The sequence below is a fragment of the Argiope bruennichi genome, chromosome 5 (genome assembly GCF_947563725.1).
Source record: "Argiope bruennichi chromosome 5, qqArgBrue1.1, whole genome shotgun sequence".
In the NCBI taxonomy this organism is placed as follows: domain Eukaryota; kingdom Metazoa; phylum Arthropoda; class Arachnida; order Araneae; family Araneidae; genus Argiope; species Argiope bruennichi.
Genome location: NC_079155.1, coordinates 98533303 through 98821660, shown reverse-complemented (window position 1 = coordinate 98821660; position 288358 = coordinate 98533303). Strand labels below are relative to the sequence as shown.

The window sequence follows — 288358 nt, the reverse complement described above, 5'->3', positions numbered from 1 at the left end:
ACTTTCAATTACCTTTAAAACTTGTGATAACTCTTCATGAAAAGCTCTTGTATGGACCAAAAATAAAACGAGATTACAGATTTCTTATGTTAGAAACCATGCATAAGTTAGTGTTAAATGAAATAGATATAATTTAAAATATGAATTTCCTGATACCTAGGCGGGCCAGGTTGTTCGATTGTAATACCAATTCGATTATTCATTTCAGAATAGAATAGCGGTATAATTTTTCTTAAATTATTCTTAAAAACAACTTAATCCCAAAATATATTTTTTGAGTTTGTTCCATATTGCATTACTGAACTCAAATAAGAGATGTTAAGAATCATATTAGACTCAAATTTCATTTGTATTGAAAGAAAACTTGAATTATTATTAGTTTCACTTATGTAAAAATCAGATTTGATCAAAAATATATTATCTTGCATAGTAAGCAGCAACTGTCAAATTTGTTGTCGTCATTATTTATGAAATAAGCCTAACTCAGCTTAACAAAAATTGTGTATTAATTCGCTTCTCGCATTGAGATTTCTTTATTGAATGCATGCAAGTAGTGACCATTGTTAATTTGCATCCTATATACCAGTGAAGAAATATTCAAGAGAACATGCAAATGTTGAAAATTATCTACTGGAATTATGTTGCCTATTGGGTATCCAACAGAATTTGAAGATTTTAATCAATTTCATTCTAAATATAACAAATATCTCAAAATTTTGATAGCATATTTAATAAAAATCATGGTACATAACATATAAATTTAAGTTCTAATGAAAAGGCAACAGTCTGCATAAGACGCTCTTTTATATTTCCCAATGGTGCAAGCCAAAGTGCTGTTATCCAACAGTTTGTTGTGCAAGCCAAAGTGCTGTTATCCAACAGTTTGTTGTGCAAGCCTAAGTGTTGTTATCCAACACGTTGTTGTGCAAGCCAAACTATTGTTATCCAACACTTTGTTGTGCAAGCCAAACTATTGTTATCCTACACTTTGTTGTGCAAGCCAAAGTGTTGTGCATGAAGCTTTGCTACCATACGGATTGTAAATTCTTTAATTATTCGTATTGTTGGCACTCTTTCAAGATTTTATTGAAAAAATTGGTCCATTTCAAAATCAGAGTTAGTTAAAATAAATTAATTGATAACGCTCTGTTGTTATTGTCAAATAGGTCACTCACAATATTTATAAGATATGATTTATAATTCAGCTTCTTTACCGAATGCATTTTTTATTACTTATATTTTTGGTACTACATTACTCTATTGAAAAAAAGATTGGAAAAAAAAGCGTTGCCTTTTTTTTAATTATGAAAAGAAATGCTTATTTTTAGATGATTATAAAGTGAACTAGGCATATTTCTTTTTTATTTAAGTGACTTCTGGAAATTTATTTAAATTATCTTTTAACCCTAAAATAAAGTTTCTTTTCTAATATATTTTTTATTTGAGTTAGGTTTTTACATTAATATAGTTTCTTCTTTATTTTTTTCTTCTTATCTTGCCTAATCTGACTTTGCGTAACCTGGAGAATATTTTATGAAGCTGCTTCATCAACTTAATTTTAAAAACTAACTTAATCAATGTACTACAAAAACCAGTCTCATGACATTGGACACAAAAAAAAAAAAAAAAAAAAAAAAAAAAATGAAATGTCTTTGTTAAAAGAGGTCGCACAAAATGAATGCAAGAAAACTGAGAACGTTTTTAATGAAAAATTCTCAAATGGGAATTCAGTTTTGATTAAGTTTTTACAAATTCGCCTTACCTTTATAACTTAAGCTACATTTATTTTTTTAATTCCGAAGATTTAAATACAAAATTGAAAATCTCGTTTTTCAGACTAATAAAACTTAATTAAATTGGTTTTGTATATTTTTTTTTTATTTATGATTTAAACCACATTCAAGGAGGCTTATTGGAACGCTGCAACCTTCGCATTTAACCAGAAAAATAACTTTTATCTTAAAAAGCTTTTGAATTATCTAGAATTACAGCCCCGAAGAATGCTTTTTTTTCTGCAAAGTATTCTTGAGGCGTATTTTGTAATTGAATTGTGAAACCTTTTATTGCAAAAGAATAAAAGAATCATTAAAAATGTCAGTTAATTTTTTTTTTTTTCTAGGTAGTTGCAGAATAAAGAAATGTGACATTTTGTCCTTCATTTTTCTTGGGAAAAATTCAATAAATAATGTCTTTTATATTGACCGGGCAAAATTCGAATAGAAATAATGAAATGGCTTGTTATCAACAGTAATCAGATGTTATCTTAAATATTGGAAATTTTCCATATATGAGAAATGTTATTATGGTTCGAAGTTTTCTCAAAATCGTTCCAGAAGAATAAAGAAATGTGACATTTTGTCCTTCATTTTTCTTGAAAACAAATTCAATAAATAATGTCCTCTATATTTGGGAGATAACCAGTCATTTCATTATTTCTATTTGAATTATTATCAGCAGAGATCAGATATTACTTAAAATATTGCACATTTTCCTTATGTGGCATGTTATTATTGATAAAAGTTCGCCAAAATGGTTGCAGAATAAAAAAATATAAAATTTCATCCTTTATTTTTCATCAAAAGACATTCGTTATAAAAAGCTCTTTAGTATGATTGTGTACTGATATTAATCGGCACATAACAATATTTCCACATATGCAACGTGACATTTTGGATGAAATATAGAAAATTGCTGAATACAAAATTGACATTTTATTCTTTATTTCCTTTGGAAATAAAATCGATAAATGATGAGTTTTAGATTCGGAAGTAAAAAGACAGGTAGGAAAATTATCTACATCACTAATAACATTTTTTAACTAGCATATTGCATATTTCACTAATTTGAACAAGATGTTTTCTGTAGAAAATCTCATAGGTAACAAGAGGAAAAAATGACTTAATATTTTACACTTCATTTCACTAAAAACAAATTTAATAAATGGTCCATCTTGTGTTGTAATGCAAATAAACTGAAACAAATTACGAAATTATCGATGTCAATGATATAAAGATGTTAACAAGCATACTAAAGTTTTTTTTTTTTATCTGTGACATCTCTTTTTTGATAAGATTACTAAGATTCCAGAATTTAGAAATGCGACATTTGTTCTTCATTTTTCGGGGAAACGTAATTAATAAATAATAACCTTTATGATAGACAAAATTTATTAAATATTCTTATGGTTAATAGAGAGCCTCCCCCCTCAAAAAAATTTAAAATAACACCTCCTACAATGCGCCAGATTTCTTTTTCTCAAGCAACATGATGTATTTGGCAGATCATTGACACGAAGAAAAATAAGCGACCAAGAAATCAAAAGCAATCTGTGTTTCTCAAAATCAGAGCTATAGCGTAATACCAAAAGAAAGTTTCAGTAAAAATGAGGACCTGGTTTTATTGCTTTCCTGTTTATTGTTACCCTGGTTTTATTGGACCTGTCATGCATAAAGTCATTCTTTTAATTAGTAGCAAGGAATATTAAAAAGACATAGCATGAGAGATTTTCATATATCTGCTCAAACATTTGGTTCAGAATGTCCAAATGGGTCCTATTGCCATTAAACCAAATCATAAATCCCCTTAAAAGCATGTGTTTCATTTAACGTAATTTTTTATAAGGATATGAAAGACAAGAAAATGCTTTGGCATAAAATAATATCAATATGCATTCCATAGACTTATTTTTTGTTCGTTTGTTTGGGGAAACTGTTATATAATGACGAAGAATTAACGTTGTGACTCAACTATAATATTATACTTTGTGAATTTGATGACTCTGTTTTTCAGAAACTATCCGTGTGTCCATTGGTTCATAAAGGCAGATGAAGCAAAAATAATTTTAGGCTGCTATAGGAATATACCAAGGTGTATCCAGAATATGCAAATGCAATAGATGCAACTCTGGTTCAGAAAATTGAAATTATATTGATAGAAAAGATTAAAATATCAGTTTATGGTTGAATCCGAAACATAATCTCTATATTATAAATTTAGCTTAAAAAATAAAATGCCACTTGTTTACACTTTAGATATAAATATAACTTTTAAAAGTCGCTTATTTCATCACAATAAAACAAAATAGGCTATATTTTAAATTAAATGCTGAGAAAGTGAATCACGAAAGTTATAAAGAGTTATAAATTATAGAATGTAGCCATAAAGATCTTAAAACTGAGCATTAGCTTTACCTGTAATTGGAGACTGAAGTCAAAATGACTCCGCGTTGTTCATTAGCTCTGATTATCACGTAGTATTTTGTCCTTGAATACAATCATCTTCTCAATACCTTCAAGTTGTTCTTTCAGCTATATATTGGAAACAGTTTAAGTATGAACACTTGCATACAACCGAGTTATACTTTTTCAAAGTTTTTGTTGTTATTTATCGAGTCATTGACACCATACCTCTGATTTTTTTTATTTGAATAATTCAAAAAGAATAAAGATATATTCTTAAAATGATATTTAAAAATATTGTATCCTTCATTTTTGTTTAATTCTAACAGTTATTAACATTAGTTTAATTCTATAATATATAAACGAAATAAATAAAAGAATGTTTAGGTTTTTCGTATAACATGTTTCCAACATTTAATATTATAACATTTAACATTTTTAATATAAATATTTTTTGAAAACTACACGATTGATAGAATATATTGCATTTTCAAAATAAATTCCAATGCTGTTTACAAAAGACAAATAAGAAAAGAAAAAACAAGGCAGTCTTATTAATATCATGTCTCTGTCTGTATAAGGAAATTCATGTCTTCAGTTATGGGTTAGATGATTGTAGTGAATAGCTTATAAGCCAGTTAACAGCTACGCTACACGAGCAATTGCTTTTGTCTTGTGGTCTTGTAACTCGTTTGGGAACCATAAGATGCCAGGTTCTATCCTCGCCCATAACAATCCGCCACATGATTTTTTGCGAAACAAAACATTGAATAATACATTCTTATTTTGTTTTGACTTTTCCATGTGTTTTTGCAATGTTTGGGGATGAATAGTTTCCTAAATATTAAGAAATACTACATTTGTCCTTAAATATTACTTATTAAAGCGAGTTACATTCCTTAATATGATAAATAATCATATAAATACATGTTTCTAACAGAATTAATAAAAATATTGCAAGAAACAACCATTTTGTAAAAATCTTAAAATGATACATTGCATCATTTTTTAAACTTCATAATAAATAAAAGATTAAATATTTCATGGTAGGTTGAATAATTCATTGTCTAGACAGAAATCACAGAAATGCATTTATAATTCGATGCTTAATCGTTTTCTCTGCGAAAATATGTGCCTGTATTAGGTTCATTCACATTAATAGATGATATACAAGTTTATTACACAGAAACATTCACCGATTTTTAATCTCCCCGCCAGCATACTGTTTGCAGAAATGGAATGAAATATTTAGAGGGAATTATATAGTATGCACTCAAGCATTATATGAAAAATAAATATACAGCTCTTAAAATGACTATTACAGTAATAAAATTTCAAAATTTCCAAATGCTAACACTGATTTTTTAACCGGCAATATAATTTTCAAAATAAATTTTAAAGGGTGTTGAGACGATGTCTTAGCATTAGAAATAGCAACGATAGGTAAAGACAAATAGGTTATTGGTCTCCCTGAAGCTTTCTTGTTTACTCTATAATAATCTTATCCTACTCCCTCGCATAATATTGTGGATTTTAGGCAAGACTCTGAATGCTCAGATTTTTATTTTCAGTATCCCACATAACAAACATGTGCTTAGTAGTTCATTATTAAAACCGGTACTTATATATAAAATATGTCATTAGCGAACAATGATTACGAAATATCGACCTTTGGCGTGAATTGTGGGTTTTTATTGAATCTATACGATAACTAGCAAGGAATTGCTGGTATACGGTTAATACATAAATAATAGGAAATCAAACAGTCATTTTAGATGCCTTTTTTGACAAATTGAAAACCAAGGTTTTATGTAGTATTATAATTTTAATTATGAAATCGCATACCAGATCTGATTTAAGCAAATCATTACGCTTTTGTGTTAATTGTGCTTGCCTGCACAAAAAAGTACAAATTGATAGTTAACCCTCTGATAGATTTATTTCTTAATTTTGATACGAATCTATATTCTAGGTGCTACATCTGTGCACTAAATTTTTGTACCTAGTTCTTTTGCTGTTTGCAGTTATCGTTCTCATTTGTAATCGTACAGTCGGACAGACTGATTTCCTCAAAATAGATTTCGCTCAAAATTTGATAGAAATTAACAAATTTGGTGTAAATTCCAACTAAACGATGTGTAAATTGGTTAAGCAGCTTTACACAAGGTTTTTTTTTAGTTATGTTCACAGACAGACAGACATAACTTAGAAAATGTGTTTTTCTTCTTCATGGATGCCTAAAAAAGACACGAAGAATCGTCAAAATCTTTAGTTCAAATTTGTTTAATGAGTGCGATGCTTTTTCTTTGTATATTTGGTACACAATAAAGCAAAAATAAAGCTTCAACTATTGTTTTCACCAGAACAGGAATTGTTTTCACATTGTAATCCACACTATGTCTTCTACTATGAACCTTCACTTCTAAATATCTCTCGAAACGGAAAGAAAAAAAAAATGAAGATTATCCAGATTTTCTTCGTGTTTGGAGTTTTGACATTGGGCATTATCATGCTGACAACATTGCTAAAGGCGAAGAAAAGAAAAATGTACTGACATTTGAATGCTACATATTTCTTGATCTATGAAAAGCTTCCTCTTACATCGAAACATGGCTGATAAATGGTAAAGTTTTACTATCTGATTGACCAAAACATTGCAGCCATTGCGTGTCTCCCTCGGAAAACTACTAGTCACGAAGAGGTCCGTGTTTAAAACACACCGTGACAGATTTAATACACAAATCTCAGGAATTTGTTTGCAGATGTATTCGCATAATAGCGACCTTCCCTTCCAGCCCAGATTGCTGCAGAGTTGCATTAAACTACCAGCCAAGATCGTGTTACAAACGTATGCGGAATTTCAAACATGCTGAATCTGCCGTATTTTACTGTCCACAAAATCCCTCGCTTTCTTTTTTACATTATTCCATATCGGTTGCTGCGACTTCAGATGTGGCACAGAATGATTCTAAAATATCGATGTATTTTGCTAATTCCCAAAAAAGATGCTCTTCGCAATTCTGGATAAAGGAGATACATATTTCTTTGACAGTTAATATTAATTCCAAGAATTGCGCGCACAGGGCTATATTGCAGAATAACAAGCAGATTTATCCTTAGTGTAAACTTTGAGCAATAATCCTTATCATTTTTGAAGAGATTACTGTTCAGTGTCATCGAACGAGTACGGTGAAGAGAAGGAGTTATTAGGAGTTAACACTAATTATATCCTTCCCGATTTACTGGATTGGAATGTTTTGCTTCATGTTATGTGAATGTAATATGATGCTGCCTAAATATAAGATCTTTTGTCAAGCATTTGAAACTTTTAAAATTTTGTGATAGAATTATTTCCCGACATTCTTATTTTATTCTGTGGCCGTCAAGATTGCTATGCCTATCGGGAGGTGAGAAATCCAAAGAGCACTGATCAAATCTTTAAATTTTATATGATTTGTAAGATGCTATCGTCCAATGTAAAATTTTACAAATCCCATTTCACCTTCTGAAATAATATGCACATCTGCGTATGCCGAGTATCTTCGTGTGTAAATTGTTATTGAAAAACATGATATATTAAATTCTCTATAGATCTTGATGATAAAATTTTCATTAATGGGATCCAATCATATTTGTTTCTTACTTTTTTGTTTTTCTTTATTTAAACTAACATGCTAAATTTTTCAGTATGCTGCTTTTCACACTATGACTTCACATTAAATTACATTCTAGACAACAATGTCATTTTTATAGGCATTTTATAGACACCCAGAATATATGAAAATAATTTATTTCAGAAATGAAGAGAAAGTATACTTTAAAAATGCATGCAAAAAAAGGGCTTTTCTTTAGGGAAGGATGATTTTGTTAATCTCTTCGTCATTCCTAAACATCTAGCGCGTTCAAATGAAAATTCTGCAGAGCGACTGTAACTCGCTTCAAGCTTTCATTTTAAAACTTTTAAACGGTTAAAACGCTTTCTAAATGTTTACATGTTTGAGTTTTTATTTTTGTTTGTTCTAATGAGGGGAAAAACAGAAATTTTCGCCGACAGGAGAGGACGGCGAAAGGGTTAAGCAATAATCGGGCAAAAAATATTTGCAAATAATCATTCCTTCTTAAACAGATATGACCTCGTTTAACTATAGAGTGAATTTAAAGTTTTTATTAACACGGTATATTATCTGTCTACTTTCTTTGTTTTTCGATACAAATTTTGCAATTGATTTTGAATTAATCAAAGCTTTCCCCGTCAGAGGGCGCTATTGCATACCTTAGCAGTATTTTCTCTTATTGTTTAAGAGCAAAGATCAATTGTTGAGAGTGTTTATTTTTTGTCTCTCTGGTAATCGAACACTGAAACTACAGTACAAGATATTTTAGCTTTCAGTATATGTTTCTAAAATCTGCATTACTGGCAAAAACAAGAAAAAATATATTTAAATAATGAAAACCACACTGGTGATTTGTGTAATCTATTTTACTGAAATTTAACCACACATTTCGATCAAAATGGAATTACTTTTATTAGTAGCTGCAAACCAGTATAGCAGTTCACATAGCTCTGTGATACTGAATGATGTTGACATTTCGATTGTGATATTTCTTCACCATTTATGAAGCCATATTTATTTCTATATGCGCAGCTTTCAAACATTTAATTATCTGTCTAGACGGTATAAATGGCTTTAAAGATAATATAAAGTCGTAATCTTCTAGTTTACAGTTTCCGAATAGTTAAAATAACTAAATACCGAATAGTTAAATTCCTCAGTATATTACAGAGGAAATGAGAGCCAATTTATAATATCATTATTTATTATATCATTTATAGTCGTTAAAATAGTCTATCCCTTTTTTGAAAAAAAATTTCTTAAATTTATTTTTTATAAGAGTGTTTCGAATTTTAAACATATCAAACGAAATCTCAAATAGGAACTCTAAGGTTCTATTTTACTAATGCATTATATATAATTTTCTGAAATTAAAACAGCTTTCAATCTAATTTATCTTTCATTATTTATTTACTTTGCTTCATTTTTCAGTCTCATATAAGCGCTTTTTAAGAAAAAGTTTTACTTAACAAGATAGATAAATACAAGAATTCTGTATTTATTTTCTGTATTAGAATTTTTGCTCTTTTAGACGGGCTTTTAACACTATATCGAATCTGATTGTCAGGCATTAACTAAAGTTAATTGCTATTGGAAATTTCAAGCACATTTTCAGAGTACCTAGTGTGTGTGTGTGTGTGTGTGTGTGTGTGTGTGTGTGTGTGTGTGTGTGTGTGTGTGTGTGTGTGTGTGTGAATATATATTTTTGAAGCAGAGTCGTTGCCGAAGAGAGAGTAGACACTTTGAATTTTTAAACTACTTATTTTAGTCATCTACGGAGTCATGATTTATGTACAAAAAGCGCGGAGAGACGTACGTTCACAAGTGATATGAGAGAAGGGAACGAAAAAGGCCAGAAATATTTATCTGTAATGATTATATACTATGATATTCTGATAGGGATTTCTTTACACGTGTCAATTTAAGTAAGGTGTAAATAAGTAGCTTTTAAAAGAATTTGTTTAGGTTGGCAGAAGTTTATCCCTTCTTTCGGAGTGTGAGAACCTCTGATTTAAGCCTTTTCAAAGAGCTACTGTTGCATTAATTAAATAAAAAATGTTTTAAATCAACCAGGAAATAACATTTTAGAATGAATATGGCTTAAATTAAGATAAAACTTTGGAAATTAATTAGGATGTAAATTAGATTTAAACATATTATAATATAGAAAACGGCGTAAATATATAATACGTAGGAATAAATATAAAATATTAGAATTTTGTTTCTTGCAATGGGATTTTCTCATTCCGTAATGTTTGCGAATACTTCAATGAAAAATTAATTATTAAAATCAAATCGAAACAAATAGTGATTCACTGATAGACAAAAAAGTGCAATGCTGAATACAAAAATTAAAAAAAAAATTAGCATTAACTTTCAATCAGTTAGGTTCTCCCTCAATTGGATCCATGAAGGGATAGTATGATAAATCACCATAAATATATATAAAAAAAATGCAGACCTCAGCTCATTTACCTTTGCTACTTGTTACGCTTAAGTTTATTCAAACGCTGATGAGTCAGTTTATTTTAACTTTAAAAACTGTCTCAGTAGCTAGAAGGCATAAAAAATTTTCGGTTTCCCATCCGATAATGATACAGATTAAAAAAAAAAGGGGGGGGGAGGTTATTTTCAATACCTAGTGTTACAGATGGCGGTGAACAATAATGTATACTGATCAATTATTGTAATTTAAAAAGCTAAATTTATGTCTTGCTTGTTAAAGCTACTTTTGATTCAAAAACTCGAAGTTTTGGGAAATATGTATATAAGTTATGCAATTTTCTGTGCTAATGAATAAACTAGCATTTCATTGATTTGACTTGACTTGTTTATTATAAAAAGATGTAGTTTCACAGATGTCGAATTTTAAATTATGTTCTGCAAAAATTTGTAAAGAATATAATTCATGATATCTTTTTTGTGTATTTTTCCGTCATAATAGATTGTATAGACAGCCATGGCAGTGTGATTATCACAAGACTATTATATTATTTTAGCAATATATTGTGTAATTATTTGCAGCATATGCTAAGTATTTAGTAAGAAAAATGCACTTTCTTTTTTACAATTTTGACCTTAATTCATCGAATTAAGGTTTATCAACTTTCATTTTCATAACATATTTGTAACATTTACATTAATATATTTCCACGCTTTCGTTTAACTCGTATGTCTCATTTTATAAGGATAGAATATCACAATAAATTTTCCATTCATTCCCTGGCACACTAGAGTTTTGCTATTTTTACACTTGTATATTCTTGATGATAGTATATTATTTAAATATCTTCAAAGCATATTTATCAGTATTGATTAATATAATTAATTCTCCGTCATATATGAGTAACGCCACTTGGTATTGAATCTGAAAAAAAAACAATTTATAATTACAGCATTATCTATAAAAATGAATTATAATTTGAAGGTTTCGAGCTTCATTAGGCCTAATTTTAATTAGTACATCACCATATTTTTCATCTAAAAAGACAGGATATCTACACAAAAAAAAAAACGATGAAGCGCATCCGGTATGCATTATAAAATCATAAACAAATGCAATTCGCATTTATAGCTTTAGTCATGAATATGACGAAGGTAGGTATAAAATGCAGTGATTTGTAATGATAGACAATAGAACTGTACTTTAAAGAAAGCACCATATCCCATCAAACGCAACACCCCTAAAAATGGTGATGGCAACTCGAACTTATTCCAACTTATTTTAACATATCAAGTATGATAGTCAAGAACTTATAATATGGGAAAGAAGTATGATCTTCCTTGGAATACATAAATAACATCTGAAAGAGGTAAAATATATATGATTTGAGAAAACCATAAGCCTCCTTAGCTAACCTGAACAGGAGAATAATTCTTTGTTAAAAGGCACATAAACTGATATTTTTCAATAATTTAAATCAGGAAGAGTGATCAAAAGAATAATTCGTTGTTAAAAGTTACATTGACTACTATTTTTCAATAATTTTGATTATCAAGACTTAACTAGAGAGTAATCATTGTTGAAAATACATTCACTGCTATTTTTAAGAAATTTTGATCAAGGAAACATCTAGAATACAAACCCATAATCTTTCGTCTCCATTTAAAACCCTCAGCACATCATAACTTAACACACAAGCTATCATTTTAATTTTCATTGAAAGGTACATTAGATCCTTTATCTACTTTCATCCACTTGCCCCATAAACACCTGTTAGAATGCTCGGGGAAAAGCGTGTAATATTCTTGAAGGCCTATGGATTATAGTTTAGTTAGAAGTGCTTCTTTAATAAAGCAAGAATCTTTCCAAAATGCTTCACAAGAAAACTGAGAATTAATTTATTATTAACATGACATAGAAACTTGATAATCGCTTATACCTATTAATTTGATTCAATATGTTTGCAAAAAAATCGTTAAGATATTTTAGATTATGGATGTAAATTCTATGGCATCCAGAATCGCTGTTTATTTTTAGATATTTGCGCAAGGACACATCATTAGTTCAGAGGCGGTGGCAGAGATTTGCCGACGAGTGAGCAAGGCCAATCCGACAAGGGTCAAGGGCAATTTTTCTAATTTGGCTTCAAAATAACTCATAATAATTGCATTTAATTAAATAGTTACATTATTTACATTTAATTATTAATCATAATAATTACACTAATGACCTTTAATTAAAGAAAATAAGTATTATTTAGCGCCTTTTTTATTAAGATGCTAGTCCTTTCTTTCATTGTTAAAAATTAACAAAGATATTTGTACAAAATTGTTCTCGGTTTCTTTTACTGACTGTCAAAAGTTTGTCAACATTGGAGTCTATTTTTTTTAAAGAGATTCTTAAGATTTAATTTCTCTGATATAATTTTAGAAAAAATATGGTTTTATTTCATTCTAGATTGTAATATATAGATAGAAACACAGATCACGCTAAATGAACATGTGCAGGCTCTTAACATTTTATATCAGAAGCTATATAAAAGGAATATTGAAATTAAATTCAAAACGTTTTATAAAGTAAAATTTTTATAAACCCAGAATAGTAAATAAAAAATAGTCGATGATTTAGCCCAAAATCGTTCACCTAAAATAATTTTTAAAAAGTGATTGAAACAACGAGCAGAACTTCAGATTTATTTCATATCCGTATGAAATTTATATAAGTGCGTCATATGAATTTTATATAAGTGCGTCATATGAATTCATATGAATTTTATATAAGTGCGCGTACTCAACAAAAATTTACTGAAGTCCGGACACGAACAACATAGAAAGATACAAAGATGTTGTTTCTTAAGAAGGTTGCTGAAAATATTTTGTAAATATTTGTACAAACGATATTTTTTGTATAAGATATGAAAAATGTTGTGAAAAGAAGACGTTTTCATAAGACGTGAAAAATGAACAACTAAAACATTATATTCCCTATGTATTTGTTTTTCGATGTTTAGAAAAATCCAGATCTTGAATATGAACTCCACTATCTTCGTTTTCAAATACGTGTTTTCTGGTTAAGTACTTTTTTCTTCTCGAAGTTATTGCAAGCTAATATTTCTCTCAAAAAGTGAGTTTTACGCCCTCAGCTACATGCATTTTTGTTTTTTAACACCTTTATATACAATGACTAGTCTAAATTGAGCATCTAATTACAAAATTTTTAATTTTTAATCTGCAGTTAAGTGAAAGTAAGAAAAGTGATTTAAAATTTAAAAATCCCTCAAAAATGCATCATTGTATTATTCTAGGGATATTATTCTATTAAATGCTCTTGTATTATTCTAGGGATTAAAATAATTAACAATTGTTCTATATAACATCTGTCATCCAATTAGGAAGTTAAGTAAATTCGTATTCCTAGTGGTTAATATGTTATATATGGATATTTTATGAATAACTATTTTAACCCTGCTTTTATAAAGACATCATTTATAGTTTTTGCAGCGAAAAGTAATTGAAAGAAAAAAATGAAATATAAAGATACGTTTCCCGATTACATTTATAATACTGAAGACAGAATCTGAAGAATTTAGTTAGTAATTTATTTAACAAATTTAATGTATACTTGATGAAACTCTTTTAGTGTAACTAAAAAGCTATTACACCACATGTATGTATTCATTTATTTTTGTTTTTGTCATAAGTTGCAGTATGTAATATTTATTTAGTGTAATAATTGTAGCCTGATAAATAAGATTAAAAAAACAGAGATTTTACTATTAAATTAATAATTTACTTAATTCGAATTGTATTAATTTAAATTAATATAATTTATTTACTCCAGGGATTTAATGAATTCGCATAATTTGGCTACAGCAAACTAACTCCTCTTAGCATGCATATGCACAAGAGTGTCAAAAGAAAAGAGTGCTTTGTTAAATTTAGTTTAATCATTAACTAGATTTTATCTAGACAATTCTCATAGTGAAATAAATAAAATAAATTTACCAATTCATTATCGAGGAAGAAACAATTAGATGAATAAGATAATGATAATTTTAGAATTTGAATTTTAATGATAAGTTGGGAAAAACAATACTATCGCTCTATTCATTTATAATATAAAAATCTTAATTTCCTTAATTCCATTGGCAAGTAATCGAAGTACTCGATGAAAAGGTTTTTTTGTTTACTCCATAACTTAGGATGATATATTAGCTAAAAGCTAAAAATTATTCGGTAAAAATGCAACGGCTTATTCACTTCCAAGTTTATTGATTATTCTACAAAATATGGTACAATTATAAGCTGAATGAACGACATTTAAATCAGATGACTGAACATTTGCAAACTTAACAACGTCGACATCCATCACATTGAATTCTTAGTCGACCGATCCAAAGTTTTTGTCAAAAGTCGATATCTTATTCCCATATCGTCTTGTCGGTTATATTGTCAAAAGTAGTGCAGATTATAAGCTGAATGAACGATATTTGAATCCGATATTTGAAAATCTACGAACTTAGTGTCTTCGATATTCGTTGCATTTAGTTCTTAGTCGGTTTATCAAAAATTATTTGCAAAATTACGGTATCTTATTGACCTGGCACCCTATCGAATATTTTACCGAATACAGACAAACCGCTTTAACCGTTACTTGGATATTTCGGTAGTTTACAATATATTAATTTTCAAGTGATTTTTTTAAATAATCATGTCCGATAATGCGCAGCTGTCTACAACCAACCTGAAGTGAAGATTTTACCGACGAAACTCTCAATGTTTCACCGACGGGGGGGGGGAGGGACAAATATTTACCGAAAGGGAGATGACAATTGCCCCCCCCCCCTGCAACCGCTGCCTCTGCATTAGTAGGCTTTTATTGTCTTCTCTGCCGACGTCCTGGCCTAGGGGTAGCGCGTCTTCCCCGTGATCTAGGCGTTCCGGGTTCGAGTCCTGGTTCGGGCATGGCTGTTCTTTTCCTTGTGTTCTCTCTGTGAGGTGCGTGAATGAACCCCCCCCCTGTAAAAAGGGGTTGTGCAAGCGAGTGGGTTTATGCTATCTTCATTTGAGCTAGAAGTCAGACTTCTGCCCTTGGGTGCTCAGGGGTCTTTACCCTCAAAAGCTACTGCGCAAAATTTGGCTTGAAAAATAGTTATACGACAAAAAAAAAAAAAAAAAGTCTTCTCTCGATGCCTGCTGTGTATGAAACATTGAAATAGACATCCACTAATATGTTTGAAATTTTTATATTTTATATCAAGACATTCAAATCCTGTAATTGATGCGACTTAGTACTTTAATCATTGTTCTATGATCTAATTTAATTCCAGTTTCATTATAATGGGGGAAAATCGTTACATTATTACCAGTTGTGATTACAAATTCTATGACTGTTTATTTTCAGATTTCCGCGCATGGACACAGCATTAGTTGACTTTCACTGTCTTCTCTGTATGCCCGATATGTACGAAACAGTTGAAATAGCACAGCTAAACCGCATAAACATCCACTAATGCGCTTGAGAGGCCACGATTTCGCTGCATTAGCCCCACCTATACCCCCCTATTCCCCTTGCTCTCATCACGGCAGTGGCTTCAGTTTACCTCAGACCCGCGGGGACTCTTTAGATTACCCTCTTTTTTTTATTCGCTCCCCGCCGTACACGGACCCCCCAGCAAAGAGAACAGAACGAAGTAATCGGATCCCTAGCGATTCTGCTTCTATCTTTCTTTATTTACGGCTTCCTGAACCGAAAAATAAGGAGCTTTGTGGGAGCGAATTCCCAAGAAAACGTATGTGTAAATAAAATAGGCTTTAGGTTCCCCCTGCAACATAAACAAACTGAGTAAGAATAGGGGATCTAACTGGAGAAATATTGGGGAGAAAGTTTCTCCTTTCTTCACTACCTTGTCCAAGGTGGACAGTGAAATATTGAAAAGGAATTCAGAGTGTGATATATTGACAGGGCAAATCATTTTTAAATAATAAAAATTAATTTAAAAGCTTTTAATTTAGTTAAGAGAGAAAATAGAGATATTATTATTAAGTACGCATTTTTTTTTAAATTAAGAATGTATTTATTGAAACCTAATTTTTTTTGTCACCATCTGGGGTTTTATAATTTTGATTACACTTCCCCCTTTTGGATATAAAACTGATCCTCCACTAAATATATTTTTATTTTTTAACGTATATCGTATCATTCTTTTGTTATTCTTTGATGTATACAATAATTCAATATTAAAAGTAATTATGGAAACTAATAATTTTTTCTCAAATACATTACCAAAGGACGGCTCATTTAGGGAATTAAATTGCAGCTAAAATTCCATCAATCAGTGAGTAATAAGAATTATTTGATGAAATGAATAACTCTGTTTTGGCATCAATTGACTCAGACAGGTTTTCTTTGTCACGTGTGTGAATTGAACAAAGAAAGAACAGTAATTTACTTTGAGTAACTTCATGTCTTATTTACATTATCTAGAAATTCAACTTCATGTCTTATTTACATTTTTATGCTGATGAGTAGCAAAGATGAATGAGCTGAGGTCTGCATTTTTTTATTATTTAATCCTGCACTTGAGGTTTCACGAGGATAGTCTATAATTGCCAATCCCAAGCAAAACTCGAAAGTGTTTGTGAACGTACATACGTATAATAACAGCAATAGCATTTAGAAAAAACAACAAGAAAAAACCGCATTATTTTAAGTACGGTAAAGGAATTGATAAAAGAAAAATGGGAAATTTTCGATTCGCTTGAATGTTATTCGATTTCGTTTCCATGTCGAAATTCATTATATTCTAGTTTCAAGTTATTCTTGTTATTTTCTTCCATTTTTTTTTAAATTTTGTATTTTGAAATAAATCCATTTTTTTTTCTTAGTAAAACGCTGAGTTTTTTTTATTCAATCATATTTAAATTATAAGTTTCAATTTGAATGTTCGTGAACATGGTGTATAGAGAAGATCCCACTGCAAAAAAATGATGAAAAGTGAGATACAGGTGTGGCGGATTGGTATGGGCGAGGATAGAACTTGGGACCTTGTGGTTCGCCGCCGAGTAACAAGACCACAAGACAAAAGCAATTGCATATGTTTCGTAGCTGTTATCTGGCTTATAAGCTTTTCACCACAGTACTCTCCCTCCAGTGAGTCGGAGGTGAGACGAACGATACGGCTGTTAAGTGGTGGTGTATTAGCTGTTGAGTCTAATGTGCCTGTACTCATTTGAGTAGCGCCAAGCGTTATGGCAAGCGTGTGTGGGTGAGTAGTTGTGAGCGACTTCCTGCATCCCGATACAGCTAAGAGAATGAAAATAAATTATGGGATCGCTTTCATATTTTATTTATTTTTATGCTGAATTGTAACAATAAATAGTTAAAGATCCGAGGTCTGGTGATTCATAATATACTCACTTCATATGGGGACAATTACTAATATTTTCTTTTAGCATTATTTTTATTTTTCATTTGGCGTCTAAATTTTATTCCATCAGTGGATCGCTTTTTGTTTTCAGAGACAGATTTTTAATGATTAGTTTCGACTTGAGTGATCAACAAAATTCTCCACATTTGATCTTTTTCGATGTTACCTTTGAATTGGTCTAAAATCTTTTAAAATGACGATATAAAAATGTCATTACTCATTCAATTTGGGTCTCGGAATTCGAGAGATACGGTTTTGCTTTTTTAAATGCACAATGTGTAAATATAGTTTTACTAAATATAATAAATACATCCACGAAACAATATAAAAAGGAACAAATCGTCATTTTTTATCAAAATATTTATTGGATGAAATGAGAAACTATAATGCTTTATCGAAAAAATTTTTGCAACTGAAATATATGTATATATCTAACAATTTAAAAACTAGATGCTGGAGTCATGAATGCAGTAGAAATTCCATAAACTGCCTACTTTTAGGATACTTCCTAAATATGAACTATAGAAATAGTATTCTAATACGTGAAATACTTTGCTTTAAACTTTACCATTTTTTTAAAGTTTGAATAACAACTAGCAGCTGAGTTTGAACGAAAGCTGAAAAAGCCCGCTAGGAAAGCTGAGTATGCTTCATACCGCCTGGAGAAGCTATAACCAATCGCGCTATGCAATGCGCAGTAACTTTACTATATCTAGATGCCTAGTTTGTGATAATAGTTTTCGCCGTTTTCAAGTTAATTTGGCACAAAGGAATATTATTGGAAACCCTTTATATTTCAAAAAAACTGAACTTCTGTTTTCAATTATCCTGTCATATATCTTGAAAATGAATTTCAAAAACATTTGTATTTAAATGCATATTATAAAGTTACTCAAAATTTCAAGGGTAACGAGCAATCTTTATCCGTAAAACTCATTATAAAAAAAGGAAATATTTCTTAATGATAAAAGAAATAGAAAAAATGACTCAGTATTTCTCAAAATATTCCATTTGCCTCTTAAATGAAGCAAAAGTAAGAAAGATAACTCTTATCAAATTTAACATCATCTTCACAAATTTGCTTTAAAATATAAGATTGAAAGAAGTAATTTTAAAAATTGAAATCAAGTCAAAATTCTAATCAAAAAAATAAATCGCCGATTGGAATCTTGCCATTTTTATTTCCCTCGACATCTTCCCTTAGATACAAAACTAATTACGGTTACTTAATTTGATTCGTTCTCCGAGATACAGCTATCACGTGTCATTATTTAGAACAGGCTGAAGTTAATTTCTAATACGATGCAATTCCACTTTTTCTGCCTTTCATATTCTATCAATTTTTGTATCTTTTCTCCTGCAAATGAAGTACAAGGGAATAAAGATTATCCCTTCCTAAAAGCAATTACTGGTCCCAATCATTTTTTCTTTGCTTTATTTTTCCTACTTTCTTCAGTATAAGAACTATATACAGCTATTTAAAAAACAGGTTACAGAAAGTAATGAAGCTACGCTCTGGTTTTATCTTATGTTTTGGCTTAAGTTACTGTATTTCGCCTAAAGGAGACAGTAATAAAATTATTTATCTAATTAAATGACAACGGTATGATTGTTTTTGAGTAGTTTTTGTGTAAAACGATAATTTTCCATTCCTTTGGTCTAATACAGTAGGACTTAAAAATAAATGATATATTTTTCTTTTTTTTAATCAAATATTCTATAAACCCATTGTAATGTAATTTTCAATAGTAAAACTTTAACTAGAAAAAAAATATACTTTTCCGTTAACTACATACGCGTTTTATTATTATTGTTGCACTTCTAATATCTTCAATCAATTTCTTCAGTCTATTGTTTCTTTCCTTATAGAATTTCTATGCCTGTAGAATTTGCTGAACAAAAAGTTAATAATTTTTTAATACAGTTTAATCCAAATAATTTTGAAATAAAGAAATTTATATTTAATGCTTCTTTGGCTGAATAAGGGCAAGACATTAAACAATTTTACCACTATTATTTTTTTTTTAATTTCTCTCTCGTTTCAACAAATATGTCTTGAAAAGTGTGTTGTACCTGATAAAGTATATGTAAAATTTGTTTCTATGCTGAAAATATCACAAATGGAAGGATTTTCTATCCAAGCAACGCTGGTATATTAATAATTTTACTATATTTTCTTTTTTACAATAGAAGCATTATATATTACTTTTTACAAAGATAACAAGAAATAACTCTGCTTAATTGTTTTATATGCTCTAGTTTATGGCACCATTTTCCATTTGAAATAATAATTTAAATATTTATTCAATTAAAGGTCAAAAATTTGGATTTTCCTTCACAATAAGAGATAAATTAGTTTTCCCTTCGGTCTCATTCAGAAGATTTCTAAAAAGAATTTTTAAGTCGCTAACGCATTACATTTAAATCTGCTTAAAATAATAAATCTGTTTCTCAAATTAATTCTAGCGTATATTCAGAGTGGCTCTAAAATAAATTCCAAAATTTAGAGGCATATGCAGCTAAAAAAGTTGGAATTTCTTTACATTGGATTCGAAATGTAAAGAAATGAATTTCGCAAAAAAAAAAAAAAAAAAAAAAAAAAAAAAGGTACAAAACCTGTCATCCGAAAACGGATCAGCAATTAAAATAAAAGTAGCAAATTATGCAAAATGTATTAATGTTGAAACCATACAAAATCAAGCACAGAAATGAATCATATACGATATGAAATTCCCTGGAAATAATTTTTAATTACCAGTATTAACTTACTTTGGACCCTAATGCTGATTAATAATTATTTAAACAAGCAGATTTTCACTTTGTACAAGATATTGCTTTCGGTTATGGCAATTTCTTCTATTGCTAGTAAAATATCATTTAAGATGTTATAAAAACACCCTCCATTGTTTATAACTCACAGCGTTTCAGTTTCTTAATTTTTTTTAATTATACTTCTCAATTCTATAGTAGATATTTTATGTAAAGAATATTTCTAAATTCCATAAGAACCACCGCATAATTACTCTTTCTCATCAACAGTAAAGTAGTTTTACCAATGCAGCATATTCCGATAAGGTAAAATTAAAGACTATTATAAAGAAAATCAAAGTTCATTCAAAGAATCATCAATTGAATGTTCCCCCATTTTTCTCAAAAAGATCAAATGACACTGCTATCCCATACCCATAGAAAATTTCCTGATATGTTCCTGAAAGTAATCCCGAAATATCACCTATCGACAATGTCTAATATTGGAAGGGATTTCTTTTGTAGAATTTTCCTTTACATACCTTCTACACTATGCACATAAAATTTGCTTTCATTGCATTCATTAATTTCAGATGCACATGCAATTTTGTATGTCGCTATCGAGCTTAGTGAGTTATATTTCTGGTTGGCTTTCTACTCTTTCTTTCAAAATATTAAGCTTTTATTTTAATAATGCATGATTTAATAAATATATTTGAAATGAAATTCTGCGAATGAAATATCTATACACTTCATTTTGGAAATTGATTTTTAATTCTATATATTTATGAAAAAAAAGGTATAATAAAATATTTTATTCGAACGAAATTATCTTGTATGGTTACAAGATGAATAACTATTTTTCTATTAATTTAATAATAAAATAATGATCAAAAATTACAGTCTGGGAGAGTTGATAAATTATCCTTAACTTTATCAGAGTCATTAAATGTGAGATACATTTAAGTTGAATATCTGATTTAATTATTCATAATTTAATTTCAATAAAAAATTTATTGGAAACAAGCAAAATTAAATAATTTTAAAGTATTTCATGATTTGTTTATAATTTAACAAAAATAGTGCTTTTTAATATTAAATAAATCCTAGTTCCGAACAGTATATCACTCCAATAGCTTTTCCTATAAAAGGCATCAAAACGTGATCAGAATTTAGATAACCGATCATAAGCCAGTTCTCTTAAATTAAAAATATATCATTTCCTTCAAGTAAAGAAGTAAGGGAAAATAATTTTTCCTTAAATACATTACACAATCTTCATATATTTCTTTTTAAAATTCAATGGTCAGATAAGTAATTCAAAAAATTGAAATTGCCTCCAAACCTACGTTAATCAAAAATAAAACGACGAAGAGAATCTCACCATTTTTATTTTCTGCGACATCCTCTCTTTCGTGTAAAACTAATCATATTTACTTAATTTGATTCGATCCCTCTGATACAGCTATTATGTGTCATTATTTAGAAGCTAATTTCTAATACGATGCAATTCCACTTTTTCTACCTTTCATATCGTATCAATTTTTATATCTTTATCCGTACGGTGTGAGGTATGGGGGGAATAGCTATTATCCCCCTCCTGAAAGCAATTACTAGTTCCAATCATTTTTTTTTTTACTTTATTTTCTTCTTGTTTTTTTTTTTTTTTTTTTTTTTTAACATGGTGACTATATTCTATTTTTTTTTTCAATGATTACGGAAAATAATGAAGCTGCGCCGTGGTTTTATGTTATATTCCAGCTTAGGTTACCGTATTCCACCAAGAAAGACTATAATCCTATTATTTATCTAATTAGATGTCAAAGGTAAAGTTTTTCCTGGACAGCTTTTTGTGTAATATGATGATTTATAATTTGTTATTCTTTTGGTCTAGGCAATATCTGTGATTATTGTCTCAATTTTCTGAAATTCAGATTCCTGCTTTATGGTACTAAGAAACAATAGTTATTCCAGTAAAGAGTCTTGCACGTTATAATTTGAAATAGCCGTTTTTTTCACGTTTGCAAATTCGGAGTATTTTTTGTTTCTTTTTTTTTATAATAGTAGTGAGGAATATTGTGTTGAGGAAAGAATTCAAGAAATTAATTTTTCTACGACAAATAATTATTATAAAGTGTGAAATTGCATTCGCAATTTTTCTGGTAAAAAAAAAAAAAAAAAAAAAAAAAAAAACCTGTAAAAGACTTATATTTCTGAATTTTTGTTTAAAAAATGATTTAAAAACATCTATGAAATCAAAATATACCAGTTAAATGATAAGAGGTTTTATAAATTGGGAAAAAGTATTTTCCCAAATATCGAAAGAAGAAAAGAAGCACACAGCAAAAATCTTTTAGTTTAGATGTTTATCATATGACTCATAAAATTTTACAGATAGTTTAACAAATATCTTACCTAGTCACTAAACAATAATAATATTTCTCTCCACTCTTTAAATTTCGTGGTTTTTTTCACATTTTGTAACTTGCAAATAATTATCGAACCTTTTTAAATGATTATATTTCTTATTCTCTAGTTCAGGAACTGCAGTACATATTGGGAAATTATGACACCGAATATAAAAAACTTATGATCGATTTTTATTTTAGGTATTTCTTAAAAAATTCTACAGATCATAATTTGAGAAAGTAGCATTTAAAGATAAGAAAAAAAGTCTTAAAACTTATGTAAAAAAATTGGCTTATCTCCTAAACAAAAGGGCTTTGGAACAAAGTCCAAACGATTATATAAAGAAAACTGTCCGAAAAATTAAAAATATTAATTTTTAAAAAATTAATGTTTTTTTTTCAAAAATACATTAGAATTGTCAACATACCTTTAAAGAAATGGATAGTATATAATTTACATTCTCGTACATGTGATACAGCGCAATTGTCAAAATAATTGAACTCGAGATTCTGACGATTCTCCACATTTTAGAACCTCACTGAGGTGGATAAATGAACTTGTGAAAAATGTCCATACCATCTGTCTGTGACAAAAATAAATAAAAAGAGCTTCGAGTTAGAATGATGAAATTCGGCATATTATTTCCACGCCAAATTCGTAGATTTCTATTAAATTTCGAGCAAATGCCATTCAAAGGAACTCTGTCCGGCTGTTTGAATATCAATTAATACCATAACTGCAAAACTATGAGAACTAGAAGAAAAAATTCGCTTCACAGATTTTACATCTATATTACCTATACATACCTGTAAAAGTTTGAGGCAAATCCATTAAATAGTTGACCATCTGTCTGTCTGTACTTTCAGAAACTTGTGGTGTTGTGGCTTGTCCCACCTGGTCGACAGTAACATCAAACCAGGTCCATGAATCCAAACGCCTTCAAACAATGTAGCACAGCCTCGCAGTGTGTTCATTGCCTCCTAATCGACGAGTCATGAGAAAAGGGATTAAAACGCAGCTTCAAGAAGTCAAGGACCCACAAGCACCAAGGGCGGAAGTCTGAGTTTTGCCTTATGCCTGCATTGCTTTTAGCTGAGCAAAATGGAATGGCCTTCATGCCTTGGGTGATCCTACCAGGAGAATAATCTCCAGACGCACTTCACCCATTCGCCCAGGAACACTCCCCTCAGCGATGATGAGGCAGCAATGCAGGACTTTAGGGGAATTCAGAAACATGTAAACACGATAATTCAGAAATGAAATAAATTAAATATGTCATATTGGGTGTGGGATTGTTGGTCTACAAATGTAATTTTGAGCCAAATTTTTGTTTCAATCGGGTGTTAAATACACATCTAAAACACAAATTCGGTTTTTGGATGCTATTAAACGCATGCCAAGGAGTAATCGCCAAGGTTGGATTTCTTCATTAAAAATGCTCGCCAAAAATTAACATTTCATAATTATTGTACGCCAATGTCATAAAAGGCGTTCTTTGGGACAACACCTTTATTAAATATAAGAGAAAATTTTTGCGAGGACACTCTGGCTGGTTTTATTCCTATGTGTAGGTACCATAACACTCGTTTCTTGTTGGACTAAGAATATAAATCAGTCATAAAATCAATGTTCATGACATGATCATTATCAGTGAACAAATTGCCCTTAACTGCATCAAATTATTTATCTAAAGTATGTTAGCTATATACCTTGTATTATTTTTGAAAATTGAAATAAATTGAACATGATTGTACAACCGGTATTATTCAAGTAATTTGAAATGGTTCATATAATGGTTTTCGATATTGTTTATTCATCATAGTTATCATGAAGTATTTTTAACATTTTTTCCCAGATGAATTAGTATAAGTAATAGTTTGGTATATGGAATTTATTCTGCAAAATTCCCTAAATTAATAAAGGCTTCTATTCCATCAGTAAAGTAACAATTTTACTTTTATTGTTTAAAGCTGTGACATCTTTTCACAAGTATAATACTCTGCTAAGTTCAGTGGCATAGACAAATAATTTTAATAAAATTTTATACCCGTCAAAATTACCATGAAGTATTTTGAGTCCATGTTTCTCATGAATGAGTATAAATGAAATTTTGATATACGGGAAATTATTCTACAAAATTCTCTAAATTTGTAAATGCTTCTAAACTTTCAAAAAAGTAATAATTTAACTTTTTTTAAAGCTGCGATATATTTACACAAGTATTATGGTATACTAAGTTATATGGCACAGGTAAATAATTTTAATAAAATTTCATACTCATCATAATTACCATGAAATATTATGAGCATAATTTCCTCATGAATGAGTATAAATAAAAAATTTTTATAAGGAAACTTTTTCTACATTATTCTCTAAATTTGTAAATGCTTCTATTCCATCAAAAAAGTGGGACCGTGGTGGCCTGTCGGAAGGCTTCAGACTCGAGAAACGATTCTACCGATGAAACGTCCTGTAAGTGGGCCTGATGAGCGTCAACCACTTAACTCTTTAATTTCTTTACTATCTGATAAGATGACACCTACTATTTTGGGAATATTTTCTTATTTTTATTCAAATGGAATTCCATTGAATACTTGACTTATCTATGTATTCGAAGTAATTTTAATATTGAATTATAATCGTTATGAATGGGTTTTTTTACAACTATCAAAATTCGACAAGTCGATGCACTTATGGCATACGGGCAAAACAGTTAGTGGTTAAATCCGCCGGAACCAAATGGCCTCCAGCTGGTAGGGTGCGGAAGTTAGAAGAGCGGGTGCCAACTCTGATGTCTTCATCGTCATCTGACCGCGGTTCAAAATTACGAAGTCCATCCCCAAAATAGCCTAGTGTTGCTTTAAAACACGGCTTTAATATAACTAAACTGAACTCTATCAAAATATTATCAATTCCACTTTTTTCTTTAACCTGTGATAACTTTACAGAAGTATAATGCTCTATTAAATTCAATGGCAAAGAAAGTTTTAAAAAACAGAAATTTCCATCAAAGTTATTTGAATGAAAAATAAATTCTCGCTAAAATTACCCATCATTTTTATTTTTGTCAACATTCTCCCTGAAATGTAAAACTAATTACAGTTACTTAATTTGATTCGCTCCCTTCAATGCCCCTATTAAGTGTCATTATTTAGCACAGACTGTGGCTAATTTCTAATTCGATGCCTTTTCACTTTTTATTATATCCTATCAGTTTTTATATCCTTTTCAGTCCGGAGGAATGAATATTAGTCCTTCCTAAAAGCAATTACTAGTTCCAATCATTTCCTTTGCTTGCTTTATTTTTCTCATTTATTTAGTGCTGTGCTATAACCTCCTGATATTTTCAAAAATTATAGTAAGAAATAGGGCTGCGTTGTGGTTTTATGTTATGTTCAAGCTTAGGTTGCCATATTCTGTTAAAAAGAACTACAATCCAATTATTTATCTAATTACAGGACAATTTCTGTGTAAGAAGATATGTTATTCCTTTGATCTAATCCAGGAAATTTCTGAAATAGATGATTAAAGTTTTTTATAGATTAAATCATCAGCACTATTGCATTCAATTGCGTAATTTTTTTATAAATTAAAATAATTTATTTCATTAAAATGAACTATGAAAATATCAAATGTTAACGATTTAAAAGAAAAACTGCATGCAAATTTATCTGTTTGCCTTATACTCTTCAACCATTTTTCTTGTATATGAAATTATCGCCTTGAAATTTTATAATCAAAATTAAATCATTCTAAGATGAAAGATTAAAAAAAATCATGTTTAGTCCATAAATATTTTGAATACTCACTGGATTCTTTGTTGAATCAATGTGAAAGCAAATTTCTGAAATGAAAGGTGGTATTTAATTAGATAGTAGAAAGTACAAAACAGTGAATGGGTTAAAATTTATGTTTTTCTAATTTATTTATCATTCATAATATCATATTATACCTCATTTTTATGTATTGTTTATCAACTGTTAATGGTTAATTTTCCTTTAATGCTTAATAAACAACCTAATTTGCTTAAACGGCAGTTAATAATGCATATGGATTCTACAAATTTATCACGAGATATCTAATATAAAAGATTTGTCACCTAAAAGCTTTGAAAACCGAGAAGCATGACAATTTAGAACTAATACATATTCATTAAATCCTCAATTGTCTGGTTTCCTTTGCCTGTTAACTTATTCTACTCTGCTTATGTGTTGTATTGGTTCAACTAAGAATTCATAGAGCAATAGAAAAATTCATGGGTTATAAAACGTTTTTATATCGAATTATAATGTGAATGAATGTTCTAAATAATAAGTTTAAAATTGACATCATTTTGTGCACGAGTTCGTATTGTTGGATTGAATCATGCCATGGAAAAAAAAAGAAAAAAAAAATTAAAAACTATTTGCTAAAATTGAGATTAATGGTTAATTTTTGTTTATAAGATTATTTTCTACTATTTATAGATTTATATCTACTGATTGTAGATAGTTAATTAATTTCCTATTTATCAATTAATTCATTGCATTATCTTTAATTTTAATAAAGATAAATGTCTGTATGTCTGGTAACGATCGGCAGTGCAGATCATTGAACCTGAAGCTAATAGATTCCATTCAAATGTACTTTCGAGAATAATAATGTGGCCATCGAAATTATTTTTTAGCATTGAATTCGAATTTAAATAATTTGAGAATCATCCCAAATTTGGATGTTTTAGGATGATAATTTACGAAATAAGTGATACAATAAGTGATTTTGCACCATTTCAAAGTACAGATATTTACCTTTCTAATTGTACTGATCTGGGTAATAATACGATCTAGTAATCTTATTTAATTTATATACTATGCTGGTACCCAGCGCGTTGCTTCTGCAAAAACAATAATTTGAAATAGCTATCTTGTTTAATTAGGAATGATAGAAAGAATTATATTTATTTTCTTGTCGGCAATGAATACATTGATAGAAATTGAATGATATATAAAGGAGAAGTATAAATAATATTTATTCTATTTTTTGACTTTATTATTCAAGTGCTTTAGAGTAGAAAATATTTTTGCTTTTTCGCCTTCAGCAAAAACAATTTCTTGGCTGTCCGGCTTGTAAGTATCTGACATACAACTGGCCATGTGAAAAAAATGGATTTTCTAGGTTCATTCCGCACACTTGAAGTAATTGATCTTGCACCTTGTTGATGGCCATCGAGAATGCTTAGCTCAATTTTATTGTGTTCAAAATCAATGCCAATAATTGGACTATAACTATTACCTTCGCGCAAGTGCAAACAATAAATTGGCAAATTTTCATTGCAATCGGTTGAATGGTACGTCAGCGCATAAGATACGAACAAACAAAAATTCATTTTTATATTTATCATAATCTGGTTTCAAGGTAAAGTGTACGTACCCACTAGAAGATTTTTTTTTTAATTTTAACTTTAAAAATCCAGTTTTTTCACAGTAGGTTATTAATATCTGTTTAAACTCATTTCAGTGAGAAAAAAACATATTACACTAATTATTAATTAATTAAATAATATTTAATGAGCTAATTAGCCTATTTTTTTAAACCTGATATCTTAAATTCTAATTTGTACAGACATACAATTCTAGTTGCAAATGATGCCTAATATTAGTCTTCTTGTTCTCTGCCTCAATCAAGTTATAAAAATATATAGTTTTCTTTTAGCAATTTTTTCATGAACGATGAATAGAAAAAGCGAGATTTTTTCTGTAATTTTAACTTTTAAAGAGCTATTAAAAAGGTATTTCTATAAATATAACTTTGATTGAGACACAAAACATCCACTGTTTCATACAGATTATTTTGATATATAAATAATTGCATTTCGTTAATTTCTTGTTAAAGTTATGATTGTTTGAATGAAGCAACATATTGGAAAAATATCACTCTTCATAAAATGAGTTTAAAAACAACGAAACTAGTGTTTTTAGTGAAAGCACCTCAAGAAAAATACTTATAACTCGAGAAATACTCCGAATATTGACAACATCTTGGTATCGTTTGAAAGCAAAAGAATCAGCGAACATTTTGAAGCAATAAAAAAAATATTCGATAGTTTGAACGTTTTTTGAAGTTTCAAGTGTGTATGTACACCAGATGAAAACTTTGCGTACTCTCCAACCAAGAGAAAGTGAAAAATAAATTATCAATTGATAAAGAGGGTATGGGATGCAAAAGGGACATTTTTCGACACGCGAAATATCATAAAGTTTTTTTTAATATGAAATTTGAATATTGATGGATCTCTGTTTTGATATTAAACTTCAGAACATGCGACTTTATGTGAGATTCTATATTAGATCTTTAAACTTTCAGCTGAAATATTTTTTTCAAATAATTATTTGGAAACCATAGACTGAATAAACAGATAGCAAAACGTTAAAATCAAATACTATTTAAATAATTTTTTATATTTGCATTTTATATTGGTATAAATGCATAAACAGTTTTTTGAATGTGCATGATCGCTTTTTAATATCCTTTAATATTGTTTCAAAATATAAGGCGTATCACTTTTATTTTATTACAAATAATACGTTTTTTTTTTATACCCGATTTTCCTTGAAATTCATCTCCAGCTCAATTTGTCCCAAAAATGTAAAAAAAATATGAATTGATGTTTCAAAATGGATTGTGGATAACTGCCTTGATTAATAGTTCCACCTAAAACAGATTTAATTTACTAATTACCAAATTTTAATGTGTGAAGAGATATACCTTTGAAGATGATATATTATTAATTCCCGATACTTGTAAATGATTGAATTAAATCTTTATATTGTAATGATTTGTTTCAAGTAAAACAATCATTTAAAAATTCACATTCGTTTCTTATATTTTACTTGGCCTATCATAGTCATTTGTTTGAATTTCATTCATCTTACTTCGGAATAGCACTTCATTATGTTCAGGAATTTCATTTCAAATTTATTTCAGCGAATAATTTTGAATTTTATACTATTAATTTAAAATTAACAATGTCTTCTGTAAACAATTTTTGATTTTCATACTTAATAAGATGGGTGAACCATCTGATCATTGAAGTTGACAAGTAATAAGTAATAATTAACTAGTAAATGAGATAAAAATAAATTTATAAAAGAATGGGTTTTATTGAGGTACAGAAAATAGTACCTCTTGAAATTCCAAAAAGAATTCACAAAAACGTAGCTAATTGAAATCTATGCTGTTTCAAAACTAGAAATTTAGACAGAGTTAAAATAATATGCATTATAAGTGGATCGCGCTTTTGCAATTGTGTTTTAATCTTCAGATTTCTGATTAATTTTATATTATCCTAAGAATAATACGTTTGAAAATTCTTACTTTTTTTTATTTATTTCGTACTTTATTATTCGTATTTATTTATTCTATGGAAACCTTATAATAAGATTTTTAAAATTTAGTAATAGATCCCGTAAGGAATTAAAATTTAATTGAAAAGGTTCGGATAATATTAAACTCTGAAAATATTTTGTAGTCATGGGAAATCGCAAAATTTTAATGCTCATATGTCAGAAAGTAAACAAACATTCAATTATTATAAAAAAGAAAATATTTTGAATTTGAATTGTTAGTCATGATATAGGCTTCATAAAAATATAATATTATTATCATGGTGTATAAATATGGTTGGATCAATATTATTATATTAAATATATTCTTAAGCATCTGCTTGCATTGGTCATTTTTAAATTTCTTCGAAATGTGTTATATCAGAATTAATTGTTCCTCATATATAGGGATTGCAATACCGGACCAAAATTTCAATACCGGTATTCGGTATTTTTTAAATCTTAATACCGGGATACCGGTTTTAATACTGGTATTAAATTTTATAAAAAGATAGAAAACACAGATGTTTCTTTGTTTTATTTGCCAGTTTTGTTAGAGAGTGTAAATATCACAAAAAATAATTTGTAACTTATAAATTATAAAAGTATATAATCACAAAAAAATAAAGAAACATTTTATTTATTTAAATCACAAAAAAAGTGTAAATATCACTATTTAGTCTGTCGTACTATTACAAATTTTTGAAATGTGATCTTAAAAACATAATGCATCAATTGTACTGTCATTAAGCCTGAAAAATAATTTTGTATAAGAATTACCAGCTGTCAAAAACGCTCTTTCGGCATCAACGCTAGTTTGTGGTACTGTTAGCAATGCGCGATATACTTTTTCCAAATATTTACCTCTAAATCCCTCATCTTCAAATATATCGATTTCTCGTCGGATGGTTTTGGATATAACTGATTTCTGTATTGTATTTTGGTTAGTTGAAATTTTTTTATTTGTCGCTAATTCTAATTTTTGTTCAAGAGATAATTCATTTCATTTTCACTATCGATATTAATGTCATCATAATCTTCAATAACTGTACCGAATTCTTCTGAATGTGGATAGGTTTGTGGGTAAAAAATTTTAAGAAAATTTACTCTAAACTTAATCAGATATGAATTGGTTATTTTCTTTTCTTTTCTTTTTCATTTTAATTATCACTATAATTATATAAATACCATAAGACATTTTCTATTTCGGTATGCCTTTCTTCTGTGCGGGTTTTCAATGTAATATATAATTCTTCAGAGAGTGATGTGTGCTGTTCTTTCAGTGACTGCAACAAGAAATTTATTGTTGCATTAGCTGTTAATAAATTAGAATCTCTCCGCCATAATGCCTCCATAGTCAGTTTTATTGGAAGTAGAGCTGATATAGTTCTGGATATTAAGTCGAATTCACTATCTGAAAAATTAATTTACAGGTTTAAGTCGATTATTGCTTTTTGGATTGGATTTCTCAGTTTCAAAAATCGTTCCATCATTAGGAGTAAACTGTTCCAACGTGTTTTAGAATCTAATATTAACATTTATTCTGTTTTATTTTCAGTTAGCATATATTTAAGTAATATATCCTTTTTATAGGGGAACGTTTAAATGTCTTAACAATTTTTCGAACTTTATAAATTATAGGAAGCAATTCTCGATATGTTCATATTTCATCCTCATTAGCAGTATCTTCAACAATTACATTGTCATTATCTTCATTGTTAATATCACTCTCACTCTTACTCTTTTCAAAGTTGGAATCCGAAGTTTCTATATCCACAGTATTTGGATTCTTCTGTTCTTTATTTTTTTGGTATAATACATCTATTACTCTAATTGAATTTCATGTGCATAGCACAACTGCTGATTTGCACCAATCAACTTTCCAACTTTTTTCATAATTTTTGCTCCATCAGTCGTTATGGATACAATATTTTTTTTCAGGGATAATCCATGTTTCACTCATTTAGATTTAAGCAATTAATAAAGCCATTAATTAGCTAATTAATTTCGCCCGTTAGGGAGACATAAAAACAAAAACGTATACTATTTTGCTATGTTCGCGATACCTGAACATATAATGGAGACAATTTTAAAAATTTCTAGTAAATACCGAAAAACCGGTATTTAAACTTGTGAATACCGGTATTACAAAATTGTACAAATGGCTCAAAATACCGGTATTCGGTATCCCCGTATACCGGTATTCAATCCCTACTCATATAACTGAGAGAAACTATATAAATTGATAAGTGTTTGAATTTGTTTTTCTTACTAATGCGTATACATTTGAATTCGCCAAACAACATTATTTTATAAAAAATATATTTGAAAAAATTAAACAGCTTTAAACGGAGCGTCATTTTAGTAATCTTCAAAATAAAAAAAAAGTAGGGCGCATTCTTTGGTAATTAAATAAAACGCAGTTAACAGCTTAAGGTTCTTTCATTAATTGTTGCTTCAGGGATCTTTTAATTAATGGGAGCGTCATTAATTACTCCTGGAAAGTTATTTTAGTAATTATAATGAAGGAACTAAAATGAGTAAACAAGAGGAAAAAGAAACTAACAATAAAATGTTCTACGCAGAAAGATTTGCTGCTCCCTTTGTGTATTCTGTGAACTGGAAATTATGATACGCATTTATGGTATAAATGTTTTTGTAAAAATTGTTTTAAAGCGAAGCAACATTCTGTCCTTTTTTAATTATAACGCATCATTAAAACTATTTTACTCTTATAAATAAATTTATCAATTCGTATGCCACTAGGTTTTCAAATACATTAAGATAAAAAAAACTAACAGAAAATATTTTTTTTATGCATATGATAAAATCATTTTTTTTCATAAACTTTATATCAGTACTAGGGAGACCATGCTGATCTCGGCAGTTTTTTCTTTTGTAGAATCTTGTTTTTCTTGGCCTAAGGGTAGTGCGTTTTCCCTGTGATCTGGGCTCCCCGGGTTCCAGTCCTGGATCGGGCATGGTTGCTCTATCTGACAGGTGTGGGAAAGAGCCCCCACCCCACCCCGTAAAAGGGGTCGCGCAAGCGTGCGTGTGAGTGTTGAAGCGATTAACGATGTGCTAGGATAGAACCTGGGACCTTGTGGTTAGCAGTTCAGTAACTAAGCCATTATACCAAAACGATCGTTCAGGTAGAAGAGTTGTTAACTGGCTTATATGCTAATCACCACAGTGCCATCTTCATATGAGCTTAAGTCAGACTTCTGTCCTCGGGTGTTCAGGGACCTTTACCTTCATAAGCTACTGCACCCCTCTTCCCCTGATCTCTTGGACTGAAGTTCAATCCATTAGAGACATACAACAACATATGAATATTTTTCAATCTTATCTACATATGAACTGGTCATTTAAATAAAACAAAAAATCATGAATGCTTTAATATATTATTCAAAACAATCTGTATACAGATTATTGATAGATAATGATCTATATTACATCATTCATTTTACAGTTTATCTATCATTACCTACATTTTTAAAATACTCAGTTTTACCATGATGAAATCGTTTTCGAGATGGCAGCATATGACATTGTCCGCATGAGAGCAGATAGAAAAGGGTTCTAATAGTTAGTAATAAAAAAAATATTTTTTTGTGTATGTATGTGTGTGTAAAATCGCGTTTTTTCGGAAAAGACATCTACATAGAAAATATTAATTATATTTTTATTATATTTATTATTATTAATTATATTTTTATTATATTTATTATTATTAATTATATTTATTAATTATATATTTATTAAAAATAATAAATATTAAATGTAAATACATAAGTAAAAAATAAAGCAAAAAGAGGACGAAAAAGTTCAAACCGAGGACCCGCAACAAGCGCGCCAGCCATATTGTTCTAACCACAATACTGCACTACTCACAAGACGAAGTAAAAATTTAATAAATTTATTCTAATAGCTGGTAATAAATTGCTTTTGTGTAAAATCGCATATTTTTAGGAAAGACACCTATATAGTTAAACTTAATACGCAAATCTTATCTAAATATAAAATTTGATCCAAATCATTAGAACTGTTTCCGAAATATATATATAATATGTAATGATATTTTTAACTTTAATTTCAGTTTAATTAATTTCCAAGGTTTTATCTTAATTTAGCCCATTGTAACTTCATTCTAAAATATTCTCTTATTTCTTGATCCAATTCCACTTTCTCTGCGTAATTAATTCCAGAGAAGCAATGTAAAATTGCTGAATCGGCAAAAAGGATAACTTTCCCACACTCCGCGTGAAGAGACAAAAAAACCGCTGATGACACAAATTCTTTTTTAAAATCTCCCTGTGTTTCCCCTACCTTGTCCGCGCGTGTAGCGGAAATCACTATTGAAATCTCATTATATATTAGCACTATGAAGAAATATTTTCCCTATCAATTTCTCTGGTTGTATAAGACCAGGGATAAAATGTCCAAGAACTTTTTCCTTATTCTTCTCTGGGTCGTCCTGTGTGCTCATTGCTTGTACATATGCCTGCTTCTTCAAAATGAAATAAAACGGAAGTCACGAAATCAAAAGTATCTTCATTGTCTTCAAACTGCATTCTGCTTCAACTAAAATAATACTTATATATATATATATATATATAATATATAAATTACGTGTCACGTTGTTTGTCCGCGATGGACTCCTAAACTACTTAACCGATTTTAATCAAATTTGCACACCGTGTGCAGTTTCATCTAACTTAAAAGATAGGATAGTCCTTTTTTTGAATTTTTAATTAGAATTTTAATTATTAATTAAAAACTAACTTTCCCGCCAAAAAATCGTTTCATTTTCCCCACCGCCAATCTTATCTTAATATATATAAATTACGTGTCACGTTGTTTGTCCGCGATGGACTCCTAAACTACTTAACCGATTTTAATCAAATTTGCACACCGTGTGCAGTTTCATCTAACTTAAAAGATAGGATAGCCCTTTTTTGAATTTTTAATTAGAATTTTAATTAATTATTAAAAACTAACTTTCCCGTCTAAAAAATTTTTACTTTCCCCACCGCCAAACGAGTACGGCTTCAGTATTTTCCCCCCACTCTAATGAGGCTTAGCTTAACATTTTTCGGCCGATTATTTGAAACTTTTCTATTTATTTGCTTAATGTTTGATGCATTTAAAATTAAACATTGTTAATGAATCGATCTTTCAGATTCATTCTGAAGTACTTTTGAATTAAAATAAAACAGAATAAAGGAAATTAAAAATGTCTAATCTGCATAGCGTTACCCCAACTGGCGTAGAAAAACCCACGCATTTGCGTTACCGTAACTGGCGTTGAAAATTCACGCCTGCGCATTGTGTTCTGATTGTTGACATGACAACCATTATCAATGAATGATTTAAAATATTTTTAGGTTAGCTGCATGTTTTTGTAATTAAATTGTATTTATGTTAGTTATATATTTTTTGTATACGCTTATAGTTTTAAGTACATCGTTTTTTTAGTTTTTTTTTAACCTGTTTTCAACCGATTATTTTAAACGATTCGTTTTATTTTCTTAGTGTTTGAGGCATTTAAAATTAAACATTGTTAATTAATCGTTCTGGTCATAATGAATCTGAGAATATTTTGTTGACAAATTCTTGAAGTATTACATAAATTAGGAAAGATATTCTTTAGTGCCCATAAAGTTTAAACGCTCAGTGACAATTTTCAGTAATCATATTACAAAAAAATACTTTTTTTCAGTAAAAAATATTATTATATTAATTGCAGATTAATCCTTTCCACTTTAATTTATAGTATAAATTCTACGGGAACTAACAGAAAATTAGAGATACATATTACGTTATGACTGAAGGCGTTTATAATATTATGAGAGAATTATATGACTATCAAAATTTGAAGCTTTAAAATATTTTGATGAAGAGGCTATTAAAGTAGGAATTGCATAAAATATTTAATTATTAAAATTTTAATGAACATTAAGATTGGTGAACCGGCTGGTCGCCAAAGGCGGCTAGTATATATATATAATAATAAAGCTCAATGTGTGTGTGTGTGTGTGTGTGTGTTGGCGCTCTACAGGCCAGGTCATTTGACATACAGCTATCAAATTTGGTACATGTATACCTTAGAGGTCGGGAATGTGCACCTGGGGTCCCTTTTTTTGAAATTTTAATTATTAATTAAAAACTAACTTTCCAGCCAAAAACATCTTCCATTTTCCCCACCGCCAACTTTTCCGCCAAAAAAATCTTCCATTTTCCCCAACGCCAAATAAGTATCGGAAGTACTTTTGAATTAAAATAACACAGAATAAAGAAAATTAAAAATGTATAATCTGCATAGCGTTACCCCAACTGGCTTAGAAAAATTTACGCATTTGCGTCAACGTAACTGGCGAAGAAAATCCACGCATGCGCATTGTTCTGATTGTTGGCATGACAACCAACGGACGATTTAAATTATTTTTAGGTTAGTTGTATGCTTTTGTAAGTAAAATGTATTTATGTTAGTTATATATTTTTTGTATATGCTTATAGTTTTAAGTGCATCGTTTTTTAAGTAGTTTTTTTTAAACCTGTTTCGACCAATTATTTTAAACGATTCATTTTATTTTCTTAGTGTTTGATGCCTTTAAAATTAAACATTGTTAATGAATCGATCTGTTCATGATGAATCTGAGAAATTTTTGTTGACAAATTCTTGAGATATTACATAAATTATGAAAGTTATTCTTTAGTGACCATAAAGTTTAAACGCTCAGTGACTCTATTTTCAGTAATCATATTATTAAAAAAAATGCTTTGTTTCAGTAAAAAATATTATTATATTAATTGCAGATTAATCATTTACACTTTAGTTTAAAGCATAATTTCTACGAAGGGTAACAGAAAATTAGAGAGATATATATCACGCTATAACTGAAGGCCTTTATAATATTATGAGTGAATTATATGACTATCAAAATTTGAAGTTTTAAAATATTTTGCTGAAGAATCTATTAAAGTTGGAATTGCTTAAAATATTTAATGGTACGACCGGAGTTTTATCCCCTGCTTGGCAAAATTTTTAAAAATCGCAAACAACGGCCTTGCGAAATGTTCAAAAGCAAAGAAGCCGATGTTCAATTATAGTGCATAATAAAGATTGCCAGCTTTCGTGCGTTATCGCAACTTGGCGAAGAAGGGGGTTAAACTCCGTTTCAACCTATTTATTAAAATTTAAACGAACATTAAGATTGGCGAACCGGATGGTCGCCAAAGGCGGCTAGTATATAATAATACAAGTATTTCTCATTTAAATATATAAGATACTGAAAAAAGATTACAGCATCATTATTAATCCAGAAATAATTGATATTTAAATTTCTTGATTTTTTTTTTTAAGATTATATAAAAGAATAAAAACAGTAGGTAATGCATTGCATTCCATTGTAAAGTGAACTCTCTCAAATACAGCCGTTTCAATGAATTTCATAAACTCAATTATATCATAAATTGCTGATTATATACTATCCCTATGATATTTAATAGAATTATGTATCAAAACTTACAATTCATGTAAAGTTTATTTTGCTTTATAGATTAGATCGTTGTGCATATTTTTGTTCTTTGTTTTTAATTGCTACATTTGAAATAAAGTAGGATGGATTGTCTCAAACTAGCAAATATTGAACGGTCAGTTTGATATACTTTCATTTCTATGAAAATTGTCAATTTTAATGAATGTGCATAATTTATAATATGTTGATTTTCTTAAAAAAATATTATTCTTTTCTTTTAGCTTTTGTCCATAAAACACAAACTCAAACCCTTGTTTTAATTTAAAGAAATGCACCTCTAATAGGAAAATATTATTTATACCTAATTTTGTTAAGTAAAAAATTTGAAGCAAATTGTTTAATTAAGCTTAATTTATATAATTGCATTCAATCAGAATAACCATCTATGCGCTTACAATTAAATCCACTTCCTCTTGAAACCGAGACTCTGTTTAAAGAAAATAGATTCAAATGTTGTTTCTATTCGAACCACCACCGATACTGGGACTTCCAGATTCACAATTCCATCCATTTTTCTTTATTACCACCTTTTGTTTCATCAATAAATAAGTTCTTCGAGAAAGAATTATAAATGCTTAATGAGTTCCAATTACGGCTGTAATTAAAGTACTAAATATACTCCGCTTGTCGAGACAAAAGCAATTCCTTTGAGACTATCATTGTGAAAGTCAAAATCTTTTCCGACTTTGGAGTTCCTGAGGATTAATAAGGCTTTATTTTCTCTCTGAACGTGACGCTTTTCATATACATATGAACGTTTGGAGATCTTTTGTAATCCTATTCTTGGTTTATAAGCATGAAGTTTTGCAGGTTTGACAACCGTACAAGGCAATTTTATTCTTAACAGCCATTTCCTTTATGACGGAGGGCCATATGCCTTAGCATAATGTATTCAAAAATAAGAAATTTTTATGATTTAGTCTGTAAAAATTGTTTGATATTTTTGACAATTATAGTCTTTTAAGAATGCTAAAAATTTATCTGTGTGCCATAAAAACAAGTTATATCTTGTCGCTTCTTCGTTAACTCAGCATTGTGACACATTTTAAACCAATTTAATGTTTTAATCGTTTTGGGATGACAAAGAAAATACTGTCTACCAATCCATTAATTAAAATTTCAACCATAAATTTCTATTTTTTTCTATATAAAATAGCTTATAAATGTTTTTAAAAATTAATTTATAAATTTCTGTTTTTATTCAATGTTTGGAATTAGTCAAATACTTGCTGTTTATTTACAATATTACGACAGAATCGCCCACCAAATTGTTTGGAAAGATTAAAACGCCACATTTAAATTAATTGAAAACAAAGAATTAGAATTGCATTAATAAAAGTATTAAACCTTTTCAGAAGGAATATTAGAGAAAATAATTGTGCAAGAGAATTTAATTAACTTTTTAAAGATATTAAATTATTATTACTTGTCTTTTCTTAAGGTTAATTGTGCAAGAGAATTTAATTAACTTTTTAAAGGTATTAAATTATTATTACTGGTCTTTTCTTAAAATTTATCACTTGAGTATACTGCAATAAATAGATGGCATTGTATTCTTAAATAATAGTAAACCTTATAGTCAAAATTTTATGTACAATATTTTCCACCCTTATGTACAATATTTGATAGTGAATGTGAATTTCTAAAAATTAAAATTGCATTATAATTACATATTTATGAATAAAATTAGAATTTTATTTAATCCAATGTTACAAGTGTGTAATATAGCTTTCCTGCAATATTAATATTACTGATGAAAAGAAATTTGGCGATATTCATAATGGATACTAAATGGAGGCCAGGTAAGTGACCTCTGACCTTGGCGACCATTTGCGACAAGAATAGAGTTTCTGGAATTACAAGCATAATATAGATATCTTTATTAATACTTAAAATTCAAAGATCTGCTAGAAAACTGCATTCATTTTTGGGAAACTATAAAAGGCGGAGCGCTCACACGAAGAATAAATTATAACTCTGGAATACTATCTCAGTATCATGGTGCGATACGCGCTACCATGCAGTTGCCATGAATAAGTAGCAATTTGCTACATTTTGTAAATTTCTACCACTATTATTCTGAATACATACCTCAGCAGCTGCTAACTTTGGAATACTACCCTACTGTATACTGGTACGATGAGCGCTATCGTGTAGTTGCCATTAATATGTAACAATTTGCTACACGTTGTAAATTTTTGCTACTATTGTTCTGAATGAAGAAATCGCCAGTGAATTGGTTTCCTATGCTTCTTATTTTCCGTCAAATAAAAATTAGTTTTCCAATATCCAATTATTTCCTTAACTTTACTTCAACCGATTATTTCCACAACAATAAATATGGTAGCATGATTATATCGTAAATTATCAGGTACATACAATTTATACTTAAAAACTTTCAGTACTGGCTAATTCAGTACTAGAATATGAATTATCCGGAAATATCCTGGCTAATTCAGTACTAGAATAAGCCTTATCCTGAAATATCCTGGTTAATTCAGTACTAGAATATGCCTTATCCGGAAATATCCTGGCTAATTCAGTACTAGAATAAGCCTTATCCTGAAATATCCTGGCTAATTCAGTACTAGAATAAGCCTTATCCTGAAATATCCTGGTTAATTCAGTACTAGAATATGCCTTATCCGGAAATATCCTGGCTAATTCAGTACTAGAATAAGCCTTATCCTGAAATATCCTGGCTAATTCAGTACTAGAATAAGCCTTATCCTGAAATATCCTGGTTAATTCAGTACTAGAATATGCCTTATCCAGAAATATCCTGGCTAATTCAGTACTAGAATAAGCCTTATCCTGAAATATCCTGGTTAATTCAGTACTAGAATATGCCTTATCCAGAAATATCCTGGCTAATTCAGTACTAGAATATGCCTTATCCAGAAATATCCTGGCTAATTCAGTATTAGAATAAATATGCCTTATCCTGAAATAACCTGACTAATTCAGTACTAGAATATGCATTATCCGGAAATATCCTGGCTAATTCAGTACTAGAATATGCATTATCCTGAAGTATCCTGCGACTCTAACAAATTTAAATACAGGCTAAAAATACGCTTCGTTTCCCATGAATCTCGAGAGATTAGTAGTCCACTTTGAACGAACATACATATTCAAGCACGAACCATGTGAGCTTTTCTAGAAGGAAAAAAGAAATCTAAATTTGCAGTTCTCTTTCTCCGAAATGTAAAAGCGGGCCATGTTCAGTCCCCATCCGTTTCCAGAACGTTTTATTTCACGGAACAGACTATTCCTCTGTGACAATAAATTCTGTTGTCTCAGCGGCTGCTTCTTAGAATCTTTTCTGCAAGTTTTAGTGCTGTGAAAGTAATGTATTTTGCCCCAAAAATAAAAGCAAGAAAAAGGAAGCCTACCCACACCCATACTTGGAGATATCTTCAACATTTCGGCTTAAATGGTTTGTTCTTGTATATACTATACTCCGTAGCCCCGAGTTCTATTGTTTGACTACACATAGCCTTCTATTTCGCTTTTTCGAGAGCGCAGATGGTTCGATCGTTTCGAATTGTAGCAAGATGGCTAGAAATAAATTTGTTGTACTATTCAGGTTTTAGAATATTTGTTTCCATATTTTAAACGTTGGCTTTCTAAAAGTACCGCTGAAAATAAAATTAAAGATCCGATGAACTGAATTCGAATGGTTTTTCTCCGTTCTATTTTGGGTTATGTATCTGCGCCAGGTGGATGTTTAATAAAGCTAAATTCAATATACGCACTTAGGTTTCGTTAGTTTGGAATCTGAATGGTTTTTGTTTAAATAATCCACCGAGAGAAGTTACGAGTGAAATTTTGAAAATTTATTTTGCTATATTAAAATACAGTTTTAGAATAATGAAATCTTTACTAAAATCTTAACATTTTTTATTTTGTATGCATTCCTTTGCGTTGAATTCAATAGAAATTATTATATTTGAAATCATGCCGATATCCATGTTCTTTGCAAATTTAGTTCACTTGTTCTTGAAAAAAAGATTTCTGCAGTTATTTATTCCTGTTTGATGTGACTAGTTCAGTTAGAAACTTCAAGAAATTTTAAAAGTATATTCGTAAGTTTACTTGATTCCTTAACAGCGGAAGTGGTGACCCGGGCTGTCTTCGCATAATGTCTATCTAATATATTACTTTTATTCTCCCCCCCCGGGCATAAAATTCCAGAAGGAACTGAATATTCGTGAATGCCATGAGTGTTCGAAAGTTTACACTCATTCTCATTTTTCGAACATTAAAGTTGCATACTTCGGAGCAAAGTAAACAAATCGGTAATAACGCATTGCACGATATTAATTGTATGATAATTGGTAAGATTGTTCAATATTAATTGTATGGCATTAGCGAACAAAATTTACGAATATAGATATTTCACATGTATCTAGCAGTTTGATTGAATCTAGTATGCGATCTTTGATGGGGAATCACTGGCACCAAGTTAATACTCAAGCATCAGAAAATCGAACTTGTGTTTTAAATGGGGATTGTTTTTCGAAATCGAAATTTGACATAAAATCGCAATTATTGTCATTAGATCGCATAGTAAATTTTCATTTATTTAAGTCATTCTATTTTTGAGATATCGAGTTACATGCATGCAAAAGTACAAGTGGATAGACAGCCAACTCCTTGACGATTTGATTCCAAATTTGGTACATATTTATATTATAGCAGTCTAATATATGTATCAAATTTTATCTTTCTAGTTCTATACAATTTCTAGTTACTTAATAGGTCCCTTGCACGCGGCAACTGGAAAGATAGATATCCTCTGAATGGATTTAATTAATCTAATGGATTAATCCCCAAATTTCGTGTAAGCTAAATTAAATTTTAACATTTTAGTTCAGTTAGTTAGTTATTTTGGATTTTGTGGCACAAGAGCCAAATCTGGCTAAGCTGCGCCAAACATATGGTTAAAGATAAAAAATATTCAGTGGAGTTCTAAAAAGTTAAAGTAAAATTTGCAAAACCAAGAAATGTGGAGATAAAATTTTACTAGTTAAATAAAATGGAAAAAACCAATTTCTTTCAAGAAAGTAAAAATATTTGGATGGGGATGTTCTGCCACCAAGTCACGAATGTTTGAAGATGATGTACCGAATAAACGTAATCGATGAGAATTAAAAATTGGACATTCTGATAAAATATGAATGACAGTTAAATTAACATGACACGCATTACAGACTGGGCATCGCTCACCAAATAGAAGATGTTTATGTGTGAGGCAAGTATGGCCAATGTGAAGCCGAGTCAATTTGACGTCCAACTCGCGTACTGGAACTACCGGCCACAAAGTGATGTCAGGCTGAATAGAATGCAGCTTATTAGAAATCTGCAAATCCCATGATTCTTTCCATAAATAAAAAATACGTTGAGAAATATATTTTTTTTAATCTGTGTACGGAATAGCTTGTTGTAGAGAAGTGGATGCTGCCTTACATTTTAGTTCAGAATCCTTTTGATGTTCTTTCTGTCTGTCTGAACACGATAATTCCAAAAATACTTCAGATCTCTCTGAGATTTCAAACATAGACATTCGTCAGTCTCGAATTCGAATTTTTTGTTGAATTTAATGTTTATTCTTTCTGTAAGTCTTTATAAGAGTAAGTAAAAATTAATTGGTAGCTTTTAGGAAATTTAAAATATCAACAACCATCAAAAAGTACTTCAAAGCATTAATGTCAAAATGATGTGTCAAATAGAAGGGCAATTGAAATAAAGCTTTCGTGTATAAAATATAATTTAGGTAAGCCATTTAGTAAAGAACATTGATTTTTTAATGTAAATGAAAGATTCTCATCGCCATCTAAATTTATGCATATTTTTAAATCTTATCTTCCTGCCATTTTTTCGATATTTTTATGCAATTTGACCAATTTTATGTTTATATAAAGTGAATATTGTAAAAGGAGATTTAATTCACTGTCTAATGTAGTAGATGTTTTCCATTTTTTACTAATGTATATTCTCAATAACATTAGATCATATTAATAATTTCAGAACTTAATTATCAATTAAAGAATTATATTTAATTTTGATTTTGTATTAGTAACGCCACCTAGGAATAAGATTGGAAAATATGTTTTAACTTTAAAAGAACGTAAATAATTAAACTAAAAAATGCCGCCGTTTAATGCACTCTTAAAAATTATTTTAACTGAATATTAGTTTCTTTTTTTTAATTCTCCTGCCATTAAAATGAATTTTAGAAATGTGGTTTTATATCAAAGTAATTTCAATGTTATTTATTTAGTGCAGGAAGAGTCAAAGATGGATAAGCATTAAAAATGAATTAATAATATTTGGTAATGTATGAAAATATAAATCTATATCACATTATACATCGATTGAATTTCTAAACAAAAAAATATTCTAAGCACCAGATATCAGTGTATAAGAATTAATTTTGAATTGATGAATATTCCTTTATTATATACATTTTCAAATTTTTCAGTTTTTTTCATATTAAAAGATTACATTTTTTTCATCAATGTACTCTTTTTGAGGGCTTTTTTTCAATTTGTCTGAATACCATTTTCTATGTTTTCGGTCTCTTTACAAATCACTGCTACAAGTATCAAGTGTTTAAAAATATTTGTCGTATACAACTATCGGCAGGCAACATATCACAGAAATGACACATGATATAGGCAGGCAACATATCACAAAAGTAACACATGATATAGGCAGGCAACATATCACAAAAGTAACACATGATATAGGCAGGCAACATATCACAAAAGTAACACATGATATAGGCAGGCAACATATCACAAAAGTAACACATGATATAGGCAGGCAACATATCACAAAAGTAACACATGATATAGGCAGGCAACATATCACAAAAGTAACACATGATATAGGCAGGTAACTATCACAGGAGTAAAAGTGATATTCTTTACTCGTCCATTAAGATTGGAAGAGTGCAGTCATGAGTCGAAAATTGGTTCTAAATGAATCAATTTAAATATAATTTTCCCCCGATTTCTGTAAGGTATCGGACACTTTGTGTAGCCTCGTTGCAGGTTACAATGGTCTATTTTGGCAAGCACTTCTGTGAACATTTTGCCAGAACATGTGATTAACTGTATTGGAGAATAGAACCATCTAATTAGGTAGTAAATGCGTACAAATTAGATAGCAAGCGTGAATCACAGACGAGTCACATGGCAGTAATTATGTTATTGTTCGTTTCAGTATTCTGAGACGATCACTTTTCGCCGATTCTATCTTTTTAAACGAAGTGACGAGGAAGGATGAGAGCATTTCCTGAATTCTTCGACATTCTTTGACCTGGATTTTCGCCCTATTAAAAACTTTTTGATTCAATTTTTTTTTTCACCTGTATGTGAATATCATGTCGTTTCTGATAGTGTTATTTTAATTCAGTAGCCGAGTTTTTTTTTAATTATTATTATTATTATTAAATGTAAACATCCTCTCCTTTCATCATTTCTCTCACCTCTATTTTGACGAATTAAATTCGTTCTAACTCATGCGTAAAAGCGAGAAGAGTTTCAGAATCTGTTCTCAAACAATAATTTAGTTTCTATTACCCAAGAAACATCTATTTGCTATGGATAACGTGTATTTTACCTTAACTCCTATTTATTTCAAAATGTAGTAAAAAAAAATCATTTTATTGTATAAGTATAAAACAGCTATACAAGTTGCATTTGTTTTGCTAATCAAACACCATCTATTAAAATTCAGCATTTCTAGCTGTACATGACGTGGCACATCATATTTTTGAGAATTTCCAACTCCAGAAGGACTTACGCCGCAGAAACTCGAGGTGTGGAAATGTACGATTGAAAAATGACTTGACATTTTCCCTCGCATGTTAAATTGTGGTGGAAGTATAACGTGAACGGAAATTATGAAAAGAACTGGTGTGTTGACAATAGCGCATTTAATCACTGTCGCTTTTGTGTTCTCGGCCGTTGCTAAGGATTTAGGTTGTTACGACGCTGGAGGGTATTTCACCTGTCTCGGCCGTCGTAAATTTTAATTGTTTCGTACTCCGTCTTAGCCCAGCCTTGAAATTTAGATGATGTACCTTAAACACGCAACAAACCAGAATTTCAGAAAAAAATTTATAGCTTAAGGGTTTTGATTAAGGATGCAGTTTTCGAAAAAAAAAAAAGTCTTTTGAGTAGTTTAAGGACATTTTCTTAGTAAACTGCTTAATGGGTACAATATCTTAAAATCATTAAACAAAGTGATTCGGCGCATAATTATCGCGATGAAAGCACAGGGAATAAATTATTTCGTTGCTGCTAGAATTAAAATGATTCGCAATAATATTTTGATACTCTATAGCAATTTTAATTGAAATGATTAAAACTTTCATATTTTTATATTGATTATGCAAAAATCTCTGAGAAATGACCTTTTTGGAAATCGAGATAATTTAAATTTTTTAAATGGAAATGTAATTAATATTTTCTTATTAAAAAATATTCTGCCCCGAATGTTCGGGAACGGTTTCTAATATTATTTCTTTCTAGAATTAAAATGATTCGCAATAATATTTTGATACTCTATAGCAATTTTAATTGAAATGATTAAAACTTTCATATTTTTATATTGATTATGCAAAAATCTCTGAGAAATGACCTTTTTGGAAATCGAGATAATTTAAATTTTTTAAATGGGAAATGTAATTAATATTTTCTTATTAAAAAATATTCTGCCCCGAATGTTCGGGAACGGTTTCTAATATTATTTCTTGGTTCATTTCTATTAAATAAATGATAATTATAAAGTATAATAATAATTATAATTATTCATGATTAATTATATTAATTATAAAGCATAATATAATTGAAATTTCTATATTATTACATTTATTTACCATAATTTACGCTTACTAATATTGTTTTAATGTATTCTATTTTAAAATTAATGCATTGTTTTTCATATCTTTTGGTTTGTCTGCAGTGCTTTAATTTGTACCATAACCGCTAGGCAAAGCTATTGAGTTTGAATTTTTTAAATAATTTAATTTTGATTCTAATTTTTTTTAAATATATATTTACCTGCGCATGGACGCACATCGTGAATTCATTCCTTCATTATCTCCTCCTTCACATTGTTTTTATTAGTACAGTTACTGCAAAAAATACTTGTGCTTTATTTTATATTAATTCGTACTTCAAAGCACTTGATATCTGAATCAATTTAAAATAAGGCCTCAAAAGCATCTTCCAGTTGCATATATTCTAATAAAAAAACTCCTCATCAACAAGCAACACAATAAGCAGAATCACTATAATTGGACACATTTCTCAACTGAATCATCTTGCGAATTCCAGATATGCAACAGAAAACTGTATTTAAACTAAAAATATTAGTTGCTGTGTATCTGGCAGCATCTTTTAAGCTCAAGGGCAATTATTATTTGCTTTTTACTTCAGCCAGTTGGTGGATATATCAATCTGCGCATGCTCAAGGCGAACAATCGCAAATATTTAAACAGCGATTCTGATGATTCATTATTCTCTCTAGTGCCATGTTCATATAAAGTTTTTGTTTATTGGTATCAAGAAAAATCAGTAAAAAAATAATAATGGGTAATAAAATAATAATCATGGGAGCGGATACTTTATCAAGAATTGAGGAAATTGACTTAATGGATAATAACTAATTGTCGAAGAAAAGAACAAGATGATGAATTTCGAACTTGTCAAAAATCTACAAGTTTGTGATTTAAAAAGTATCCCCTTCTATTCGGAAAATATTTATGGTGTGATACTTCAAAATAGCATATTAGACATTTTTTACAGAAAACTTTTCGCATGAAGATATTTCATCCGTTTCCCGGATTACCCCTTCCGGGAATTAAATCAACGGCGAAATTAATTTCCTCAAAATTTATATGATCAAATATTTAGAAAGATATCCATTAGTGGGCGAGTTCGTGTATTCCATACCAAAAGTCGTAAAATAATCCGCCATACAAATTCAGTATTCGGAGAATTTCAAAAACAATCGGGAAGATTTCGGGAAATGCATATTGATATGGTAGATCCATTACCACTAACAAATGGTAACACCTACTGTTTAACATGTTAACATAGATGCACAAATTGGATGGAAGCCACTCTGCTGGAAAACATATCTGCAGAAACAGCATCAAAAGCTTTTTATAGCAATTAGATAGTACGATTTCGTTTAATAGAAAGTTTGTCTGAAATCCATTTTTATTGATATGCGAAAGCAACAAATCCAGCTATATTATTCACCCAATAGGCTTTCATATTGGTGTGATTATTAGGTTTCAGGATTTGTAAAATTAAAGGCAATAAATACTATTACTGTTTTACTCCCTAGGATTGAAAAAATAAATATAGAAATGAAATTCCTTTAATCTTCTAAATTAATTCTTCTAAATCTGAATCATTACTTTTCGTTAAAATCTTATAAATCTCAAATACTATTTCTTGTTATAATCTCCTAAACCTCAAATACTATTTCTTGTTATAATCTCCTAAATCTCAAATACTATTTCTTGTTATAATCTCCTAAATCTCAAATACTATTTCTTGTTATAATCTCCTAAACCTCAAATACTATTTCTTGTTATAATCTGATATTGTGAATCTCAAATACTACTTCTTGTTATTATCTCCTAAATCTCAAATATTACTTCTTGTTATAATCCTCTAAATCTCAAATGCTACTTCTTGTTATAATCCTCTAAATCTCAAATACTATTTCTTGTTATAATCAGCTAAATCTTAAGTATTACTTCTTGTTATAATCAGCTAAATCTTAAGTATTACTTCTTGTTATAATCCTCTAAATATTAAGTATTACTTCTTGTTATAATCCTCTAAATATTAAGTATTACTTCTTGTTATAATCCTCTCAATCTTAAGTATTACTTCTTATTATAATCCTCTAAATCTTAAGTATTACTTCTTTTTATAATCTCCTAAATTTCAAACTACTTCTTGTTATTATCTCCTAAATCTCAAACTACTTGTTATAATCTCCTAAATCTCAAACTTCTTCTTGTTATAATCTCCTAAGTCTCCAACTACTTCTTGTTATAATCTCCTAAGTCTCCAACTACTTCTTGTTATAATCTCCTAAGTCTCCAACTACTTCTTGTTATAATCTCCTAAGTCTCAAACTACTTCTTGTTATAATCTCCTAAGTCTCAAACTACTTCTTGTTATAATCTCCTAAATCTCAAACTACTTCTTGTTATAATCTCCTAAATCTCAAACTACTTCTTCTTATAATCTCCTAAATCTCAAACTATTACTTGTTATAATTTTCTAAATCTCAAACTACTTCTTGTTATAATCTCCTAAATCTCAAACTACTTCTTGTTATAATCTCCTAAATCTTAAATTATTACTTCCTGTTATAATTTTCTAAATCTAAATTATTACTTCCTGTTTTAATTTTCTAAATCTAAATTATTACTTCCTGTTATAATTTTCTAAATCTAAATTATTACCAGCAAAAATATATCGGGGGATTAAATTTCTTTAAAAACAAAGTAATTTTATAGTTACTGAATGTGAAGGCTTTAAGTTTCTGTTGTTCTCAATCTAAATAAAGAATAATAGTTCCAATTTGCTTTGATAAGCCATCTTTGCTGCATAAAAAAGTTATGCCAATTGTCGGTCCTTTTCAAGTTGGTTGCCATATTGTGCAACTATCATTTTCTCAAAAAAAAAAAAAAAAGGCTGTACAATGTTTTCCGAAAACATATGTATCACGAAATGTATATTTTAAGTTCTTTTTCAAACGCATAATGGCATCCAATTATTTTTTCAATAATGCTCTTTCAAAATCTGCTCAAAATGCATATTCTCATAAAAAAAAAGAACCTGCAATTAGATTTGGAATTAATAAAAATGAAAACGATATTAATGAATCATTTCTTTGAAAATATGTTGGGAAAATATTCAATATAATTGAAAGGAAATGAATTTTTAGTTCAATAGTGAAGAAAAAACGCTGTTATCATAAGTAATAGCAAAAAAAGTAAGCATAATATAAGTAGTTTGGTGAAAATAAGTTTTAAGACCAGGAGATGTGAAATTAGCATTTTTCTGAAAGCTTTTAACGTGATCAATAATTAATTGTACATGAATATTCATTTATCTGAATAAATTTTCTGTCATTTTCTAATTGCTTTTGGGACTTCATTACAATGTTGCCATTAATTAAATTGTATTATGAGAGAAATAAATCGCACATATTCAGATGCCCTTTCCGTACAGCACCAATAAAGAGATGTGAAAATAAGAACGTGACAACCGTGACTGAATCAATTCGGTTGGTAGGGGGAGGGGTGATTTTATCATTTCCGTGATTCTTAGTGATTGAAAAGAAAGTAACAAAGTAATTCCATAATAAAATATAATGAAATTAATTCCTGAACTTCGAATTAGTGCAGTATCAGTGTTGTAGTTTCTATTAGGATTGACTGTGAAAATGAATGTAAGCAGTTTTTTTCATAGATGACTACACTGAAGAAAACATCAACAACAAATATTTGAATCAAAACAGCATAAACATTAAACGGTTTTCTCTTTCGCTATATATTTAAAATCAAAACGTTTCAGCTTTTTTCTCTTACCTCTGTTGCCATTCCCGAACAGAGAAATTTACCTCTCATGGAGTTTGATCGTGATTTAACAAGTGTAAGGATTATGAAGTCAAAGTACAATCTCTACTACTCTAATAAAAGAAAATGCCAAATTTGTTTAATGGCTATCAAATTTGGGCATAGGTATATTTTGAAAAATAGGAACGTAAGTCTTGAAACTATTTTCCTTGGAAATTTTAATTGATAATGCAAGTATCGAAAACGAAGAAATGAAGAAACTTTTATATTTCTACGATACCTTAGTATATATCTTAGGCCTAAAATAAGATTGAAACATGTAATAAATGTGTGGATGTCAGGTAAGAAAATATGCTTTATGTTTTCTCAAATGAAATTTATTTGATTATTCTAATTATAGAAATTTTTCACTGTTGCTCATGAATTTTATCAGGTGTGAAATTCGCTTTCTTAAGGCTGGATTACTAAGATTTCTTTAGTATGAAATATTTTTCTTATATTTTCAGTTTAATTTCTTTCTTCTGAATTCTTTTGATTCAAAGCCTAAGAGCTTAGGTTTTCTTTGATACCTAGGAAGAGTTAAAATGGAAGGTGTAATTCAAGACAGTTACGAATCATAAATAAATATAGAAATAACAAACTTCTGTCAAACCGACTGCTAGTCTGGAAAGAATACATTAAATCTAAGAACCAACAATGAGTTAATATTTTCTATAATAAATACATGTAGATACAACAACAAATTTGATATTCCGGTTCTTATAATCACGATATAATATTTTTTGGACATAAGCATTTTTTTAGAGTTTTCTTTAAAGAAAACAGCCCGTTTCTTAATAATAGTACAATATTCCCAAAGCAACTTTAAAATACTTCCCTTACATAAAATACTATATCTTTGAAGAGAGTGTAAAAAAACGAGATAAAAACCAATTCATGTATCCTTTACCTTCATGCCTATCCCATTTTCCGTTCAAAACGTTGTCAAAACTGTCAGGGCCGAGGCAGGCGATAAAGACGTGATGCCTTAGACTACACGACACCACTTATTATTTATAACTCTTAAGCATCGCAAAGTAGGGGCGCTTTTGGATCATTTATAACTTTGTCGGACGGCAGGTTCCCGGCTGAAAATATCACGGTTCTCTTACCAGAAAATCAAATTTCTCAATCATGCGTCCTAGTTATAAGCCATCAAAGAAGTGTCGCTGGCAGTTGACTTTTAAAAGGATTGATAGAATTTTAAAATGTGGAGATGTCTATGGACTGGAGAAAATGTTGTTAAATTGCGATGAAAAATAAGATTTGGAAACGGATAAATGAAATATATCTGATTCAGAAACACGATGTTATACTTTTATTTGATATTTTTTATTGAGCTTTTACAAAACCTTTTCTTGGGAAATAGAACAGTATTAGGCACTGTATTAAATATTGTATTTGTCAAACCTATTTATATGTGTACTTCCTCAAATTTTATTACTCTTTCCCATTTGACACGCCGATATTTAATAATATATTGAGTCACTTCATATTTTCTTTGCAAGCATATTATGATTTCCTAACAGCTTGAAAAATATATGTAATAATTTCAATTTATCCGCTTTATAAAAATTAATAAGTTTTTAAATATTTAAATTCAAACTTCACTTTAATTTTTGAGTTGCAAGCATTTTTGCTTACTCTGATAAATATCGGGTAGGGAAAGTATATAATATATGAATGCATTTCAATGTCTTCTTTTTATCGATTTTAAATTTACTATTCAGAGTATGTAGATTAGCAATCATCCCTTAAATAAGTCTAATTGCTAAAAATTAAAATTTCTCAACAATGAAGAAAAAGAGTAAATATCTTATTTCCAGTTGAATAGTTGCCTGCTTTTTTCTTATATGCATTTATTTATTAATATAGCTGTAATATTACTTAATACAGATATTACATGCATTTATTGATACTAATATAAGATTTCATCCTTCGACTACCTTCAAAGAAGAAGAAAATGCATAACAATGGTCAAGCAGTTTGACTTCCAAAATTTATTTGATTTCGGAAGTTTCAAAACTTTTTAAATTGAAAAACTCTCTCGTTTATATAATATTGTTACGAATCTGTGATGCGGCTTCTCAGCATAGTTGGTTCCATCATAAGAAAGAATGTTTTACAGTCATCTGCATTGGACGGAGTACGATGGTCACGTCGGAGATCCCGGAGCTTGGCGACAAACTTGGCGACCATTTGGCGACGACTTTGGCGCAAAAGTAGATTATACCCGAAACATCTAGAATTTTCCTGATCCGTCCAGTAGGAACCGAGATACGCCTCGAACGTTCCTGATTGATTGCGAGGCTTCTAGCCCCGCCTCCTGAGACCTATAAAAGGAGCTGCAGCTGCCGGAGAGTGGTCTTGAACCAGACGATGAATTGAGTCGTGGACCAGCGGAGTCGAAGAGTAGTCGAAAGCGACGATGAAGACGGTGGTCTTCCAGGAATAAGCGGAGCAGCGACGGAGTGAAGCTAGTGCTGAACTAAGCTGTGTTCTACTGTCTGCAGTAGAGTCTGTTGTATGCTGCACGTCTCGGCTGAAGATAATCGTCTTCTGTGCTGTATATAGTTGTCGTCTTTGTGCTGTCCTGTGTGTCTTCGTGTAAATAAACGTCGTTGTTTTATTTTCTACTGCCGCCTGGTGATTGAGAGTTCTTCACACCATATAACTTCCACTATCCAAACGAACCCCGGAAGTTTCGGAACAATATACAAAGAGAAAGCATTTTTATCGCTAAGAATTCAAATTCAAAATTTTAACGAATTTACATGTCTTAGACCTCCTTTTGTTTGCAAAACGCATTTTCAGAGTTATATATGTTCATTTATATGTGAGAGCAATTCAAAAATACCCCAATATAGGCGCATGAAATTTAGTATGTGGTGGTCTTTGTACCAGATTTGTAGACTTTTATGAAATTTTGAAGGAGATTTATTTGGTTGAAATCTGCATACTTGACTATCTGATTATAAATTTACGTGATAATTACAAAACGATAAAAGCCAGATGAATGAAGTTTGGTGTACAGATTTCGCATATTATGTGCAAATGTATGTTAAATTAAAAAATAAAATACGTAAAATAGTTGACTATCTGCCGATCTGTACTTTCGCGTATTATGTGCAAATGTATATTAAATTAAAAAAATAAAATACGTAAAATAGTTGACTATCTGCCGATCTGTACTTTCGCATATTATGTGCAAATGTATATTAAATTAAAAAAATAAAATACGTAAAATAGTTGACTATCTGCCGATCTGTACTTTCGCATATTATGTGCAAATGTATATTAAATTAAAAAAATAAAATACGTAAAATAGTTGACTATCTGCCGATCTGTACTTTCGCATATTATGTGCAAATGTATATTAAATTAAAAAAATAAAATACGTAAAATAGTTGACTATCTGCCTATCTGTACTTTCGCATATTATGTGCAAATGTATATTAAATTAAAAAAATAAAATACGTAAAATAGTTGACTATCTGCCGATCTGTACTTTCGCATATTATGTGCAAATGTATATTAAATTAAAAAATAAAATACGTAAAATAGTTGACTATCTGCCGATCTGTACTTTCGCATATTATGTGCAAATGTATATTAAATTAAAAAAATAAAATACGTAAAATAGTTGACTATCTGCCGATCTGTACTTTCGCATATTATGTGCAAATGTATGTTAAATTAAAAAATAAAATACGTAAAATAGTTGACTATCTGCCGATCTGTACTTTCGCATATTATGTGCAAATGTATATTAAATTAAAAAAATAAAATACGTAAAATAGTTGACTATCTGCCGATCTGTACTTTCGCATATTATGTGCAAATGTATATTAAATTAAAAAAATAAAATACGTAAAATAGTTGACTATCTGCCTATCTGTACTTTCGCATATTATGTGCAAATGTATATTAAATTAAAAAAATAAAATACGTAAAATAGTTGACTATCTGCCGATCTGTACTTTCGCATATTATGTGCAAATGTATATTAAATTAAAAAATAAAATACGTAAAATAGTTGACTATCTGCCGATCTGTACTTTCGCATATTATGTGCAAATGTATGTTAAATTAAAAAATAAAATACGTAAAATAGTTGACTATCTGCCGATCTGTACTTTCGCATATTATGTGCAAATGTATATTAAATTAAAAAAATAAAATACGTAAAATAGTTGACTATCTGCCGATCTGTACTTTCGCATATTATGTGCAAATGTATATTAAATTAAAAAATAAAATACGTAAAATAGTTGACTATCTGCCGATCTGTACTTTAGCATATTATGTGCAAATGTATATTAAATTAAAAAAATAAAATACGTAAAATAGTTGACTATCTGCCGATCTGTACTTTCGCATATTATGTGCAAATGTATATTAAATTAAAAAATAAAATACGTAAAATAGTTGACTATCTGCCGATCTGTACTTTCGCATATTATGTGCAAATGTATATTAAATTAAAAAATAAAATACGTAAAATAGTTGACTATCTGCCGATCTGTACTTTCGCATATTATGTGCAAATGTATGTTAAATTAAAAAATAAAATACGTAAAATAGTTGACTATCTGCCGATCTGTACTTTCGCATATTATGTGCAAATGTATGTTAAATTAAAAAATAAAATACGTAAAATAGTTGACTATCTGCCGATCTGTACTTTCGCATATTATGTGCAAATGTATATTAAATTAAAAAATCAAATACGTAAAATAGTTGACTATCTGCCGATCTGTACTTTCGCATATTATGTGCAAATGTATATTAAATTAAAAAATCAAATACGTAAAATAGTTGACTATCTGCCGATCTGTACTTTCGCATATTATGTGCAAATGTATATTAAATTAAAAAATAAAATACGTAAAATAGTTGACTATCTGCCGATCTGTACTTTCGCATATTATGTGCAAATGTATATTAAATTAAAAAATAAAATACGTAAAATAGTTGACTATCTGCCGATCTGTACTTTCGCATATTATGTGCAAATGTATATTAAATTAAAAAATAAAATACGTAAAATAGTTGACTATCTGCCGATCTGTACTTTCGCATATTATGTGCAAATGTATATTAAATTAAAAAAATAAAATACGTAAAATAGTTGACTATCTGCCGATCTGTACTTTCGCATATTATGTGCAAATGTATATTAAATTAAAAAATAAAATACGTAAAATAGTTGACTATCTGCCGATCTGTACTTTCGCATATTATGTGCAAATGTATATTAAATTAAAAAATCAAATACGTAAAATAGTTGACTATCTGCCGATCTGTACTTTCGCATATTATGTGCAAATGTATGTTAAATTAAAAAATAAAATACGTAAAATAGTTGACTATCTGCCGATCTGTACTTTCGCATATTATGTGCAAATGTATATTAAATTAAAAAATCAAATACGTAAAATAGTTGACTATCTGCCGATCTGTACTTTCGCATATTATGTGCAAATGTATATTAAATTAAAAAATAAAATACGTAAAATAGTTGACTATCTGCCGATCTGTACTTTCGCATATTATGTGCAAATGTATATTAAATTAAAAAATCAAATACGTAAAATAGTTGACTATCTGCCGATCTGTACTTTCGCATATTATGTGCAAATGTATGTTAAATTAAAAAATAAAATACGCAAAATAGTTGACTATCTGCCGATCTGTACTTTCGCATATTATGTGCAAATGTATATTAAATTAAAAAAATAAAATACGTAAAATAGTTGACTATCTGCCGATCTGTACTTTCGCATATTATGTGCAAATGTATATTAAATTAAAAAATAAAATACGTAAAATAGTTGACTATCTGCCGATCTGTACTTTCGCATATTATGTGCAAATGTATATTAAATTAAAAAATAAAATACGTAAAATAGTTGACTATCTGCCGATCTGTACTTTCGCATATTATGTGCAAATGTATATTAAATTAAAAAAAATAAAATACGTAAAATAGTTGACTATCTGCCGATCTGTACTTTCGCATATTATGTGCAAATGTATATTAAATTAAAAAAATAAAATACGTAAAATAGTTGACTATCTGCCGATCTGTACTTTCGCATATTATGTGCAAATGTATATTAAATTAAAAAAATAAAATACGTAAAATAGTTGACTATCTGCCGATCTGTACTTTCGCATATTATGTGCAAATGTATATTAAATTAAAAAATAAAATACGTAAAATAGTTGACTATCTGCCGATCTGTACTTTAGCATATTATGTGCAAATGTATATTAAATTAAAAAAATAAAATACGTAAAATAGTTGACTATCTGCCGATCTGTACTTTAGCATATTATGTGCAAATGTATATTAAATTAAAAAAATAAAATACGTAAAATAGTTGACTATCTGCCGATCTGTACTTTCGCATATTATGTGCAAATGTATATTAAATTAAAAAATCAAATACGTAAAATAGTTGACTATCTGCCGATCTGTACTTTCGCATATTATGTGCAAATGTATATTAAATTAAAAAATAAAATACGTAAAATAGTTGACTATCTGCCGATCTGTACTTTCGCATATTATGTGCAAATGTATATTAAATTAAAAAATCAAATACGTAAAATAGTTGACTATCTGCCGATCTGTACTTTCGCATATTATGTGCTAATGTATGTTAAATTAAAAAATAAAATACGTAAAATAGTTGACTATCTGCCGATCTGTACTTTCGCATATTATGTGCAAATGTATATTAAATTAAAAAATCAAATACGTAAAATAGTTGACTATCTGCCGATCTGTACTTTCGCATATTATGTGCAAATGTATGTTAAATTAAAAAATAAAATACGTAAAATAGTTGACTATCTGCCGATCTGTACTTTCGCATATTATGTGCAAATGTATATTAAATTAAAAAAATAAAATACGTAAAATAGTTGACTATCTGCCGATCTGTACTTTCGCATATTATGTGCAAATGTATATTAAATTAAAAAATAAAATACGTAAAATAGTTGACTATCTGCCGATCTGTACTTTCGCATATTATGTGCAAATGTATATTAAATTAAAAAATAAAATACGTAAAATAGTTGACTATCTGCCGATCTGTACTTTCGCATATTATGTGCAAATGTATATTAAATTAAAAAAATAAAATACGTAAAATAGTTGACTATCTGCCGATCTGTACTTTCGCATATTATGTGCAAATGTATATTAAATTAAAAAAATAAAATACGTAAAATAGTTGACTATCTGCCGATCTGTACTTTCGCATATTATGTGCAAATGTATATTAAATTAAAAAATAAAATACGTAAAATAGTTGACTATCTGCCGATCTGTACTTTAGCATATTATGTGCAAATGTATATTAAATTAAAAAAATAAAATACGTAAAATAGTTGACTATCTGCCGATCTGTACTTTAGCATATTATGTGCAAATGTATATTAAATTAAAAAAATAAAATACGTAAAATAGTTGACTATCTGCCGATCTGTACTTTCGCATGCATGTGTATGAGAAGTCACTTAATAGTGACTTCAATACATGAAATTCGATATTGATTTTGTGACTGCAATAATTGGTTTAAATCTACGGGAAAAAAAGACTTCTAGAATACACATTAGGTGAATTTGCGCTTGTGTATGAACCATATTCCAGTGATTGATCACCGAGAGTCACACACTAATCGACTCCTTTATAACAATTATTCAGGAATGATGTGTATTTCGCAGTTAATTTTGTTATAATAATTAATTCACATTTATTAGAAGTGCATTTGTTAGAGCAAATGCAAGAAAGTTTCGGGGGATCATTCACGCTAGTTTTAATTATATCTGTTCTCTTTTGATCGATCCGTCTATGATCACAATTAACTGATTAGTTAAATTTTTTTATTATGGGTGACTTTTATACCAATATTGTAAATATAATATCACATTTTGTAAGAAATTATGTCTAAATACTATTAAGTCGAAAACAAAATAAAGTCGGTGAAAAAAAATTAACATATGTTATTTTCATCTAAATTTTATATTTTGACCAAAATTACCAAGTGTTATTTTCATCTAAATTTTATATTTTGACCAAAATTATCAAATGTTATTTTCATTTAAATTTTATTTTTTGGCCAAAGTTACCAAATGTTATTTTCATCTAAATTTTATATTTTGACCAAAATTACCAAATGTTATTTTCATCTAAATTTTATATTTTGACCAAAATGACCAAATGTTATTTTCATCTAAATTTTATATTTTGACCAAAATTACCAAATTTTTAGAAAAAAATGAACTCATTTTTTCAATTTTTTTTTTAATTATTACGCTCACAAAAGGTCGAAAAGATAAAATCTAGATTTAAATCTTATGTCCACATTTATTGTATACATCAAGATTGAATCCAGTCGGTCAATGGTAGGAAATGCTATTCCAAAATATATGCAGTGTTATTCTCTCAAATATCGAAGTTAAATGTAAAATAACTCGTATATGGACATATCTGAGATGGTTGAGAGAAAAAAAAAACAACTTCTGGCTTTAGTAAGTGGACAGAATATATTAGAAAACCAAGAATAAATTTCAGCTTTATTAGAACTAGAAATGTTGCAAACCGCATTCAATGGTATTATGTTGTCTCTGAAAGACAACTCAAATGCTACATTAGAAAATTCATTTTTATTTTCTGATTGTATTTTTGGAAAGGGAATACAGAGGAACCAGGGAAATATTAATTTCGTTCTCTTCACTTACAGAGGTATATTTCTAATAAACCAGTAGCTATCTCTCCATGTACATGTTTTACAAATTCATTCTGATGATGGAAGACAATAATTTATCCACTGGCGATGTCCAGGGGGAAACAGGTTACCTTCGAAAATGGAGAAAAATTCTTATCAGTTTCATAGCAGGAACTCATTTTTAATAAATGGTGAATTTTGCTTTGTTCTTAACCTAAAGATATGTTATTATTTATCACGCAATATTAATGTCGTTATTGTAGTAATTTAAAACATTCATTTTATATAAATGTTCAAAAGATTTTTTCTAATGATCGTATATTAAAATATTTTTAAGATTGAGATTGGCTTAAGAAAATTAATTTTGGTAGAAAAAAGTAAAGAAAAGAAAAAAGGAAGAAAAGCAAAACTCGGTTTAATAATTAATTTGATTAATTTAACTAGTAATTAGATAAGAAATCGGGACTCGCCATTTTGCATAAGGTAAGTAACTGAAGCTCTAAGTTTCTATCTTATTGAAGAATTTGTCTAAACTTAACTTATGCCAACCTGCATAGCTTCATTCAAAAATTTATGAATTTGGTAGTAAACCTACTTCTCATGGCTCTAGCGAGATTTAAATATATCTACTTTGAAAGCGGTAGAAAACAAAGTTGTTTCTTTTTCAAATATTATGAGTAAAATGGCCTCAAAATAAGTTCCATTCCTTCCGAAAAAGGTTCGAGTTTGCATTTTAAGTCCACTCTCTGGTTTAAAAAAAATATAATATTAGACATTAAAAATATCATTTTGAGAAATCTATTTCCAAAATCGGTCACTTAATTGTTTTTAAAAATAGGTCTGAAAAAAATTACAGATTTCTGTGCAATAAGATAATCATATTAAATGTTTCAAGATTAAGAAACAGAAAAAAAATACAATCTTACGGCTTTTACTGCAAGATCGTATATTTTTACATCAATCAATATTAAGTAATAGATTTTGCACAAGAAACTAGTTTGTCTTCTCATTTACTTCTTTTCCTATACAAAGTTTAATTCTTGAGCCTAAACACTCTTTTTATCGCTGAAATTCTCCTTAAAAGAAACGTTTTCTTTTTCTTTTTTTCTTTTTTTTGTAGAGAAGCAATAAAAAAAGATCTTGCTCTAGACGCATCTAATTATTTTGTCACGGTTGGTACCTAAGCAATTGTAGATAAATTTACCCTTGGGTTTATTCAGTAGCAAAATGAGTTAACCGATACAATCAGTTTTCCTCATCTCCTTATATGCATTTGTCTTCTTTCTTTTTAAGGCTTAGTAAATTTATGTATATTTGTAATCGAGCTCTTTCAGGCTTTTTTTTCTGTTCCTGTAATACTAAAAAAATAATAATTTCCCATTAGATATCTACATTTCAATAAAAATCACAAGATTTTATTAATTCGGATGTTAATATTTCTTAGATAGCAGGTAAATATTAAGAAAAGATTTTAAAACAAAAATTAATGAGAATTTTAGATTATTCTTCAATAATGTTGTACCATGTCATTACACAGTAACCATTTTAACATGATTTTAAATTTCAAAAAATTAGCTTTTTTCCTAATTTTTATGTATAATTTTAATGTAACAATTGGAATGGTTTTCCTAGTTTTATAATCTTTATGTAACAATAATTGGTATGGTTTTCACAGTTTTATAATCTTAATGTAACAACAATTGGTATGGTTTTCACAGTTTTATAATCTTTATGTAACAATAATTGGTATGGTTTTCACAGTTTTATAATTTTAATGTAACAACAATTGGTATGGTTTTCACAGTTTTATAATTTTAATGTAACAACAATTGGTATGGTTTTCACAGTTTTATAATTTTAATGTAACAACAATTGGTATGGTTTTCACAGTTTTATAATTTTAATGTAACAACAATTGGTAAGGTTTTCACAGTTTTATAATTTTAATGTAACAACAATTGGTGTGGTATTCACAGTTTTATAATTTTAATGTAACAAAAATTGGTGTGGTTTTCACAGTTTTATAATTTTAATGTAACAACAATTGGTGTGGTTTTCACAGTTTTATAATTTTAATGTAACAGCAATTGATGTGGTTTTCAGAGTTTTATAATTTTAATGTAACAACAATTGATACGGTTTTTATAGTCTCATTATTTTAATATAACAATAATTGGTATGGTTTTCACAGGTTTATAATTTTTATATAACAACAATTGGTATGGTTATTATAATTTTATAAACTCAATGAAATACTAAAATGATTTATTCTAATTTAAATAAATTTTATATACATTTTCAAATATATTAAACTACACTTTTTTTATATTATTGAATTTACTAGAATTGCAATCACATTAGGACAATATTTGATATATATCTGATGCGCATGTAATTGTTTTGTTCTAAATTCGAATCATTTTAATATAAAACTTTTAAAAATAAATGTGAATAATAATAATAATAATAATAAAGATAATCAAGTATTTAATATCTTCATACAATGTTTTAAATTAAAAGTTTAACTCTACTTTTTAGAGACATTTTTCAAGAAATTTAATTAAAGTTTTGCCTAAAATTAGATAAGAAAATATTTTTCGCAGAAGTTTCCAAAAATATTATTCAGCAAAACTGATTTTTATAGAACTTCAAAATTTAAGATGCCCGAACACGTACGGAACACTTTTATAGAAAAACATGGTGTAGACATATTTTAACCATATTTCTAGGTTTAAGACTATTCAAAATTAGTAATATGATGTCAATATTTGAAATAAACTTTAACACTTTTTCAAAATTGGCATTTAATAGCATAAATTTAAGGATTTTTTTTTTAAACTTCAAATTGGCTACACCAAAAACTATTACTCTCATCCGAACAAACCTTATACCAAAATAAACTACATAGTTTTCTCTAGGGAATGAACTACAATCGTATGGTTATAATAATAAATAAAATTTTTTGAACCAATCAAAGAATTTATCATGAAACGTTTGGTATTTATGACGTTATTGTTCAAACAATAGTCTGCAAATTAAAAAAGTATTTCCTCAATCTAAATTCTTTTAGTTCATTCGCTATAAAATAGAATAAATACAAAGTCCACCAAATTTCATAGTAATATGATAATTATATTTTGAGTTATTTGATTTAAAGTGATCAAAAAATAAGAAAAAAAATCAATTTTGAGAAAAATGCATTTAAAGTATACACTAACATGTTTTAATAATAAATTATGTGTGTACATACATAAAATTCACCACATTTATAAATTATACATTCTTCCTCCTCAGCATTTAATAATTTCCCTTTTTTTAATCATTTTTTTTTCTGTCAATTTTTGTGTTTGGCAGTGAATGCCTCCTAGATTCGCATATTCTGTTTTTGTCGAGCTCAGCAAATGCTCTAACTGCATTTGCACTATCATACACTCCAATAATCTTAAGAACATTCAGTAATCCTATAAAGCCTTCGTTAAAATGCATTACAGACATAAATGCCTCTAATCTGGAGATTCGGAACTCAATAAAGACATCTTTAGGTACAAATTTCCACAAAACACCGTTAAAACTCTCATTGATATACTTTTTTTTTATTTTGCAGTGCAGAAATTGTTCCGTATTTGAAACTAAATTCGTGTTTATACAAATTTTTATCATGTTTTTTTTTCCCTTTTAATTGGTACTTCCGGTTATTTAAATGTCCACTTCCGGTTTACCGATCATTACGTAAATATTAATGTATTGACTTCTAATTAACGTAGAGATAAAAGTAAACCTATTTTGGATAGCTCAAAGACTGGTCTATCCAACAAAAGAATTTTTTTTTATGTAATTCTTGGCGAAAATCGACTTTTTCAACTTGTTCTGATACTTTAAAAAAATTTAAAAAATTGTCTTTTAATAATACCAATTTTACTTGTAAGTAGTTTTTCTTGAATTCTCACAAACTTTAAAAGTTATATTTGCAGAAATTTCAACAATAAATTTCATAAATGCAATGAAATTTAAACTCACTCCTTCGTTTAATCGAAATATTAAATCACGTAATTTTTTCATTGTTGAAAGCTGGAAAGGAAATTACGTTTATTATATGACCAGTTTTCATGTTGAGTACTAAATTAAAATGATATAAACATATAACACAAATTAATGCTTAGAAATACTTTGTTGAGAGCATCATGAGTAGCAAGTTATGCAGAATTTAAAAAATAGAGAAGAAAACTTCCGTGCTTTTTTTTAAATTATTATTTGATTATGGTACTAATTGTAAACAACAAATGATTTTTTCAATCAGTTTCATGTTTATATATTTTATTTCAAACACTTAATAGACTTGCATCAGTATCGTTGTTCATTAAAATAAAGAAATGCATAATATAATAAAACATAATACAAGAAAAATGCTACGCGCTATTCCATCAAATTATAAATGTACGTTAAATAATATGAAACTATGTTTTTTGCAGATTGCGTTTATATTTTCTATTGCATAAACATTGTTTTGAAAATGATGCGGGTTGAAATGAGAAATACAGTTATGATTAATTATACTTCGTCTAAAACGGGAAGTTAAAAAAAAACTGAAATTTTTCTAGAAAAATGTTACGTAGAATTTGTGAACCAATCTGTTAATGAATCATTCTTTAAAATGAAGTATTCTAATCTATTGTCTGCAGATAAAAGGAAGCACTGTGCAAACATTCGCAATATTTATAAAAAATAAAATTAAAATATTATTATATTTTCCTGATAAAAACAGTTTCAAACTATTACATACTGAATAAGCCTTCAAATACTTCTCTGGTTATGTGTCTTTTATATTTATGCATTATAACTCGAATTCTATTGCTTCTATATATGTAATACCGTTTTTTTATGCAATTCCTTTACTTATTATAAATGAAGACTTATTTTGCTAAACATAAGTCTTTGTTTCAAATTACTTTGAAAAAAAAATAACTTGCTTATAGAATAAAAGAAAAAAAAGAAATGTGTTATTATTCAAAAACATTTTCAGTGATATATATCAAAACATTTGTATATCTTAAAGATGTAAGCCATTATTCAATTTAAATGCCAATAGAATTTTTAAATAATGGAATCGAAATGCAGAATAAATCGCCGTGAAGAATATATTTTGAATAAAATAATCTCAGTAGGAGAAAAATATTGAATAAACATCTAATAAAAAATGAATAAATAAATTTATCGTTTTCCAAACGAATATTTTATTTTTTGATCATGAAATTTAAATTATATTTTTTCTATAAGAAAAGATCAAAGCAGAATTTAAAACAGCGTGAATATTATGCATTTAAATATTTCAAAAGGGATTGTTCACAGATTTAAAATTCTAGCACATTCAAAACTTCTTTTATTTGGCAGTCGATTCAGGAACTGAATTGATTGCAAGAATATTGTGCTTTCCCCATAATTAAAGATTCGGGTAACATTGAAGGCATGTATGCCTTAAAAGAATTGAAGAAATTTTTCGTTGCATTATTTGGGTTTTTTTCATATAAAATCAATTACATTTTTTTCTTCAATAAAATCTGCAATTCAATAATGTGAATTTGCTCATAATCATAAGGGAAGAATAGAAGTAATGGACTACAAATCAGAATTCCTTTCTAGTGCTTCCTGTATTTCCAATTTCTCAATACATTACAATAATAAAACTGGATATTATGGAAGCAATTAATTCGAATTGATAAAAAATATTAACCCTTTTTAATTACCAATACTTACTCTTCAGATGAAAATACATCCTAAATGTATCAAACATGACATTTTTCCAAAAGATAAAATTCTCAGAAATTAAATTTATCGTACAATCGGCTAAGAAAAGTAAATTAATAACATTTTGATTCTAAGAATATGCTTAGAACATTATCTTTTTTACCGCATTACTGTTTAAAAACGTTCTAATTTGTAAGAAACCAAATAATGGAATTCTACTGCTACAAGCGTTTGAAGAAATATTTCCTTTAAGATAATACCTGTTGTTGGTTGCGTTGAAATATTGCCTTGATTGTCCAAATATTGAGGCTAAAATTGCACCTTTTTGTTTCCAAGAAATATACGTGATTTAAAATTTTTTCATATAATATACATAAATATACAGTCTACCAATAATTATTTGGATCCCCACGAAATAGGGATAATGGGGGTATACGTCTTCTGTATGTATATGTACTTAAATATCATGTAGGAAACAACATTGGCATCAATTGCATGCAAGATACCACAAAATTCAGAACCGCCTGATTTCGAGAAAGGCGTAATTATCGGCTATCATGGAAATGATCGATCCTTAAGGGACATATCTAATGAGTTAAACATTCCAAAATCGACAATGTCTTTTGAGATTAAGAAGCGGAAGGTAAATGGTAATTATCGGAATATTCTCCAACCCATCTACCCACGAAACTAATAGAGACAGACGAGTGCTGTCCAAATAAATTCGAAATAACTGCACCACACCGAGGGCCCATATGCTCCAGGAATTTCAACAAGCATCCTAGACTGTAGTTTCGATAAATACTATCCGCAAAGGAAGAACATTTGCTTGGTTTCTATGGTCTTTCTGACACTTAAAAACTTTTGATTACAATATTCAATCGCTCTGCTCAGTTGCAGCGGTGCAAGACACATCGAAATTGGACTGATGACTGGAACCAGGTTCTCTCTGGTGATTAATCAAGATTCAATCCCTACCAGCAGGATGGCAGAGTCTTGATTGGACATATACATGGAAAACGTCTTTCGCCAGAATGTATTTTGCCCAAAGTAAAGTTTGGAAGAGGTGGAATTATGGTCTGAGGATGTTTCTGGAGATATGAACTAAGATCCTTGATCCCAATTTATGGTAAGCACAACGCCGACACCTGCTCCACTATTCTAGACAACAATGTGCTTCCTATGCTATGGCAATGTTACAGGTTGTATCATTGTTGTTTCCAGGATGACAACGTCATTTGTCATGTTGTCAGGTCCAGTATGAACTGATATGATGACAATGGGACGAACCGACTAGTCTGCCCTGCCCTGCCCAAAGTCCAGATTTGAATCCTATAGAAAACCTCTGAACGAGTTGGATAGCCAAACTGACGGATGCAGCGACCATCCAAAATCGGTGAAAGAGTTTGCATGTCTTCTCCAAGCCGAGTGGAAGACACTGTCCCTGTTTATCATCCAATCACTAGTAGAAAACACTCCCCGGAGGGTTAAGGCTGTAATTTCTTTAGGTGGAGGATCTACCAACTAATGAAAATGATTAAATTGTGTTCATCTATTTTATCACAGGTGTCTAGTTACTTATTGATAATTGATAGTGTGTGTGTGTGTGTGTGTGTGTGTGTGTGTGTGTGTGTGTGTGTGTGTGTGTGTGTGTGTGTGTGTGTGTGTGTGTGTGTGTTCATTCAGGAAGGACACCATAAATACATCCAAAAGTAGTGTATCTGTAGAGCTCCCATTCCTCTTGGGAATACGGTAATGATATGAGGTTAAGCTCCCTCTACTCCAATAACGGGAACATACTTCTTGCGAGAATCATTTGGGAAGTAGTTAGTCGTGGTCTTTTAAGGCTTCGTTCTGAAATTTCAGGTATATTCAGGGTATACTTTGGCGGCTAACTTTCAGATGCCTTCTGAGGTTGTGGCATCCCAATTGTATGATTGTAAAGTGACCTTTTATAACATAAGTACAGCTAATTACGACACTGATACATTTTTTGAAAATTTGCAGAATTTTAATTATAAATTTAAATTATTTGAATTGAGTTTACAAACACTTTAATGTTGATTTTTATGTGAATAAGAATACAACAAAAACATAGATAATTTTTTAATGTTTTTATATTTAATACAATCTTTTGATAAATGGTATTTGTTTGAAGTAAAAACGATAATTTCTCTAGTAAATATATTTTATTCTTTCTTAGTACCACGAAATAAAAACGAATCTAGATGAATTTTAAACAAAATTTATAGAAATAGAACTTTAATATAAGAAGCTAATAAATTTAGATAAAATATTTACATTAGATATGAACAGAAAAACGTTTTTTTTTTTTTTCTTCAGGCCATATTTGTCATACGTTTTTACTAAGGAAAGGAAAAAAGAAAAAGAAAGGAAAAGGAAACGAATGTACTTTGAACAAAATGAAATTTAAGACATAGAAAAAAAACAGTTGAGACCATCTTAAAAGACCTTAACCATCTACATTTGATAAATTATTAAAATTTGATAAAAAAAAAAGCTTAGTTATAGTTTTTTTTCTTTTAATCCCATAATATCTATTCTTTCTTTATTCACTTAAAATGGGTTTTAAACGAAATCATATGAAATGACATTTTCTACAAGTTTAAAGTGTTTTAAATTCATATATTTTTTACATAACTTTTGACAAAATATTTAAATTCAATAAGAATACCAAACTATAAATGTTTAAGATTATAGACCATTTTTTCTGTATCCCCTTTACAATAGAAGAAAGGAAATGTATTTTAAACGAAAAGACAAAAAAAAATGTTTTAAAAATAATAGTTAAGACCATTTTAAACGACCTTAACTTTCAACATTGATAAACGATTAAAATATGATAAAAGCGACTTAATCGGAATTTTTTTCATGAAACCCACGATTCCTGTTCTTTTTTTATTCTATCTAAAACAACCAGGAACGGAAATGGATTTTAAACGAATTTTAAAACGAAACGAAACTTAAGTCCAATCACATTTTTTCCTACCTACAAGTTCGAATATGATAGAAAACGTCACGTGCTCCAAGATGCGGAAAGAGCCTTGAAAATTCTCGAATTCGTTTTAAGAATCTCTGGAGCGGAATAGCTAAAATAAAGGAGAGTCTACAGTTTTCCACCAATATCAAAGGTCGCCATATCAAGGACGAAAATAAAACCTATTTTTATCCTCGGAATTGATCGTGTGGCTACTGAAATGGAAAGTTTTAAATCATAGGGGAGATGGTGTGCTATGCTTTTTTTTTCAATCAATTAGAACTATATCTCGCCTGTCCAGCACTGATTTATAATGGTTTTTAGAAGAATTATGACATAAAATAGCTCTTTATTTTCCATTTGTTATTTTTAATGAGGACTTATAAATCATATTCCGCTTTAAACATCCATAAAAAATTATCGTTCAATTCCATAGTTTATTTCCTTTTTAGTAGTTTAGAACAATAGTTTAGTTTAGTACAATATTACTATGATATTTTAGGATAATCTATGTAGAGACGGGTTATCAATTACACACGCACGCACGCACGCACGCACACACACTCACACACACAAATAGAACTGCAAAATTATTATATAAGTTAATACAATTAAAAATGCAATTTAAAATAAAAACAGCATTACCACGAAATAACCTAAAATGTTTAATTGCATTTTGAAGAATGTTATCCCCACTTTTGATGAGTGACTTCTATTGAAAGGGAAATAAACTGCATATTAAATTTATCGATATTGAAAGATTCCAAACGCCTGTTCAGTGAAACTACAGTGGATGCCCTAGATGACTAGATATATTTGCAAAATGTCCTCCCCTTTCATTAAGTGTGATTAATTGAATACCCGTGGCGCATACTTTGCTCGTTAGAGGTGCTTACCCAGATAGGTTTGAGGGACAGAAAAGATTTCTGAGAATGTACGAGCATACATTTATTTGATAGATATCTGCCAAGCGAGACCTTTTTTGTATATTAACAACTCCTCAAATTATCATTGCTGTTTTAGAAGGGGGGAGCAGAATTACATCAATTTTTGAAAGAGAAACTCAAACATACTAATATTTTGTCATAAAAATATATAGTATATTATATTCGTAAAAATATATAATATATTCTTTAGGAATGAAAAGATTAAAGCAGATGATTTACTGCTTTATGTGCAGTAAATCATCTGCTTTAATCTTTTCATTCCTAATCATCGGCCATGTGAAGTTGGTATGAACTCTAAGTAGCCCAGTTGCCTATGAACTCAATGGGAATTACCGTGCATTGGCGCAACTTAATACTCAGCTACTTTGTGGTAAGCAATTTTCTGGGGCTTTCTGGGGCTGATTCAGTTTATCTATTTCACTGCTATTATTTTTTCCATTTACTTTGTTCATCAAAATGATAATAAAAAATAGGTAAACATGTTTAAAAATGGAATACAAGCTTTTAAAAGCTTTTCAGCACATACAACTCTGCAGCTTTATTGAACAAGCAGCCAATACGTTTATGATATTTAGAATATCAAGCAACCCTTCAAAGATACCGCGCAATGTCTTGTGCTAAGTGAGTAATTCAATCAATCAATCCTCTTTCAATTGAGTTATCTAATTTTAAAGTTTAATATATGTCTTTAAATGTGTCTATAAATATCTAATATTACTATTTTCTTATCAAATAATCCACTTGATAAGAAAATAGTGATATATAATGAAAAAAAAAAGTAAAATAGTGAAAAAAGCAACATCTTTCCTTCATCAAGAAGTTATAAAAATGCTAGAAAATACAATTACTTGGATTATTCAGACAACTTTTTTTACGATAAAAGATTCTAATAACGTAATTTCTAAACAATCCATATATATTAATTTGCATATAACAGAGAACAGAAACCGTAAATCTTCTTTCAATACGACATCCGGCAGAAAAATTTTAATACAAAATTGAAGAAAACCATTTGATAACTAAATGCATATTTAAAGCCTTTTATATCTGAAATTCATGTATTTTTTTCGAGTTCAGGAAGTTTCTTATATTTCTAAATAAAAGGATAATTGATGTCAAATGATTTAAGAAAATTTTAAACTCTTCTAAAAAAACCTATCCATATCAATAATATCAGAAAACATTTAATTTTCATGTTAGTATAACAAAGACTAATGCTGTATATATATTTTTCAACTTTAAATGTTTTTCTCTTCCGTCGAATCTATATGTTTCATATACGAGTATTCCACTATGTAACTCTCGACAGTATTCAAGCTAACCTCGTAAAATACAATATTTTTTCAGCAAAATTATGTATATAAAGTTTATGTATTAAGCTAAAGTTAGCACAGTTAAAAGATCAGACAAAATAGTTTTTTTTTAATCGTACCTAATTTAATAATAATTATTCAACATAAAACTTTTTGTGAGACATATTGTTACTTAAAATTATAAAGAAAAGTACATTATTCTATTAACTTGTTATTAAATTGATTAATTGTTGATTAAATTGTTAAATAGTGAATAGATAAACAGAAAAATGCAAGTAAAATATATAAATCACTACTGTTTTATTATTTCAAAAGTAATAATCAAATATAATTTTCTGATAGAAGTAATTTTATTGAACGAAGTAAGTTTATCGCGATTATGAAAAAACACAATTTATATCTCTAACTTTTATCCTTTAAAAATTTACATCAGATTTAATGTGTACAAATTTCAATGTGTTTTTTTCTTGAAATCAAAAGTCTTATAAATGCATATTCTTAGAACGCATTCAATTTCTTTTAATACCATTGTAATTACTTGTGTACCGTCTGGAAGAAGTCTTTCTCACATTCCAGCTGTGGCTGCCATGAAACCCTGCGCATGCGCAATTTTTCTAGAACTTTGCTACGTCTCTTTCTTATCTATTCAGATTTTGTAAAGTCAGATTAAAGATGTAACATAGAACGATGTATCTTTGTCTTTGTGTTCGCTTTTTCGTATCCGTTAATAAATGTTATTATGTGTTTTATGATTATGATTCTTGAGAGCTAGAATTAGATTTTAGAAGTTAGATACATAAACTAGTTTGCTTAAAACATCACGAATTTTTTTCAAAAAAAAATGTAGATAAAATTAAAAAAAACCCATTTAATTTTAGTATAATATAGAAATATTTAAAAATGAATATTTCCTTTTCATATTTAATTGCATATTTTGAAAATGTTATGTAAGGTGAAATAGTATTATGTCTCAAATCATTGAAATGTTCATTTTGTTTCACTAGTAATTAGATTTAAGTGACATTCAAGCATCCCTTTTAAATATAAAGACAACAGTCATGAACTAAACATACAATCAATAAATATTTTTATAAACAGATTATTTATTTTTAACAAATAAAATTTCCAAAGCGAGTTACTTTTGCATTTTTTTATTTAATAGAATACATCGTGTAATAGAAAAATAAAAATAAAGGCATGAAACATGAAAAAAGCCTAAAGTAACACGTTTTAGGGGGAAAAAAGCAGAACGAAAGATAAAAAAACCCAAAACGCCATGGAAAAATATTTTGTGGACGGATTATTCCGAAATCTTGTTCATCAGTTCCCGCCCATTAAAGACAGCACATGCTCTCAAATTCTTGCACGGTTGCCAAAAACAAAGAATAAAAGAATAGTAATTGCATCCTCCCCACTTAACATTAGTTGCTGACACGGTGGTAAAGAAATCGAAGCGCGTGAAGGAATAAATGCAGAAAAAAAAAATCAATCCCTTAACAGGAGGATGTGCTTTTATATAGCGATCTTCTCTTCATTTTCCATGAGTTATTTCACGGTCCTGTAAGCACTAGAAAAGTAAACACTCCAAAAGGCCTGATGTGGCGGAAAATTACATTAATTTAATAAGCGCCGCAAGGTTAGAAAAACGAAATAATGGCATACTATTAGAAGGGAACGCTGGAGAGAGAAAAATGCCAGAAACAGTGTACAACTTTTCCAAATTGCATTCTTCTTCGATAAGAGCTTCGAGTCTCAAATGAAAATTAGGCTTCATCGATTGGCTCGAAGACTTCTCGAAGATAAGAAGGGGGATTCTTTCTTGTTGCCAGATCCCTTCTTTTATGCCGCAGACGAAAAATTTCTGGAAAATGACAGATCAAACGAGGATGGAAGGTGTGAGGCTGTTTGTCTTACAATTATGCCAGAGAATTGATGGAAAGGGGAATAGATGGAAGAGGGGGGAATTTGTTTCGAAAATGCATGAGGGGTGGATGGATTATCGTAATGGGACGCGCTTTGCATTTTTATTACAATTACGCCGTAAATTGCTTTTGACACAGAAAAGTTAGATGGGCTTTTTCCTCCATCAAAATTTGGCCCCCGGAAGTGGTGGAATTATCAAGCAATAAATATTAAAATTACTTTAAAAAATCTAATTTTGGAGATTGTTTGTCTTTGAGGAGTAAAACCCCATTTAATAGAAAGTCCCCGGAGGCAACATTGACTTGATGTGTGTATGGCTCTAATGTCTAGTCACTGAGAAAAGAAATGCTTGCGGTTAATTCTAGAACAATAATAACAGTTTAATGTAAGGTGCTTCGAGAAACGATTTAAATTGGTTCGTTTCTTAAAATTTACTTGTTACAGAAAAATAGAGAGTAAATATTGGTACATTGTGTAGAAGAGTGTACTTGCGAAGATACAATTTGTTAAATTTAGAATGTTTCACACAAGTTATATTGTCGCTAATGATATTTGTGTAGCTAATTGTGTAACTATTCCATTTTGAATGTTCTTAAAGTAATATTCTTAGTCATAAATATTCTAACTTTGTGTTCTCGAATTAAAAATATTTAAATATTCATTTAAAATTTACAAAATGAAACATAATATTCTTTCGCGTTACAAAGCATAATTGAATCTCTCCTCATAATAAAGACTTGTGTGTTAAATGTTTGCATTGGTGATTTACAGTACATGTCTTTTGACCTAAAGTTACGCTAACAAATTAGCCACAGGGGGTGAGAACGTGCAGTTCGGAGTGATCTCCTGCAATTTTAATTAGATATTATATTGATCCAAAATTAAACAAGATTTTGTAGTTTTTCCAAGAGAATTCCAAAAAATGTTACTTAATAAAAGTAATTACTTTTTATTCTTTAAAATTTCAAAATTTATATTTTGAACTATGTAAGTTTAATTGCCGCAATTTTTTTTTTTTTTTTTGAATTTTTAAAAAATTCAAGTGTTTTTTTTTTTCTTTTTTTGCATAATTTTTAAAAATACATTTTATTTTTGAGCTGTAATTCAAACTGCTTATATTTTACGATCAACTCTTTAATCGTGTAGTTTTCTTCAATAATTGAAAACTAAGGGAAAAGGATATTGGTTAATATTTGTTATTTATGTGAGGAATACTAAAGTGGAATTGCAATGCCACAAAATTTAGAAGAGTGAATGCCCAATCATTTACGATCTCAATAGCACTATTATCACATGGTATTTCACTATATTTGGATGAATCTTATTTATACCTAGCGGAAGGATATTAAAATAAAGTGGTTTTGCTGTCTGTCACAATTTGACTTTTAAAAACAAATATTTTCTTGGGGGGGGGGAATCATGAACATATAGAAACATTTTAAAAGTGAACACAATTAATATTCTTTGTGAACAAACTGGCAACAAAATATAGTTTGTTTCTTAAGAAAAAGAAAATCAAGTATTTATTATTTCAGTTAGTCTGGTAGAAACTTATGGTCGCGGTGGCCTGGTGGTAAGGTCTCGGCTTCGGAACCGGAGGGTTTCAGGTTAGAGACCCGATTCCACCGAAGAACCGTCGTGTAAGGGGGTCTGTTGCACGTTAAATTCGTCATGACCAAACGTCCTCCCGCTGGTGTGGTGCAGTGTGGAGAGGAGGGTGCCAGCTCAGGTGTCGTCCTCGTCATCTGACCGCGGTTCAAAATTACGAGGTCCGTCCCAAAAATATAGCCCTAGTGTTGCTTCAAACGGGACGTTAATATAACTAAACTAAACTGGTAGAAACTTTGATTAACTTTTGAATCACCAGCTATAAAGAAAGTATTTCCAAGATTAGTATTTATTGAATTACATTGAATCAACATCCTATTTACCTTCCATTCCTTAAATATTTTTTTTATATTTTTCTGGGAGCCAAAAAAATAATTGTCCATCTACCAGCAGGTAATATAAATGTTAAGACACAATTTTAACAGCTATAAAACTCTGTTAGGAATCAAGGGGGCTAACAAAGTGTTACAAACGATAAGGAAATGTTGAAAAATGTACTGTAAATGCAGTATTAAGTTCATGATCTTATAGATCAAATGTGTAGTTTCAATTAAATCGTGTAAATATTACGCATTTCGTTAATAGAAAAAAAATGAGATCAAGACGCAGCATAAGATATGTCGTTAACTGACGTTAGTCAGATGACAATAACACCCTAAAATGCATTTTTGTTTCATTTTCCTTCTCATGTGTGATATTAAGTTTTTTTATTGATATTTTTTCCCTCTTGCATTATATTTATAATTAAAAATATATATATATATATATAAATAAACTGAAATGCATGTTGAATTAAAATTCTTTATTTTCATATCCAGATAAGTAATCGATAACGACTTAATATTTATACAAAATGATTTATTAATTTTTATATAAAGGATTTTTGAACTTTGAAACTACATAATTTGATACTGAAACAAAAAATATTATGAACTTTTAAGGCATTTTTAAATATTTGAGACTTTTTCTTTTTGTATCGATAAAATTTTACTGGTAGGCAGTTTAATATACATACACAAGTGTTAGAAAAAACGTCTTAATAATTACAAACTGATAATATTTCAGATCAGCTGGTTTGTCGGAATGTTAGTTATACTGAATTTCCATTAAATCCTTTATGCCGAATAAGATGTTCAAGGTTCCCACACTAATAAATATTTAAGCGTCAAATTGTGACAAATAGTTATTTTAATAGCCTTACATAAGTTCTATTTCTCTGCACATGAACATACTCAATGAAATCGAGTCCCATGGCATCATAATGCTAATAAAAACTGAAGTGTCCTGTTTAATTTTCAAATCGCACGTTGTTTTTTGTGGTAATGTAACATCACTTTCTGATTAATCATATAAAAATTACCAAAACTTTTTATTCTTGGTTTTCAGAAGTATAAGAAAATCATACTCTTAAATATTTGAAGAAACTTCGAAAATAATTGAACATTGTTACATTTACTATTGTCATTTCAAAACTATTGTCTAAAATTAGACAAAAAAATTATATATTACATTTCCGAAATCCAGGAAAAAAATTATATCATAAAATCCGATATTCCTTTAATGATATTTTTGGGAAATACTGCATAAAAAAATCTTGTTTAATTTTTAATATTTTTTTAAAAATTGGTACCAAATCTGGCAATTTTAGTTTCAACTGTCAATCCTTCAGAGCTCCTATATCTCACATAAAAAATCGAAAAGCATAGTGAATGTATAGTAAAGTATCTTATGTAAGCTATGAAAACTAATGTATAATGCTAATGTATCTTATAAGCTTATGTAAGCTAACACATATATATTCTCTTTTATTTATCGTAGATATTAGATTTAACACATAGATGTAACTCATTTCGTAAGTGGAATTAAAGAAAAAAAATAAACAGAATCAACACGCTTTCAACACTTTATTTTTATTCAGTCTTTATTGTAAAGGTTACATTTATTAAAAGATTCTTCATCGCCATTGTGTATTCGGAAAATCCACAAAATATATTTGCATCGCTGTGACATATATACAGATAGTTCACCACAGGATTTTGCTTCCACATAAATAATCAATATCTAAGTCAAGAAAAGTGTTACTTAAAAATGCTTAGTGTTGATCCATATTTCAGAGAATAATGGAACCATATATCAATCAACGTTGCTTTCGTCTTCACAATTGTATTCTTAATATTCAACGAACGAATCATACCAATACATTATTTGTCTTCGTCAAGAACTCGTTATCTAACAATCATCACAGTCAGTGCAGAAATTTCAAGGAAATTGATTGTTACATTTTGCTTGGTCATTCTAATCGGAAGGGCCCAGCATTTAATACATTCTAATTTCTCTCCATATCCAGAATGTACATTCATCTGATTTTAATAGCGATAAATTTTCTTGCTAATGAAATAAATAGTTTTACTTTTATACATACGGTTTGACATAAAAGATAGTTAAAAGAATTTGTAGAAATTGAAATATGAGTACATTTATTGCTTTATTAGTTTACAATTTTATTGCTTCTTTATATAGTTGATAATGTATAACAATAGTTACAGTAATAAAACAATAGATTAAATAATCTTAATTAATTGATTAATCTTATTTAATTAATGACCCGAAAAATCGTTCGATTGCAGAGTTATGGAAATATAATATCTCAGTTTTTTTATTCATCAAAAGGATTTACAATTAATTTTAAGAGAAATCTCACTTTCTTGAGTTTAATCGGAATCTAATTAAGGATTAAATATAAAACTGGCAGCTTTCATTTTTTTTATTCGGCAGCAGTAGAATAAAAATTAATAATTTTTATAACAGAAGACTTTTAAATAATATGATGTTCATTGACTTGGTGTTTAGTTTAGATTGCTCATTAGCTGCAAATATTATTTTATAAAGAGCTTAACAATATTCGAATTCTTAAATCCAAATTTGGAATTTTAGAAAGATAACTAATAATTTTCGTTGCAGTTAACTTAAATTGGAAAGAATCTGTTGTTAATATATTTCATTCATATTTATTGCGTAATGTTCACTTTATAGTTTTTGATATCTACCACTATTTTTTGTGCCAATATTTCATTTCATATTTTTTAGCTACATTGCTATCCATTTTTATGGGAAAAGAAATAAATGTATAACAAGAATTATCAATTACTTACCTTTCATAGAGTTGTTTATCAATGCTTTATTTGCAACTTTTTTTTATAACTAGCATTTTGTCATTAATAATTTGAAAAATTAAAATGTGTGAAAATCTTTCTTTCACATATAGCATATGTATTCATTTTTTATTAATGTAAATTTTTAATAACATCTTCTTTATTATTATATATATATATATATTATTGCAGTCATTTTATAACATTTATGACATCAAGATCGACGGATATTTTCTATCACTCTCTAACTTCCATCAGGTAAAATAACAGAAACAAAACAATAATACAAATTTACAGGAAAAAAGTAACAATAAATTTACTTAAAATAAGTAAAATATCTTAATATGAAATCCAGCATTTCTTTGCATACTTTCTTCTTGGAATCTTCATATATATCTTTTCAAGAAAGACGTCACAAAAACAAATAAAACATTAATATTCCCTGTTGCAGCTATCACATATTAATCATGTGCCAAATCCTTCTTCCATTCATCAATGCAAAAGTGGGAAAAAAAAGAACCAAAAGCTTGTTATCTTTGTTTCACTGAACCGAATCATCTGAACCAGTTCTGGAACTGATTCACATGAACCAGTTCTTTATTTTCCGAAACCGATAAGGGGAAACATCAAAACTACACATTAGTTCATGCTCTAGGACTATAACAACGTGTAAATAATGATCGGTTGCATTTCACAAGGGACGGCTTCACTTCCTAACCGGCCTCCACTGCTCTACCAGAGAGTTAGGTATTGACCATCAGCAGCACTCAGCAACATGTACTGGTCCTCAGAATCCACCATTTATTTACTTTCTCAACATGTATTGGTCCGATTCCTCCATTTATTATCAGGCACTGATAAATCATTGATGACCAACTCTTCATGGTAATTGTCACCTAATCGGCAGACAGGAGATAAGGGCGAGGAGCAGAAGACTTATGATCAAAGTCGGTAATGAGGGCAGAGATGCTGATTGGCGGCTTAGAAAGCTGTCGCACACCCCTGTGAATAATAGAAAGATTAAGTGGCATCATAACACATCAGAGCCATAATTAGGGAATAAGTTACTATTATTTATGAAGCATTAACAGGGCATTTATCAAGTCAGCCTAACTGTTAAAAGAGGCGTTGCATCGTCATAGAAATGGGCAGGTTTGAGATAAGTATTGCTATTTAGTGATTGATCTGTGGTCAAGTTCGATACATTAGCCAATTATTATGACAGTAGATTTTCCACGATGGGCTGATATCCGAATTAGTTTAAATTATAGTTTCTTCAACTTATTTCATAAATAATTAATTTTTTGATTGAAAACATTTAAATGACACCATCACTGCCAGAAAAATTATATAGGCATTATAAGATAGAGAATTTTAAAAGAATGATTATAAATAATTGAAATTTAAATATGATTAAAACATTATTTGAAATTTTCAATGAAATATTTGAAGTAAAAAAAATCATTTCAACGAATTATTAGTAACCGATGTATAATTTTCCTGAGTACAATATTTTTGTGAGCAATTTTATTTTTGTATCGTTACTGAAATGAGTAGATTCTACACAACAATTGTTATTTAGTGATTGATGTGTGGTAAAATTATATAATTAGCCGATTATTGAGGTAAAAAAAAGATTTTATGTCATGCTGAGATTAATTTAAATTTGGATCCCTTCCAACATTTTTCATCTGTGAATATTGGTTGAGTAGAAATTATTTTAATTACTCTCCGTCATTATCAGAAAAAAATCTGCAAGAACCAGTAAACAAGAAAATAAATTTCTAAAAAGGATCGTTAATTAGTAATTAAAAACTTTATTTAGAATACTTTAACGAAAAATTTAAAGAAAAAAAATTCACTGAAATGCTTTCTTAGATAAATACTTCATGTGGAATTTCCCCGCCCACGAATCTTTTTTGTATAATCTAAATGAGATAATGAGCTACATTTTAAGAAAGTTTTAAAAAATGACAGGTTTTAAAACTATATGAAATTTTAAATCATATCAAGTCAAATCTTCAACAATTAAATTGTTCCGATTTTTCTCAAGGGTTTCTTCGTTGTTATTCTTGGAAAAAAATACATGATAATTCAGACCTCGTTGGGTTTGCATTCCTTAATTTAAGAGGATTAATAATTATCGTATACTGTTAAACAACATTTTTTATAATACTTAACCTTATTTAGAAGACAATTATCTTTTAAATCTGATAAAATTATGGCAACATATCGTTTTGTCATACTGTATTTCTTTTAAATACTTTTGTTTATGAAATTTATCATGGACTTCTGACAGGTTTTGCAGAAAAAAACTTATTTGATATACCTGTAGATGATATGTTGAAAGTCACATTTTCAGTAAAGGGTGTTTTTTCCAGTTTTCTTCGGCAGGTGTCGTGCACTCCAGATAAGTGAGCAGTCTTATCTTTGCTCCAGTAAACCTAAAAGAAAATGCTCATGTATGCTTTCTTCGCTTTAATACTTACTCATTATACTTTCATGAGTACATTTCTTTTACTAAAACGGATGAGAAAAATCATGTGGTTCATATCAAAATTCTAACAAATCTATACTTGATTCTTGGATGCAAATTACTATCTATTTAGTATGTTTATTGTAAAATATTTTCTATCTCATTGCTCAATATTTCCAATATTTTATTTATAATATAATTTATTAGTAATATAATGAAAAAAAAATTTGATTTGACTTTTGATTGGGTTTGAATTAATGTCTTTTGACATTTCTTTTTCGGAAACGAGTTTCGAATTTGGAATTCTCTGGCCTCGATAAAGACAAAATAAACGCAATGGAATTAAAGCCTCTGGTAAATATTTGGGGAAGAAAGTATCGCAATATGTATCGTCTCATTAAAAGAACTCCGTCAATTTAAATGTGGTTTTGCTCTAAATTGATTTAACCCTAGAAGGTCTGGGATTTTGATTACTCTTAAACGTTCTTTGTGTCGTTTCGACAACGTGATATAAAATATATAAAATAATTGTAATAATTAAATAACTGCAGGACCATTATTCAGCAGGATTTATTTTTAAAACTTTTTAATGTTATTTCATTTAATTATCATTTATTATGACACTTTATATCATAAAAAAATAAACTGCGGACGTTCTAAGTATATTTAGTAGTAAAATCTCTCATAAATAACCTAGAACTTCAAAACTTTTTCTGTGTTGTCACCATGGAAAATGATTAAAAGTCATGAAAATTTTTCGAATTCCCTGCAAAAATGCGGAAAGGAGAACAAACTAAAAAGACTCCGGGATCCAATTGACACCGACGGACGTTCTAGTGTTAACGTAGCTTCAAAACAAGATCTTAATCTGACTAAACTATATTATTGGTATCGGTTTATGTCCTGCAGTGACCCAACGGCAAAGAAAGATTTAAAGTGTTTTTTTTCTGTCTAATCAAGTCAAAACCTTTTGTTTTTATTTTTGATGATTTGATGAATCTCTCTATAACAAAAATTTATTAACAAATACTTGGACAATAACAAATAAAATTTCTGAATGCAAGGTGTCTTGAAGAGAGTTGTTTTCCGTGATTCCCATTAAACTTAGAAATAATTTCAAGCAAAACAATGAAAATTATTACAAAAAATTTTAACTTTATTAACTATTTATTTAATATAATGTTTACCAGTGCTATTGGGTTTTGATAGTTGGTCAAGTAAGACAAATTTCTAGAATATACCATAGGCGAATTTGAAAACATAAAAAATATAATATTTGATTTTAATTTCAATAAGTTCATGCACATGAACTTAGTGAAATTAAACTTATGACTTTCATAAAGTGCAAAATTAAATTATACTTAAAATTATTCTGGTACTTTTCAAGTGCCTACTTTGTCTATTTAATATCTGGACCCAAGCATTAAACGTTAACTGGCGGTTTATCAAGGACAACCAAACTTTTCAACAATATTCTAATACATTATACAACGTATTAGAAATAATAAATTCATGATCAGCTACGAAAAATACATCCAATAGTCTTCCACTGCAATTAACGCACATCCAAGTACCTCGCTAAGTTGCAAATGAAACATTGTAACAAATCTGAAATATTATACTTACAAAGCAATACTTGTATCCAGTATTCCTTAATCCTGTAACCAAGTAATTTCGACCATCTTCTTCCCAGGATCCATGGCAAGCGAAACCTATATTTACAAATCCCATATAATTATAAAATAAATGTTTATTATAGGATCACCATACATACGGGGGTTTTAGTTTAAGATGGTAAAGAGGGACACATTATTTCCCTCATCTCCCTAAGTTAAACTCAAGAGGCAAAATTAATTTCCCCGCTAACTATAATCAGGCAAACAGTTAGTTTAATCCTTTAAGACTTTGATTAACATATAAACAATTTAATGAGTACCATGTTTCGAAGACTCTAGTCGACAACATAGTTGTTTTAAAGGTCACATTCAAATACTGGTTTCATTCACTTCTTGAACAACGCAATTATGGTACAGTAGGAAATGGAAGATCCGACTGTGAAACGTTAGCCCTTTTATGATACATATCATTTTTTTATTTTTTCGAAAATTCTTTTATTATTTTCTTGAGTCAGGCTTTTTCTATATTTCAGATACTATTCTATTTTGTTTCGTTTGAAGAAACAGAAAAGTAAGAAATGAAATTCCATCTGTTTAATTATTATAACCACTTTTTAAGACCTAAAATTGCTGCTAAATAGTCTGTTTCTAAAAATATTTTTTAGCTTTATTATTTTCAGCATATATACAGTAATATTATGAAATCCCAGCTTTAAGGACCTTAGGAAATCTTTAAAAAATTTCAGATTTTTTTTTTTTTATTATTTTTGAATAATAAGATGAATTAAAAGTTAAAATTAAATAAATTTAAGATTCTTCTAAATTTGGAGTAAATTTTGACTTAAATATTTCTTTTAATGTTTCCTTCTACCAAGTAAGAAGTATTTAAATGAATCGAATAATATATATTTATAAATATAGCGATCATGTATAAAGTTAATTTGTGTATCTAAATTAAATCCTTTTTATCATTTGTTTTTCTTTCCTCGATTTTTGCATTTTGCGGAAATAAAGAGCATGCAATAATATAAAGCATAAAATATTTGTAAATTTCTTTGAAAATATAGAACATGATATCGAAATCTGACCTATTTAAGTCAACCAAACATATAATCACGTCATGTTCGAATTGAAATTGAAACAATATCCATAAAATTTAAATTTCAAATTTTCTTGATTATTTTTCGAATTATTAAAGATTATCTAACATTTTTCCTCCATTAGAACTATGTGAAATAGAAATAAGCCGCTTTTAATCTTTTGTCAATGTTAAAGTCAATTAATTTCGAATTTATATGAACGTGCTAAGTATAAAATGATACTAAAGTGTTTGTTAAAGATTTATATTTACACTAGATTCTCAAAACATCAAATATATGGAATTTATGTGTGGAGATTGCATTTCCAAGGGCAAAACCCGCAACGTCGGGGTCCATAGCCGCGTAACTTAACACCAGACAAAAGTGATCACCCTGGTCCAGAGGCTGTTAACTGGCTTATGAAGCAACACATATGTACTATAGCTACTTCTAATTTACAAAAAAAATGTCAATAAACTGTTTAGTTGCATTCAACATGATTTGCTAAGCTTCATTTTCGTCTTTTTTTTCATTTTTTTAAATTTTATGAATATTATTCTGCGTGCCATCAATTGTACTTACAAAAATGACAGACATATTTCTTATTCATTTGACCCCCGGGGGGGCACCTCGAAATGAGGATGAGATGCATCCGGCATGGTGGTTGGATCTCGCCACTCTGGAGAGTACATTAATAAGTGGAGGATCTGACTCCTCCCATCGATGACGGAACGTACTTCCTTCGGGGAGGGTTGTACCGTGGCCGGTGATGGCCCTTAGGACTCAACACAGTTCCAGCCAACGTTGCTGTTGCGGCGGTCTGGTCATTCAGTTTCTATGGTTTAAATCCGTGTGCCTTCGTGGCGGGTCGGAGAGTCAGATGGCTGACTTCTTATTCATTGATATATATACGTATATAACGGTATATAACGTATTATTTTTTTTATTTTCATGCTCTTCCTATGAGATTAAGATTATTTGTATCCATTTCCCCCACCTTTATATTCTTTATATATTAAAACAATTGAAGTTCCTTTGCTACTGGAGTAAACTTACTTTTAACATCTGTGTATGAAGCGCAGCTAATAAGGAATTCCAGACTGTCATATGATCTGCAACCTGCAATTTTCACCATGTGGTCACCACACAATTCTGGTTTGAAGGATGAAGTGGCACCTTTCACAACCTGAACGCGTATTTCATTTGTCTCAACCAGCTGAGGGCATCCTGATACAGGAACAGTTCGAGCTGTAAATGGTGAACAGTTAATACTCGTCAATGCCAATTAATGGAAATAAATAAAACATACGCAATATTGAAAGATAATAACCAGGTGTACAGGAAGTATTTCCCTAATCATATAAAAATATAATTCGGCATATGGTTGTTTCGATATATCGAAAATACGTTTACAAAGTTTTTAAGAAATCCACTTATAATGGTAGATTTCAATGTAAGTGCCCTGGCTCGTTCGATGAATGTCAAGGTGGCATTTCGCTTCTCGCCAAGTATTACCCAACATTTCGACTGTCATTAATGACAACATTTGCGATTCTAACTTCGATTATATCATTATCATCAGTTGGCTTTTGAGACTGTTTATATAAAACCAAAATTATCTCTGAAGAGTTCGAACATGAACAGTTCGAGCTGTAAATCGTGAACAGTTAATACTCGTCAATGCCAATTAATGGAAATAAATGAAACATACGCAATATTGAAAGATAATAACCAGGTGTACAGGAAGTATTTCCCTAATCATATAAAAATATAATTCGGCATATGGTTGTTTCGATATATCGAAAATACGTTTACAAAGTTTTTAAGAAATCCACTTATAATGGTAGATTTCAATGTAAGGGCCCTTGCTCGTTCGATGAATGTCAAGGTGGCATTTCTCTTCTCGCCAAGTATTACCCAACATTTCTGCTATCATTTAAGGACAACATTTGATATCATAACTTCGAGTATATTATTATCTTCAACTGACTTTTCAAATTGTTTATTTAATCCCAAATTTGATACTAAAGCGTAGTGACATATTTGAATTAAGAGATCTTAAAAGCCCATAGAAAATTTTCCTTAACTGGCACTATTTTGATAACAATCAATTGTAAAATCAATATTTTTGCATTAATACCGCTTTCTGTAAAACTGAGAAAAAGAGTAATTATCTCATTGTAAAAATTTTACAGTATTTTATTCAATGGTTCTTTTGTAATATTTTTTTTATTATCAGGAAAAAATTTCATGATCATCCTATATATTTGCAATGAGATATGCGAGACGATTAAAACTTAATAACCCTAAATAATATCGCTTTAATCAGCATAACTGTAATAAAGTTTTCAATGACTGACTTCGTCAATACTCAATAACCTGACTTAAGATACTGTTGACTTTTCGAGCATATTTAAATAATTTATTTATGCAAAGTAGTACATTTCCATTTTTTTTTTTCTAAAATCTCTAACTCAGCTGTAAAGGCAAATTAAATCCCTATATTTATAGTTTTTCCTTCTGGAACAAGTTTATTTACAAGTAGTAAAAGATTTTATTTTGTCATTTTTTTAAGCAATGACTAGGGAAAAAATGAATAAATTAAAGTTAATAAAAATAATCTTTATCGTTTGGCATAAGTTAGGCAAAAAATTGTTTCGAAATACAGGATGGATTCTTTTCAATAACGTTTTGTAATTTGGATTTGGTAATAAAGAAGCCATGTTCATTCAATATATTTGTCATTTTTAATACGTAAGACCAATATATTCAATTTCATGTGTTTTAATATTTTCCGAAATCTATACTTATAATAAAGCTCAATGTGTGTGTGTGTGTGTGTGTGTTGGCGCTCTACAGGCCAGACCGTTTGACATACAGCTACCAAATTTGGTACATGTATACCTTGGAGGTTGGGAATGTGCACCTGGGGTTTCTTTTTTCGAATTTTTAATTAGAATTTTAATTATTAATTAAAAACTAACTTTCCCGGCAAAAAAATCTTCCATTTTTCCCACCGCCAACTTTTCCGCCAAAAAAATCTTCCATTATCCCCAGCGCCAAACGAGAAAGGCTTCAGTTTTTTTTTTCTCCCAACAGTAATGAGGCTAGGGTTAAAATTTTTCGGCGGATTATTTCAATCGATTCTGTTTATTTTCTTAATGTTTGATGCATTTAAAATTAAACATTGTTAATGAATCAATCTTTCAGATTCATTCTGAAGTACTTTTGAATTAAAATAAAACAGAATAAAGGAAATTAAAAATTTCTAATCCGCATAGCGTTACCCCAACTGGCGTAGAAAAAAATCACGTATTTGCGTTACGTAACCGGCGAAGAAAATTCACGCATGCGCATTCTGTTCTGATTGTTGCTATGACAACGTTATCAATGGATGATTTAAATTATTTTTGGGTTAGTTGCATGCTTTTGTAAGTAAATTGTATTTATGTTAGTTATATATTTTTTGTATATGCTTATAGTTTTAAGTGCATCGTTTTTTAAGTAGTTTTTTAAAACCTGTTTTCAACCGTTTATTTTAAACGATTCGTTTTATTTTCTTAGTGTTTGATGCATTTAAATTTAAACATTGTTAATGAATCGATCTGCTCATAATGAATCTAAGAAAATTTTGTTGACCAACTCTTGAGATATTACATAAATTTAAAAAGATATTCTTTAGTGCCCATAAAGTTTAAAGGCTGAGTGACTCTATTTTCAGTAATCAGATTATAAAAAATGCTTTGTTTCAGTAAAAAATATTATTATATTAATTGAAGATAAATTCTTTCCACTTTAATTTAAAGCATAAATTCTACGGGTGCTAACAGAAAATGAGAGAGATACATATTACGTTATGACTGAAGGCCTTTATAATATTATGAATGAATTATATGATAATCAAAATTTGAAGTTTTAAAATATTTTGATGAAGAAGCTATTAAAGTAGAAATTGCATAAAATATTTAATTATTAAAATTTTAACGAACATTAAGATTGGCGAACCGGCTGGTCGCCAAGGGCGGCTAGTAAATAATAAATTTAGATTTTTTTTAAGTTAATAAATATGGACTAAAAAATGTGGAATCGGACTATTAAATTTGAAACGAAAGTAGTAGATAATGAGTAGAGTTCGGATTTTTAAATTATATTTTATATCAATATTCTCCAATTGCATTAATCAGATTTTAATCAATTAGAAATAACTCGATTATATCATTCGAAAATATTTTAGTTAAAGATCCTGCCACGATCAAATTCGAAAAAATGTAAAAATGCAATATTGATCTTTCGAATATCAAACGTCAAATAGAGAGAAAACTGTTTACACAGTTTTCGAGAAAAGTTTGATAAAATGCATTAATTGCTTAGTAAATTCTTGAGATCTGAAAATATTGAAATTTCGAAAAAAAGATTAAAATTGAAATGTAATCGAAATTTAAGAGAACAGCAGCTGCTTTCATAATAGAAACCCTTATCATATATGGACAAACTTTCTAATTACCAAATTAATGACTAAATAGTAAGGGAAAATAACTAATTCAGAAACGCAAAGGATCAAAAAATAGTTAGCAGAGAATACAAATTAAATTCTAGTTGAACTAACGACTTCATTCCATATCCTATTTTCCATTTTTGCTAATAAAATATAAATCAATAAATTCAAAACGATTATAAACTATTTGCAATTTCTAATGATATAAAATATCATTAGTGCTACTTAATTGCACTAATTTGATCGTATATATTTAAAATTTCATCAGTTAAATATCACTTGAAAAATTTACTTAGTTAATAAATGCATGTTTACTTTAGTTAGTCTACAATTAAATGCTACTTGAGGAGACATGGACTGAAATAATGCATAATTTAAAACATTAATCTTTGCGCTTTGAATGCATGAATATTGTAGATGCAAATCGTAAGCGATGAAAATAAGGAGTATATTGAAAACAAATGAAATTTAGAATGAAACGAAACTAATTAATTTATAAGTTAATAAAAACGAAATATAAATGAATTCGTATAAATGGGAAGTTTCAAATAAGAGATCAATTAGGATTTTCAATTTGCTAATTTTTGTAATATTTGTATTTCGAAAAGGAAAAAAAAGTTATTTATAATATATTTATAGTTTCTTTATAATATTTTTTGCTACAAATTTAAAATATAAAAATAATTCCACCGGTAGCATTTTAGAGCTAATTGAAATTAAAAGCTTCAAAATTAATTTCAAGATCTAGAATTATTTTTAATAAATAATTAAATAAATGTGATGTTTATCATCAATCATGAAAGCAAATTTCTAAAAATTATTTATTTTTTTTATTTAAAACTTCCTTTCTTGCCAATGATTATATGCCATGCACTGTATGCCTTTTCAAAAATCCTAATCCATTACTTTAATACATTGACATTTTATTAAAACGTTTCTCTTATAAATAATAAATGAAACTACTTTATTATTGTTTGGGACTTTGATGTAAAATTTTGCCAGCAAAAAAAATAAATAAATAAATAAATAAAAAATAATTGTGCTGAAGGTAAAAATTTAATTAGTACATTATGTTCATCAATTTTTCTAACTATTAAAAATAATCTAAACTCTCAAGATGCTAATGAAGCTTTGCTTTTAACACAGTGTTTACAGTTTTATTTCTATTCTCAATATATAGTTAATTTCTTCATAGAATTATTAATTAATAATTACTTAAAATATGAAAACCCATAACTTTTTCATTCATGACATTTTCTTGACTAAGCCTTTATCAAAAGTTTCTTAGAAGTTTATTTTTTTAATTTATAATGTTGAACATGAAGTGAAATTCTTTTCAATTTCATGGAGAGCAAGAATGAATAAAAATGGATATTGAACAATGGAGATTATGCATTCTGCTACATGAGATTAAAATTTAATCCTTTTTAAATCTTGATATTATGCATCACGGTGTTTAAACTAGTTTATAACTTTCAGCGATGAAATTTAAGCTCTGAATAATAATAAATGTTGCATGACAAAGAAAATAATTTATATTTCATGTTTCACATAAAAAATAATGCTTTATTTTTTAATTCCTGTAGAATCATAGTATATGCATCGTTTTATAAATTTTCTCCTTAATTTTAGTACCTGCTCATTCAATTTTCATTCTTTATAAACATAAAAATTTTTGAAAATATGCAATTACACACAGCTTAATTTTATTTTAAAGAAAAGACATAACTCAAGTACTTTTTTTAAATATAATATGTTATAATTTTAATGAAAATGTATATACATTTTTAACATAATATTTGAATACTATGTACTCTAACAAAATTATTTTATGAAATGTGATTTTTGTTAAATCCGGATAAAATTCTTCAAGATTTCATAAAAAACATTCTTAATTATTTTTGTCAAATATTTCTGTATGTTCTCGGAAAAGGGTTTAATTATCCTTTTAAACTTTATTTTAATTTCTTTGTTTAATTTATAACAGCTTATTTCCTCATTATTAATAAGGGCAAAGGTCTATCATAAAGAGCACATAACTAAAATGAAAAATATTCTTTGTTATCTGCAATTCAACGCAAATTAATATTATTTTTATTTACTTTTTAAGCAATTTTTTTAAAGCAAAATTACATTTCTAGAGAAATGTTAAATGTACAGGGTGTCTCAAAAACCTTGACCACGGCTTTTATTTCTTAAATATTGATCATAGACATATACTGTAAATTACAAAGTTGCGTAAAAAAAGATGTAAAATGTTCTGAAATCGATTAAAATTTTCAGGGGACTTTAAAATTAATATAATATTTATATGTCCGTATAAAATTAAAATTTTTATACGGATCCCATACAAAAAAATTTCCAGTCAGTAAAATGTGCCCCATCCTCTTATAAGGTCATGTACAAAATTTCAGCAATTTATCACAAATGTCTCAAACATATGAAACTACATAAATGCTCACTTAAACCACTTTTCGATGCCTGGATATGAGTTCGCAAAGAGAAAATGTTCGTGTTTTAGGGGTCGTACACAAATTAACAAAGAAAGTGATGATTGCATAAATAAATAATAATTGTGCTATTTATTGGTTCAAAAGTATTAAAAAGTTGTAGAAATAATAACTTAAAGGAAAGATTACATAAGTTATTTTTTACAAATTCACTGACTGTGTTATTTTTAAGTTATATTCTGTAATTCATGATATGAAATTTTAAAGTATTTTTCAGGAAGCATAGATTTTAAAATTTGTATTTAAATATAAAGATATAAAGTATATTTTATTTCCTTATGATTTATTCCTGCGTCGCGTCATCTGCACTGAAGCTGTAAACATTTGCATTTTAATCTGTGATTGACCCTTCACCAACTTTGTTTTAACATATCATTGAGAGTTTTCATGATAAAATTCTGAACTTTTGTACATGTCCTTATTAGAGGATGGGGCATATTTTACTCAGTGGGATTTTTATTTGTCCGGGGTCCGTATAAAATTTAAATTTTATATTTTTTGAAGTTTAATCTCCTGAAAATTTTAATCGATTTCATAACATTTATACCTTCTTTTACGCAACTTTGTAATTTACAGTATATGTCTATGATCAATATTTAAGGAATAAAAGCCGCGGTCAAGGTTTTTGAGACACCTGTATAGTTGAGTTATTATTGAACATAGCTTTACTGGAAAATAAACATTATTATTTAAAACAAAACACCATGAAAAATCTAAGAACACAATGAATAAATTGTAATCTTCTAAAATATTGAGCGAACTGGATGATTTTTTTTAACAATCGCTGCCAGATTCTTTGATTACCTTCGAGCCATTATTATTACACTGAGAAAATTCTTTTCGTCAGTAGAGCTATCATTCATATTTTATGAAGCTGAAATACAATATTAAAGCTTAGCGTTCTTTTAAAAATCGTTTGCTAGTAGTACTTAAACTGAATTCTAAAAATAAAACTTAAATAAAAGATACGTACCAACTAGAGTCACAAAGTCTTGAGTAGATGTAGTTGAAAACGTCGAATAACAGGCTTCTTGTGTGCTCCTAGCTAATTCTCCTAAATATATAATGAATATGTTTTTTTTTTTTATAAAATAAACAATTATTTTGGTTTTGCATTGAACTAAAAATGCTTTATACAACGCCTTTGATTTATATTGAAGAATTAATTTCCCTCAATTAAAATATAAACTTTAATCCATAAATTTACCACTGTACAATACTATTATATAATCATCATATAAATTATGCACCTTCAGCGACCAGTTTCTCTTCGACTATGTTAATAGCATTTATTTATTAATGTCGATCAGCTTTGATGAGTTATAGCTTATCATATGGAATGAAAATACTATTTTAAATTAAATTTGCACAACAAACATACAGTATTTCGATTGGCTGACGAATTATGAATTTAATTGATAAATAAAATAGCGAAATCAATTCAGTAGTTAAAGATGGAGGTTGTGCCAATTTTCATTCTGTGAAACATCTCGAATACAAAGGAGCCGAATGGAAGATACAACCATTAATGATATATTTAAACATTATGAGCTTTCAAATTAAGTAAAAAATGGCAAAATCGATCAATGTATTGAGATGGAGGATAGGGCATGAAAATTTTGCATTTTTTCTTTTCAAGATAATTTTCTTATAACAAAACTACGTAAACTAATATAAATCCAGCAACTAAAAGAATGAAAGTATTTTTATAAAATATACATAAAAATTATTTTAAAAATTATTAGAGGAAAAGTATTAAGGGAATAGAAATAGCATCATTGAATATTGGAATAGAAGTAGCATCATTGAATATTGGAATAAAAGTAGCATCATTGAATATTGGAATAGAAGTAGCATCATTGAATATTGGAATAAAAGTATCATCATTGAATATTAATTGGTATCAGATTTTTAAATAGGAATGATATTGAAGAAAAACTTTAAAAGTTTGATTTATTTTAGCTAAATATCTCTTAATAAATAAAAAAAAAAACTTTTTTAGTTTGAAACTACTATCCAAAAAATTAGTTGCGTGGAGCAATTACAATAATGCAATTTGCAAATATTGTGCTACTCTATAAACATTATCATGTTGAAAAAACTTTAAAAAATTTCAATGTACTTTTTCAGGATTTCAGAAATTTTAAATTTCTACGATATAAAAATTGAATTAATTATTATCAAACTCCGAAAATAAATTGTTATAACAATCAAAGCCTTCCACAATAAGAATTAAAGATACTTACCGTATTGTATTTCTATTATGTGATTATGTCTCCGGAAAAATTTCATGCATATATATCCATTTTTACTGAAAATAAAAATTTTATAAAACGTTCAATAATCAAACTGATGATTAATGAATTTGATTTCGAATAAATACAATTTGAATGAAAAATACAAATTGGTGTGTAAATAAATATTAATATACATAGAATAAATATTTTATTGTAATAAATGCGAAAATCAAAAATTCCTTTAAACTCGAACGAGTTCGCCTGCAGTGCAGGTATGGTAACACAATCAGCAGGCATCGATAACAAACTAACAACATTTACTAACACGAAGACACAGACCACAAAACACAGCCAAGTTGTGTACAAACAATATGCAGCAGCCCCCCAATAGTAATCGGTAGTAAACAACCACCACAACAACAACCTGCTGAGTTCTGTCTGACAAAATGGTAAGACAGAACTCAGCAGGAGGGGGGAAAATCTACGTAGCTATTCACCGAGATCTCTCCAAACGGCTGCTGTTCTCCACTGTCTTCTCTCTTTAGCTGTACCCAGTCGCTGACTCACTACTATATGATGGCAACTCCATATACAACCGGATGCTGCTTCAATTCTTGTCTCCAAAATTGTGTGCACGGTATCAATTCTCAATCCACTAATTGCTTGAGGGCACAGAAGGTTCTTCAAACAGTCATAATTCGCCTCCTATTCGTTGTATCGCCAAAATTCTTGAAGATTCTAGTATCGTCTATTTTGTCACCAAAGTCTCAAAAATGGTTGACAATGACAGTCACAAAAAAACCTAAGGGCATTGATCCGGCATCCGATAAGCATCCAAGAGAGCTCGTACATTACAGTTTAACCAACATTTCAGATTCGTAAATCATATTTTTATTTTTCATAATTGCTTTTTTTAATGTATAGAAACTGCACAAGACTATTTTCAAAGTTCTGTTACAAAGTCAAAATGATTATATTAACTTTATTAAAGCTTTTTATTGCCATATTAAAACTTTTAATTTTTAATTAAGGTGATTCATGTAATTATTATCTATCTTCCGTTATTAAGCTGCAAGTTAAATACGTTTAAATATGAAAATGAAACTTACCAGCCAGATGAACTATATGCTACCAAAGTGCTTGAATTGGCTGTGCTAGAAACATGCTCTATACAAATGAATTTAGTTTCCTCTTCGTCTTGATAGGAGTGAGTCAGTTTGAAAGAATTGTTTTTGGCGCCGAATGTATACGTTGTCTGACCGTCAAGTGTTCGCCACTTATGTTTTGTCGTAACCCAGGTTGGAAATTGGCAACCACTGGTGGGGTGCTTACCTATTATGAAATATTTTTAAATAAATGAAAGTGTTAAGCACAAAAATTATAGCATGGTATATAGATTCCTAAATAATGATAAGCATAATCAGAAGTCCTGCAGTTCCATAATACAAACATAGAATTTGTACATAATAATGAGATAAGGATATATTTATAGAAAAATTTTAGAATCTGCAATACTTTTAATATTTTTTTTAAATTAGATAATAATTTTCATAAGAAATCTTTACGATATTGAGATTAATTAATAGATATGAAGCAATGATTTTCTGCATTGTTGCTTATTGCCATCCTTCATTAAGAATTTTTCAATTGAAAAATAACCTTCATCTGTTGAGCTTTATTTGGAATTACCTATGCTTATAATCTGTACTTCTCAAATGAATATTGTATTAGAACAACTGCGTTTGTGAGAGTCTTGCTTATATTCGTAAATTTCGTTATGGGATGCTATGCATCAAAGTGAATAAAGGAAGGATTTAGGAAGTATTGTAATCATCAAAATATTCCGCCTAGAGATTTAATGAATCTCCATGTTTCATACTTCCTTTAATATGAAAAAACCAATTTTGGCATTATGTTGTGGCGGTTTGTTACGAGCGAGAATAGAACCTGGGACCTTATGGTTCGCATCCTAGTAACATGACCACAATACAAAAGCAATTGCTTGTGTAGCGTAGCTGTTAACTGGCTTATACGCTTTCACTACAATGTCTATACGTTTGTGAGCACAATCACTCAAAAACATTTTAAGCAAGAAGACTGAAATTTGGTATAGAATCTAACTACAAAGTTCGCAAATTTCTATCCAATTTTGAACGAAATACATTTCGAGGAAGTCTGTCGGTTGAAGTGCAAGTGCTGTAACTAGATAACTAGAAAACTCTATAAATAGAAAACGCAAGTAGCTAGGCAGATAAAATTTGATGCATAGGTTTAGTATTTAAAATATATATTTGTCAACTTTTAAACCTATCAATTAATTTTTGCCGGTCTATACTTAAGCATGCATGTAAACACAATAACTCATAAACACAATGATTTAAATCGATAGAATTATGCATGTTATTTTGCGACTACAACTGTAATTTCATGTTAGTGTCAATCGGCTGGCAGAAACACGTCCAAAACATATGTTTTCAGTGATAGATTCTGTAAAAATGATAGATTTATGCCAAAAATCAATATTTTGTAATTATCGTTCCCAGTAATATACTACCTATTCATGACTTTACCCAAGATTCCCACATTTATGAAGAGGAGGGGAGAATATGCATTTATTGGATAATAGGCGAGAAAATTTCCAGAAGATAACACCCTCTAGTTCGTAGTACTTTTAACTTGCTTGAGGAGAAAGTTGTAAAAGACTGATTTCATTAAATTCATATTTTGCTGTTTTATCACCTAAATAGATTATATTTTAAATAAATACAAAGTTTAATAGCCAGGGAAGCCAATATTCCGGGCAAAAAAGTTGGTCGCCAAAGGCGGCTACTATTATTTTTATATTTCTTATTTTCATTTCTGCTTCCGTTCGTACTAAATTAGCCTTTACAGAAAAATAAATCACATTTCCGTAACATAAGTCATTGCAACATCTGAATATTTCGTGCGGAATTCAAAACTGACAGTAAATATCTCCGAATTTCGGCTTTATTGCTGAAAATATGCGTTACTCTGCCCTTTCAAATATTACATCGGACAAATTCAACGCTCTTCAACAGCCGAAAATGAAAGATTCCCCTTTTTTTAGAAAATCTAACTTTTCACATCTGTCATTTTAGTATGCGCCATTTAATAAAAATGTAGCATGAAACGACATTTTTAAAATATTACTTTACCGACAACGCTGAGAAATATTTCAGAATACTGTGTCTGAGAAATATTTAAACAAACATAGTTTTGTGTACAGATTCAAAAGGCGTTAGAAACCTTTTCGAAAGAATTCTGCATTTTCCTTTCAATAAATTATTCACCCGCAATGTATTTAAAGTATTTGGATAACATTTTATTTCGATTTCGAAATACATAAACCCTGCACGCTTTTTGAAAAATCATATTTTACTAAAATACCTATTACATTTTGAAAAATTCAAAAGTGAATGTTATTTCTGTGGAAATAAATAGATTGCATCAAACTGTGAGATTTTTTTTATATGAAATATAAATTGACCCGTTCTGGTTGCTATATCCTGCAAATATTAAATGTGTTTTTTTTTCTCGGTAATATATGCCTTCAGTGCTGTTTTATATCTTTCAAGTTTGGCGAAGACATATTATATGTCTATATATAATACTTACATTAATTTTAAAATAAAAGTGCATAGTTCTCTATGTTTTTAATATCTACTTTCGACAAATAAGATTTGTAGCAGTTACATTATTTTATCTTATCTTTTAGATAATAGATGGCGATGCCTGATTAAGTACGCAGTCCATATTGCATTGCGATTGTAATAATAATGAGATGATATGCTGTTCTGTTATGGTGTAAGCGCGGTAATGTCTTGTCTTGTCTTCATGTTTGTGTTTGTTTTGTGTGAAATGGGATCATTAAAGAAATGTTCCCGGAAATAAACGTTCCTCTTGCTTCTAGTGGATGGTTCATTATTATAGTCATTCCACCACAAGTTCCTTAAAAAATACTGTTTAATTCGTTCATTCTAAATTTGTTCGATATATATACAGTTTAGTTTACTTTTATGCTGAAGCTTTGCTCTAAAATTAAAAATCGATATCTTATTTTTATTTTAACCCTCTGCACTCATATGGTGCCTCTCATTCACCATTGAAGACGATGCATCATTTTGAAGTTTTATAAATCTGTTTTTCAATTTTGATTTTTAAAACGCTTACAGAATCGAAAAAAGTTGTAGATTAATTTTTTAAAGAAATTCGGCTTAAAACATGTATGTATATTTATTTTTCAGAGCAATAAACACATATTTGCATTAGGTGATTAATTAGGCATCGAATTTCTTTTCCGAATTCAAATGGTTAATAACACTGTAGGGGACTTCGCCCATTGATCAATTTCGCTCACCCACCCTGATGTGTTCTAGAATTATGCATATCCTCAAGTTAGTGGAGATTCCGGAGGGATTGATTCCCTCTCCTCCAGACAACAAAAGTAAATTTAAACAAACTGTTTTAAAAATGTCATGAACAACAACAACAAAAAAAAACTTTATCCCAAATTTAAAAAAAGGATTTTTTTTAAATAAATTAAAATGAAGAAGAAATCACATCGTCATTTTAATTTTTTCAGCAGGAATGAGGAATTAAAACATAAAATTAAAAAAATAATAATAAATAAAACTCTTTTGAAATCGTTAAGTATTTATTTAGCCTTTTTTCTTTATCTGATATCGCTAGACACTCCACCATTAAAAATATATATATATATTTTAAAAAACAACAATTTAGGGTTAACGCGTTTATGGCTTTTCTTGAAAAAAGTAAACAAACCGAGAAACTATTTATTAATGTTGCACCAAACTGTGTAGAATAAAAGTAGAATTAAAAAATAATATTGTTTTAATATCATTTGCTGTTAATTTGATATTAATTATAGCTTAATTTTTCCTTTTTTGCCACTATATCATCGTAAAGTGCAATATAAATACCTATTGCGACTTAATGAAAATGTTCCTTAAATATTTCGAATAATACTGGGAAAATAAACCTTAAATGTCATCGGTCAGGTGATTCGCTATCTTCCAATCACAAAGCGAATAAAACGCAATATTTTGCTTTTTTTTGTGTGCGTGTGTGTTATAGTCAGGTGTATAGCTTGGGTACACGAATAAAAATAATATGTTACTACTAAATTACGAAAATTAGGTTTCTGATCATCAGATCTTTTTCAAAGATATTTTATGGATTAACATGAAAAAACGATTCCCAGTCGACATCAATCATTTAAGAATGGTAATGTATTTCATTTATGAAAACTGGTTTTAAAAAGCAATATTTGAAACAGAGCCAACTTGAAATTCCAGTAATTCCTTGGCAAGCTACCTAAATATTATTTTTGAAATTCAGAACTAGTTCTAAAACTAATCAATCGTCGAAATCTCATTTATAAAGTTAAAAAAAATATTTATAAATTACTTCTTAGTGATCAAATTAAACTAATGGTGGCGGTTTACGATCGAAACGTTGTAGAATTTCTCCGAATTTTATTAAAAAATGAAAATAACTATAAACATATTCCAATTTTATTAAATTGTTTTCAAAACTATGCTTAATTGTTTTAAATAGCTTTCAGCCGTTATTATTGAGGTAACATGCAAACTTTTAACCAGAACCATCTCTAATGATGCATGCAATTAACTGTTAATCCTTATCTCAATATAAGTAATAATTGTTCAAAATTATTTAAATTCTACTTATTTTCAAAGTTTGAAGTTAGCTTCTTTATTTACTTTGGTGAAATTATAAATTTTTTATCATTCACCAAAGTGAACAACAATTAAGTCAGAAAATTTTCTATACAGAAAAAAAATGACATTTAAAAGAACAAAAATGATTCTATAGAATAATCACTTATCGTTCAGAAGAGAAATTATTTTTGTCGTAAAAAAAATTAAACTCAGGTTTAAATTTAGGTTAACATTTAGGTTAACAAGCAAAACGTGAGTAAAAACAGTCAACACGCATTCAGAAAAACATTTAACTCGTACATGTATGTATATAAAAAAAGAAAACATATCAGAATAAATGAAACTAAAGTTGGGTTACTTACTTTTAGTCAATCGCATTGTTCTGGAGCCCTCCCAGGGCGAAACAAGCCCATCGCAGGTCGCGTCAGCTGACTGTGACATCTGAATCACTCCTTTGTCCGTGAGGTAATCAAATACCTGAATGTAGAGAACAAAAGATCTTGCATTGAGTTTTATGCAAGAACAATGTTTATCGAAATAATTCATAAAAAAAATCAGATTGATGGAATTCTGGATAAGGAATAATTTGTTATAAACAACATTTTTGAAAAAAATATAATTTATTTTTTGGCAAAAAATAGATTTGCGGCAATAAAAAAAACCTCCCTCAAATTCAGTGGGGTTAATATTGCTTCCAAACAACCGCAATTAACGTCATATAACAAAATTTCAGTCTTTATTTTCTTATATTAATAGTTTTTATTTTGTTGTTTACCATGTATACAAATGTAAAGCATTGTGATAGTATAAAAATTATTTCAAGATATGTTAACGAATCTCCATATCTTAAACCGAAAACACATTTTGTGTTCGGAAAACACATTTTTGACATTATGGCTGTCTGTCTGTCTGTCTGTCTGTGGCAATGATAATTCAAAAACTATCTGAAGTAGACGGATCAAAATTGATATACGGACTTCACACAAAATTCAAATATTTCTATCACATATATTTAGAGCGAAGGCGGTTCACATTTTTCGTTCAATAGTTCACAAAATCCGTTCATTTTGATCAAAAACCTTATATTTCATGTTGTATCTATATGTGAACGCGGTAACTCAAAAACGCTTTGAGCAAGGTGCATGAAATTTGGTTTGAGATTTGAACGTGAATTTTATAGATTCCTTTCCAATTTCGAAAGAAATTCATTGAAATGATTTTTTTTTCTCTCTCTGTAAATGCAAATGAAGACAATAAGTACAAAAAAAGCAGAGAACTAAATGAATAAATTTAGAATCGAGGTTTAAGATTCTAAATTATGAATCGTCATCAAATTTAGTACCAAATTTATCAAAAGGTGATCATCTACCAGTCTATACTACCAGTTTCCACATGTATGTAAACGTGATAAATACGCAGGTGACTTAATTAAATGAAATTTGCTATGTGTCTTTTTACTAAATTTGTAATTCTGTGGCAAATTTTGGTCTCTCTATCGAAAAAATTGCGACCAATATACCGGATGCGGCATAAATTCGTACAAACTTCAAAAATTCATAATGAAAGAAGTAATGCTCGAAAAAAATTGCGGTTTGCTGGAATATGTTCAGAGAGCCTTTGGATTTTGTTATTTCCATTAAAAAATGTATTTAAAAATGACCTGGAGATGGCGCTCACACGGTCATACCGAGACGGTTTATGCAAATCAGGAAAACAGAGCACAGTAACATTATAGTACATTTTATTTTAAAGCAAAAGATACTCAACATGACCGCCACCACAAGGTATTAAGCAAGTGAGGCGCGTAACTACGCCTATTACAGCTGGTGTGACATGTCGACATCGATGCCACTGACAATTGAATGGCATCTTTCAATTCCATCAAAGTGGCAGAAGAGCCCCGGTAGACACAAGACATCAGCCATCCCCACAACCAAAAGTCCACTGGAGAAAGATCTGGCGATCGAGTGGACCACTCATTCTTGCGTCCTCTGCTTTTCACTCTGCCCTCAGTGAATGCGTCTAGGAGGAACGCCTTAACGGAACTAGCAACGTGGGGCGGGACACCATCCTGCATGAAGGTGACGGAAAATAACGCACGTCTTTGCTGCAAAGCAGGCATATCGTGGTCTCGGAAAGGCCTAAGATAGCGTTCTGCAGTGACGGAACAGGTTTTTCCAACCGGATACAGGACAACGCTCTTCAAAAAAGAAAGGGCCTAGAAGGAATGACGCAGTCAAACCACACAAAACCGTCACATGTGGAGAATGTAGTGATACGCACGAGGGTTTGATGCTGCCCAGATACATCTGTTTTGCGTATTGACATCACCATGCAATGAAAAGTGGGCTTCATCTGTCCACATGATGTTCAGTAACCATTGTGGGTCACGTTCCATTTGTGGGAGCACCCATGTTGCAAAGGCTTGTCTTTTCTCGCAATCTGCTGGTAACAACTGGTGAAATGCCTCTATCTTGTACGAATGCAGTTTTAAGATTTCGTGCAGAATGCGTCGGATCGACCTTTCAGGAATTCCTGTTAATTTACCTGCTTCACGTGCACTGGAACTCCCCTTTGAAATATCGGCTGCCACATTTCTCATGACCCTTTGGATAACAGGGACGCGGTCAGCGCTGACGGATAGTCTGTCACTTCGTGAACGATCCTCTAATCTTCCAGTTTCCTCAAAACGGCGAACTAATTTCAATATCCCATTCAATGAAATTGGGTTCTTCTTCGCCTTAATTCCTTTCACCGTCCGTAACTGCCGCAATGCTTTAGTCGCGGATTCACCGTTCTTATAGAACAGTTTCAACACTAATGCTCGATCCGGAAGCAATAGCATGCTACTAGCGTCGACTGACAGATCCATTTCCATCCTTATGTTTTATAACTATACTGATTTGCATAAACAGTCTCGGTATGGCGTGTGAGCGCCATCTATCGGTTATTTTTTAAATACATTTTTTAAATGGAAATAACAAAATCCAAAGGCTCACTGAACATATTCCGCAAACCGCAATTTTTTTCGAACATTACTTTTTTTATTATGATTTTTTTGAAGTTTGCACGAATTTATGCCGCACCCGGTATATATATAAATATATATATGTATACAATGTTGTACTACGGTTCTACGATGCCTGCATCCTTCATGTACGGAACTTAGAAAATAAAATTCTGACCACTCGTGATTTCCATGACCTTGTACAAGATCAACAATTTTAAGGAAATGAAGATAATAATTTTAATTTAAAATATGCCTTTTTATTAAAGTTTCAGGGAGGCTATTTCCGCTGATATCTTGATATTATTTTTTTTTTCAGTAGAAATTATAGCTTACAGTTAAAATCGATTTAATGAAAATGAAAAAATAAACTTACAAAGCATCTGTATGCATTTTCGTCAGTAAAGGATTGCTTGTAACTCTTTCTGTTCGTTATTTTTCCAACTAAGTAATGCGCTGACCCTTCTTTCCACACTGCAGTGCACGTGAGTTCTTCAACTGAAAAAGAAAAGGAAATATTCATAGTGTTTAGAATTAGTGTACATGGAAAGTCAAAAGAAGTGTGGTAAATATAAACAGTATGTTTAATGGAATGAGGTCCGTTGTGCCAAATAAAGTAATTAACTTAATCCTTTAAAAACGTCGGTTTTTCTAATAACTGTATATATATAAATATTTTATGAAATGAGATTTTTAAGAAAAGGAAACAATTTAGCTTTTTAGAGAATGTTTTGATTTGTCAATTTATTTGTCTAATTAATAATTGATTAGCAAACTAAAACGCATCTTTATGATTCAAAATGAGAAAAACGTTGTTAATGCTGTTTTCAAAAATTTGGTGAGAGTTTGTGATATAATATAATAATATATGATATAATAATTATTAAAAATTAATTCAATTATTAGAACCTGACTTTGCATTTCAAGTGTATTAACATTTTAGGAGTTTTAAGCTTTGTCACACAGTATATTTGACGAGTCAAAATACCTCATCATGAACATTGAAAAATTGAATATTTTGTAAGAACTATTGAAGAAGAAGATCTATTTTGAAGATAATTAAACTTTCCTTAACCTTAGTAGGTAAAAGCAAGAAATATATTCAGTTTAAGGGTGAGATATAGTGACTTTGAATATGTCAACTTAATTTTTCAGAAATGAAAACCAAAGAAAGTATACATATGGAATAGAATACATGAGTTACTTCAATTTGGATTATATACGTTTCATTATAAAAATGCCATAAAACACTAATATACAATTTATCATACAAAAGACGACATTAATTCTAATATCCTAAATCAGCTTTTCGGTAACGAAAATTACTCAGTTCTCTCTTCTGTCTACAGTCTTACAATTTTTATATTAACCCTTTCTAGGGCCGTGAGAAGTATGCTTCTCCCCGAATTTATCAATCTTTGTATGAAATTATGTAGGTTGGCATAACTTCTGACAAATTTTTTTTAGACAGACAGAAACTTAAATGCTTCAATTTTTTATTTCACACAAAATAACGTGTCTTGATTTGTTACTTAATTATTAATTAACGAAATTAATTAATCAAATTAAATTTATATAATAAGCTAAATGAATCCCTTTTCTTATTCTAATTTCAAGCCTCAAAATATTTTAACATAATATGACTAGAAAAAAATGGCCCTTTAAAGGGTTAAATTATCCATATTGATTACATTGAAATGCACCAAAGTGGATTCCTTTTAAAACGTCATAGTAAGACCCTATCATAATGTCATATGAGTTTTCTCTAAAAGCCAATAAAATCTCCAACCATATCATTTCACAATAATTTTTTATGCAGTTGTTTGCTATTTTTAATCTTTTCTTCATTCAATTTTCAATATTGGCATTTGTTATCAATCCATAAAAAGTATTTAAAACAGAAATACACAATGAATAGAAGTGCCTAGCTGTGGCACTTATGTTAAACAACTAATCTTCTTCGTTACCTACATTAAGGTATTCGCACAATTTTGCATTTTGATGATTCATCGCACATATTTTTTTATCAATTAATTAAATAAACTGACACTGAGAAAAATGTATAAATTATATGCTAAACAGAACATTCAACAACAATTTAACCCTTTAAAGGGCCATTTTTTTCTATTAATATTATGTTAAAATATTTTTAGGCTTGAAATTAGAATAAACAAAGGGATTAATTTAATTTATTACTTAAATTTAATTTGATTAATTAATTAGTTTGGTTAATTAATAATTAAGTACAAATCAAGACACATCATTTTGTGTGAAACAAAGAACTAAAGCATCTAAATTTCTGTCTTTCTTAAAAAAATTGTCAGAACATATGCCAATCTACATAATTTCATGCAAAGATTGATAAATTTGGTGGGAAGCATACTTCCCACGGCCCTAGAAAGGGTTAAATTATGTAACGATAATATGTTTTTCAGAGCACAAATTACTGCTAATTGAATATAAAATATCTTTATCATGAAATTGAAAGGGCATAGATTTACATGCATTTAATTATATATATCCTTGGAAGATACAGAAATAAATCAGTGACTAATAGGCATCTATGGAGCCAGACATAGTGACGCCACTTACCACTACTTTCAGTCCCAAGAACATCTGCACAGGCCTGAAATCTGAAGAGCAGGTGGGAATCATCCGTGCACGAATCTATTGTGGAGAGGGGATACTGGCATTCACCGTGCCCCCTGCTGTATGTAAATGTAAAAGGCCCACGCAACTCACAGGATACAGGATTTGCATCAACTATTTTAGGATAAAAAGTCATTGCGTTATAAACATTTACATGTTAACAAACTACTAAAAATTCGTAGATGAGAATTGTTTATCTTACAAGTTTGCATTGGGCCAATATGCGTTATACTATTGCTTTTTTCACTTGACTCAACAGTTTATTATAACATATTAATGCTTTCATACTTTCTTTTTTACAATTATCTTTATAATTAGAAACATTTATTTGAAGAAAATAAAAATATTTAATCTCAAATCATTTAAATGAAAAACATTTAGTTTACTAATTTCAAAATATTAATTGATATTTAGAAAAGAAATAAATTTCTTGTCATATTTTTTTCTTTATCTAAAAATTGGAATCGCATATTCGAAAATAAAATTTTTAGAAATGTGTTTAATAGTTCGTCATTGTGAAGTAAATAGACACTCCGTGAAAAATACACAAGCAATTAAAAGATCTGATGTTTAATACAATTTAATTTTTCCATATTTCTTTAATTCTGAGAGGCACAATTTAATCTAAAAGATAGACTAAATACATTGATATATATTTAAGAAGATCCAAAACAGATGTTTAAAGAGCTACATAAAGGTAAAGTTACAAAACATTTGTTTTTTTTTGTAGAAATTCACTAGAAGAAATCCGTAAGAAAACATCATAGACCATTTAATTTACTACATGTTATTTTTAGGATTGTTTATGTCATTTTGAAGATACTTCTTTTTAATTAATCAAATACGGTGTTTTGATTTTCGAATCTTATATTTTGTTGAAATGTCTTTGTATCATTACAGCTTACAAGAAAATGAAACTGTTTTGATAATTATTAATAAAAACTGTTTAATACTAGTAAACGAAATTACAGAATGTTTTATTAAAGAATCCATATTTCGAGAAGAATAAAATATTTGAGAAAGTTTTGTTACTTTGCTTTTAACAACCGTTACATTTTAAATTTTTGATCATTTTAATTTCACCAAGTTATTAAAAAATATAAAAAGGTTTTATTCAGTTAATCCAATTTGATAAAACAAGTGGCTGCCGTTGCAAATATAAATTAATATACTTTTAGAGTAATATAATCAGAGAGGCATAATCGCACATGGAAATATAAAATATGACAGTATGTTAAATTCTGTATTTTTCAAAAATAATGTTCCTAAAGTTAAAATTTTGTGAATAAGCGCTCTTTATTGCCTTTAATAAAAGGATAAAATATAATTTATTTTTGTCATCCGTAATTCATCCGTCGGATCCAAACGTCCCCCTGGTGTTGTGTGGAAGTTTGGAGAGAGTTGTGCCAATTCAGGTGTCGTCCTCGTCATCTGAATGCGGTTCAAAATTACGAAGCCGGTCCCAAAATAGCCCTAGAGATGCTTTAAAACGGGGTGTTAATATAATTAAACTAGCCATTCGTATTCTTGAATTGTTTTAGTTTGTTTATTTATATCTTTAATAAACTTTGCAATAACAAGTATTAATCATATGTGCTTGACATACAGTTAAGAAATTTTCTAATTTTGTTTTTTAGACTTGTCAGTTTTTGAATTCATTTCAAAAATTTCATATTTTCGATATTTCGATGATGCAAATATATTAGCAATTTAAAGGAAACCATTTCGTAATATGCATATTTAAATTTTTCGTATATAAACAGAATCACAACAGTAATTTTCGTTGCATTAATTTAAAGCTTCTATTCTAAAAATGTATCTTATGTCTGCATTATTTTCGTTTTAGGAATTAGAATTTCCTTTCTAAAAAATTGTCAAAAAATTCAATACTTTTACTTTTATACTAGTGTTATAATACTACATGAAATGTTATCTCAAAAAATGTTACAAAATATTTTCCTCCCATGATATAAAAAATGAAAGATATTTTAAAAGCATCGGCTGATGTAACTGAATGATGAACTAAAGAAGACAGTAAATATTCCCATTCCATATTTTGAAAGCATACTAGTATCGGCGTAACTGAAAGCGAGTAAACAGTAAAAGATATCGAGATACATTATCCAAGTTGATATAGGCTGTGGTGAAGAATTTACAAGCTGAAATAGCTGAGCCTTTTCTAAAATAATTATGTGTGCGTCAAACTCATATTTCATGTGATTAATTCACTGATTTCTATCCATCTACATTTAAATATTGTCAATAAAACAGCCTACAATAAATGCTGAAAACAAGTCATACCAGACAATTAAATAAAGAAGGAAAAGAAACTGCATTCTTTTTTTTTTCTTTTTTTTTTCACTCAGCAATTGGGAAGAATATTTTACCTTAGATCTATTATAATTCTGGCAACTTTAGTTTTTGTTAGTAATTGGCCACAAAATTTGAAAGTTCGTTTGTTTAGAATAAAAATATCGTTTGCCATATAATTAGTTTGTGTTGCCGTGCGAAAGAAATGCTTACTCTGCCGAATAAAAATATTTATCTGCTTTCACCGCTGAGAAGTAAGTATTAAAAAACTTATTTTCTCCCTCATGACATTTCTTGATACTTTTAAGAAATGATATTAGTATGTGAAAATAAAGAGAAACAAATGATTTAAGATGTTCTTAGATATGTAAACACGTCACGCTTAAAGTATTTTTAATATCTGGAAGATCGAGGTTCGCATGGCAGTTTTTTGTAAAATGGTATTTTTTTCGGAAAAAGCGTTTAAATACAAATCACAAACTGATTAAATATGAATATTTTTTAATGTTACCTATATATGAATTCGTCATTTAAATAAAAAAAATGAATGCACTAAGTTTAACATATTATTCGAAACAATCTGCTATATGATAGTATTCATTTTACAGTTTATCTATCATTTCAAATATTTTTTTTTATCTTACGCACAGTTTTAACATGGTGAAATCGAGTCCGAGATGTCCCTACATGGCATTGTCAGCGTCAGAGCAAATAGAAAAAAGCTCCAATAGGAAGTTATAAAACATGAGTGTGTATGTGTTTTGTATAAATTCTCGTTTTTACAGGAAAAAGACCTATACAGATCAACTTAAAAAGCAAAATCTTATAGAAATGAAAAATTTGACCCAAATCGTTAGAACCGTCTCCGAGATACACGAAATAAATAAATTTATATATATATATATATATATAAGAATTGCTCGTTTAAAGATGGAAGATAAAATCCAAATTCGAAATTTCCCATCCATGTTGGAAATAGTTCTTTGAGTTTGATATTCAACTAAGCACTTCCTAACACATTTTTGCTTTGATATATTATTCCAATACATTTTAAATCATAGTTTGTTTAATTAAACCATATTTAAAACAATTATTTCCTATATTGGTCTGATATTTAACATCACTGGTTGATTTTTACAACCCCGCCTTATCGTACTGCCTTTCAAAAACCAACGAATACGAAACCCAGAATTCAAGCCAAATCTAGTAAATAGAAGAACGAACAAAAGAAAGAAAGATACAAGATTCTTCTTTTCAACCAGCAGCAGACATTCTGTGAATGTTGTACATAATTCTTTCCGAGATATTTCTACACAAACGCACTATATTTAATTACCACCATTATCTACGCTTAAACTGTTAAACATGCACTAAGATGGTATAGGACCACCAGCGTGTTAACGCGCCAGGCGATATCCCAGTTTCCAAAGGTTCCGCCAATCCAAGCGGAAACCTAGCGGTAATTTCAGGAGTTGGCGATAAACAGTGAATTACGACGGCGAGTGTAATCTGTTTACTCGGGACTGTAATTTCACGGTTCAGCACCTCTTTGCAGCGGACAGGACACGAGATAACACACGAAGAGACAAGGGATTTGTTTCCCGCGTCTTGATCGGGTTGTTTTCTTTTTAAAAGACGATTCTTTACGGAGAAAAATTATCAACACTTGTTAGGGAAGGCGTTGTTCAGCTTCTCTGGGGAGAGCCGTCCCCCCCCCTCTCTACAATTTGTTCCTCGGAACAACAGAAGGAGGCACACACTTGCTGGAATGACATTAGGCAACATATTATTTGTTAAGGGGTGCCACTGATGATGAGTGATTGTGGGGAAGAAATTGGTAATTAATTGCAAATTTGGGAATAGAATTTTCTAATCTAAGGGATTGCAACCTGTTTTGAATTTTCTTATTCGACATTAAATAGATTTTTATCTCAGAACTTGTCTCTTAATGAGTAGCTCATTAAAGCAACAATTTTTTAACATAATTCATTAATGAAATATTATTAAAGTTTTCTTTTTAAAGTATATGTCTTAAATGAACTCAAAGTAGTAGGTTGATTTATTTTTAATGTTCATGACTACATTAAAAGATTTTTGGTGATCGATTTGCTTTATCAATCGGAATAAGCACAGATTTTTACAGTAAATGGAACTTGAATTCTTTGTTTTATTACATTAATAATGCATTTTTCATACAAATAAACGAAATATATAAAGAAGCAATGCAATATCCAAGAATATTAGTCTAAGCAATATATTTAAAAGAGCTTAAATAATTGTCTAAATTTGCAGTTAAGTTTTGAAATTGTTTCTTTATTAAAACATCTCACCGTACTATTTTTAGCAAGTGCAAGCCAAATTTTTTCTCTTTTCTGGCTACATCTGAGAAATAATTTCAAGAAAATAAGAACTTTCGAAATAATAAAGTGGGTCAATCTGACTGCATTTAATATTGTGTAGGATGATTTTTTAATATATATTAAAATTATTATTCAATAATTTTGTTGATTATTAAAATTTCCACTCTTCCCTGCTCCCTGCGTTCCAATTTAACACATATTGCAAAGTATTTTCAAACCTACAAGAAATGTAGGAAAGTTATTAATAAAAATTAAACCTCAAAGTTATTTTGTGTATTGAAGATATGTTCAATGAAAAAACAGGATTAAATTAATTACAATAATATTATTATTTTTATACTTTTAAAATGTAATTCTTTATTTGCCTGATTTCAGTTTTTTTAATTATATATAATATTGTTATTTATTACATATTGTTCTATCTAGTAATTTTGAATCTATAGAATTATATTAGTATTTTATCTCTTGATTAGATTTATTATTTTCTTCAATACCGATGGGATCAAAAAAAGAATCATTGCTTATAATCGGTATTATATCAATATAGTTTTTTTTCCTTATTCAATGCTATTATTTCCTGAACAGTTTTCTATATAAAATCCCTTCGGTTTTGTTTCAAAATTCATTTTAGGTAGATTCCAATAAGAAGTCTACTTACTGCAGTGGTTTTCATGATATGACCTCGGGAAAATTTCTGCAACGATCATGGTCCCAATATCCACCACCCATCGTTAAAGAGTTATATATATATATAAATGCTTATAATGCTTTGGCTATGTTATCTAGTAAACAGGAGAACTAGAATTATTTTGTTTGGTTTTTCACTGATTTGGAATATATTGTTAGAAATCTAAAAATATCGAACGAGTATATAAATGGTCCAACTAGCTTAAAATGGATATAAATTGTGGGACGGTTGGAAATTTCATTTCACTATAGCTTTCTTAATTTTGAAGATAGAAAAATAAATCCAAATAGCCAAATTACTGCCTCATTAAGACGAACAACTTTTGTATTTACAGTTTTTTGATAAATGCAATATCGTAGAAGTTAGAGGCTCAGAAATGATTTTAAAGCCCTAATTTTAATTGTTTCTATATAATCATCAAAAATTAATGTTGAAATATAGTAACCCAGATGTAAAAAAAAAAAATCTACATTTGCCTTTTAGCTTGCTGAGAAGATTTTTGTTTTTAAATATTTGCATAACATATAATGAATACTGTTTCACATCGTTAAATACTATTTTCACAAATTCTAAATTTTGGTAACATCAATCATTTTACAATAAATTTCATAAATTAAAATGATCAATTTTTGTCACTGAACTACAGTGTAAGCAATCCACTTGCTTTAAAATATTATAGTTATTTAAAAAATTCATATTAATAAAAAAGTCAAAACTTTCATGCTTCAGTTTTGTTTTAACATTCATTCTTTGGAAAGTTACGTTCATTTTTATATTTGAATAATATAGATTTAATGCTACTTTCTATCGTTAAACACTAATTTTCAAATTTTAAATTCTGGTAACATGAATCTGATTACAATAAATCTCATAAATAAAATTGGTTAAATTTTGTGTCTGAACTACAGAATAAGCAATCCGCTTGCTTTAAAAAATTATAGTTATTTTAAAGATTCACAGTGCTAAAAAGTTAAAAGTTTTGTGCTATTTATCATTCGCATTTCAGTAACGCAATACATTTAACCATTTTGCGAATACTGTGAATTATGAGGCCCGTGGTGAATAGCATATAAGCTAATTAACAACTACGCTACACGGGCATATGCTTTTGTATCCTGGTTATGTTACTGGACTGCGAACCGTAAGGTCCTAGGTTCTACCTTCATTCATACCAATGCCCCAAACTGATGACCTCGGACGATGAACTTTCAATCTTCGTACAGCTGTTGTGGTGCCATCTACCCGCAACCAAAGTCGTCAGGCTCACTTGACGCAACAACACAAAGTCGTCAGACTCACTTGACGCAGCAACCACTCACCCACACACGCTCGTGTTACTCAACTGGGTACAGGCTCATTAGACAACAGCTAAAATACATCACCACTCAAGACCCATATCGTTCGTCTCACCTCCGACTCACTGGAGGAAGAGTATGTGGTGAATAGCATATAAGCCAATTAACAACAGCCAACAAGCATATGCTTTTGCATCCTGGTTATGTTACTGGACTGCGAACCACAAGGTCCCAGTTTCTATCCTCGCTCATCAGATCTCAATCCCCCAAAGGCCTCTCTTTTCATAAAATAAATGATTTAGTTTCAAGTTTTAGCATATTTTTAATATAAAAAGTGTTAGATAATTATTTTAAATTGATATTTCTTAATTTTAAAAAGTTTATAAATTTATGTTTGATTGTATTACTTTCAGCTTTAATATAGCCTTACTTAAATGTATGTAATATGCATGGTACTGCAATTACTTAACTTTTTATATAATTAATTTTAGTATATGTCTTTTTTTTAAAAAAATGCACTGAAATATGAGCTCAATTATTTTTAAAAAAAAATGGTTATGAAAAATGAATTCTAAGAGAAAAGATTTATCTCTAGCAAAGAAAATTACTTTTCAATAACTAAATTAAAACATTTCTCGAAGTTAATCAAAAACATCTGTGTTCTTAAAAATTACCTCTTTGTTAATGAAATCAGTGTTGCTTGTTTGACAGTAAAAAAAAGCAGCGTTAATCAATATATGTTTAATGAATAAAGTGAAATCGATCTGTGGTTTCTCATGCTTTCTTTTAATTAAGATATTTGTTTGGATTCATTAAAAAAATTAGTTCTTGCTAAGTATGAAAGAACGCTAAATCAAGTAATCATCTTAAAAACAGAAATGGCATAATAAATTATTTGCTGAAGGAACAACCTCTTTTTTATGTTAGGAATAGTTATTTGTTGCTCTGTCAATTATTTTTTTTATAAACAAATTTCTTTAAAACATGACTAACTAGTTATGTTATATGAATATTTATTATACGACTTACCCCGAAATAATGAATAAAGTGGTGCATCAGCATTCAGAATTGAACAGGCTTGACTAAGAGATCTGTACACGTCACAGTAGGCTGAAATGAATTAAAAAATTATCATGTATTGTAATATTATTAAACATATTTCGTTGGCAACTAAGTAATTGCGGATTTCACTCATAGATGGCTTCAGTTGAATTTTTAGGTTTGCAGACGTACTACAAATGTAAAACACATTTTGTTATTTGATAGATGGCAATTCAGCTGTCAATCAGTAAAAAGAGTTTTTTGATCGGTTGCGTAGTTTTCGTTTGGCGTTCGTTGAAAAATGGAAAATCAAAAGGAACATTTTCGTCATATATTGCTTTTTTATTTCCGCAAAGGGAAACACGCATCGGAAGCTCATAAAAAGTTATGTGCTGTTTATGGTGAAGAAGCCTTAAAAGAACGGCAGTGTCAAAATTAGTTTGCCAAATTTCATTCTGATGATTTTTCACTCAAAGATGAAAAACGCTCTGGTCTTCCAGTTGAAGTTGACGACGACCTAATCAAAGCAATAATCGATTCGGATCGTCACAGTACAACACGTGAGATTGCAGAGAAGCTTCATGTATCACATACATGCATTGAAAATCACTTAAAACAACTTGGCTATGTTCAAAAACTCGATAAATGGGTTCCTCACGAACTGAAAGAAACGCATTTAACGCAACGCATTAACAGCTTCGATTTTCTAAAGAAACGTAATGAAAATGATTCATTTTTAAAACGACTGATAACTGGCGATGAAAAATGGGTTGTTTACTACAATATCAAGCGGAAAAGATCGTGGATCAGGCCAGGTGAACCAACTCAAACATCAAAAGCTGATATTCATCAAAAGAAGGTTTTGTTATCAGTTTGGTGGGCTTACAAAGGAATTGTCTACTTTGAACTCTTACCACCCAACCGAACGATCAATTCTGATGTCCACATTGAACAACTAACGAAATTAAACAATGCAGTTGAAGAAAAGCGGCCCGAATTGACAAATCGAAAAGGTGTTGTATTCCATCATGACAGTGCAAGGCCACACACATCTTTGGTCACTCGACAAAAATTATTGGAGCTTGGTTGAGATGTTTTGCCACATCCACCATATAGTCCTGACCTTGCACCATCTGATTACTTTTTGTTTCGATCTTTACAAAACTCCTTGAATGGTAAAAATTTCAATAATGATGATGATGTCAAATCGTACCTGATTCAGTTTTTTGCTAATAAAAACTAGAAGTTTTATGAACGTGGGATTATGATGCTGCCTGAAAGATGGCAAAAGGTCATTGATCAAAATTAACAATACATTACAGAATAAAGTTATTTAGTTCCATGAAAAAATTTTCTTTAATTTTCTAAAAAAATCCGCAATTACTTAGTTGCCAACCCAATATTTATACAGTTTTTATTTAAAGTTAAACAATTTTCTATCAGATATTTTCATACAACAAGAATTATGTAATATTAACTACATTCATGTGGTATAATTTATCCAATGTAAAGAAAATATCAATAACATATTAACAAAATTACACACTATGTATCAAGAAGAAGAAGGAAAATTTGATATTATGTCTCATATATATTATACATATATTTCATATTATGTCTCAAGACTTGGAAAGAAAAGCCAGTGGAAATGAAAATTTTTGCTCTTTTTATATTTGTTGAAATAAAATGAATTTAAGCACTTATGTGAAAAACATTTCACATGAATTATTTTTTTGAAATGTACTTCGATGTATTTGAAATATTGAGAGTTGGTTAAGAATAATAATTAGAGATCAAACTAAAGCTTGCATTAAATCTAGATTAACTCTCTTTATACCAGATGTACCAGTAAATAATTCTTTATACTCCTTAAAGAAAAAGTTGCTCCTTTGGATAAAGCTATCAAATATTTTATTCAAATTATGGGCCTTTGCTAACTATAGGTACATTTTGCTCATATATTCTTCTAAAATGCAATCCTAGAAAAATTGTTCCCGTTTTAAATTGATCCAGTAAGAAAACTATATTTCAACGTCTTCGTAATTGGTGAGGTGTTGCAGGGAAATTGTGTAATGCATCCAAGAAAAAAAAGGATAGTCCAAAGGAGATAAATCTGGTGAATACGGCGAGTAAGGAAAGAGTTAATAGCCCTTCCCAGAAATAGCGTATCCGATGCCTTTTTCTGTGAGGTGAGGTGTTGTCGTGTCTCAAAATCACCTTCCCATCTCTTTCAACCCACACCGGAAGCATATCGATCAATGCATAGTTTACCTTCATCAGTTGTTGACGATGGCAAACTGCATTCACTGTTTCGCTGATTTTTAAACCTCATAGTTTACCATACCCTTTTGATTCCAGTAAATGCAAAATTGTGGAATCGGCAACTTTGAATTATCTAAACCAACACAAATTCCCATCTTAGAGTATTGTCACTGTAAATGACCACAAATATACGGCGGCTTGCATTGTTTATATTCTGATTGAACAAGAAAAGCAAAACACGTCGCAATGCTATTTATTTTACTCGGAACTAGACATGTTTGCCAAGCAAACATAATATTACGCTAACTTGAAATCGGTTGTTAATCAATGGCGTTTTAGCAGATAATGTTCCTAATATCGGTACCATCAAGCGAAGGAATTAAAAACTATTAACTGGTACACCTAGTAATTATTATAAATCTGAGTAATATAATATTATAATAAAGGGACATTGCACTTTCAGATATTAAACAGAGATAGTGAATATTGTTTTCACTACCACATCACACATTTAAAATTTGTTATAGTATGGTTGCATTGAAATACTAAATACAATAATTTTAACACCACAGTGATTTAAATGTGCATCAATTGATTTTCAGAAAATATATCATTCCTCTTAAATTTCATTAGGTATTTCGCGGCCATAGATGTCACATATCATTAGACCTCTTTCATTAAAATTCATTTTTGACATGCTAATGGCTTATTTTAAATTCTTTTATTTTATTAACCTTTCAGATATGTTTTCTTTTACTCATCTATCGTGATTCCAGAATAATCGGCATTCATTTTTGTACATTATATTATTGAAGCAGACGTTATTTGTTCATAAATATTTTAATAAATAAGTGAAAGGCACGAAGTATATGTGATCCTATCAATTATACCTTATGAAATATTAGAATAATTGTTAACATTTTGTCATTGAATGAAATTGCATATCTTACAAATTCGTTTATTTCGCAAATAGGGCAATAATCTTTTTAATCCTTTATTTATGGCTCAATCTTTGCCCAGCTGCCCAATCGAAAATCCCCCATATATTAATCATTGATTAAGAGACAGAGAGAGTGAGTGAGGGAAAATTTTCAACCCTAAGTTTCTAGATTTAAAGGGTCGATGAACTTTGAAAGTGTCAAAAAAAAGGCAGAATTATGATTAAATTATACGTTTATATTGAAATAAAATAACATTATAGAATGTAATGTTTAAAAAAGGAATGCTTCAGTTGCTTAAGAAATAAATATATTTTTAATAATTTTTTTCACAAAATTGTTATTCTAATTACAATAAAATACTTTGAAATGCTCCAGAGGAATAAAGTTTAAGGAAATTACATAAAATTGATAATGCAAATTTCGGTTAAACATTGAAGGAAAATTGGATGTTGATGTTATGTTTAGAGTTCTTTTAGAAAGAAAAAGTCAACTTAAGTCTGAAAAAAGAACTTCAGAATGTTTATGATAATTTAGTGCGTTTGCACAAAAATAATTCTAAAAAATTAATTTTTAATTGGAATTTCAAAATCGTGCTAAATTTGATTCCGAATAATGTTTTACAGGAAAATGAGGAAAAAGTAATAGAAAAATAAAATAAATAAAAACTTTGCCACCTGGAATTCAAAAAATACACTTTTATTATACTGCTTTTTTTATAACGTATATTAAAAATATATTTTTAAAAATTTCAAATGGCTTCAGGCAAATTTTTTATATACTTTTAATTTTTTTGAAAATAATATATTTTATTTTAAAGAGTATCTTAAAGGCATTTGATATATTCATATTGTAATACATATGTATTAAAAGCTCCATAATTCAAAGCGAATAATTAGCAAAAATACATAATTGAATTCATTGTCCTCTTATATCGTTTTTACACTATAGCTAATCGTTCTATTCACAGAATGCGAATTAAGTGCAAGTATATATTAAAATTACATTTATTTATTTGAAACAAATTAGATTATCCTCAATAAAATATTATACCACTTAAATTTAAAAAAATAGAAAATATTTTAAAATTAGTTAATTGTTCTAGGCACAGAATAAGAATTCAAAGCAAGTATATTATATTATTTTATTTATTTATTTCAAACTAGAGCATCCTCAGAGAAATATTATAACGTTTTAATTAAAATATAGAAGATATTTAAAATTTAGCATTGGCACTTTTGACAAATAGTAAAGGCATGTGCTTCATAAATGACCTTGTTAATACGCTTCGATCTTTGTTTTAAATTAATAGTTAAACTGCGCTTTCCGGCAAAGAAACAGGAAGGTTTAATGTTGACATCTAAATTTCTATGTTTTTCTTAATTAATACTTTGAGGATTAGTTATTCATGTTTATAAAATATTGTTAAATTTATAATTTTTGAAAAAGAAAACGTACTATAAATTTGTAATAACTTTTGAGCCGGCGTCCTTGCATAGGGATAGCGCATCTTCCCTGCGATCTCTACGCCCCGGGTTCGAATCCCAGTTCGGGCATGGTTGTTCTTCATTTGTGTCCTGACTGTGAGGTGTGTGAATGTGCCCCCCTGTAAAATGGGGTTTTGCAAGCGAATGTGTGCGTTTCATCTTCATATGAGCTAGAAGTCAGACTTCTGCCCTCGGGTGTTCAGAGATGTTTACCCACAGAAGCTACTGCACCCCCTTTCCGTGGTAACACGGACACGACATCATCATCATCAATAACTTCTGAGACATTTTTATACATTTCACCTGTTTTAAAATATATCATTATGAGGTTTAAATGTAAAGGACATTGAGAAAGTAACAATTTATTCGAGTGCACTCACAATATTTTGAAAAAAAAAAAAAAAAAAACTAAGAAAAACTATTAAGAATAAATGAAATCTAAATAGTTATGTAGTTAACATAACCAATATTTTGCGAAAAACAGTCCGATAATTTTTGTAAAAGATTCATGAAAATATCTCAAGCTCATTTTTAGAATCATATTATCTGAATAAATGATTAAGGACAAACACTAGACAATTTGTAGTTAAAAATCACCATTAAAATTATCCGCACCCTTTCTCCCATAAGTTATTGAGGCTACCAATCCTTGCAACCGCAACAATTACCACTCATCCAAGAATCCTCAACCAAAATTATCCAAACATTAAACTGCCTGAAACTCTTCAAAGATCTCATTTTCAGCTGCAATGCCATAAACTGACTCTACCCGCTTCTGTCCGGACCTCACTTTCTTCATGAAAGCTCTTAAATAATGCACCTTTCAATTAGTTCCGAAACAAGAGACCTAAATCTCGTTTCTCCGTTCAGGCACGAAATCCCTTTAGCTAAACACATATTAGCTGCAAGATAAGTGCCGTAAAATACGACAAGACCAAATCCCCCGAGTACGTTCTCTGATCTCTCCTAAGCGAATCATAACTCTATGTCAAGGTCCAGAGATCTGACTTCTTGGTGTTTGCTTCCGCGGTTGGGGGTCCCTAAAAGCTGTTTCATGTTCCTCCATCAGTTTTCGGTTTCGACTCGCAAAAGAATAAAATTTCTGGAAGGTGGATTTTTAAAACCATGCGCCTTTTCGGGGACTTGCACAAAATGTAAGTAGTCCTCTGGGAACGCAGCAACCGCCTTAAAAAGCAAAAGATACGGTTTTGCCGGCCTTAAACTCCCAGACAGTGGCAAATGCAGAAAGAAAGTTTGAATAGTACTGGTACAGTTACAAACTTATTTAGTATACTTGGTACAGCTCAGAATATATATCGCAAATTTTAAAGAATTGAATTAGGATCTTTAGAGGAATCATGCTATGCTTCGATGGTAACTAAGTTTAGGCTTTGAAATCAATTCTCAACCGAACCGAGTAGTTTTCTGCATATATGCACCTCAATGTAATATCAATGTATAATTTCAAAATAATTTATATTATATTATATATATTTTTTGTTGCCATCAAGATCCAGAAAATATAATGCGTTAATGCTTACCTCTTAACTGAAAAACGAAGAATTTTGACTATAAAAACGAGGGGGGGGGGGAGAGAGAAACCGTTCTACTGGTTTCGTTTCCTTTAATTCTATCTTGCATATTTAATGTATCTCGGAACTTTTTAAACTAAACAATCGTAATTCCTTGATTGTTCTCATTTTGGGGCTTATCGTTCTAAAACGGTATTTTATTTAATATCAAAAGTATAGATAATATTATTTTAGAAGCCTTTTCGGATATTTGTCATCTCCAATTTTTATGAAGAGTTTTGATCACCTAGTAGAGCAGTAGAAATAAAAATAATTTAAACTAATAAAATCTTCGAAAGCGTAGTTCAATTTCCATTATAGTACGATTATGGATCCCAGTAATTAATATAAATTATGTATTATTTAACCCTTAACTGGGGACAGCGGTCTTTGAGACCGCTGGCGATGGATTTTCGGTCATCTCTATTCTATTTGTAGCTCAATTGAATGGATTAACCCTGTAGCTTCTTGTTTTGTGACCTTCAGTGCACGTGCACTTTTTCAACAAATTTCAGCGGATGCTTTTTAAAATAATTCAGTTATTTCTTTGAGCGTGATCTCTAAGACCGCATCTCTCTGTTAGTGTCCCAGTGATGAACAAGGCTTAGCAGATGGTTCTAAAACTTGGGCCCCGAAATATCATCCAATTTACTGATCCTATTATGAAGCAATGATTTTAGTGATAAGGTACAGATTGTACAGAAGAGTTTTTCAATGAAAGTTCGCATTCAACTGATTCTGATATGTATGTTCAAACATAATTAATTTTTCTAGTGATAATGTAGTTTGAAAAATTTATGAAATATATTAATATACCAAGATATATACATAATTTATGGGTTGATTTTTATACTATTTCTTAACCTGTATGTTTAAAATGCCCTAGAAAACCGCGCTATGAAAGTCACACAAGCCGATAAAAAAAGGGCCAATTTGGCCCATTGTCAATTTTTTTATATTTCATATGATTGTTGATTTTTATATTATATTGTCTTCTATATACCATCATATACGGTAAAAAGAAATATAATTTTAAAAGCAAAATATAATGCGTATTTTCAAGAATTTAATTTATTGTAACATGCAATTTGAGAAGAAAATGTATGTTTCAACGCATTTACTTTTTTCAATGATAATATATTTTGAAAAATTTCTAAAACATATCTATATACCAAGAAAAACATCTGCAATATATATTGGCAGTTTTTCATACTAAAACATTCATTAGAAAATTTAATTTGAGTGTAAATGAAATGCGGTCTCGTAGACCGCACCTACCCAGTAAAGTCGTAAAATTTCACTTCCCCAGTTAAGGGTTAGTGTATATTTTGTGTATTATTTCATGTATATTTCGTGCGTATTTAATTATATGTATATTTTGTGTATTATTTCATGTACATTTTGTAACTTGGATCCTGAATATAAAATTGAAACTAGTAAGTTGTATCTAATATACACAATAAATATAATATTCGATATTATTGATAAATATTTTTAAAAATCAAAGGGTTATCATGATTTGTTCTTACTTCTTCCAAAGATCGAATAGAATAACATGTGTTATTCATAACACCGAAATCCATCATTTTCATGAAAACTGTTTTACTCATATTTGTAAAAATTAATACATTAATAGATAATGTATTGGATTATATGCAATGTTTTGAAGAAAAGCGTACTTATTACAAGTATATTTGGAATTGATAGGATTAAAATCCACAGAACAAAATGATCCTACATATTTAATAGTTGAATCGTGTAAGTTGTATCTAATGCAAAGCTATAAATATGATAATCGACGATATGGTATCCTCAAATCAAAAAAAAAAAGAATGTTAGGTTATCATGGTTTATTCTTACTTCTTCTAAAGACCGAAGTGAATAACTGTGTTATTCAAAATCCCGAAATCCATTCTTTACTTGAAAAAACTCTCTTCCATATGTTTGTAAAATTAACATATATTAATAGATTAATATATTACATTATGTATAATACTGTCAGGAAATGTATATTTATTATGGTAATCGACGATATGGTATCCACAAATCAAAGAAAAAGAATGTTAGGTTATCATGGTTTATTCTTACTTCTTCCAGAGACCGAAGTGAATAACTGTGTTATTCAAAATCCCGAAATCCATTCTTTACTTGAAAAAACTCTCTTCCATATGTTTGTAAAATTAACATATATTAATAGATTAATATATTACATTATATATAATACTGTCAGGAAATGTATATTTATTATGGTAATCGACGATATGGTATCCACAAATCAAAGAAAAAGAATGTTAGGTTATCATGGTTTATTCTTACTTCTTCCAGAGACCGAAGTGAATAACTGTGTTATTCAAAATCCCGAAATCCATTCTTTACTTGAAAAAACTCTCTTCCATATGTTTGTAAAATTAACATATATTAATAGATTAATATATTACATTATGTATAATACTGTCAGGAAATGTATATTTATTATGGTAATCGACGATATGGTATCCACAAATCAAAGAAAAAGAATGTTAGGTTATCATGGTTTATTCTTACTTCTTCCAGAGACCGAAGTGAATAACTGTGTTATTCAAAATCCCGAAATCCATTCTTTACTTGAAAAAACTCTCTTCCATATGTTTGTAAAATTAACATATATTAATAAATTAATATATTACATTATGTATAATACTGTCAGGAAATGTATATTTATTATGGTAATCGACGATATGGTATCCACAAATCAAAGAAAAAGAATGTTAGGTTATCATGGTTTATTCTTACTTCTTCCAGAGACCGAAGTGAATAACTGTGTTATTCAAAATCCCGAAATCCATTCTTTACTTGAAAAAACTCTCTTCCATATGTTTGTAAAATTAACATATATTAATAGATTAATATATTACATTATGTATAATACTCTCAGGATACGTATATTTATTATTTGCATTTTTCAACGTTTGTTCTTAGCTGCTAGGCAGTTAAAGATGTTTCAGACATAATATGCATCAATTTGATTTGTTAACCTTATGAATCTCATGAAATCAGTTTAGCATAATTCATAATAAAATTATATACAGAGATATTTACATTTTTAACCCTTTAAAGGGCCATTTTTTTTAGTCATATTATGTTAAAATATTTTTAAGCTTGAAATTAGAATAAGAAAATGGATTCATTTAGCTTATTAGATAAATTTAATTTGATTAATTAATTAATTTGGTTAATTAATAATTAAGTAACAAATCAAGACACATCATTTTGTCTGAGATAAAGAACTGAAGCATCTAAAATTCTGACTTACTAAAAAAGTTGTCAGAACTTAGGCCAACCTACATAATTTCATACAATAATTGATAAATTTGGTGGGAAGCATACTTCCCACGGCCCTAGAAAGGGTTAAGCCACCCAAATTCCATTTATAAAGTTTCGTGGAAAATATACCATTTGGGAAATCAAAACAATTTTTTAAAATATAAAGAAATAAATTATTTAAAAAAACTTTTTAAAGTTCTTTTATTACAAGTCAAATGTTATGGTTATTTTATACTGCCCAACAAGAAAATCATTATTCAATAACTCATCAAAAAACTTCCACAATAACATTATTCTTTTTCTTCCTTTGAAGTGTTCAAAAAATTTAGGATTTAAAGCATTTTTTTAAAAAATTTCAAACAAAAAAATAGTTTTCGAAACTGCAATATCTTATCAAAATATTATTCGAGATCTTTCATGCATAATACATGGTTTCAAAGTCTCGGCTACTTAACTTTTTAAGGTTACGGATAAAGAGAAAACTTAATTCTTTTTTTCTGTAGCTTATTTCTATAGGATTAAGTTGAAAGTCTTTACAATAAAAGCCAAGTAGAGATTCATAATATTTCGAACTGAATTTATTATTCCCTTCAAAATACTTTATTTAGATGCTGGAAAGGCATGTGTTCTTGGTACACATCAAATATATTACGTCAGTTTGATGTTGCAAGCTATTACAATCTTGCAAGAGGAAAAAGGACTCAACGACACAAACAGATGTAACTGAGTGCCCACAAGTTATATGGCAAGCACAATTATATTTGTCATGAAATATAGCTTCAAATGACTGAAATTCTCATAAATCGATTAGAAATCCAATTAATAGCATAATATTTTAAAGATAAATCTTTCCAGTGCCACCAGTTCCACTCACAAAACAGTGTAAAACGTCAGCGTTATTATCAGTTGTGTCCATTTTATTTGTGATCATATCGAAGACTCTTTTTTGATCGGCATTAAGTTTTACGATCATACTTTGAAGATCAGTTTGCTCTTCTTCTACCAGATTGATTCTCTGAAAGTCACCCATTGCGTTTGCAGCTTCCACAGCTTCAAATTGAATTATTTCAAATTAGATATTGTTACAAACCTGTCATTTTGCTTCACCTGTATTTGCAATTAGTGTTCTCTTAAGAAAGACCATTTTACAGTAATCTGTATTGGATGCTGTCTGATGCCGAGCCAGTGATCCCTGAGCTTGGTGACAATCTTGGCAACCATTTGGCAACTTGGCGACGAATTTGCCGATAAAATGGATAATGCTCGAAACTTCGAAACATTTATCGATCCGTCCATTATTACACGGATATTTTAGTTTTTCCTTGATTTATACACTAAACACTAATTGTATTCTAAATTTGAAGCTTCTATGTCTGCTAGAAGTGCCTTAGAGTTTTGATGATCGGTCAGTCAGTCAGTCAGTCAGTGACAAAATTCACAAACTTTGACTAGTAATAATTCTTAAACTACTGGTTCAAATTTAATGAAATTTGAAATATACCATATTTATATAATGCCTGCTAGGTTACTGAAAATTCAGACTTCTAGTTTTATCCATAACAAAGTTATAGGATGTCGAAAATGGCCTGAACTGCTTCGAGAAAAGGATAGTACGGCCGTGCCGCTTGTTTTTCCTCGACTTGGCGGGGGCACTGCCGTGCCCCCAGATATATAAAAAAATATTAAACAATGATACGGCGAGAAGATCAACAGTCTTGATAACGAATAACTATGTTTTAGTTCACATATAATAGAAGTAGCAAAACAAAACCGAAATGTACAGAATAGCGCACGTATAGGTATCAACAACAAAGGCAGTAGATGGTTGTTAAACAGCAAATCGTTACTAAAAATATCGTTACTTTTTGAGCACAAATTGCTCAAAAAGCTATCGCACCGAATTCAACAATCCAAGAGAGAATTCCCTCGACTCACTTATTATGTGAACCACCTCATTATATATATATCGTGATAGTGTATGGAAGAATCTCGAATGATCCCTATCTTGGCTGATAATGGAGATATCATCTTAATTCCTGTACTTTCGAGAACTTTCATTTTTGTCATTTATTCGCCAAAAAGGTTGCTGGGACAAAGGTTCATTGACCTAGAATCTATTTAAATATCTCAAACTCTCTATATTACAATCAGATAAACTGTGCAGGGATACAATATCGCAGATTTGTAATAATGTGTAATACAATAATATGAAAATATTAATTATTTACTAATTCAATAAGTCAAATTTGAAATGCACTATAAATCCGATTTAAATGTTAAATTATCGAAATTTAAAAAAAATTATATTGAAAATAGTGCAATTTTGTTTACAATTCAATAAATGCATATCTATAGCAGTGAACACTCACTTTCTCTGTATTGCAGTACATTTGGATGCTTCTCGTAAATGACCACGCATCTGAAGCATTTTTCTTTCCTGAAAAAGAAAGATGAAACTTCTATAATCATATTAAAAAATACCGAATATATTTTTAAAATATTTTTAATTACATGTAACAATACAAATATTTTTATATAGCAATGAAATATTTATTTTTCTTAAATTCTTTTATGCAAATTAACCCATAATTTTATCGGATTAATATAATGTTTTCAAACATCCGATAAATGATGTTTTGACGCATACAATTGTAGTTTGTAGTCTTGTAGCGTGTAAAAAGATTACTATGCTTGTAAATCTTTTAAGCGTAAAAATTTAATATAATAATTTTGTATATTTTGCTTGTGCTTTCATTAAGAAATATGTTTTAAACGCCAAAATTCGCCCACTAATAAACACTTTCCTAACTATTGATCGCCAGTATCATGCGATTTATACTCAAGTACCAATTCTCTTTATAATACTGAGAAGCATGCATGTAGAATTGAAATATGTATGCATCTATAATGGATTGTACAGGGTGTCATAAAAAATATTACGCAAAAACCGATTATGTATTCCTAAATTGCAACTCAAAGAATTTTATTAATGATATTAAAGTGTAAAGCTTGCACAATTTGCACTTTGTAGGCATTCAGTTGAAGGTGATTATGTATTCGTAAATTACAACTCAAAGAATTATGAATACGTAAATTACAACTCAAAGAATTATGAATACGTAAATTACAACTCAAAGAATTATGAATACGTAAATTACAACTCAAAGGATTATATATTCGTAAATTACAACTCAAAGAATTATGAATACGTAAATTACAACTCAAAGAATTATGTATTCGTAAAGTACAACTCAAAGAATCGCCTTCAGCTGAATACCTACAAAGTGCAAATTGTGCAAGCTTTACGTTTTAATATCATTAATAAAATTCTTTGAGTTGTAATTTACGAATACGTAATCGGTTTTTGCGTAATATTTTTTATTCGAAAGTTATGAGGTACGGAAACCCCGACAATAATTAATGAACACCCTGTATATTGAGAATTGAATACTAAACTATGAAGAAATAATCTTAAATTTATTGCGACTGAACCATCACAAACAGATGCTCCTTAAAAATAACCTTTATTACATTTTAGTCTGAAAGAAGTAACGCTTTATAATGTAATTAACGCTAAAATTGCCTGTTAGGTTTCTTCTTAACTGAATGAACAGTAGATGACTCCACTATACTTTCTCGCATTTTCTCTTATCGTGTTGGCCTATGGCAGTGCACAAATTTTCATTTACGAACAATTGTTATGAAACAGCGTATTAGGGAGCATTTTTGGCGATTAATCGCTGTCATTTTTGGACGTCTTTTTTTCCGCCGATTGAAACGAAAATCTTACATAAAAATACAGTTATAATCATAATACAGTATTTAAATTCCATTTATTTAAATCAGTGTATCTATTTAAATCAGTATCAATTTAAATGTATGCGAAAACATAGACCGTTAACATAGACAGATAATCCTTTAATCGATTTGATTCAAACTTTGATACATTTATATTTATGTTATGTCTGTGTAGTAAATTTTATCTATATATCTTGTTGCATTTATATCTATAAAGTCATTCGTACACACACGATCAGATAAACGGATATTTGAGGTAAAGAAATTTCATATGTCTACTTCAGCGTTATAGTGTTTACAAACTGACAGGCATACAGACATAATTCATGCTTTCTCTCAAACTAATCGGACTGATTTTTCTTTATTTCTGATTTTCCATCTTTTTTGCCCGTAACCGTGCATACAATTTAATTAATAAAGATTGAAATTCAAAAGGAATATGGGGCTGGCACATGCATTTATATAATTTCCTTTCTATTGCTTTTCATTAATTGACAGTTGAAAAATGAATGACAGTCAATCATATAATTAAAACTAGTTGCGGAAGTATAGTTTAATGAAAGCTATATCATCTTCCCCAGCTGGTTTATCTCATGAAATATTCACTGATTAGACATGAGACTATTTGGAATTAATTTTTTTTTTCAAATGCAGCAGTCTTCACAGTTTTTCCTTGAAAAATAAGAGATTGAATCAATCACAAGAGCATACTTCTTCCGTGACAAAGAGTATGAGCAATAAAAAATAATTAAATAACTAAAATTTTGTATACATTCTTTTGCTTTATAGATAATTTTTTTCTTAATTATTCCAACTTTTTTAAACAAAACTCTTTAGGAAGCGATTGAAAATATATAACAAAAATGTTAGTTTCCAAATTTAAAAGATAAGTTTATATTATTAAGCGCAATGTTTTTGTTGCTATTGTTTCACTTGCAACACAAGAATTAATCATCTTCACAATTTCTTTCTTAAAGAATAAAAGATTGAATTTTAAGAAAATGCAAAATAATTACTTTTCAATTTTCCGTAACAAAGATTATAAATAATATAAAAAATAATTAAATAGCCAAAATTTCGTAAACATTCTTTTGTTTTATAGATCATTTTCACTTATTTATCATTATTTTTTAAAACAAAACTCTTTAGGAAGAGATTGAAAATATATAACAAGAATGTTAGTGTCTAAATTTAAAAACACATGCCTAGATTATTACGCGTAGAATTTTTTTGCAGTTATTGCAGAAATGGAAAATACTTCAAATATAATAATATCTAAAGCGGATCGCAAATTGCCTTAAGTAATCAGTTTTGCATTAGTGGTAGTATTTACTTTTCAAACTTTATTATCCGTGTATAAATATTTGTGAAAAACATCTTTTTTTTCTTTTAACAATTTATCGATTTTTTTTTTTTTTTTTTTTTGTGAAAAAATATATTTCGAAAACAATGTAATTTTTCCTTCATAATAAAGATTTTAAATTATCATTTTTTTCTTCAGAATTAAATTCGTAAATAATTCTTAAAATGTATCAATAATTAAGATATTTTTTTGTTGTTGATACAAATTTATTCAACTTTTTATAGGTTATAGTTAATATATTTACCACCAAATTAATCAGTATAATGAAATATTCTTGATATTTTTTTTTTTATTTTAATTCACGCCACTGTCCTTTTCAACTCCTATACCTCCCCTAAAAAATAACGAACCCTGATCACAAACAACCATTTTGACCAATTTAATTATTTTAACAATTTAATTACTAATTTAATTATTATCATTTTAAGAGAGTAATGTGCAAGGAAATATTGCTGGGAAAAAAAAAGGGCTGAGTTTTTTTCATATGTTTTCTTAAAATCAGATACCTAGACGTTTCAATTTTTATTTCAAATTTTAACAAAATCATATTTGTTAATTAATCACTAATAAAAATATCAAACGATTCTCAAACTATATTTATATAGTAAATTAATTTCTTTTCTGAAATCTATCTCATTTCGGAAAATAATTTCAATATATTGATATCTATATTATTTTATCGATATTAGATGATATTTAAATAGATACTAAAATAAAATATATATCGAATGTATTGATACTGGAATAAAATATATATCAAATATATCGATACTAGATGAAATTCAAATCGATACTAGAATAAAATATATATCGAATGTATCGATAGATACTGGAATAAAATATATATCGAATATATCGATACTAGAATAAAATATATATTGAATATATCGATACTGGAATAAAATATATATCAAATATATCGATACTAGAATAAAATATATATCAAATATATCGATACTAGAATAAAATATATATCGAATATATCGATACTAGAATAAAATATGTATCGAATATATCGATACTAGAAATTAAATTCCAAGTAACAACGCAGCAAACAACACATTAACAAAGTTTTCAATAATTTAATGTTGTTTAATTTTGACATTTTGAGATGAAAGTAACAGACAAAAACTTAGAGTTTTCTATTAGAAACACCAGCTGTATTAACGAAAGTCTGTAAAAGGATGATTTACTAAGTTTCTTGAGAGTAACAAATATAACGACGTCACTAAACATTTCAACCACAAAAGAACTGCTTTTCGCAATCTCTTTCATTGAACTAAATGACTTTTGACCTAAAAGTAGAGAACAAGTCAGCTGTTAGTAACAATTTGCTTAGAGAGTAATTTTGCATTCTATTTCTGTTCAAGTTCTTTCAAAGACTTTGTCTATCCCAAGTTGCTTCTGCATAATTAATCTTTTAAGGAGAATGTTTGTGACACTTTGGGACGCTAAGATTGGGAAGTTTCTTAAATTTTAAGATCGTAAATTTTCAAAATTTTGAACTATGTATCACTGAAACATAACTGCATCTATTCGAAACTTAAATTATAAGAGTAGGTTTAAATATTTAAAATTTAATAGATATCCTAGTTTGAATAGTTCATTTATATTAAAATGCATATTTTTTCAAAAAACAATTTTTTAAACATTTTTTTAATACTCGAATATACATGATTTCATTTACGAATATCAAAAATAACCATTTAGAAAAGTCAGTCAATCAAAGTTGTTGTAAATTTCATGCATACTTTGAGTAATAAAGAAACAGACAGTTGCTGAAAAATTAATTAACTGATATCTTTTTTTTCTTCTTTTCTCGTATGCGTACAGTAATCGTCAAAGAATTTAAACTCAAGATTTTTATGAAATCCACGTTTTAGACCTCCTGAATTCGAAAAATATATTTTTTCGAATCTGTGACAAAAATACTTCAAAAACGTTTTGAGCTATATTACTTGGTATAAAGATCTTTGCACCAAATTTGCAGATTTGCTATCAAATTTTGAGTAAAATCTGTGAAGCTATTCGAATATAACACAGCAACTACAGAACAAAGAGAGCTAAATAGATAAAATGTGGCACCCAGATTTAACATTTATGGTGTAGACACTTCTCAAAGTTTGCGCCAAATCCAAATGCAGGTTGACATTCTGTCGGTGTGTGCTTTCAGAAACATGTAAACTGGATGAATCTAAAATGTATTGATTTAAATATATCAAATTTCGCATGGAAGTTTGAGACTACAAATGCAATTATATGTCAAATTTTTGTTTCAATCGATTGAGAAAAGCGTGTTTTAATCAGAAATTGAATTTTTGGATAGTATTAACGAATGGCAAGGATTAATCGCCAAATAATTCGCCAAGGCTAACATTATAGATACTTTAAAAATGCTAAATTTAAGTCAAGTATTAATATTTCGTAAGTATTAGACTCCAATGCTATGCTGGGCCGTGGTGACCAGGTAGTAAGGTCTCGACTTGTGAACCGTAGAGTTTCAGGTTTCAGACCCCATTCCACCGGTCTGTTGCACGATAAATCCGTCAGGGCCATCCTTTCGTGTGGGGTGGAAAGGGGGTGCCTGTTCAGTTGTCGTCCTCGTCATCTGACAGTGGTTCAAAATTACGAGGTCCGTCCCAAAATAGCCCTCATGTTGCTTTAAACGTGACTTTAATATAACTAAACAAAACCAATGCTATGCAAGACGTTCTCGGGCATCACAAGTTTATTTCAGAGAATGCGAGATAATTTAGGGGAGATCTCGCCCATTGTTTTTTTAACTATTCAATTAATTTTCATATTTATTAATATATATTTTTAAATCTAATAAATGATCTTCTCGCATATTTAAAATAACATTATCACTCAGCATAATCTTTCAAGGAAAAGAATGATATTTTTAAATAATTGCCATACAACATTTTTAGCTATTCAAAAGAAGAAAAAGTATTAAATCTTCATAATTTTCAGAAAACATGTGTTGAAAAAAATAAGTTCATAACAACCATCCATTTATAAGCAGTGTCATTACTAAAACTTCACCAATGTATGACTCTTAGTCAGCACGTCATTCTATGAAACATAATAATAATTTTAAATGTAGAAATTATGCGAAATGTTCTCGAGAAAGATGTAATAAAAATAATACAGTTGTCACAGTAACGATTATAGAGATAAAATTTCAAAAGCTTGGAATAGCCGCACTTATTATTATGTTCACGAAAGCGTGATCCTCACAGTAAAAAATGTGAACTACATAACGATGAAAAATGGCCGAGTTGAACAGAAACAAACAAAAAAAAATTAAAACAACAAATACAACAGCGAACAGAAAAGAAAAAAGTAAAGCAACATTTTTAGGTTTCACACATTTTTCGACTATTCTTTCTCGCATATAATAACACTTTGTATGAGAGAAATATCTCCTGATATTGCAACACATACCATTTGAAAATGAATGATATCAAATGGCAATATTCAAATCAAGCACAATTTACATATTATGTGCATTCATTTGAGCTGTTTGACATACTCATGGCCAAATTTATATTGGAAATTATTGGGTGACCTTGATCGCCACCAAAATATGAAATGGAATGAGAAAATATTTTCACCTAAATTTGCTTTAAAAAATATTTGATAGGAGATTGACAAGTGGGTCAGCCGTATTTTAGAACCACACGATACCAGAAAAAATATTTTGCTGTTGCATTGCAATGATATAATTGATAATATGTTGGTAAATAACCGATGCTCGTTATATTTCTGTACACACTGAGCAGTAGTTTCTTCAAATAAATATACGTCAAATGTGAAGGTAGCTGTTACCCCCACACAACCCAATCACTTTTGCTTCGAGTAACGGAAATGCGACTACATAATAAAGATTTGAATCCATCCAGTGTACATAATTCTTCGAATGTGAGCTGCCAGTAAACGAGAAACATATCTTATCTGTCTTTATAATGGATAAATATCGGCTGTAATCAGACCAATGTTAATCAGAAATTCATAAGCTGAATCCAACTATAAATGGTTATCACTTGCTGTTAACATCTAAACATGCTGAATTCATAAGCTGAATCCAACTATAAATGGTTATCACTTGCTGTTAACATCTGAACATGCTGAATTCATAAGCTGAATCCAACTATAAATGGTTATCACTTGCTGTTAGCATCTGAACATGCTGAATTCATAAGCTGAATCCAACTATAAATGGTTATCACTTGCTGTTAACATCTGAACATGCTGAATATAGTAAGGAACAAATAAAGAACAGAGCGAAGAAGTTTACTGAAAGTAGCATTTAGCCCATTTGCAATCGTGAAACTTCACATGCATTTGCAACGCAATTTCTGCCTATATAGACCAGGTGAATTTTCGATTTTAAACTCTGCTGGATTTGAATGATTGCATTCAATATGATTCAGAAGAGGATCAGACTATTAAATGGCACACTACTGCAACAACTATTCAGGAACAGACTGCCATCCATAAAAATTTATATCCATGTGGGGTATGATGGCCAAGCAATAACAAGTTTGAGTTAGTTGAAATTTGATAATTTAATGAGTTGCAATATAGTTACTTTATTGATGATGAACAAATTATTATGAACATATTCAGGACGACAAATTTACAGGATGGGACTATGGTAATCAGGTTCAGAGCTAACATAAAAGCTCGTCTTCACTTCACCACATTTTGGCGTCAACTGACAGCAACTCTCGTTTCCTCCGCCAGAGGCGCTTCTCGATGGCGGGAAGTGAGGTACCTGGCACCATATGCATGTACAACGAGTATCTTCAAATTTTCATATAGTAATGTATATCATTAAAATACATAAAATGCATATAAATAAAAATAATCATTGTTATTTTTGATAGTTTACTGAGCAAAAAGCATGTTCTAATTGGAGCAAAGATATACTTTCCTAAATACAAATGAAAAAATTAAAATATTAAAATGTTTTGAATCATTTTATAATAAACAATTATTGTTATAAAAAAGTTAATAGATTAATTTCTGAACAACTTATAAGATAAGTAAGATTATAATTTCTTGGTTGTAAGAAATATAAATCATGACAATTTATGTGTCACACAAATTAGTATTTATAAAAATATTTAAAATGACACTGGTTAATTCACTTCAAGTAATGGATCATTTTTACAATGAATTGTTATTCCTTTTGTGTTTTAAATACATGTATTTTAAATTAGTGTATTTTATTATCTTAATTGTTTTTATTATATTTATTTTCCAAAGAGAAAGTTTAATTTTATGAATTTTTCTAATTTTGTGACTGTGTAATCTTTTTCATAAATTTTCTGATTAAATTAAAACCATACCATTTTCAACTACGTAATGAAAAGTGGCATTTAATCACGTCAACATTATTAGAGACATAGAAGAATTTATAACTTCTTTATGCGTAGTAAACCGATTTAAATTTGCATACATAGACTTTTGCGTCCAAGATTATATTAATAATCGTTTGTGTTCCAGATCATAATTATAAATCCTAATAAAAATTATAGTCATTGAAGATCACGCATAATCACATTCAGAAGTTAAAAAAAATCTCGAAGCAGACTTCAATAAGATTAGAATGGGAGCAACGTTTTAAAAAATATATTTGCTTATTACACTGTCATAGATAGGGATTGATTATCTTTTTGTTTGTAAAAGAACAAAAAAAATTACTGTGAGGCAAATTTTAAAAAAAACATTTAATTTTTATTTCATTTATTATTTTTCAGCTTGCTCAAAAAAATCTTTTGGGTATACAAAATTAAAATATCTGATCGGAAGAAAGACTTCATTTTAATTTGAAGTACATCTTCGTAGATATGCTTACTGATATGAAAAGGAGGATAAAAAAAACCCAGACATCACTGTATCAAACGTTTATTTTAAGAGAAAATGGAATCACTTTATTAATGAGAATATGATATCATATTGAAAAGCAATGCATCCTATGAAAACCTTTTTAATGAAAATAATTTTAATGAGTTTCATTTTAAAATGATTAGCGATATTCAAAAGTTATTTGATTTTTAATGTTTGCTCGTTAAGTCTCTGCCAACATGAATATCGTCTGAAGATTTAAAAATTATCGTCTGAAGAATTTCGTGTTATAAAAATTGGAAACTACTGTTCTAAGCAGGAAATTTTACAAAAGATAGTGTCCTCAAATGCTCTTTGTATGGAAAAGGAAAAAAATATCGTATAAGAAAAGTCCTCTAGTAATCTTTTGAAATCGAAGAGAAGAAAGGCATCGAAGTTTTTAAAAGAAATAAATGAAAATTCCTGCAGAAAGTTTACTTTCCGTTGCCACGTCTCCTTCTCAAAAAGCTAAAAACAGAGGTTGAAAAGAAAAAAAGTAAGTGGCTTAGCTGTAGCTCCTAAATAGAGCCTGTTTCTGCAGTCTCTCGAGACGGTAAGACATTTAAGACGTTTCCCTTAGAGAACCAAACTCAAAGTTGGTTGAAAATTTTCGTTTACCACAGGAAAAAAAAGTATTCTATTCTCTGAAGATTCTTGTGGACATTCTTAGGATCAGTTCAGTGTTGAGTTCTTTTATTTCAATGCTGTTTTTTCTACCTTTTACTTTTACTAGATTCTCTTCCAAAAATGATAGGTTTTCTTCCAGAAGAAGAAGCATCTTGTGAAATGCTCTTTAATTTAGGTTAGCCCCTATTGTTATAAAAAAGTGAAGAAGTCCACTAACGGAAAACTGAGATAAATGAGACAAAAAAATGTTTCCTGCAGCTTAAAGCTTATAATTTCGGTGGTTCTTTAAAAATAATACCCCAGGATTTTAATTCCTTTCTAACAGCATGTTCGAACGGATAATAAGGATCAAATTTGAATTATTTTTAAATAACCTATCTTAGATTCTATATTTTAAATATCATTTTTAAAAATACTCCTACCTAATATTTTTGTTTTCATTTTTTAATTTATCGATTAAAACACTGTAACTAAAATTTACCTAATCCTCTAATAGAAAAAGATGGGGAAATTTTAATGTAGCTTTTTTGCATAAGTTTCTGAATAAATATGAAATAGAATAAACAAAAAATTTAAAAATTCTTTTTTTTTCAAATAAACAAATGATTATCTGAAATACCAAACTTAAAATTCCAATGAAGAATTATAATTTTATTTTTTAAATATTCTGAGACAAATTTTTATAATTTATGTAACAAAAATTATCTTTTACTGTTTTTTTTTTTTTTTTTTTTACTAATATTTAACTCTTGAAATTTTCTGTTTCTCAAATATTTACTTTTAATAAAGAATATATACATTAAATTTCTTTAAAATAAGAATTAAAATTAATATCTATTTACTTCTACTATATATTTTTGAAGCATTATATATATATCAAAGACATAATTTTTTTAAAAGTAGTTTAAAAATATTTTCTTCTAAAGCAAACGACTAAAGTTTTTCGTTAATATTATGCTATTCTTTTTTTTTAATCTAGATAAAACGTACTTTAAAGGCCTGTTACAAGAAAAGTGCACATTAGGAAAAAGCTAGTTGTGTTAATTTTAATTTTTTTGTTTCGGTTATTTAATAATAACATGTTTATTTAATTTTTAAATATATTTGTGGATGAAAAACAAAAGACGAAACAGTTTCTGTTATTAGGTTGGAAATTAACTCTACTACCTTCTTTAGTGAGAAATTCAGTATATTTTATATATAGTCAATATATTTTATATATGGCGTTCACTCAATATTATATATATATATATATATATATATATAGTGTTCACAGACAGACACAGTTCCAAAAATGTGTTTTTGATACACAGAAAAGTCTGAAATCAAGAAATTTGTTAAAATCATAAAGTTGAATTTAAAAAAATGCTTAATCACTTGAATTCAAATTTCAAATTGATTTTTCATGCCTGTGTTGAACGTGACCTTCCCACGCTGCTAAATTTATGCGCTTCTGAAATAAACGTTATCTTATTAGCTCAATTTAAGCTATACACGTTTTTGAAGTTATACAAACTTTAAAACAGTTTCCATGCTATCTTTTCTTGCTTTTTTTCGGTTTGTGAGCATTACTATAATACTGCTAATATATTCGAGAAAAAAAAAAACTTTAAAAAGACATACAAAAGTTGAATTTACTGCCTCATCTTGAAAAGAGATAAAATATTAATTTAAAGGATTTATCACTCATTTCTTTATCTGCAAATTTTTCATCTAATTAAATCCTTATTTCATTCTTAACATTCCAAGTTGAAATATTTTTAATGCCTCTAATGATATTATTTAAATTAATTTCTTCGACTTCATTTCCTCAATAAAAACAAAAAAAAAATAGATATTTGACAATAAATCTAGGCTTTCATGCAAACTTGGCGTAATTTTTTTTTCTTATTTAAAAACTATTACTGAAAACTAGCTTTGCAATTCTATGGAGCTCTGATTTTATTCACACATTTAGATCAGTGTTGGAACTTAAAGTTGCGATAATCATATTTTGATAGAAATGAGAAATAAACCAGCCATCATGATTCAGAAGTTAAAGTTTTTTTTAAAGTTTGAATTTAAGTAATGCCAAAAACAATTAAAATTAAAAATGTTGTCATAAATTAAGTAAAAATATTGCACACACACCTAAGTAATGACATCTCTAATTTTAATCTAAATATTAGTTATTTTATTAATTTTTAAATTAAATTACTTTAGTCGAAATTACTTTATTCTAAAATGTTCTCTTATTTCCTGATCCAAATTCCAATTTTTTATTTAATTATTTTTAACACTCCCTCTAAAAATTGATGACTTGTGCATTACCAGCACCCAAAACGAAATGATAAAAAATCCTAACACCTACACATTCCTTCAAAGGTATCTAAGATTCTCTTTCCTGAATCTACATGTGTTTAAGAAATCTCAATCAGAATTTCATTGTATAATCACATAAAGGAAAAATTTCTGTCATCTTCCTCTTGTAATGTGATGTCTTTTATCATCGCTTCTCTCTTTTATAAATTATGACTCCGAGTAAATAAATTTAAAGTTAATTCCAAAAGGTTTTTTTTTTTTTTTTTTTTTTTTTTTTTTTTTTTTTTTTTAAATTTTGGCCATGTAACCGCAAAAATTATGTTTACATATATAAAATTAAAAAACATCTAAAGCAAAAAAAAAAATATTTTTCAGCAAAATTTTCTTCAGAAACATTAATAACAACAACAAAACAAAAAAAAATTACAGACTGATTGTAGGACAACATCTGGCATCTTTGAAGAAAATTTAAATATTCTCCCAACATTGAACTCGATATATTTTTCATGTTAAGAATTTTAAATCATTTTTTATGCATTTTCTTTAGTTAAGGAAACGTAAAAATTTAACTCAAGCCTCAAATTGCAAAAGTTCCTTAACATAGCATTTAATACTTGAATTTTTATCTTCCAAAAATATGCTCTTATTTTGAGCAGACGACTCCGCACTCGTTGCCATTCATTCTCATACATATTTGATTAGGTAATTTGTACCTTATTGCTTTCATTTCAAAAACTTTAGCCACAGTTCTATCTCTACGAAATTTCCGATATATCAAACTAACTTATGCGGAGTTTTAGACAATTTTAATGGCGTTTCTATTCCACACATTTACACGCCAACATTTTTTGAACATTTTTAAAGGCGAAAACTCATAATCTTAATAACACGCTTCAACATCCTCTAATACACACCTTTTGTTCGTTGATCGTAAAACTCGACAGCATTTCTCTTGTAATGGGAATTAAACATTTTTATCTCTCGCAGTTTCGCATTTTTTCTCCAGTCTTTGAAAGCTATTTATTAGGGATGAACTTTACTTTAACGACGAGGAAACACAACTCCTATTTAAAGTGAGTTAGAGGAGCCGTGGAGTTTATTTTCCTTTTTTCTTAATAAAAAAACATGGCGGCTTCAGCTATCTTCAGTTATTTGCATGTCACGCCCCGTACTCATTTGCCGTCTTCCGTTGAGGGGTTTAGAGCCCCACCCATTCCTCTCGATAAATCGTGCTGTCAACTGACATACTAACCGAGCATTATCTTTGTGTTCAGTCACCTGGAAAAGGGGACTTTGTCCTCAGCTCCTCAGGATACGCGGATGGGATTATTTTTTCCTTCAAAGATTATAAAATTTTTACTTAATTATATTTACTGTATTATGATATTCTAAATTAACATACGAGAAGTTTATAAAACTTTGATTTAAATAGAATCATTAACAGTATATGAGCATTAGTTATCATTTATTTAAATAAAAGCATAAATTTGTATTAGAAAGTAAAAAACCATTGAATTATAGATAGCATATTAGATAAAAATAAAACCTTGATTTAAATAAGATCATTTAATTTATGCCATATATTAAGAGAAATTATAATAGACAAATAGACTTTTATATTTAAAATAAAAACATCTTTCCAATAAGAATTCTTTTGTATTTAAAATAAAAATAAAAAAAACTTTCCAATAGACATGTTTTTTATATATTTAAAATAAAAATATATTTCCAATACACGCTTTCATATTTAAAATAAAAACATCTTTCCAATAATAATTCTTTTGTATTTAAAATAAAAAAAAACTTTCCAATACACACTTTCATATTTAAAATAAAAACATCTTTCCAATACGAATTCTTTTGTATTTAAAATTAAAAAAAACTTTCCAATACACACTTTCATATTTAAAATAAAAACATCTTTCCAATACGAATTCTTTTGTATTTAAAATAAAATAAAATAAACCTTTCCAATACACATTTTTTTTATATTTAAAATAAAAATATCTTTTCAATACACGCTTTCATATTTAAAATAAAAACATCTTTCCAATACGAATTCTTTTGTATTTAAAATTTCAAAAAACTTTCCAATACACATTTTTTTATATTTAAAATAAAAATATCTTTCCAATACACACGTTTTTATTCCTATACTAAAAACAAGAATTATTAATCATAAGCAAATTTTTAATGCTTATAATTTTCCAGCCATCAACGGTGATTTTACACCCACAGAATTAATAGCATTAGTTTATTAATGTTAATCAACTTTCATGATTTATATTTTATCCGACAGCATGAAAGTGTTAGTATAAATTATATTTATACAATAAGTATAGAACATTCTAATTAGTTAACTCTGTACTCAAAGAAGCGAAGTTAATTTGATTAACTAGTTTCCAATAATAAAGGTTGCAGGTTGTGCCAAGGATTTATTTGAAAAATGGGAGAACAAAGGAGCCATTGATGATATATTTAAGAGTCATATACTTTTACAAAAACAAAAATTAAGGAAATAAAACTATGTTTAGTTTGTTTCTTTGAGTTTTTATTTATTTTAAAATTATATAGATTATTATCAATCATTCATTTTAAATGCATGTAGATTATTATCAATTTATCAACCAATTATTGAATATATATATATATCACTATCAATCAGTCAATCAATTATTACATGTATGCAGACTATTATCAATTAATCAATCATTTAAATATATGTAGATTGTTATCAATTAATCAATAATTTTAAACATATATAGAATACTATCAATCAATAAATTATTTTAACTATATATTGATAGATAGATCAATAGAAATTAATTTTTCTCTTATTCATAATCAATAAGTGCAACACGTACGGTATGAAAATTTTTTCACGTTAAAATTGCCAGACTCAGAAAATGTTAAAAGTGTATTCTGTCATCGATAATACAACTATATAAAATTTCCAAACTTATAGACATCAAGAAGTACAATAAAAAAATCGACTAAAAAATTCCATCATCACATACATGAAATAGCCAAGGTAAATAAAAATGTAAACTTAATTTACATTTTCATGGAAGTACGTCATTTATTGCAGATGTTAGTAGAACAATATACAAATGCTATGTGATATATTATTTAAATGATATTATCTTCATCTGTTTCATGACGTTTCATAAATGTTACAAAATATAAAAACGGTATAAAATATATATTACAAATTGAAAAAAATTAAAAAACAACTAAAGTTTACGGTGAGAGTTTTTTTACAAGTGTTGGGAAAAATTTCCAAACATTAAAAATTTGCCGCACTTAAATCTACCACCCTGGAGCAAGGATTTTTCATTCAAAATCTCAGTTTCAGAGCTGAATTGAACTACGTACTTGGTGAATAAGTACCATAAAAACGCTAAACTGATTTCCGCCATTTAGAAGCCTGGATTTTCCATTTAGAACAACAGTTTTAGGCTTGCACATGAATGAATTGAATAATCATATTTGGCGAATTACTGCTATAAAAACTCAAATTTGACTATGTGCTTTAGTCAAACCTTTTATGACCCTCTTAGATGAGAAATTGAGTCCAAAATCAAATTGATGTGAACATGGATTACTGATACTATTCAAAAGCAGAATTTTAACAAACAAAATATGTATGGATGCAAATACAACTATCAATCATTTACAGCAAACTAATTTTAACTATTTATTAACATTTGAGATTAAGTTAAAAAACCTTGAATTACATACTTTAGTTTACAAAAAATATTGCCTAGAGGAAAAATAATTGCGAGATCTTTTCCTTTATTTCTTTTCCTTCAATTACCGCATATAATAAGAGAATAACCTGAATTTTTTTCATGCTAATTGAAAACAATGCCTGAAGTGGAATAACAAAAGCTATGGTTTTACTTTTAACCCATGACAAATCATAAAATATGAGCTTCCTACCCAAGTAGAATACATTAAACGCTTTCTGTTATCCTTTCAAACCTCCAAACATCAGCGTTTGCGATTTGCTTTGTCTGCATTCGACATCTCTTTTAGCAAAGATAAATCCACAAGGGCTCAAATCGATTGAAGAGTAGATGGACACTTTCAATCAATAAGGATATTGGTCGCAGTGGACTTTTCAACTGCATGAAAGAGAATTGGACTCGCTATTTTCCTCAAATTGGATTTTCGATTCATTTCTTCGCATGTAATGATGTGTTTGAACCGTACATGGAATTAATAAATTCCTGATATTTAAATACATAATTAAATCAGAATAATAATTATTTTAAAAGAATTGTCATTTTGTTATCCATTAATAAAGTAGAAAACTTCTTTGCGAATTAACCCTTTCATTCGAGAGGTGACTCATGATCACACTTCAAGACGGTGCATAATTTTGGTATTTTTTTAAATTTTTTTTCAATTTTGATTGTTAAGAATATCTTCTGAATGGTGAAAAGATGTAAATTAACTTTTCGATGAAATTAAGTTTGGAATATTTATATACATTTATTTTTCGGAACAATAAACATGCCCTTGTATTAGTTGAAAATTTTTTGCATCCAATTACTTTTCCGAAAGCAAAGGGTTAATAATGAGAATCACTTGGGTATTTATTATTGATTAAAATATGAAATTTAATAATGAGAATCAAGAAATTTCAGCGTCGATATTTATATCAGATACTTTCCTACAGTAATTATTTTTAGATGAAGGAGTATTATTAGCTTTGCCAAAAATTTAGAGACTTTAAAAGAATAAAGAAAGTAAGTAAAGTAAAGTAAAAGTAAGTAAGTAAGAAACCAAGTAAAAGAAAAAAAAATGAATCGTTAAAAAATTCAAATTTTAATAATTCGGAACTCTACGAGTCTGATAAACATATTTTTGGAATTACGTCTGTCTGTCTGTAAACACTATAACTTAAAACCGTTTGTGTCAAATTAATATATGTGTTTTACACTAAAATTGTAAATTTCTTTCAAATTTTTGAGCCGAATCCATTTATAGGAAATCTATCCGATTTCCCGAATATAAGTTAACATTTTAACTACAAAATAAAGAGAGTGAGATAGATAACATCTAAAGGGTAGGATCTAAGCAAATTTAAGATCGAATACGTCTAAGGATTGACCATCTGCCAGTCTGTACTTTCACATGTAGTATGTAAATATGATAAGTAAAAAACGCAATGACTTAAATGAATCAAATTTGGCAGTTTACGCAAATTTAACCAACGTAATTTTGATATGTAAGTTCAGAACTGCATCTACAGTTGCAGTTCTATATCAAATTTTGATTTTTATTTATTTGAAGAAAAAGTCCCCAAATCATTATTCCATTTCCTTGCACTTATGTATTAACCATACGTCAATGATTAATCGCCCCCCCCCAAAAATAAACCCCTGAAAAATCACAAACTAGACTCAGTAAAAATGCTAGACGCAAGTCAAAGATAGGTGTTCATTAATCATTGATATCCCGTGACATGCAATTAATACATAAGAACAGGTTTATATAATATATTTATGATTAGTTTAGTATAATTTACGACCGAATACACAACTATCAAGTGTGAAAATAAAAATCTGAGCATCAGTGACGATCATGGCCATCCCCGTGGTCCACAGTTTTATGCTTGGGGGTAGAATTTTTATAAGACAACATACGAGAAAGTTTCAGGGAACCACTTCTACTGATTTTGTCTAGGAAAAGATGTATTGACCTAGACTAAGATCTGGGCTTCGAGGGGGAACGATACCACTTCAGATGACTTGTTGAGTCCAAGCCATGTTGATTTTCTGTATTTCGACGGGTAAAAGGAGGTCCGACAGGTTAGTAGGAGGTTTCCCAAGACTTTTGTCAGTGTATATGTGCCATGAAAAAAAAATATTGTGGATAAATTGTTCAGTTTATTGTTTTATTTTTAGCTATAAAATTATCTTATCTTAGCATCTTGTAAAAATATAATCGACTTAAACTTTTTAAATGAAATAACCAATGAAATCATATGATTCATCAAATAAAATAGAATAATGATGAAACATAATAAAAAAAATTATTCAGTAGTCTTTTTCGTTATTGAATTTTGTTCCTAGAAAGTAAAAGTTCACTGTTGACAGAATTGGTTTTCTATATGTATTATTTTAGAAAATAAAATCAAAGGAAATTCTACAATTCCAAAACAGAAGAATATTTCATTTCAGAAACCGATATGGAAGACCGGTAAAATAAGAAAATACTGAAACAAATTCAGATGTATATCAAATTTCGAAATCTAACAAACTGCACCCTTCCTATCGAAATTCTTGACAAATACCCACCGATTGGAATGCATTTATTCCTGTCTGGGAACGAAGAGCGAATCACTCGAGATTCGAAATTCTAGACGAGATACAAAATGAATACAGCACCCAACCTCATCTCGATTCGAACTCAGAGAAATAATTTTTTCGACTTGAACCCATCATGGATATATATCGATTCAATTTCGAAATCGGAAGGGATATTTTTTCCCTTGCTTTATCTTGGCGTATATAAAGGTACAACTTGCAAGTTTAAAGTCAAATCTATTTATCATTTTAAAAAAGTGATCTTCAAAGTTTAATTTAATGAATTGTAATTTTTTTAAAAAATGTTAGAAATAAAGTGATATTGGATACAAGAACTCAATCAGGAAGATTGTTTCGGTTTGTACTTAGAACTGGGTTTACATTCGGCCAGTTATAAGACGACCAGTAAGCAGCGCATGCGTAGGAAGGATAAAAATTGCTGTTAAGTCGATGTCAAAATACAAATTGTTCCAAAGGGACAGCAACATGTACTTTTTTTTTCTTACTGAGAAATGAGTTTGTAGAATTTGACGTTTTTTTGGGGGGCTTGAAAAAATTAATCGCTTATCATAGATTTATTCCGACATTTTATGCACTTTGTTCTTTTCGATGGGAGGGTGTTTTTTTTGTCATCTTATTTGCCATTTCTTTTCTATAATTTTCCAAATTTAAGAATGTTGCTCTTTTATTTTATTTTACCATGTTTCTTTGTGTAAATATCCATCATTTTAATCCGACATGCAGTAAAAAATTAAAATCCATGGACGCCAAAACGGCAATTTAGAGCCAAGCATGGAATGCTAGAATCTATCTTATGAAATTGTGACAAACATAAATGAGTCACTTTCTACGCATGCGCTGCCTACTTGTCGTCTTATAACTGGCCGAGTGTAAACCTGGCATTATGCACAACTATAGAGTTAGTTTACATGACGTCATAGTCAGACGATAATTGGAGTTTCAAATGCCATGTAACGTCTAACTGAGCTGTAAGGATTTGACAAGATAAGAATTGGATCCAAAACTGAATAAACAAGGTGCATAAGTTGCAAATATCGCGAGGAAAAGTTTATTTTGAATTGAATAGTTTCATGCCATTTTTGAAGTTAAGAATGCTAGAAAACAAAGTAAGTTATTAGATCAATTATATTATTTAAAACCTTTGTTTTTATATCAATTGTGCTTTTGTCTAATCTAATTGCAATATCTAAATTTTCAAATTATTTTCCTGCCTTCATATCAAATTGTTTCGGATTTTCAGCATGTTAAATGTATTAAGTGATTTGGTACGAATTTATAATTCTTGCAGTAGGTTTTGACATTTAGTTGCTTGCGACAATTTGAGAATTAGCTGAAATATACTTTTTATTTTTTTAAATTTTTCTTCTATATTGTTTATTTATCTTGGATTATTAAATAAACCATCTCACATGATTATTACAATCATTGTTATTGAAGCTAAAATTTCTTTTAATCGACAAAATTTTTCAGACCTTTAAAGAACTTAATTGTCTACCGAAAGTTTGAGATTTTCAGGAAGATGATTTTTTCCCCTCAAGCAATCATCTGTTGGAAAAATCATTAACATCTGGACTTTTCTTTAACTTTTGAAGCATGTATGGATTATTTTTGGAATTTTCGATTTAGTAATAACTTAAAATTTTTCCTCTGACATGAATTGCATGACAATTTTATGATTCTACATGATTTCGTGATGATTTTACATGATTTCTACGTGATTTTTTATGATTTCGATGCATTCTAACAAACATTTCCTCTTTTTATAATAGATTTAAATATTGACTTTAATTATGTTAATATTCTATTTTATTTTCATTGTAATAAATAGTAGATGCAACTGTAAATATATACACAGATATATTCATTATCTACATTTAGATTCAGCAAACAAAGCACGAGTCAAACATTTATTTGTATATAGAGAGTATAATAGTATGCAAAGAAAGAAAAACTTATGCAAGAGATTCGAAGCAGATTTTTGGCATATTGTAACATGATTATAATATTTTAAGATGTATTTAAAAGCATACGTTTTAATGTAAATATCGTGCACAAAAAACTGTGTGTAATATTACCCGAAGATTCATAATTAAAATAATAGAAAGTATTTCAATAAAAACATCGAAGCATTTATTAAAAATTAAAACGTTTTGTGAAAATAAAATTTACAGACTAGTTTTATATCAATAAAATTAATTTCACTTAGTTATTATACTATTTATAAACAACGAGCATCTATTTATTTTTTGATTGTGAATAAATGTGGATATCGCGCTATAACAAATCAATATGTAAATCATAATAAATAAAACATGTCTATTTTCATAAGGTTACTAAAATAATAATTTACAATAAATGCTTAAAATGATGATTAAGTTAAAAAGGGGATGAAATAGGAAACTAATTATTCCAGTTTTCTTAACTAAGGGGGGCCTTATAATATGTACTGCTGAGGCCTGTCTGCACAATCTCTAAATCTAGCAATGATTTTGTCCATAATCAAGCTGAAGCTACAAAGAATTTCAAAGCAGGGGTAACTGAATAATTACTTTTAGTGAAGCTATTACTCCACGTTTCCATCTCTAATTATTTACAAAAATATAAATCAGAAATGCATGATATAAAGCTGTTTGGATATAAATACATTTAAAAAAATAATTGATTCAAAGTAAAGGTTGTTCTTATTTTATTATTTCTTTTTCATTTTTCTCGGATAGTTTCTCCTAAGAAATTGGAAATAGTTTCGGTTCTCACCTAGTTTATTCCTATGTTCTGTGGGTGGAATTCTGTAATTAGGTAATTGCAAAATAATGATATGAGTCGGTGATCATTAAGTGAGAAAGCGATCATTAGTTTAGATTCATAAGTATAATTATCAATATAGAACGATTGGCAGGATTTTATGAAATATTCATGGGGAGCTTATAACTTTAGGTAAGACTACACAAGTTAAATTGAACCTGACAAAGACGTCTATTGGGGTTTTTCTCAATCACTAGCTTAAAGCAATTATTTATAGTGTGTCTCAACATATTATGCACATTATAATATTTCATAAATTAAAAATGCAAATATCAATTACCATCCACTTATTTAAAATGAACTAAAATACTTATTTCAGCATTAAAACAAAAATAACCATTACGAACTAAAACAGTTTTAATAAAAAAAAAGTATTCATATTTTGATTAAATTTTAGTCCAAAGAACTAAATCTTTATGCAACAATTCCAAACAAAAAGAAATAGAATCTCTAAATGATAAACTCGTCCTTTTCTAAGAAATAGAAACATGTTTTATTCATACAAAACTCCATTATTTTTACATTAAATAATATCGAGGAAATGAAGCAAAGGATTTCATCCTTTCGATACTGGTGAAAAAAGGGGGTTCTGCCTTTGCAATTTCCGGGCAACCCCTTGTAACCGAATCCAGCACGATTCCCTTTTCTCGATGTAATTACACTTTCGACACTCTGCTCGGAAACACGACTACTATAAACGCTGTACTACAGCAGGCCTCATTTTAATTTCGACCAGTGCAGGAGTGGCTCTTGTCTTTTCTGGAAACGGAAGCCTTTCCGGAAGTGAGCTCTGTGTTTTTGAAAAATGAATATTAAAATATGTGGAAGATTATGAAATAGGTGATGTAGAATTGGCCATATTGGATCAAATTGTATTTCATATCGGTTATCTACTGTTCAAGAACAAAATTGAAGAAAAAAACTGTTTCTAAAAGTGCAATTTTAATCGAAGACTAAAACGAAGATTTCATTTGATTATTTTATCCAATTATTAGATTTTAATTTTTCTTTCTTCCTTATATCAGTATTAATATTCATTCTTATAAAGTATTTTAAAATCAGTTTTATGAACTTCATCATTGGTGGGAAAACTTCATTATTAAATTTAAAACGCGATTATTAATTTTTGAACTTCATTGTTAAATTTAAAAAAAAACTACTTATTTGAAATAAAAATTTCATTTAACGATACAATTATGCCATATTTGAATTTCTCAAAAATATTAAAATAGTGTATTATCATCTAGTATACACACGGTCACAAAATTTCAGAATATTGATACATCAGGAAATGAGATATAAATTTATCAAACAAATTCCATTTCATCTAATAAGTTCAATAAAATCCCTAATACATTTTATAAAGTATCAGCCGTTGAGGTTCGAGATATTGTATCAAAGATTTATTTATTTTTCAATTATGATTGTTAAAAATACCTAGAAATCGATAAGATGTATATTAATGTTTCGTGGAAATTCAAATTTAAAACAATTATATTTATTTTTTGGAATAATAAAGAAGCCCTTGCATTTGATAATTAATTATGCATCGATTTACTTTTTCGAGTTCAAAAGATAAAAAGTTACATCTTTTGTATGTAAATTCTTTTATAAGAAAAATTAACAAAATGAAACTATCCAATAACTTTTAAACTACATTCAAATAAAATTAATATCATTTCTTTAAGAAAGATTTTGACTAAAATTTTGGATTAAGGTAAACGTCTATTTAATCTATAAAGGAAACTTTTCAGTTCGAGCATATTTCAAATTCAGCATATTTTCTGCGAGTTGCAACCATCTTTTGCAGCTTAATGACTTTCGTGGTAAATGGACTGCGAAGCTTTAAACTCATAAACATTTGACGACATTGAAATAAGAAAGTGAGCTCGAAGGAAGATTAAAACGAAGGAATCGATCATGGCAATTTATATTTAAAATTAAAAATTCTTCTGGTAGTATGTCTAGACCATATACAATTCTACATCCTTTGATGGATTGGAATGAAATGGGGTACTACATGTTCTTTAGTTTCAAGAGGGATTCAATGCACTAGTTAGTTTTGACGATACTCTAATAATGCCTAAATTTACTCTAGTATCTCTAATACTGAAATGGGAGTGTAAAGACTAACATTTTTTTCACTGCACTTTTTGAAAAATCATCGAACAAAAATTTTTAGATCATTCTTAAATTTTAAATAATTAGATTTTTAATATCATAAATTTTATTCTTTATGTTCGTTTTTCTAATTTTAATCATTTTTGTAAATTAATTTAAACACATTTTATTAATGTTTTTTCTCCGTTGAAATATTAAACCTACTTTTTGCTTAATTGTATTTATCACTTGTGATTTTCTTATCAACAGTGAAGTTAAATTCTTCTATAATTTTAACTTTTGCTTTTATTATGCACCTTTTGTAATTGAATTTGCTACCTAGTAACTTTTCATTAGTGATTGAAAATCCAATATTTTAAAACTGTTGCAAATTCTACTATGTGACCTAATATTGTTCCTTATCTCAGTAATTTTAGAATTTGAATCTGTCCAGTTAGTATACAAGAAGCCTTTTTTCTGGTTCTTGGTTTGAGTTTATTGAATATAGTTTTATTTCAAAATAAGCACATTTTAAATATTTTGAAAATATATTTATTTATGAGCATGTTGTCTTTCCCAACAAATTTCTTCCTATTCCGTGGAATTCGATTTTAGTGACAGTTAAAATTAATATATATTGTTATTACAATTAAACGTTACAATCCTTTTCTTATCATATTAATTCCATTGATTCCATCTTTAATTCGAATCTTCATCAATCAATCAAGCTATTCATGTCCCACAATTCCAGAAATGAAATAACTATTGCTGATGGGTATTTCTCCATCCATCAATCAATCAAGCTATTCATGTCCCACAATTCCAGAAATGAAATAACTATTGCTGATGGGTAGTTTCTACACCCATTAAGCTTTAAAAAGTTCATCTTCAAGTAACCGATAATAGTTAAAATAGAATATCTAAAAAAAAACTTTTTTGAGTAAAACTAAACTAAAAGATCGCAGTGATTTGGATTTTTAGGCATTCAAATATTTTGGAATGAAAAGGCGGATTCTCTTACAAAACTGATCAGAATTGAACCTGCACTTTGAAAGGCTTATACTTGCAGATGTTATACTACCAGAAATTGGCGCTTCAAAATATATATCATCAAACAGCATGTACTAATAAATTCTAAAGGATGCTTTTTCCATTTTAACTCTCCAGCTCTTTAGCTTAAAAAAGAGGAAATAAAAATAACAAGTATAATTATTCGGAGGTTAATATACTAGCCTTAAATTTAATACAGAAGAAAATCCTTATTGACACTACTACAGCCAAGAAAGAGACATTGATCACATTCTCTTAAAACTCATAGAACAAATTCTTGGAACAATCATAATCCTAATCACAAACTAATTTCATTTGTCAAAATGTTTCTCCAAAAACGCAGATTTTAGTGAAGACCATTTCAAAAGTTCTTCTTCGGTCATTGAAGATTTTTAACATACTAGATTAGCATTAGAGAACAGTCTTTGTACTAGAGTCCAATATTACATTAAAAAAAAAAAGAAAGATTAAGTACACGAGCAAAAAGGTTTTTAGTTGCTTTATTTTGATTATGTTAATTGCTGAATTTAAATTTAATTTCTTAAAAGACAATATTGTGAACTTACTGTTCTATGTCCAGTTATATGCTGCCAAATTCTAGATGGGAGGCTCAAAAATTGGTTTACCTATATACGCATGTTGACACTCTTTTTCATCCGGGTTCTTTTCTGCAGGGATCAAGAAAAAAAAATCTTTTGTTTGTTCAATATAAAAACTCTGCAATTTAGAGATATATGTTTCGTTTTTTTCTTACATATATATCGAACAATTAAGAACAGAATGAACTGTAGCTAGTATATTCATAAAATTAAAAACCCCTCCGTTTCTTTGAACCTTATACAATTTCACACCTCTTTCCGAGTTTATATGAAATTTCCCATACATATTCCTTAGTACCTGGAAACATTAAATGTATCTTTAAAAAATTTCTTCATTCTCTAAAAGGGGTGAAGTGGAGATTGAACAATTTACAATATGTTTTCCCACTATTTTTATGCTTCGTACAATTTTTCTCTTATTTTTAATCATTTTTTCAAAGTTAATTTAAACCCAATTTTTATCAGATATTTTTTTTTTCTTAGCCTAAAAATGAAACCTATATCACTGCTTAATTACATTGCCATTCGCTGGCTTCTTCCAATGTTTATGTTAAATTACTTTTTGCGGACATTTTTTTACTTTTACTTTTAATACATAGAATAAAGAATAAATAATATATAGTAATTAGGTACTGCCATTTAAAATTGCTGCAATTTCTTTAACTGTCTGACTTAATTTTGTCACGTATTTTAGCAATTTCAAAGTTTTTAATGCTACCAGATTGTGTATCATCTGTTTTTTCTTCAGTTTTCTTTAACTTGAATTCATTGAATAAGATTTTAATTTTATTTGGAAATTTAGTTTTTATTGCATAATTAAGTACTAAACAGCGATTTAGAATTACCTTTTTTTCCCGCATTTTTAGAGTAGTAATAAATTATTATTAAAAAATATTTTAATTACTATTTTATAATTTATTACTTTACTATTACTTACTATAATTTGCTATTACTACTTTATAATTTACTAATTTAAATAATTTATAAATAAATTATAATTAATTAGGATTAAATGTCCTAAAAACTTTCAAAGACATATTAAGCAATTAAATATATCTTTGACAATTGTTAAACATAAAAGAAAATGCTTTTTGAGTCTCATTAATTAAATTAGAACAAATAAAGGCTGCAGAAAACAATTGCAGCTAATATCTTCTATATTTATGATGGACTTTAAAATAAAATTAATATCAATTTAATTCTAATGAGATTGTCCAAATATTTTAACAATTTTGAATCAATATTGACTAAAAATTTGCATACTATTCCTGCGTTTTAAATCTTTTCATCTCATTCTTAATCAAAATTGTTTATCCTAATTTGATTTATAATATTTTAAAACAAATTTTTCCAATACTTGCTCCAAAATTTTCCATGATCTTTTAACAGATATTTATTTACTATTATTCAATATTCTTAATAATTCTAATTGACTGAAGTCATAGAGTAAATAAATGTTTTAATTTATACATTGTTATCAGTCATTAAATGTCATAAATTGTTCATGGCATTTAATATAATTCGAATTATATAATTGGACTCTTTTAAGTTAAAATTAGTTTCTTATTGAATCACTTAAACAAATGACTTATTTTAATAAGCAGTGAAATGATCATATATTTTCATTGCAAATATATAAGATATAATATATTATTAGAATACATAATTTTAAAAATGGAAAAGCATTCAATTATCTCGTCGTACAAAACAGAAACAATTAATAGAACGGATTGGTAAATATTTTCTGCAGCACTTATTCAAAATTAAAACGAATAATATTCCTTAGAGAGAAGAATTGCTTATGCTTTCACATAAAAACTGTATAAAATAATCATAATAAGAATAAGCCAACTGTAAGAAATAACTGAAATGAAAGTGTCTCGAAAAGTAAGGCAAAATCTATAAAAAAAACAATTCAAAGAATAAATGGAAAGAGTTTTAAAAAACAAAACAATAAACTATTCTTCTTTCTCAAACGAATAGAAAATTCCCCACTTGTACTCGTAATACAGTTCTATTCAAACGTATTTGCTCTGAATGCATGTTCTTTTCTATTATTCCTGTAAACAGAGCTATACAAGTATCGTTTTCTCTTTATTTTATTTTGCAAACGAGATAGTTTTAAAAATGTATTGCGAATCAATTCATTACGTTAATTTTTGTTCCAAAAGAGTTTTCTTTTTTACGTTTTATTATTTTTTTGTAGTTATTTATAAACAAGTTAAGAATAATTGAAAATTTTATTCCCATATAAAAATGATTCCAAACATAGAATTTTATTGAAATATTTGAAGTAGTATATCCGTGATTGATTCCTTCTATAAGAAATAATATTATATTTATATTCATTTCTTAAAAATTATGTTTCTTTATTTAGCATATTTGAAATTCAAAAATTTTTACTTTTTCAGATAATCAGAAATAATTTGCATCAGCTGTATCTTGCACAGCTTCAAACTGTTCATTTTAATATTAATTTTATAAATCTTTTGTCTAAGATATGAAATCTCTACTAATAATATGCTGATATATGGCGAAAATTGTGGAGTTCTTGAATTAGACGGTTCTTAACTTTCAAATATAGGTTTGTTCAAAGAAAAATATAACAAACTTAGTTACATTTTGGATAAAGTTTACAGCAGAATCAAACAGAATTTACATAAAAATGAAGTAGAATGTGTGTGTGTCTAGATTGAAGCTTTATAGGATAATTTGTTTAATCTAGAATTATCATATTTGGCATAAATATGCTTAGAAGCTTGAGAATGTGCATCTTGCATCGTTTTATTTTGAAATTTTAATTAAATTTTTAACTAAGACAGGTTTAAACTTTTACATTAAATTCCGAAAAGATTATGACACAAAAATTATATCTATATGCTTTTGAAATTTAGAATTAGTATATTTTACTGATATTAATTTATTTATAATTTTTTTCTGAGTTTGAAAAATTTTAAAATGTTTTGTCTAATTATTTTTAAAAATATATTTCATTATTTAAATGAAATTCAAATCGTGTTTATATGCATATAAACACGATGTGCGATTTTAAATACATATGCATGTAACAAGCGAATGAATTTCGTTGACAAAATGATGTGCATCTAATCTAAATCTACTGAAATAACATGCCAGATTTAATCCATCTTGTTGCAGTACTGAACTATTTTCTATATATTCAAATTTCTCTTTCAAGGATTTTTTAGAACATTTTCCATAATCTTGCAGCTTTTGCGTAAATTCGCCACACCATTTCCTTTGAGTTACCATCCTGACAGAATTAATTCAAAAGAAAAATAAAAAAAAAATGTTTATTCTAAAACATTTTTGAACTTGCATTATCAAATGAATACATGCGTGTACTTTGTTGCACAATTTCCTATAACGTTGAACGTGTTCCAATGCTGTATAATAATCTCTCATACCTCCCAATTCCACTTTCTCGAATATAATATATGCATAGAATAGAATAGAATTCTCGTATGCAAAGGCAATATGTTGTTATCGTCGAAAACTTCAACTTGGAGATTTAAATGAATTTTCACATTTCGGAACTCCTCGATTCCGAAAAACACATTTTTGGAAATATGTCTACTTTTGGTCATGATAATTGAAAAATGCTTTCAGTTGGACTGATAAAATTTATAAAAGGGTATTTACACAAAAGTTGTAAATGCTTAAGAAATTTTGAACAAAATCCTATCGCAGAAATCTATTTATTTATCTGTCAAGGTATAAGTGAACGCAACTATAAAACATATAGAACTAGATGCATAAAATTAGGAATTCCGTTCTAGAACTGTATCGAATACATCATTATATAGATCACCTTTCAGGTTGTATATTCGTGTGTATATAAACTAGATGACTCAAAAATCAAACCACTTAGTTAAATAATATATGGCATTCGAATGGTTTCAGGTTCGAGACTCGATTCTACCGAACAACCGATGTGTAAGCGGATCTGGTGCATGTTAAATCCGTTGGAGTCAAACGTCTTCCAACTGGTGTGGTGTGGAAGCTTGGTGAGGGGGTGCAGGCTCAGGTGTCATCCTCGTTATCTGATCTCGTTTCAAAATTATGAGGTCCGTCCCAAAATAGCCCTAATGTTGCTTTAAAATGGGAGGTTAATATAACTAAACTAAACCGAATATCAAATTTGATTTGTTAAGCAGTTATAGCATTTATTGCCTTCCCTAGGTTCTTTATTTTTATGTTAGGAAGAAGAAAAATATTGTTTTTATTAAGGTATATATAAGAAAGTTAGGGGAAACAAATTCCGCTGGTTTATTTGTTGTACTAGGAAGTAAAAGAAATTTTCAAAACTCATCAAAAATTTAAGAGACCAAAACAAAAACTTGCATAGCATTTTTGAATCAAAATTCAGACAATCACATCGTTGACATATGAGTTCGCAGAACTAACTCAAATTCCTTGAAGCCAAAATGTAAAAAAAATAAATAAACGTCCCAAAATAGCAATTCAAAAAATAAATTCTTCCGGTTCCTGAGAATGGTTCATTAGTAGGCCTCTCAACTATTCATTCTATCTGCACGGCTGTTCAGAATCCCCCTTTAAATCACCCCTGATCAAGTGATTTTTTTCCTGCCCACCCCTGCTGACGCCTTCATCCATTCTTTTCCACTCCCCCCACCAAAGAAAATAAGGGGTGGGAAAAAAAATCAGGTAGACGATGGCTTAATCCTGTTGAATCCTTGCTGTCAAGACGAAGAAGTCTGGAAAAACGAAGCCGCCCGAAGCAAATGTGAAGGGAAAACTAACTCAATGCGATGCTATTGATGTTAATTTGGAACTTTTCAAACGAAGTGAAAAACCTCGCCTATTGGCTGAATGGAGGACTGAGGGGTTGGGGGGATTTGTTGTCTGGAAAGAAGAAACCCAGACAATGGGAACAAGTTGTGAAGCAAACAGGACTCGAAGGCTGATGCTAATTTAAGAGTTTTGGACTCAAAATTAACTGTCACTTCTTGGAATTGGTTTGTTTAATAGAGCGATGCAAAGAAGAAAGGGTTGAAGTTAAAATGGCGGTTTGTCAGAGCGTGTAAGATTTCGAGTGACAATAATATAGAAACCAGTGTCAGAAATGCGACTAGTTTTTAAAAAGAAGTTTGGACATCATGTTTTGGATCACATAAAGGATGTCTGAAATGTAATTCAAAGGATATTGTGGAGATTTCATGTATTTTTTTTTTCTCTTTAAAGTTAGCTCATTATTTTTCGGAATAATGGTAAAGAAAATCCGTATTTCTTAGGGTTGAATATATTTTTTGTTAATATATCGAAGAAAATATTCGATTGAATCCTTATAGAATTGAACAAATGAAAGACTTAGCAAATTTCATATGTTTAATCATAAATTTTGGTAAAAAGTTTTAGGAATTTAAACGAATATATTTTTTTTTTAAGTCAAATTCGTTTTGGTGGTATAAAGGTCGAATTGTGTAAAAATATACTTGCTCTCTGCGTCTAGAGGGCAAGTATGGGCACAGACAAAACACCTTGTCCAGTCAGAGATTTAAAACACGACTCAATGAAACGTATGTTGAACTTCCAAGAATAAATTTTTTTAAATAAATAACTGCTAATTCAAATGCTTTATTTTTTAATCATTCTTTATTGCGTAAATAGAAATGTAATATTGATGTAATAAATTCAAAGTTTAAAAAAATTAGCTGTGCCATAGTTTATGATAAAATATATGATATGAGTTAATCGTTACCTATTTGATTGAAGGAACCCATAGTGAAAACTTTTGCAATATATTTTCATCTTATTGACTTATTTAATATCCTCGATTCCATTATATTACTATATATTTGATCTCGGTTCATTTTTATTAGGAGATTATAAAAGGATATTTGATGGACAAAGAAAAGTACAATAATATTTTTGAAAAGATTAAAAAGGTATATTTTTAATTTTCTTCTCAAAATCAACTTGTGTTCAAAGTGTAATTGAATGAAGTCTGACTGATATGAAGAATTTTGTCTGATATGAAGTCTGACTGATATGAAGAATTTTGTCTGATATGAAGACTGACTTATGAACATATTTTTCCAAATGATTAGTCGATAGCCTAAATTTACTTTATAATTGCAATTTTTTTTTTTTTTTTTTTTTGCATCACATGCTTGATGTCAACAGTTGTAGTGGTGCTTAAAAAAGATTTTAGAGCCTGATAAATAACATAGAATAACGCTTCAACTAAAAATAATTGTAAGAATCAATAAATATATATTTCTCAATTACTGATATTGCATTATATTTTTAGTGAAATGGGGGCAGTGGAATAGGCTGCTGCCTTGTGCCCTAAATTAAAAGGAGCCACAGACAAGTTAATTACGATAATTTTAATAACCCAAAGTTGTAATATATTTTATCATATAATTTTTTGAATAGAAATTGTATAAATCATAAATGGTAGAATAATATTAATTCTTTGCCAAGTATAATGGTTTTTCTACATGTCTCAGTAAAATTACTTTATATATAGTTATAAACATTAATCATCTGCTTAAATAATATGTAGTATTTAAAAATAATAAGGAATAAGAAAAAAAACATAGACTATGGAAAGTTACGTAACATAAAAAATTTAACTTAAATAAATTCTATTAATTAAAAATGTAAAAAACTAAAGTGAACAATTAATATTTATTTTTTTATTAAATGTTCACTTCAGTTTTTTAGTAAATTAAGCGATTTCAGTAAATAATATCACTTGATTTCATTAAATCTGCTTTACCAATAATGATTTGTTTTAAGAACAGGTTAGAAATTTGGATTATAAAACAAAAACAAAAAAATATTTGCAATAGTACCTTTATAAACAGTCTTTATCTTCTTCCAGAATTCTTAAGATTTTTGTATTATTGTTTTTGATATGTTTAATATTTATTCAGAATTCTTCCGATTATTTTCTAAAAAAATATGATGAAAATATATATTTTTTTAATTTGATTAAATACGTTTTATTTAATACTTTTAATATTTGTTCAGAATTCTTCCGATTATTTTCTAAAAAAATATGATGAAAATACATTTTTTTAAATTTGATTAAATACGTTTTATTTAATAATTTAATATTTGTTCAAAACTCGTCCGATTATTTTTTTAAAAATAAAACAAAATATTTTTTTTTAAAAACTGGTTTAATATAAAAAAATATTTATAAGGTTAGAAAATTGTTATTATTGAAAATATAATTATTTTCTAATTTCTAGATGAAGAAATTAATTTGTACAATGATATTTTCGAAACTTATCGAAAAAATACCAAAATTCTGCTTGATTTAATAAAAATTCTAATTAAAATTTCAACAAATAGCTCCAAAGTGCACATTTTCACCCTCAAAAGTATATGCGTGCCATGTTTGTTGGTTTTAGTTTAAACGTTCAAGCCTACAGTTTTAAACTTAAACACAAACATTAATTCATCTTTATAAAAAGCACATGTTTTATATTTTATATTGTGCATTGGCATTATATAATTATTTAATAAACCTGACTGTAGCAGATATTTCGGACATTTTTATTTATGCATCTTCTATGAAGGTTTTAATTTTGGTAATTTCTTTAATGTCACTGGTTCTTTATGAATATCGCCGTTTTTATAATTAAATTAGGCAACAAATTTTCTTAAGCTAAAGTGAGCATAACTTTGAAATTATAGAACAAAATTCAATAGAGTGAACTTGAGAAATTAAAAAAAGCAATTAAATACTTTGGAATGTTTAGGTTTAAAATTATTAAATTTACAGAATTATTTTGAGATAGTGACTAGATTAAAATAAAGCTAAAAATACATTTTTATGTTCCAATTTTTCACAACAGATATCATAATTCGTAATGATTGCCCATACCATTTATGGTATTCAAACTTGCAGCATATTCATATAAATAAATAAAGCAGATTTTATTCTAATAATTACATACGAATATGAAGAGAAAAACAAATAAGAATATAAGCTATTCATAATTCAGAATAGATCGATTGAAATGTGGAGAAATTGGGGAAAATTCTATGTGTTCCAGAATATTTTGGAACACTAAAGCGCTTCGATTAGAAATTATTATACGTGCTACTGTTTCTATTTGTTCGAAAAATTGAAAGTAAAATGGACACAGAATTGTAAAAACCGATTTCTGCAGAGCAGAAACAAGTTTTTAATCTAAACTCGCATGAAAAATGACAAAATAAGAATTTGAAAAATTCTATTCTAACCCGGGTCTTTTCAAATGATTTGATGAAGACTACATCTTGTCGTATTTAGTATACAATTGCAATATAAGAACATTTTGTAATGGAAACAAATTGGCCTGCCTTGCAGAAAAGTCCATTTTTAAAGATAAAACAAAATGTTGCAAACTGTCGATTTTTTTTTTTTTTTTTTTGAAATCGAAAACAAAATATGCACATTGTTGAAAGAATCATTGCATTAAACATACGAAACAAAGTGATGCTTCTGCATACAAATTTGAATTCAGAAAAAAAATGTTATGAGATTAAAATCATTCATTCGTGTCAAGAACATGACATCTAGAATATTTTGATCTTTAAGACATTTGTTTATAAAGCATTAAAAAGTATGGATTCGAAAAAATGGCACAGGATGCAAAAAGCAAACAGTTTAAAATAAATACGGAAATATATGAGCTTTGCATTAAGAATAAGAATTCGCATTCAGAACGGCAAAGCTTAGGCATTAAGAGCAAGAAATAAAATAAGACATATCATTGAAAACATACATTTCCATTTTAATGCTTCATAAGGCATGCTTGTAAAAAGTTTGTTTTTGAAAGAAAACATTTATTTTTACTGACGATATATTTTCTAATCTAAATAAATATTTATATTTGACGGAAAAAAAAAGAATTTCTCCTATTCGTCTTTTGCAACAAAGTACCACTTAAATTTTACAAACGAATTGCTCGTTGATAAAATCGGCTTACGTTGAAAAGCATTCTTAGGAACAGTGGAATAAAGAAAAATATTCTTACTTTTTTTTTCAAAAAAAAGAAAGATATTTTTAAGCGATAGTCTTAGAAACTTGTAACTTGAGATCCCGATTACAAATTTTTCAGCGAGTCAAGTAATGCGTTCATTAGTAAAAGGGCTTTTGCTAAAAGTCACCATTAGATGAAAATTCTTTATAGAAAAAGAAATGTTGTACAATTATTTGCCGGTTGTGATTTTAAGAATATATTATCTAACAGCTATACTTAGTAGCTAAAGCGAAAGCTCCAAAACATATTTCTTGTTTACATTTATGTGAATTGTTGTTCGTAGCAGACGGAAACCAATTATGGAAACATTTGGTTAAATGTAATAAGCTTCTGAAAAGAGCTTCTCCCCACTGCGTGACTTTTTGAAAATGTTCACTGCAGCTTTTAAGCTTTCAAGTGGCTATTTTTACTTGAGAACTTTTTTCTCTCTTTCATAACCGATGTTTTTAAAAGGGCTTTTAAGAAATTTTGTGGGATTTTTTTCTTCTTCTTTTCATTCCTATTGTTTATTTGGCTTTTGAAATATTTTATTTAAAAAAAAACTTCCTCACGTTTAGAAATCTTCTGAAATAAGATCGGGGTGAATTGTAAAGCTCTTGCTTCTTAGTTGGTGGTTGTGAGGAAGAAAATGAAAATAAAGAATAAAATTGTAAGTTTCACTCGCTGGCAACAAACATGTTTATTTCGCAAACGAAGTGCATTTTAAATTTGTATTATATATGGTAGTATCTACTTGCTACACAAAGTATACGGTAACCTCTCACATTGTCAGCGAAAAAGCAATGTATATCAATATAATCAGATGTTCTAAGATAGATAATGTAATAAAGATTTTCAATAAAACTATTTTTATAAACTACACTTATCTAAAACCTTTCTAAGAAACATGTATTAAGAATTTTTTGAAATGAATTGCTAGTTTCATTCGTCGACAACGAACAAATTTCCGTCACAAACGAAGAATATTTGTGTTAAAAAAACAATATTATTAAAGATAATGCAAAGTATACAATAACTTCCCAGGATACTACGTCAGTGAAATAACACATTTTAAAATGATGTTCAACAATTGAAAATGTAATAAATATTTCAGTAAAAATATATTTTATTAGCTATATATAGCTACTTAAATATTTTAAATGTATTTACAAGAAATGTCATGTATTAAGAAATCTTGAAAATGTATTACAAGCTCCAATCTTCAACAACCAAAGACTTTATTTTACAAACTGAATGGATGTTAATAATGGAACTTAGTTAAATTAATGGGGAAAACTATGCTACCTCTGTGACAAATGCTGCATTATCTGCAGTGAAAAATGAAGATAAGATAAATGAAGATACACTGAAGATTTTCTGTTAAAAAGTGTTTGAACTCAGATAGTTCAGATTTTTGAATGAATTTTAAAATTTAGAAAATTGTAATAACTTATTGAGAAGATTCTTGTAAGAATTTATTTAAATACAACAGCCACCATATTTATGAAATAATAAAAATTCCGTATGGTCATTCTCGAATCCCCGTTTATTTTAATAATGTATGAATGTACTTTTTTTTTATTTTTCCTGGCATAAAAATACAAATTCTCCGGCAATTTTTTAAAAAACAAATTAGTTTCGTTATTTTTATTATTAACCCATTAATGTGATTTAATTAAGACGATCAAATCGCCAACGACATAATGATAATATCTTTAGGATTTTTTTAAAAATTCTGAGAGACTGAATCCAACATTTCCCAAATTTTCATTTTATAGCATATTTTTGATTATGCATTTTAAAGAACCATCCTTTTATTATCATGTGAGAACATGATGTTGTTTTGGCTTCAGGCTTTTGAAGCGATTTGAAGACAACAAATTGTTGAAGCCTCAAAATGCGTAGGCAACAAATTAGCGATTTATCCCTTTTATTTTGGAGTCGGCTTTCACAGTATAGATTTTGAAATATCTATCGTCTGCTAATGTAGTTTTATTTTGGAATCGGCTTTCACTGTATAGCTTTTGAATTATCTATCGTCTGCTGTTATAGTATTTCCCTTGGAAATCACAGTGTTATTGTCTAACTCGCGCAACGTTTTTCAAAAATGAGCCAAACAAGTCAAAATATTGTTTGTTTAATCGATAAAGATTGTTGGTTCAGGGATAATTTCAACTAATTAAAATAAGGTTAATAGAAAATAATGCAGAAGATTGTCACATTTGGCGCTTTATCTCCAACTAGAGTTACAACTTGATTTTCAAATTATACATTCTCTGAATTCTTAAGAATTGTCCTAATTAATTTATTTGCTTGCCAACTAGAAAAATTGAAATTGAAAGTTTAAAAAAAAAATTACACAATGCATTTAGAGAGGGGGGGGCATAGAGCCCGATAAAGAAGTCTCGTGATTATTTCAACCTATTTAAACTGGCTAATGTTTTAAATTAATTAAGACAAATAAAAAATAATAATGTTCTCACGATAACTTGAAATTTGCAATAGTAGATTTCATTATTTTTTTTTTCATTTTATTAATTTTATTTCACTCAGATTAAAATGTTTCTAAATAAACCACAATGAGTGATTTCTCAAATTTTCTCGTGCACTATCTAATAAACTTGTCGCGCCAGAGAACGTATTACATGGCAATTGCGTACAATAGTCACGGAAGATTAACTTTTGGTGTGAATTTAGGATGTTTACTGAATTTATCATATGATTCTTGGCGAGTTATTTGGCGAGAAATCTCTGGCATGCGTGCGTTGATAACACCTAAAAATATAACTTGTGTTTTGGACGCATTTTTCTCAACCGATCGAAACGAATATTTGACACAAAATTGCTCTTGTAGTCACAAAATTACATGACAAATTTGACATATTTAAGTCATTGCGTTTTTGAATTACCGCCTTTCCATGGTTCTCAAAGTACAAACCGACAAACAGTCAGCCCGTAGTTGGATTTAACTCAAGCTTTCACAGCTGTCTATACTATAGATTTTAAAACTATGTACCTAAATTTATCGATCCAGCTTCTTTTTTTTTTTTTTTTTGTAATTATCATGTTGATTTGTATTCGAACAGCCGGTCAGACGGACTTTCTCGGAACCGATTTTATTCAAAATTTGATAGAAATCTAGAAATGTGGTGTAAAGGCTGTGTACTAAATTTCAATCGTCCAGCTGAAAGTGCTTGTCAGTTATCTTTATCAAAGGCAGAAAGACAGTTACACGGATGTGTTTATCAAACTCAGTCTAAAAAATGGAAATTCATCAAAATCTCGTTCGAATTTTTTGCCGATTACTATGCTCCCTCTGCACTGCGTATATGAGAGAGTAAAAAAAATTATCATTGATTTATTCAATAGAGGAACAAATGTTTATTTATACACTAATGGCATTAATTAATCGAATCAATGTTAATGCTTGTAGTTAACACATTGAATCAATGTTAATGCTTGGAATAAGCACATTGAATCAATGTTATACATGTTATTCTTAGAATGGAATTTTTGAATATTCCATTCTAAAATATTTTTTTGTTTGAATTTTTCAATTGTTTCTGAAATTCCGGAGCAACATGAATATACTCCTAATGATTAAAATTCTCTGGAAATTTTTGGATTTTTACCTTTTTTTCTAATTTTTTCTAAAATATGGATGGACAGCCTTTGAATTTCCTTCACGTAAAGAATAAGCTAGAACTCAACATATTGTTTTATGTGAAATTACGTAGTGTTAATAATACGCTTGTTTGTGTTCATATAAACAATATACTCGAAATATTGTTAAATTTTTCAATGAAGATGACACACCCTTCACTTACGAATTTATTTAAATACCTAATTAATGATATATGCTATTTTAAACATTTATTATTATTTTGATTTTTATAAAAATATGAAGAGAATTTGAGATAACTGAAACGTTTTTAAATGATTTTGTATTTTTAAATATTTAATTCTGTCACTTAATTGGAAACTTAAAACTACATTCAATAATTCGACGCGCACCATTGTATGCAGAGATAAGTTGTGAAAGCATTTAAAGGACCGATCATAAATTGATGCAGAAATTTGGTTAAGTTCACTCTTTTTCGGAAAAAGATCATTATGGTTAAAATTTCGTCAGTTTTATTTGCTATATAAAATACTTTTCGCATTGTAGCAGAGCATTTTCGAAATAAAAGCGAGTAAATTCGGGATATTATAAATGACTTTTTAATTCAAATTTGTCCTTGTTTTTTTTGTTTTAAATATGGAAAGCTTTTAATCAAATTATATGAAACATCCTCAGTATGCGACAATATACAATCACAATTTTATATTAACATTTGAATGAAATAATTTGAATTTTCGCTGAAATATAAATATTTTCCGTAAATAATAATTATAGAATTGTTTTTCATAATTTCGAAGCCAGGTATATAATTTATCTTATGTAAAAATTTTGATTGATTAACTTTTAAAATTAAAAAGAAATTACCGGCATTATGGTGACCTGAATATAAGCTGCTCTTTCAGAAAAAGTAAATTTTTCCAAACGATATATTTTTTAACTTGAAAATTCCTCACTTATATTAAATTATATAAAGGTTATGATTATGCTAAATATATCTACATATTTATATAATAAGTGAATAATTTAAATTACAGCAACTTAGTATCCTCATTAATATTTTTTATTCTCATTTTTGGCATAAATATTAGAATAGCAACATTATGTAAATATATATAAAAGGACATAAAGTATATTAATAATAATTATTGCCTAAATTTTTTATACATTAATATTTTAGATTAAGTATATAAATTATAATTTTATTTAAGATTAAAATTTATTTTATATTAAATGTTAACAATTATAGTTTTTGAGAAAAAAAATATTCAGAAAACTAAATAAATATTGCCATAAAAAATTATATTTAAATTTTTTTTTTCTTAATTTTCTATTATTTGTTGATTATAATTAACTATACCTTATTCCTTAAACTAATAATATTTAAAAACAACGAATGAATCATATATATAATTAAGAAAAATGAGTATTTAATTCTAGCTAATTTATTACATTTTATTTCTTTTATGTAATGTCCTCTAATTGTCTTTACAAAGACTTTTGAAAAATCGCGACACATTCTTTTTTAAATATCTCCCTTTCGAACTCTCGTTTAGTATCCTAAAAAAACCATTTTGCAACAAATAGAAAAAAGAATTAAAAAAAAGAAGCATTTAACACATTTTTCGATCGCAACATATCAAACGATCTTCCACAATTTCTTTTCCAAAACGGGATCTTGCAGAAAGTCAACACAACTCAGTTACGGTGCCAAACAAAGCAACATTTAAAAAGAGAAAAGTAAACTGATAACCTAGTTAAGAAGCTTAATGAAAAATTGGATCGTCGTAATGTGCAAATAACCGTTTTCATTATGGGCCCTGTAAACAAGTTTTTTACGATTCATCGATTTTAGATTAAGATTCTAGTGGGAAATGGAGAACGTGTGCCTATACCACTTTCTCACGCGCTTGTGGAAGACACGGCGGATATTTTCATGAAATGGTTCGATGTTGCATATTATTCAGTATGAAATCATTTTTTTTAAAAAATATGATTGGATATGTCGGTATAGCTAATTCTGAAATAAAAAAAAAATACAGAGCCAATTAACCCTTATCTTTTTTTTATACATATAAAATAAATATTTATTTTAATGTTAATGAAAGCGTTTCCGAAAAGCAAAATGGCCTAGAGACAAAAATGAGCAAAAGTTTTGAGAAAACCGTTAGAAGTCGATTTGAATTTCTGAATTCAAAATGTTCTCAAAATAATTCGACGTTCTAAGCAGGTTCTTTTCGAAGCTATTTTACTAAAAGCTTGATTGCAGTAGTAATTTGGAATTATTAATGCTGAAATAATAAATAAAGTCCTTTAACTCTCATCTTACATTTATATAAACCTTATACTTATTTTTATATAAGCCACCAATACCATTAAATTTTTAATTTAATGGTACTGGTGGACGATTTTTAAAGTAAAAGGCCCCGTTTATGAGAAAATAGATTTTGAAAAAAACCTTTGAAACTGCTAAATTAATGACATGAATTTACGAATCCCGATACTTTTTTCCCTGTTAACTTACGATTATCATGAAAAATTTATGAGTATTTCAATAGTTGTGATGAAAAAAAAACCGCATTTATTTTCTAATTGAAAAGTAGAAAATAACTATTAAATGCATCAAATTGAATCTTGTATTTCAGATTTTTTTTTCTTTCCAAATTAATATAATGGCATTGATTATAATAGAATTATAGATGATTATTCGGTTGTCTTAATGGAATCGAAAACAATTGTTTTCCCTTAACATGAAAAATATTGAAAACAATCATTTAAAGTAATGGCTTGCTGGCGCAAATTCAGATGCATTATTCCTGATAACAACAATGGCGTCATAATTAGTTTCGACAATTTATATATATATATTCAATCGTTTAACAAAGCTGGAAGGGAGAAAAAATCTTTAAAACTGAAACATTTAAATTGTAAATATTTGTTCTTTATATATTTCCTTGAAATTATATTCCTGAAATGTTAAAAAAGAATTTGGCAGCAAATATGAACAATTATTTTCGCAGCTATTTCTGCAGATATAATATTAGATATTTAAGAATTTACATTTTATTAATGTTTTTGATAGATCTTTTTATTTTTGATGACTGTAATAAGTATAAATATTTAATGACTATATATCCGCTTTCTTAATGATTTGCTCCGTTTATAATAAATAGGAAATAAATTTTATCAAAATTTTAGAAAAATTATCTTCTGACGTTTATGGAAGGGTTAGAATGAAAATAAGCTTTTTTATAAGTTTTCTTTTTTCTCTATCTATTTGAATATCTCTTTTTGCTTACTTTATTCACAAAATAAATAAACGTCTAATATTGTTAAATTACATTAAAAAGATACTATTTATAAAGTAATGTTCCATTCTGTTTATTTTGAAACAACTTTAAAATATTTAATTCGAGAAAAACTAATAGTCTGTTGTTTTTTGCACTAAGATTCTGTTATTTTTATAATTCGGCGATTCTTAATAGAAATAATAAGACTTCATCTTTCCGAAATGAAAATCATCTAATTAAATAGTAGATAAAAGCAATTAACGGTTACAATTATCTTTCAAGAGAACAGAAGTAAGGAACACATCAGGTGAAGTTTAAAAATAAACAAAATTTGATAGAATGTCACCAGATGGGATGGTTTCGTCTGTCGAATGACAAATAAATAAAATGCAAATCATGAAAAAAGTAATGTGCACGGTCTGAATCTATATCATTTAGTTTATATATGGAATACTCCGATTACATGTTAACAATGACATATCCATCTCTAAGTGAAACATGCATTTTACTGGAACTCGGATTGTTTCTAAGGTTGCAGAGTCAGTTGCACTATATTGTGCTATAATGTTATTCAATATTCAATAATAGAAACAATAATTGCGAATATTGTTTAATGTCGTACAATATTGTACAGTATATGTGTATGTGCTAATAGGATTGCAAAGGAACATATTCACATCTGCGAACTCTATTATTCTTGAATTATAGATGAGTTGAGGCAATTTTAATTTCCATATCGATGATATTGCTGTATTCCTTAATGTAAAACGCATGCACATATTCACCTACATTCTTTCCTTTGTTATATCGCGGCTGTTGTATAAACCTATATCAGATCCATGGAAGTGGAAGTGACTTCATTGCTATTGTTGAATGAAGTGACTTAATCCACTGACCTAGAAATTAAGCCTTTGGTAGATTGGAGATATATTTGTGTTACTTTTGATTTTCATAAAATCTATTTCCTCAAATCTTACTCGAAGAGCGAGAATCATGCGTGTTGCCATTTATAAGAAATTTGTTGAATTACGAATTATGTTTATCTTCTATTAAACATATTTATTAAAGTTATAATTATTTTCACATATACGCAGTACAGAGAAATATGTGACAAAGATAATTCAAAAACGCTTTGAGCTAGATGGTTTAAATTTGGTATACGGTCCTTATACCAACCACATTTGTAGGTATCTGTTAAATTTGGTGTAAAATCCATTCAAGGGAAGTCTGTTTAAATATAAGTTAACACTATAACTATGAAATGAAAAAAGTTCGATAAATATTAGGTACATAGACTTAACATCTATAATGTAAACAACTGTCAAATTTTGAAACAAATTCTACAATGGGTTGACCATCTGTGCTTTTAGAAACATGTAAGCGCGATAACTCAAAAATGCAGTGACTTAAATATATGAAATTTGAAATGAGAATTTGTCACTACAAATCTAGACAAGTGTCGAAATTTTGTTTCAATCAGTTGGAAAAAATTTTGAGTAAAACACAAAATCGATTTTCGGATACTATTAATCGCCTTTTAAGGATTAATTGCTCGCCAAGGATCACAAGATAGATTCAGTAAAACTGCTAAATTTACACCAAAGATAATATTCCGTAACTATTGTATGCCACTTTTACGCAAGGCGTTCTCTAGAATGTGACCATTATTTACCGCTTAACTGTTTTGCCCGTATGCCATACGTGCATCGATTTATCGAATTTTGATAGTTGTAAGAAAAAAATAAACCATTCATAACGATTATAATTCGATATTAAAATTACTTCGAATACATAGATAAGTCAAGTATTCAATGGATTTCTATTTGAATCAAAATAAGAAAATACTACCAAAATATAAGGTGTCATCTTATTAGATAGTAAAAAAAAAAAAAAAAAAAAAAAAAATGAAACATTAATTGTTTCATTTTTTGACCAACAAATTTCATTTTTGACAACATTAATTGTTTCATTTTTTGAATTGATTTTTTGACCTTTTTTTCTGACCAACTGGTTAAAGAGGATGCGGGAAACATCTGGGAAGACTTTTCGCATTGTTTTTTTTTATTATAATTAAATTATATTCCTTAATTTTTAATATTTAACATAATAAAATATTGTTTTCCCAAAAATGCTTTGTTATATACCTTTTTTTAACAATGCTGATTTTTTTTTTACTTTATCATTTTTTTGTCAAATATTTATGTTGTCTTGCTCTACTGATCATACTGTTCTTCGCAAATGAAAAATCACTCACCTGCCACCTTACTTTACTACCATTATACAGTTAAATTAAAATCAGAAGTATCACTTTAGTTAAAATTACAGTTAAACTGAAATAGCCTAGATGAAAACTGCAGTAATTTGTTGTGCTGCGGGCGTATGAAATATCCCATCGCATTTTCAATAATGAGATCACGCAAAAGCATTTTACTGTAAGGGGAAGAGCAAAACGAATTTTCAATTCAAAAGCTTAAGAGTTTAGCAATTTAAATGAAGAATTCAGTATGTATTAAGTATTCTTATCTGACCATTTAAAACAATTCAAAAGCAATTAATTAAACGAAGATAATGTTTCGGATGAACATTACATACTAAATTATTCTCGAATTTAAGTTTTAAAATGTACAATCGATATAATAACAATTAATTGAATATAAATTAAGTTCAGAATATTTGGAATATTTATTTCTCTATTAATAGTAAGTACAAAATTCATATCAAGTCAATTCAGGTTATTTTAAATATTTAATTCTCTGTTAAAAACAATAATATATCCGTGCGGATATATTATCAGAAAAAGTGAGCATATCTGTGTCTTGTGCCCTGTTTCACAAAAAATAACACATTTTGACTCAAATATATTTTATATATTTCACTCTTTTAGGAGTGAGTTTTCCACGGGGAAAAATTTTAAATAGAATTTGAATTAATAAAAATACACAGCTAGATTTTGTAGTTTTTTAAGATAATCCCTTAAAAAATTAATGCACAAAAATAAATGTTGCGCTATTTTAAAATTCGAAAAATTTTCTTTTTTATATACCCTTTTAGCTGCCGTGCAATATTTTCAGGAATTTTGGCATTTATTTTTATTATTTATTTTCATGGCTTTCAACAATAATTTCCTATACTGAAGCGTAATGAAAATCTTATTTACAGTTTCATCAAATATTCACTTATGTAACTAAGTAGTAACCAAGGAAGGATTCTCTTTAATATCTTTGTAGTTTTCTTGGAATAAGAAAGTGAAATTTTAGTACATCAAAATGTCATGGGATTTAATTACGTTAGGTTGGATCATACGCACAATGAATAGAATAAGTGCAAGGCTATTAAAATATATATTCTATAGCCATATAAAAATATATTTTAATGTCTATGGCAACTTTGTACTTAAAAATATGTTTTTTGCGAAAATAACGAACATGAAATTCTGCATAAGAGATTCAGTTGAAATTGAATACAAACAATTATCCTGGCGAACTGCTGGTAACTAGAAGCAATTATTCGAAAAATAAAACAAATATTTTCATTAAGAACTTCTTAAGCCTTAACTGGGGAGGTGAAAATTTAGGGCTTCACTGGGGAGGTGCGGTCTACAAGATCGCATTTTCTCAACTAACAAATTTAATTTTCTAATGAAAGTATTAGTATAAAAATCAACCAATATATTCTGCAGATATTTTTCTTGATGTATAAATGTTTTACCAATTTTTCAAAAACTATTACCAATGAAAAAAGTAAATGCGTTGGAACATACATATTCTTCTCGAATTGCATGTTACAACAAATAATACTCTTGAAAAAGCATATTACTTATTATTTTTAATTCATATTTATTTTTCCAGTATATAAAGGTATATAGAAAACAATATGATGTAAAATGCAACAATTATATGAGAAATAAAAAAACTGACAGTTCGTAAAAGTGACCCTTTTTTATTAACATCATCGGTTTTTAAGGACATTTTAAGCATAAAGTTTAAGTACTAGCATAAAAATCAGCCTATAAATTCTGTAGATATTCTTTTGGTATATTAATATATTTTAGATTTTTCCAAATACATTATCACTTGAAAAATTAATTATAGTTTTACATATATATCAGAATCAGCCGAATGCGAACTTTCATTGAAAAAAATCTTCTGTGCAATTATCCTCATTACTCAAATCATTTTCTGCTTCATTTAAAAATCTCTGGAGCTCTGCTTCCTCACGAGGATCAGTCGATTGCATAATATGTCGAGGACCAAGTTTTAGAGCCATCTTGCTAAGCCTTGTTTAATACTGGAACACTAAAAGGGAGATGCGGTCTTAGAGACGTCGCGCAAAGAAATACTTGAATTATTTTAAAAAGTATCCGCTGAAACCGGTTGAAAAAGTGCACGTGTGTTGAAAGTCAAGAAACAGGAAGCTACAGGATCAATCCATTCGACTGAGCTAAAAATATAATAGGGGTGAGCGTAAGTCCATCGTTAGACCGCACCTCCCCAGTTATGGGTTAATAAAATAGGTATTGATTCTTAGAATTTTTTTTTTTTTTTTGCTTTCTTATTTAAGAATTTTTTATAGATAATTGGTATTGTAAAAAATAATAATAATAATAATAAAGAATTTGATGTTTCCTTTAATTCAGAAATTTCAAAAATTCCAGAATCTGAATAAACCAGTTTTGAAATAATAGCTCTATTTGTATTTGTAATTGCGATAATTGAAAAGGCAACAAAGTGGAAGGATAAAATTAGTGATGATAGCAAATCCACGGATTTTCATCACACTTCGGCAGAAATAAACCTAATAAAAGTTACCATATCCATCCGATGCATAAGTAAACAAGATAACGAAGTGATACAGCAATCTAGGAAACTGGGATTCGAAATATGATTTTATAAAGAGAATCATACTCTCATTTTAAATTTTAATCAAACCTTTCAACTTTTTGACTGTCAGTTCAAATGCCCAAATTATAGCAATGAAATTAAATGCATGAATTTTAAAACAAAATGGGCCACGGTGGCCTAGTGGTCAGGTCTCGGCTTGCGAGCCGTAAGTATTAGTATACCGTAGTATTAGTAGTAAAGGTAAGTATAGTAAGTATTAGTATACCGTAAGTATTAGTCAGGTCTCGGCTCGTGAGCCGTATGAAAGTATTAGTATGAAAATCTACCCATATATTCTGCAGATATTATTTTTGATAAATAAATATGTTTTACAATTTTTTTTTTCATGTTCGAGACCCTATTTCATCGAAGAACCGTCGTGTAAGGGGGTCTGTTGCGCGTTAGATCCATCAGGGCCAAACGTCTTCCCTCTGGTGTGGTGTGGTGTGGAGAAGGAGAGCGCCAGCTCAGGTGTCGTCCTCGTCGTCTGACCACGGTTCAAAGTTACGAGGTCCGTCCCAAAATATCCCTAGTGTTGCTTTACAACACGACGTTAATATAACTAAACTAAACTAAACTTTAAAACAAATTTGGCGATCGATTAAGAACCTTTTTATATGTTCCTAAATAAACGAACACAAAAACTTCAAAAATTTCAATTAATGCTAATTTTATTTTTATCTTGTCAGTCAAAGCAAATATATGCAAAATGCATATTTGTTCTCACTGATATTACGAAATGCTTAAAAATGGCAAACTATGTTGTGTAATTATTAGAAAAATTGGAACATATAAAACACCTCTTGGTTTAACACTAATTCATATAATAAAATCTCTTTTGACTTTCGCAAGAAAGAGAAATTTATAAATTTTATTTTCGAAATAAGTAGCAAAGGATGCAAATAATTTATAACAAAGATATTATCAAAAAATATGAATAAATAGGCAACTAGGAGTTTCCATAAAATCCTAATTAGGCTTGGAATTTCGTTCTTTTTATTTAAAATAATCATAATACAAAAGTAATTCGGTTCATTTCATGTGCAACGATGTTATTTCTTGCCTTGGAAAATTTTCAAAATCCCTAAAGAGCAAAATATTTAATTTAAACAAGTTGTCATAAAATGACATTCCATTTATAGCAATTTTATCTTGACGGCCATATTTTTTACGGCAATTTTATCTTTGTGCCATATTTCCTTCTTTAATGTTATTTAATCCTGTAAAACATACTATTATACGAAAAAACGATTGTAGATTATATTTGTCTTCTTAATTTTAGAAATTAAGAAAAATATGAACAAAAATATTTTTTTCGCATGGAAACATTATTGTTTGAAATTCAAAAAGAGGATAAAGTAACGTGTTTCTTTTCGTTTCACTCATTCTTTTAGAAAACGAGCACTTTCAGTTTGTAATTACCTGAATTCTGATTCGCTTCATTTAAAATTCAATTTTGAAACTAAATTGGTCCATTCTTAATTCTCATTTTAAGCTTTTTTAGCGTTTTCTTTTTCTTAATTACATTTGCATTTTCTTATTTATTTTTGTTATATATTTGCTTATGTACCTAAACATAAATTGAAGAAAGTTTTAATTTTTTTTCATTCTATTTCACGTCTTTTTTTTATATTGAATCGGTTTAAAGAAATAAGAAATTGAAAGCATAAAAATTAAACTTTCAATAATGGTTTTTGATCTGATATTTAATCGTCTTAAGTTTTTTTCAACTAAAAATATCTAATGGAATTAAAACAATTGATGCAAAGTAATTTAATTTTAAGCAGTTTAAAATTAGTACTAACCCTCCAACTTCTAGGAAGTTTTCACTTTTCTTGCATAAAGTCAATTTTATATTACTTTTATTTGTATTCTGGAGGCTTACAAATAAATCCTAATTTCTTTACAGCGTAACAAGCTTCCATTTATTTTGTGCCAAATATTTATTTTGGCTCAAGCCTATTTATTTTGAGGCCATCCATTGTCGTTGGCCATTAAAACTCATTCTAAATAATTATATTGGGAGAAATCGAAAATTATTGTTAAATAAGCAAGCATATAATTTTATTTCAGAGACATTACGTGTGAATTATATCTTTTTATGCATATGGAGCAGGTTACGGTTAAAAGTATGATTTCAAAAAAAAAAAAAAATATTATTTCATTAACTATTAACATTTTCTTTTGTGGTGTTGTTCCAAATAGCTTTTTGTTTATTAGTTTTTAATTGATTATACAATTATGATAATATTATTTTTAAATAATTCTTCGTCTATTTCTCGTTTCGTTTGGTTTTCTACAAACTTTAGAAATTATAATAAAATAATAGAAGGGAAAGCGTAAAGAAAGTAATAAGTTAATATTTTGAGCTTATAAAGACTTATTCATCAAAATTACATTTACTTTTAATTCATTTTATAAATAAAGGTTTACATTATTTTCATTACAAAATATTATTAATGCTCTGAATGGATTATTTTGCCTTGTTTTATGTAATTTATATAATTATGAATCATCTGCATTGCTTCCATGTGCTTTATGGCCCACGGTGGCCCGGTGGTAAAGTCTCGGCTTCGGAACCGGAGGGTTTCAGGTTCTTGACCCGATTCCATCAAAGAACCGTCGTGTAAGGGGGTCTGTTGCACGTTAAATCCGTCATGACCAAACGTCCTCCCGCAGGTGTGGTGTGGAGAGGGGGTGCCAGCTCAGATGTCGTCCTCGTCATCCGACCGCGGTTCAAAATTACGAGGTCCGTCCCAAAATAGCCCTAGTGTTGCTTCAATCGGGACGTTAATATAACTAAACTAAACTAAATTCCATGTGCTTTATACTCTTTGAAAAGTCTTTTTTTTTTCTGGGGATTGTATAATAAAATGTTTTTAGGGCTGAAAAATTGGCTTCAAAAAAGGGATTCATTAAGTTTTTAGATAAATTTCTTTTAATTAATTAATTGATTTGATAAATTAATAATTAAATAACAAATTAAGACGCATCATTTTAGCAAGACAGGAAATGAATCATCTCAGTTTCTGCCTTGTTTAAAAATTTGACAGAACTTATTCCAATCTATACAAGTTAATACAAAGTTCATTGTAGAAAGTATACTTTCCATGGTCCTCGCCAGAATTAAGGTAGATAGAACTGGTAAAGGTGTATAAAAAAATATATGAATTTTACATTTTTTTACAATAAAAGTTCCAAAATTTGTGAATTCCTTTTTCTTTATTGAAATTAATCTGATTTGAATTGCATAGCAAATATGAATGCGCGAATTTCGAACTAACTTCGCATTATTTTACGCCATCAGGGACATTTTATCCTTTCAGTTCCTGCAAAGCTCACAGTTAATTTTAATGGCAAATCATAGTACGGATTTAACATGTGTTATACAAGCATGAAATTGCCTTCATCTAATTATGATTGGAAAAAGTATCTAATAAATATATACTTACATGTAATTATGATTGCAAAAAATATCTAATGAATATACACCTACGTGTAATTATGATTGCAAAAAATAACTAAAATATACACTTACGTGTAATTATGATTGCAAAAACATCTAATGTATATATCCTTATGTGTAATTATGATTGCAAAAAATAACTAAAATATACTCTTATGTGTAATTATGATTGCAAAAAATAACTAATAAATAAACACTTACGTGCAATTATGATTGCAAAAAATATCTAATAAATATACAATTACGTGTAATTATGACGACAAAAAATATCTAATAAATATGCACTTACGTGCAATTATGATGACAAAAAATATCTAATAAATATTACTTATGTGTAATTATGATTGCTGAAAATATCTAAGAAATATAAACTTACGTGTCTTCAATGTAAAACATGTGACTATCTGCTGCTAAGCATTTCCCTTTGAATGAAAATATATCTTTCTGTATCTTGATAGGCGGATGGACGCCTTTCTGAAACCACGTCCCAGTCCATCTTTCAGGAAACTCGCATCCTTTAGAAGCTGAAAATATATATAAAATACATTAATATCTGATGTAAATAAAAAAAAATCGCTGTCTATTTATATATTTAAAATTTTTGATATCAGTTATAACCTAAAAAGATTTACTTATGATATCCTTTTTGATCCATTACTCGAATAATATTCAAAGATTTTCAATAAATTAATTTTCGTCTAATCAGTGAAAACGCATTTACAATATCGTTGAAAATTTCGCTCTGAAATTTGTAATTTATATTATATAGCTTTAATGTATTATAAATTGTAGTTTATATCATATATTTTTATCATAATATGTTTAATTTAAAGTTAAAACTTATTCATTCTCCCCAGATAGTGTAGGGGCCGCGTTGGTCTGGTGGTAAGTTCTCGGCTCGTGTGTTGTATGATTTCAGGTTCGAGACCCAATTCCACCTAAGAATCGTCGTGTAAGGACGGGGGGTCTGCTGCGCGTTAAATCCGTCAGGGCCAAACGTCCTCCCGCTGATGTGGTGTGATGTGGAGCGGGGGCTGCCAGCTCAGGTGTCGTCCTCTCATCTGACCGCGGTTCAAAATTACGAAGTCCGTTTCAAAATAGCCCTAGTATTGCTTTACACCGAGACGTTAATATAACTAAACTAAACCCAGATAGTATAACTGCCATGCCATTAGAGTTCCTCATCTTTAAAGTTGGTAATATTCAGGATTTACAATATCTATGCAGGCAGTTTGATGTGCACACTCTATAGCATTTCTGAATATGGGATGACTAATTTATTGATAATGAGACAAAGCAAGAAATTAAAAAAATAATAAATAGAAAAGAATATCCAAGAGTTAAAGAGAGATTATTTAAGAATTATAACATATAAAATTTAAATTTCCAAATTTTGAAAACTCAATATATTTGAAACAAAACACGCTGTCAACTTTTAAACTTCCGTTTTCCTGTCTCTTTGGTCCATACTGAAAAGTGATGCCAATATCTGAATATGGAATGAGTCGATTTACTGTTAATGGGGCAAGACAAGAATTAAAACACAATAAATAAAAAAGAAATTCGAAGTATTAAACATAAATCATATAAGAAATATTATATAGAAAGTTTAAATCTCGAACTTTTGAAAACTGATATAATTGTAAAAAAACAGCTGTTAACTCACACTTCCGTTTTGTTGTCTCTTTTTCCCATAATGAAGAGTGGCCCGAATTTCAATTCAATTTTATTTTTAAAAAAATATAACTCCTGGTTTAAGAGTTCGAAGTCTTCAGAATTTTGACTTAGAATTCAGAATCTCTGGTCTTCTCATCTTCTACACATCCGTGATTTAATTTATTTTTCAGACAATTTGTCTTTGCAATTCATATCTTTTCCCTCCATTTCCATATAGAAAAAGTATGGTAATCCTAGACTCTTCCATCAAATAGTCCTGGACCCAAACTAGTACTGATATATGAAATTGCCCTTGTTTATTGATTACAATAAAAATGGAACAGAAGAGACGCAACAAAGAAGAACACAAAGGCGGAAATTCCTGCGAAGAGCGCGGAAAGCCTTTCGGATTAACGCAATCGTAATCGTCATCGTTCGTTGCCATCCATTCTCTGCGTGTTATTAGCAAAGGACATTAACCCATTGGCTCGAGACACTGCGGATGATTTCATTCTGCTTTTTCTTTGTCGACAGCTAACTGTGAGTAATGACAGCGGTATTAACAGCCCAACGGAAGCCATAGTTATTTGTCTGTATCTAATGATTTGGGAAGAAGCACTCGTTCACACTGGTAAGATGGATTTGGACTTTTCTGACCGGCGAAGTAGCAGTCAATGGATATTGGAAAACAACAAGCTGCAATGACCTTGATAAATTAACGGTTGGACTTGAATTATTGTAACACACGAATGATTATAGAAAAAAATTGTTCTAATATATGAGACCTTAACTATCATACCGTTCACAGGAAAGGAATAAAATTCCGATTCAAAGTATTTTGAGGTAATACGCTCAAGAATCATATGAAAAACATTTACAAACAAAATTTCAAAATTTTCAAATAGCAGCACTGACTTTTTTTATTGGAATGTGTTCTCCACAACAAAAAACAATAAATAGCTTTAGAACGGTGCTTATAGCATAAAAATCGCCAGCGGTAGACAGACTAAGAAGAAAAAACAACTGTGGTGTGCCTACCGGGAAAGTGAATTTCAACAGATTCATTTCGGTTTGATACTTGCTTTGGTTCTAGTCATCATTTACCGCATGAAAAACGTCATTGTGATTGAAGTCATCGGTCAAGTAGAAAATTTGTGAAATACAATAAAATGTAGTGCTTCTTGTTGCTTCTCTGCTGCAGTTTTATCTTTTCTTCTTAGGCTTTCTACTGCTACGGATTTTAAAGCTATAAGTACAATTTCTAACGCTATTTAGTAGTTTTGATTATGAAGAGGTGCTGCCATTTGAAAATTTTGAAGCTTTGTCTCTGTAACTGTAAGTGTTAGAGTTCAACCGTTGTTTTTCATATGATTCTTGAGCGCATATCTCAAAAGCAACCAACATTTTTTTCCTTTCCTGCAAACGGTATAATAGTTACAATCTGATATATCGGGGTAGTTTTTATAATCACCGGTATTTAATTAACACGTTAATCACCATAACACAAATTAATATTTGGATCTACAGGGCGACAGGGAGCAATTAACTCCTTATTTATTAAAAACTTTAAAAATTATGACAAAATAATTATGGACAAAAGAGTTTAAAAAGGTTTACTGAATGGGAAGCAAATATTTCTCACGCGTCTTCTATGACTAAAATAGCTATGTAACTTGATGAAGCAAAGATTAAAGTATCTTTTCTTGCTAATATTCCCAGATGATTTCGTAATCAGCACAGCAAGGAGAGAAATAATATAGTATTATTATCTTTGAACTTCTCGCTTTCAAGCCTTTTTAGACTTAAGAAAAATGATCACTTCTTTGTCTCAGCTTATTTCAGGGCACTTCGCCTTAACAGAGTAGCTACTACATTATAAAAAAAATGTCATCAAAATCGAAAATTTTATGCAAGACGACTACTTGTACCTATTAATCGTCTCCTTCCTCAGATAATTTTAGTTCAGGTTTTTCAGAATATTGGAAGATCAAGTTTCTCTCCTTTCCGTTTTAAAACCGCAATGACAGTCTAGGTTCTTAAGAGGTTAATATTAAAAAGAAGTCTGCTCTTAATTGATAGTTATTAAGCATATATATTAGATGCTTGCATGTATTTTAATCATTCTTTCACTTTAAAAAGGCATTTATTGAGAAAAAGTGGTATATCAATCAAAATATTTTCAATCATTTTCTGCCATTTTTTTCTATGCTGGTCCAATAAGTTTTGCAATTGATTGTCTTCGATTTTTTTTGGTCCACCAAGGCGTTCTTTGTCATTGACATCGAGATCACCTTTCGTAAATCATTTAAATCAAAACCGACAATTGGGATATGACGGAGCAGCAACACCATATGTTTCTAAAAGTGTCTGATGGGCTTTTATAGCAGATTTCTTCAAATCATACTAAAAAAGCAATGAATGCCGAAAAGGCAATCTCGAGCATTCTATGATTGGGATCTTTATACACTGAATAACTCAATAATACTAAATAGAAAACTTTCAAAATGGATAACAATAAAGTAATAGTAAATTGGTAAAACCCAAAACCATCGTCGTTTATACAGATACTTCGCATGTTTACCAATAGATGTTGCTGATTAAAATACAAGCAAGAACCTAATATAATCAGATAATATTAGAATATTTTTAGAAAAGCTCCCTGTCCCTTAAACTCAATTAGGGAAAGCCTCTAACGAACAAAGCGCGCACCTCGGGTATTCAGTCAATCATACTTAGCGAAAGAGGGCAGGAATTTTGCAGTGCTATCCAGATAACTTTGGTGGCTTCTGTAGCTTCCTAAAACGGGAGTTTGGGGCCTTTCTGTATTGATAGAGTTAATCGGTGATCGAGTAATATCAATTTAAGCTGAAAATAGCAAAACATTTTGCCTCTGTAAACTTTTCATCATTCTGGGAAGGAATCCATAAGAAGGGAGTAAGACACCAGATACCAACAATTTTCAATTATTGAAAAAAAAAGAAGTGGAATCATGGTTTGGGTTGTTTTCTCTCGGAATGGTCAGGGTGATCACTAAAAGTTCCATGAAATAACTCAGATGTATGAATTTAAGATCCCGTCTCTATCTGTCAGATCATTAGCTAACAACTTTTACACAATTGTGCACTTTTCTATAAAAGTTGTGATAATTTAAATTCAAGTTATATTTCACTGTAAAATTTTATAAAATCCTATCTATAAATATTAGTACAAAATGGTTTCAAATTCTATATTGTTGTATTCTTCTAGTTGCAGATTAGCCACAAAAATATATTAAACCAGGAATTTTATTTTTATTTTAAAAATATTTGTTTAGTAATATTTATAGATTTCCTTTTATTTCGTCATTTAAAAACCAGAAATTCTGCACCGAAACCTAACAGAAATGTGGGTCAATTACCCAGAAAAATTATACCTATTCTATTTCGATTATTTTCTTTCCCTAGCTTTTAAAGAATGTTTAGTTAGCAAAAAAAGCTTTATTTAAATATGATAAAAACTTAATATAACAATAGGAATCTTCCAGTATATTTTAATGAATTTAGTTCTGTAAGTTTATTTACCATCTATTTTAAAGATTTTTTTACATACTTTTTATTTACTGAAATAAAACAACACTTGGAAGAAAAATTATGGCATCATTTGAAATTCATAAATTTAATCCATCTTTCATATAAATGTTTTGCAGAATACTGACGGATATAAAATTATGTTTATGTTGTTTCTACAGTGTAACAAAAAGTATATTTTATCTGCCTTTATCTTTGGACAGTCTTTTATAATATTACATTCCCTATTTTAAAATGTATGAAACATAATGAAATGCTGTAGATTTGCAAATGCGTTTTCCTTTAATTCTGTAAAATTTAATTTCTGAAAATATCAATTTACTCTGAATAAACAATAGTATAAATACGACTGTGTAGAATAATATAATAAATGCTTCATAAATAATTTCCTTTACAGTTATCGGAGATTGCTATAAAAATAACAATTTCTAATGTTTCAAAGAATTAAAATTAAAAAACATCAAGAGGAGAACTCTTTAAATTCGCATTCTTAATTCACGGCGAAGTCTTTGAATAGAATAAGAGATTAAAATTCAAAGGAAGAAGCAAATTTTAATAATTAAAATGTCCTCACACAAGAAAATTCCAACTGAAGTTTGGAATATTGATATAAGACAAAATTTAATTATATAAATTGCATATGTCTTTTATATTCCATCTAAAGGATATTTCTGAGAGTTATATGACAAAATTAGGTTTATAAAAACTAGTTTTAATATTTGCTATTTATAATTGTATAAAATAAATATAATCCACTCTTTCTTCTTGGAAAAAGAACCCAAATGTATAGAATGCAGAGAATTTATTTTGTAGAAAGGAAAAATATTGCATTTGAAACTCCCTTTTATTTTATTTTTTTGGGCAAATGAATACCTAATGAATATGAATACAATACCCGTGATGAATGGGGATTTACATATCATAGCAATTTTTTTGCAAACATTTTGAAAGATAATGTCTCTGAAGTCTTTATTTTTATCATCTAATAAATTTGAAAATATATTTCCATCTATCATGTATGTTAAAACTGGATTGGTATTCACAATTCTCAACTAAATTAAGTTAGAAATTAAATAATTTTATCGTTTAATCCTCAATAATTTCAACGCATTTTATTGCAAAAACACTTTTCCAAAAATAGGATAGGATAAAACTCCACAAATAGGATATTAAAATTATGATTCGAATAGAATATACAGGGTGTTCATTAATTATTGTCGGGGTTTCCGTATCTCATAACTTTCGAATAAAAAATATTAAGCAAAAACCGATTACGTATTCGTAAATTACAACTCAAAGAATTTTATTAATGATATTAAAGTGTAAAGCTTGCACAATTTGCACTTCGTAGGCATTCAGCTGAAGGCGATTATGTATTCGTAAATTCGCTGAACAAATTTTGACTCGAATTGAGGATGATGAAAATTACCTTCGGAAATGGTTCTTCAGTGACGAATCCACTTTTCATGTGTCAGAAAAAGTGAATAAACATAACTGTAGAATATGAGGCTCGGAGAACCCGCACGATTATCGAAAGTCAAAATTTGTTCAGCGAATTTACGAATACATAATCGCCTTCAGCTGAATGCCTACAAAGTGCAAATTGTGCAAGCTTTGCACTTTAATATCATTAATAAAATTCTTTGAGTTGTAATTTACGAATACGTAATCGGTTTTTGCGTAATATTTTTTATTCGAAAGTTATGAGGTACGGAAACCCCGACAATAATTAATGAACACCCTATATAATAAAACAAACTAGATATTTAAATTATAGTATTTAATTATTGAATTTAATATAGGCACACTTTTCCTCTAATTTTAATAAATCTTCAAAATATTTTAATTACATTTTGCAACAATGCTCTTCTTTGTTTTAGTTGCTATATTTATATTCACATGAATCACGATGTTATTAAATGTATTTTTTCCCGATGTATGTAAACTCAGTCATATAATTAAAGTTTAATTTTTAAAATAAATTTTTTTAAAAAACGCATGAATAAAATTTAAATATAACATTGTTACTATATTTTAAATTGGTTGTATCATTAAAAATTTGATAATTAATCATGTTCATGGTTTTAGAAATATTTAATTTTAATCTCTTTTGTAGAAAATTACATCGTGAGAATGCAAACAGAGATAATAGTTGTAATCAAAATAATTTTTGATATAAAATCGATTTTTATTGCCGTGTTAAAAAGTGTAATATTTTAATTATTTTCATTTTTTAAATTGTGATTCATTATTATGAGTACTTTGGATTCTTGAAATCATTTTTTTCTCAAGTATACTATATAGTGACGTCATCAGCATAGATTTAAAGTTTGATTAATACAATACCAGGGCATGGGTAATAAAGTAATAATAATATCAAAATCGTGTATTATCAAAAATACACATACACAAAATCAGAAAAAATAACTCATGAGAAAGTCAGGAGAAAGTCTATTGATAAATACCATCATTATCGGAATGGAGCAAATCAAATGAATTGAAAACGTGTAAAAACAAACTTATTATTTAATTGATATTTAAATTCTAAAAATATTAAAGGAATTATTGATTTGAAGAATGCAGAAATAAATAAATTTAAAAAATTGCAACATATTAGAAATGAATGAAAGTAGATTAAAATGAAATAAATGCGTTTAAGAAACTAACTATACAATTAAATAGTCAGTCGCTTTCCAGCTTATTATATATCAAAAAGTACTGAAGCCAAAGTAAATCAATAACTGTATATTTCACCGCAAAACTGACTGATACAAATGAATTATATCCTAAGGCACTCTAGGGTATTGTTTCTCATTTAGTTTCAAAGGTTCTCAATATTACTTATTATGCTTGCGTGCTCAGAACCTCGGTTTTAATCTAAAACTTCATTTCGCTATCATTGGAAGTCACTGAAAAAATATAAAACGACTTCATTGAAGATTAAAAAAACAGTCTGCAGCTGAAATAGAAAACGAAAAAGAAAAAAAAAAGACTACAGCTGAAACAGAAAATGTGTTAGCGATAAAAACAAGAGAATTATGAGATCGTAAAAGAAGAAGAATGGATATAAATTCGATCAGTTTCTATGGTTATCTTTGAAGACAGAAAACAACACAACTTTTTGTTATCTTTAATATTTAAATAAAATTGTTATGGATTTTAAGGATTTCGATTGAATGTTCTTCGTCTCAAAGTTATTTTGAAACAAAATTTAAATTCGAAAGTTCTCAATCGATTTATATGCCTGTATGAAGTCAGATAGAATTTTAATTGTCTTGGCACTTTATTTACTTTTTCTTCACGCTATCAAAAATAATTGTACTTGTAAGGTAATACTTATTATTTAACAAACAGTATATTTTTAGTATTAAGATTTCATGAATTTTAATTCTATTGAGTAATAACGTCTTTTTTTAAGATTAACGTTAGGGAAAATCACGAACCAAAACATAATATCATTGCTTTCTTTGCTTCATAAAGAAGAATGGATAAATGTTACTACTAATGTACACGGTAATAAAATCCTAGACCAATCAAAATTAAGTTGAGTATTCTGCTGGCTTAATGTTTCAACTGTATGAAGAGTACTCAAGAAATACAAATTCAGACGTCTGTCAGTGTATTTGAAATACAAAATCTTTTTTTCTCTTATTGAATAGAGGCCTCGATGGCACGGAGAGCCCTTATCCAAGCATTTCTAATAATATTTCGCAGTTCCATGAACTGACTAAACCAAGCGCCGAATGAAACATAGTTGTAAAAGCAATCGGAAACGTTCATATGGCGATTTCTTTACCTTCTATTGTAGCCATTAGGTAATAAGTAATAAGAATTATTTCTATGCCTCTTATTTTAGCGTTTTATATATAGAGAGAGGATTGGTTATTCTATTTTTTAAAATTATTTTTAAAAATAACACTTATATATCATCGACACAAATTGGAAACATAAAAAGCATGAATTTTATAAGATACTTAGCCACGTATCGATACGTTGTTTGATATTCTGTACAGTATACAATATCTTCCGTCCTTTGGACATTGTGACATTATTTTTATGTTTATGTGCGTTACTGCTTTCTCTATGTAATTTTCAATGTAGTTTCCTGAATCCAGAATTGGTTTGCTTGCTATTTAAATTTCTTATTTCAGTCAACTGAACTACCTTTAATTACAGCCCATATTCTGGCGATGATTGTAAGCCTTTCAATAAATAAATAATTGTTCTCTCTCCCACCCCACTCCGGCGACCTTCAAACTCTTACACCTTTTCGGGTAAACGGGTCGTCGAGGGGCAAACCAAACCAGACCAGACCAGGGTGTACTTAGCCAAATAATATGAAAAACAGGTTATGTTTTCGTTAGATTACAATTCTTCAATCTTCAGTTTATAAAGAGAATTCAGATTTAGGGCACTGACACCATAAGAATCATTCTTGAAAAGATCCCCTACAGCAATCTCAAGGGATTGAAAATCTAAGTTTACATATTCGTTAATCTATATTTACATCGCCAATGTGCCCGATAAGTTAAAAATAAAGTTTAATTTCTGTCAGTTATAAAATCATATGTATGTCAAGAAAAAAAAAAAGATGAAGTACAAAACAACAAAATATATGTTTGTTGTTGTTTTTTATGGCACTTGCTATGGACAAGCCCGCTGTTATGGAGACAGTGATTTAAGCCGGTAGGGGAGTGTCTCTAGTTTTTTTTTTCTTTTTCTTAGTAGCGTCAACTAGGGCCAAAAGTACAAATTTGCTACTCACGCATCACTCATTTGCTTGCACAACCCCTTTCTACAGGAGGGCACATTCACACATCACACAGATATAACAGAGGGAGAACAACCATGCCCGAACCGGTACTCGAACCCAGGACGCCCATATCACGGGAAGACGCGCTACCCCTATGCTAGGACGCCGGCACATATGTTTGTTATTTGAGTTACTAAATTAAAATATATCCCTTTTGTTTCAAAGCTCTGTTGCTGTTGTTCTTTCTTATGGCACTTGTCACTAGACAAGCCCGCTAACGAAGTCACCGAATTTAAGCCGAGTTTTAGGGTCCCTTGTTTTCATTAGCGCCATCTAGGGCGAAAAGTACGTCTTAGCTTCATGCGTCACAACACTCACTTGCACAACCCCTTTTTACAGCTAGGCTTATTCACACACCTCATAGATGGAACACAGGATAGAGAACAACCATGTCTGAACCAGGACTCGAACCCGGGACGACTAGAACATGGGGAAGAAGCATTACTCCTAAGCTGGGACGCCGGCTTTTCAAAGCTCTAGTTTTTAATGCCGGATGATTTAAAATTCCAGAAATGAATGGATCAGAAATAAATTTAATTATTATAATTATTAAATATAAATTATTATACCATATCCCATTTGTGCACTGAACTTAAATTCACTTTCGATTTCAGCAAAAAATTTATTTCGTTTTCAAAGTTTAGTAAATCATGAGTTCTACTAAACCAAGAAAATCAATATCTGAACATTGTTTGTGAAGTTTCACTTGTGAAAGATATAAACCAAAAAATTATCAAAAAAATGAAAAATTTCATTTCTTTGAAGAAGAATTTGACTTCGTTGTCCAAGCCAGAAATCCCTCGTCTACTTCAAATTCTTTTTCTTCCTCGAAGATGATTCGTTTCTTTGTAAAATATTTGATGCCTCAAAGAATCACAACTTTTCTACCGAGATATTTTATAGGAAGAACTCCAATAATAGCCGGATGTTAAACAGAAATTCTATTCCCATATGTCCTATACACTGCAGTGTATGATTAAGTTTTTATTAGTGTTGGCTAGCTATTTCATAGCAGAAAGCAACAAAAAAAAAGTTTATTTTATATTTTTTGGTGTCCATTATAAAGGCGCAAATGTTATTTTTATTATTTAGTGCGAAACTCATTGAAAGTGTTTGAAAAGATCAAAACTGTTTGAAACGGATAAAATGAAAATCAAACTCTTAAATTTTTCCTTCAAGAAGATGTCCTTCTGCAATTATTGCGAAAAAATTTTCATTGAAACTTCATCCTATCTATTAAATTCGAAAATTTGAATTTCGGTGATATTTAATAATCCACCCGTAACATTTCCGAACTCCATATGCATTATATTCTAAATTTCTGAACTCCCTACATCATCCACAAAATTTTTTAATTATTATTATTAACTTAAGATGCTGTGCTCATCAACACTACCTGTTATCCTATTAATAATATCTTAGATCTCATTGTCATAGATTAACTAAGAAACTTGTATAAGAAAATACCATGCACTTGGCTAAGATAGTTTAAAAATTATATATACGTTGTAGCGAACTTTAGACAGTATATAGTAAAATTAAAAGTAAACAATAAAGGGCTGCAATTCAATGAATTATAAAAAATGCATGAACACTCAAATAAAAAATAATCAATATATACGAATCGAAAGAAACAGCGATCCACTAATAAAAAAAGTAAATTGCAATACGAAAGTAAAAAAAAAAGCCTAAAGAAAATATTAGCAATAAATCCAACTGATTAGTGAAGAAAGAATATAAAGAAGCAGCATAAATATAAATAAAAATTGCAAACTTCAGATCGTTAACATTTGTTATAATCCAGAAAAAAAAATACTGTAATTAAAACTTGGAGATAACAATTATAATTCATATTCAGCTTATTCACATACCGACAAATTAATCACTTTAAAAAAAAATTGAGTTACTAGACGCCAAAATAAAGGATTTATGCAAGCGATAATGACGCAGTTAAAAGGATCAGGATAAGTTGAAATTTCTTGCAAATTTACAAATGGCATTGGATTATTATATTATACATTCGGATACAAGTTTTCTCTCTAGCATAGCATTCCTGTGATTTTACCGTGCTAATTTGTTAAAATAATTACACCATTTATTTCATTTATTAAATTAACATCTTATTTTGAACCAAAGGAAGAGTTATTTCAAGATAAATGTCATTATTTTGACCCACTGTCTGAAAATTATCATAATGATTGTTCCCATAATGGCTAAAAAATTATGTAAACCGTCTCAAAATAGCCCACAGGTAGTTTCAGAACGGGGGATTCATGTAAATAAAGTTAATTAGATAAAATATTTTACATGTAACAAGGAAAAATTCTACTTCCGATTTCAGCCTTAGTGTGACAAAAACAAAAATTTGTGTCCTCTTATCTATAGTCTTATTTTCTTTGCCACTGGTATATGTTTTTAATTAGTTGAAATAGTGAAAATTTCTATGTGAAAAAGTTAAATAAATTTTAATAAAACTTTATAATTTAGAAATTTGAACTCTTTTCCATTATGGATTATTTTAGGCACGTGTATAGAATTCCACAAATTTCTGTTCTTGGAAGTGTAAAGGAATTTTTTCAAAATAATGATAATAAAATAAAAATAATAAATAAATAAAATTCTTCCTATTATCAGAGTTCATAAAAATAATTAAGGAATATATTTTATTTTTCATACTTCAGGCCTCAAATCGGTTGACATTTTGAGTCTGCAAAAGAATGTTTCTAAGAAATACCTAAACAAAATAAAGCACCCAACATGCATTGATTTTAATTCATTAATTCAGTTTTAATCTAATGAATAACAAGGGCAGGGCAAAAAAAGTTTATTATCATCTTATTAAATTACAAGCAAGTCTTAAGCGTTTTTTTTCCAACCTTCGCAATTTTTTTCTTTTACACGATTGCTTCGCCTTGAAAGACTTCTTTTAGAATATTGCATCGTGGGTAATGAAATTTTGACCTCTTATAAAGTAAATTTGGAGAGCAAGCAAAATTCGTTGATTAAAAGACTAGGAAGGAAGAAGTTTTTAAATATCGCTCGGTTTTGGATCACGTCTCGGACATTATATTCTTTTTTATTTTGTAAAACTCGCTTTTTTACGACCTGTTTCACAAAATTGAATGTTGAAGAATTTTTATTTTGACGGAGGATTAAATATATATACATTTAAAATTAATTTTTTTACATGTTTATTTTTTTCTTAGTTTGCCATGTATTTCTTTCTATAAATAGTTATAGATTTACGGGTTTTTTTAAAGCAAATCATATTTTTGATTATTTTAGATAAAGTTTAAAGATTTTCTAGCATGCACTTAAGGGACATGGAAACATTTATATATTCCAAAAAAATGATTCCCGATTTTAGTCAAATAAAATAGGGTTCATTTCACGGACTGTAGTAATATATAATTTGTATAAGTTTGATAAGTCAAAAGTTTATATATCATTCTTCAAGAATTTTATTTAATGGGAACCCCTATGACATATAATTTTTGCTTTTTTTTAAACCGTCTTTCTTTAAATTTCGGTATACATAGAACATATTCTATTCGTATGAAATTTAATTCAGCAATATTTACAAGCATTATGTATCTGTTAAGTATATTCTTATTTTTCTGGACAATTATATTAATTTTAGAGGCTATTTATCACTCAAAATATCACTATATATATAAAAATCATTTTCTAATTTTTATCTTAATTTAACCCACATTAACTTCAACTACAAATATTCTTTTATTTACTGATCCAATTAGAATTTTGTTTTTTACTTAATTCTGCAGGCGCTCTATAAAATTGCTGAATTTAGCAGGTTCTCATATACCGAGCGAAGAGATAAAAATCTATAATACTTGCAACATTCTTTTAAAGATACATAAATTTCCTTTTCCTAATTCTACGCGTGTCAAAAAAATCCCTATCAAAATCTCATTGTAAAATCACCGAAGAGAAAAATTTTGTTCCCTACTGCTCTTGTGTTGCGATGTAGACTGACGTATTTCTTACTGTTTATTCTTTGTACGTAAAATATGCCTTTATTGGTAAAGTATGTCATGGTTCTTAAAATTTCAAAAGTTTCTTATATTCGGCCATGAAACTGCTAAAGTATGTTTTCATTATAATATCAGATTTTCAAATTACAAGGCATTTATTATTATTTTTTTTATTTATAGATAATTAAATGAGAATGCGTTTACTGTAATTATTAAGCATATGTTTATTTATTATACAAATTTTGGAGTGAATTTTCTAAAATATTTTTGAGTGTACGAATTTGTAGTTATAAACGTAATCGTTTTGTTATAAAAAACTGATACTTTGAAAATCAAATATTTTTCTATTGTTTTATAATAAAAATCAATCGTTTTATGTGCCCTACAATTCTTATTAGATATTAAATTTTACATGCGAAAAACACATCTTCATTTATAACTGAAATTTCAACAATTTGCGTTGACGAAAACGTCTCAATTCCCTTAAATATGAATTTGAATATAATTGAATATTATTTTGCAAAAGTCCTTTGCAGAAAAAAATAATTTTTAACTAACTGCAATTCTTGGCATAGTTTGAGATGAAATTATTCCCGTGTTTATCTTCCTAATGCATATATTATACTTTTCATTGAAAGATTATTTACATATTAGCTATTAAAATAGGCAATTCCGTATTATCGTCTGCATCTTTATTTTTATATGAAATCAAATTATCTGTTTCAAAAACAATTTTTAAATCGCATAAAAGCTCGAATAATTTCAATCTGCATCTATCGATTTTAAAAATATTCAGAAAATTAATTCATTTTTACATATAATTTTCAATTTATAAAAAAAAATATAAAATTTAAATATTCTGAAGATAATATCGAATGCAAACAAAATAATTTAAGATATCTATAATATTTCATTCAGTAGAAATGGCAATTTTGAAGATAAAATAAGTTTTAGTTTAATTTAAAGAATTAATTAATTTATCAAAAAATACAAAATCTACTCTGAAGTTTTCTTTATAAATAAATAGCATTTTAATGAAGAATTTGAAAAAAATATGCATTTAATAATTTAAATATCTATTGCGAATTTGAATTATGAATTTTTCCATTTTTATGTATATTAAATTAAGTTTTTAGAAAATCATAAAATTCAACTTAAACTGAGGACAAATAGTAAATTTTGCTCTATGATTTTTAAATATGATCATTTTTTTCAAATAAATAAGCTAATTTGCATGAATAGTAATCCAATGATTTCTTTTTACTTTATGCACATATTGTGTTCAATTTAAACACCATTTCCATTAGCTCATGCATTTTTTTACAAATAATGATAATTTCTTTGATTTTAAATTGAAAGCAATAATTTAATCTTTAAGTAATGGTAATAAAAGTATAATAATATGGAAACTCATTAAAATATTTATTTTTTACATTTCAATGATATAAAAAGAAATAATTCATGTCTGATCATTTTTTTCTGAAAAAATAATTTTTTCATATAAAAATTTAATAACGATAACTGTTGATTTTTAAATATTGTTCAATTATTCCGAATTATTTTACTTCCTTTATTCAAAAAAATAATTTTTTCAAATATTAGTTAATATTTAAATAATGTGCAAAAACTCTTTCTTTATTTCAAACGGCTCTCGTATTATTATAAAATATTACAATTTTATCGTTAAACTAAACTTTCATAAAAGTTAAACAACAGTGTAAATCTCAAAAAATAAGATTATTATATTCCAGATAACTTATTTTAAAATTGTATTAATTAAAATATATATTGAACTTGTTTATTTTATATAAAATTTTAATGCATTTGAAAAATTATACAAAATTAAGTGCTGAAAACATTTTAATTAATGTTTTATGAATTTTTTCTGTTATCAATATGTATTTTCACTGATAAATTTTAAATTACGCAAGGAACATGTATATATCTGACGCCATAAAGTTAAATAGACTTCAGTATTATAAATAATATTTCAATTAAATATGTGAAATAGTTTTTGATTTTGATGTTTTTAGTTTTTTCACATTTGAAAATAATTTCAGCGCAGACAAAATTAATTATCAGTAACTTTCATCGGTTTTAATTTTTTAGAAGCTTATAATGCAATTTATTTAACTTTTAATCGAAAAGTGAGAAGTGATTAAAGTGGCATTACATTTTAATGGATTAAAATTAAAAATTATTTTAATAAATACTTTGGCCGTATTTTATCTAGGTGTTTTTTTTTAATATTCATAAAAAAGAAAATAAATTTGAATAAAATTCATTTCCATGGTTTAATTTAAAATTTTATAAATATATTATGATTTTTATTTTATTACTTTGAACTATGCTTTTATATTCAAACTTTGTTCCTTTCTTTAATTAGTGAACAAAAGATTTATCAAATTTTGTACAAAATCTGCTTAAAGAAAATTAATCTGTCTGACAGTTGGAATAAATGTTAACGTGATAATTACAGAACGAAGTGAGCTAGATATATGAAATTTGGCATATACATTTAGCATCTATAATCACCGACCAAATTTTGAGCCAAATCCGTTTGTCTGTCTGTACTTTCAGAAATATATAAATGCGATTACTTAAAAACACAATGAGTTAAATAAATTAAATTTGAGACAGGATCCTATAACTACAAATGTAGCTTTTTAACATTTTTTTGTTTCCATCGATTGGGAAAAACGAATTTAAAACAAAAATCCGTTTTTTGGATGTTGTTAACTGCATGCCAGAGTTTAATTGCCAAATAACAATATATGTATGGCACATTATATTCAGTAAAAATGTAGAATAAAAGATTAAATCTAATTTTTCGTAACTATTATACACCATTGCCAAGCAAGGCGTTCTATGGTATAACACCTTTATTGCCCGAGTCCTGGCATAGGTGTAGCACGTCTTCCTTGTCATCTGGGCGTCCTGAGTTCGAGTCCCGGTTCGGGCATGGTTGTTCTTCTGTTCTATCTGTGAGATGTGTGAATGTGCCCCCCTATAAAAAGGGGCTGTGCAAGCGAATGTGATGCGTAAGTAGCAAAATCGTACTCTTGGCCCTAGTTGGCGCTACTAAAACAAGAGACGCTCCCTCTCGGTATAAAATCGCTGACTTCTATGATTTTGACTTGTCCATGGCAAGTGCCATCAGAAACAACAACACGTTTATTAGAGAGTATACGAGAAAGGTTTTCGGAGACCACTCCTGCTGGTTAAATTTTGGATATTCTTGCTTTTATTATTCCAATAATAACCCGCTTACTTGAATATATTCCTATTTGATGTCCCCACAAAACGGCACCCCATTTATGGAGAAAATGAATTTCGGATATGGTAGTTAGTTTTCTCTTCTAATGGGAAATGGATTAACACTATGCGTTCTAGTCACCTTTTCTAAATGGAAGGCTAGCATCATGACCAATGTGCAACAAGGACTGAACTTTAGCTCTCGCTTCTATACTTCAGACGAATAAAAACTCATAATTTTGGAACAGGTTTATTGACAATTATGACTACAGAGCTGATATCCCACTGTTCGTTTTCTCCCTTAAAAGAAAAGAAATAAAGTTCTGCTCAACCTAATGCTATATTGTGCAGACTGTCTACATCCAAAATGATTTATCATCTAGAAACCATGATATTCTTAAACAGAAGGCCGGATTACCATATGTCCATCACAGTCATTGCCCAATTGAACTGTGCCGACTCTGGTAGATAGATGCCCAGGATGAGGCTCTTAGAAAAAAAATTTCATTATTATTAACAATAACATTTTTTTCAAATGCTTAATCATTCTTCATAATATTTCTAATTGATTTTAAAGAATCTAATATTGCTGAAAGAGTAAGAAATTAATTTAAGAGGTGATTTTGCATTTTATAGATACAAATACTTTTTTCTAATTTGAAGTATTTTGCATTTTCCAATTTTAATTATTTTGAATTTTTATATTTCAGATGAAATATCTATCACCAGTTCGAAACCCAGCAAGTGAGTTAAAAGATACTCATTTGACAGAAATATTTGATTAACGATTCTGGATTCATGGGAGTATACAAGTAAGATTTTATTTCATTTTTTATTTATTTCTTTATTTTTTTAATAAAAAATGAGCTACCAGAATAAACTTTGGTATTAAGAACAGTTTAAAAAATCACCAAGCTGCACTTAGTTCCATAATTATTCTTTTATAATTAATGGAATTGATGCAAAATGATTCTTTTATAATTAACAAAATATAAGATGTCGCAACTAATAGATTGTTAATTAATATATCATAAAATTATAATTGGAAGATCATGAGATGATGTAAATCAATTTTTTTTCATTTCTAATCATATTGTTTTAGATACTTTCGTTAATTGACTTACTCATGCCATATAAACCGCATGATTTATAATTTTAGTTAAAAATAAAAAAATATTGTCAGCAAAATACTTTTCTAAGATTTTATCTTCATCTGCAGTGAACTTTCTAATAGATGGAGTTTTATAGAAAAAAAAGTAGCTTTCTTTTAATGTTTGTCGGAATTTAGAATATATTTTTAATATTTTTGGAATTTTACTATTATGTTTTGAACAGTCGTACTTACTCTAATGTGTTCGTTACATTAACTTTTTATTTTGATGTATATTTTTGTATTTGATATTTGATTTGTTACAATAATTGATAATATACCCTCATGCTATAATTCTTTTTCTTTTTTGCATATTGTGTGTGTTATTAAAATTTTATTTTATTAAATGTATCGCTATTCTATATTTGTTCTTAAATTTCCCACCGCTCAAATCACTTGCTTTATATCTTTTAAGTAAGTCTTGTTTGGTAAAATAAAGTGTGTAAATAATATATTTGTACTTACTCTAATAGGCGAATATTTAATTTCTATTTTTCCTATTTCCTGCCGTTGTCTATTATAATTGTAATACCTCATCCTGGGTATCGTATAAGAGGCAAAATATCAAGCACTCCACTATTCTGTTCTTCTATAGCTAAGCAACATACTCCAGTATTTTTTTAAAAAATTAATAAAAAAAGAATAGAAAATAGAAAACTTTATTTATTACAGAAGAATGAATGTACAATTTCTAAAATCTTTTGCATAAATATTTCTTTCTTAAATAACTAAAATAAAAATGTAATTCTTTCGTGCATGATTCAAATTCTATTTCAATATTTATTAAATCCTATGACTTTGTTGTTTTATCTTATATAAAAAAACGGGAAAAATAAATATTGGAAACAAAAAATGTTCATCTGTCGTATCATTCAATAACCTTATTAATTTACAGATACCGATGCATAAATATTCTCATATGGCATAACCTAAATATTTTTCTTCTTAAATAACTAAAATAAAAATTGAATTCTTTCAAGCCTAATTTAAATTCTATTTCAATATTTATGAAATCCTAGAACTTTGTTGTTTTATCTCATATAAAAGATGGTAAAAAAGTGCTGTAAACAAAAAAAAAAATTCGTTTGTCGTATCATTCAATAACCTTATTAATTTACAGATACCGATACATAAATACTCTCGTATGACACGACCTAATTTTTTTTTTACCTATCTTATTGAAAGAGGTAATTGTCAGAAGGATTTCTTGTGTCATTCAAAACTCCTCTGGTAAATTTATCTTCCATTTTTCACACCTATCAAAGCATAGCTATGATAACAGAATAACTCATTGCGAATAAAATCACTCATGCAGACATTGTCATTTAAGAGATAGATGTCTAACGAAGTAGACGATGACAAAAAAAGTATTAAAAAAAGCAACGTTTTCCTATCTGGTATGTCACTAAGCCTTTCTGTCTTTCCATGGAACATGATACTGTGGAGAGAGATTGGATATAAGCGTGAGAAAACATTGGGGCCCCATAAAGCGATCCTCTTGCCAATACACTTTTTTATTTATTTAGTTTTGGTATTTTTCAACCCAGGCAGCTGCTTAGATGGCTTATGTTGTGACAGGAAAGCAGTCAGCTCATAATGTCAAAGTTTACTTTTCAGTTTTTTTAATGCTTTTTTTTCGCTAGTAGGGGGGGGGTGAGTTTATTCCGTAATTGAAGGTGATGGAAACTGCGGACTAGACGTTTTTCTCCGAAAATAGCTTTGCAGAGACTGCTTCTTTTTTCTTAATGAAGGTAGGATGAAAAGTAGTGTTCAATCGATTAGGTATGGAATAAACGACAAGTCTTCGATTACTTTCCCCTTTTCATTCACTCCGAGATTTTTTGTTTTCTTGTTAGGATGTTTGTTTCGATGTACCATCAAGGTTTCTTTTTTTTCATCAACTCAGCTTCAGAAATATCTATCAAGCTCTTTCTTGAAGGTTCTTTTTTATCTTCGCGTTGGTTTGTCTTTTGTAATATAATACATCGTGTGTGGTATCTGTTTATTCGGAAATGTAAAAAGAAATAAAAGTAGCACTTATGTAACACACACTGCACGCGATGGCAGTAAAGCTCAATCAAAAAGAATTTATTCGGAATGTTCATTTGATATTGTGAATTCGAATTTCAGGAAAATTTCAATGTTTTTTATAAGATTAGGTACATGCAAGAAATTGCTTCATAAACTAAACAGTTTAGACAGATTCTTTGCACGGCACGAATTCACTTTGATTTAACTGTGTAGTTGGCTGAGGACCACACATGCGAAATTTATCATTTGCTTATTAAATAGGGGAGTGTATTTGCTACCTGCTTATATTATACATGACCTGCTAATATTATATATTGTTACCTGCTTATATTATACATGACCTGCTAATATTATATATTGCTACCTGCTTATATTATACATGACCTGCTAATATTATATATTGCTACCTGCTTATATTATACATGACCTGCTAATATTATATATTGCTACCTGCTTATATTATACATGACCTGCGAATTTTATATATTGCTACCTGTTTAAATTATACATGACCTGCTAATATTATATATTGCTACCTGCTTATATGAGCATAGCACACGCAGAAGGAAATCTGGAAGAGTTCTCTTCCTTCCTCCTTTTATATAACTACAAAACTTTTTTTCATGATTTTGAAGAATTCAGTCCCATTTAACACATTTTCACACACTCATTACTTTTATCATTAGACTGAATGTTAATGTTTATTTTCATTATTATCATGCACTTTAAGAATCATTAATAGTAATGTACTTGGTTTATATTTAAGCCCGTATTTTTTTCTTTTTCTTTTGATTAATTTGAAAACCAAGCTAGAGATTGCTAAATACTGCTTATTTTTCTGAATTGTTTTCGCTGTATATTCCCATAATTTGGAACTTAAATGCCGCAAGTAAATAATTTTTTAGGTGCTTAATTCTTTCAAGAATTTTACTGTTGTTCAGAATATTAAATAAAAAATTATGAAAGATTTTTTAAAACAAATTTTATATATCAGATGAGAATTGAATTAAATTAGATTAGATGTAATTGTAGATTTGATGTAACAATGATATTTTTCTTTCATTTTAGTAGTTATTTGAGCGTGCAACTTTTCTGGAAGTATGCTTTGTTTTGTCAATTTCTCCTTTTATTTTCATACATATAATTTTGATACTGATTAAAATTAACCTTAGGTATGTAACTACATTAAAAATACGATTTTTTAAATATCCTTAACGCTGAAACAGTTTTCTGCATAAAACAATTTGAATTTTGTTTCTAAGTCCATTTCGGGGGAGGTGGTTACATTGATGTATATATTTTCATTTATATATGCTATGTTTTAATGCTATTTTACATTGTGAAATGCGATTTTTAAAAATTTCTAATCTTTGACAGAATTTTTCAACGGAATATTTCATAAATTAAATTTTAATACAGATGTTTTATTCAAATTTAATACAATTATTTCTCATAATGTTTTGCAGTTCCAGAACTAGAGATAAATAATTTATTCATTTAGAATTATTCTATAGTTTTTTAATACTTCACAATGCCAAAACCGATAAAAAATAATGTTATTTATTAGTCAAATCCCTATATTAAAATAATGAGTAGGATTACAGATTACTTTTAAAACCAGGAGTCAGGTTAGATCTTTCATAAAGCTATGTGCAACATTTTAAGCAAATCATTTGATAAATATCAAAATTAAAATATTTTTGTTTGAACCCTTTTTTTATGTCAAAAAATCTATCTTTTCAAATTTTTTAAAACCTGTTTTTAATTTAACTGGTATCTCTTGATTTCATAGCCTTTTAAAAAAAATTTTACGAAAAAATAAATTCAAAAGTATAAATGTTTTGAAGAAGTTTTCAAAACATTCATCTGGAACATAATTCCACACCTTAAAATAAATGACAATAAATAACTATTTTAACTTAAAACAGCTTTTAATTTAATATCTAAAATGGAATATTGCTTTTGCGATTTTGCACACGATTTTTGATATGTTTTTGTTTATTTCATCTAAGTATGGTTGAAAAAATAAACAGCTAATTGGAATTTCATGGCAGAAATTTAAATCAAAGATGTAGAATTAATGATTTAAAAAAATCACTAAATAATTCATGAAACAATTATTGTCAAGTTTCCTCAAAGCATTAATAATAAAACAATGAAGTGCAAGACGTTTAATTTGACAAATTTAAAAGATAATAAAGATAAATTGAGCCAGTATGTTGTGCCTCGAAAACTCTCTTTCAATTGATTAGCTAATGAATCTATCCTCTCTTAAGACAATTTAATATATTTTATGTTATGTTGTCAGTCTCGACAGTTTATAAAATAACTAGCCAATAAATACTATTTTTCACCTTCAATTAACTTAATTTGATTGGTATAATCCATACTACAAATCGTTTACATATAATTTAAACTATATTATTGAATAAAGAATAGTAGATAAACGATGCATTGGGAGCTGAGTGATCGATATCCATAAAGAATAATTTGAAAGGTTTCTAATTAAGAATTTAAGACCTAGTTATAGAGTAAAACTTCCATTAATTGACTTCAAAATAACATCCATTTAATAATTAATATAAGCAATATATTCATTTGCTAATTGGAAGTGCTTTTAATGTTAGTTCTATTAATAGTATTTGTTATGTTGTGATAGAATATATTTCAAAAAATTAGAGTATTGATAATTTATTCTATCATATAATACTGAATTTCAGCTGAATTCTGATATAAAAAATTGCTAATATACTATATTTGAAGCGTACTTTAGGCCATTTGTGATTATTAAGACATTATTTATTTTTCTCTTTTGCATATATTAATGAATTCATCACCTCTCTCCGAGATTTTAATATCCGGCCGAAATATCATAATTCCATCATTTATCAATGCTATATTGACTTCTATAAAATATGCCATATTTTTCTAGTTATATTTATTATAAGTGTAGTAATTTCGAAAACTAATACTTTAATAAGTTTCAAAATTTCAATATAATTAATATCAACGGAATTATCACATATTGAAAACATAATTTAAAATATGTCCATTTGCTTAGTTTACTACGTGCAAGAGAAGGTGGACTTAAAAAAAATATTCCAGATTCACGGTTTCAAATGAATTGATAGAAAACATACCAAAAGTAAAATAAAATGACCTTGGTACTTCCTATTACGCCCAATCTTCAATCATCCGCTGCATATATGGTTAATCTCTCGACATTTCGTTATTCAATACTTTTTTTTAAAGAGAATATCTTTTTAAGAAGAAAATTAACTACAGCATGATTATGCTCTTAGTGATAAAAATACTAAAAACAATTGACTATACAGCATTGATTACGTTGCACCTCCTTCGGAAGACAGCACATATTATTTTAAGTATGAACTCTGTAAGCTACAAAAACCACTGAGTGAGAATATTCACACATGCTAACAAAACATGAATCTCTTTATTTTGACACTCTTTATGAATATTTAGGAGCTAAGAACACATTTTACCACTTCATTTCTGAAATGCGTCATTTGAGGATCTTTCCTCTGGAGGATTTAAATCTGATGAACTCTTTCCACAAATCAAGCGAATTTTTATGGTCCAAAAACACCATTTTTTTTTTCCAATTTTTGAAGGGAAATCAAAGACTCTCTAGATAGTTCTACACCATGTATACCAATTTTTTGTAAGATCCATCAAGTAGGGAGCATGGATATGCTTTATTATGATACTTAGTTAGGCTATGTTACTATTAGTTGTGTTGTAGCTCTGATGTTGCATTCAATACCTGCTCAATCAGCAAGTTATTCTTCTTTTTTTAAATTCACAAGCTCATTTTCAGCCACTTTTCCACATTTTACTTCCGGTTTATTAGGTCTGCGTGTATAGAAGACGAATTGAAGTTTGAATGTCTTGAAGTTTTATATTTTCGCTGCTGAACGTATATGTTATTATCTTCCAATTGATTTTTCTTTCTGTTTGATTTTCCTGTTTGATTCGTAATCCTTCTATAGATAAATACAACTAATATTGCAATTTTATTTGCATTGATCATTACGGTAAAATGACAATTAGTTACCAGTGAATACTGCATATGAATTTCCAAACGTATTAATGCTTTAATGTAATTTTCAACACATTTGTACAGAACAGTTCCGGTATTACGGCACAAAAATTAAATTTTCTTTCAGGTTCAAATTAATATTCTTTCAAAAATATGTTTTCAGGTTTATCGAAACCTGAAAAGATATTTTTTTTATGTTTGTGTATCACTTATTTAGATACGCATTTAGATCTCCATTTTCAACATTTAATTAAGAGTCATGGGGCATCTTAGAGTATTCCACAATGAAAACTTAATATATCTACAGTAACATTTCAATAAATGTAAATTTTCAGAGACTTTGTAACACTTACTTGAAAATAAGACACTTAGGTTAATATGCACATTATTTTCAAAGTTAATACGTTGTAAAATATTTGCTTCTCGTTTTAACTATGCATGCTTTAAGGAATTTTTATGAATTAACTTTTTTGAAGTAAGAGTGTCAACGCATACCTCTCACTCTAGAAAATCTAAGCAACCCAATCCTTAATTAATTAACTTTTTACTATCAACATTGAATAAATATTGAAATTAATTCAGTATTGACATTAAATAATTCATAAAAGCGATAATTTATGAATATGTAATAAGATTTTAAAAATGTCTATTTTCATAATTTTTTTCAAATTAAATTCTAGAATCTGAACACGTTTCAAGAAAATATTCTTCAGCTAACAAAAAATAAATGTTCATAAAAATTATTCTAAAACTATTTTCTAAGAAGGAAAATGCTTTTTCTAGTGCATCTCATTATTAGTACATATGTTTGTCTTTCGCCTGGAAAACACGGTTTTAAAAGATTTAGCACAATTTGCACGTAGAGTCAGTTTCCTACTTTTAATTAAATTATACTGAAAAAGGCAAGAAGCCTTATTAAATTGAGATAGTTACTTTTAGTTTCAGTAAATCCAAAGCTAGAACTTTAAATAAAAATGTTTCGCAATCTTTGAAGATGACTAATCCCAACGCTGACTGAAATACAAAATCCAAAACTTTTATGAAAAGAAATTTGTAAGCATAACTAAAACCTGTTTCTATATTGCATTCTATTAAAAATGATTACTTATTGAATATAAAGGTATTGTCTTTGATGGTTCAAATAGGATTGAACAATTCCTTCTATTCGAATATTATGGAAATTTAAGATACATGCATTTTATATTTTGACGTTTATTGCGTATGAAGGACATATAACACCTTTATTTAAAAATAATTAATTAAAACCATTAATTATTTATAATTGTTAAGTTAAGGAATAATATCAATTTCAAAATCTTTATAAATACGGCTTGAGGAATTCATAGTATAAGAGGAGCCAAACTTACATACTTTAATGCACATTTTAAGATTATCATTTATAATAAGCATTCAATTTAAAGTTTTCATTTCACAAAATTGCAACTGACATGTTTTAAATCGCACTTTATATAACATAATATCGCACAATTATCATGATATTGCAATGTTAATTTAGTAGGATGTTTTCTTCCGGTTTAACATTTAGGGAAAAGATTAGAGTTTTATTGAATTAACCACATACATTTAAAAGAGCACCACAAAAAATAAATCATCTAAAACTCCTTTCTAAATTTAATTTCCTGCATTCAAATTTTATAAAAAATTGAAATGAGCTATTTATTTTTTCTAAAAACCAGTGCACTAAAGTTTCATATTTTTGTTTCCTACATGAGAGTTTCGATGGAATATTTCACAAATGGAGTATATGTATCTGATGCGCAATAAATCATTCAGGACCCAAAAATGGAATTTATAGTTTAAAATTCAAAAATGAAGAGATATATCCAAAATTAATTCTCGTGTTCCAGGTAGCATAGCTAACTGCACAATATGTTCGATATTGTAAACCAGTATTCAACAATGTTGCAGGATATTGCCATATCACACAATCTTGTACAATACATTATGTCACTTGGGGTAGTTTTAAAATGGATGATGATGGTGTCGTGTCCGCGTTACCACGGAAAGGGGGTGTAGTAGCTTCTGAGGGTAAAGACCCTTGAGCACCAGAGGGCAGAAGTCTGACTTCTTGCTCATATGAAGATGACACTCGCATACTCGCTTGTACAACCCCGTTTTAAAGGGGGACACATTCACACACCTCACAGATAGAACACAGATGAGGAACAACCATGCCAGAACCAGGATTCGAACCCGAGACGCCCAGATAACGGGGAAGATGCGCTACCCCTATGCCAGGACGTCAGCTTCAAAATGGAATATAGATATAATTAAACTAAACGTGGTAGAATCAGTCTAGGTCAATTTTAATCATTTTCATTTTTAGAGCAAATAATCTATTAGAAGCAACTAAAGTGTATGATATGAAATCAATGCGTATGTTTAGAAATTAACATCACTATATTGTTAAAACATATATTATATAATTCCACATAAGTACATTTTTACGTTCTATTTTAAATTTAAACCCTTCTCCAACAAAAAGTAGAAATAATTTACAGTGAATATTGTATTGTTTTATTCATTTTATTTTACACTCTTTCCATATACCCCAATATACACTGAGCTCATTATTTCCTAGTTTCATCAAATATTTTCTTCCATATGGATTTTAAAATCATTCAATCCTTCAAAAAGTTGCGATAAATGAAAATCTTATATTTTTTTGGTATTAGGTAGTCTCTAAAAGCAATTTGAAAATAAGCTTTTAGGAAAAATCTCATGTACACAATTCACTCAAATTAGCACTGCAGTAGAGAATGAGATAAAAGTTGGTATCTTTCCAGCGACAGAAGATGACGTACTAGACATTTCTATCACATGATTCATCCACTTCATATTACATTAAGAAATTCGTTAAAAATAAAGAGATAAAAAATAGTTAAGCATAAGGTTCCCTCATTGTGCTCGGTTCGCCATTGAGCCGACGGTTTTGCTCGCCAAATGAAGATTGATGACTAAATTTCGCAGGATCAAAATGATAGGGCTGAAAGCATCGGCAAAGGGAATTACAGAAGTATTTGTGGAATGTCACACCCTTCTTTGTTTTGCAGATCGTTATTCAAGCCAACAGTGGAATCAATTGTCATTTGGGCGAGCCAAATAAGAATAGAGTGCAAGAGTTGAGTTATTCATGGTCAGTTAATGATTTAATTAAGGAAATGTAAAAAATTAGACTTTTTAAAAAAGAAGTTGGAGCCATTATGCTTTATACACTAATTTCCCTCAACTTCTTTTAAGAGCATAAACCTGATTCTTTGTTATGAGAAAATAATTTGTATGTTTTTGAGAAAATGTGCTTAGAAGATCAATCTTGCTGATATGTATTATTTGCATATGAAAACATTTGGAACATGCACGCAGTGGCAGATTTAGGCCCTAGATGGTGTTCAACATAAGGCAAGGTTTAGGGCTGATTCTTATAAATTGGTCAATTTCGTTTCCCATTTCATGATTTTTTTAGCTTAACTAATATATTTATGGTTTATCTGAAGTCATTTTTTATTTAATAACATTGTGACTATGTATACGTGTTTATTTAATATTTTACATGACTAAATAGTATTCAAGTTACTACACAATATTATGAAAAAAACCGACGTTTGATGTTTTCAAATCCTTTAATAACCAAGCGAACATAATGGGATAGATTAGAGTCCGATCATTTATACTTGACCAAGATTTGGTATAATCCTAACATTTTATAATTTGTTGAATTTGTATTTTGACAAATTTATTTTACAATCTAATAAGTAACATCATTTTGATTGCCTTTAGCTCTGATTGTTCTCTAGCTTTAATTTTAGCTCTGGGAGCCCTAGGCGGTTGTTCAATTGAAAATCCACTATTATATGCAACCATGACTCTTTCACCTTTATTATACCCCTGGAAGATATTGTAATCTTTTATGGATTTAAGAGTAATACATTACGGTATAACTTGGACCTTATTAATTAATTTACAATGATTCATTTACTAGTCATTAAAATAAAAGTAAAATTTTTGACCTACTACAGAGAAATTTTACCAAAGAAACTGTAACTAAACATTAAACAATTTTTACTTAACTTCAAATATAAACTGAACTTCAGGATTAATGTTTACGGTTATTTTTATGATATTTCTTTATTATGCTTTTAAATATTCACTCGGTTATGGCCAAAAAAAAATTGAAAAATCAAAAAGTATAAGTTTAAAAGAAATGTTCAGTCGAAATGTTACTTTCATATTTCTGAAAAAAATTGTACCATAATATTCCTTCAGTTAATTGTAATTTAATAATAATAGTGTTTCATTTCTTTATTATGTTAAAATTTTAGGGTAACAAAAAATTCTTTGCAAAAGAAAAACGTTTCAAAACCCTCTTAAATCACTTCTGGAAAGGTACTAGGTGCTGTATTCTAAACAATACCATATTCACTTTCGTTAAGAGAACAACAGAACGTATGCAATCTGTTGCTGCGCATGTGCTGTAGCAGAAACTGGTTCTACTTTTCCTGCAGTACTGTCCTTCACAAATCGCGGAATGGAAATATGCCTTAATTACTGTGCATGTACAATTGAAAATTTTAGTTCTTTTCGAAACTTTTCTTTTTATAAAGTGACGTTTTTTTCCTTGCATACCTCTTGAATATTGAAATATTGAATAAAAATTGCTGTTAAGATTATTTACTGTGTGCAAAATTAGATTAACAGGGAATTACACACTGAAAAAAGCATGAGATGGACTGTAATTCCGATTGCCTACGTACGAATCGCTTCTATATACCCACATTTTGTACACAATGATCAAGAAATAGGTTTGAATTCAAAGAAAATAGAATAACTTAGGCTCCTACAAGCTAAAATTTTGTTTTACTGAATATCTAGCATTTTCAAGAAATTAAGAACCATTTTGCCTCTTTTTCTATATAATGCAGAAGCTAAATTTATAACCAAACAATTCTCCTTTCCTATTAATATTTATATAATCCATTCAGATGGTGGGCTTGAAAAGGACAAATAATATACCCTGAAGTATTATTTTTGTTTGCCTTTCCTCCCATCTTTTGTTTGCCTTTCCTCAAACCTTGTTGCATAGATATATTACATAAGAGTAGCATATGCATTATTACTAGGGATTGCAATACCGGACCAAAATTTCAATACCGGTATTCGGTATTTTTTAAGTCTTAATACCGGGATACCGGTTTTAATACCGGTATTAGAAATTTTGGTAAAAGAAAGAAAACACGGGTGTTTCTTTTTTTATTATTATTTGCCAGTTTTGTTAGAGAGTGTAAATATCACAAAAAATAATTTGTAATAAATTATAACAGTATATAATCACAAAAAAGTAAAGAAACATCTTATTTATTTAAATCACAAAAAAAGTGTAAATATCACTATTCAGTTTGTGGTACTATTACAAATTTTTGAAATGTGATCTAAAAAAACGTAATGCATCAATCGTACTGTCATTAAGCCTGAAAAGTAATTTTGTGTAAAAATTACTAGCTGTCGAAAACGCTCTTTCGGCATCTACGCTAGTTGGTGGTACTGTTAGCAATGCGCAATATACTTTTTCCAAGTATTTACCTCTAAATCCCTCATCTTCAAATAAATCGATTTCTCTTCGGATGGTTTTGGATATAGCTGATTTCTGTATTGTATTTTGGTTCGTTGAATTTTTTTTTATTTATTTCTAATTCTGATTTTTGTTCAAGAGACAATTCCTTTTCACTATCGACAGTAGTGACATCATAATCTTCGATAATTGAACCGAATTATGAATGTGGATAGGTTTGTGGGAAAAAATTTTTAGAAACTTTACTCTAACTTAATCAGATTTGAATTGATTATTTTCTTTTCTTCTTTTCATTTTCATTTATAAAATCATTAAAATTATGTAAATACCATAAGACATTTTCTATTTCGGTATGCCTTTCTTCTGTGCGATTTTTCAATTTATTATAGTTGGAATCCGAAGTTTCTATATCTACAGTATTTGGATTCTTCTGTTCTTTATATTTTTGGTATAATACATCTATTACTCCTAATTGAATTCCATGTGCATAGCACAACTGCTGATTTGCACCAATCAACTTTCCAATTTTTTTCATAATTGTTGCTCCATCAGTCGTTATGGATACAATATTTTCTTTCAGGGATAATCTATGTTTCGCTAATTTAGATTTAAGCAATTAATTAAGCCATTAATTAGCTAATTAATTTCTCCCGTTAGGGAGACATAAAAACAAAAACGTATACTATATTGCTATGTTCGCGATACTTGACCATATAGTGGAGACAATTTTAAAAATTTCTAGTAAATACCGAAAAACCGGTATTTAAATTTATGAATACCGGTATTACAAAATTGTACAAATGGCTCAAAATACCGGTATTCGGTATCCCGGTATACCGGTATTGCAATCCCTAATTATTACATATGAGATGTACATTTATGATAAATGAATGGCAGAAGAGAATGTGGCATTCTTGCAAAATGAACAATTCATTAATGTAAACCGTTGCCATCTATTAAGGGAAATGAAGTAGAAATTTGGAAATTATAACATTTGTGCTCCTTAACCGGGTTGATAATCAATAAAATAGTCAAAATTGATAATTTAGTTTCTTGCTCGAGATAGTAATGCTGTATTTTTATTTAAAGAGTAGAAGAATTCTGATGCGCAATCGCAGTATCGATTTCTATGCTTTCACCCCTATTATACATCTATTATTACTTGCAAATAATAATTCATACGAAAATATACGAATTTATAAAATTACTGCGATTCGATTCCAATTTAATTTGAAGTAAAGTTGTTTTGACCATAACTCGATACACCCTAAGAGATCTTCAATATTATAGTAAGCTGATAATAAATTTAAATCTTAATTCCAACAAATTCGATCATGATTATAATATTGGTGAACTATATAATTGTTTCGCTATATTCCCAAGAGGAATTAAAATTAGAATTGCAGTACTCATGCTTAATTAGTTTCTCTGTAATATGGTTTCTGTAATGAGAAAAACTCTGACGATAATTAAAAAAAGTATTTCGACTAGCTAACCATGTAGATGGCAAACCATGATGATAATTCGTTGTGACATGCAATATCAATAACGTTTTCATTTTAATTCAAATATATTCATGATATCTCAAGGAACTTTATTCAACAAGAGCCAGTTAAAGAAAAATTACAAATTGATATTTGCTTAAAATTATGGCAAAATTATTAGTTTCTTCACAATTGCTAGATGAAATTTTTAAATGTATTTTGTATAATAGGATAATGCAACAAGACCAATTTATTTTCTCGTATTAGCAATTAAAATCAAAATGATTTTAAAGGATTTTGAAAAATCTCAATCAATAAAAATTATAATAAGCGAGGTTTAATGTTAAAAAAAAAAATAAATCCAAAAAATGGAAATATATAATGTTTGAATATAACATGTACAATATATATGTAATGATATTTTAAACTCTTAATTTAGACCATAGTAAAATATTCTCTTATTTCGTGATCCAATTCCACTTTCGATTTAATTAATACCCCTATAAAAAATAATGCGCCATCAGAACTACGTTTCAAATGAAAGTAATGCTTCGGTACCCTTGAAAAGGTGTCAAACGTCAGAACGTGTATTGAATTGGCGCCTGGCCAGAAATCCTATGTTATATAAGACTAGTGATCATTTGTTTCGCCTTTCTTCGCTTCTTTCTTACTTCTGCTTTTTTGGGGCGCACTGCGCCTTCTTTTAAATAATCATGCCTGCCACTCGAATAGAATAAAACGGAATTAAAGATACTACAACGTCTCGTCTATGTCTTCAAACCTGCATTCAACTGCAAACAATATAACATTATTTAGCCGACAGGATTCGAAAATATATTATATATAATGTTGCTTTTCCATTTCGTTACTATCCACATTCCTTTAAATATATATATAATTTTACATGCTGAGTTAAAATTTATTTTATGGACAATTTCAAACTATTCCAATATTTTCAATTCATTTCAACAATTTTCATATTATGTTTCTCTTATGTTGCAGAATTCAGCAATGAATAAGAGATAAAAAGAAACAAGTTCGTGTTTTGAATCACTAATTTTACCTAATTAGTTTATATATTTTTTTTTATCCAAGAGGCCTAGAGAGGTACACTTGTATAGCATTCAAGAGCATTATATTTTTGATAACTTTATCAAAATTAATTTTATTAATAATTATTATTCCAACATCGTTGTAATTTTGCTTGTGTAGTAAGTCTGTTGGTTCCTGTGGCTCAATAAGTCCAAACAACCTTTTGTGCCTTGTTGATTAACGTATTAATTATGGACATTGTAGATAAAAGAAAACATGTGAACTGAGAGATCGATTTTCTTTATATGAGGCACAAAATATTCTTGCTTAACTCCATCAATACTGAAAAGCCCAAAATGCGTCCGTTCAACGAAAATACGGTGAGAGTCTGAGACTCCAGGACATCATTACTAAAATTCATCCTCTTTGCATTAAAAGTGATTTATGAAATCCCCAAGAAGCGTACATTGTTAGTTAGATACAGATTGAGTTGGAGGGCAGGAGAGGTTTTTTTCAAAAATCTCAAAAGATGTTTGTGTATATAATTGCTTGCTAGCCATTGGCAAATCCATACAAATAATCTATATTCATTTTACTATAATCTATATAAGCGGGGTTTTCTTTTGCATTTCAACCCCTTAAAAATCAAGGTTTTTGAAGAGGCAGAGAAGAATTTTTCTTGGCCTTAAAAGAGAAACTCAAGCTTCCTGTATTCTGAAGCACCTGAATTCTAATAAGAGGAGTAACAAAAAAAGTCAATCTTATTCCAAATTTCTCGCTATGCTTGCTGAAGATCATTATATCGTTTGGTAACTATGCACTCGGTAGCTACTGATTCGGTCCAATATAAATTAGAGACAGATATTTAGAAATTTTAAATTATAATATATTTAATTAGATGAATTTCCATTTTGATGCTACCTGAAATTTACTCAGAGTTGAACTTAAAAATTTTAACAAAGAACAGATGACGAGGGTGGAAACTGTTTCGATATACCTGCTCTTAACCTGTTAACTGAGTATGACGAAATATTTCAATGCAAAACGAATTGAATATAAGTTAATTACCCGGTAAACAAGTTAAGACTCACATTACATCAGAGAACAGGTACTTACTTTTGGTAGATCCTTGAAAGAATGGAGTGTCCAGCTATTGGTCTTCAATTTCCGAAACTTTTATAACAAATCATCATGGGTCAGTTACTGTTATATCAAATAAATTTAAAATGCTGAAGTTATAAAGTCATTTTTTCTCAAACTATTTTACTAAATCGAATGTTTGTCAGTTGAACATTTTGAATTCGAACCTTTCTTTGATCTTTCCCACTGGTATAAAAATAAAATAATATCTATAATTCGGATATATTTCGGTCAATTCGAAGTCGGAATTAAAAAAATTGCAAATAAATCTTTTTATTTTCGAATTCATTTCATTAGTTAAACATTTCGAAACATATTTCCGCAGCGGTTGTAACTCATTGATTTTTCAGTGTTTTGATTCATTCGAGTACTTTGTTGCTATATCATATACTCAATAAAATAAAATTACTATAGTTGCAAATTTGAAAGCATTAGATGTGAACTGCGTTGATTATTTTGAATTTTCATTGTACAATTTTTTTTAAAGGATTTTATAATTTTTGTTTTTAAAATTATGTAATATTTCTTTAAAATAACTTTTTAAGTACTATTAAAATTTATAATAAGACCCCTTTCTCTATAAAAAGTTAATCCTTTAAAGGACCATTTTTTTCTAGTCATATTATGTTAAAATATTTTTAGGCTTGAAATTAGAATAAGAAAATGGATTCATTTAACTTCTTATATAAAATTAATTTGATTAATTAATTAATTTGGTTAATTAATAATTAAGTAACAAATCAAGACACATTTTGATTGAGATAAAGAACTGAAGCATCTAAATTTCTCTCTTTCTAAAAGAATTTGTCAGAACTTATGCCAACCTACAAAATTTCATACAAAGATTGATAAATTTGGTGGGAAGCATACTTCCCACGGCCTTAGAAAGGGTTAACCTTCATTTATTTTAAATGTATTAATTTTTGGAGCTATTTAATACTGAAAAACATAGACAAGTATAACAATTGTCGATTTGTTCTTAGTGATTTTTCTTCCTTTTCATTACTTTTTCATTCTTAGTTTTTCTCTAAAGTTTATAGATAAATAGAAAATTTATTGTAATTCAATCAGCTTCTAATTAATCAAATGCAATTGTGAATTATGTTAATACTGATTATACGACCGAATCTGGCCATGCTTTGACGAAACGACTTGAACAATTCGAATGCGAGCGCTCTGATAGTCCCCCATTATACGGATTAGATTGATAGCAATTAATGACACTCGAGACAGTTTGACCTCCGTGAGTTAAAACCTCTTTATCAATTTGATATTAGGATAAATGCTTTCGGAAACCCATTAAACATCCCTACTCATGTGTTATGGATTAATAGAAATGTCCTTCTGATTCGTCAAACTTGAAGGTTGTAATGTATTATGGGAATTTATTCCCCATGATTGCAGAGACTATTAGGGCACTAATGCAACATGATAGCATGCAATTGTTGCAGAACAGATCGCATCAGAGATAAATACCAACATAAAATAGCTATGTTTCTTGAATGTTGTTGTGCATTGTGCTTTTAAAATTGTATGAATAAGGAAATTATTGGTATAAAGATGCAATTTATATTTAAAGAATTTGAATATGCAGTCTGATTTATTACTATGTTAAAAAAATTTTTTAAAAATTAAATATGTAATAGTTTACGTGCTTTTGACTTTTTCTCTGCTTCAAACGAGTGTTTGGAATATAGGAAATTAGATTTACTGTCTATTCTCATATACAAAAGCCTTGTTTTTGCGCATGCGCTCGGTAGTATTGATTTCGCTGAAATAAGAGTAAGAAGAAAAGTAGATTGGTATAAAGATGCAATTTATATTTAAAGAATTTGAATATGCAGTCTGATTTATTACTATGTTAAAATTTAAAAAAAAATTAAATATGTAATAGTTGACGTGCTTTTGACTTTTTCTCTGCTTCAAACGAGTGTTTGGAATATAGGAAATCAGATTTACTGTCTATTCTCATATACAAAAGCCTTGTTTTTGCGCATGCGCTCGATAGTATTGATTTCGCTGAAATAAGAGTAAGAAGAAAAGTAGAGAAGACATTTATATTTTATTTAGTAATGCAGTAATCTCCAATCTTCAATTAAATTGCGTTGCATAACCACTAAGGGTGTAGCTGATGAATATGAGCGAGAATAGAACCTGGGACCTTGTGGTTCACAGCCCAGTAACATGAACACAATACAAAAGGAATTGCTTTGTAGCGTAGCTGTTAACTGGCTTATAAGCTTTCACCACAAGGGTAATCCACAAAATTGAACTGTGTGTGTGTGTGTGTGTGTGTGTGTGTGTGTGTGTGTGTGTGTGTGTGTGTGTGTGTGTGTGTGTGTGTGTGTGTGTGTGTGTGTGTGTGTGTGTGTGTGTGTGTGTGTGTGTGTGTGTGTGTGTGTGTGTGTGTGTGTGTGTGTGTGTGTGTGTGTGTGTGTGTGTGTGTGTGTGTGTGTGTGTGTGTGTGTGTGTGTGTGTGTGTGTGTGTGTGTGTGTGTGTGTGTGTGTGTGTGTGTGTGTGTGTGTGTGTGTGTGTGTGTGTGTGTGTGTGTGTGTGTGTGTGTGTGTGTGTGTGTCGAAATGAAATAAAATAAAATAGAACGTTTCAAGAGAAAAGGAAAGAGGAGGAAAGTGAACTGCAAGGAAACCCCTTTAATGGAACAAAGATCAAGGCCTAAGAAAGAACTTTGAAAAAGACTTCATCTTTTTCACTGCGTATTATTCATCGGTGAAGGTAGGGAATAAGGCAATAGTGATAGTCAGATTGCTGAAATGAGCAGTATTTCATATTTCAAGAGAAATTAATTCAAATAAAACCTATCCCTTTCCTACCTATCTCTTTATTTGAAACTTTTGAGAATCAATTTTATATAGTCCATAACATTGCAAAAGGCAAGCCTAAGTTTTAAAAGAATACTTTCTCTTTTTTTTATTTATTTATTTTACTCCTTTTTAGAATAATTACAGTGTGTTGGGAAACTCGGAGTTAATTTAAAAGGGTGACCTTTTGACATTCACTTTGATATCATATCACATTTCTCTTCAGAAGGCAAAACAAAACTTTGATATGCAAAATCTGATTATGTTCTTATTTTAAAATCATATTTATTCCAACATTTAAGAAATAAATTTTTTTCTATATCGTTACCTAATTTTTTAAGTCATTTTATTTAGTGTTTTGTTTTCATGTATCGTTTTCCATATTTGGCTCATAACAATTTAGAATCTTAAAAATGATACCTTTAAGATCTTCTTTTATTTCATATGCAAGCGAAACAGCCATTGAAACTCTAGTTACTGCATACTGCATCTATGTTGCTTCGTCATTACTATGCAAGATTTTCTTTTAAATTTCAATTATTTTTTGAAAAGTGCCAGTTGATTTAAGATTTCACTTATTTATTTGAAAGTACCAAACATTGACATTTGTTCGATAATCAAGACGAGAAACGTGCAAATAGATGTCCCTGTGAAGAGAAGAATGGTGGGGATGTTAGAATTATTCGAATTTGGAATAATTGTTGGGACGAGGCACAGAATACCAGAAATTGTTGAAACTTGTAAAATACCTTTCTTGACAAGACATTTTAAATATATAGACCTTATCTCATGGAAAGTAATAATTATAATATCATGGTGGACTTGCATGTTTGCTGAATGATCAACTTCATCAAAGAGAAAATACAAGTGAAAGTTACTGTTAATGTCGGCACACAAAAAGCGTATCTCAGAATTCTGTGAAGCAGAATTTAGCACTGATGGCCTATGGCTGCTTAACGTGAGTAATATGTTGTCACACAAAATAGATCAGGGGAATATCTATTTTGATTACATTACATCTGGATCTGATATTGCATCTAAATTTGCAATATCATATATTCAAGCCAACTTGAAAAAAAAACTGGAATGTTCTGATTAATCATGCTTTAAATATATACATTTTGATCATTAAATTCGGATTTGAGCCATGAGGCTAAGGATCCATCATTTTATCAATGCATTGTGCATGATGGGAGGGTGGTTCTTTGAGGATATGGTGATCAATATCTGATCATGGATTAGGTCATCTGATAAATTTAAATTAAATATTAACTGATATAAATTACTTCATGTATATCAGGAATAAGAACCATCCTTAAGCAGATAAATATATAAAAAGTTTTTTTATTTATTTAATGCAATAATTATTGTAAAGTGCATGAAGATGGTTAAAAAGAATAGAAAAAATTTCCCAAAGGATGAGCGAAAACTATATTCCAGACACCTGACAGATCATACATACCTAACAGAAGATTAAAAAAAAAAAAAAATCAAAACTTTTAAAATGTCTGAATATCAAAATATTCCTTGTAATTATATTTAAACATTTATATAGCTCGGATATTAATATGTTTTGTTGAAATCAAAAGAATGCAAGTTTACTACTCGAGAGGGGCAAAATTTGATTTTAATCAAAAAATAATTGCTTCCCAAGTTGTTTCACAGTTGAGATGTGTAATTACTCCTTAAATAAATTCGGAAATATATGTCTGCATTTCACTGTAACCGGCTTTACTGAATAAATACTTAAATCAATAACAATCAGTGATACTTGAATCACGAATTAACTGAAACAGAAAACTCTAATTAAAGTAATAATCCAACTAGTTTCACGCTTGTGTCCAAATAATGATTTGCTAATGACTTCTGTTCCAAGCTGAGCTTAACAAAAAGAAATAGCGGGAATAATTTAATAGTTTTGATCATTGCAAACTTACTTAACGTTACACCCTTCATATCATTCTTTTCACACCGTTCCTATAATTAAATTTATTTGATTGGATCTCTTAAAATAGAGTCATATTACAAACAGATTCTTACTCTCATTAAGTTGCAAAAATAAATACTAAACAATGATGCTATTTGGCTTAGTTATCTGTTATTAAACAAAAAATCAATAATTTTGTTTTAATTAAGTTAAAAGGATAGTTCTCTCTTTTCTTTCTTTTTTTTTTTTTGGTTAATAAAGTATTTCAATTGTATATCTAACTATTGCTACAAAGATTATTTGAAAATAAAGATATTCAACTGAAATAAAAAAAATAAATTTAAAAACACGCTATTATTATAATAGTAAAACAATTATTTTATTTAAAAAATATAGAGAGTAAAGCAAAAAGTAATAGCGGAAAAAATTTGAATAACAATTCCCTAATCAGATTTATAAAATATTTTTAATTATGAATAATTTTTCAAGATCTAATTTTTCTTAGCCTAACTTACTTACAACATTGTGAGTTTCAAGTTTTTATTGTTTTGTTTCGACTTCCAAATTTATGAAGAAAAAAAGTATCCACCACTATTTATTACAGTAATAAATGAGTGATTTACTGAATTTTTATTATTTTTTTAAACTGCGCATTTATTATTTTTTTAAACAGACAGACGGACTTTTTTCAAAATGGATTTTTAATCTCAAGGGGAAGGGGTTCTAAAACGTGAAAATTCGTCAAAATCAAGAGTTCAAATATTTTTGAAGATGACTATATTTTCTCTATACTATATATACGAGAACATAAAAAGCTATTGGTCTAATTTTGAATTAATTTATATAAAATGAGTCAGTTTACAGTAAATGCGTAAAATGAGTTTCAAGTCAGTTTACAGTAAATGCGTAAAATGAGTTTCAAGTCAGCTTACAGTAAATGCGTAAAATGAGTTTCAAGTCAGTTTACAGTAAATGCGTAAAATGAGTTTCAAGTCAGCTTACAGTAAATGCGTAAAATGAGTTTCAAGTCAGTTTACAGTAAATGCGTAAAATGAGTTTCAAGTCAGTTTACAGTAAATCCGTGAACACCTAGAAAAAAATATAAGATAATTTTTTTTTAAAAAAATAGTTTTCTTCTATATTTAGTCAGCTATCATGAGACAGTTTTAAACATAAAAATATTATATTTTTCTTTAAATTTTATTAACTGTTTTTGTAATTCACATTCACATAGATAAATTTTGCATATTTTAAAAATAATTTACAAATATAATCTAAAAACGTATATCAACTAAAGATAAAGCACGAAAATGCTTTCTAAATAAAAGAAAAATTAAAAAAAAACGTATATATTATCACGAGTACTTTGATTCAAAAACAACAACAAATAAACACCTCGATTTTGAAATTTCTGTTCATCAGTTTTTTGAAAGTCATTCCTTATTACCGAAAGCTCAAAAGCCAAATATCAGCAGGGAGAAAATACCGAGCCAATTATATATGTCAAAAGCTAAGTGCCTCTACCTTTAATGCACAAAACCTTTTCTTTTTTTTTTAAGTTTTAATATTGCATAAACTTTTAACAAGCAAAATGTCATTTATTTCTGAATGTTTCCTATTCCTCGAAAAGAAAATGAGACTTACATAAAATTGGATTTTTTTAAAATAAAATTGTGCATTTCAGCTAATTTTAAATTTTAGATTTTGGCAAATCTGAAATTTGCCAAAATTCAAAATAAAACATTTTAAAGTATAAATAAAAAGAACACAAAAATAATGAACTGATTAAAAAGAATTAAAAATGCTTATGAAATATCTGATTTGAAAGGAGAACACATTTTACCATTCATGTTCATAAGGTAAATGAATCAGTATCTAAAATATAATTTTTTGAAACGAAAATGATAAATGGAACAATTGTTTCGGTCATCTTTTTTTTTACAAACAAAAAGTAATCATAATATGTTAAAAAATATAAGTTGTAATGAAATTTTGATATTTGTATGCGAGATTGTGGTAATGATGTTTGAATGGAAAGGTCCATCAAGTAAGATGGATATATCTAATTTGCAGTATTCATAATTTAATGCTATCATGCAAATATTCCTAATTAGTATTTAATTTCTCATCTTATTATATTCTTAATAATTTATAATTTTCTGTATATATAGTAGTAAAATTAGTTGAAAATTAATCTAAATAAAGTTGTAGCTATCGGAAATTAGACCAGTGCGAGACAGTGACTTCAGAGCTTATTGCATTGATGTCATATCGGGGACGTCAAATTCATATGACATATGTTACTGCACTTGACATTTAATATTTACCTGCACGTTGTTTTGCGATGTGACATTTCTTTTCATCTTCCAAGTTGCCCAATGGTTCCAAAATTAACATTACATTTACTTGCATATCTGTTAACATTAATTAACATTAATTCTTGAATATATGTTTTTCATTAATTCTGAAATCCGTTCTGTGCAATCCTGTGAACCAAATGTAAGCACAGCACAATTAGCGTAGGTCCAACACAATTAACCTGGGTTGGGAGTATAAATGACTTTCATTGATGACGATTAATTTAAAACGATTATTAACTGTAATTTAATAATCTTAACTAATTTACAATTAAGGAATTATATCTGAGTCGTTTTAACGATTCAAATGATCTAGTTAAAATCCACTAACAAATGATCAACAGAACTGCTCAGTTAATAATTGAAAGAATTTTTTTCAGACATAAAAGTATCTCCTTTTTCCAGTCTTCCATTAAATGAAATGACTAGAAATGCAATGTTAAGGCAATGTATGATTTTTTTTTATGAATTCAGTCAATAAAATATGCCTTCAAACCCAGAATATTTATAAAACTACTCATGTTGCATTTCGAAATTTAGAATTAATTATCAAATTAAGTGCAAATTAAATGCAGATAAAGTAGCAAAGATGGTCATTTAACAAAGGAAATAATAATTTAAAAGCATAAACTTTACAAATTGATTACTTTTTTAGATGAAAACGCTATATTAGTGAAAATCTAGGCGTAGTACAAACATAAATTAGCGTTCACTTTTAAAATATATATCTTGCATTTCTACAAAAATGACATCAGCGAAATTCGCATTGACATTGAAATGTAGCAAGATTTTTTCATCAAATATAATTCTAAAGAGACGAGCATGTCAATAAGAATGATCAATTAACATATGGAAAAAAAAATTATGTTGAATTTTATGGGTGATTATTTTGAGCAAAATTGTACTTTTACATTGATAAAAGAATACATTATTTTTCATAAGCATTAATAAAAAAATTGCCTTATGAGGACGTAGTGAGCAAAATCTGGGTTCACAACGAAAATGATCTAAATTTTATTCAAGAATCAAGCGGTCTACAAGGGTGGTCAAAAATTTTATAGTTAAAGCTGTATAATGTTGAACTGAATTACAAATATTGGATAAAATTGCTTGCTTATTAAATTGGATAAAAATTTAACAAACTTTGGAAAAAAATGCCTTTAAAACGCAATGATAACATCATACATAAAACATAGGCATGTTGGAGGTTTTTTTTAAATTTTTTTCATTAACAATAATTTTGGAAAATGTTATATTGGACATTGTGAGAACACAGGGAGCAAAATTTGGTTGAAAATCAAGAATGTTTTAAAAATTTCATAAAAAATACTTTTTCTAAAAAGACAAAAAATGGTAATCAGCAAAGTCACAAATGATTAATTACATACTTTCGATAAAAAATACTACGGAAGCAGAAAACTAACAGTATTTTTTAACCAACGTTAATTTAAAATAAGATATCCTTCGATTTAGAGAACACAGTCAGCAAAATCCAGTAGAATGTTCCAAAAAATTCCCAACTCCATTTCGAAGGGTTAATAAAAAAAATTCTGGAGCGCAAGAGAAAAGAAACAAACTTGCTCAAAACTTTCTGAAATGCCAACTCTGCAATTTCACTTTCCTTTCTTCTCCTTCGCAAAGCCCCTCACACCGTAAGTAAAATTGATTTCCCCAAGTTGTCCAGCGGGGCACCTAAAAGACGTGTCGAGTCCACCCTATGCGAACGATTCAATTTCTGACCATCACTCCTAGTGGGCTGACTGTGCAGGTAAGCAGTTCTCTCATCGTCTTCTAAATGGATGAGAAATGAAGTCTTCGGCGCGAAGATATGGCATCCTTAACTGTACCCGTCACCTTAGGAGAGGAAAATTAATAATATCCTTTCTGTACATCCAGCCATAAATCATAAAAGTGTCGCTTTCGTCCTTATGGCCGACTTTATTCAGACAGCTTTCAAATCTGTGGATGAAAAATGAGGTTAAAGATTACCTTTTAAAAGATTTGAGTGGGTTTGTGTTCACGAATATACAATTTTTTTCTTCAATTCCTTGCGGATATCTGCAAGATCCTTTTCGTAAAGCGATGTTATTTGATGGCTCAACTGGGGTAAAAGAAGGGTTTGGATATCGCTTTTATCGATTAAAAGTCAAAGTGGCATCGCAGAAAACAACAACAGTGGAATTCTAGTAATCTTCTGTCGGTTGTTTTTGGTATATTCTTTGAGAAAAGTTTAAGTATCTTTGATAAATCGCAGAAGTTGAAAGATGTAGTGATTGATGAATAAGAGAGAAATGGTGGCAAATATTATTCAGTGATATTTTTCGTTTTAAATAGTTTTTCTTTAGCGCATAAGTGCAGTAATTTATTTACGGTTATTTTTAGAATTTTGTTCGGAATGCGTCGTAAATTTTAAGAAAAATCCTATATAAAATAGGAAAAGATTTCAAATCTTTAGAATTAAATTGCCATTAAGAAAATAAAAAACATATAATATTAGGGTATGAGTTTAAGATGTGATCCTTAAATCTATGCTTCAAAGTATCTATTCGCAAAAAAAATATTTATAATGTATTTTCCTCTCGAAACTGGAAAATTAAATATTCTAATGAGAGCAACGTAGTCTTTTATTTTCCACACAACTAACAAAGTTCATATGAGCCAATATAGAAAAAAAGGAGCACACACTAATCAAAGCTAAATTTATTTTTATAAACATATTAATTATTATAATATTAAATACCTTAACCGAAATACAGTTCAAAGAAATATTTTTATATTTATATATTAAATCTTTTTAAGAAAACATTGCTCAATCAAATTGAAACAAATTAGATCTCTATATTACTATGGGATTACAAATTATCTAAAAATAATTTAAATTTCTGATTTGTTTACTAATTGTAGCCATATTGTAATCAGTGCCGATAATAAGTGAAGTTTTATTTTTTTAAGTTGAATCCCATGGCTGCAATTATAATTTATTTAATTTAGTGAAATATGTGTTCGCCGTTTTCTAACCAATCGAACTACAAATATCTCTCGTAATTAGATGGTCAACCTGTATAATTGGACAGTTCTTACTTATTTATTGGTCAGTTATAAAATTATACAAATAAAAGAAGGGAATCAGGTAGGTGTGTATTATAAATAGATAGATAGATAGATAGTATTTAGTTATAAACCACTGAAATCGTGTCCCTCTGATACTCTGACATCTTAATACTGCGATTCACTTATCAAGTTTTATACAGATTTCTTTTAATAACAAAAATAAATTATTAAAATTTTAATATATTATTATAACATAAATTAAATTAAAATTCAAATCGTAGTTTGAAAATAAAAACAATAAAGCTATTATTATATAAAAATATTATATAAAATTATATAATAAATCTTTTAATTTATAAAATAAGTTTTTGATAACGATTGTTATTTGTAAATAACGAATTTATTTTAAACGCATTCCAAAAGAATGTTTATTAATAATTTAGAAAACATTCCAATTAACAATTTTGCAGATAATAAGCAACTTATATTTTTAGGCTACCTAGATTTCTACATCGCGGAAATTTTTCTTAGAATTTTTGAAAAAAAATTCAAATCTGCCTGCTTGACCTTTTCTCTAATTAAACACCATAAAAACATATTTTCCTTGTCAGACGATATCTTTAAATAAGAAATTCATATTCATCATGAATATTTCCAACGTAATTTAAGTACTTCGCAAAAATTTTTCAAAAAGGAAATTTTTTTTCAGTAGAATATTTTAATGTCACTTGAATGCTTTATTTTAATTTTTATACTAACTTTTTAAAATCGTAATTCAGGGAAGTGGGCAGTTTTAAATTAACGAATACTTAACATTTTATGTGGTTGAAAACTGCAAAAGTTATTTTTTTTTATGGATAATAAAACACTTATAGAAGAAATTCGAAATCAACATATACAATTCTACTTAAGCGCTTTTTGGAAAAATCTTCAGGTAATAAATAACCTTTACTGAAGAAAACATGAGTAAATGTCATCACAAAGTTTTTTTTTTTTAAGTTTAAGATTTTAAGTTTTTTTTTCCAATTTAAAAGTATAAAAGTAAAAATTATTATTATTATTTTCTTTTTTTAACTAATATAAAACTTTTGCATTTAGAGAAAAGAAAATTTTAAATTCATATTTCACAAAAACTTTCTTTGAAATTTGAAGTATTAAAAAAAGACAGAGTTATTCCAAATAAAATTCATAATTATTAAACAATTAAAAAGTAATTTTAATAATTAAAAATAATGGTTAAATGCCTACTTAATAAAGTTTTTCGTTCATAGTAATTGAAAATAAAAAAAATATTAGCTCAGCCCCTTTTTTTAATAAAATGAAATTATATTTAAGTCAATTTTAATAATTAGGAAAGGAAAAATAATTGCTAAATTTAATAATAAAATATAAGAAAAATATTTCCTTTGATAGACAAAAAACAATTCTATAATTTGAATAAATCTAAATTTCTCTAAAAATTAATCAGTTAATAACACCCAAAAAGGTTGTTTTGTTGCTCATTGTTATGAGATAAAATGGAACCCGCTTCTGTTCTTTAAAGATAAAACATTACCAAACTTTCGTAAAAGAAGTTAGTCATAAAAAATAAAGACATCAACGTGATCTAATAAACAATATTTGATCTAAAAACATTTTACAAAAATAATAATAATAATAATAAAGAGCTTATGAAAGCTCCCTTTCATTTCATGAACCTTCTAAAATGTAGAAAATATTTTCTTCAAACAACTATAAGTCAAGCTAAGACGTTGACTGAAATATTCTAAATAAATTATTCTAAAATTTATTATTAAATCCTTAATTTTTAACACTTAATTTTAGGAATTTTCATGCTCATAAAACTTACCGTGCTTTGGTTTTTCCCTAAGATTTTTTTAGCGCTTTAGGGTTTTACGATTCTTCTTTGATTCTTAGTTGTTTGTATTCTTAAAAAATGAGATTTTTTTTTATCTCAAATAAAAGATTATTTTTTAAATTTTACTATTTTATATATTTTTTATTTTCATGGTAATAGTTCTTAATTCTATATTATAAATATATAGAATATAGATAGTAGCTTTTTCTGAAATTCACTACCAGATGGCGCAACCAATATAGAATTAAAAATTTAAAGAAAATTAATCCAAAATCCACTTTTGAACTGTGAAAAGACTGCAGCATCACGTTCTAATAAGTAAATTATTGTTGTAAAAAGTTTCTAAATTTTAAAATATTAAAAATATAGCGAAAAATTCTATTATAAAATTTCTTCTGTGCAGCAAGAAAGTCAAACAATTTAATACTTAAAGAAAAATTAAATTGGATTTGTCTTTATTCCTAAATTATACATTTTTAAAATCAAATTTTGAAAGGAATTTCGAGATAAAAAAATATATTTGAAAATTGATAGAATTTTTACGATTTTTTTTTTACGATTTTTACGATTACGATTTTTTTTTCAAACAGTAGCAACGAAAATTTATCAAAATTGCCATATTCTTTAAATATTTGACATAGTCGAGGAGATAAGATTCCTGGATTATTTTGTTTTATAATTCTTCGAATGAATTTAAAACTGAAATGGGCCATATACTGTTAACAATTTTTATTTCTATCAAATGAACGTACTTTTAATTTACTGACTTCACAGAATTGCACCAACTCATCACAGAGTAAAAAAAAGAACTGTAATTCAACATACAACATATATTTTTGTCGATTATCAGAAATTCAAATTACTTTCTCATCCAATATTGCTTCCAAATGCATGCGGACATTCTTTTTATGTAATCTGCAAATAACTTGCGGACTGCTGCTTCAGCTGTTCTCTGAAAGATTGTTTGAACGAAGTTAATCTTTTAAATTCGAGTAACCACATATCCTCAAACACCAACCGCCATACAAAACGAATAAATTATGAAAGGGCTACTCCTTCAGTTTAATTACTTTCCCAAGCATGTAACTACACTTTCATGAATATTTATATACAGAGATTTCATCTAATTTGAATTTTGATTTCTAATTGGTATGCACATAATTTAATACTGTAGCGTTTCGAAATGTATCAAATAAGTAACTATTACAAAATCATGCAAACTATTAACTAATTTTTCCTACTTTTTAAAAAGAAAAAGGGAGGTACATGTCAATTACATATTCCTGCTAGTATATTTTAAGACGTTTCAACTTATTTTAACTTTTCATTTGCTAAATTTGCATTCTGTAATCGCAAATGTATCTTAAGAACATCCTTCATTAAATAAGATTCTATCTTAATAATATATCAAAAGATTATTATCGCATTCATTCTACTGGAAAGAAACCAACCTAAAATATAGATAAAAAGATTATAGTTTTCTAGATAAATAAATGTTAATTTTTTTTCTTTGATTAAAATGGATATCAACTTTGAAACATAAATTTCAAATCCCTGTTATCCTTAGATTAGTTTTAAAAAATTAATGTCCTTAGCTTTCTATTAACTTCACATATTGACAGTCTTTTATTTCTCTATACGTAGAACATAGCAGTTCAAAATGGAAACTTAGTAGACTTTTTTTTTCTTTTATAGAAAATAGCTCACTTCTTGTATGTCATTTACGTTTCTGCAGCAAAATAATTGTATATCGTTTGTTTTCATGTTGTTTCTATGCCCGATATGTGGAATTCTATTCGTATACATTCACTTTAACTCCTTAATTGAAATTCTGAGTTATCAAATAACATCTTCAATTTAGAAAATATCATTTCGCAATTCAATTAATAATCCTTAGATGTATCCGTATCCTATATGTATTTGTTTATTGCTTATCATATTTATATCTAATTATAATGTATTCGGATGACTTAATTTTCAATTATGATTTTAAATATAAGATAATATGATGCACGAATCACACTCGGGCATACGATAATCTGATGGCGGAGTCACACTCGGGTATACGATAATCTAATGCACGATCCACACTCGGGCACTAGATATAATGGTTTGATAATCAATAAAAAAGTAGTTGAATGATAGTAAAAAGATTTCTTTTACACAGAAACATTGGTTATAAAAGTGAATTTTCCTTATTAGAAACTGAAATTCATAGGAGCATATCAAACTGGTATGATATTCTGCTTAATAATGTTGAAAAAAGTCGTCTTTGGTTCATGAGGTCAACTGTAAGATGATAAAATCACCTTTTTATCTGTACTAAACATTTATATCACCCCTTTAGTATGATAAAGTTGATATTATTCCCAATTTTTCATATGCAAACAGCACATTTCGATCTCCATTCTTTTTACAAATTATTGATTATTTAAGTTTTTGGATTCTGAATTTATGAATCAATCTGCACTCTTTCTACACTTTTTTAAATAAGCAACCATGATTTTGTTATTTGTCGATCGTTTCATTTCTTTTTTCTTTAGCATTAGCATTTCACTTATGTGTATATAGTTTTAAGGGTTTTTTTCCCCCATCGAAGTAAGTAAGATTCGATGCAAATGTGTGTGTAGCTTTTCAGTGGGGTCTGTAATCATTCATCTCCTCTATTTTATTATTTCTATACATGACTGAGTTTAATTCTTCATGAATTTTTAATTAGAATTGTGGTGAAATTATGGTGATGAGTTTATGGAATGTGTCAGGACGACGCTTTTCATCATTTTTATCAAAAAATATTTTTTATTGGGCGCCAATGTGGTGGAATGAAGATCATTATGATCCGTGCAGTGGAAGCAACAGGACGTATATTTTCGGAAACATTTCTTTAATCACATTTCACACAAAACAAACACAAATACGAAAGACAAGACAAGATATTCCCACCCGCAGCTTTAACAGAATAGCAGCATATTTCAATTTAATTACAATTGCATTGCACTATGATATACGTTCCTCGCTTCAATGTTGTGGAATGAAGATCATTATAATCCGTGCAGTGGAAGCAACAGGACGTATGTTCTTGGGAACCTTTCTTTAATGATCACATTTCACACAAAACAAACACAAACACGAAGACAAGACAAGCCATTAACGCGTGCACCTTAACAGAACAGCAGCACATCTCATTTTAATTACAATCGCAATGCACTATGGGATGCATATCGCCATCTTTTATCCGAAAGAGAAGATAGAGTAATGTAACTGCTACAGAATGAGATAAAACGAATTATAGCATTTTCATTAGAAATCACATTTTATCATGATATTTAAAACTTGTAATAAACTATATTGTAATAATAATGATTAAACTATGAAATCAGTATAATTAATGTAAAATAATCGACGAAATATTTAAAGACTAATTGGTATATAAGACTGAAAAGTACAAGCATTATATTTATAAATTTATTTCGAGTTACTTTTATTTTGTACAATACAGAATTTCAGAAGATACTATTTTAAATGAAACAAATTACTCTGCCATAAAAATTACTGTAGTATCCATCACCAGGGAAAATGCATACTGGGGAGCCATTAAGCCGACAGTCTCATATAGCATGAAATATGATGACCAGTCAAATGAAGTGAGTATCACATGGTACTCAACTTACTGGCAAATGGCCTCCGTTATGTCAGTATCCAGCTAGGCCCATCTCCTCCCACTTCCTTCATCGTTCATGTAATCAGTCATGGCAGTTAATCCTTAGCAATGACCATCTCTATGCGTCACCAGTTCACCGGACAACAAGTATGAGTTCTGGTCTGAAGAATTAAATTATATATCCTTCGAAATGGTTCATATGGGAGAAAGGGTAGAAGCTGAAACCTAATTAAGTCAACATCACTCATCAGATTTATTAGCTATTGGTTCTTTTCTTGAGTTATATCTGGTTGTTCATTATGAAAGCGTAAAGGAATTTGTTTTCTTCATGACTGAATTGATGCAATTTAAGCAATGGATGGTATTTAAATGATTGCACTGAAAAATCTCTGGTTCTATAAGTTTAATTACAATCAAAATGTTCACGCTGTTTTTTTTTTAAAAAATGATATTTTATTTAATGAACTAATTTATTTTTTAATTAACTCTAGTTTATGGCTTGAGTTATATCTGGTGTTTTTATATCATCTGGGTTTTGAGTCATGTCATCAATTTTATTAGCAATTGGTTCTTTTCTTGACTTATCTGGTATTAACTAATTTATATTTTAATTAAATCTAGTTCATGGTTTGAGTTATATCTGGTGTTTTTATATCATCTGGGTTTTGAGTTATTTCATCAATTTTATTAGTAATTGGTACTTTTCTTGATTTATATTTGGTTATACAATATAAAAGCGCAAAGGAATTTCCATTTTCTTTATGACTGAATTGGCGCAGACTAAGCAATTGATGGAAGCTATGTGACTATAGTGAATACTCACTGGATCTATAAAAATTTAATTTCAATAAAAATGTTCAAAATTTATATAATATTTCAATTGATTAATAAATTTAATTTTTAATTAACTCTGGTTCATTTCAATTACAAATAGGCTGCATCTTTTATATACTGATTATATGTGTACTGATTAGATGACTTCATAAATTGTTATTATTATAAGATGAGTGTTTTTGGCAAATGTTTTTCTTGTATAGTTTTGTACAAGAAGTATTTTTCTTGACGTATTTATATATTTTGAGACACTGTTATAAATAGAAAATACAAATTTAAATAGATTGTATTTTGATAAATCTGCATTGTACTGTTATATTTTATCTTCATTTTGTTTTCAAATAAAAATATTTATATTAGGAAAAAAAATACACATGAAATTTTCTTATGAATAATATATTTAATAAAAGTAATAAAAAGAGAGTAGTTATGGATGAATTATTAGTTGTAATCTGCTACCCAAATTTCCCGAATCTCCGCATTCATTATACCGTATAATTCAAACACAACTAGTTTTTGAGCCAAAAATATCCAACAAATGAAATCAGAATCTCAATACAAAGAATTGCTTATAATTAATATAATAAAAGAGCCATTCGCATTAATTATGGATTTATATAATAGTTTGTACTAAGCAGAATTCAATAGAAGGCATTTAGTCACTTTTATATTATCTGCTAAATCAATTAAGAACACGAATATTGAAATTAGATTTTAGGAAAGCAAGTCATAATTTAGCTGTGTTGATAATTGGTAAAATGTATAGATTATTATAAAGCATAATATAATTAATACTGTCAAGTGTAGTGCCTTATTGATGGTCAATAAAATGTTAAGTTAAAAAAAATAGGAATAACATCTCGTTCTCACATCACCTAAGGTTTTTTTTATTGGCACAAAATTTCATTCTCTTTTATGTTAACATTATTCATTTATTTCATACGTATTTTTGCAATCATCATTGATATTTAATCCACAATAAGTGACAAAAAAAACGTAAAAAAAGAAATAAAACGAAAGAAATCTGTTTTACTAATTAACTTGTGTATAACAATGCTTCAGGAAATGATATTCGATTTTCCTTTTTTTCAAAAAAAAGAAATGGTAACATTTTCTTTCAAAAAAGAATAATAAAAAGAATCGATCTCATAAATAAATATAAGATATAATCACTAAAAAAATGTCTAAATGTCGTTACAGTGCAAGTTAATTAAATCATTTCTATGCAATTCTAAACAAATTCCATTTTTTTCCGTTTCACATAAATTCTAGTCTTTAATACTGATAACATTTTAACAAATGGATTTAATTTACAAAAAAAAATCAACTATAAATGATATTTAAAAATAGCTTCTATTGTCAGGAATAACTAAAGCATGTGAGAAAGAACTAATCCGATAAACCTAAAATTAAACTATTTTTTCTTGTTTTAACACGATTTTAAGATGGTTACCGTTTATAAGAGATTATAAAGAAGATGATGATTAGGAAAAGTCTCTAGAGTTTTAATGGCTAGTACAGTTTAAATAATTATTGTCCTGAAATATTTTTTTCATTATTAAAAATTGTCAAACATCGCTAAAGAAAATCGTAAAACTAAAGAATATCGTATCGTAAACTCACTGAATATTCTTGGAATAAAGTAAAACCAAAAGATAAATTATTTATATAGCTAGTTATTATTTCTCTTACTGGAGCATTAATATTCTAATGCAGTAACTACATTGTACACCATGTATCAATAGGTTACTTTACTTAATTGATACCGTCAATAAGTAACGCGCCCATTTAAATGAGAGTTTGTCCTTTTATTTAACATATAATTTTTTTTTCTGTAAATATGGATGATTAAAAAGAAATTAATTATTGATTTGTACAGATATTGGTTGATTTTAATGACCAACTGATGTGTTCATTTTATTAAAAGAAATTAATTTAACTCAAATAATAAAATATAAAGTTTTTACTGGACACTTTATATTTGTCTCTTTATTGCCATTTCTATAAATATGCATCTTTTATGAAAAAATCTGAAATTGTTAAATTAATAAAAGAATTTTATTATATAAATGAAATTGCGTGGAAAAAAATTTAGAACTAATTAAATATTTGTCTATGGGAGGGACATATCAGATGGAGATAGCCGAGATAGATTTTTCACTTTGCGTTCTTGCTTGGGAAATACTGATCAGCAGTATCTTTCAAAAAAAGCCTTCTGGTGTTGCATCCAAAAGATGCCATTTCTTCATGATTCAGCGGAGTTACTACACGGCGATCCATCGGTTAACAATGACTATTCAAGCGGTTTCAGGTGATCAGATGCTTTTCATTTATTTGAATGCCAAGAAAGTAATTTCGTTTTTAAAAAGTCAAGAACGTATTTTCGGTTGACTCAGAGTAAGTTTCAGCATATAAAACATCACATGCTTTCGTATTTGTTGGAGCTTTGTTACATATGCAGAACGCGTAATGTACAAAAAAGTAAAATATCTTTGATAAGTGGAAGGCATCTTAGAGCATGATAGAAAAAAAATAGTCTCCATGAAACGCTTCCAATTACACCCACCTATAGGTACATTTCTCCCCTTTCCCCCTTCGTATAAAATTCTGGTCCTTAAGATTGAATCGTGAACGCTACGAATGCTCAGAAAGAGTGCGTTCTTTGTTTTATAGTTAGCAAAAAATCAAAACCATTTTGAGTGCTCTTTTTTATCGAATAAAATCAGAATCTGATACGAAGGGGTACGAATACCCTACGTAGTATAAGTAAACGTACTAAATACTTCTACTATGTATACGAATGACAACGTCGATTTATCCAAGCTGTTGCTTTTTCGAGTTTACATGCAGACGAAAGTATAGATTAATGGACGATCAACTTTTGTCAGATGTTTTAGAAAAATTGTTAAGGATCTACAGATGCCGAACTACGAAATGCGATAGATGCCAAATTATGCAGTTGAATTTTATTTATCTAGCACTTTATATTTTGTTATTGTTTGTTATTAAGCTCGTCTGAACTCGAACAGTCAAATGGATAGACTTCTTATGAATAGATATCGTTGAAAATGTGGTAAAAATCTTCACATTTTATGTAAAGACAGCATATTAAAATTTCATCCATGTAGCTCAAAGCGTGTTTCTCTCTTGTTATCAGAGTGACAGAACGATAAACTCTTCGCAATTTTTAAAATGGATTTCTCAGAGTGAACTGAAATATGGATTCACTAAAATATCGAATTCACCTTTTTTAACAATTAGAGTATTTTATATTTGAATATTTCACTCAGAAGAATTTGAATATTTCACTATATTTGAATATTTCACTCCATTCAATTATCGAATGTGCCAAAAATAACATTACAAGGTTTAAAATCGTGATTATATTTTATTCATATCGTAAATAAATAATTTTTGATATATTATAGATATATCATTAACATTTTGGCACGATGATATTTTAACCCATTTTTTCTGTTTATTTGCTTAGCAATTTAAATCTCAAAAAAATCACTAAAAAGGGGATTTATAACTCAACAAAAAGTATTGGAAAAACAAGACTTTAGTTGAGATATAAAAATCTGAGTCCACATATATTAAAAGGTTAAATATATTTTGGTTTACACTGTACATTTATAAAGCTTAATCGCTTAACTCTAAACAAATTATTTTTATAAATCAACACGATAATTATAAAATTTAGATAAAGCAATGTTATTATTATTAAGTTTACATTCCTTATAAATAACTTTGATTTTTAATAAAAACTATTAAATAGCTAGGATGTTTTATAAGGCCCAATTACATTTCTAAAACTGTTACAGAACATACAATCTTCAAAATTCCACTTCTTTCAAAACAAATTATCTTTTCCTAAGCATTTAAACGAAAGCTGCATCCTCGTGCAATTATTTTTCTCCTCGCAGATATATAACATTTTATCTTATTCTTGACAACTCATCAGTTTTAAGGGCGAAGAAAAAAAAAATGTTTGCTTTCCGCGTTATATTCTGTCAGTTAATGATGCTTTTGAAGATTAGGCAGTTCCTCTTCCCTTACTTTATTTTTTCCCTCACTCGGCTCTCTTTTCTACAAATATATCTATTTCTATTCTTTTTTTTCAGTTTTTCATTGGTTAATATTTCTTTTTTTAAGGCAATTAGGAATGCGTTAGTCTCACGCAAAAGTCTCTGATGAGATAGAAAAAGTAAGACTGATATTTTGTCGACAGATGTTTTGTTTTTGTTCCTTTTCTGAATTTTCTGTTATATCTTTAATAACTGCTGGTTGCTAGTCGAGTCCCGTCGCTTGATGCATTGTGAGATAATGGTATAATAAAATTTTTTAGAGTAACTCTGTTTAAAGGATATAAAGTAATGAACTGAAGTTATAAGAAATTGTGAAAGATGCCAATACCAGCAGGAATGGTCTCCTATAAATTTTCTTGCATACTCTCTAACGAACTTGTCATGCCAAAGGCTGCCTTATATGGTGTCGGCATACAATAGTTACGCGATATTAATTTTTGACTTGAATTTAACATTTGCATTGAATCTATCATCTCATCCTTGGCGAGTTATTTGGCGATTAACACGTGGAATGCGGTCAATAGCATCCAAAAACTTAATTTCTATTTTAGACATGTTTTCTTCAACCTATTGAAACAAAAATGTGACACAACACTGAAACTGCAGTCACAAAATCTCATACCAAATTTGATATGTTTTTGTCACTACGATTTTGAATTATCGCGCTTACATGTTTCTGAAAGCACACCGACGGGCAGATAACTCTTATTTGGATTTGGCTTAAAATTTGACAAATGTCTACATTATAAATCTGTGTTCCAAACTTTATCGATCTATCTCTATTCATTTTGCAATTATCATTTTAACTTATATTCGAACAAAAAGACAGACAGACTTCCTCTAAATAGATTTTACTCAAAATTTGAAAGAATACTGAAAATTTGGTGTTTAGTCCGTATATTGAATACTATCCGTTCAAGGTCAAAGAGTTTTTGAGTTATTTTTGTCACAGATAGACAGACAGACATTTTCCAAAAATGTATTTTTTGAACTCAGAGAGAATTGAAACGGGAAGATTCGTCAAAATCTCGAGTTTAATTTTTTTGAAGATTATTATACTTCCGCTTTACTGCATATTCATGAAAAGTAAAAAAAAAAAAAAAAAAAAAAAAAAAGAGTTAAAATCAATAATCCTCCAGGATTAAAACATTATTTTTCATTATAATTCGGTTTTCAAAAAGCAGGTAAAACCAGGTGACTTACAAAACAGAAGTTCAAAATGTCCAACAATAATGTTACGATATTATTACCATATTGTACAGTATTTAAATTTTCGAACACCATTTTGAAGAAATCTTGCAACACCTTGTGCTATTACGTATGAAATTGTTGATGTCAAAACGATTTCACTAAGATTTATCAAGTAAACATTGCTGATAAACATTATACCTTCCGTCGAGAATTCAATGTTCTTCTGCTGAAGTGGTGAGAGGTTTGAAGCGAGAGATGCCGGATAGAGAGTCTTCCTCCTCACCGTCAGACAATGTCTCCTCAAAATTACAATTCAACTCTAAACAACCTTTGCTTTATATAAAAGCGTGACATTCATTTAGCGAAGAGAGATTATCAATCTCCCGATTACTTTTCAGACAAATGTTTAACCAAATGTTAGAATTTCAACTGCTGTGCTGAAGTAGTTGAAATTCTACCACTTCAGGTTCAAAATCTGATTGCAGATTGAGTTGCCATTTATGTGAAAATGGTAAACGTTACCAGATGACAAGAATTAAATGTCTTCATGTGTATATATGTTACACTTTTATTCAGTCTGTTTCTCCAAAGAGGTATTAGTTAAATGCGTCAGAATTGGAAGTAAATTTAAAAAGTGGAGAACTATTCCTAAAAATATTTAAATTTTTCCATTTTGAACTAAATTAATTTTTACTAAATTTTTGGCTGGAAATTAAAAAAAAAAAACCTTTGATAATCCAGCCGTGAATCATTCACAAATTGTCAAATTTATCAACTTATTTATTTTTATTTTGCAATGATAAAAATATTTTACTCATTTTAAAACAGCAGATATCGGATTATATTAGAACCGTTTAGAAAAATATGCTAACTGTCATAAACGTATATGTTAATCTCACTGAAACTTCTCATTAACGGATATAGTTTTATGTGCAACAAAGTGACAACAAAGCAAAACAAAGAGGTATTTAATTCTTTTTAAATCTTTGTGGATCAGCGTCTGAATGCAGTAATACAGAAATCGCTTTGTTTGTTATTAATCCGATGTCACAGCTGTTTATCTCAGTGAAATGTAATCTAACAACGGTAGGGATACATTTCCATTTTGCAAAAAATGTTCAGTTATCTGTTAATAGTTTCTTTAAGTTTGATAGAGATACTCAGTTTGTTCCTGGCACCCTTTAATTAATACAGCTACATTTATTCGAATATGCAAATAAACAAAATAAGTTATTAATGATAAAACTCATTCGCATAAATAAATTTTCACGTCTTTTCGGGGGAACAAAATAACCTTTATATTAGCCAACAGATAATTGTGGAATTGAATTATGGCAACAGTTTTTCCTTACTCCTTGTAAGTAATTCTATTGTTTATAAGTAGTTTAGAAGTCGGAATATTCCATACAATTGAATATTGAATCATGGATATCTCTGTAATTGACTAGTTTGATCTTACGATCATATCTTTGTATTTGATTAGCATATTTGAATAAAATCGCACCATGAGAAACTTTTATTCAAGAAATTTTCTGGAGTATAAATTAATATTCTTAACTTCTCGGCTTTGGAACCGGAGGGTTTCAGGTTCGAGACCCAATTCCACAGAAGAACCGTCGTGTAAAGGGGTCTGTTGCATGTTAAATCTGTCCTGACCAAACGTCCTCCCGCTGGTGTGGTGTGGTGTGGAGAGGGGAGGTGCCAGTTCAGGTGTCGTCCTCGTCATCTGACAGCGGTTCAAAATTACGAGGTCCGTCCCAAAATAGCCCAAGTGTTGCTTCAAACGGGACGTTAATATAACTAAACCAAACCAATATTCTTAACTCTGGGATGAAGAAACTACATGATTTTTTTAATGAGGAATATATAACCTTAGACCTCGACTAAGAATGTGTTCTCAACTTTGATAAATATTCTTATAACTAAAACAGAGTCATTTTTTTTATTCCCTAAATCATGATTTCTCAAAATTCGTGATTACTCCTCAAAAGATATTCTTATAGCTATTTAATCAGTATCGTATCTGACATTTAATCAACCTGATAACAATAGCCAATATGTAAATATAAGAATTTAGACTTGGTATAATTACGTGTCATTATATTTGTAATTTTTTTTTTTTTTTTTTAGTTTTTTTTTAAAGTTATGTTCAGATTTCCTTTCTGTTCGAGTGACTGAGATTAAATGCCTCAGGTCCTGTAATGACCATCAATGTATTAACATCATAACTGTAAATATTTCATCATGTGTTTCCTCCCCCCCCCCTTAATAAATTGTGTTTGATTTAAGCCTTTCATTTGTCGGACCCAATCTTTCGAGACTTTTATTTGTCATCATTGAACTGAAGCTACTCTAATGTGAAACGGCTGATTCTAAATATTTTAGAATCCCTAGCCGTTATATATATATATAATATGTAACATATTTTGGTTTAAGCAGAAGGCAGGTTGGACGCAGTGAAGAGACTTTGTAGTTTTAATTTCGCTTTATTCTCTCTCGGGAGGCAAACATGATTACTTACAAAAAGGCACAGCGTGGCAAAAAACACACAAGGCAAAAAAGGGACGAACAAATGATCCCTAGTCTTACATAACATAGGATTTCTGGCCAGGAGCCAAAGGAATACATGTGTTGACCTTTGACACCTTTTCAAGGGCAAAAGTATCGCTTTCATTTGATACGTAGTACTGATGGCGCATTATTTTTACAAAGGCATTGGTTAAACCGAAAGTGGAATTGAATCACGAAATTAGAGAATATTTTCGAATGAAGTTACGATGGGCTAAATTAAGATAAAGTTTGAAAATTAATTTGGATTAATTTAAGAGTTTAAAATATCATTATATATATATATATATATATATATATATATATATATATATATATATATAATATAATATAATATTTAAAATTATAAAAATGAGGTAAATAAGTTATTTTTTTCTAAATAAAACAAGATTATAAACTGTTAATCCCTAATATGATACCTAGTCTTCAATCTTTTTTTTTTATGTCAACAAATAAAAGATATTTAGAACATAATTTTGGATATAATATATAATATTTCATTTAAATTAACAAAAAAAGTAAATATAAAATATTTTACATTGAGTAATATTTCATTCAAGTGTTCTACTTTTCCGCTCTTAATGGATATTCGATACACACAAATCTCTAAGTAGGATCTTCAGATTTCGAAACTAATCTCTTGCTGTTACGTCACCACAGAACCATTTATAACCTCAAGAGTTATGCATAGCAATTAGGCTTCACAACTCTAAAGATTATTCTTTTGGTTTAAAAAAAGAAGTGATACAGGTATGATTTTAAGTAGTCTAGACATGTAGCCGATGAAAAAAGTGGATAATGCGTCATATTTCACTTCCTCAAAGAAGAATATTAATATAATTTTATAGAATATATGTATTGAAAAGAAGACTAAATTCTGTGGCATTTCCATCTCCCAGACATAAAACATTTATAATCAGTCACCCATCAGCATTCCATTCATAATTTTTTTATGTATAATCATAATGTCGCGTATGGTAATTCATATTCGGAATAGAAATCGCCATCGGTTCCCAAAGTTTTCAATGGAAACGTCCCCTTTCACAATATAACTTATTTGCATCACTTTATTTGAGTTCTGTATTTCAAAATTCGAATTCTCATAATTTTAACTACAATTCAATAACTGATTACTTTGCATACAGTTGAAATTTTAACTTTGAGCTGTATCTGTCTAGTAATGTCTACATATCTAGTAGAAATAATATAAATAATTTTTCTTTTGGGAATTAATATTGAAATCCTGAAAACATTCATTCATGTTTTTCCTTTGATTTTGGAAGGATTGCTACGCTTTGTAGTAGAAACTTGGCTCCGAAACCCAAATGCATTTCTAAAGAGTCGCCGCCATACGCATAGAGGAATGTGAATTCTACCGTTTTGATTTAGAGGTGCAGTGACTTGATTCTGTAAAGTTTCGGATCCGGCAGTGTAGAAATTCAGATTCAAAATTCATATCCACCAAAGGTTTATCAAGCATGTGAGCGCAAACCTACTTCCGTGAGTAAAGGTCACAGTAGCATAATTTGAAAAGTTCTCACCATCAGAATCGGAAGATTCCAGATCAAAGTCCTGTTTAATCAAAGATATTCCTGCATAAGAATGTAGAATTTGCTTCTGTAAGTAGGGACCACAATGGCTTGCCTGATTTGAAAAGATCTCGGTTTTGTGCCGAAGTGCTTCAGGCTTGAAATCCATTTCTACTAATGATCCACCTTTCATATCATCGCAAGTGAAACTATCGTGAGTAGTGGCAGCAATGATTGGTAGAGTATGTTTCAATTCCGGAATAGTAGTGGGTCGAGATTCGAAGCTTAATTCAGCCTAAAATCAAAGTGTATGTGAATCTAAAATCTGCTATTTGGATAAAAGTCTAAGAATTTTTGGTCTGAAAAGTTCTTTATTTCAAAGCTAGTAATTTCCATGTTCGAAACTTAATTCCATGAAATATCCTCAGTGAATCTGACGATGAAATCTTACGAGCCATAGTATCTTGCTTGGAAAAGGACTCGTTTTCGAGGCGAGGCTCCAAGTCTACTTCCTGAAAGTTCCAAGCTATAAAGCTTGGAAACCAATACCAGTGAAGATCAGATAGATGTGTGTGGCCAGGTAAAAATTAAGCCTGAAGACAAAGGTCAGACGTCTTCCTTCTAGTGATCGTGAATATGTCAAGAAGAAATACCAATAAGAGTGTCTAATTCCTTCTCTGACCAGAACTAAGAGAAGTGTCTAAAGGGAATTCTCGTTTGCTTCAAGAACGACATGATATTATTACATAATGTAGGCGACATGTAAACTTGGGGAATGGAGCGTAGTTTTTTGGTAAACTTGTATTATACTCACCATCTAATCATAATCGAAATAGTTAAGAACTGTGCTATAAGAGCTATTTTAGTTCATCTGATTGTCATTTAGCATTTGACCTACTATTAAGAGCATTAAAATTGTTTTGAGCTATGAAAGTATAGAATATAATTTATATCAAAATCAGTTTATCTATTGAATGCTTGTAATAATAAGTATAAATCAAATAAGTATTATTTCTACCCTAAATTCATTGGTGCAAGTTTTCAACATAAAATTTACAGTTTGCTTTATTTTATAACCATAGAATCATTACGTTGGAATTTCTATGACGATATTTACTTAATCATCATCATTGCCTCCAAATAAATCAAGTTTTAAACCCTCTGACATTATACTTATCAAAAAATTCGTTAAAATGTCTTTAAAAATATTTTTTAAAAAATTTTAAATACCCTTTATCTATCTGATTAGAGTGATTATGTCTTAACAATTTCAAAAACCAATAAAAATGTTAAACAATTTTACGATGTAATGTAGTTTTAAATATGAAATTAATCACTAGTTAATGATTGCTAGTATTTTGGGATAGCGATATGTCAATACCTGTAAATTGAAAAAAATGGCGTAATTCATAGGCAAATTTACATAAAATCAAAAACCTGCTTTTTCATTCCTTAATAATCGTGAGGAGAGATCGACATTTATTGATTAATAATGAATTAATTTAATTATTTTTATCTATACAGCTCCATTGATATCTTTTTTTAAATCTATGCGATCCGAAGAAATATTTTAATATATAGTTGTAGAAAAAAAAGCCCTTATAAAGTGATCCATCGCTTTTATATATTTTTAAACAAAGGCTCATACGATTGAAAAATGTTCATGGAATAAGATAGTCATTCTAGACTTTCATTATTCTTGTCTGAGCTAGAGAGAAGTCCTTAAGGTGCAAAATCTTATTTCAAATCATAAGGAGATGTCTACATTTGTTGATTAATAATTAATTAATTTAATTACTTTTGTCTATAAAGCCGAATAAATTTCTTTTTTTTAAACTGATCAGAACTTAAACAATATTTTAATGTATAGTTGTCAGAAAAAAAAGGATTTATAAAGTGTTCCATAATCTTCACAAATTCTTAGTCAAAAGATCAAACTATTGAAAAATGCTCATGGAATAAGATTGTCATTCTTGGCTGAGTTAGAAAGGAGTCCCTAAATTTGTCCAATCTTTTTGCAGATCATCAGGAGATATTCACATTTGTTGATTGATATTTAATTAAATTAATTACTTTTATCTATAAAGCTTCGTAAATTTCTTTTCTTAAATCAATCTAAACCTAAAAATTTTTTTAATATATAGTTGTCAGGAAAAAAGACTTTACAAAGTGTTCCATAACCTTTATACATTCTTAGGAAAAATCTCATACGATTGAAAAATGTTCATGGAATAAGATAGTCACTCTAGGCTTTCATTATTTTTGGCTGAGATGGAGAGGAGCTCCTAAATGTGCGAATGAATCTTGAAGGATCACATCGCAGCGTGTTCACGATAAATAGTTTCTTCTCACTCAAGAACTTATTATGAGAAAGTATGTCTCCATTTCTTCCATTCTTAATAAGCATCTTTCAGCTCGCTCGACAGCCATTTTTCCATTCCGTTTCTTCGTCCTTTCAGGGGATATGCATGAATTGAAAGAAATTTCGGAGGTCTGATGTGAATTCTGACGAAAGAATTTTATGTTACCATGTTTATGTGGCAGATAAATGTGAGTGTGATGGATTTTAAAGCATCAGACTACTTGGATTGCTTAAACATTTTATTCTTGATTATAACAAAGAATGATTATAGTGATTTTTACATGTGAGAGTTCAATGATGAAGACGGAAATTTATTATATGAGGACTGCTGGATAAGTGCTGCAATTCAAAATGATTTTTTCCGCCTACATGTGATGTATTTGTAGAGGAACTCTTCAACTAAATTTTCGGAGGATTGAAAGGCTAACACAACTGTGGTGTGCCTAACAGTGGCGTGAAGATAAACAAATTCCTATCGGTATGGCACTTGCTTTGGTTCTAGGCACCATATATCGCATGCAAAGACCATCTTGGTTGAGGTAGGTAAAGTAGAAAATTCGTGAGAAACAACAGAATGTTTTGTCTTGTTGCTTCTCTTATATTGGCTATTTTCTCTTTTCTTTTTAGTCTGTCTAGCGCTGATGATTTTCGTGGTACACGTACCATTCCAACGCTGTTTATTATTTTTTGTATGGAGAACACATTTCAATAAAAATTGTTGGTGCTGTCATTTGAAAGTTTTGAAATTTTGCCACAGTAATCGTAACTGATAGAACTTAACTGTTGTTTTTCATATAACACTTGAGTGCATACCTCAAACTAACCTTGAAATCAAAATTTTATTCCGTTACTATGAGTGGTAGGATACTTACCCTTTAAAGGGCCATTTTTTCTAGTCATATTATGTTAAAATATTTTTAGGCTTGAAAAAGAAAAGGGATTCATTTAGCTTATTAGATAAATTTAATTTGATTAATTAATTAATTTGGTTAATTAATAATTAAGTAACAAATCAAAACACATCATTTTGTGCGAGATAAAGAACTGAAGCATCTAAGTTTCTGTTTTTCTAAAAATATATTTGTCAGAACTTATGCCAACCTACATAATTTCATACAAAGATAGATAAATTTGGTGGGAGAAAGGATTAAGGTATATATCGTGATAATTTTTTAATAATCATTCCGTATAAATTCGTCCGATAAAGCATGTCCAGCATAACTCTATTTTCTATTACGAAAAATATATCATTCACGATATAATAGATTCAATTGCATTAACTGAGGTTAAAGGGATAAAACGTCCTGTATTTGCCTATATAATATCGCACCAGTTACTAAAAAATGTACTATTTTATCAGGGATATAAGTATATTATTAAAAAAACTCTAGCTTTATAATTACTAAATTAAATTGCACAGCACAAATAACATTTTTACAATTGTTGAATATATTTTTGGTATTATGACTTTAAATAGTATTAAATTGTAATATGTTAACTTGTATGATTTTAACAGTATGACTTTCAATAGCATTAAATTGTAATATTTTAACTTGTATGACTTTAAATAATTATAATTATACAATGAGATAGTATCTCTTTCAAAAAATGGATTTTTTGAATCTTCCCTTTTCCATTTAATTAATAGAATTTAGAGAAAATTGTGTTGTTTTATCATGTTAATAAATTATTACATTTTAAATAATTCAGTTTGGAGTGGTTTTTAACGACCAGTTTCTAGAACTAGACGAAAGAGTGCCATTGTTTGCCTTCTTTCGCGGGGCATTTTCAACAAAACATTCAGTCAATTTCCAATACCATTACGAATTCCAGCTACGTGACGTTTGTGCGTCTGAAACTCTGTTTCTTCAGAATTAAATATAAATATAAAATTTCAAACATAGAAATCTCGAAATTATCATGCGTCAATATAAGTGGATACGAACTTTAGTCACGTAATCGTGTTCTATATATTCGACGAAAAATTTTGGATTTCGGTCGTATGTGAAATTGCTACATTAATATTTCGAAGAGCTGAGATATTGAAGTTTCATAATGAGTTAGATTCGAAAATGTGAAAAATAAATGTTGTCATGCTGCTTTCGTGACGAAATAAAAATCATAAAAATCTAAAGAATGGATGTAGAATCTGTCTCTAGCTTCATTGTTTCACAGATTATTTCCTATTAATAGCAAGCAAGAATGTGATGTAGAGAATACAATAATGGAACGAAACTTGTTCTAATTTGGCGCGGACTGAATGGCTCTGTGGTAGAATGCTAGGAACTGAAAGCGACAGTTCGCAAGTTCGTATCTGACTTCAGGCAAGTTGCCTAAAAATTGCTTTGTTGTTCATTTGCATTCAGTTATTTCCCGTTTGTTCTAAAATGTTCTTATAATTTCTGTATCTTTCTAAATCAAGAAGATTTGAGTCATTTCGTCTTGTGGATAAAAATCAGATGTAAAATTTGGTTCCTTGAATAAAGTCTGGAGTTAAAATTAGCGAGTATTACCTTTGACTTTAGTTAGCACACGGTTTATCTACCTTAACTTCATCAACGAGGCAATATTTTCTCCCATCTAAAAATAATATGTCGATTATATTTTTGGATTCAAACGATATTTCGATTCCTATAAGTTTTTTATAGTATACGTTAAGTAAAACTAATTAAAAAATCTATTAAAAATTCAGATCTGCGGGCAATTCCAAAATCATAATAATGATCAAACACTTTTAAAATTCTCTTTTTTTTCAATATTTGGAATTTGATTAAACTTACTTTAGATGAAATAGTAAATTTAGTTAATAATTTTTTTAGATATCTTATAGAGTTATTAATTTTTATCGAATCATTTGCTGCACACATTCCAATTTTGAAATTAAAAATATTGCAATGCTATATAATTAAGGCTTTAAACCTAGATTTGCATCATTTAGATTAGAGCTTAATTTGCTATTTCTTTATTAAGTTATAAATTCAAAATGAATATAAATTATTTAATTTATTAACTATAATTTAATTCAAATTAAGTTTCAAACTAATCATAAATTATATTCATATTATAAATTCCAAGTTGTCTAAATGCCTCCAAAGTTTGAATTCAGTATTCAGCACTATAAATCCATTTTGATTATATAAAAATCGAAACAATTTCTAATATTTAAATAAAGAGAATCTTAGAATCCTATTTATATGATGTCATTTAGGTGAAGAAGTTTGCGCAGAAATTTAAATTAAGGTGTATGTACACACTTGAATCTTCGAAAATCGTTCAAAATATCGAATATTTTTTAATTGCTTAATAATGTTCTCTGAACCTTTAGCTTTCAGATGATACCAAGATGTTGTCAATATTCGAAATATTTCTCGAGTTCTTGCGGTGCTTTCCTTAATAATTCTAGTTACGGTATTTTTTAAACTCATTTTATGAAGAATGATATTTTCCACTATATTGCTTCATTCAAACAATCATAACTCAACAAGAAAAGGAACCAAATACAGTTATTTATATATCACATTAATCTGTATGAAATAGCGGATGTTTTGTGCCTCAATCAAAGTTATATTTATAGAAATGAATTTTAATAGCTGTTTAAAAGTTAAAATTACAGAAAAAATCTCGCTTTTTCTATTCATCGTTGATAAAAAAATTGTTTTGAAAAAACTATACATTTTTATAACTTGATTGAAGCAGACAACATAAAGATTAATATTAGGCATAATTTCCAACTAGAATTGTGTGTCTGTTCAAATTAGAATTTAAGATATCATGTTTCAAAAAAGTGGCTAATTAGCTCATTAAATATCATTTAATTAATTAATAATTAGTGTAATATGGTTTTTTCTCACTGAAATGAGTTTAAACAGATATTAATAACCTACTGTGAAAAAAATGGATTTTTAAAGTTAAAATTAAAAAAAAAATCAAGTGTGTACGTACACCTTAAAAAAATTGAGTTTATCGAATTTAAAAGTAATTAAAAATACAAAGTTCGATGCTAGGAACTTTCCAAAATCTTTCACCAGTTTCTAAAATTTACTATAAATAAATCTTCTTAAAATTACTAATAATCGTAACAATAAAATAATTATTGCAATTTCGTTATTAATTTTAAAACAGACTGGCACTGAAAAAAACAAAACAATAAAACTATTTTAGACTCACTTCCTTCCTCCCCCTCCAAAAAAATTTTTTTTTTAACTGACAAAAAAAACTGGACAATTATATCAAAAATATAAATTGTTTTATAACTAATAAATTTGTTCTAAATATGCATAAAAAAGCTACATTACATTAACCCTTAACTGGAGACGTGCGGTCTGTGAGACCGCTAGCGATGGATTTTCTGTCACCCCTATTCTATTTTTAGCTCAATTGAATGGACTGACCCTTAGCTTCCTGTTCTGTGACCTTCAATACACGTGCACTTTTTCAACCGATTTGAGCAGATGCTTTTTAAAATAATTTAGTTATTTCTTCGAGCGCGGTCTCTAAGACCGCATCTCCCTGTTAGTGTCCCAGTGATAAACAAGGCTTAGCAGATGGCGCTAAAAGTTGGGCCCTGGAATATCATCCAGTTTACTGATCCTTTTATGTAGCAGTGCTGCAGACACTTTTAAATGAAGCAGAAAGGGATTTTAGTGATAAGGATAATTGTACAGAAGAGTTTTTCGATGAAAGTTCGCATTCAACTGATTTTGATATGTATGTTCAAACATAATTAAATTTTATAGTGATAATGCATTTTGAAAAATTTATAAAATATATTAATATACCAAGTGATATATATACAGAATTTATAGGTTGATTTTTATACTAGTTCTTAACCTATATGTTTAAAATGCTCTAGAAAACTGTGCTATGAAAGTCACACAAACCAATAAAAAAAGGGCCAATTTTACCTATTGTCATTTTTTTTATTTTTGATATAATTGTTGAATTTTACATTATATTGTCTTCTATATACCTTCATATACTATAAATATATATATGATTTAAAATGTAAAAAGTAAAATGCATTTTCAAGAAGATTATTTATTGTAACATGTAATTTGAGAAGAAAATGTATGTTCCAACGCATTTACTTTTTTCAATGATAATATATTTTGAAAAATTTCTAAAACATATCTATATATGAAGAAAAATATCTGCAAAATATGTTGGCAGTTTTTCATACTAATACATTCATTAGAAAATTTAGTTTGAATGTAAATGAAATGCGGTCTCGTAGACCGCACCTCCCCAGTTAAGTCCTAAAATTGCACCTCCCCAGTTAAGGGTTAATCCAATTCATACTTTTAACATTCAAGAAAATATTTTTAAATAGATGAAATAACTGAAGAAAGCAATAATTGAAATAAAACCTTGTTCTAATAATAAACTTTTGTTTCAACTTGCTTGATTAAAATTATTTATTAAAGGCAAACTGAATGCTTCAACAACCAAATCTAAGAAACACTAACGCATGCATTTCTCCTTCTTTATCTCTTACATTTCGCTCGAAAAACTTCTTTATTATTCCACTTCTTTCATTTCTGAACATCTTTTGCGGATAATAAACTTGAATGATGATTGAAGAAAGGAGAATTAAGCGCTAGGAATAACCCGCTTGGGTGGACAGTACTAATCATTAAAACCTGGAATCGTCGAGAAAAGGCGAAAAAAAAAAAAAGAAACGAGCAAGCATTGATGGATTTAAATGTTGTCCATTGATGCGCACATTTTAAATGGATTTAGCTTTTTTTTTCTTTTCTTTTTTCCCGCAAAATCGCACCACGAAAGGTTTTCTTGGATCGTTAAAAATCCAGCATCGAGCGAGGACCAGATCGTCTGAAACATTAACCTCTCTCTCCCTGTCTAAATCCAAGAGAGAGGCTCGGGCAATTCCACAATGAAATATATTTTAGGAATCGACCCATTTTCAAAGGAAGACCAATTTTTATTAGATAAAACGGAATGAGTTATCGGAAAAAACGAAAAGAAAAAGGAAGAGTTTCGATCAAGTGGTGTATTCTTGGAGTACCCACAGTAGATTGAGGTTGGAAGTTAAGGAAATCTTGTGTGCAAATTATCGATTTGTCCAACGTCGTCAGCCAATAACAGTCCGATGGAATTTGGGCTTTGAAAACTTCATCTATAAAAGGAATGTTTCGTTTAGAAGTTTCGATGCCAATGTAATTTAATTTAAATGACGGCATACTTTTTGATAGAAGTAAAATTTGAATTTGAAAAACAATGTTTTCGACGAAAATTGTTGCCATCCAGAGTTATTTTGTTAGTTCTCCATGCTTCTTCTTTTACACAAAATTATTGCAAGGAAATACTTTAGATATAATTTTTATTACAAAATATTAATAATGTACTATTTTTATTATAATTTTAAAAATTATTTAAATATCATTTGGTAAAACATAAAATATTTGTATACGCTTTTATAAAATAAAAGTTAATGAAGAATCTTACTTTTAGAAAGTGCATTTTTAATATACGTGCTTTGAAAGCTTCATCTATAAAAGTAATGTTTCTCGTAAGATTTTTGATGCCTATGTTATTTAATTTAAATGACGACCTATGTTTTGATAGAAGTAAAATTCAAATTTCAAAAACAATGTTTTCAATGAAATTTGTTGCTATCCAGAGATATTTTGTTAGCTTCCCATTGTTTTATTTAAACAAAATTATAACAAGGAAATACTTCAGATATTATTTTTATTACAAAATATTAATAATGTACTGTTTTCATTATTGTTTAATTTTTTAAAATATCATTTGGTAGAACATAAAAGAAATGTATGTTTTTTATGAAATAAGTGTTAAAAAAGAATCTTATATTTGGAAGGAAAATGTTTGAAATCTTTTCTCCTGACTTATGTATTGATTATATATATAAGTATAATTAAAATGAAAGTATATGAAAGTGTTTTGAAAATGTTATTTTTATATTAGAATTCGACAAATTTCGATGAAAAAAAAAGGGAAAATGAATCTTTCAAGTGATTTTTGGCAAGCTGCCAAGAAAAGCAAGGTTTTTTCCCCTAAGAAAAAAAAATGGAAATAAACATAACGAAAAATTCTATAATAATTTTTTTTTTAAACTATCTTGACTATGTTTCTTGACTATTGACCCATGGACTTAAAAAACACAAATTCAGGTAGATATAAATTCTAATTACGACACGTACAATAAATATAGATATAAAATATTCAGAATATGTTTTTTCCTTATTTATATGAGTCATATGAATAAATGTTTCCATCCATTGAAATAAGTAAACAAATAATTAGAAGTAAATCATAAGAAAGAAACTATTATCATACAGTTTGGTTTGGTTATATTAACGTCCCGTTTGAAGCAACACTAGGGCTATTTTGGGATTTTGAACCTCGGTCAGATGACGAGGACGACACCTGAGCTGGCACCCCCCTCTCCACACCACGCCACACCAGCGGGAGGACGTTTGGTCATGACGGATTTAACGTGCAACTGACCCCCTTACACGACGGTTCTTCGGTGGAATTGGGTCACGAACCTGAAACCTTCCGGTTCCGAAGCCGAGACCTTACCACCAGTCCACCGTGGCCCATTATTATCATACAGAAAAACACTTGTGAATTACTTTAATTTTCGGCGGTAAGTCATATCACTGACTCTCTGACTTGCCCAAAGGCACACGATAAAGAATACTGAATGACCGGACCGCCGCAACAGCAACATTGACGGGAACTGTGGATGAGTCCTAAGGGTCATCACCGGCCACGATACAACCCTTCCCGACGGAAGTACGTCCCGTCATCGATGGGAGGAGACAGATCCCCCACCTTTTTATATACCCACCAGGATGGCGAGATAAACCCACCATACTGGAAGCATCTCATCCTTATTTCGAGGTGCCCTTCCCGGGGGCAAAAATCAAAATGCTGTATCCAGAATAAAATGTAGTATATAATTGCAATTATGAATGACGAATAATTGCTGCATTTTTAAAATATGCAAAAATAATTTTTAGAGATATGTGTTAAACGATCAATCTCGTAAAAACTCTTTATCTCTCCACAACATCAGTAACCCTTTTTTATTTAAAAGCTTTTCAAAAAAAATAATAATAATAATATTGAATGTATGTGAAGTGAACGGTTAAAATGTTTTAATGTTAAATTCATTCTTAAGTGCTAGAGTTTGCATCTAAACATTGAAGAGTTCTTTAACATTAAAAAAAAACTATTTGTGAAATATTCAAATTTTATCAAATCTTGGTCAACAATGATTACCCAATATATTAGGATTATCTAACCGTTTTAGCATTTAATTTTGAACTACATGACATGTACAAATTTACTAAAGGGATAAATAAATACTTAACCTTTAGGATCAGTTATAAATCTGATAGTTTTCTATATGAAAATATAAGACGCTAAAAACTAACATACATAGACAAAACTCTATTATTTTTCCTTTTATTCAATCATACCATCCGCCTAAATGTTTAATTTGCACTTCTGCTAACTGGAGAAAATTGCATCAAAATATAGAATAAAAATATTGTTATCTATAGAATAAGCTTATGAAAGTCCAATTCACAATCATCCAAAAACAAAATCGTTACATAATCCATTCATTGATAAAAACGAATATGCGCGGTACATATTTGTCTTCACATGGCCAAATAAGGGGGAAGGGGGAACCAAGCATCATAATGATATGCAATGGTCTTAAAAATTGCTAATGACCCAAATTCTTCAAAATAAATTAAGCTTGACTTACACCATCACACAACTCTCGATTTCTCAACACAAACAAAAGCTGAACGGTTGGAAATATTTTTTTAGCCGGTTCCCATTTGTTTATGAATATTTCTCTCGTTACATATGGAGGCGCTTTTTTTTAACGTCTTCTGTGTGAGACAGCAAAAAAAGGAGTTGATTTATGAGAAGAAATGCTTAATATATCTTCCGGGTGTCACCTCAATACCCGTGTCTTAATAGTTTTGCATCATTAAGCTAGCATTAACTGAAATACAATGCAAAGTCACGCGTCTTGTGCCCTCTGCTGAGTCCATTGTGAATGAGGTGGGTAGCAGTTAATTTACGATGTTTCTGCAAACCTCTAATTACTTTTTATTAATGTTTCGAACGCAGCAGCTTCTTTCTTACGAACCCTCTTTTTCCCGCTAAATGATCCCTCCCGCATTTTTTTTCCACATTAAACGCGAGGAATGATGAAGTTAAATGTTACTTTTCGGTTCCTTATGCATGTGCACATGTAAATCTTTAAAAAGAAAGTTTTTTATTATTATTATTATTTTAAAACTGTCGTTATAAATGTTAATGTACAGGTAACTTCATTTCTTGAGTACGTGTGGGGGAGTATATCAGGTTTAAGATATTTTCTGAAAGTATTTGAAGTTCTAGAATGTTGCCAGTAAATGTCTTAGAAATAATTTTCAATAAACAAAATAAATAATAGTTGTTTCTATTTCAAATGATTAGATATTTTGTCATTATTTTTTTATTTTAAATTTATGCAGATCTGAAAGTAAATCCTAAGTGAATTTTTCTTATTTAAAAATGATAATGCTAATATACAGGTAATTTCATTTCTTGAGAATGTGTGGGGGTATCCTGAGTTATAATCAGGTTTAAGATGCTTATTGCAACTATTTCAAGTTCCAGACTATTGCAAGATTAATTCAAGTTAAAAATAAAGAATAAATGTTTCTGTTTTAGAACAAGCAATAACGATTATGATTAAATATTTCGAGTGAACGTTCGTTTAAGCATTACTTAATTTAATGTGAAATGATCAGATGTTTTGTGATTTTTTTTTTCTCCTTTTAAATGTTAACTTCCGGTTTTGATGCACATGTGAATATAAATCTTAAAAATGAATATTTTTTTCTCCTTTTAAATGTTAACTTCCAGTTTTGATGCACATGTGAATATAAATCTTAAAAATGAATATTTTTTTTTCTCCTTTTAAATGTTAACTTCCGGTTTTGATGCACATGTGAATATAAATCTTAAAAATGAATATTTTTTTCTCCTTTTAAATGTTAACTTCCGGTTTTGATGCACATGTGAATATAAATCTTAAAAATGAATATTTTTTTTCTCCTTTTAAATGTTAACTTCCGGTTTTGATGCACATGTGAATATAAATCTTAAAAATGAATATTTTTTTTCTCCTTTTAAATGTTAACTTCCGGTTTTGATGCACATGTGAATATAAATCTTAAAAATGAATATTTTTTTTCTTAATTTAAAATCATCGTAATAAATATTAATATAAAGGTAATTTCATTTCGTGAGAATGTGTGGTGATATCCAGAATGTATATACGGTTTAAGATGATTACTGAAAGCATCGCAAATTCTAGACCATTAAAAGATTCCGACTTAAAAATAAAGAATTATTGCTTCTGTTTTAGTAAGTTTGTAATGAAAAAGATTAAATGGCTTTAGTAAATATTTCATTTAATTTAAATAGACAAGACGACTTACAAATGTTTTTTTTTTTACATATTACTTTTTGGTTTCTTGTGCATATATATAAAAAGGTCATTATTACTTTTATTTATATTTTTTTTTACTTTCATTAAAAAAATCATTACTTATATAAATGTGTTTATATTTGCGCTGAAATTACTTTCTTTGAGATTAATTTAATTCCTGCATTCAACTTGGCAGTTGTTTTTATGTTTCGGATTGGCATAGTTGCTCATTAGAATTTGCTACAGATGGCTGTATTGATTAGATGTCGACATTTTGAAAGCATTAGATTCAAAGAAATTTCTTGATTAAAAAGAATACCAGCTTACTCACTTTCAAAACTAAAATTCTTCCTTTTAAAAAATAGTTTCTTAATTGATCTTTATTCAACAAAATATGCATGTGATTTCAGTTTTCGAATATATGTTAGAAATGTCATATACTAAATATTTAAGCTTTTAGAAGTACATTTTAGCAAGAAAAATAATTAATAATTATTACTGCTGTAGAAAATGCAATATGCCATTGATTAAATGCATGCTTCATTAAATACTTCATAGTTTAATTCAAAATCATCAACCTTTTTGTATTATTCCTTTCTTTTTAATCGTATTTATCAATATTGTTTGGGTATGTGCATAGTTTTTTAAAGAAATTTTTATTACATTAAATGTTTTTATATATGCAGGGTGGACGCACCTTAATTGGAAGGAACTAATACATTGATAAATTAGTTGTACCATAATCTAAGTTGCAAACAAATAGCTTTAGGTGTTTCAGTATCGCATCGAGGATAAATGGCGCCTGGGATAAAACAAGGCTTTGATCAGAGAATAATTGTATAAAGTAATTACATAGTAAATAATACCTTACATAAAGTTTGTTTTTATATAAATTAGGTTCATGTTCTTACATTGTCCATAACTGCTTTCTGAAATTTTTCCTTGCACATAGGAATCAATCCAAATTCTTCAAGCAAAACAATAATAAAATACAAATTCGTATTGAGATATGCATTTTGTTTGAAATATATTTTTATTTGTCATTGTCAGATATATAATATCCTAAAAAGGCTCCTTCTGTTAATAATTAATCTTAATCTTATAGAAGAAAAAAATTCGTAACTTTTCAATCATTTTTTAAACTGTAATCTAAAACCCATTAATTAATTTAATTTTCTTAAAATATCATTCAGCGACAAATTAACACCTTTCATTTACCATAAAATTTGTATCTTTAAAACTACATTTATTTTGGTAGAATATATAATCAATCGCTATTCTTAGAACTGTAACTGCATAAAGTATAAGGTGAGTGTATCATACGATAATTATATAAAATATATATCTTACATAAAGATTTCCCATATATATATTGTTCTTATCTTGTAATACCATTCATATATATTTTGTGGCACTCCTCCTGACGCATAGGGGACAATCTAGATTTCCCCTAACAAAGCAACAACAAAACACGAATGCGTATTAAGATACGCATCTCGCAAGAAATATAACCCTTATTTGTCACAACCAGACACCTAATGGCCGAAAAAGACGCCTTCTGTTTCTAAGTAGGGCAACAGTGACAATTACAGACAAAGAACCAGATTAAGCCGCCCATAAATAACACCACGATTGCTTCTCTTAAGTGGATTTCCCGACTAAGTCGTAGCAGTTAGAGCGTTTAGTCTATCTGTACTAATTAGGGGGAAGATTGATCGAGGCAAGGTGCTATGTGGTCCCCAACACAAAGCTGAAGTGTGGTTGACCAATATAGGTCCTGCCGGACAATCTCCGCCCCTGTTAATCCTGCCACGGTGTGATGTAATTGGGAAGATTACCGGAATATTTTATCAGTGTTCCTCAATTCTGAGACATATACAACAATATAAAGAATTCCACCATTCGTGATGCCAACAAGAAATATGAAATAATACTCTTGGATGGTACATTAGGATTGAATTTTCATTATTGAGGGGGACATTTGAGAATTGGTATGATCTGTGAAACAATAAAATTTAGAATTTTAACTCCAACCATAACTCACCTCGAATTGTTTTGTTATTCTTGATAAATATCATCGAGATGAAACTAAACATATAGAATGTATAAATAAAACACTCATATCTGAATTATTAATAATTTTGAACATGCTCGTAAATAAATCCTCGATATCTTTGAAAAAAGTTCTAAGCACTGTGATCAAACATTTTTCAAGTGATTCTACTGTGTTTCATCTATGAAATATCATATACCTATGAGAGATGGAGAATAAAAGGTAGTAAGTATAATAATATCTTGCTAGCCGTCTCTCTCAAGATTGGTTTTGGATATTACATTTAGAAACAAAATAGATTAATAAGTAATTACTTATTTACAGACTTCAGTTTTATTATATATTAATAAAATATGATTTTGAACCTTTCATTTTAAAAAGGAAGAATTTATACTATTTTTAATTTCAAAATCTGCAGTAATGTTTGCATAAACAGTATCAAAATGCTGATAATATATTAATTGTTAGATGATATCATAATTACATAAATAATCTAAATTTCAATTCCACATATATAATAATAAAGAACAATTTTCTAAAATTTAAAAAAGCTATTAAGAAAATAAACTTTATTGAATTCCTTTTTTCAGTTTTTTAAGCGTCTTTCATTACTTTAAGGCTTAAAAGTTTTGAATTAAATGCATCAAATTATATATTTAAAATAATTTATAAGCATTAGTTGATATTTGAGCTATCTATAAGAGAATAAATTGAGTTTTTCTGATACAGTTTTTAAATTGAGCGGCATTTTCATAATAAATCTGCAAATACATTGTTTGGCTGCTACAGTTACCATAAAGAATTCGACATATTTATCCATTCCATTAAGAGAAAATTGTGAAAAACAATTAAACCCATTTAATTCTGTTAATAAGTATAAAGAACTAAAATTAAAAGTGCCACACAATGAGTTTCCAGTCACAGAATAAGTGATTTAGAACAGAAATTAAAATTATTCCCCTTTTTGTACCCTCAGTTTTCCATGCTTTCTAACATTCGCCATAAACAATATTTTTAATACCTGAATTCATACAATGATGTACCAACCACCGGAAATAATAACTTGTATTTCGTAAGTGAAAAATTGCTTTTTCTTCTAGAGCATGAAAAAAGAAATTTTCTTCAACGAAAGTTTCCTCAGTGTACATAAATGTGATTTCAACACATAATTCAATACCAGTCATGACGTAAAAACTAATTTTCAAACTCTGTAGATGCTTCTTATAAAACGAAAAATAAAAAATAAAAATAAAAAATGTTCTGCAACTTCAAAATCCGAAATAACACTTAACGCCATTTCCACTAGAAAATATTCCTCCTTTGGGAAAAAAGCTACTTTCCATTCCAAGAACAATCACCTAGAAAACGTCTGCCTACATCGACAGCCTATATTTTGTACGTTTTTTACAGGCAGCGCTCAAGGCCAAAATACATACGAAAAGGAGTAAGGGAAGAAAATATCGGAGCTTCATTTTTTTCTTCCCAAGTTGCCGAACAGATGTAAAAGAAAAGAGAAGAAAGAGAGAGAGAGAGAGAGAGAGAGAGGGGAGTGGGGAAAAAAAACCTTTCTACATAACTTATGAGACACGCCAAGGCTTCGAACAAATTCGGCGTGACTTCAACCCATTAATCCGCCGACGCGAGCGAAGGTATAGTGGTGAAAAAAATCACGTATCTTGTTGCTTTCTTCACCAGGCCAGGCGAAATAAATTGTGTGTTGGGGGAAAAGAAGGGTACAGAAAAAGAACCACCTAGAGGGGGAAATGCTGTCAGCAATGCATTCCATGATAAACATCTGCACATGTCAGGGCTAATTGCTTGACAAGAGTAAGACCACACGCAGGGAAGGGCTTTCATTTGTGCCAGCAGCGTTATGACTTTTGCTGCACTGTCAGAAACAACATTGCTGGAGATGTCTGTTGTTTCCGACTCCCATAATAGGAAGGTAAATAGGCAATTCCAGAGAGCACATCTGGACCTTTATGTTTGAATAATTGGATTGAATTAAATGAAATTAAACTTTTATAATAAAGGAAATGGGAACATGTTGGTGTCAGCATATTATTTGTATTTGTTAAAATAGTTTGGGTAAGTTAAGACTTACCTAAGTTAAGTCTGTATGTTCAACTTAGGATTATAATTTCAAAACAAATTCATCTGAAGTTATATATCGCCAGGTTCTGTGTTAGTTTTATTTAAAAAAAGCTTTTCTTGCCAAAGTTAGGCACTTAATGGATTTAAGAATGCTTGCATTTTAAGTAAAAATAAAAGTTGTGTGTCTGAGCATGAATGTTTACTTAACAACTATAAGAGTATACACAAATGCCATTCTTCCATTTGCACTCGAAGGGCAATGTCTTTTGCTGTTCTGTCTGAGAGTAATGACTTTTGCTAAAATAAAACTGTTAGATATGACTGTTGTTTCCAACAGTCATAGTAGGAAATAAATGAGGAAGTACATGGCAAATATCTGAATCTTCATGTTCACTTATTAATAATAAGTTCGGTGTAATTAAATGAAATTAATCTTTTATCACAAAGCAAATCCGTTTTATATTGGTATATATCTCATATTATTCCTACTTTTTAAAGTTGCTTGGGATCAGTTATAATTTATAGGCAATTTTAGTAAGTTCAAGTAAGCATTTGAAGCATTAAACTTTCGTAATGAAGGGAATTAAATGAAATGAAACTTTTATAACAGAGGTAAATGTATTTGTGCAAGTCTAATATTACTTTTATTTAATTAATTTGCGTAAGATATAATTTGCATTTATGATAATCTTTATATTCAAAAGGGGTTTTGTAAATTAAATGTTTCTCATTAAGTAATGTCTTTGGAGGTACTTTAAATGTACTTAATTAGTTAATTTACACAAATTGGTCTTGGGCGAGTCAGAAATTTGATAGTCTTGAGAATGAAAGCATTTGAAGTAATTCTTGAGGAAATTGAGTTGTATTGCAGGTTATTATTAAGAAGACTGGTTGTAGACCTTTCACTTGGAATTAATAAGCAAAATTTTTCAGCAAAATGAGAATTATCTTATTTCAGAAGTTGTTGATAATATATTATTAATTCCTATTTTTCTCTCTGGAATATATTGATATATCAAAATATTGATATAATTATTAAGATTCGTTCTTCATAGAAGCATTAAAAATACAAAGACCAGCAATTTGAGAAGTCAATAGAGATATTAACACTTTACGTGGCCTCCACAGTCACCAAATGTATCTCCATTGAGTATGAGACAAGTATTTATTGTTTTACTTACACAATATTTCATTACCATTACTCATTCTATATTTATTTTAAACAACTTAACCATTTCTAACAATCTACCAGCAAAAATTTGTCTTATATCAGACAAGTCTATCAGTTTTGGTTCTTTCTTCGATATAACTGTATGTAATAAAATTTATTATCGATATGTAATAATATTTCTGAATAAATATTATAATAATAGTTTCCGTTAAAGTATATATTTACCAAAGTTTTATTATAAAGGATATCGTCTGATGAGTGCATTAAGGAACGACCAATAAAGTCGATAATGGATAACGATATTTTATTGTTTTATTTATCCAAGAGAAAACATGAAATACAGATTAAAAGATGTATACACAAAGGCAGAAATTGAAGAAATAATTTAAATACACAAAATGGCAGCACATCATTATTAAGCAATCACGCCAACATAAAATTCCCTGAGTGCAGTTAGATAGCTCGCTCTGCATACAACACTTCAAACAGAAAATTCACTACACTCGTTTTAATCTCTATATACATATTCTGACACGATATCTAAACCGTTATTGCCTTGCTTGCAATAATTAGAACTACAAATCTTTGACGTGAATTTTGTATTTTTATGAATATGTTGTGCGAGCATGTATCTTGAACGCCATTTTCCTACTAATCGTAAATAAAATATGCCAGGGAACTACAGTGTCACGCATTGTCAAATGCATACCGAATTTCATTGATTACAATCATTACATTAATGAATTATTGTGTTTACACTTACGTAAAAGTACGGACAGCCAGCCAGTCATTTTGACGAGTTTAATTCTTGACAAGAATCTATATTTTGAAAGCAAAATTTGTGCACCAAATTTTATCTCTCTAGCTCTTAGCATTATATAACTATCGAGTCCACTTGTAAGTGAACAGTTAGACAGGCAGACTTCTTTTGAATGGGTTCCATTTAAAATTTGATAGAAATCTGCAAATTTGATCTATAATACATAATCTAAATTTCATCCACCTAGATCAAAACGGTTCTCTACTATCGTGTTCACAGACAGGCTCAATGCCTAATATGTCTTAAGAACTCGAAGAGGCTTAGAGTGCGGAGATTCATCATAATCTCGAGTTCGAATCTTTCGATGATTTCAATCTTACGATAATTTATCCATCCCTAAAAAAATATTCTGAAGATGAAATAGGAATAGCTTTTCCAATAAATGGTAAATAAATAATATTACTATTTCAAATCAAATGGGTTTATTGATTCTTGTCTTCTTTCGTTAACGTAATTCCAACCAACATAAATGGAGGATACGAATTCAGATGAAAAATTTCCATCGGTGATTAGAGGATATATAATTTTAGTTCTGAGGGTAGACATATCACTGACACTCCGACCCGCCTGAAAGCACACGGATAAAGAAGACTGAATGACCAGACCGCCGCAACAGCAACATTGGTGGGAACTGCGGGTGAGTCTTAAGGGCCATCACCGGCCACGGTGCAATCCTTCCCGAAGGAAGTACGTCCCTTCATCAATGGGAGGAGCCAGATCCCCCACCTCTTTAAACACCCACCAGGTTGGCGAGATCCATCCACCATACCGGAAGCATCTCATCCTCATTTCGAGGTGCACCCCCCCTGGGGGTTTAGCTCTGATTGTAAATGAAATCCACAGGACTTAACCCTCTAGCTGTGTATCCCGCGATTTCCACGGGCAACGTAGGAGTAGCAAAATTTGCGCAACCCGCGATTTCCGCAAGGAGGTATTTTTTTTTTTTTTTTTTCTATTTAGCTGTGCAACCCTCTCATTTCCCGTTCATAATTTCATTTTGGCGTTTCTGGTTCCATTCAGATCCGAGTTAACAAACAGTGTTAGTTGTCCATGGTTCTGCGAAACATACAAGCATGTTTTGCAGCATTTTGAGCGCTCTTTTCAAAGCTCAAATATGTCTGGCAAGAAACGTTTTGAAATTTTTGAACCTATTTTGATGAAAGAAATACGCAGCGAGAGGGTTTATAAAACGATATATGTACCAACTTGTATGCAATGAGAAAACAGTCTAAAATGATAACAGAAGGGCTCGTAAAGGTCACATGAATGATAAAACTGTTTATTTTAGCATAATTTAACGTTTTTTGAAACAAATTTAACTATATACAATGTTAATTTATCGGCATTCTACTTTCTAATCACTCAAATTTGGGTTTTATTTTAACTTCTGAATTTCGGAAACTTTTATTTTTCCCCGCTGAGTCTAAAACACGCCGAAGCCAAAACATTTTCCCAACAAAATCCTCTTCTAATGTTATATAAATTCCGAAAACGTTCTATATATGCTTCGCTTTTTCGTGCTTTCCGCCTTCCTTTTCGTTCTGGTGTCTGGTGATGGTTCTTACAAAGAAATGTTTTAAAAGCATCTTAAAGAATTAAAGTCTTTCGGTAAAACTATAAACGAAAAGCTATTACTTAAAGCACTCTACGACTACATATATAATGTAATTAAATCAGAAGCACATATATATATATTTAATTTAAATCAATTTCCTAACTTTATCTTAAATTAGTTCATGTTGTTTTATTCTAAAATTTCCCTTTTTTTTCCTTATGCAAATCCCATTTTTTTATATATAATTATTTCTAACACACGGTCTATAAATAGCTGATTCTGGACTTCCCACTCCAAGCAAAGGAATAAAAAATCCCTAAAAATCCCTAAATCCTCTTTTAAAGATACCTAAGATTAAATTTCCTAAATAGACACAAGTCAAACAAATCCTTATCAGAATTTCTTAGAGAGAACACCGAGTGAAAAACTTCTCATACTTTTGCTCTTGTGTCGCGATGTAACCAGACGTGTATCATTGCTTCTCCCGTGTACAAATTATGCCCTCCCGTGATGAAATAAATTTAACTTTATACAAAAAATATCATATTTTCACCAACACACTGTCAAAATTATTCAGTATATATATATATATATATATATAAAAAATACACGAAGAAAAAAAGGGATGTCCCATTTTGAAATTACCTGTAAAATGATATACAAAACCATAAAAATATTAAAAATACTTTGTTGTAAATGCTATTAAATCAAAAGCAGAACTATCAAAACAAAAAACAATCTATATATGCTAATTTGAAATGCAAAACCATTTTAAAAATAAAAATATTTAAGTATTTAGTACGGTTCAAACAATTTCCTTTGAAGTAAAATGAAAAAAAAGGACTCTGCTTAAGAATATATTAAATTAACTTGTTTAAAAGCAACAGAACTAAATAACAATGAAATAGTAAACTTTAGAACTTCAAAACACCACCAAAATTTATTTTCTATTCTCATATTAAATTACATATTTCTTGCGCTTGCGATAAAAACATTTAATATTTCACTTTTAATAAAGACATCCAATAATCAAATTCGAAAATTGTTTTCCATATTCTTATTCGTAAATTGATTTCAGTATCAAATTATATGCATTTTTATTTACAAAAATCAACTTGACTTTGCTCATGTTATATAAATATCGAAAACGCAATTTCAATTAAAGATAATACATTTGATACTCTTTTCAAAATTTTTTTAAGTTGTTGCTAAGCATTGAATTAAGATAATTATTTTTTGCTGTTGTTCAGTGTTTATCTTGTAATTTTATGTCTCGTATTGTCATAGTCAAAAATTCACCGTAATATTATGACCCATAAAATGTTAATTAAAATGATTGTTCTTATCGTGAACAAGTATAACTGCTTGTAAACAATAATAAGGAGGAAACTTTTGAATACAATTAAAAAATATATATAAATTTTTGATTACTCTGTGTTTATTCCTATTTGCACGCATAACATTGAAGAGGTCATTTGAAGATGTGTAGTATTTGCTGATGCATCCAACGTTGTAATTATTATAAAGTCTTAATGTAATTGATTATCCTGTAAGACCATATGTAATTATTTAGTCAGTTTTACATTATGTGTAATCCTTTTTAATGACGGAATTTACAGATTTTCTTAAAAATAAAACGGAAATTGTTAATAATTTTTTCTGTAAAATTTTTAAATTCAGCCATTTTTAACTTCTTTTCAAATCGGCGGAAGTGGTTTCTCAGAAAACTTCATAATCTACTTTCTAACGACATTATCATACCTTTCTTCAACACAAAATATTGAGGATTTTGCACGAGACAAGCAGACATAATTCTATTCTAAAAATGTGTTTCTCTGAATCTAGGAAGTCTAAAATGCAGGCATTAACCAAAATCTGATTACAATACTTTGTAAAATTTATATACTAGAAAGGGAAAGGAATTATTTTATTTTATGTCAGTGAAAATAAAAATAAGTATGTAGTTATCAAAATGTTAAAGTTATAAGCATATTTGAAATGAAAATTCGAAATACAAAATGGGCCGCGGTGGTCTGGTGGTAAGGTCTCGACTTGGAAACCGGAGGGTTTCAGATTAGAGACCCGATTCCACCGAAGAACCGTCGTGTAAGTGGGTCTGGTGCTCATTAAATCCGTCGGGGCCAAACCTTCTCCCTCTGGTGCGGTGGGGATGTTTGGATAGGGGAGTACCAGCTCAGGTGCCACCCCCGTCATCTGACTGTGGCTCAAAATTACGAGGTTTGTCCCAAAATAGTCTTAGTATTGCTTTAAAATCGGACGTTAATATAACTAAACTAAACTAAACTAAATCGAAATACAAAAATGAGTAGAAAGAATTCTTACTGAAAGGGATGAATTCTTATATAATGCTGAATCACCTCCACCATTTTTTTTTAGTGTTCTATAAATTTTTTTAACCCATTTTATTTTAACACGGCTCAGTAAAAACTTTTTTTTTAGTTTAGTATACAACTTAAAGGAAAAAATACTTACTCCTGAATGAATATCACACACGCAACGAAGAAACTGCAAAGTTGAAGTAAAATTTTCTATCGTAGAAAATAAAAGAATCCGGAAAATTATTCATCAAAAAATCGAATTTCGTGCTTACTGAACCTTCCAACAAATTTCATTACTGAGAAATCCTCGAAGTTTCTACGAAATCTTTGGTTTGGAGATTTAAAGATTGAAGAAAAAATATTTTTTCAAACAATGCATTCTCTAAAACAATTTAAATGCGATTTGCTGAAATGGTTTTTGTTCTAAACTGGTTGGAAGTTCAATAAGAACTGAATGTATAATTCATCGTTTATTATATTCCCCATAAAAATAACCCAAAATAATTCACATAGTTTTACGTTCATTTCGCGAAATTTTAATTAACTATCATTTAATGTTGATAGATTAAAATTCCCGAAAACTGAATTTTTAAAAAAATATCCTCTTATTTGGAAATAAATGATTAGAATGAAATAGTTTCAATTAATTTTAATTCCAGTAATAAATATGACAATAAAATTGTGCATCAAATGAATTCAAATCTTTTTTTTTGTTTCTTTTATTTACTTTGGAATTATTTTGTTGACATTTGAATTCTAAGAATAAAAATTATTCTTTTCGTTTCACATAAGATTCTTTGTTTCAATTAATTATAATTAAATCTATCTAGATTGATTTATAGTTCCTAAAAATAAATTTCGCAGCAAAAAAAAATTATTTATTTACAAGTAATCAGAATTAGTTGCTTTTATAATGGCAAGTTATAATGACAATAATTTCAGTAAAAGTTACAATGGCAATAATTCAGTAAAATAATCTCTCTGCAAATGATTTATATCAAACCCATTTTTTTCTGGTATTATTAATTTTTGTACTAATTAGTTCGATTGTATTTGCAAAAATAAGAGTTATTTTTGATATCCCACGTAAGTTCTCACATTTTTTAATTCATTATAATATTTATAACTGGGTCAGCTTATAATTCTTAAAACTGAATTTTTTAAAAAACATGAATACCATTAATACATTATATGAATCAGATATTGTACATCATTATTACATTATTATTCATTATTATTACAATATTTAATTCCATTGCAATAATAATGAAAACAAAAATATAAGGCAATAAAAAGGATTTCAAGTTAACTTTTAAAAATTTCGGATTTTTTTTTAAAATAAAATTGTTTAAACATTAAGAATATTAGATAAAATAATAGTCCACATTTTGTCAAAAAATTAAATTAGCAATGTAGTCACCTGAATCTATTAATCGCATTGTAAATATTTATTATACATTTTGATCATAAAAGAGCTCGGACTTTCTTCGGGCAACTAAATTCTTCACTAAGTCTTTACAAATATTTTGAATAGCAACACGAGAAAAATTGGGAGTTTAAATATTAAAAATTTAATTATGTTTCAAAACCTATTATCTTGTGATATTCTAAAGCAGCCTGTGTGGCGTATTTCATTAACTTGTCCTTTGAGTTAATCCTTTGAAAACTCGACATTCTTAAGTTATCACAAATCAAGTCGTCTTACTTCATTAAGAATTTAATTTTAAGTAAGATAGAAGTGAAGGGTGCTAACTAATTCCATTTTCCATAAATTTTCTTCATAACGGATGGCAAATCAATTAACTTTTTAACTAACGCCTTAATTACAAAGAAGTTCGAAAATAATCAGAAGCCAGCTGGTTTTCATCATTAAGAAAATGACTTCTATAAATAATGTAGTTTGGGTAATGTTCATTACTTTCTTAGCATAGCATATTCTAAGGCTTTAAATCACCTATATTCGAAAGCGTTTTTTTCGGCAGAAATTCATTAAAAATGTTGCGAAATTCGGAAATTATTCAAACTTTCATGAGGCTTCTTGGAGAAATTAATTCATTAAATGTGGTAAAAATGTAATATCTACATTTATAAGAACAGTTAAGACCAAAAGAGTGTTTTGATGATCATTAATTAAATATTTATGAAAAATTGCCCCCAAAAGAAAGTAATTAGAAATCATAAATGTTACTTAAATAAAAGAACGATATTGAAAGAGCATTTAAATTTAAATTGTATATAGAGTATGTTAAATGAATATTTGAATGGTTTTTAAATACTATTGAATAAAATATTAATATTGAATAAAATACTAATACTGAATTATATACTAACATTAAATTAAATACTAACATTAAAAAATTATCGATTTTTTTTTCTAGTTTATTGATAACAAAATAATTCGTAGTACTATATAATATTGAGTTGTTTGCATTATTTTTATTTAATAATATAGCTACTGTGAAAAAAATATGAATTCTTTATAACATATATATTTTATAATCATTTTAATGAAATCATTTATAATTTCCCAGTATTTTAATACATTTGAAATTGAATGTTGTTTGATGTTTTATGCATTAAATGAAATAAAAATATCTTTGTTTGTTAACACATAATTGATATTACATACATTACTCATAACAATAAATCGATTTTCCATCATAAATTTATTTTTAAAGTTAAATATGTTACCCACGGTCTCTCTATTATGAGACCAGTGTTATGACCATTAGGCCATGGAGACTCGACTGTCTCTTTTCAATGCGGCAATATAAATATGGCTTAGATTTTTTACACCTACTAAGAACTTAAATTTTAATAAATCCATTAGATTTTTCTAGAAAATCATAAAACCAATTAATAGTCACATGATAATCATGGACTGTGCAGTGCCTATTTAATTTTTGAATCTGTATCTCATATTTGATGCTTGGATTAATACGTCAGAACGTAAAACAATATGTTATATAATCAGTAATTAAATGGTATGTGAAGTACTTATTACGTTATTATCTAATTCACGTGAACTCATTTCATTTTCAATTTAAAATTAGTAATAAACATTTCAAAGATTTTTGTGAGAATTAACTTGATCAACATATATATATATATACATAATATTAAAATCTCATATGGTCCCACGACAAACACAATTCATCATGTTAAAAAATATCTAAATATCTGTTTTATTACACTGCATGACATCGAATTCTCCATTCTCCTGTAGAATTTAAAAATGGTTCCAATATTGGAATCCATTTCACTTTCTTCAGTCCTTGGAAATTTGCTCCGCGCATTTGACTCGCTTCAAAAATATGCTTAGAATTTATTTGTGTCTCGGTAACAAATATGGCGTCTTGCAATAAACAAACCCAATACATGCTTGGAACAAAAAAAGGAGCAAACTCAATGAAGTAAAAAAAAGTATGATTAATTGTAAAATGAGATGAATAATTTTATACAAAAAGTGCTTGAGATACAAAAAATATTGTCGAATTATTATATAAAAGATCATTAAACGATCTAAAGAATAATAAAATTCATTTCCGTAAACGTTGAATTTCTGATTTTCGTGAAAATATGCCATGTCTGAGCATATCACAATTAAACTCGTTAAAAAAAATCCAAGTTATTTAAAGAAGATAAAGTTAATAACCAGTTTTATTATAGAACTAAGAATATTCATTAAAGATTTAAATTAATTCGGTTGAATATTAAAAAGGTTTTAACGAGAAAAATTCAACTCGAAATTGTGACATCTATAAAAATTAAATTTCTCCGTTTCTGTGATTTTTTTGCCATTAAGTTTTACTCTGTATGAATAAATTAAATCAAAGTATTAAACTTTATATTAATTTAAAAAAGAACCTACATTCTGTTTCAATAAATCTTAGGAAGCATATTTTATCCTTTTTATAATATTCAATAAAATAAAGCTTATAAAGATGCTTTAATAATAATTTTTTAGATACAAATTTTGGAATTAATTACTTTCTATTATTTAATTATCACTAAAGGAAAAAATTTACTATCCTCAAACGGATATTTTTTTATTACTTAATGATTGTTTATAATAAAGTTATACTATATAATTTTATGCATATAAATTTAATACAATATTTGGCTTGGGCTTTTCGTTTGCCCTTTATTAATATTAATATCTCAACACAAATTGTGTTGAAGAAATTGTATTGTCAATTACAATTTCTGTATTCTCAACAGAAATTGTATTTTGAGCACTGAGGGATACTAAATGTCGGATAAATAACACAATTCAAAGAATTCAACGAGCGCCGAAGTATTAAAAGCAATGTTACCCTAAAAATTCCATCTCGAATATATTGGATTTCGATTGAAAATTTATTTTATTTGAGCTTTAATTTAAAAAATTAATGTATTAGTTTTATTTTAATATTAAAAGCTGTCGATTCCATAATATTTGCAACGTTGTGTAAAAAATATTGTAAATTATCAATAAACATTGCGAAAACCATATTGTAAATTCGATCTACATTTAAACTGATCGGCATTTTGATGCTAATCTTGTAATTTTTGAGTTCATCAATTAAGCTTATTTTATTTAGATTTGACGAGCTTTATATTAAATAATCCCCATGTTTGTACATGTCCTGGTTTTGACGCTCAGCTCCGGCTTTAATAAATAGTTTTTAGTAAAATGTTCTAGATCGTCCTTTTTTTTAATTTAAAGTAAAGCAGATAAATATTGATTTTAACACTAAACTAGATAGTATTAAAAGCAAAATCTTCATCAACACTTTTATCACATTCAGAACTCTCAAAATTATTCTGTTAAAGAAAATTGTCAGCATATAGGATGCACAACTTCTGTTCGATAAAGAATTTATCGTAAATGTTTACTAATATTAATATCAATATTCATAAATGTAAAAAAGCTTAAAGAATATTATAAGAAAAAATTATAGATTTCTAATTTTTCTTAAATTTTTAAAAGCATTTATTTTTATATCTTATATCCATAATTTATTTCATTAACATAATTTTTGTTCAGAGCGAAAAGGGCTAATACTTTTGCTTTAAATTATATTTTTGACACGAAATTTCAATAAATAAATAAATAGACTTTTCAAAATAAGACGTAGATGAACATGCTATAAGAACTCCTTAAAAGACATTTTGCCACGGTAATTTGTCGTTTTTATTCTAGATCTTATCTATCAAATGGTTAAGATGCCGTATAACTCACCTAACGCCGGGGTTCGCATTTCAAGGTGAGGTGCAAGGGGGTAGGTAAGTAATTATAAAACAAATATAAAGTAATAAATATCATTAAAGAAATAGCCATACATAATGTGTGAAAATGATTCAATTTCCCCGCATTCTAATCTGTGTTTGTTATTGGAAATATTGGTATCATCGGGAACTAAACAGTATAATAAAGAGAAACTATATTTCACAACAGAGGGAACTATATTGTACAATATTAGCATTCAATGTTGTCAAAGATATATTTTATATTGTTTAAATATTGTAAGATATTTTATTGGGTTTCTTTGTTTGAAATATTTATATCATCGGGAACTACACAGTATAATACGGATAAATTATATTTCGCAACAGATATTGTACAATATTAACATTCGATATTATCAAAAATATATTGTATATTGTTTCAATATTGTAATACACTTTATTAGTTTTTTATTGGAAATATTTATATCATCGGGGATTGCACAGTATGATTCAGAGAAGTTATGTTTTACAACATAAGGAATTAAATTGTACAATATTGCCATTCGATATTATCAAAAATATGTTTTATACGGTTTCAATATTGTAATACACTATTGTACTATATTTGTTTTCCGATTCTTCAATATTATGAAAAATAGTGCTCTTCTTGGAATCTATACAAAGAAATATAGTGAACAATATAGAAAAAATAGAAAATAGCGAAATATATAGAGGAAAAAAAACAAATTTAATTTCAAATCTAATTTTTAATTACAAATAATTAATAGAAATTATTAGGTACACAAAATTTCAGCGCAAAAATCCTAAATATATATTACAGAAAATTATTTTATTAATCAGTTATACTAACACGATTGAAAATTAGTTGTATTGATTAGACACAACAATTGTTATTGATTAGTCTAGATAAAAGAAGTTAACAGAATTTACAAAATATGTAAAGCAGAAAAGCATTTGTCTTCATTTCATTTCTTTAAGACGCACGCACGAACTACTTTGAAACAGTGCATCCTTTCTCCTTCGAAGGAAAGGAGACGTCTAGCTTTGAGAAGATAATTTAATCCATTACAGTTGTTCGTGAGCACGTTATGGCATATCTGTGTCAGAGCAATGATGATACGTTTGCCAAGTCCCCGGAAATTGTTCGGTGTCGGACGCGGAGTTAAATAGATGACCACAACATGCTCACGCACGGCTGAAGCTAAATAGAGTTTCCTCTGTGTGCCCACTGCATGGTTTATGATGGCTGCATTAAACATCTCTCCTGAAGTGCTCCAAAAATCACAGAATGCATCTTTGAGGAATGAAAACAGCGTAGAGGCTTAGATAGCATTAAGATTACATAGGATGATACATTAGATAAGATAAATCCAACAAGTGGTTCATTTAAACAGTTATTAGGTTAAATGCTATCTAAAAACAATTTAAAAATATATTTGGGCTAATGGTTCTGAAAATGTATAAATGGTTCTGATAACATATTTCGATATGTAAATATGTTATCTAACAAAATATAATGACATCTCTTAATCTAATTTCAATCCTAATTAATTTCCTGATTTTTATTTTAATTTAGCCCATATTAACTTCATTTCAAAATGGTCTCGTACTTCCTGATATAATTACCTTTTTTTATTTAATTAATTCTACATGCGTTCTATAAAACTGTTGGTTTCAGCATTTTCCCACGTTCCTAGTAAAGGGATAAAAACCCTTTATATTTGCAGCATTCTTTCAAAGATATCTATGATTTCCTTTCCTAAATTGACTAGTGTCGAAGAAATCCTTATCAAAATATCATAGTAAAATCACTGAAGGGAAAAAATTTGGTCTCTTCTGCTTTTGTGTCGCAATGTAGACTGATGTAATTCTTGCCACTATTTTGTTCATAAATTACGCCTCCCGAATTGAAATAAATGGAAGTTTTAAAATTTTAAAAGTTTTTTCTAGTTGGCCACGCAACTGCTAAAACATGTTATATGAAATGAAGCTTCTTCTTTGGTTAAATGAAATTGTTAAAAAAGTATTGCACTACAAAAGAAGGAGATCAGTTTTCATTTAGTTAGGCATTTAATTAATTCATAACAGTTTCCATTAATAATCTTTTCTTGATATTAATCTATTTCGGTATGAAACTTTAATATACTTTAAGAAAAAATATGTGATAAGCAATATACAATTTATGCCAAACAAAATATGCATTTGAACACTACACTTTCAGCTGTACACAACCATTCTGTTCAACAGCTTTGCATTTCAGTACTGTTATCCAACGCGCTCTCTTTGCAGTACAAAGAGTTATATAAATGGAATTTGGTACGCAAATTTAGAAGTTACAGGATATATCTGTATCAAATGTTGAACCAAATCTGTCAAGATATGGACCGTCCGTCTTTCTGCTTATCCTATGCATACATACGTGATAATTCAAAAATGCAACGATTTGATAAATGAAATACGGTACACAAATTTAGCATTTAATATGAAGATTTTTTAAAATTTCGAACCAAACTCATGAACGGATCTGTCACTGTCTGTCGTCCTTCAGATCATCATTGTCAGAAACGCAATAACTCAAATGCTACAATAATGAAATTTGGTATGTGGTCCCGGTATTACAATTGCAATTCTATGGCAAATTTCAATTTCAATCGATCTAAAAAATGAATTAAAAATAAACACTCGGTATTTATTTATAATGCTACATAGCACAAAATGTGTAGTACCCTGAAAATAAAAATCTGAAAACACGTTTCATTCATGATCAAGATCCATAATTTAATACGGGAGTAGTGGAGAATAACAATCTTAATAACTAGTTTTCCAGAAGTTTAAGGGGGGAGGGCACCTGCTGGTTTTATTACGAAAAGATAAATAAGAACTATTTAGAAAACACCCGATCATTCACAGTATTGAGTAGCGCAGCACTAAGAGATACGAGACTTACGCAGATAATCGGAAGACTGACTGTAAAAGGGTGGAAACCAACACAACTAAGGATTTGAAAGACTTTTATTTACAGTAGGGGATCTATGGATACTATTATAATTAAATAAGCTATAGATCTCGCTATTATAACCCTTTTTTTACGGGCACGTGCTGAGTTGCAGCAAGTATAACAAAAGTTTATGTGAATTGGTAAAAATTAATATTTATATAGACAACACCTATAGTGATTAGCAATATTTTATATTTTACTCTATTCAGTTGAAATTTTACATTTCTATGATATATTACATCAAATATATATATCCAATAAGTGCTTTTCCAAAAACTTCTCAAAAAGCAAAAATAAATTAGCTACATTATAATGAGAAAAATTCAGAAACCTTTCATTTATTGAGGAAATAACTTAAATAATACAAATCTAGTATTAAAAAATATGTAAAATACAATTTTCTATAATTCCATGCATAAAATCTAGCATTTTAAAAAGATTCCATTACGTAATATTTTAATTTTTTCTATAAATTAACAAGCATTGTACAAATGATTTCATAGCTGCTTCTTATTAATTAACCAAAAATAAACGAAATGTACAAGTATTATATAACAGAACAGAACAAAACAAATATAGAATAATAGTAGATATAATGACATAGCAGTTAGCTGAAATCCATCATTTACCTTCATGCTTTGAGCTCTTTAACTCAGGATAATTATATGTCTCACTAAGGAATTTAATGCAGCGCTAAATTGCAGACAACATCATGTACTCACATGTAATTTGGAGAAAAATGCATCAAATGCAAAATTGGACTTGGGTGTTTATTACCTGTGTGTGATAATTCATAGGTAATGTTTGAAAGAAATTTTTAAAAAGTACTCCGGACTTTTCTATTGAAAGCAGTTTTATTTACATTGTAAAGAAGAAAAAATCCTTTGACCTTTGAACTACGGTCTTGCCAAATTCTTCTTAAAAGGATGTACATTCATTTACACTGTACAGAATAAAATTCATTTGACCTTTGAACTATCGTCAAGCTAAGTACTTATAAAAAATATCTGTAAATTTTCGATATAGAGAAAAATGTATTTTTTAAAGTTGCAATTATCATCAAAAAATCATTTAACTCAATTTTACAAAGCCAGAAATGATATTCCTGTAAAAAAAATATAAAATGTGAGGCAATTTTAATGCATTCTTACTACAAGGTTTCGATATAGTATAAATTAACAACGTTCTTATTCTCATATAGCAGTAATTTATTAATCCCTCTGACTTCACTGCATAACGTACATTCATTTTGCTCAGCATTTCTTGGATATAATAATGACCAAATTAATTGTATTGCAGGAGAATTAAACGAAACTCTCAAAAATATCAAACAACAGTGGTAAGGATAGAAGTCTCAACTTATTTAGTTTTGCATTCATTTTGGCCATTTCACTCTTTTAGCCAATAGATTAAAGATATAAAGTTCGACATTATTTATACATTCTAGTGATTTACTGCATTGTCTCATTTAGGTATTAACCAAATTTCAGTAATTAAATTGGAATAACAATAGTTTTATATGGGAACTCGATAACGGATACTCCTTAATCTTCCACTAATTAACACTGCAGAAATCTTAATCCAGTCTTAGCAGAACAACATAATTTTGACATAATGTATCTTAAAGTCTTAACTAAACTCCTTTAATAGTGAGCAGTCTCAAATGTGCTGTCTTAAGCTCAACTTCGTTAAGCTGAGTCTAGAAAACAGCATTAGGGCCTTCTCAGAAGACATAAATCCCTTCCTTATAAATACTGCTTTTATTGCATTAATGCAATTTGAAATATATAAAGTACTTGTATTTGTAAAAGCTGTTGGTTATACACAATCAGACTTTACTTGCCGTTGGATTTCAGATAATTTCTCTGTGATTATTATAATGACTACAATAAAGAATAAAATAGGTAACAAAACATCACATTTGTCGGATTTATGAAAAAAATTGAGCAGTTATTTCTGCAATCAGCAATAATTTTTACTGACAGTACGGCAAATATACCGAGTATAGCATTAAAAGCAATCAACTAGGATACATAGTATCGTAATGTATTTTAAAATTACAAATTTGCACTGAAGTTTAAAAGTCATTTATATAAATTTAATGAAATAAAATTTAAAATGAAAGTTTTTTTTTTTTTTATTACGTGAGAAATATTGTCCAGGGGAGATATATATCAATGTGATATAATCGCTTGATTTCAAATTTTTTACTGAAAACTGAATACTTATTTTTAAAACTTTTCTAACATTAAATAAATTTGGCCTTGCAGCTCTCTTAAATAAATGCTTATGTAAAAATAAAGAAATATTTAGATAAATTTAACCTTTACTTCTCGGAATTTACGATCATAAATCTTGAGTCGCGTAGCAAGAACTTATGATGAAGCAAAACTTTTATATAAAAAAGAATACACAAAGGTACCAAACTAACAGAGAGTAATGTTTCTAAACACCACTCAATTAATACTTCTCGAAAATTACACTTTATCAAAAAAATTCCCTTTAATACATAATAATATCTAAACAAAAAAGACCACTTGTATTCTAAAATTCAACAATATATTTGGCATGATTAAATTGTGATTAAAATTTGTAAATAAAATTAATTCCAAAATATGATTACTGCATTTATATAAATAAATCTATATAATCTACAAAAAAATATATCTAACTTCAATATTTAAACTACTATTTGGAAAGATTAAATATTGGCGTACGTGTATTTCCTTTTTCAGTTCTTTCTGATATATTTCCCCCTGAAATTCATTTAACCTTTATTCTTTCTAATTTATGGCGTGTAGTTTTTCTTTTTATCAGTTTTGTACTTTTCACAATTCAGCATCAGTATTTTTTGACATAGTATATGGAAATGGTCGCAAAATATATATCACGAACTCACATTTTTTGCAGCATAATTAATTTCATTTAAAATGCTTAGTTAATTCCAGTTTAAATGCCAGGTATTAGTGAGTTATAAATAATACTTTCAATAAATCCAGCATAAATAAATACGATTAATTGTTCACCCATATGGTAAAGAATAAAACGCTACTTTTAGAAAGCACATTTTTAAGTATTATTTCTACTTAATTAGTTTATATCAATTAATACTTAGCTTATTGCACATAATGGTTTTTATGTTCAAAAATATAATAAAGAATTTTATTATTTATTTAAATAATATTTCAAATTAAAAATTTCAGCGATATATAATTTGTTATTTTTTATTAATAAAATTTTTTGGCATAAATTTAAAAAATAAAAACAAAAAAAGAAATTTTTTATTTATTTTATATTTTTCTAATTTTTCTACAAATTAGCATTTTGCAACTCCTTAATTATCTATAAAATTAGTAAATTCCTTTTTTTAATTATTATTATTTCACCAATTATTTTTTTAAAAAAGTAATAATAAAAATTCGAATATACATTCGATTCAAATCATTTTCTGAAAGATGAAAAGTGAAACTTACCATGCATCCTTCCACGGCCTCTAACTCCGAAACCAACATGCAACATCCCGAAGAAAAGAATCAGTGTTTTCATTCTGTTTAAACAAAACATCTTCCACAAAAACTTCGACGAAACTGTTTCGGTTTTCATTTTATTCTTTGATCTCTTAAACACTCTTTTCAGTAAGAAAAAAAATCTTCACTCTCTGAAGAATTTCAACGAAGAGCTAGCATCTGTTCCTCGACTAACACCTCACAGTTTGCACCAATTAGTCAATTGCACATTTTGTTCACACCAAGTGCAACTTGGTGAAATCTAAAAGCAAAACCTTGAACCGGTGTTGAAATTTCTGATTTACGAAAAAGGGAAAGCTTTCGTAATTTTCCTTAAGTGGAAAAAGTTGTAAAACTTTTCCACTGGTTCATCCAGAGATGTGCAGCTTTTTCCGTTGGAGAACTTTGGTGGACTGGCTTCAGGACTCCCCGATCTGTAGCTTTTACAGGGCAGCAGCGCAAAGCAATCACGTTTCTACTTGGTAATTGTTTCCTTTAGACTTTTAGCGCCATCTGTAGGGGAGTTTGTTACTCACACCGATCGATATGGTAAAATGTGTTTTAATTTTCTGCACATTATTGTTAAAATTCGGAAATGATATTTTAGCTATTGTTAACAGTTCGAAGGAAATTGTAAGTATATAATAGAGCTTACTGAGCGTCTATTTACACCATCTTCTAAATATTTCTTTTGATTTAATACGCTAAAATGAATGTGAAAGAACCTCCGTATAAGTGACATTTAAATTTCGCTTTAACCTATTTGTTTCAGGAAATGTATATATACTTTTCAATTATTTAGTATTGTTTTGCAAAAGGCCTTATTATGCGAGTATGCTTATGTTTGAATAGTATTTGAAAACCTTTTGGGAATTTAATAAATAAAAATTGAAACACTAAAATGCAGAGAAAGTAAAAGGGTAAGCGCTACCGTACCATTTAATTTCAAACACGTTCTAGGGCCTATAATGTTTTCAGCGGCTTTTCTAAAACAGTGTATCTATAATTTTTAAAAATGAGATTTCAATTTTATTGATTTCAATTATTTTTTATTTTCTTCGTTGTTAAAAATTTGTCAATTTTAATTAATTTATCAGTAAATTTTCGATTATAAAAAGGGGTGAAAGAGTGCTGTTTATGCATTTAATTTTATTATAAACAAGCACTGTTTTATGTTTTTACGAATGAAAAGTTTAGCGAAACTAATTATATTTCTTTACACAAAGTTTTATGAATGTTTTTTTTTTATAGATGAAGAACGATTGAATTATGCATACATATATTAGAACAATTTGAAAAGTAAGCGTTAATTATTAAATTGCATAAACAATAATTATTTCAATAAATAAAATATTAAATATTTCTATCTCTCTTTATGTTTTACTTACCGTACTGTCAAACATTATATGTAATTTAATTTCTTCTAACAAATCTTTTTCAATGACAGCTACAAAGATTATAAAAACAAACTCTGAAAAATTAAAATTTTTAATGAATTTTCAGCAAACTTGAAACGATGCAATTACTATGTAGGGGAGTGATAATTATTTTTTTAACCAAGTTGTCGAAATTCGAAGAAGGAAAAAAAACCATCGCTTGAGGATGGCCGCGGCTACACTCTACTTTCGACCGATACCATAATTGCATCCACCTTTATAATGGTTTTCACTCGATTTCTCTTCAGACAAATACAAGCATGAAAGCATAATGAATTATAATACACTGAGTGCATTACAGATAAAACTTTCAATTGCTAAAAAAACTGTGGGTTTTTCTTTTAAATTTATCAAACTGATTTTTTTTATGTCAGGAAAATTCTAAATAATAGAGAAAATTCCTATATTAAAACATTATCAATATTCTTGATTTCCAAATAATAATGATGAGCTAATTGGTATTAGACACATTATGAAATATTCACCACCAATAAAGATAACGTGAATTATCTCCCCAAAATTTTCCGGCATACTATTTAATAAATGCTTTATACTCCCCCCCCCACACATAAAATAACCACCCAGATCCTGGCTAAAACCGCAAATGATGCCTTGTATAACAGAAGCGAATAATACGGAATATAGGCATTTTCGTGAATTTAGCATGTTTACTGAATCTATCGTAAGTTCTCAAATTTTTATTTTTTTATTAATTATTATTATTATTATTATTGACTAAGATAAATCTCTGGCATATAGTTAATACCAAGCACCAGTAAATAAAACAGGTCTTTTGGATACTTTCTTCTCGTCTAACTGAAAAAAAAAAGCTGATATAGATCTTCAATTGTGGTTTTAAGGTCACTTACCAAATTTCATTCATGTAAGTCTTGATGCATACTAAAGTACAAACCGGTAAATGGCCAACTTTTTGATAGATTTGTTTCAAAATTTCACGGAAATCTACATTTTAAATGCTGTCCCTATTACCAAATTCTGTTTCGTTTTGTAGTTATTTAATTTACTTGTGCCCAGATAAATAATGTCCTTTGAATGGTCTTCATTCAAAACATAGAAGAAATCTATAAATATGATGTGAAGTCTATTTTCCGAATTTCATCCATCTAACACATAGCGTTTTAAAATTATCATATTTACAGACAGACAAGTATCCAGACATATTTCCAAAAATATTTTTTTCGAATTCATGCAAGGTCTGAAACGTAGATATTCACCAAATCTGAATTTCGAATTTTTTGACATTTACAATACTTTCTCTTTATTACAGCTTCAAAAGCTTTTTATAATTTTTTATTTGTTTATTTATTAGTTCTTAAAGCAAATTTGCATGAATTAGTAGATGTTTATTTATGAAAGATTTTTATAATTTAAAAAAAATTACTAAATCTGAATATTGGCTGATTTACGGGGAATATTGTTTAGTTTTTATTTAACATCTTATGTATAACTTGAAATTTATAATCCCCAAAATAAAAAGCATTAAATTGCTATTAGCATTAAAGCCGTAAAATAATAGCTTTATATCTGTTGTATAGATAAACATTCCTAATGGAGTCAAATCTCATGATATCATTGAAACCGATAATCTATCTCGAAATTCTATCTTATTTTCTGCTGTACAATTATTTTATTTTCTGACACCTCATGTAAACCATGCAGATAATTAGTATAATCATTCTTCCTTTCCAAAAGTAAAAGAAGATTAGATATTTGACAATACAACGTCAACAGATTGAATTTCATTACAATATATTTTTACAGATTTCTCCGGGTTCGCCTGAAGTAGGTATATGGTGTGAAAACACAATCCTCTGGCCTCAGTAGTAAACAACAACGACGTTTATTAACACAAATAACACGAGTACATAGAGACGACAGTTATGTACAGCCAAGACGAACACAGGACAGCACACTACAGCAAACATTAGCCCACATGTCTTAATCAACCACAGCACACAAAGCGACCAGAATTCCGCAGGAGAGGGGATCTGCGGAGCATAGCTCTACGGTCTCTCCAGACGGCTGAAACACTCATCTGTCTCTTCGCTTTAGTTTTATCCAACTGAAGACTCACTACTACAAGACGGGCTACTCCACACACAACGTGATGCGGCTTCCACAATGGACAACAGGACTTGGCACACAGCTTGGTTCAGCACTAGCTTGAGTTCCATACAACGCTGCCACTCCGTCGTTGCTTCGCTATCCTCTCGAAGGCTCTTTACTTGTCTGACTCCGACTATGACATTGAAACTGGAGACTGCCGACCTTTTATAGCTTCCGGGGGGTAGACTGAGAATCTTCTAGACCAATCAGGTGTATCCTGGTTCCTAATGGTGGGATTGTTAAAATTCTCGAAATTTCCAGCATTATCTATTTTGTCGCCAATTTTTGGCCAACTGTAGCCAAGTCGCCAAATGTTCGCCAAGCTTTGGGACACCGAGCAGCATCCAATACAGATGATTGTAAATCAGTCTTTCTGGTGATAGAACTAACCGTGCTCGGAAGCAACTTTACAGGCTTGTAACAATATTATTATGAAAACGTTGCAAACTATGCTAAAAAAAATTCGAAAATTATCAAGATTCATTGTAAAATTTACGTAAATAAAATAATATCGTTAAAAAATCTTTTTGAATTTTAAAATATTTTTTTAAAATTTGATAAACGGCCTCTAAATCGAGATTCCCATTTTATAAAGTTTAAATAAGTCAAACGGCAAATAGATCGCCAAAAGACATCTATAGATCGCCAAAAGACATCTATAGATCGCCAAAAGACAGCCTGATATTCTCTTTGGTTAAAAGTGGAGATAAACGGTGTAAAGTGTATTTGCAACGTTTTAATTACGGATGGATGTTTGCTAGTAATAATATATTTGCTAGTTATATGTGTCTACTTGAGGCAGAGTGAGATCTTTCTCAGCGCTTTTAGAGACAAAATTTGCTATTCCATGTCCAAAAGCGTACAGAGCTAAGGGGAAAAGTCAGTTTCAGACTTGTTTAGCAGTGTTCATTAAGAGTAAATTCAATCCGAAAGCGGAAACTGCGATCTTCAGTTTGTGTGGTTTCGTTCATTTCTAAATGGAAATGAGGGATTTAGTACTGTATTCTTCTATGCAATGATGTCAACGGGAAAATTAACTGAAATTTCAAATTAAAATTCCTGTTACCCCTAGCATCTAAATTCTGCATTTAGTGGCAACAGAAGACTGGATATGGCCACGTTTTATAATGTGTGTGTGTGTGTGTGTGTGTGTGTGTGTGTGTGTGTGTGTGTGTGTGTGTGTGTGTGTGTGTGTGTGTGTGTGTGTGTGTGTGTGTGTGTGTGTGTGTGTGTGTGTGTGTGTGTGTGTGTTAAGAGAGAGAGAATAGAATTCGTATTTAAATGAAATAAATATGAAAAAGTCCAATAATTATTACGCAAATCATAGATATTTTCCATTTCATATATGTATATAATGGCATATCGTAGGACATAATAGCATATCGTTTTGGTAATCGCATTATATATCTAATTTCAAATAATATTTTATTTTTATTCATCTATGATTTTATACGTATTCAGGCTCGAAGTTCATCGTTTAATGTCATCAAATCTTTTACAATGATTCATCAGCTCTGTGAAACAAATACTCCTACAGATAACGAAGTCAATCAACGGATATTAGCTTAAGTCATTCTGTCCAATTTACATTGTAAGATGCTAGCCTTAATTTTTGATCGTGTACACATTTAATTTAAATTGTCTTATTTTATGATTATTTTTCCGAAATGACGCTTTTTTAGCTTGGCCAGGCTCCAAGTGATCAGGTGCCACATGAACTCAGACGGGAAAGTACTTTCGTAAATGAAATTACACTAGATTCTGCATATTTGACGAAACAATTTTGAAATCCATCAAACTTTGAAATTTCTGACCAAATGGTAATTGTTTTGCTGTTTGGGCCAAGGAAACACACAGACACCATGGTTTTTAAATTTTATTTTGAACGGGCACAGACGTCATTCACGGGCATGTAAATCAAAAATCTAAAATACCAATTGTTTAAATAAATCCGTTTCAAATATGTTTAACCCGTCTTGGTAATGATCAAGTCCCTGGCTATTGAGCCAGTTCTCGGCACCTTTTTGAACATCGCCGTCTGATATGAATCTTGTTTCAAATAAGTGTTTCTCTTCAATGCCGAAAAAGGAAATAGTCACTGGGAGCCAAATCGGGGCTGTATGGGGTGGTGGTTCTAGACGACCCGCCTCAAAGTTTCCATCAATCTTTCTGCCCGCTTCAAAAGAATAACAACATTTCGCCACCTGTTGTCTACTCATTGCTTCGCCCCCGTACACTTCAGCGGGAGCAAATTGGTCCTGTGTCAAATTGGTATTTGTCTGTGAATGTCTGATGTGGACACATTCTTAGCCCATATAAATCGTATCACGGCTCGCACCTCTGTGCGAGACCACTTCTCTAAACGTATTTCCATTACTATCGCTGTTTCAGATCTCAGTACTAACACTATCTGCTCGAACGAACGGTCTAAGACACCCAGGGTCATCTGTCTCCACTCTGAGTAACAATATTCCTATCTACAATTTCTACTTTTCAAATGCTGGTTCTAAACTCTTTTTTTTGATCACCCCTCATATGTATTCATCGCCTATCCAATTTTTATAGAAACCACCGACTCTCAATCGAAATGATATAAAATCTACATATGGCAATAATTGAGTTGTAATATATGTCTGAACATCGTTTTGGTTTGTTGTCCGTAATTATTTCCAGAAATATTGCATGCTAATAAAAGAAATATTTGAGAATCGAGCAGTAGAATAATTACAGAAGATTATTAGATATGAAAATTGATGTGGTACCAATTACTATGATATTTAGGACTTAATTACGATGCCATTGACTACGATATTGGAGCTATTGATTACGATATCGTTGATATTCCATCCCTATTAAAAAAAGTTTCTCCACGAAAGTTTCAAAACATTTTTACGATATTTTCATGATAATCTACGGCATGTAGAATATCGAACGATATCGTGAAAATTTCACGATATTTTGTGCTAAAAGGGTAATGTTACCAAGCCTATTAAATCAACTAAAAATACCTCCTTAAAAATGTTCAGCAGATGGTCAATTTTAAAAAATCAAGATAACCCATTAAATTTTTTCTTTAATTATATATTCCTTAAAATGCCACAAAAAACCTTGTTTTTCATAATTAAAGTTTTGAAATGATCTTTCTAAATTGCTTTAATTTACTCTTATAATGATCATCTATTCTCCTTTTTCGTGTACATTTTTTTCAGCTTACGTCATTAATTTGCTTCTAGGCATGTACTTATAGCATTTTGACATTTCAGTTATATCATTTTAATTGTTGAAGGAAATTAGATATTTTTGGAGCCCTCTTTCTTAATTTGCTTGTTCGTTCACTGTCTTAAATTATTTAGGTAATATACTGGTATCACAAAATTTCATACAGTTGGATTTCAATATTTAAAGGACGTTTAACCAGTTAATTTAACCATTAATAATATTAAACAAAATTATTACAATGATTTTTCAAAATAAATTAATAATTTTATTAATCAATTTTTAATTGATTAGCCAAAAATAGTTCTTATGTCAAGGAATCTCATGGACTAATCAATAAACAAGAAGTAATTAGTGGAATTATTCCTGAAAAAGTCCTCCATTGCTTTTAAAAAAATTATGAAAAAAAAATCAGATCTTAATCAAAAAAATCAGAAAAAAAATCAGAAATCAGATCAGATCTTTCACAAAGTAAATGAAACTTGAAAATTGGAACATTTCAGTAAATGAACTGAGAAAAAACAGCAGAAATTTCACTAGTATTTTCAAACATTCTTTTTAAAAGAAGCAGACTAAAATGATTACTTTAATGGCTAGAAACAACAAAATCTTCTTTTCCTAAAGAATTTCAATTATGTGTTGAATTTTTTTCTCGCTTTATTTTTAAATAACGAACTCAAATTATCAATTTCCAATGAATTGCTGAAAATGAGAGTAATAATTTTAAAAAATTGCAAAAACCAATAATAATCAACTGTACGTCTGAAAAAAATTTCTGATGTGCACTTATGGCTTTTGCTTATTATTTTTAACATGAAGCCTTGTTTCCTTATGATTAATAATGAAGTAATCGAAGGAGTCCAATCATCAGGAAAAAAAATGTTACCAAAACATTTAATTATATAAATGTTAGAGTTGGATGAAAAAAGTCTATTTGATTAGAGACCAACAAATGTATGAATTTAACTAACGACAGGAATTCATTAAAATAATTCAATAGAATTCATTAAAAAACGGTATAAACTCATGCGAGAAACTAATATTTGAGTTCCAGTTGATGAATACCAAGTTATGTCATTTACTTAATGGTTTGCTAGAAACATTAATAATGAACTGTTTTGCTTGTGCAACTAATCTTGACAAGAAATAGTTTCTCTTTTTTCCTCTTTTAATGGCTTTTTCTTAAATGTTTGAATTTTTCTTTTCCAGCATTTTATTGCATGCCATTGGATAAAATATTTACTTAATATCATATTTCATTTTTTTAATAATTTCATTTTTAATTACAATAATGAAATGTGGGCTTTAGTGATTTTTTTTAAATAAGTAATTATACTTTTGGTTTGAAAAAACTTTAATATTGTGATGGTAGCGAATTTAACTTACTCAGAATTTTTTGTGGTAACTTTAAACTTTTTAAAAAGATTTCCTGTTAGATTCCATTTATTTTGTTTACATATTTTGTAAAGGCTGTATGATTTTTTTTTAGAATTGTTGTTCAGACGTTGTTTAAAATGTTACATTTTGTAATGAAAATTATTTCCATTTCTTGATATTATTTTGTATACTAATGGCAAGAAATAGTAGCTAAATTTAGAAATTTGGATAGCTACTTCGCAACTAATATCTAAAATTGTTCAGGAATAATTTATGGCTATAAATTTCTTATATTCCTACATTAATATAAAAATATTGTTTTTAGTACCATCTGGAATTATTAAGACAAAACTTCTTTAGAAGATATTTTTATTTTCTTTCTAGCATATATCTTCAATATATTCAGAGACTCATTTTCTTTAAAAACATGCAAACAGTGCATTAATATCATTAAAAAACATAACATTACTTGAAATATAGAAAGAAGTATAAAAATGAGAATAAAAAGAATTATAATAACATGAATTTCTATATTATTCTATTTGAAAGAAAACTATGTATAGATTAATAAATAATGAAATACATTTTCTCATAAAATGTAACAATTTTAAAAATTGTCATAAAATGAATCTGTGCATATTTGTTAATAACTGCCTATGACATATTCATGAAATGTGTAATTTAAACGTCGAGTAAAATTTTAAATGCCTTTACATTAATAACTATTATTAATGCCTTGTATTATTTGCTTATCAAACATAATGCAACACATTTTGAAATGTTTTTCTTGCTTTTATCTACCATTATGTTACTTGTAATTGCAAATATCTACCTTTTATTCGAATTTTTAAGAAATAGAAATATCTACTTCTGGAAATAAGTTTGTATGGGACTTTTAATAAGAAAATATGTATTTGGCATTTCTATACATAATCCGTACATTATAAATGATGTATATTTTGTATTAGTAATTTTTCTGATTTTTTTTACATGAATTGTTCCAGTAAATAATCAGAATTTTATTTTTCTCATGAACTTATCTCTCTTTTTTAAATAACCTGGTAAACATTCCTTTAATTTCAATTAATTTTTGTTTCATGATCGTAATCACTGTTTTTACAGTTAATATGAAGGAATTAATCATTGGATAATTTGTAGCAATAACAAAATGGGCCTTCCGTTAATTTGAAAAAGAGGAATGAATTTTTTCCTGTTTCTCTGTTGGAATTCTTTTTTAAATATAATATTTTGATATTAGTATTTTGTAATTTAAAGTAATTTTGTAATTAAACCATATGCAGCGAGTATATGGTTTTGTTATATTTCAAACACTATTTTTTTATAGTTATATAGGATTTTCTTTGAAAAATAGCTTTTATAATAAATAATTTAATGCAGTTGGAATATTACAGTATTTCATGATAATTTTATTAAATATAATTTCAGTTTTAAACATTTATTACTTATTAAATATCCATATATACAAGACAAATGAGAATAGTGCTTATCTCAAATACACAGCTTCATTTTGGTTGTTTATCTTATATAAATAATCAACCTTTAGGTAATATTCTTGAAAACGAGTGAAAAATAATAATTCTGTAAATGCAGGAAGAAAAATTTAATCACTGAAAAAGTCATACAGTTTATCAGTTAATGTATATATATTCACATCACAATAAAATTAAAGATATATTAACTATAATTTATTTAAAACTATTATTCTTAAAATATTATAAATAATGAATAAAAAATATAAAATTTCTAAAGTGAAACTTATAATAAATTACACTGCAGTAAAATTAAAGCTCAAACTATTAAAAACAAAACTCTGTTTCATCATTAAAAAAAGCTCATTATTGCCTTAAATTTCAGTACAATTTTACAATACTTAAATATTTTATTTTAATGAGAATAAATAATACAATTATTTAAATTAAATTGAATTTATTTAGATTAACATATCCTAACTCACAAAGACAACACTGGGATGGATATCGTAATCCTGTAAAATTTACGAATAAAATCGTATACAAAACTAAAGTGAAACGATCCTTAGTATTTGAACACAAAATGTTTGAAAAAAAGTTGAGAATATTTTAAGGAACAATTATTTTAATTGTTAAGGTACAACGAACTTAAGTGATGATGATGATGATGTCGTGTCCGCGTTACCACAAAAAGAGGGTGCAGTAGCTTCTGAGGGTAAAGACCCCTGAGCACACAAGGGCAGAAGTCTGATTTCTAGCTCATATGAAGATGAAACTCACACATTCGCTTGCACAACCCCTTTTTACAGGGGGGCACATTCACACACCTCACAGATAGAACACAGATGAAGAACAATCATGCCCAAACCAGGATTCGAACCCGGGCCGCCCAAATCACGGGGAAGTTGCGCTAAACGAACTTAAGTCTCGTTGATAATAACAGTTACTCTGTATATGATTAGCTTGATACTCAAGATATTTGTTACCTGTTATCCTACATACTTTCCTGTTATATAAGTAGCATTTCAAGCAAAGCGATTTTTTTCCTTGACATTAAATTATCGATTAAAAAAGTGACAAATTAAAAGTTTCTGATCAAAACTGATTAACATATTGGTCTCAAAAAGTTTCAATCTATTTATATCAGCATGATATAAACATCGCTTAACACTTTTGAGTCTATTTAACTGTGCCATTGGTTTATATGTATGAATTTAATAACACTTGGCGCTGTTTGGAGATGAAGTTGAGACCAAATTCGGCAATTCTTTCGCCAAAATTAATATTAAAATTTTGGTTGAACATGAATTCACTCAATATAACAAAAGAATTTCTTTTGATTTTAAATCGATTAAGAATTGCTAACAAATCAAATAATGTTAATATCATCAACCAAAGAATGGTGCAAAATATTTTAAGCTTTTAATAAGTTATGAATTATTATGTAAATTGTTGTTGGATATTATTTTTTTAATTGGTAACTTATTTATTTTCCCTCAGTTTTACTACATATGATACTATTGTAGATTTTATCTGAAAAGTATATTTTCAAAATATGTGCGAAGTAAATAACTGCAGTACAAAAACAAATTATTTTTGAAAAAAAATTATTTGTATATTTTGTAATATTCAAACTGTAGTAAATTGTGTTTAACGTTTTTAGTGTATCTAGCTCTCGAGGCAGATAAATGGGTATAAAAGGCAAAATAAGTGCAATTATATAAAAGAACAAAAGTGTAAACAATAATGTAGATAAATTCCCATGATAAAAATAACTAATCTTCCCAGTAAATTCAAAATATTAATTTTCAGAAAAACAATAGCTATGTTTCTTTCCTTTTCCCTGAAAAAAGAATATGAATTTTAACTCAGAAAAGTTCGAAATGAAAAATTACTTGAGCGTTATTTCTAATTTTTACCAGCGTTCTGAGTCAATACGTTTTAATCATAATTCCAGACGCAATTCTTCGTAAAGCAGCTTATGCTCCACAGAGAATATTCTGGGAAATATAATTTTGCATTACTTATCCGTACCGTTTTCCTTTCGGCGAAAAGGGAAATTATTGCTTGCTTCTGTTATTCCACATAATTCACTGAATTCAAGGAAATTATTGTTCAGAGATGTTCTTGTAACATCATATTTACAAATAAATCTAGATATTATTTTTTCTATCATATGCCAAGAAACATATGATTACCACGTTTGCTAGTTCAAGGAGTGATGTTTTTCTCGGGATACTTTTACTTTATAATTGATATCATTGTCTTAAATTTTCTCATTTCACATGATTCCATCTTTTTAAATAGTATTAAATAAGAAAAGAAACTCTCTGAATCTGAAGACTTTTTTAATGTATATTATTTCTATAGGAAAGTAAGCCTGAAATATGTTAAAACACAGATATAGAACAAAGTAAAAGAAACACCCATTTCCAAATGTGTTGTAATTCGTCCGTTTGATACAGCTCTACCATGTATTTCAATAGTCTGCCACTTAGTGATAACGAAAGAGAATATATGAGTCGAGAATTTGCTGGCATAAGAAGTTGTATGAAAAATTATGTTCCCAGTAAATAGCCATTTGCCAGACCTCTTTGATATGCAAAGAGGCTTGATTATTGGAGCTCATCTTCCTGGAGCGTTCTGTGTCTAGAGCAGCAAACGTTATGGGTGTTTCAAAGACAATAGTATTGTTACGAAATTTCCGGGTTCGTTTGGATAGTGGGAGTTATATGGTGTGGAGAACGCTCAATCAGCAGACGGCAGTAGAAAATAAAACAACGACGTTTATTTACACGAAGACACACAGGACAGCACAAAGACGACAACTATATACAGCATAGAGAAGACACTTATTTTCAGCCGCGAGACATGTACACAGCAGCACACAACAAGATTCTACTGCAGACAGTGGCGCACAGCTTAGTTCAGCCCTAGCTTGACTCCGTCGCTGCTCTGCTAATTTCTGGAAGACCAGTTCTTTACCGTCGATTCCGACTACTACACTACTCCGGCAGCTGCAGGCTGCCTCCTTTTACAGGTCTCAGGTGGTGGGGCTAGGAGCCTCTCAACCAATCAGGAACGTTCGAGGGGTATCTCTGTTCCTGCTGGACGGATCGGAAAAATTCTCGATGTTTCGGGTATAATCTATTTTGGCGCCAAAGTCGCCAAATTCGTCGCCAAGTTTGTCGCCAAGCTCTCAGACCTCCGACGCCACACCGAGACTCCGTCCAATACAGATGACTGTAAAACGGTCTTTCTGATGATGGAACCAACTATCCTGGGAAGCAGCATCACAGATTCGTTACAGTATCAAGGCCAGCTTGCAGGAAACCGGAAAAGCTACCCTCTGCGAAGAAGAATAGTGAGAGAAAGTTGTTGTCCGGCCAGGATAGTCGAGTGTTGAAGAAAAAAGTCGCCAAAAAATATAATACTATACTACCGCAGATAACCTCCAAGATGAACATCAATCTCCAGAACCCCGAAACCATCAACATTTTTCAATGAAAGCTGCATGCTACGAGAATTCATGGCAGATTACACGCCTAAAAGCAGTTGCTGCTGAATGATATGGTGCCAATCAAAATTGTATATATTGGACTATTGAATATTAAAAAATATTTGTCCTTTTCTACAATAAGTGTAATGGAAAAGAGAAATTAAGAATTAAGTAAAAAAGGACATTAGTATTTGCCATAATAAAATTTTCTTATTTATCATTCTCAAAATAGAATTGTTCTTTGAAAATCACATCTTGAAAATAAAATTTTCTTAATAAATTAACATAAAATTATCAATTACTTTATTTTTTATATACTAGTTTCTATAACCACGAATCATTTATTCATTAATGAAGAATTCTAACAATGATCGATCCAAACTTTATGCGCTTTAAAGCCACTTTTACATCAAGTGGCATAAGAAAAGTAATTTAGAAAATTAAAGCCGTGAGGAGGAATGTAATTTCTGAACTGTCACATCAAAAATTAAAATAATACTCGCTGAATTCAGAAATATTCATTATCTTAATTGGAATGGAATAATTTGTCATTATGATGAATTGTAGTATAATTTTTCTTGGGTTGAAACAGCTATGATAGTTTAATTCATTAACTGACTATTTTTTTTTTGGCCAAATAAATTTTATGTATTCACAAGCGCAGCACTATAAGTATATTCAAATTACGTTTCGTTTTGGAAATATTTACAATTTTTGAAAAGAGTAGCGTTACAAAATGATCGATAAATACATTTCAAAAAGAAAAGATTCAGTAAGTAACAAGTCGCAACTGTAACCTTTAAATTACTTATTTATGTATGGTGTTTTCTTAAAACATAAAACCCAAGCCAAAAATATAATCCCTTAGATAGGATATTTCTGTTCCGTTTAATTTACAAACGAATTTCTGATTTGTTTATTTGTTGTAAAGAAACGAATCACAGAATACATGCTTTCTGCTACACAAAATATTGATTGATGTACATAGAATGAAACAAAATTGTCAAGAATACCAAATATATATTTTGGCGCCAAATGATGTAGGTAACATTCTAAAATCTCCAAATGGGTATTGTTGCAACCAATGGATTAACAGCATCAATATTGCTGCCATAGTCTATTCAAATTGCCTAATCACTTATTTCCCTGGCACTGACATTTGAATTAACCTTTCGCCGAATTTTCGAATTTTCCTTTCACGACCAGGCGCGCGTTGTAAATTGTACAACAGGTGAAAAACATTTAATTTTAGCTGCTTTATTTTAATTTTACAAACAATTTTGCAGACGAGTAACATATTATTTATCTCTGATAACAATTTAAGAAAATATTGTACCATACATTTACATTTATTTTGTTATAGTATATTAAAACAGAAGTTTAAACGTATGAAAAAGTAAACACTGCTACAATTACAAAAAAATATTAATGAATAATGAATAACTAAAGAATTATAAAGTACTTTTGGACTTGCAGAATCAGTCGGACATTTCACCTGCATTATTTGCTTCACATGGCAGGCATAGGATTTGCTTTTTTGAATGCTGTTTACATATGAACCTTACGCATTTGTTACACCTCATTGTAGAGGAGGAATATTTAGGAGGAATTATATTTTTTCTGATAACATTTAGCTTCTACTCCTTGTATATATTTATTTCTGCAATAAATTACTTCATCAATCATACTCAGATCAATCAATTTCAGAAAAGCGTCAATTTCGGAAGCAGTTCCTTTTGCATATGCAGTTGGTCCTGGCAGTTTCTTTATAATATTTTTGTTCTTGGTTTTGGAGGTTTTTACGATTTCTTCTTTTTTCCATTTTGTGATTTTATCCTTTCCCGTATAACAATTTTCATCACTATTATTTTCAACAATTTCGTCATCTGATGCAGTTATTTCAGAGTCGCTGCTGTGATTTTCCTGTTCTAAATTTTCGTCACTCAAATCTGCGTCATATTCAGGAAATTGTAGATCATCTTCAATATCTTCACTATCAGAATCTTCATTCAAAATTTTCATTAAGTAATCCACCATTTCTTTGTGATCTTTAAAATATTGTTTTCCTTTAGACATTATTTTACCTCAAATCCCATTCAAAATACTAACAATTTCACTTAGAAAGATTCTATCGAAAAAGAATTTCACAAGCAGGCGAGCGTTGCATAAAGTACAACACCGCAGATGTTTACAGCTAAAAATGACAATTGAAGCTGATTGCGCTATCAGAAATGCAAATAACTTTCAGGAAATGTGAAGGAAGATTCAATAAACGGATACACATGGTGATTAACGCCCTCTATTGCCAGAATTATGTTTTAAAGAAAAAACAAACCAACTGTTGTACTTTTTACAACGGCGCGCCCGGCGGAAGGTTAATTTTCAAGTGATAGTTCCAATTAAGTCATTGTATATCACATGTTTACATAATAAGGATGGATCTTGAACAAAATTTGACATGAACCATTTTGATTCTAAAACAAGGATAAAAAGGCGCGCAAAAAAGCAAAGAAATGAAGAAGCGTGAATTCATGCTCTTTAAGTTATCTCTGATTTCTAGACAAATGCCTCGAAAATCTCCAAAAGATCTAGTTTTCAGAACAACAGCCTGTGATTTAAATTTATAATCTCTTACCGTCATAAATCAATTGTGATATTAATTATGACAAATGTGATGTTTTTAAACAAATTAAAAAGAAAACTCGACTGTTTGTTACAAACAAGTTTTTAATGTCGATTATTATACAGGTTACCATACAGTTCCGATAGGAAAAAAATTATTTTAATTAGAGCAAATAATTTGTTATGTTGTTTCAGTTGATAAATTTAGAGCTGAAAAAATTATTAAATGCACACTTTTATACAGTCTGCTTCTCATGTTAGTCATATTTAATAAAATATTCGTGAAATGTATTCTAAACATAAATGTTCCATTTTTACTTTCAGATGATAATGTCGTGTCCGCGTTGCCACGGAAAGGGGGTGCAGTAGATTCTGAGGGTAAAGACCCCTGAGCACCCGAAGGGCAGAAGTCTGACTTCTAGCTCATATGAAGATGAAACTCACACTTTCGCTTGCACAAACCCTTTTTACAGGGGGGGACATTCACACACCTCACAGATAGAACACAGATGAAGAACAACCATGCCCGAACCGGGATTCGTACCCGGGACACCCAGATCACTAAGAAGACGCTCTACCCCTATGCAAGGACGCCGGCTTTACTTTCAGATATACAAAGTATTGTAACTCTCAAAAAATCAAAATATTTGGCACACATGTTTAACATCTATAGTGTATATTTGTAACACTGTCTTTCAAGGTATTGACTGTCCATCAGTCTATACATTCCCATGCATATAAACGTGGTAATTCAAAAATTTAATGACTAAATAAATGAAATTTGGTATGTGATCTTATGACTGCAAATGTAGTTCTATGTCGAACTTTCGTTTCATTCGGCTGGAAAAAAGGTATCCAAAATATGAATTCTATTTTCTGTTACTTGTGTATTAACTGCTTGCCAGAAATGAATCGCTAAAGACTGCGCATTAGATTAAAAAATAAACGGTAGATTCATTTAAGAGATGGATCTTTCATGCCTATTTTTCACTGTTACTCTGCAGGTCATGCAAAATTAGCGGTTTTCTTTACTATTCTAAAAATACTGCTATCATGAGTGAAAACCAAAGGGTGAAAACCAAGGTCTCCCGAAAGTTTTCTCGGATATTCTCAAATAAACTTTGCATGCCAGGGAATGCCTTACATGATGCTGTTACGGAATATAAACTTTTAGCGTGAATATGTCATATCGTGCTTGGCGAGTTATTTGGCGATTAATCCCTGGCATTCAGTTAAAAGTATCTGAAAATCGGATTTGTTTCTTAGACATGTTTTTCTTAACCGACTGGAAGAAAAATTTGACACAAAACTACACTTGTAATGATTAAATCCGACACGAAATTTTATATATTTGTCTTATATATTAAGTTTTATATATTTTTTAATTATCATGTTTACTTTTTCTGAAAGCACAGACTGACAGACAGCTAAGTTTTGTTATATTTGACTCAAAATTTGACTGTTGTCTAATCGATGAATGTCAAATCTGTGCTCCTAGTTCTATCTATTTAGCTCTTTTCGTTTTGCATTTATCGTGTTAACTGATATTCGAACAGCCGGAAAGACAGACTTCCTCTTAACAGATTTTACACAAAATTCGATGGACATGTGAAAATTTGGAGTAAAGACCGTATTAATTTCATCCGTCTTGCTCAAAGCATTTTTTAATTATCTTTGTCACAGACAGACAGATAGACAGACATTTTCAATTTTTTTTTTCTAAACCAGGAAAGTTTAAAACGTGGAGATTCGTCAAAATCTCGAGTTCGAATTTTTTGACGATTACTATACTGTCTATGTACTACATGTACGAGAAAATAATAAAAATCCAAGCACTTGCAGCGTTCACAGAAAAATCTCGATTCCATAATTTTTGCTGCAGCAGAAAGATGATGCCTTTATTAAAGAGTTTCGGGAGGAGGATCATTTCCTTTAGCTCCATGATCAAAATTGAATGAGTTGTGAAGCCTTAAAATACTTTATTTTTAGATCAATCAGCGGTCAACAAGGAAAAGGGGCCCATTTGTTGGTTATCTTTTTTAAGGCAAACGTCGGTTTGATCATAGGAAGGTAATATATTTTTATATTCAAAATTTTATTTATCGGGTAGTTCTGGTCGCAGAAGAGAGGATTTTTTAAATTTAAAATGCTGGTATTTCTAAAACATCTTACTGAGTATGACTAATTAGAAAGAGGAATGTACAAATTTTAAGTTCCATAAAGTTTTCATCAATGCATTTATTGACTATCTCGATAGAAGATATAGTTCTTTACATCATATAAAGCAATTTTCTATCTAAAACTATATGACTACTATTCGTCAACGGATTCTGAGACGACCACATTTCGATGACTCCATCCCAGTAAGGGGTGAGATGCTGAACGATGAGTGCATTTCCGGTATTCCCTTTGACCTTGGATTTCCCATATTAGATACTAGTAAATGTAAACATCTCCTCCTTTCCCCCTATTTTGTAGGATTAAACCCATCCTAACGAATGCGCAAAAGCGCGGTGGATTTTACAATCCGTTGCTGAACAGTATCTCTAACGATTTAAAAATTAGGTTCTGAAACCTTGTATACAGGTATTATTATAATAATTTGATAACATGTAACTTCATTTAGATACATATTTAATAAATATAAAATTAATAAATTCAAATTTATTTTGATACATCGGAAGTTACTTCAATCTAACGGCACAGATTTAAGAGGGATTTTATCCCATTTATTTACAGCTAAATCTACTTTATCTCCATCCTAGCCAGCGACTTCGGTTCCTAACGTCGCCTTTCACGATTCTGTCTCATTTAATATTGGTCTAGACATCTGCATTTCTTGGCGATTACCTATTCTGCCCTGATTGTATTTTGTCTGTATGAGAGTTCGTACTTCCTTCGAATACCTGGTCAAAACTCATTGACCAGAGAAGTAGTATTTCTCAGGCACACAATACTCTCATATCTCTATCTGCTCCATGCCTTTCTTACAAGATAATGCTCTCCATATGTTTGCTTAATGGAAAAAGATAGCCCTACGTTCCCCAAAAGATAGTGCCAATCAATCACACTTGATTCTGATTGCCATAGCAATGATGTGAATTCCAACTATTATAATTATCATATGTTCCAATTAATGAGTAATTGAATTATTTATTTAACTTAATGCTTTAAATGGTTAAAAAAGTTGCCATGTTTAACAGTTTAAAATCCGTGTATAAATGTACAAGAAAAGGCCAACCCTTAAAGTAATTTCTAAATTTATGGCATCAGTAAATTATTTTACATTTATTATTATTACAAATGATAGTTAAAAATTTATTTTAAATAATGAATGCATTCCTGCATTTTAGGGAATACAGGAATGAATTTTTGAATATTTGTATGGGGGATTCAATGTATTCATTTCCCCCATTTCGATGATTGAAAAAGCAACGTTTTAACAATTTGAGCAATTCTAATTCAATTATTTTTGATATACATTGCAATAAACGAACGATTAATGCCTTTTGAATCTGATCTTTTAACTAATCTTCAAATGAGGGTTCCAAGAAAATGTAATATCTCTAATATGAGAAAGGCAAAATATCGAAAGTCATTTCGAATAAACCATTTTATCTCTAAAGAAATCATAAGCCACTTGAAATTTTCTGTGATGCTTCTCTCTAAGGGTTCTGCCCCCCCCCCCCATTCCGCAAAAACGTTGTGGGACTTGAGCATTGCTGAGAATATCGCAAGTACTCAGATTTTTATTACCAGAGTACCACTCATATTGACCCTTCTGTACTACATAGTGTAATGATGGAAATCTAATATTAGGATTATTATACTTGAACAGCACTTGGCAAGATCCATTTTCCCCTTAACCCTTTGACTACACATACATTTGTACTTGAAGCGCATTTGATTTTTTGAACATACGAAGACAGTAGCTTTTAAGTAAGAATTCATTTATTTTTTATTGTTCAGAATATATAGTGCTGCATGATACTCAGATGACTAAAGCTAATTAGAATTAAAAAAAGAATGTAAACATAAAAATCAAACAATACGGAACGTTCTGGCACGTCAAACACCCAAAGGAGCGGAGTATAACAAAAGAAAAGAAAAATAAAAGTAATGTAAAAGAAATGTATGCTTACTGAAATTAAAATTTTTGTGCCATAATATTAAATTATTTAAAACTCAACAAAAATTCAAATCTGCACCACAATCGAACTAGTAGTATTTCTCATTACAAATATTAACATCCTAATTTTTTTCATATTTTGCATCGATACTATTCATTACTCACAGTAATCAATAAGTATTCGATTGTATTATTAAGCACTTCCTTACAATCATTCTTGAAATAATTGAATGGTTTTAATATCTAAAAGCTAATTTTTTTTTGTTTCCGCCTTATAAATACTATAAGTAAAAAGAGCACATTAAAAAGATTTTATGTCGACTGTCACAGTAGTTAGCGGATAACCTTATAGTCATTATTATCTAAACATGCAAAGTGTCTTTTATTCTAATCAGAAATGTACCTTATAATTTCCAATTTTTACTCCAATTCACATCTTCTCGTGATCCCATTTAAATCGATTTTACCATCAAAACGATTCCATGTTCGATAACGAAACATTTCTGGTGGTATATTCCAATAGTTGACGTCATTTATCCGTCTCGGCACACTGACATTTCAATTAATTTTCAACCTGGGGCTCCAATTGGCTCATCTCATACCACGTGTCTTCTGTACAAAAAGCGAGATCTTGAACATCATTTGACAGGAGCCATTCTGCCCTAACTCAAGCACACGCTAAAGAGAGAGAAGAAGAAGAAAAAAAAAAGGAATGAAAAAGAGGAGCGTGAGTTCTTGCCATAAAAGTTGTCTTTCTCCTCCGCACAAGATGTCGAATTCGAAAATCTCTAAGGAGACTGAGTCTTTTAATGTTATGCAAAAGGCGGGAATCGGGCTAATGTCTCTTTTGCACGGAACCATCGATTGGACGTCCTGAAAATGGAAAGAGATCCAGTTTCAGGGAATTGCAACTTGAGTTCCCGCCAGGAAAATGAGCTTTTCGGCAGGACAAAAGGGGATGTCTTTGGGGAGATGTGACACTACAAAGGAACCAAAGGAATAAGAAACAAGTAGGAGTAGTGTCTCTTGATTATTCAACGCATTTTATGCGTTTTCCCCTCAGAAGGAAATACGGTTGGTAATTCGAGGGATTTTCCATTGGTTAGGTTTAATTAGATTGTTGCATGTCCAATCTATCCGCTTTGCTTTTGTTCGGGCTACCTAGTCGGAAACTATTAATTCCTGAGGATAGCTAAGACTTTGTTTGAATCAATTTATTATTGATTAATATAAAATGAATATATTTTGTTAGATAGTAAAATAACTAGGCATTTTATAAATAGAAGATTATTGGAAAATTACCCGTAGATAGACTTTATATAAACTGATTAAGGTTTAAATATTATTCATGATATAAACTATTTATTTTATTTACTATTTATATGACACGTATTAACTGAGAAATGTTATGTTATCCCAGTCCATTTAAGAATCTAAAAGCCATTTTCATGTAATTAGTACTTTTATTAGATTAAAAATTCAAAAACAAAAAATCTCTAATTCGATATGCGAATTATATATTGTCCAAAATTAAAGTCACAAACATGTTTTTTAAAATAACTCTAAATTGCTATCAGTAAAATGGATATAATTTTTATTTTATATATTTTGAAAAACGGGTAACACAATTTCAACCTTTGGATTAGAAAAAAAAAGTTGTTTAACGTTAAATAGACTGGGTTAACTAGTGGAATTAGACCGTTTAAACATCTAGGAGTTTTGCCTGCAGTTTCGTAAAGCAATTCTCATAATCGTTTAGATGATTTCTTGAGACGAAATGAACGATAATTCGCGGCTATACAGAACTCAGATTAATGCTGATAATTTTGAAGAAAAGGATATTCACCTTGTGGATTGGCCCTTGAGGTCTCCGGATCTCACACCTATTCAACGTGTGCGGGAGGGTCTAGGAAAAACCACTACACAGCATAACCCCCACCCCTCCTCCCAAGACCCTCTAGGTGTTAAAACCCGCACATTTGGAAGAATGGACTTTGTTGCCACAAGCATTTATTGACACCCTCATAAGTATCAAGAGAGCTCGTTGTGAGGTTTGTATAGCATAGTACGCTATACAAACCTCGATTCGCTTATCTATGGTTCTGAAACCAGAATTTACCACTAGGCACAGTAATTCACAGAAATTTTAAAAAAAAACTGTTTAGAAATTATGTGAACTATTGAAATTTCTGATATTTGGAGTGGAATACCAAAGGTAGTTTCATATCTATTTAATAACATTCCACAATCTAAATACACCATTGCTTCTTTTTCAACAACAAAAATAAATAAATAAAACGACTTTCTATAAGAAAAGAATAAAAACATTTATAAAAATGCTTAACGGAATAACGACGAAGAGAAATTTAAGAACAAGAATTTTGCTGGCTTTGTAGAGAACAAAATGAAATGCCAAAATATACCTGTGTCTTAAAAAAATATTACTTTTAAGGAAAACTGAACATTTTCGTCAAAGTAATTTATACAATTGATTAAATAATTTAACAATTTAAGAAATCATGTAATTTATGACCATGGATTCTGAAAAACTCGTTATGGAATCCATTGTGCATTTTGAAAAATGTTTAGATTTTAATTAGACTTTAAAGGTGTTAGAAATTAACGTTGCATGACAGCTAAAACAATATGGAGTTAGATGTTGGATGCCAAGAGCGAAGACTTTTACTATGCGCCAGTGCTATCTGTGAATCGACCTCATCAAAAATGTAAATAATTATTGTTTTCCTAGCTGCCTTCGGTGACCAGTTGGTTCGTCCGGAATAACGATTGCGTTTAAATTCAATTAAATGTCTTTCACGTAACGTGGTACTCATGATTTCCTGAAGAAAGTAAATTTAAGCAACACATTCTGATAGATATTGCATCCATATTATTTTAAAACCTTGCACTTGTCGTGTTTATTATGTACTTGGAATCGAGTTTCATGACCCTCAGTACCCTTAAAGATTTAAGAGTATTTGAAATTGCTCATTGTCTTTTATGATAATGTCATTTCACTTTCTGATTTTTCATGAAAATTGTATCATAATTAACCCTAAAAAGAATCTTTTTTCATTTTAGCTTTTAGCAATGGTGGAATGTCACGCAATTACGTAATTCGTGAAAGAATGAAATTTCAGTGAATTTCATTGCAGTATTGAAATTCATTGTTTGAAATTATATTAAAAAATTATTT

General features: G+C 29.0%; 1 protein-coding gene across 1 annotated transcript; it reads right to left on the bottom strand.

The window, feature by feature from the left end:
* Positions 1–75559: 75559 nt before the first annotated feature.
* On the bottom strand, positions 75560–265692 carry LOC129969681 (uncharacterized). Its single transcript, XM_056084347.1, has 14 exons — positions 265234–265692; positions 171371–171518; positions 122231–122298; positions 110289–110369; positions 102550–102720; positions 100334–100455; positions 97313–97427; positions 92340–92562; positions 91240–91304; positions 89967–90047; positions 83045–83236; positions 80920–81005; positions 79147–79261; positions 75560–77819 (listed from the first exon to the last, which is right to left on the bottom strand). Exons 1-14 carry the CDS (start codon positions 265361–265363, stop codon positions 77710–77712), a joined length of 1707 nt encoding a protein of 568 aa, XP_055940322.1. The 5' UTR covers positions 265364–265692; the 3' UTR covers positions 75560–77709.
* Positions 265693–288358: the final 22666 nt, after the last annotated feature.

Excerpts from the sequence above, each read along its gene's own strand:
- LOC129969681 (XM_056084347.1), bottom strand. The coding sequence starts at position 265,363 with ATGAAAACCGAAACAGTTTCGTCGAAGTTTTTGTGGAAGATGTTTTGT. Across the intron at positions 171,519-265,233 it reads AGGCCGTGGAAGGATGCATG|CTTCTAAAGGATGCGAGTTT; the intron begins GTAAGTTTCACT and ends ATATATTTTCAG. Across the intron at positions 81,006-83,044 it reads TTCATACACAGATGTTAAAA|GTTTCGCTTGCCATGGATCC; the intron begins GTAAGTTTACTC and ends TTGTAAATATAG.